The 243,793-nt window shown below is 37.0% G+C and overlaps 2 protein-coding genes and 1 non-coding gene across 10 annotated transcripts; 1 reads left to right on the top strand and 2 right to left on the bottom strand.

Moving 5' to 3' along the window:
• Positions 1-8,438: 8,438 nt before the first annotated feature.
• On the bottom strand, positions 8,439-233,933 carry Mp (collagen XV/XVIII-type protein multiplexin). Of its 8 annotated transcripts, none has more exons than XM_089731118.1 (30): positions 233,542-233,932; positions 97,154-97,251; positions 90,404-90,791; positions 89,868-90,027; positions 60,693-60,764; positions 60,156-60,206; positions 50,554-50,635; positions 50,288-50,334; positions 48,300-48,404; positions 42,654-42,668; positions 42,053-42,208; positions 41,024-41,221; positions 40,592-40,621; positions 38,815-38,982; positions 37,970-38,087; positions 37,266-37,346; positions 36,822-36,862; positions 35,950-36,159; positions 35,539-35,682; positions 31,708-31,806; positions 21,002-21,245; positions 20,011-20,088; positions 19,728-19,822; positions 17,644-17,736; positions 16,485-16,622; positions 15,413-15,543; positions 14,607-14,786; positions 13,944-14,087; positions 13,260-13,343; positions 8,439-11,883 (listed from the first exon to the last, which is right to left on the bottom strand). In XM_089731118.1, exons 1-30 carry the CDS (start codon positions 233,553-233,555, stop codon positions 11,781-11,783), a joined length of 3,567 nt encoding a protein of 1,188 aa, XP_089587244.1. In that variant the 5' UTR covers positions 233,556-233,932; the 3' UTR covers positions 8,439-11,780. The 8 variants fall into 8 exon arrangements, with proteins under 8 accessions (XP_089587244.1, XP_089587246.1, XP_089587249.1 ...); XM_089731120.1 differs by having other exon boundaries at positions 97,169-97,251; XM_089731123.1 differs by lacking the exon at positions 60,156-60,206 and having other exon boundaries at positions 233,542-233,933.
• On the top strand, positions 24,414-28,597 carry Cyp6ab5 (cytochrome P450). The gene is made up of 2 exons (XM_028174687.2): positions 24,414-26,254; positions 27,996-28,597. Exons 1-2 carry the CDS (start codon positions 24,892-24,894, stop codon positions 28,172-28,174), a joined length of 1,542 nt encoding a protein of 513 aa, XP_028030488.2. The 5' UTR covers positions 24,414-24,891; the 3' UTR covers positions 28,175-28,597.
• Positions 218,857-218,929, bottom strand: TRNAK-CUU (transfer RNA lysine (anticodon CUU)). Its single transcript has one exon. It is a non-coding gene; the product is annotated as a tRNA-Lys (tRNA).
• Positions 233,934-243,793: the final 9,860 nt, after the last annotated feature.

Here is a 243,793-nt window from a genome sequence, read left to right as displayed (position 1 = left end):
TGATGGTACAATAAACGAATCTTTTGGTTATATTAAAATTTTTCAGTATGTTAAAAATTTTAATTGGCGCGTAACCGCAACGATGCAACGCAATAACTGCAACACGGTCTTCTTTAAGCGTCCACTCCATATTTAAAAATGAGTAAAAATTCTAAAAGTATACATTTTTATTTTCATGAACAATTCGAAATTCGAATTCAATAAATTTTTTGTGGCCAGCATTCTAAAAGAAAAGTTTTTACTGTGTGACAATACTTATGACCTGACTAGTTATAATACTAGCTGGCCCGGCAAACATTGTTTTGCCATATATAAGATTTCTAGGGAATTTCTAGTGTAGAAAAAAAAACTAACTTATTGTAAGTGTGTAAGGATGTGGTAAATGAGTGAAAGAGGTATGTAGTGCTGTGAACGATGAGGGAATATATAATAAAAATAACAAAACCTCATTCAACCACATAATACCTCATTACAATAAAAAAAATATGTTAGGGGTGGACAACCCTAATCACTAAGGGGTATGAAAAATAGATAGTAGCCGATTCTCAGGCTTACTGAATATGCATAAAAAATTTCATGAGAATCGGTCAAGCGGTTTCGGAGGAGTATGGGAACGAACATTGTGACACGAGAATTTTATATATTAGATATACTTATAGAGTATTATACTAGTTACTACTAACAGCCTACTACGTAGTTAAGTCGGGCACCTCTGCTGACGCATGTCTGCAAAGGCAGATCTTCGGCGAACTCAACTGCTGAATTGTGGAATTCGCAGACGACGGCATCCGCTGGACCGGTGGTCCGATGCCCTTCCCGTTAGATTAAGATTAGTAATAAGTTAGTCTTAAGTCAGATTTGGTACGGAATAAACGTTCATAAAATATAATTTCTATTTTTTAAAACGTACTCCGCGTGGCCCGCAACTTGACTACGTTGTATGTGCTACTGACAACACGAAGGGCAACTGTATTGATAAACAAACGCGACTGAACTACTAATAAATCATTTTTTGGTAATGAGTCCTGTAAAGGTTCTTCGGTGTCAATGAATAGCAGAGCACAAAGAATGTGGTCGGCCATTTACGGAATTGGAGATTACTAATAATTGGTTATTTTACGTCTGACGAGCTTATAAATAATCAAAACAAAAAGTTTTATATCCACATGCATTTAGGGTTGAACACTGAGGAGAATTGACAAGAAACTCAGGACTTTACAAATGTATCTTAAGTTTGTATGTAAATGGCAAAAGAAAAGTTAAAAGACATGTTAAATCTGTAGGTTACGTAACGTAAGCATGATTATAACTAGAGGAAATATCATTTCTTCATTACTGAAAACTGATAATAATTTAAAAATAAAAAATAAAGTTTTCTACAATTTCTATGGTTGTTTGTTCAAAACGATTTCAATGTATTTATTTTTAGTCTCATTGTATCATATTTCTCGGTATTTCTTCCGTAGAGATCGTATTCCCATATCATTTTCTATTTTAACATTTTCAATAAAGCACAATACCGTGCTTATTTATAGTCTATCGTTGTAAGGAATACTTGTTATTGGGTAGGTGCGTAAACTATACCTAGTCAGGTCATAAGTATTGTCACACAGTAAAAACTTTTCTTTTAGAATGCTGGCCACAAAAAAGTTTATTGAATTCGAATTTCATATTGTTCATGAAAATAAAAAAGTATACTTTTAGAGTTTTACTCATTTTTAAATATGGAGTGGACGCTTAAAGAAGGCCGTGTTGCAGTTATTGCGTTGCATCGTTGCGGTTACGCGCCAATTCAAATTTTTAACATACTGAAAAATTTGAATATAACCAAAAGATTCGTTTATCGTACCATCAAACGATACAATGAAGACTCTAGTGTAGATGACAGGTCAAGAAGTGGTCGCCCTCGGTCTGTTAGGACTCCAGCAGTGATAAAAGCTGTGAAGGCGCGAATTCAAAGAAATCCCAAACGTAAGCAGAAACTGTTGGCCCTTCAGATGGGGTTAAGCAGAACCACGGTGAAAAGGGTGTTAAATGAAGACTAAGGGCTTCGGGCATATCGAAGAAAAACAGGACATCGTTTGAATGCTCGTCTAATGGACCTGAGACTAAAGAGATGCCGCGCTTTGTTGAAGCGGTACGCGGGAAAAAAATATCGGGAAATTCTTTTTTCGGATGAAAAAATTTTTACCTTAGAAGAGAGCTACAACAAACAAAATGATAAGGTGTACGCACACAGTAGTGAAGAAGCAAGCAACCGTATTCCGCGTGTCCAACGAGGTCATTTTCCATCCTCGCTCATGGTATGGTTGGGAGTTTCTTATTGGGGCTTAACAGAGGTACATTTTTGTGAGAAAGGTGTAAAAACGAATGCAGTTGTGTATCAAAATACAGTCCTGACGAACCTTGTGGAACCTGTTTCTCATACCATGTTCAATAACAGGCACTGGGTATTCCAACAAGATTCGGCGCCAGCTCATAGAGCGAAGAGCACACAAGACTGGCTGGCGGCGCGTGAAATCGACTTCATCCGGCACGAAGACTGGCCCTCCTCCAGTCCAGATTTGAATCCGTTAGATTACAAGATATGGCAACATTTGGAGGAAAAGGCGTGCTCAAAGCCTCATCCCAATTTGGAGTCACTCAAGACATCCTTGATTAAGGCAGCCGCCGATATTGTCATGGACCTCGTTCGTGCTGCGATAGACGACTGGCCGCGCAGATTGAAGGCCTGTATTCAAAATCACGGAGGTCATTTTGAATAAACTTTAGTGTCATAAGAAACTATGTTTTGTTAAGTTCATTTTGGTATATGAATGGTTACATAATGAATAAACTTGTTTCAATTATTTTACATTAAACATGTGACAGAATTTATGACCTGACTAGGTATAAGGCTTCTCTGAGATCTGAAGGCGTGGATTTTTACCGCCAAATATTGTGGCAGTTGGAACTCAAGGACGTCCCAATATCTGCCAGATTAGACTCCAAATGAATAAAGTGCAAGCAGGTTGTGAGGATATTTTTACCTAACGATCTGAAATTGTTAAAATGTTTATCTAAAGCCGACGTATAATCGACCAAGTTTTTCAAACACTTAAAGACGAAATCTAACTTAAAATGACCACGTTTCCGTTAAAAATATTCTTTCATTTTGCTTCGAAGTTTGTTTAAAATTAACTAGAGTCGAGATGTTAAATCAATACAGAACTAAATTCAATATTCGATTATCGTAACGAGCTATCGTTCGAAGATAAGATTTATTGGTTTTATGAAATGACAGCTCTTGCGCTTATTTTCAATCGCCTTAGTTAGTTTGTATAGATGTTAATTATAATGCACTTTTAATTTTAGGACAGTTTGACGTTCCAATTGAGCTTGCGCAAAAGCTATTTGGGGTTTGTGAAAGCTATTATATTAGAATTAAGGGATTACAAATATTTCTTGACTAAAGTTATGGGTTTTTTGTATGTCGCAACAGTATTGTTTGTGTGCTAGTTTTATCTCAATACTTCTTTCTGTGTATCGCTTAGACAGGTGAACGAGCTCTCACGAGCTCTGTTTTACCTGTGGTTACCGGAGCCCATAGATATCAAATCAAAACACCATCAATTGTCTCACCCTTTAAGCCAAAGCGCACTACTGCTTCACAGCAGAAAAAGGCAGGACGCGCACTGACAAGACGTCCTACCACTAGTAATTACGCAAATGATATTTTATGCGTGTTTTTATTTTTTATTTGTTGGTTAGTATTAATTATTATTATTACACCATGCTATTCCTTCATCATAGAACTTATTTGTGAATTTAAGTACATAATATGTATTTCTGGTTTCATTACAAAAATTGGCACCTGCCCGCGAGATTCGAACGTCAGCACAGTTGCATCGCTCGATAGAATTACACAGGACGTCTTATCTTTTCGGCCACATCGACTTCTCACAGCAGATTGGCAGACGACTTACCAATAATAGAATAGATAATAGACAAAGCTAATTCGCTATCAAACATCCGCTGCGTTCAATCGTACCGCATTTATAACCTGCCACGTGAAATTCCAGTAAAGGTCCTCGATAAGACGCCGAATATTTAGGTGAGATCGTCCATTAGATTGCGTATTCACGGAACAAAATTAATAGAATAATTTCGACCACCCAACGTGTTATTTCGCTGGAAAACCGGTAACACATCTGATGGCCCAAGAATGGGCGTTATAAATACACACACACCTATATATTATCTTAGCTTATTTTGATAGATCTTAAAGACGGAAGAATGCAGAAACCAGTTGATTTTCGGATATTTGTCATTTTCCATAGTAGGTTTAGATGAGCTCACACTCTACCTGGTGTTGTTCGTGTCTCAAAATAGACGTCAGAATTCACGCCATGATGACTGTGGGCTATAGCTGTTCATCTCAAGCAAAAATAAATACTTCAACTTATTATTGTTCGTTGCAACGGTAACTTTTTTCCCAGATTTTAATCTGTGGCACAGTTGCATCATTAAGGTACCACGTATTATTACCTCCTACAGATACAAAGGAACTTAAGGAGGAGCACAAGGCTGTGAGGTCATACGAGTTGACACCGCATTCTTTTTTATCGCAAAAGCCATTCCAACTTAAAGTCCTAGCCGTTGAGAATTGTTTTCAAACCTAGTTTTAAGAAGGAATCGTGAAAACGGTCATAAAATGGATGAAGGAATCTCATTTCAAAACTAGGTGATACGTGGCATAATATTAATAATAATCTATATATAAATAGTCAAAGATAGAATAGTTAAGTACAATTTTCTTCTAGGTTTGTTTCTTAGAAGCTGTATTGTGATATTTTTCTATAGATGGTCAGTTGTTATCTTCAAAATATCCCAAAATAAAACCATACGAGAAAACGCTGTATATATTATAAAATGAATAATAATCTTGCGATGTAAATTGATCCTGGCCGGATTTAGAGTCTTCATTGTATCGTTTGATGGTACGATAAACGAATCTTTTGGTTATATTAAACTTTTTCAGTAGGTTAAAAATTTGACTTGGCGCGTAACCGCAACGATGCAACTCAATAACTGCAACACGGTCTTCTTTAAGCGTCCACTCCATATTTAAAAATGAGTAAAATTCTAAAAGTATACCTTTTTATTTTCATGAACAATTCGAAATTCGAATTCAATAAACTTTTTTGTGGCCAGCATTCTAAAAGAAAAGTTTTTACTGTGTGACAATACTTATGACCTGACTAGTTATAAAAAAAAAATATTTCGTGTTTTAAGCGAGCACGGGTACCTACATGCTGCCTATTTTTGATACGATTTTTTTCGATCTTCGACGTCATATATTCAAATCGGTACGATGTTCCAGTTTTGATGTTAGTGACAGTAACCATTTGACATTAAGTATACGATGAGACAATTCTCTCATTTAAATATCTGAGCTTATTCATCCCGAATCAAGAGCCGGGAAGTGCTAACGCCGCGAGACTTAGCTTTGATTCTACATAAGGCGCCCGAAGTCGCGTTCAAGAACCACTAACATTACAAATTTAAAATTATTCATCCGTAAAAAGCATTCGTAGTAAAATGTATGGTACCTACCGTACGCGACAGAGTTGTAAAAGTCACACGCGAAATTCAAAACTCAACTCACCTTTGAGAACGAGAACGTTTTAACTGGAATTACTTTTACGGGAATTAAAAATAGGTTCGCCAGTCTACGGACGTTGCGATGCTAGAGAGATTGTATATCAGAGTACATCGAAGAATGGGTTACATTTCAGAGTATTAAATGTTGAATTCGGCACGAGGTTTTAGATAATTAAAATTGTTATCACTATTGACGATAACTGACAAGTCCCAAATTGGATCATCTCTCTGATTAATCGACTCGTTAAAGTAGCGTAAACTGCCTTTTCGGAAACTAAAGTATATTATGGTGGTAGGACCTTTTATGAGTCCGCACGTGTAGGTACCACCGCCCCGCTTATTTCTGCCGTGAAGCAGTAATGCGTTTCGGTTTGAAGGGTGGGGCAGCCGTTGTAACTATAATGAGACCTTAGAACTCATATCTCAAAGTGGCATTTACGTTGTAGAAATCTATGGGCTCCGGTAATCACTAAACACCATGAGATCGTTCTCACTTCTATGCAATAAAAAAATATAATCACGTTTACTTAATTGACTTTTGAGATTATTTTTCTTTGTTTTTATATAAATTGTTCTTGCACAGCTCATCACTATAATACGTTAGATCATTAATGGGTTCGGGGTTAGTTTGTAATTTTCCTTCGAAACTCATATTAGGTGATCGAATAATGATAGGCGTGAATTCACTATGATAAGGAAAGTTAAATTGACAAACTTAGTGAGTAGGTAGCAGGTTAACTTAGTCAAATTAGTTAGTTCCATCTCTCTGAGGTTAGGACAAGTTAAGAATGTATAATTCAAACGGGCGTCTTTTGAAACTTTTTGTGTGTTTAACGTTTGCAACATTGAATGGATTTTAAGAGAAGATAAGCCATCCTATCTACTAGTGTTAGGGTGTCTTGTGAGCCCACACGAGCAATTACCACAACCCTGCCTACTTCTGCCGCGAAGCTGCTGATTCCGGCTTGTAGGACATGACAACAGTTAATACATTAGTGATAACTACATCACTGCATTGTGGAACATTCCCAATATTGGCTACCTCACGTTGGTGGCTAATCATCAAACTTCTTGGGCTAAATAAAAACAATGACATCACACAGTGAGACAAGAAAAAGTTAATGATATTCATAAAGATATTTTGCATTCAATATTAAAAATAGATACAAGATATTTTACAAAGGTTTTTTACATGACAAAACATAAACAATGTACAAGGCATAGCCAAACAGTTTCCTGGTTATAGAATCTTAATTTCAATAAGTTAAAAGCTGTTTCGGCAAGAATCAAATAATCATTGTAATTAGTAGCATCGTGGTTTGATTATTAAGACTTGGCTCAGTGTGATTAGCAGACTAATTGTTTCCGAACTGGCAGCTATCTCTGAGTTTGAATATTGAAATCGATCACCGTTAATGAGATCCGCGTGCTCTCCACGGAGATCGGATCAGCTCGAGAATCGAATGTACCATATCAGTAGTGGTACTTAGTAAGAGTTTTATTTGTAAATTCGCAGATAAATAGATTAATAATAGAGGAAGAGGTCGACCTAAGAACAAATGGATGGAATCTATACTAATATTATAAAGAGGAAAGATTTGTTTATTTGTTTGTATTGAATAGACTCCGAAAGTACTGAACCGATTTGAAAAATTATTTTACTGTTTGGAAGTTACTCTATTCCCGAGTGACAAAGCTATAAACTTTCTTGAAAAAAAAAAAAAAAAAATTGGGATCCTTACTAAAACTCCAATAATGTAACCCAAGGTGTCAAAAATTACCTAAAATATTCTTTATATCGCGTACCCTGCGAAAACTAATGATGACAGTATAAAATAATGTTCTACGACTTTGTAGAACACATTATCATCTACAAAAAGTGTCGCGACAGGATATGTCTAACTGTTATAGTTATACCGCAATAAGTCTTATTTTATTTTTAAAAAATAAAACAACGTCAAATATCGTTGAAATTTTTGTTAAAGACCCGAGCGGAGCCGGAGCGGGCCGCTAGTGTGAAATAAAGGGAATTTCGAATGAGGATCGTTGATTGAAAACTTCCGTGAGCGGTGCTTGAGTAGAAACGATCCGGTTAATTTATTAGTACGAATTCGACTTGAACGAGAGGATACTGCAGTTTTAAAGTATTCAAATAGATGTTGAAATGTAGGTATAGTGTAACTATCGAAAGGACGTAAAATATTTATAATATTTCGAGTTCTATACATGTCGTCGTGGCCTAACGGATAAGACGTCCGGTGCATTCGTGTGGAGGGATGCACCGGTGTTCGAATCCCGCAGGCGGGTACCAATTTTTACAATGAAATACGTACTCAACAAATGTTCACGATTGATTTCCACGGTGAAGGAATAACATCGTGCAATAAAAATGAAACCCGCAAAATTATAATTTGCGTAATTACTGGTGGTAGGACCTCTTGTGAGTCCGCACGGGTAGGTACCACCATCCTGCCTATTTCTGCCGTGAAGCAGTAATGCGTTTCGGTTTGAAGGGCGGGGCAGCCGTTGTAACTATAATTGAGACCTTAGAACTTATATCTCAAGATGGGTGGCGCATTTACGTTGTAGATGTCTATGGGCTCCAGTAACCACTTAACACCAGGTGGGCTGTGAGCTCGTTCACTCATTTCAATAAAATAAAAAAGTCTTATTAAGGACGCTTGAAACTATTTTGGACGTTATGGATCGGACTAAATAGTGACGGAGAGCCGACATATAACTTACAAAATTGAGGGGAAGCGCGTCATCATTTAGGGAAATACAAAACAACCAAATACGCCGCTGTGAAAACTTTTATTTACTATTTGTATAAACACAGTCATTTTTACTATTCATCAGATTACATATTTTATTCGAAGTATTTATTATTAAAACTAAAGGTTCGAATAAACGCTTGTTCTTATGTAACATGACCGTTTCGCTATTCGCGATAATAAATTTGAGATTCATTTTAATTTAAATGTTAAGGTTCCTTCGTTAAGTTTTATTTTCGAATAGCAAAACGTCTAAGCTAGACTAGACTTAAGGTAATCGAAGTACAGGCGGTTTTAAAATTATAGTATCGTTTTAATAATTTTCTGTTCTACAAGTCACCGGGGGTTGCTGTGATTTGAAATGGACAATTACAGGTATAATCAATTATTGCTGGAATAAATGGTCATTAAGATCATAAAATTATTGTAATTTTTTTTTTTCATTTGTCATTTTCTATTAATCCGGTAAGTACTTAAAGAACATAATATCACTCAAGAAAAAAAATAAAAATATTTCCACTTTTTTTGTTAACAGTACTCAATCACAACTAGTGAACGGTATTGCATTTTCTATTTTCGAATGATTGTTGAGAAGCACTATAATTTTAAAACGGCCGGTTTGCAAAAATATTCTTAGTTACAAATCGTGATTAATACCGAAGGAATATTAAATAAAATCAGACTCATTGAATGAACATAACACATTTCGTGATGGCACTAATCATAAATTTAAATATGATCCGATAAAGGTACAGTCTTCAAAACATTTTGTTTAAATTAAATATTAATCGAGTATAAAAATTGCGATTGTTTTTATTATTATAATAATTATTTTACGTGCTAAATAGCTATAAAAATGATAGTCTACATTAAATTGTTATGATGATAAGTGTTCATAGCCGTAACAGTCATAATTATATAAACACATTCATTATTTAATTAACGAAGGTCTATACTTGTGTAACAAGAGCGTGAAAATCGTAAACCTATATTATTATAATAATATAATATATTTTTCGAACATTCTAGAATTAAATACTTTGAATACCTATATTTTGGATGGTTTATAAATTTATAAAATAAAATTTATTTAAACCTAATTACAGTGAAAGTACAAATTTATATATAAATTAGATTGTATTATTACATATTTACAGCTCCATAGATCGCTATAAAAGTTTATTAAAAACGGAATAAAATTAATGGATCACTGTGTTAAAGTGTTTGTACCTGACTTTTGAAAAAAAATACCTAAGTGATGTGAACAATTCAGTAGCATTTGTAGCACACAAAAAAAAACTCCACCATGTCACGTTTGAAATATTAGGAATTTTAAGTAATTGTAGAAAGCGCATTGATATTTTGTCCCTAAATATTCGAATTTTCTATTTCTCTATAATTTTATTTTTTATTGCTTAGATGGGTGGACGAGCTCACAGCCCATCTGGTGTTAAGTGGTTACTGGAGCCCATAGACATCTACAACGTAAATGCGCCACCCACCTTGAGATATAAGTTCTAAGGTCTCAAGTATAGTTACAACGGCTGCCCCACCCTTCAAACCGAAACGCATTACTGCCTCACGGTAAAAATAAGCAGGGCGGTGGTACCTACTCGCGCGGACTCACAAGAGGTCCTACCACCAGTAAGACATGTTATGACAATACGCTTAGGTACGTGATGTTATTACACTTCAAGCGAGTCCACAAGCAGCGAATAAAAAAAAAAGGAGAAAAAAACCGAATTTTTCGGCGGGCTCAATGTCATTGTTTTTTTTTTTTTTTTTTTCAATTTAAATAATGACATGTACATACAGAATGTTTCGTTAGTTAAATACATCGGTATAATATGTTCGTGTACGTAACCTTTAATATGACTAAAATTCAAATAATAAACGACTTAACATTACATTTATATAATACAAAAAACCTCTCACAATTCCTAATCGTATCGGAACAATTTTGACTATATTTAAATGGTTCCATTAAATACATTTATAATACGACCTGTTTGGATATAAGGTCTGATATTTACGATTGAATTAAATGGAACAGCAAACGTTGATATTAAGTTTATAAATGGCATTTTGGGATTGATTTTATTATGGCTGTAAGTTCAGTCTATTTAGCTGACATACTGTGTTTCTTTATGTATGATAAAACAAAAATTATTCCAAATTTAAATTTCACAATTTAACAGAGGGGAATGAAGGTTTGTTTATAAAAAATTTAACTAACACGCCATTTTTAGATAAACAATAAAGCGTGTTCGCTAGTTTTTGACGTCACAAGATAGTAAACTAACTTCAGATCGATTTGGGTCAGGTCTGGCCCAATATTTTTCTATACTCAAAATTTACATTACCTACATAAATGTACGTACGAAAAAATTCGACCGGTCTGCGACTTCCGTGAATGAATGAACATTTAAAAAAAATCTAATATTAAAAAAAAATGTTATATTAAAAAAAAAAGACATGCCCGCTGAGTTTCTTGCCAGTTCTTCTCAGGACGGAGGCTAGTTTTTGTGAATCGGCGGTAGTTCTTTTGACGTTCAACAAGTATGTATTTCATTTATGTTGAATATTTTTTTTATTTTTTTTTTATTTTTGATTTTGAAGAATTACGAAGGGATTTTTTTTTAGGTCCGCAAACAAAGCTTTTTTTGTTTCTGATTGTTATTTGTTTTTATTAATACCAATCCGTTTCGATGCATGCAACTGTCTGCATGAAATTCAGAGCGGCCAAGCTAGCGAGCACTGTATGTTTGTAATTGTAACTGTATGTATACCTATGTATAGTATTCATACTAAGTGACGTATATTTTGACCAGCTGTCCAATGTTCAACTATTCATATTGCAACGAAAAATTTCGATGTTCCATTTAATTCATAACAATAGAAACGTGCTAAGCTTATTTTAATAGGAATCTCATAAGCTTCACAATTCTATTAAAAAAAATCTCTTGGCATTTAAGCATCTAAATCAATTCCTTTAAGATGTATCATAGTATTTTGATATCACGTATTATATATAATTTACCGACTAGGGCTGAGTGTGATATCATCTGGTATTAGAAAGTAATTGCTAGTTAAATATCCTATTGATCGTCTCGAGTGAAACGTAAACTTGATTAATCGTTATCATTTTTAACAAAAATAAAAACTAACGATCATAGTCTAAATTTTAGATTTCAAAGTCTCGAATGAATCATTCGTTTAAGCATTACGTATATTTAATTTATAAATGCAATAATACGATGCAATATTTTATAGAGTACAAGCAGTTCAATCGATATTAAATGATTTTAATAGATTTTTTCGAATAATTTGATATTTAAAAAAAAACAGTTTGTTTCTGCCTAATTAATTGTATCTAAGCGGTTGAGCAATTATATCGTTGATCAGTTCTTCGTACTCGTCCGGCCTCATCTCGTAGTCTTCGTCTGAATCTTCTGTAGTATTAAATCTAGTGATGCCAAAAATACTTATTTTAAAATTGTGAGTTCATTACGTGTTTTGCGTGTTCGTGTGTTGGTACGTCGGATTCAGTATGCGATCGGATATGAAATGAATGTTTTTATGAAAATATTCATTATTAAAAAAAACTAGCAACTGTTAGAAACGAATGGTGATGCATAATCTATGCTATGTTGTAGTATAGTACAGCATTATCTGTGATTAGCTTGTCATGAATACCAAAATGGACTTTTTGGCGGGAACGCGAGGAGTGAAGTTGTGTGATTTGTTTTATTTTGTCTATTTAGTGTTTCTTCGGGTTTAAATGTGTAATAATGGTGGTTTATTAACTGTTTAATATCTGTGAAAGTGCACAAATGTGGGAAAATGAAACAAAGCCGCTGGACGTAACTTCTCGGGATCTTCCAAAAAGTCCACTGAAAAAAATCTTAGTAAATGACCACCATTTTGCTGAGATTAATTTCATCCCATTTCATTTCATCCCAGTTGATTAATGTTTCAAATTAATTATCTTCATTTCATTTCACTCCATAGTATCATTTTTAATAAAAATATAAATATAAATTAAATAAGACATGACATAAAGGTCTTAGTTACCAGGTCATAAAATCACTTAAAAAAAAGTGTCCAAATGACGTCACACCGGACGACCAATGTTCGCCCGAGTTTTGTAAAGTTTGCGCGGCAACATCGAAAACTTCGACAGAGCCGGCTCCCTATTATTATTAGAGTGTTTAACATTTTTAATGCGGTGACAGGTAAACGAAGATAGATTTGTAACTAGTATGTAGTAGCATTGGACATATATGTTTTGAGCCAGTCAAAATGAGTTTTTGCTCGTAATGAACGCTCTCATATATTCGGGTCGTTTGTTTGGGTACCACGTGACGTTGAGTGACTGAACTAATGACCGTGAAGTTATTTGTTTTCCCGGGCCCGCGAAATATCAATAAGGTTAAATCAATCCGCATTTATTTAATTTTGTAAAATAAAAAAATATTTTTTTTTGGAGTTTACTCCTTTAGAATCGATTTACATATATAGGCCCGGGGTATGAAAATTATGGGGACCAAAATCGTACTAGCATGTCACACGAAATGCGTTATGCGCATTTCGTGTGACATGCTAGTACATGCGCCGGCAGTCCGCCACAAAGCCTCGTACTGATCGCGCGTTTCTCTCATTATTGTATTTTCATATATTTGTTAGTCGTTTGTTTTGTGTCTCGTTAATTTGTTAATAATCTGTAGTGTATCGTGTTGTCGTAATATAGAACTATTTCTCGTATTGTTTCGTTTAATTTTTTATATCCAGTAAACTCCAGTCGTGCGTCGGAGCGGACACACACACTTTTTTTTGCCGTACCTATGGGTGTCTCTTTTTCTTCTTACGCTGACATTTGACGTTGCCTCTATGCACAGCACGGCGAAATGATTATTACACGAATATCTGTGAAAATTCATAATATTAGAGAATGATCTAGAAACTTTGTAATTTTGAATTTAGAATATTTAATTTAATATTAAATGTTAGATCAATGCGATGTTCTTTCTTATTGTAATTTACACATTCGACTTTGAGTTTTTTAATCAGCATATAAGAATGACATTTATATATGTAAATAAAAAATGGGGAATTTTTAATTGCCCCCTCTATTTAAAATTCAAGCAAACTAAATCTCCCGACGAAATCACTGCAAATGACGGCGTAACAAATTAACTACTTGATTACCTACCTAAACATATTTTTATTAAAACGCGTATAAAATTTATCAAAAACAGATGGCCTTTTTTGTCTAATTTACAACGAAAATCTAGCTGAACCCACAGTGAAACAGATTTTAAGACAAAATTACTCATCGTATAACAAAATACTGGTTTGTACACTAAATTAACCATCTTACAATGGAATTTCCAAAATCATTTTACAGTTGTAGGATTAAATACTACCCATCAAAAATTCTAATATCTTAGACATTTTTTTTAATTAAATACATTTTAAATAAATAATAATATGTATCAAAAATTTTATTTATATGAAAAGACTTGCCTCTCCTGTGATAATATTTTGTGCGAATATAGTGAAGCCGCCATTCCCTTGTTGGTCGGATCGTTACTCTGCCATTCCTCGCAGAAGGTATCCAAGGCTCTCTCCCCGCTGGCGTGAGATCCGTGCCATATCAATTTCTGAGGCCTGGTTGATAACCGTGATTGTAAAACTCAATATATTATTATGTAGAATAGAGATCGCAGCGCATAAAATAAAACTTTTTTATTACGTCTTGCTCATTTTTCAACCGTCCTCGCCATCTTCCAATTCTCTGTCATTCTGTCTGTCATTATCTTCTCTCTTTCTTTCCGTTTTCTCTCACTCACTTCTCAACGCGCCGTTCCACACACTTTTCATACGTTCCGCTCTTACCAATCCTACATATATATTATTATATATATATGTTGCTTAGTTGGGTGGACGAGCTCACAGCCTACCTGGTGTTAAGTGGTTACTGGAGCCCACAGACATCTATAACGTAAATACCGCCATCCACCTTGATATAAGAGTTCTAAGCTCTCAGTATAGTTACAACGGCTGCCCCGCCCTTCAAACCGAAACGCATTACTGCTTCACGACAGAAATAGGCAGGGCGGTGGTACCTACCCGTGCGGACTCACAAGAGGTCCTACCATCAAAATACGCTACCATATTATTACTCACCAATGCGAATCAGTGATGATGTTTTTTCCATTGAAACTGTAGATCCTTGGGGTCCCTGCCACGATCCCTCCGCTCCCGTCAAATATGTCCGAGAATGACTTGAAGAGCACGTCTCCTTGCGTATTCAGCACAGGGAGGTGGCGGTCCGCGTATCTCACTGTCGAATCTAAATTCTGAATTCTGAAACACAGGGCGCTTATAATGTATTTATAAAGAATTCGTTGTCATGTCCAAACTGGAAAGAGAATGCACAGGACAGAGACAATTGGGCATCTTTGGAGGAGGCCTTTATCCAATACGTGGTTTCTACATAAAACCACCAAAGTGTATTAAATTAGTTAAGTGATTATACTTGTTACTGACTGTTAAAATATTTAGTAGGAAATTAAAGGATTATTATCATTATTATTGTAGTTGTCATGTGGGTCATCACCATTAAAAGCTTCTCGAATGTTTGGGTCTACAGAAAATACTTTAGCTCTGTGTATTTTGACCGCCACACACCGTCGAAGTAGAATTTATGGATGATTTGAACTAGGAAGCCCAGTGAGTTTCTGGGTCCAGAATGGTTAGTGTAGGGGGTTCTGTATATATATATTTTATTGCTTAGACGGGTGGACGAGCTCACAGATGACCTGGTGTTAAGTGGTTACTGGAGCCCATAGACATCTACAACGACTACCCCAAACCGAAACGCATTACTGCTTCTCGGCAGAAATAGGCAGGGCGGTGTTACCTACCCGTACGGGCTCACAAGAGGTCCTACCACCAGTGAAACGTATTTGAGGTTTTTGGTATACACGTGCCTGCTGGTGAGGAAGGCTCGGAAGGTCCCCCGCAGCCCCGCGCGGCGCGCCTGTCTGTAGCACGCGTAGTCCGCGCGGCGCACGCCGTGCATATTGCCCGATAGCGGGTCGTTGAGCGCGGCCATGCGAAGCTGAACAGATGGAATCGCTATAACTTAGTATTACCGGTTTTTTAGGAAGGAGTCATTACTGATGGCCCGGAGGCCTTTCCAGTTTTCTTAGGACAGGTGGGCGAACTTGGGCTTAGTCAAGAGAGAAGGGTTAGTTTGTAGCACGCGTAGTCCGCGCGGCGTACGCCGTGCATAATGCCCGATAGCGGGTCGTTGAGCGCAGCCATGTGAAGATGGAACCGCTATCCCTTAGTATTGCCGGTTTTAGGAAGAATCGTTAGGAAGGAAGGAATCGACAGCCAGGAGGGGTGGGATTTGCTAACAGCTGCCCGATCGCCTCCAGAGGAAACCTAACAGCTCAAGGGTCGCTGCTTCAAAAATGCATCCATAGTATTACCGGTAGCGGAGCCATCATTCTATCGACACATCAGAACCACAGTACAACAAGTCTCAATTAAGTGACTTTGAGAATGTAAAGTTTTTTTTTTTACTAAAAAAAGATTTAACTAATTTTGGTCTTAAATCATTTGTGGAAGTCCAGAGAAGGTTTAAAAGGTAGATAGATATGAAAATGCTCGGAATTAAATAAAAATAACAATGTTGTTTTTCCTTTGATGTTTCCCCCGTCGGACGGATTCCTTTTGTTTGTTTTAAGTTTATTTTAAAAAAAAGTTTAGGTCTTTTATTTAACGATTGAGGCACTAGGAACTCTGCCGGGTCACCTAGTCTTTAATAAAGCAAGTTATTAAATTGATTTTGCTATTATCCTACATTGATAATTATAATCCAATTTTATTTTGTTGAAGTCCTTGTTGTCCTTGTTGAAGTCCTTGTGGATATTTCCGTACCTATTCGCTGGTAGTCTAGGGGCTATTCCAGCTTTTCTTGTTTGTCAAAGCATGGTCAAAACTTTGTGTTATTATATAATAAAAACAATCAGGGTGATTTACACTAGGACTTACACTAGGACCGATTGGTGTTGGTGAATTTTCGACTAGATTAGAGATAGGCGGTACATGAACTAGGCTCGCCGCTGGCATCGGTAGGGGGGCTGGCGCCGGCGTCGGCGGAGGCTTCGACTGAGTCACTAGAGAGCCAAGCTGTTTGGAACGAAAAATCGAGATAAATAACTTTCTTCTTCTTTTACTCCACCTTATCCCACTAGGTGGGGTCGGCACAGCTAATTTTAATACGCTTTTATTATCTTCAGACGTATGTACGTATGTAACGGAATCTTTGAACATGATTTTGACCCCCTTCAAAACGTCGAATTAACTCGAAATTTGGTATACTTATTATGGACCGACGACAATCCAAATTTAAAAAAAAATCGGTTGTCTGTAAAGTCGGTTTACTGACGATAGTTGAACGTGACAACGTCATAAGAAAATGCTGATGGATCTTCACTTCACTTCTTGGACTTCATACTTAACGAAAACATGTAAATGTATTATTGTATAGCAGCTGTCTACGCGGATGCATCGCTCACTCAAGTAGGAGAGAGACATATGTCGAACGCTGCCGAACGCGGAGGTCGATTGTGCCTCTTTGTCGCTCGTTGTGCGCTCTCACTTGCACTTCAAGCCTTAAATGGAACGCCTCAGAGCGAGGTAACGCCGCATGAGTCACGTTTTTGTGCACGCAGCCGGCTCCATCGAATTATAAGAGGTTGTCAAGTCAAAAAAAAAAAATTGAAAAAATTGAAATTCAACCAAAAAATTAAAAATAAATAATAGTTAAAAAAAATATTCTTTAAAATACGGTTTTATAGAAAATATTTGAACTACTTATACTATGCAGCCCACGCTTTTTTAAACTATTATTTATTCTCCACCTTATCCCACTAGGTGGGGTCGGCACAGCTAATTTTTCTCTTTATTCTCTTCTATCACTTCTATCAGCCGTCATCTCAGCACTCACTCCTCTCTCTCTCTCTCATATGGCCATTCACACACTCCATCTATATCTTCTTCAGTCGACCTCTTCCCCCTCTACCTTGCACTACCATTTCCATACATCTCCTAATGACATGCATCTTAAATGCATCATGCTTGAAATCTATAACTTAAGTTTTAAAAATCGAACGATTTTTTTTTAAACAAATTCAATTTATGAACTCACCAATACATATTGCCAGCCGGAATTAACTTTGACGAACAAAGCTTGTTCTTCTGCAACATACGCCAGCGCGCCCACCGGGCTGGACGAGGCGAGCTACGGAACAACAGACCGTCAGAGGTTGACTGACGTCCCGTTAATTGAATCTCCGGGAATATTCGAAACCGATTTTTAAAATTTAATCTCAGATCCAAAGAGTTATAAGTGACAAGCGTGTTTTAATGACGTGGATTACGAAGTTATGGGGTTATAGTTATTACTAGTAGTAGGTAGTCCCCCGGTAGTCGAAATTCGACTATAATTCATTGAAATTATAAGTTTGTACACTGTTATGATTTTATTGTAAAAGACTATTGTATGTACTTCTATAATCACAGATTTCGCCAAGACTTTACTTACACTTTAGGCAAATAATAATAAAGAAAAACCATAATTAATCTATTCCCAATTTGACGACAGACTATATAAGAAAAGAAATAGTATGCATGCGTATGTGTGTCAAATACATGGTAGTATGTGTGATTTTATTTTATTGATTTAATGTATTTTTTATGGATAATTAAAAAAATATTAACACTCTGCACTGCTTCTCTATATTCTCTATAAGTGTGGGAAATTTCATACTCCTCCGTCCGCGCAATTTTCGTGAAAAGGGGTACAAAGTATTTGCTTCACGTATTAATATATAGATTATATTTTGACTGATAGATAGTAGTAGGTGCGGTAATTAGCGGATCTGACTGATGTGCTTAGGGTCGCAGGTTCGATTCTCGCATCGGGCAAACGTTATGTAATGAACAGTTTTGTTTGCTCTGAGTCTCTGGGGCTCTGTCTGGGTGTTTATTATCTACACAATATGTATTGCTCGAAACATTGCAACCCTATATTGCTTTGCTTAGCGGGGAGGGGCGTGGACTTGCAAAATAAAACGGGGAGACGGATGTCAATCAAAACCCTCAGTACAAAGATCAGAGGCGCGAAATACTGCACCATCGACTCGGTCAATATCTCATGCGTATTTTAAATTTAATTGAGTTTCGGGGTTGTTATTATTTAAATCTTATCGAGTTTGTATTATGTACGTGCAGTCTTTTTTTAGGTAGTACGTTATCTTCAATGTAACTTCGGAAAATGGAATGCGTTTTGAATGTTTTATTTATTTATTAGCATCGTCAGGTTGGCTTTCTATTAAGAATGTTAGTGAATAGGTATGCATTAAATCTTGGCTTGATATTGAATGCCCTGCATTGTGTATAAATACAGGTGTTTATGGTTCGCTCTTCCATTTCCTCTCGGTGCCGTTGCAAGGTCTGCACGCTGTACTTTAAGTTTTTTTTTTTTTTTTATTGCTTAGCTGTGTGGACGAGCTCACAGCCCACCTGATGTTAAGTGGTTACTGGAGCCCATAGACATCCACAACGTAAATGCGCCACACACCTTGAGATATAGTTCTAAGGTCTCAGTATAGTCACAACGGCTGCCCCACCCTTCAAACCGAAACGCATTACTGCTTTACGGCAGAAATAGGCGGGCGGTGGTACCTACCCGTGCGGACTCACAAGAGGTCCTACCACCAGTAATTACGCAAATTATAATTTTGCGGGTTTCATTTTATTACACGATGTTATTCCTTCACTGTGGAAGTCAATCGTGAACATTTGTTGAGTACGTATTTCATTAGAAAAATTGGTACCCGCCTGCGGGATTCGAACACCGGTGCATCGCTTCAACACGAATGCACCGGACGTCTTATCCGTTAGGCCACGACGACCACAGAGTTCCTAAGTATAATATTATTGTACTGTCTGTCCGCTTGATTACCATCAATAAACTGCTGGATGTTTACTACTGGTTTGTTCTTGAACCCCACGCAAGTTCCACCTGCGCGACTGACACGAATCAGAGGCCCGCGTGTCATCGATATGCTCTAATATACTCGACCCGCAAGCGGCTACCAGAGTCTATAGACAGCACGATTTGAATGCAACGGCTAGTCTTATCACATAAGGTCTAAATTACAGTGTACACCAACAACTGAAAGAAATTTAAAGCCCGGATTAAAAGGAAACTTCGAGACCAATTAGTACCTTCATCATTTCTTCTGTTGTTTGGAACACGGCTGCACCTGGAACCGTCTTCTGCGCGCTGGATTCATCCGCCGGTTGACTCCGCGCGCTGAACCCTATAAAAAGTTAAGCTGCTTTCAGACTACGCTATACTATAGTGCCATTTAGAACAGCGCCCGTAACAGCAAACGTAGACAAACGTTCCAACTCCATACAAATTTGAGTTAACTTTTACGTTATCGAGAGCGTTAAAAAAACTCGAACTAAGGACATCGAGCGTGGTATCTAATGTTGAATTACTCACCTCCCCTATCACGTTCTTTATCTTTGAGATCTTTCAACTCTTTCAACGCTTTGAGTTCATCTAAAGGACTCTTGAGGACTAATCCGGGCGGCGTTAAAGAAAATTGAGAAATTAATTAATTTTTTTTTGCTACCTTCCTATCCTAGTTATCTCGAGGGGCTATACTAGGTCAATTTAACGTGTAGGGCTCAGCCAGGCGAATTTGTCAATACTTATAATAACTAATATAATAACTATACGTGAGACCTTAGAACTTATATTTCAAGGTGGGTGGCGCATTTACGTTGTGGATGTCTATGGGCTCCAGTAACCACTTAACACCAGGTGGGCTGTAAGCTCGTCCAACAATCTAAGCAATAAAAAAAAATTGCATTGTCAAGGGTAGGGGTTCGCTGAATGTACTACCGGATCGGAATCACGACCTGCTGAAAAGATTCGGCAGAAACTCAGTCAGTTTTAATTCATAGGCTTTAACATTCGAACCCGTGATTATAAGAGATTGTGATGCAGTATGTTTTTTTTATTACCTATGCTAATAGCCTTGAGAGGCTATTTCAGCTTCACCCTAACATGTAGGTGTGCTCACGGGGCTCAAACCGGAAGTGTTGCTAACACTGACCCTAGCAAGAGCAGTCCTTCGCAGGATCTACCACCGGAACGGAAACGCGACCCACTGAGAAGATCCGGTGAGAAACTCAGTGGGCTGTGTCGATGGGTTAATTTACTCGTCGAGCCCTTCGTCGTAAGCGACGGGTTCGACAAGATGACCGGTACTTAAGGTACATAAAAGCACCGTTAGTGGATCGGGAGGATCCGAAATGACGTGGTTAGTTATAGGTCGATTTTAATGCATTTTTGTAGTCCGCCGTACATAGAAATGATAAATGGAATAGACTATTTAACCAAATTTAAGAAACTTTCCTATTTATTAATTCAATCCAAGAACATTTACGAACATATATATATATATAATTGCTTTTAAAATCTTTACCTGGTCTCCCGTAGAATTTAGGACTGCCGTGGACAGGTCCCTCTTCGTAATAGCTGACCCCTGGTTCACCTTTAGGACCCACCACAGATACTCCAGGCGTACCGGGAGAACCCGGTGGTCCGGGCGGGCCAGGCGGCCCAGGAAGATACTGCACTGGTTCGGACGCTGGTTTTCCTGGAGGTCCGGGTGGACCTTGTACTCCTGGTACTCCGTCGAATCCCCGATCGCCTTTTTCACCTTTGAACTGTGAATTGAGAATGCTCGATCATGAAGCAAAACACGATTAATATTATAGAGGAAATGTAAAATATGTTATATATTTATTCTGTGCGTGCGTTTGTCACTGAATTCCCCCTAAACGGCTGAACCGATTTGAATGATTTTTTTTATATGCATTTGGGTGACGTCCTCGATGGCTTAGATTCACAAATAAGTCCGGCAGATGGCACTGCAGTCGGTATATAGGTTATTTATCTTTCTTAGAAATAACTTATAGGGCATAATAACGTTTGTCGGGTCAGCTAATAGTACTTAGTATAAAAATATATAGGACACCGAAGATCGTTAGTATATGTCCACTTACTTTCCGTCTTATTCTACCAGCGGCTCATATTGAGTACTGCAGTCCTATGCTTTTTAGCTAGGACAGTGAAGCAACCATGCCCTTCAATTGAAGAATTAGAAAAGCCGTTATTCTTGTAAAAAATTTACTTAGACTCAATGCTGAAACCCGTACAGAATACAGGTCGCAGGGTCGTTTCGACCCAGTGTGCTTAGTGCGAGTTTTTTAACGTTCTCGATAGCGTAAGAGTTAACTCAAATTTGTATGGAGTTGGAACGTTTGTCTACATTTGCCGCTAGGGGCGCTGTTCCAAGTGCATACAAATTTGAGTTAACTCTTACGCTATCAACAACGTTAAAAAACTCCCATTAAACACACAGATGTATGGCTCTATCTCGATACTGGATCGCCTAGGAGTAACAATTTTGTGCCAGTTAATGCCTACCATTAAGCGGCAATGGAAGGCAGCGGCTTAGCTCTGCCCCTGGCATTGCTGACGTCCATGAGCGACGGTGACCACTTACCATCAGGTGGGCCGTATGCTCGTCTGCCTACAAAGGAAATAATAATAAAAAAAAAATACATCGCGCTGACACTAGATGGCGCTGCTCAGTGTTCTTGTTATTTGTGTTTATATTATTATCTTAAATTAATGTGTTCAAAATTGATTTCCCTTATTCAATATATTAATATATCAAATCGAAGCTATATACTAAATATGTCGTCTAACTTAAGGTACTATCAACAATGTCTCAAGTTTATTTAGATAGCTGCTACTTTGACCTTGAAATAACATTAATCACCTGATAATTATTATCGTGAATTATTAATTAAGAGCTGTTTCTACGAGTAGCTTCTGTTTATAAATAATACGGATTAAACAATTTTTAGCCGACTTCAAATATTCTATTAGCTATGTCTAGTAATAGGTCGGTAAATTTGAGATATTGTTTGAAACAGTTCGAACGGACATATCAATATTATTTGATATTTGTAGTAATATATTTTTATTTATAATGTATTTATTCTAATGAAACATCCACATAACACGTCTTTATAATCGATAATGAAGAAGGAATTTATTTTTGTGTATTTCCCCTGTGACTATGGGAAGCTTGCGCGGATTTATGATAATTATCATCACTTCTTGCTTATTTTTGTCGGCAACCAGTCGTGTCTGAAGGTGGTTTTTTTTTTCTTTTTTGTATTGCTTAGATGGGTGGACGAGCTCACAGCCCACCTGGTGTTAAGTGGTTACTGGAGCCCATAGACATCTACAACGTAAATGCGCCACCCACCTTGAGATATAAGTTCTAAGATCTCAGTATAGTTACAACGGCTACCCCACCCTTCAAACCGAAACGCATTACTGCTTCACGGTAGAAATAGGCAGGGTGGTGGTACCTACCCGTGCCGACTCACAAGAGGTCCTACCACCAGTAAAAATATTGGTGCGTATTTTCCGTGATTCTTTTTATTTTACGAAAATAATAGACCAGCCAGCAGCAGCAGAATAATGCAGTTGTCATGAACGGCCTAAAGCCAAAAAAGGTATAGAAATTTTCAATGAAATTTCACAATTTCACGGGGAAGTTGTAAGACTTAATAAGTCTACGCTTTGGAGGCGTTAAGCCGGCATGTCAGAATAGAACCGATTGAAATCCCTTTTCGCTCAACGATCCGCGGACGAACCTTGGATGGGAGAGGACTGATCCGAGGCAGGTGTGAGCAAGGTGACACGATTCGCGAGAAGCGCATGTCCTCGCGCCATTTTGCTCCTATTGGACACCACTTGTCCAAGTCAGTAATCTTATTTCCAAGTTAAATAGCAATATAATAGGTTGGGGAAAAAGTTTCTTCGCATTTTTTAAGAAAATTCAAAACATTTTTTAATAAAGTTTATTTACATTTAACTAAAGTATGTAGGTACAATTTTGTTCGATAATTTTTTGCCATCTTGTAGGTAGGGACATGATCCCATTGCTATAGAAATTTTGGGGCTTCTGATCATAATACCGCGACAATTGGTTTTGGCAGTCCTCTCGTGATGTTAACCTGACATTGCCTAAATAATTCTGAAGAGACCGAAACAAGTGGAAATCTGAAGGTGCAAGGTCAGAACTATACGGCGGATGCATTAATACCTCCCAGCCAAGCTCTCTTAATTTTTACTGAGTGGCTAAAGGTTTGTGAGGTCTAGCGTTATCATGATGAAAAACGACACCGCTTCTGTTGATTAATTCCGGCCGCTTTCTCTCAACTTCTTGCTTTAATCTCATCAGTTGTTCGCAGTAGAGTTCAGAATCGATAGTCCTGCCTGGTAGTAACAGCTCATAATGAATAATGCCCTTCCAATCTCACCACACACACAGCATCACCTTGTTGCAAGTTAACCCGGGTTTCGCCACAGTCTGTGAAGCCTGACCGGCCTTTGACCACGACCTTTTTCGCACATTCTTGTCGTACGTGATCCGCTTTTCATCACCAGTTATCAGCTTCTTCAAAAATGGTTTGGTTTCATTACGTCGTAATAAAGAATCACAAATGAGTACACGGTTCATTAGGTTTCTTTCAGTGAGCTCGTGAGGTACCCAAATATCGAGCTTTTTTGTGTATCCTGTTTTTTTCAAATGCGCCAAAACTATTTTGTGATCAATTCCCAGTTCTTCAGCTACGTCGTAACTACTGATATGCCGATCCTGCTCCACTTTTTCAAAAATGGCATCCATTTTATCCGTAATAGGGCGACCAGAGCGACGTGCATCTTTGACATCAAAATTTCTGGATTGAAAACGCTTAAATCAAATTTGTGTGTTGTGTTTTTCAATGCTTGCGTTGCATTTTTAGCATTTTTGTAGTAAACTTTTAAAATGTATCGAATTTCTTCATTAGATTCACTCATCTTGACAGTACGAAAAATAAATAAAAATCACACATTTTCTAATTTGAATTTGGAATTATCTTCTTTAAAACTTAAACTTTTAATGATACCAAAACCAGCCAGATACAAATAGTATGTATAGCCAAAGAGATTTTATTACAAATTCATACATACTATAATGCGAAAAAACTGTTTCCTCAACCTATTAATTTACTTATAATAATATTACAAAATAACTTAAGAATTTTGCGTGGAATGCAGATAAAACATAAATTTGTTATAATCCTTTCGATTTTTAAATCGAAGCGCGATCGATTGATAAAATAATTATTTTGCTTCACAGCTCCGTGTGATTGCGTAATCTCAAAACATCAGTCACACGGTTCTAGCGCATTAGAGTGGTTATGTTTATTGGTGAATTAAATAAAAGAAGTGACATAGGATACAATGTTTTTTTATCTACTAATTGTGATTTTAATAACATTGTATTACTATGGGATTAGGACTTTTGATTACTGGAAGAAGAAAGGTGTCAATCATGATCCGCCGCTACCCTTCTTTGGAAATAATATAAGACAGTTCATGCAAAAAGCCAGTATGGCAATGATGGCCACGGAGATGTACAAGAAATATCCTGAGGAGAAAGTGGTGGGTTTCTATCGAGGTACTTCACCTGAACTCGTGGTACGGGACCCTGAACTCATCAAGAGAATCCTCGTCACAGATTTCAGCAGCTTCTACGCAAGAGGCTTTAATCCACACAAAAAGGTAATAGAACCGTTACTTAAGAATTTGTTTTTTGCCGACGGCGATCTTTGGCGGTTGATAAGACAGAGATTCACTCCGGCTTTCAGTACCGCTAAATTAAAGGCAATGTTTCACATAATAACCGAACGTGCAGAAAAATTACAAATTATTGCGGAAAACGAGGCCGATGGAAATTTTTGCGACGTCAGGGAACTGATGGCCAGGTACACGACCGATTTTATAGGCGCATGTGGCTTCGGCTTAAATATTGACTCTTTGAGTGATGAGAACTCCCAATTCCGAAAACTTGGTAAGAGGATATTCGAAAGAGATCTCAGCGATGCAGTGCGTGCTGCCCTTAAATTAATATTTCCGGAATTGTGTAAGCATTTAACGTTTCTGACGCCAGAGTTAGAAAAATCTATGACGTATTTAGTACAAAATGTGATACGCGAAAAGAATTACAAGCCCTCCGGAAGAAATGATTTCATAGATCTGATGCTTGAGCTCAAACAGAAGGGGAAATTACTCGGGGACTCAATAGAAGCCAAGAACGCAAACGGAACACCAAAACAAGTTGAACTAGAATTCGATGACTTGCTGATGACGGCACAGGTCTTCGTTTTCTTCGGAGCTGGTTTCGAGACATCCTCGACCGCCTCGAGCTACACATTGCATCAATTGGCCTTCAATCCAGAGTGCCAAGAGAAAACACAAAAGGAAATCGATGAAGTTTTGAGCAAACACAACAACAAGATTACTTATGATGCTATCAAAGAGATGACATATTTAGAAATGGCATTTAACGAGGCAATGAGACTGTATCCATCAGTTGGATATTTGGTGAGGATGTGCACGGTACCTGAATATACGTTTCCGGAAATCAATTTGACTATCAACGAAGACGTAAAATTAATGATTCCGATTCAAGCTATACACAAAGATGAAAAGTACTTCAAGGATCCTGAGAAGTTTCATCCTGAAAGGTTTAGCTCTGGCGCGAAAGCAAATTTGAAACCGTACACATTTTTGCCTTTTGGTGAGGGGCCACGGGCATGTGTTGGTAAGTAAGCGCTTAATTTTGATAATTGGTTTTGTAGTTAGTCCAAGCGTATATTAATTGGCAATCGGATTTTTTTTATAGCAGCCGTTAATAGACTGATGGCAATCCCTATCTTGTATTAAGTTGTTATAAGAACCGTTACAAAAATTCCTCTACTAACATTGACTTCTAATGTCAGTTTTCCACACAAACAACCCACTCAGTTTCTCACCGGATTTTCTCAGTGGGTCGCAATTCTGATCCGGTGGTAGATTCTGTAAAGCACTGCTCTTGCTAGGGCCAGTATTAGCAAATTCTCTCAGGTTGAGCCCGTGAGCTCGCCTAATCGTCCGCTCGTAGTTGGAATAGCTCTTTAGGCAAATAATATCAGATTCTGTTGTTCCACTGGATCTATTGAAATTCACATGTAAAAACAGTACACGTGTGGATTATTGAAAGGCACGCTGCTTAGAAAAGTTGTTGTTAAAGTACCTATTTAACAAATTGATTACGGTTTTCTTTTCAAAATAATATTCTCCAGTTCGATGTTCTTAAAGCCGAATTCGGACAATCAAATTATGTTATGTTAATCTTCGTATTTTTTTTTCACTGCACAAAATTATTTTTCAAATCAACTTTAAAAAAGGGGTTCTCAATTGGATCGCTTTTTAATACGCTTTTATTAGCTTCAGACGTTTGTAACGGAATCTTTGAACATAATTTTGACCCCCTTCAAAACGTCGGAATAACTCGAAAATTGGTATACTTATTAAGGACCGACAACAATCCAATAAAAAAAAAAAAAAAATTATTTCAACTAAAAAATGAAAACTAAATAATAGCTTAAAAAAACTAACAAAATACGCTTTTATAGAAAATCCAACTAAAAAATTGAAAATAAATTTTAATAAATTTGAATTAAAAATAGTGTAAGAAAGAATGATAATTTATTATCTGTGTTTTCTAGGTGAACCGAATTTGTTGATTCTTTATTTTTTTTAAAGCTGGTAGGTTCTCCTGTCGTCTCATTTAAATGTTATCAAGGTCAGGCTAGTGGCTTTTGAGCTATGCTTAATCTCCTCTTCCTCCAATCGATCACTCATTGCGTCGTAATGCGCCCGCTGAGATCTTTTCTTGTGATTTGTAGCCACTTATGTTGGTCATAATGAAGTGCTTAGTCTAGTTTCCAGTCCAGTCCAGTGAGCTAACCTTAATAATGCATATTAAATACACTTCGACTATATTGACGATATACTCATTTAATCCTTTTAAAGTCGGTTGTGTGTTTGTTATATTAATTTTTTGTATCGCATTATCCATTTATGTGTAATATAATTGGTATTAAATAAGATAGACAAAAATCATTTTTCTAGGTTGTAGAAAAACAAAGTTTGCTGAATTGGCTATTTTTATTTTTATATTTAATTGATCAATAGCGGAAAGATATTAAAATTAGTATTGCATGATAATTACAAGCGCTAAATAATGGAACACAAGACAACATGCATATTATGTTCATCTAATTAAACCAGTTTCTAAATATCAGACATAAATATTTTCGAAATCAGTCGCATAATAATACTTTCGAGTTTTACAGTAGAAAAAAAAGTAAGACTTTTTGTGAATGGTTACCGGATTCAATGTCACCTTGAAGGCGACCTTTAGTGCGTTTTACGACAACCACGGCAAGAGATAGGGCGATGCTATTGTTTTGGACACGACATAGTCGAACTTATTTAGTGAACACAATTTTTTTTTACAGGTGAAAGACTGGGTCAAATGCTGTCGATGGCGGGCTTAGTTGCTGTATTACACAAATATACGGTAGAGCCCGTTGGGATCAGTCTGCGAGACCCAATACCTGATCCCACTACAATCGTTTCTGAAGGCTTCGTTCATGGTCTACCCCTCAAGCTACGGAGAAGAGAACGCAGAATCTAGTCGAAGCTTCTCATTAGTCGTGCGTAAATTCACTTACTTTTATTAGAATCTGTTTCTTTGGGATAATTAAAACAAAGATTACGTTGATTCTGAATTGCTACAAACATCATTATTGACTATATTATGAACAATATTACCTAGCGGGTTCTTACCACTTTCAAATATGCTAGAGCAGCAAAGCATCAGACTTTTTTAAATAAAAAAATGGCGTAAGAACCTGTGTATTAAGACTGTCTTTAACGTAAACTCTGGTTTAAGTTCAGATGATCTTGTATATTATAATATTATTAGTATTTTTGTTTGAATTTTATACAATGGTTTTTTATACTTTTGTTATATTATAATATTTAGTAACGCGAACGGCCGAGTCTCAACCGGCAATGTAATGTAAAATTGTAAAACGACCTCTAAAAATAAAAAAAATAAGATTATGTTGTAATAATAACAAGAGTAATTAAAATCTTTATTCATCATACGCTTGTTTAATCATACATCGTTTTATCTTTAAAACGATGGATAGACTGACATGCTCACGGACCTGCTAGTATTGACCTGGTAATCGGAGTTGAGAGATCGTGAATGCCTCCACCCATGTTGAAACATAAATATAATGGCTATTGGCTCAAATGGAGTCACCCGTGCTAATTGCACAGGTGGTAGGGCACCACTAATTGAAGTTGTTTGTCAAGAATGTGTTTTAGATGTTGGTTTATTTGGAAACGTTGGTATTGGAACACGAAAGATGTTTCGTGAGAATTTGAATTACAGTACAGTGAATTCAATCTATATGAATTCACTGGGCGTCTTATCCGTAAGGTCAGGATATTAAAAATAAGCTATAAATAATTCTGACGTACTCAGTGTTACTGATAACTAAACACTACACGCGGTTTCATTCGTTTTAAATTTGCATTTCAGAAACACGTTGCATGTTATATTTTCAGGGGGTTAAAATATTGCTTGTGCCAAATAAACTGGATTTGAAGATCCAATAATATGACTGCCATATTTGTGGCGGGTAGCCATCATATTGACAACACAAGGTATTTGACTGATGTCTGAATCTCGCCTACGGCATTGTCAAGATAAGCTTAGGCAGCGGCTTGGCTCCGCCCCTGGCACTGCTGAAGTCCATGGGCGACGGTAACCACTCACCATCAGGTGGGCCGTATGCTCGTATGCCTACAAGAGCAATAAAAAAAAAGCTTCCATATAAACAAGTTCCGGACAACAACATTCGGAGCGTCGGTCTACCGAGCAATATCACCCGCTCGGTGGAAGATCTTCTCTTTGTCGTAAACGTCCTACATATTTACTATTACAGATATATAATTGCCGTTGCCCGGATCATGTATTAGTCTTGGTCATAAATTATCTTTGTTCGATCATTATTACAAGATTGAGTAAGTAATATCTAAACAAACAAAATTCCACATCACAATACATATTACTATATGAGCTACGATAAGTACACAAATACTATCTATATATTAACGTGTTCAAGCATTCTGATAACAAAATTACTTGGATATAATTTATTTTAATACAGTGATAGTGCCAATCCATTATCGATATAGGTTCACGAGTATTAATGCAAAAAAACGAAATCATTTCTCTGTTTTTGTGTTAGGTAGGGTGAGCTGTACTTTTTTTGCTAACCGTCCTTTATCGTAAAAAGCGTTCCGTTAATAACGACTTTTTTGTGTGTCTGAATCGATGTTACGACGCGAAAAGTGTACAGGCCATTTATTTATTTAATTTTATGCGGAAAGAGTACAGTGGCGACATTAATGCCAAAGATATTCTTCACCAGTCAACAAAGGGCTATGTAGAGAGCGCTATGGTATGAGCTTAGTTTAGAAAAATTAAATTATATAAATATAAAAAAGCATACATAACATGCCAAGCAATCTTATATATATATATATATTGTATCATAGAATTATGTGCAACTTACTTAATGTACCCGAATACAGGGTGTCTCATAAAGGGTATGTCAAACAGAAAACTGTAGATACTGTTTGTTTGGTTTCTATCTATAATATATTAATACGTGAAGCAGAAACTTTGTATCCCTTTTTACGAAAATTGCGCGGACAGAGGAGTATAAAATTTTCCACACTTATAGAGAATATAGACAAGAAGTGCACAATGCTAATATTTTTTTAAAATAATGCATGAAAGTTACATTAAATCAATAAGGAAAACATTACACACACTGCATACCATGTATTTGACGCACACACGCATGCATACTATTTATTGTCAAACTTTTGTTCTTGCCGTCTGTTGTCAAATTGAGAATAGATTAAATATTGTTTGTCTTTGTTAATGTTTTTTATAGTGTAGTCTTGGCGAAATTTTTGATTATAGAAGTATAAAATACAATCGTAATAGTGTACAAACCTACAATTCCAATTAATTAGGTATAGTCGAATTTCGACTACTGCGGGACCTCTAGTTTTATCAAATATTTAATATTGTACAAAAAATATATAATTTTACACCCAGCAAGGTCTTTATTCTTTATTAAATGGATAATAAAAGACAAGTTTTAGGTAACCCATTTTATCTCTCATAGAACAGTTGCAATGCAATTCAAAGTCAAGTGTAGTGTATGAAATTTCACAACGAAATCTAATAGGAATATATATCTAAGTGGAATTTTGAATAATTCCGTTGTAATTTAAAGAAAATCACGTTTTTCTAAACCTATACCGTAAAAAACGTTATCAGTGTAAAGTCCGCTCAGAGGATTTCGCAGTTATACATATTTTTATATACTAGAGGTCCCGCAGTAGTCGAAATTCGACTATAATTAATTGGAAGTGTAAGTTTGTACACTATTATGAATTGTATTTTATACTTCTATAATCACAAATTTCGTCAAGACTACGCTATAAAAAATATTAACAAAGACAAATCATATTCTATTCTCAATTTGACAACAGACGTCAACAACAGTTTGACAATAAATAGTATGCATGCGTGTGTGCGTCAAATACATGGTATGTAGTGTGTGTAATGTTTTCTTTATTGATTTAATGTATCTTTTATGCATTATTTAAAAAAATATTAGCATTGTGCACTTCTTTTCTATATTCTACTATAAGTGTGGAAAATTTCATACTCCTCCGTACGCGCAATTTTCGTAAAAAGGGATACAAAGTTTTTGCTTCACGTATTAATATATAGATGACAGTTGACATTCAATGAGGCGCGCGGGAGTAATGAAAGATATACAACTGGGGAGAGGTTAATCGACATGACGAAAAAAAGGTTCTCAAGTAAATAGTTTCAGGATAAAGAGTACTTGACCAAGGTGTTTCCGAGCGCTATGGGATGTCGTTTTCAATTGAGGTTTGCGGAGAGTAAGCGGGAGGCAGCGTCTTGGTTGGGCTTCTGGCATTGTTGATGTCCATGACCGACGGTAGCCACTGACTATCAGGTTGGATTGTACGGTGGGCGGTTTGCTAGTCTACCTACAAAGCGGAATAAAAAAGGCTTAAGTTGGTTTATTTGGCAAAGCTTACCATTGAGACGTCCAAAATGTTGACTCCCGGGTCGCCCTTTTCGCCTTTCGGTCCAACTGGTCCTGGTGCTCCTGGCGGGCCCAAGGTTCCCGGACGGCCCTGTCAAAATATTAACTATTGACTGATGGGCAAGCAATTTAATAATCACGACGATTTCTGTCATAGAGCATCCAGGAGGAACTTCCTTTAGTAATTATTGGTTCTGAAGAAATCTGCTGGTGTTAGGGCATGAGTCGGCACGTGTAGTTGTCACCGCCCTGCCTATTTCTGCCGTGAAGCAGTAATGCGTTTCGGTTTGAAAGGTGAAGCAACCGTTGTACTGTAAAACTAAGACTTAGGAACTCATGTCTCAAGTTAGGTGGCGGCATTTACCTTATTGACGTTTATGGGATCCAGTATCCACTTAACACCAGGCAGGCCGTGAGCTCATCCACCCATCCAATAAAAATATATTGCAACTTCGAGCTTATGTTTCGGCGATTGAAACATGAAATGTTGATGCTTTTGTTGGTATTTCGGGTAGCAGCTTTACATCAAGTAAACCGTAAGCTCTTCTGTCGCCACGGGTTACATTACACAGTATTAAACATACAACAGCTCTCCATATAAATAAAGTCGTATTGAAAATATCATAATTGACAGGACATCAAAATTCGTTGACATAATCGTGCGCTTAAACTTATATTTAGAAGCTTAATAAAAAAATTAACTTATAGAAGCTCAATAAGAAATTATGTACCTTGGAATTCTGATCAGTCAGCCGAAAGTAAAACAAATATCATATATTATTATCAATAAATTATTGTCAAGAAACATTTTTTTATAATATCAATATTATTGAAAACGTAATTATTCTATTAATTAGTATATTATTCATTTATCTTATTCATAATATTATAGTACAAATACTATAATGAAATTCTAATGTATTAGTGAAATGCGTTCACTATTCTGTGCGTTGCCATGCTTGAAAACTTATTGGACATAAATATTGACAGAGCTCGTAAAGACACATCACTCGGTGGAGGGTCAGTGGTGATAATTAAATGTATAACATTTTATATCGTATGTATCTTTGTTTGTCTAGCGGTCTTCGAGATCTAACACCTGTTTTTTTGTTATTGCTTAGATGGACGGACGAGCTCATAGTCCACCTGGTGTTAAGTGGTTAGTGGAGCCTAAAGACATCTACAACGTATATGCGCCACCCACTTTGAGATATAAGTTCTAAGGTCTCAGTATAGTCACAACGGCTGCCCTGCCCTTCAAGCCGAAACGCATTACTGCTTCACGGCAGAAATAGGCAGGGCGGTAGTACCTACCCGTGCGGACTTAAGAGGTCCTACCACCAGTAATTACGCAAATTATAATTTTGCGGGTTTGATTTTTATTACACGATGTTATTCCTTCACCGTGGAATTTAATCATGAACATTTCTTTAGTACGTATTTCATTAAAAAATTGCTACCCGCCTGCGGGATTCGAACACCGGTACAACGCTAGATACGAATGCACCGGACGTCTTATCTTTTAGGCCACGACGACTAAGTGATATATCGATTTTCTACTAATTTTAAACTATTCTACTAATTGCTGTTTTCAAAGGGAGAAGCGGTAGGTACGTCTGGACGAAGACTTGTGATCTACATAACACAGACTTGAGCTGGTGTGTAGTACTATTCTCAAACTCTAGCCCGATGCTCCTAAATGTTGTGACATCCCACAATAACCGTACAAAGATTGAATTCGGATGCCGTTACAGAAATACCAACAAATGAAACACATATTGCTTTTGTAGTATAGTAAGTATTGTTTATTTATCTATACAAGTGGTCCCCCGGTAGTCGAAAATCGACTATAATTAATTGAAATTATAAGCTTGTACACTGTTATGATTCTATTGTCAAAGATTACTTACGTAATCACAGATTTCGCCAAGACTACACTTTACACAAATATTAATATTGTCAACCAATATATAACCTTTTCTCAATTTGATCATAGATTATAAGCAATAAGAAATGTTTGACAATTAGCAAAATGGAATGCATGCGTCTGTATACACAAATATATGGTAGTGTGCGTAATATTTTCTTTATTGATTTAATGTATCTTTTATGCATTATTTTAAAAAAATATTGGCATTGTGCACTTCTTCTCTATACTCTCTATAAGTGTGGAAAATTTCATACTCCTCCGTTGCCGCAATTTTCGTAAAAAGGGATACAAAGTTTTTGCTTCACGTATTAATATATAGATATATTACGTTTTCTTTTTCAGATAATATAAATTTGTATCAGAATTTTTAATCGTCTTTTTGTAAATGCGAAATTATTATTAATCTTGAAGCCCGTAAATTAGCAGGTCATTGACATAGTTAGTGATATAATCTTCGGTGACCTTCATGAGTACTTGATATATTAAAAAGGAAATTCGTTTTAAAAGTTACACTTCGAAAAACTTCGGGGCGCTATCATTTTTATAATATTAATATTATTGACCTTTTCAGGTATTTTAATTAAAAAAACGTTTTTTTGCGAAACACGCAATGATATAATTTAGATAAATTTTGGTTAAATTTTAGCAACGTTCATTCAAAGGCTTTATTTGTTAGTATGGTATGTTATTTATTAGATTACAAGACACAGAGTGGGTGGGTTTCATTCATCATTTTGACTCATAAAATAAAAACATACTAACTAAAAACCTTATTAATTGAATAAGAAAATTGAATTGCTTTAACCTTTTTGTTTTTATTGGGTAGATGAGTGAACGAGCTCACGCCCCAACTGTTGTTAAGCGGTTACCCATAGTCACTAAAACGTGAATGCCGTCACCGGATCCTGAGACATGAGGTCTAAGCTTAAATTGTACATGAGTGCTTCGCGATACGAAAGGGCAAAACAATAGTATATATTCGGACTTACAATAAAACCCACCACTAGACAACTATCGATTTCAGTATGCTGGTATATAGAGAACAGCACTAACTGGATAGTATCTCCGGCAAATTCCTATAACATTTTCTACCGCACAGCCTAGATAATTACTAAACTGTTGTTGCATATATCGTTACCTACTTTAATTTACCGTAATGCGTTGAGTTGTCTGAGGTCTTAATTGTAATGCACTAAAAACATTTCATCATCATTCTCCTGTCCGTCTCCCAGTCACCCGGAGTCGGCGCAACGTGTTTTCTCCTTCCATGTTCCTCTATCATATACCATTTCTTCGCTCATACATATATCGTCTTTCACGCAATCCGTCCACTTCTTCTTAGGTCTACTTCTTCCTTTTCCTCCAAAAACATTTATTTATATAAAAAGGGTTACAATATGTCTAATGCTTTCCGTAACTGCACTAAAAATTATGAGTTTCATTTGAATTCAACATCAGCCATCTTCTATTTTTTGTTGTGATGTTACGTAACCATAACAAGACAATTGTCTATGACGGCGGGGAAATCAAAATGAAACGAAAGACCATGTAATTTAAGCTCATCACTACTGGTGGTAGGTCCTCTTGGGAGTCCGCACGGGTAGGTACCACCACCCCGCCTATTTCCGCTGTGAATCAGTAATGCGTTTCGGTTCGAAGGGTGGGGTAGCCGTTGTAACTATACTGAGACCTTCGAACTTATATCTCGAGGTGGGTGGCGCATTTACGTTGTAGATGTCTATGGGCTCCAGTAACCACTTAACACCAGGTGGGCTGTGAGCTCGTCCGTCCATCTAAGCAATAAAAAAAAGAAAAAAATCATTGGTTTTGTCCTAAATAGTATATTTATCTGCTATAAACAAAGCTAGTTTTTATAGTTTTAAAATCACTGACCATCCAGCCGGGTAGTCCAGTGTCCCCCTTGTCCCCGGGGCGGCCGGCGGGCCCGGGCGGTCCGGGGGCGCCCGTGGCCCCCCGCGCGCCCCCTGGCCCGCTGCGGCCCCTGCGCCCGCGGGCACCTGGTTCTCCTTTATCACCCTTCACGGAAACACAAAAAAGAAATGTAAAATCTAACTAAGAATAATTAGCAATTTTATTATTCACTAGCGGCCCGCTCCAGCTCCGCTCGGGTCTTTAACAAAAATTTCAACGATATTTGACGTTGTTATTGTTGATTGATCATGGACTTTTAACTTACGGTTGATGGTAGCTTTCATAGTGTAGTTTCTGAACTGCGTAGCTTTTAACAAAAATCCAGTAACTGTTTCAAACTTGGTGTATAACATATAAACAACAGTAAGGTACCTTAATAGTTATGATATCGGTCCCTGCTGAAGCAACACTGATAGGTCCTGGAGGGCCTCTTTCTCCTCGGTCTCCCTTAAAGCCCTGTGGTCCAGGGGATCCGGCCATGCCTGGTAGACCTGAAGGTCCAATGTCACCTCGTTCTCCTTGCTTCCCGTCCTTCCCTGGGAACCCTGGTGGGCCATCATTACCTCGAGTTCCTTTTTCACCCTAAAAATATTGATGGCAGCTAACGGTTCATTATGTTAATGGGTTCATGCACGCCTGATTCTTTCAAACGACAGCGCACAGGATAAGGCAAGTTCCACTCAATTAGGAAGAACGTCTGAAACTCAACTGAAAGTGTGTCATAGTATTTTGTTCGATTTCGTGAGACGTGGACATAAAATAATTAAAAATATTTTTTAGGCTTAATCCATCCGTGATCGTGAAAACTGTAAAGTGTTGGAAAGGTCGGAAACAATATGCCTACCGACACCTAAAAAATAAGCGGGATTAAGCCGCAAAAGTAGTTTAAATGGCCAAAGTATGTTCACGAGTGTTGTAATTGTGCTCAGTGGTAATCAAGATTAGCAGCCTGCTTTTAACATATTTATATAGTTAGTGGTCTGCGTAACAGTTACTTTTACTTATTCGTCCGGGTGTAATTAGCAGGTACCAGAAGATTTCAACACTTCAAGTTATTACTGCGCTGGGAGTTTGAAGAGTACGACAGTCACTAGTGCGTTACAAACGGGATTTTGACCAGTCTTAATATGGGAAACGACCTTTGTATCCTGGACTCTATGGGATCTGGAAGCTATTAAATAGCAGACGGCGTTACTGTGCATCCACCATCATACAAAATAATAAACTCGTATTTTGCTACTTACCTTTTCTCCCTTGTCACCCTTAGCACCTGTCACTTGCGACCCTATGAAGACAAATTAAAATATTTGCATAAACTGACCGTGTGGTTTTATCCTAAAATCTAGTTTTTTCGGTAGGTGTGGTCAAAGGGAATCTCATAAGAGGTTTCTAAACGATAGCACCGGAAAACAGCCAGCACAAACTGAAATTACCCAGTAGTGAGGCGTATTGTGAGCTAACTCGGGTCGGTACCACCTTCTTGCTTATTTCTGTCAAAAAGCAATCGCTAGTTCTGGTTTGTAGGGTAACATGACCGATGCGCAAGCTAATACTTCAACTGACCTTCGAATACACAACTGCTAAATGTATGACTTTCATACCCATAAAGCCAGAACACGTACGGGATTTTGATGTTCTCAACTTCTGTGAGGATAATGATGACAATATGTAAATCAACAACCACAAACCTGCAACCATAAATTCTGGATCTGCAGCATTAAAAACTCCAACTGGCGGTGACCCTGGAGGTCCTGGCTCCCCACGTTCACCTGTGAAACAGAAGGAGGCTTTTACGAATGTAAATGATGAGCTTCCAGACCCTTTGCTCTAAGCAAGCTCCTTATCCTATCTGAGATTTTAAAGGTTGAAGCTTTTGGTTTCAGTGCATGATTTCTTGTCGCTAGAAATGGCCAGAGTAAACGGAATACCAGTTCATAAATATGTCACGACGATGAAGGAACTAATGTTGATAGCACTAATTACGAAGCCCAGTATTACGTTCAATTTTAGCCAGTCATCTTTTATCAGAGATTGGTTGTTATGCTTACGAACCGTCTAATGTCAGCGATCATCAAATTCCATTAAGCGATACGACACGGCGAATGGCGATATGTCTTAATAAGAGCAGTCTCATTAGCATTAGAACAGAATTTCCCGCCCTACACACCGGGACGTGTGATAACTTGAGTAATATAAAAAGCTCTGTTTGTTCAGTGGTAAATTATTTAATTCTAAATAATAATAAATAATACCTAGGTTTACAATTACATATCTTTCTCAGAGTATTCACAAATAGGAAGCACTATTAAAACAGTTTTACTACTTTAATTTCCGGTTAACATTAATTTAAAAAATTAAATAATAAGGTTAAATATGTTCTTTTGACTAGTACCCTTTTCGCCTTTATCTGCTGGACGTCCGTTGGCACCAGGAATGCCTGGTCTTCCGTCGAATCCTGGGTTTCCACGATCACCTTTAACACCACGATCGCCTTGAGGTCCCGGATGACCCTAGTTTACGAATTTGAGGTAATGATGATATATTAAGAGTTGTTGAACAAAAAACCACAAATTTTGTTATAGTGTAGCAAAAGAATTTCTATTATTGAGGTGATTACAGAAATCGATAGACATGTGTGTATACCTATCTACCAATCCTCCTTAAGTCTAAGGTCAAAAACTTGTGACGATAATACAAAATACAAATACAATAATACAAAGTATAAGATAAAAGAAAAGTGACTAACAAAATAAAAATTAAATGAGAACATCATCAATAGGTATAGTCAAAGTCAATTAAATACTCATCACGGAAAAATCAAAAACTACTGAACAGATCTTGATAGAATTTAATTTGGCATATTCAAAAATGGCTTCACCCGATAAAAATTATAGGTAACACACAGATAAAAAAAAAACTACAGTCTAATGTCTTCGTTTGAATGTCTCCTACTTTTTTTGAGGTCTGTTCTAATCCTACCTTTCAGAGGGAAGCGCTATTCGTGCCGTGGCCGTAACCCAATTAACACAAATTTGGTTATAACGTGTCAAACATGATTTGACGCCTTAGTGGACATTTTAACTGACTTGAAAAGAAAATCTACCATATATGCTTATTGGACACTTTTTGGAGATATAAAAGCTGAGATCATAATTAGCTGTACTGTATTACGAAGCACAAAATGTTTACTTCGCTCTAAAACCTCTTACAAGTGATTGAAAAATAAAAAATTCTCACCCGATCCCCTTTGGCGCCTACCGCACCATTCTGTCCTCTCTCTCCCTTTTGTCCAGGGAATCCTCTTTCTCCCTGCGGTCCCATTGGGCCAGGTGGCCCCGAATCACCTTTTGGCCCAGGAGCACCAGGTCTACCGATAGCACTTCCATATGCTCCCATTAAAGATTCCTAGAGGAATCAATATTAAGTTGCATAGTAAACACGGTTTTTGTAAAAATATATATTGTGATAGTGTATTTGTGACAGTCTCTGTATTATAGCTCTATGGTAATACACTTAATTATTTTAATTCATTACATTTTACCTATTACGTTCCGCAAAAGACGAACCTGAGACTATGCTGAGATGGCTGTTAATTAGAATAAAAAAATGGCATTTCAAGGATGGGTGCCCTACATAGTGATGGCTGCCAACCATGAGACAAACATTCGATATCTCAATTGTATTATAAAGCGTTTATTATAACTTTTGAACTAGAAATCATAACTGCTTCACGACAGAATTGAATGCTCACAAATTTTTTTAGTTCAATACCTACAGCCACAAGCAGCTCTCACTACCACACGGTGATATAATCTGTGGTAGAAACAGAAAATACCGCCAAAAACGAAAATATGTAAAATTGTACTCCAAATATGTATTTCAATTGTTGTATTTTAATATTTTTAAATTCATTTCAAATACATCTTGCATAATAATTTCTTTGTTTGATTAAGAATCGACATGTACGACTTCCATCTACATTCAAACATTGAAACAATAGAATCGAAAAAGCTATTGATAAAGATTAAATCACTGTTACTTTTAAAGTATTTGTGAGAGAACGTGGTTATTTAACTCTCAACAAAGAAATGTCGTGAGAGAAACAATTCATATCGTGAATTATACAGATAACAAGCCCCAAACTTTTGTCGTCAACGTCTCAAGGCTTTCAAAATAATCTGTTTCATCTTGAGTTTCTCGTTGATATAAATCTTAAAGCGTAACCGTGATTCGATATGTATGCAAAGCTAGTGGGTGGATATTTTCGGCCTGAATGGGTAGTTACCACTAACATTACCATTACCATGTTTCTGTTGAGAGGCAGTCATGTGTTCCGGCTTGAAGATAGCCATCACACAATATAATTGAAATTTCGATCTCATGTTTGAAGGTGATGGCATTTACGTTGAGACGCCTATGCTCTTCACTAACCAATTAAAACAGGGTCATCCGAGACTCCGTCCTATCCATCCTCCATCTATCATCATCCATCTATCCTATCCAGTTGCAAAATTGATAAGTTTATTTTTATTTTATTGCAGAGTTATTGAACAAACTCAGCCTCACTGAATAGCGGTATTATTTACTTTATGGACTTACAAAGTGATTTATCAGTAAGAATGGCTTCTGTTGACTGCTGAGGAATATTTAAACTGCACATCATCAAAATAAGTATTTAATCGAAGCAATTCATGCCCATGATTAGAATGGCTAAATTAAACCAATCTTAAAAACCGTTACTAACGACAAATAAAGAACCAATCAAATTCAACTTCATCTCAAAGCTATATTAGCGGATCCAAACTGCCTTAAGACTTTTGGTCGAAATCTCAACTGAAATATAAAAAGCGGCTTCTGAATCAAGAAAACTGTATAGGTTGTACCTACCTGTGCTTACAATAGGTCCGAAAAGTCAATTATCTAACAATCGTTATTACTGACAAATTGCAAAAGCATGTAAGTGATGCATTGTGTTAGTAATTTTAAATGTTTGTGTAATTCTTCTTCTTCTTACCTTATATATTTGTCTAGGTTTCCAATTGGACTAAATGGCGATGGCATGAAAATGATAGATTCATTATCACATACAATCTACATTAATATGCGTAGCTAAATCATAGTATTCACATAAATTCGACTCGTCTAGTCTATGAAGATTGCTGCTGTATTATGAATCTTTGTAGCGAATTGATTCATTAGTGAATGCGTGGAATAAATATTGTTATGTAGTTTTAGATTTTTAGTTGTATTTCGTGATAAATAACAAACAGCACGCTTCATATCGGACAGTAAGCATAGTATATTAGACTTTGGCTAGAATAGTTACGCAGACATTTTTGCTTCTATATACCTTTTCTTGTCCCACAATAACTTATTGATTGTGGTAAATTTGCATTTTTAACTTATGTTTATATAAACAAAGCGTATAAACATAATGTGAGCTTACTTCGAAATTGTTGTAATCTGGTGTTCCTGGTGGTCCAGGAGGCCCCGGAGGGCCAGCAGTACCAGGTCGTCCGTCCACACCGGCTTCACCTTTAGGGCCGGGTTGTCCTTCGTGACCTCTTGTACCGGCGTCTCCACGATCGCCTTTATCACCGCGGGGTCCTACGGGCCCACGCTCACCAGGAGTACCAGGCTGACCCTGAATAGAAAAATAATCTGAATTATTAAAAAAAATCGGTTGACTGTAAAGTCGGTTTACTGACGATAGTTGAACGTGACAACGTCATAAGAAAATACTGATGGAATAGTTTCATATTTCAACTATCGTAATTATCGTTGCTATAAACAATTGACACCACATTCACTTTTCACTGAACTTCATACTTGATGAAAACATGTAAATGTATTATTGTATAGCAGCTGTCCACGCGGATGCATCGCTCACTCAAGTAGGAGAGAGACAGATGTCGAACGCTGCCGAACGCGGAGGCCGATTATGCCTCTTTGTCGTTCATTGCGCGCTCTCGCTTGCACTTCAAGCCTTAAACGGAACGCCTCAGAGCGAAATAACGCCACATGACGTGCAGCCGGCTCCATCGAATTATAAGACGTTGTCACGCCAAAAAATTGTCTCTTTATTTAAGGAGATTATTCACCTAGTGAATATGCCACTCCATTGTACAACGAAAGAGAGTAACAAAATAATTATATAAAAAATAAAGAAAACCGTTATCGTCTCTGAAGGCCCCCCAAAACTATTTTATAAAGTGACTCAGCCATTTCGGATTCCGTAAAAGCGTGATTTACAGCTCCAACTTGTCGAAAATCTGTATATTTTGCAAATAATTGTTGTCTCAAATCATCGTGCCGCGCACACTCCATCAATTATAAATAAAAATTCAACATGTAATCTCTTCTTCTTTTTGCCACAGTTTTTTCCGTTTCATTATTGTTTCTTGTCCAGAGGGAAACATTGTAAACCAGTGTATTATGGTGTAATGACAAAGACAGAAAAAAACAGGCAGCTTACCGGCATACCAGGAGGACCGGCCCTTCCATCTGCCCCGATCATGCCCGGGGGACCAGGTGGCCCCCTTAATTCAGGCGCAGTTTGTAGCAAAGACATGATAGTGCTAGCATTACAGCCGCATTGTCCAAGTGAAGCGTAGTTTTCCCCGAAAATTTGCTGTAAAACAAACATTAAATATTTAACCACAAAATAGCCTCACAATATTTTCATAATTGAATTACACAGGGTAAGGCGGCAGTTTCCGAAGTCAAAAGAAGAAGATGCTAAACATTAGTGAGAGTGGTATTAAATTTTTGAACTAAGCAAACTAACAAGCAAAAACACGTTCAAATCCAAATTTTGCTGGCCCGCGTTCTAATTCAAAGAAAACTGGCGGACGCAGGCTCGCGTCGAGCAAAACTCCACACAACAGACTTTTACTCATGTTCCATTGCGCAGTTCCACAATCGTTAGTAAAAGACATTGGTGATTTAAATGACATCATGTTAAGTTCGAATTTCATTCCTAAATTATTACACCCAGCGTAAAGAAAGTCATAACTACTACTATTTGTAATAAACAATAAAGCTTAATTTAAAAATGCTAACTTGAGATCACTGACCTTTACGGAGCTCCTCTGAAACGAGGCCGATGTAAATAAAAGAAAATATATCAATATAATGGAACAAGACTAATTTGAAATTCAAATGAGGACAAAATTTTATCAAGGCAATCTATTAGGGAACGAGAGAGTAAATAAAGGAATCGATCGTCTTGAAATTTAACATTTTATCTGCAGCTACACGATAATATAATTTAATTGCGTCCAGAAACTCACTTCAGTAAATATTAGAAAATGTAATTATGTAAGTCGCCCTAACTTCACCCGAAACATTGGAAAAAAGGCGTCAATAGTATGGTCTGTCAAATCGAATTACTTAATTCTGTTACGCCAGAATTCGATTCAAAAAGTATTTCGAGAGCTATTCGATTGAAACGATATCGAATATCGCGCCAAGTGTATAATAAACTTTGTTACGAGCAGACCATCCCAATTTGTTGGACTGACGTTTCTATTAACTGAAATTCCTTTGCTTTGGACGTGCGTTACTGACACACGTTTTGCGGTTCGAGTATTAATTTCGCCGACATAGCAGCCAAGGTATTTGGGTTTTAATTGCGTTTTTGTTTCATCTGATAGTTGATAATGAAAGCACAAGAATAGGCCGGAAAATCCTACAATTTTTGATTTTATGCGAACCGAATATTAAAAGCGCAGATTTTCCAGTTGCGACATAAGATCAAGTATTATAAAAAAGATGTCGTGAGACACCGGACAGGAACAAAGTTCCTTATTATAAAAATATTAATTTTAAGTTCTATTCGAAGTATAAAGAAAATAAAACTGGAGGTTTCGCAACAACCTACGGTCATATGTAATTTTTTGTACGTTATTACAAAGTTAAGTCGTACACTGTATGCATTACTAATAAAAATCTTACGTTACGGACGCTTTTCCCCGGCTAGGTACCCCTCCGCATCGTCCCATAAAGAACTTCTTTCCACAAAATAGAATTGTATGAATAAATTACTTTAAGTGAATCACGTTTTATATCAGTGGTCGGGTTTTATTGGATAATTAATAAATACATGAAGCTAAGTTTTTCTCAAATTTCTGGGTGATAACCGAGTATTCTTGGTATCATTAGGCATAACCCTAGAGGAAATAGTCATGCGTTTTATATTAGGGGCCGAGAAATATCTTTTAGAATGTAATTGAGATATTTCATATACTTTTCTAACTGGTGGTAGGACCTCTTGTGAGCCCACGCGGGTAGGTACTACCACCCTGCCTATTTCTGCCGTGAAGCAGTAATGCGTTTCGGTTTGAAGGGCAGGGCAGCCGTTGTAACTGTACTGAGTCCTTAGAACTTATATCTCAAGGTGGGTGGCGAATTTACGTTGTAGATGTCTATGGGCTCCAGTAACCACTTAACACCAGGTGGGCTGTGAGCTCGTTCACCCATAAAAGCAATAAAAAAAATTAAAAAATCGACCTCAAATTTCAAGTTGAGGCATTTATATCTCTGGACTCGAATAAAACTTAATACTGCGGCAACGAGATAGCAATTCTTTTTTGGCTAAATTCTTTAAGGGCCCATCGCAACCTAATTTTTTTTAGTTTCATGCTGCAAAATTATGTTGAAATATGATTCTAAATATTATTTCCGGCGTTTCGAATAGTTAACAGTTTTCTTGGTCACGGACGACTCGGGGACTTATCGACGACATTTCAATATTATGTCGACTCGCGAGAATTGTTGGAAATACAATTTATAAACGTAGATTATTGTAATAGTCCTTTTGCCTTGAGCTGTCCTGAGACAAAGTTTAGAGTTTCAATGTGGCATTCACGCTGTTGTTTCATACAACTGCGCTCATTGTGGCCAACGACGTGAATAGAGATAGCGCTATATGGAAATATCCAATGGCGTAAACAATAAGAGACTGCGTTTTCTTGTTATTTATATTTTAGTAAATTCGTGGCAAAACAAATTAAGCTCATACCCTAGCCAATCCTATCAGCATCACTAGCAGCGGAGGAATCAAATACTTCATTTCTCTGTAGTCATTAGGGGCAAAGAATGTTGAGATCTTAATTTTGTATTACAGAGAATACAGTTATGCCACTTCAATCATAAAATGGCATTACTTTTTATCAGAACCTTACCACTAATAGGTACCTGTTATTATTTACTAATCCAAGATGGATTTATTTAGGAAGGATAATACTATAAAAATGTTGATAGAATAAAATTTGACCATGGGTACGTGTTGTTGATCTCAGGCATTGATATGGAGTAAACAAAAAATAAACATAATTATATTTATGTATTAATGTAATATAAAAATATTGATCGACAGAATACAAATGCAAGTTCTTTACTTTATTTTAAAAGTAGTAGCAGATCAACTCAGGTCTTTGAGACGTATTCCGAAGAGATTCTGATTGGAACATGATCCATGGAAGATAGTTGACGAATATTTCTATTTATATATTAATACGTGAAGTAAAAACTTTGTACCCCTTTTTACGAAAATTGCGCGGATGGAGGAGTATGAAATTTCCCACACATATAGAGAATATAGAGGAAGTGTAGTTTTTTTAATTATGCATTAAAAATACATTAAATCAATAAAAAAAAATTACACACACTACCGTGTATTTGACACACACACGCATGCATAATATTTGTTTATTGTCAAACTTTTCTTATTGCTTATAGTCTGTGGTCTGAAATTAAGAATAGATTAAATATTGTTTGTCTTTATTAATAGTGATCTAAAGTGTAGTCATGGCGAAATCTATGATTATAGAAGTACAATAATAGTCTTTGCCAATAGAATAATAATAGTGTACAAACTTATAATTTCAATTAATTATAGTCGAATTTCGACTACCGGAGGACCACTAGTTTCTATAAAGTTGCAAATGGAAAACGACCTTTTTTAAATTGAATCAAAGAAAATTAGATGCATATTTCTTTTAAAGAAAATCGACTGCCAACCAATAAAGTGCGCGGGCTCAAGCTGGGTAATTGTGATTCCGTTCTCCTCTCATGTATTAAACCAAATATTGAAGCAGTTTCTCAAACTCCAAAATGATATAAATTCACAATGTTTACTGACAAAATACGTTATTTTACAATCAAAATGTTATGTTGAATAATAAAGCTTAAGCAAATAACACTAGATTTTCGTTTAGCTAAAATAACATACCGATGGAAAACAACATAGTATGAAATTGTTAGAGTATGTAAATGGAAATCTATTTATTTACAATAGAATATATTGACCTAGTTTAAGTAGTATAATATGCGAAGGCATATTGTCATGTACAGGCTTGGCTTTGCTGCTGTTCAGTCTATAAGGAAAGGAAGCTCGTCAGGACATGCTATGCGACTGCGCCTTAGACGCCAAAAAATATTTACATTTCAAAGAATACAATCTTTGTTTTGATGGAGTAAAGAATATCTGGGATATTAAACTAGTTTAAGTTAGATTTAGACTTGAACAAAGATATTTAAAACCCTGGGGTAGTATATCCAAATGGATTTGAGTTGAGTGGATGGTAGTGTTCTAGTCCCACCAACTATTGCTGGTAATAATAAAATACATAGTTTTAATTTCAATTTGGTATAACATTTTTATATTTAAAGTGAATTTATTGTACGAATATAGAAATTTAATAATTGAATAACAGCTTTTTCAAATAAAATTATTACCGTTGTGGCGGTGTGTGTGGGTGTGTGTTACTGTGTAACTATCATACAACCCAAGATATCTGACAGATGGCTGAATCTCACTTACGACATTTTGAAGATAAGCTTGCATGAACAAACACAGGGAAAACTTTAACAAAGAATGGTTTTCCAAAATTTTTTGGACTTAACCACTTCATGATGGTTTTTACGTAGTAAAACTATTCGTGACTACTTCTAGAACTTATTTAACATTTTTTAGAATTTATTTTTGAAGTTATAAGTACTTCTTTAAGCGCGTTATGAAAAATTGACGAGAGTGAAATTTTAGGATGCGCGCGCACCGTGACACAAAATTAACAGAAATAAAGTTGCCCACTAAATCGCTCATTACAATACGACCGACGTAACGGTCGTGGCGAGTCTGAATATAGCCGCAGGTGAACTTTCCGAACCGTACCGAGAATTGCCGAATTTATACGATGTCAAGAAAAAGGATGTCCAATATGCGTGTTTGAGGATGTTGATTATCAATTTTTTTTCAAATTGATTAAAATTTAAATTAAAAAAAAAAGAAATAAACTTAATAAAAATAAAGTATAACTTCTTACGCGCGTACATAAGTAGACGCACCCTTTTTTTATTCGGCTGAAACAGTTTAAGAAGCACTGGATGTTACCGTTTCGCTCAGGGAGGCAGGTGATACGACAGATAAACGAAGGACACGTCTAGACTTTACAGGGTAGTTCGTAAACATTGTTAGTGTTCGTCTATGTAAGCACTACACGAACTTAGTGTAAGGAATATTGTTGCGATATCTTTGGAAGGTATAAAATAATGAAGGGTATATTGAGAATGGTAAGATAAGCACAAATGCTTACCGAAATAAGATTTTTTTGTTATTTCACGAATCCGTACAGCAGATTTTTTAAATGTCTTTCATTGCATGCTGTCGTTACATTATTCATTATCTACACAGTACAGAGTATTCTCTAATATTTTTAAGAGCCAAAATAATATAAAAAAGAACTATACGGGGACGCAAACTAATTAGCCCAAAAGAGAGCGGAAGGAGATTTGAAAGAAAGGTAAAAAATACATAATAATATCTAATAAATAATTAAATAAAATTGATATGTTGATGTTAGATTTTTATTATATTAAGACCAAGGCAGTACTATTTTCGTCTTTAGAAACAATTTATTCATCCGATAAAATCTCAATTGTACTCAATTAAATAATTAACTAAATGTGTAAAATTAATTAAATTAACGTTATTAAATGGCGCGATAGCGAAACTAGAGTGGTGTTATTTGTGTAGCTATTCCACTTGGTACCCACATTACCCAAAGACACCGGTGCGATTTCCATCTACATATATATAATAATATATAAATAAGCGTTACTAACATAAAAAAATACACTGAACAAATTTTGGGACAAATATTAGCAATATTTTTTATAAATGTTTTTTTTTTAACAAGAGCGTTTTCTAATTGTTTTATAGCTTACATAAATGAATTGGCTCACTGTTGACCTGGTGTAAGCTGGTTACCGGAGCGCATATACATCATAACGTGAATTCTACCACCTCTTATACATGAAGTTGAAGTCTCAATAATATAAAATGGCTGCCCGTGCTTTTGAAGCCGAGGCGCATGAGTGCTTCATAGACGTAAGTAGGATAAAACTACCCACCTACCCATGTGATCTCACAGTTACTTCCACTAATATATATATATAAATTTTATTGCTTAGACTGGTGGACGAGCTCACAGCCCACCTGGTGTTAAGTAGTTACTGGAGTCCATAGACATCTACAACGTAAATGCGCCACCCACCTTAAGATATACGTTCTAAGATCTCAGTATAGTTACAACGGCTGCCCCACCTTTGAATTACTGCTTTACGGCAGAAATAGGCGGGGTGGTGGTACCTACCCGCGCGGACTCACAAGAGGTCCTACGACCAGTAAAAAACTCATACTCATTATATTGACTACTTACATCATCACCAGATCCAGAGCTCTCGGTAGCGATCCCTGGAGGACCGGGGGGGCCAGGCGGCCCGGGAGGACCTGGCGGACCCCTGATTGATTCCCCCGGGGGTCCCTATAATACGAAACAATTTATCATTCTGTAAATTATACACAAATCAATGTATCTAAAATAAAATATGTACACTTCTATTGCACAAGGACATAAAAATTGATAGAATATTAATTTTGAAGGAAAAGGTATTAAGTTTAGATCTATGTTTCCTAATTAATTATAGTTAAGTTATAGTACATCGATTACTAGTAGAATAATTATTTAGCGATATCCTTTAAAATAATAATGACTAGTTGGATTCCACAGTTGTGTTATATTGGTCATTTTTTTAAATTCAATAGTACACGTCCCATAATAATACAAGATTAATAAATAATAATAATATCGTAACACTGTTGTTAGTTTGAGAGAGGTATTTTTTTTGTTTGCAAACATGGCGTTCTCAGAATGTCCGAAAAAAACTGTCGATACCTGTGGGAAAGTCGGAGCGTAACGTCGAGTACTAAAGGTGATACCAAAAAATCATCCAGAAATAATGTAGATATATCTACATGCTCCTAACATTCTATTCACAGTGTTCAGTCGACCCGTAATCTTTTTTTTTCCTACTTATGCTGATAGCCTTGAGAGGCTATTTCAGCTTCACCATAACGTGTGTAGGTGAGCTCACAGGACTCAAGCCGGAGTGTTGCTAAGACTGACCCTAGCTAGAGCGGTGCTTTGCAGAATCTACCACCGGATCGGAAACGCGAAACACTGAGAAGATCCGGCGAGAAACTCAGTGGGCTGTGTCTATGGGCTAATTCGATCGTCGAGCCCTTCGTCGCAAGCGACGGGTTCGACGAGGGCGGTGACCGGTGCTTGTGGTGCCTAAAAGCACCGCTAATGGATCGGGAGGATCCGTAATGACGTACTTTGGGCGACGTCGACTGTTTACCATTCGGTCTACAGGATCGGGTATGTAGTGTCCAGCGGCCACGACAAGAGGGTTCTCATATCAACCATAATCATAGCGCTTGCAGCTACGCCGAAATAAAGGGAGTTCATTAAATGTGGAAATAGTGGTAAGTACCCGTTAATCGTGTATACAGTGTATTTAGCCGTGATTATTAATAATGTGGCTACACTATTAACGAGGTGCAGATCGGTAAATCTACTGAAGGTTTCACGTTATTCATGCAGCAAAGTTTGGAGTGCTCGCGTCGAGTCGAGTGCACGCAAGACTGATGAAAGAGCGTCGAGTATGTTGTTGAAGCGACAGGGATTTATGTTGGTACCGAAATATACTTTTTCACACATTATTGTCGCTGTAAAGAGCGGTTAAGAAGTTTCTGGAAGTGGACGGGAGTAGCAGCGCAGTTGTTTCCCTTGTAGCGATTTGTTCATTGATGGTCAAGTGGGGACAGCAATTAGGACGGCACGACCTAACGTATGTACTTATGTCATTTTACTTTAAGAGTTTAGAATTCGAGTTCAGCTTCTTATGTGTGTTTGGGGTTCGTTTTTTTTTTTTAAATGTATTAATTCTATACAGTAAGCTGTCGTAAGACGTTCAACCGTAGTTTTGAGAAAAACAATTTCTCAGGCGGTGTATGCACAATGTTCATTGACATGTCCATGTCAATTAATCTACATTAGATCTAGTAGATCTTGAGGCACTCTTCTTCTGAGTCTTCTTGTAGTTAGGGTTAGATTTTAATAGTACATTGTGTGCCTAGGGAGAAAAGTAGGACATTTCCTCCCGCGTGTAAAATTGCCACCCGAGCCGAAGGCGTAGTAGCGCCTTCTAATATAGTTTACATCTACGAAACTTAAAGTGAATAGGTGAAAAAATGCTAACACATTACAGATATCGTCATCTGTTTAGCTTTCATAAAATTACGAAAAACGAACTGTATATCTGTATGTATGTATTTGGAAAAAACATATATTAAAATTCTTGCCCTCGGTCCTCTTTCTCCTTTATCTCCACGAAGTCTGAGAGAGTAACCTGAAAAAAAGTAGTTAATATCATTTGAATTATTATTATCTTAAATCATCGAAAGGGCTATGTTAAGCATTTCTTTATGGGATAGGGTGCGGAATACCGAAACCCGCATAAATAAGGATATAGGGACAGAGAAAGCGACTTTGTTTTATACTATGTAGTGATAAATATGTATTATCAATTAGATGACTCATTTAGGTCATTAGAATGCATAGCCCTTACCATCTAAGCCCGGAGGTGGAGGCGGAAATGGCGGTATCGTTCCATATCTCCCTGAACCCTCGCTGTCTTCCTCCTGGTCCACCTGTGTATCATGTACAGATGTAGAAGGAATACTCTTACTTGAAGTTTGCATTGAGGAACAGTAGTCTTTAAAATTGTACGCAGAAGAACGAGATTACCTATTTGAGGTTCCAGATATAATGGTATAAAAGTAGGAAATAAAATACTAAGATATATCTGCAGTTGATGTTTCTTCGGAGGTCTTTTCAAAAGGCTTAAGTATTATAACTTTAAATTCAAATCGATAAAAATAATCATGAATTTTTTTTTTTGTTTTTTTGCTTAATAATAAATATATTAGAAAATAAAGACAAAGATTTATTGTTTCAGAGAAAATATTTGAATTCACTTTATAAATGTTTCGTCAATGCAAACTTCTAGCACTGTGATGCCGTGCAACATAAACCACATTGTGAATAGCCACACTTGTAAAGTCACACTTGCTCTAGATTCCGGCTTGTAATTTGATCCAACCTGCACTACAAATATATTTAATATTCGTCCTTGTACCTTGATCCTTGATGTTATATTATATGCATTATTAAACAAAATATATATATTGAAATCATCGAGGCCTAAAGGATATGGCGCCTGGTGTACTCGTAACCACCGATGCAACTTTTTTATTTATTAATCGCTTTGATGGGTGGACGAGCTCACAGCCTATCTGGCGTTAAGTGGTTACTGGAAGCCATAAACGTGTACAACGTAAATACACCACCCACCTTGAGATATAAGTTCTAAGGTCTCAAGTACAGTTACAACGGCTGCCCCACCCTTCAAACCGTAACGCATTACTGCTTCACGGCAGAAATAGGCAGGGTGGTGGTGGTACCTATCCGTGCTGACTCACAAGAGGTCCTACCACCAGTAACAAACTAGTACCTAGCACCAGTAACTAACTATATCGGTGTTCTAATCCCGCACACTGGTACTATGTTTTGTAATTGTAATCAAATACGTACTTAGCTCACATTCGCGAATAACTTCCACGTTGTATGAAAAACATCATATAATTGAAATCAAACCAGCATAAATTATAATTTACGTAAATACTGACTATACTCTGTTGTAACTATATATGTTGTAACTACATAAGTTGCAACTATACTGAGACCTTATAACTTATATCTCGAGGTGGGTGGCGCATTTACGTTGTAGATGTCTATGGGCCCCAGTCCCCACTGAACTCCAGGAGGGGCGTGGGTTCACGTTCGTTTGTAATATTTTTAATTAAATTAGTAAAAATATTTAGTCAAAAGAAAAGTTGTCGATTTTAATAAATATTGGTTACTGTTTGTAGAAATTTCCATTTCTGTAATTTTTTTTCATTGAACGATTACATTTAGATCAAATTATCAATTGAAATTTTAATAACTAATAAATAATAAAAATATTTTTTTTATTTATATATATATTAAAAACCTGTTTGTCAGCTGATATACACAGCTGATACCACAAAAATATTGCAGTCCTAGTCTTCAAACATGAGTTGGTAAGTATAAATATTTTTAAAGCTAACAATAGCAAACAGCTGTGGCCTGCATACATATAATCTAAGTAATAATATCACGACCGTCCTCGACCACAACGGTGATTATTGACGAGAGCATCCACCATGTTCTCGCTGACGATTGATATAGCTAATCTAGCCAGAAAATATGCAGCCATATTTACAGCAAGTTATCTCTCATAGCGTAATACTGGTCTTTAAAACAATGCATATATTAGTGCATAAGCTGCAGGATATCTCTGAATTACTTTTCGGAATCAAAAGCGTTTGATAAATAAATTGGCTTGTGCCGATTCGTGGTGTATGTTTAGTATGTTATTTACACAACGGTGTCGTGCATAAAAGCGTGTCACACACATTTTTTGTTAGTCTTTTTAGTTTTGTATATAATGCATAGTCATTTTTAAAGTCATGTTAATATAGTTAATAATTGAACAATCTGTATTTTTATTTAAAACTAGCTGACCCGGCAGACTTCGTAGTGCCTCAATCGATAAATAAAACTAAACTTTTGCATAAAATAAAATTAAGACAAAGAAAAGGAATCCGTCCGACGGGGGGGGGGGGGACACATGAAAGGAAAAACAAGGTTGTTATTTTTATTTAATTCCAAGCATTTTCACATTTATCTACCTTTTAAGCCTTCTCTAGAATTCCACAAATAATTCAAAACCAAAATTAGCCAAATCGGTCCAGCTGTTCTCGAGTTTTAGCAAGACTAACGAACAGCAATTCATTTTTATATATATAGATCGAATATACCTGTAGTAAATCGTACTTTATATAAGAATATAAGTAGACGCTTTATTTATTTTTTATTTATTGATTACATGGTTGACGAGCTCACAGCCCATCTGGTGCTAAGTGGTTACCAGAGCCCATAGATATCTAATGCCACCACCCACCTTGATACATGAGTTGTAAGGTCTCAGTATTAACAGTACAACGGCTGCCCCGCCCCTCAAAGCGAAACCCATAACGGCTTCACGGCAGGGTGGTGGTACCTATCCGTGCGGACGCACAAGACGTCTTACCATCAGTAATTACGGCAATTAATTGTGGGTTTGGTTTTTATTACACGATCTAATTCCTTCACCGTGGAAGTAAATTCTGAACATTTGTGAAATACGTATTTTATTGGAAAAATTGGTACCTGCCGGCGAGATTCGAACACCGATGCGTCGCTACATACGAACGCACCGGGCGTCTTATCCTTTAGGCCACGACGACTTCAAACCTTTTCTACATTCCTAAATGTAGCTAAATACATTAATTGTAACCAAAGAAACATCATTTACATTTAAAAGGCTATAAAAGCCAATGCGAAGACCCGCTTTAAAGCAGCAATGTAAGCCATAAACGGGTCTAAGTTAGCTAGTCTTGTAAGTGCAATCGCATTGAGTGCTTCAGTGGGCTAACTCCACTTAGACTCGGCAAGTTGAGGTTTGTGGTAACTGCACTTCTATTGACTTCCGAGGTGTTTGGAACTTTGTGACTATCTAACTGTATAACTCAGATAAATATTAAACGTTACTATGAATACGTAGACGCAATTTTAATACTTTTTAATGTAGTATTTTGTACCTTTACTTTATATTGTTTGGTTGTTTAGTTTTTATTAGTTGTACTGGTTGTAGGACCTCTTGAGAGTCCGCTCACAGCCCACCTGGTGTTAAGTGGTTACTGGAGCCCATAGACATCCACAACGTAAATGCGCCACCCACCTTGAGATACAAGTTCTAACGTCTCAAGTATACCTAGTCAGGTCATAAATTCTGTCACATGTTTAATGTAAAATAATTGAAACAAGTTTATTCATTATGTAACCATTCATATACCAAAATGAACTTAACAAAACATAGATTCTTATGACACTAAAGTTTATTCAAAATGACCTCCGTGATTTTGAATACAGGCCTTCAATCTGAGTCGTCTATCGCAGCACGAACGAGGTCCATGTCAATATCGGTGGCTGCCTTAATCAAGGATGTCTTGAGTGACTCCAAATTGGGATGAAGCCTTGAGCACGCCTTTTCCTCCAAGTGTTGCCATATCTTGTAATCTAACGGATTCAAATCTGGACTGGAGGAGGGCCAGTCTTCGTGCCGGATGAAGTCGATTTCACGCGCCGCCAGCCAGTCTTGTGTGCTCTTCGCTCTATGAGCTGGCGCCGAATCTTGTTGGAATACCCAGTGCCTGTTATTGAACATGGTATGAGAAACAGGTTCCACAAGGTTCGTCAGGACTGTATTTTGATACACAACTGCATTCGTTTTTACACCTTTCTCACAAAAATGTACCTCTGTTAAGCCCCAATAAGAAACTACCAACCATACCATGAGCGAGGATGGAAAATGACCTCGTTGGACACGCGGAATACGGTTGCTCGCTTCTTCACTACTGTGTGCGTACACCTTATCATTTTGTTTGTTGTAGCTCTCTTCTACGGTAAAAATTTTTTCATCCGAAAAAAGAATTTCCCGATATTTTTTTCCCGCGTACCGCTTCAACAAAGCGCGGCATCTCTTCAGTCTCAGGTACATTAGACGAGCATTCAAACGATGTCCTGTTTTTCTTCGATATGCCCGAAGCCCTAAGTCTTCATTTAACACCCTTTTCACCGTGGTTCTGCTTAACCCCATCTAAAGGGCCAACAGTTTCTGCTTACGTTTGGGATTTCTTTGAATTCGCGCCTTCACAGCTTTTATCCCTGCTGGAGTCCTAACAGACCGAGGGCGACCACTTCTTGACCTGTCATTTACACTAGAGTCTTCATTGTATCGTTTGATGGTACGATAAACGAATCTTTTGGTTATATTAAAATTTTTCAGTATGTTAAAAATTTGAATTGGCGTGTAACCGCAACGATGCAACGCAATAACTGCAACACGGTCTTCTTTAAGCGTCCACTCCATATTTAAAAATGAGTAAAATTCTAAAAGTATACATTTTTATTTTCATGAACAATCCGAAATTCGAATTCAATAAACTTTTTTGTGGCCAGCATTCTAAAAGAAAAGTTTTTACTGTGTGACAATACTTATGACCTGACTAGTTAGTTACAACGGCTGCCCCACCCTTCAAACCGAAACGCATTACTGCTTCACGGCAGAAATAGGCAGGGTGGTGGTACCCACCCGCGCGGTCTCACAAGAAGTCCTACCACCAGTAATTACGCAAATTATAATTTTGCGGGTTTCATTTTTATTACACGATGTTATTCCTTCACCGTGGAAGTCAATCGTGAACAATTGTTAAGTAAGTAATAAAGCGATTTTAAAGTTTTCAATGTTAGCGCACGATCGTAAAGTCGTGTATTACTTCGAATTTATTGAGGCTCTTGACGACGTTAAGTGCTCAACTTTGGACACTAGAAAAGTCATTGTTCAGTTCGAAGTTACTAGATTTTTATAAGTTAACTTTACCTCGTAATTTTTATTAATGTTATTCGAGAAATTTAAAAACAATGGTATTAGTTTCGATCCCGGATAATTTTATATGGGTAACTTGTGGAGCATGGCTGACGTGTTAAAATCAGTATTTTCATGTTTCCTGTTTAAATTATGTATTTTAAGCCCGTAGTGTATGTGTGACCATTATTATATCGATTTCTTCAACAAATCTCACACAAACATTTTTAATTAAAAGGTAAGACATCCTCTTTGCAACACAATCGAGAAATCGATTTAATGTCACTAAGTTCTTTAAGATCCTACCGGATTGACGGATGAGATTAGCCAGGTAGTTAGCTAAAAGCATAGAAAATCCTGCTGAGTTGCGCCTATCTATAGAATGCCGGACACGCCCAGCAAAAGGCGATTGTAAGCTGATAATAATAGGTCTACATAAGGGCTACATTGTGAGCATTCATATTTCTAATTAACCAATTGGTAGTTTGAAGACTCTAATTAAATAGACAAATGCTTACGTTGCTAACTCGAGAAAAAAATATTTTATAAATTTGATACTTTTGTAAATAATTATAACAACTGCTATTAGTGAAAGGTTGTATTATGTTTAAATTAAATACTAATCCAGCCCGACTGGTTTTGCTGACCGATCTTAGATTTGACTTCGATCGTTACTAAACTTCACAGCCAAATCCGTCGGGCCAATCTAAAGATCTCCTGAATATTTCATTGAAATTATCCAAGCCGCTTCGGAGTCTATGGGGAATATACAACATTTGAATATGTGAACACAGATATACATCGACTAGTTTGCACGGAAGACAAACACGTTGTACTTATGCTCTTGACAATACAGCATTAAAACCTAAAGGCTAAACCACTTAAGAACGCTGAAGCGATTACTGCGAATTTTGGGATCATTCAAGGAACGGGAATGTGTTTGGTCGTCGAAAAGTCTGTTTATAGGATTATAGAAAAATAAGGTATCCGGATGTTGGCTTCCCGTCATGGTGTTTTTTTTTTATTGCTTAGATGGGTGGACGAGCTCACAGCCCAAGTGGTGTTTAATGGTTACTGAAGCCCATATACATCTACAACGTAAATGCGCCACCCACCTTGAGACATAAGTTCTTAGGTCTCGATGTAGTTACAACGGCAGAAATAGGCAGGGCGGTAGTACCTACCCGTGCGGACTCACAAGAGGTCCTACCACCAGTAAATGTGTATGTTTAGTATTAGCAAGGAGCGTCTACATTTTTAATAGAATAAGATATTACGTTTTTCAGCCTTATGGATCTATTATTTTTATGCAGTAATTGGCGAATTGGCACCTATTAGTGCGGAAACACAATTAGCTCCACCAGCAGTAAAATCTAAAGTCATCCCGGTCATTATCCGCCTTCTCATTCATTAAACAGTGCCATCTCCGATCGGAGGTTGGCAGTGGTAACTGTTTCCGCTTGAGACACTGGATATGCGAGAAGCCAATTTCTGTTCTAGTTGTGATACTGGCTTAAAGTTTTAAATCATAATTAGCATGATCTCTCAATGCCGTTACTAAGAACACTGCCTATTTGTTAGCAATACCATGTGTCAGTGTTGTATGTTTGCATATCTATATCGACCGGTGAAAGGATATTTGGTTTATGCGACATTATTGCAACTTGACAGGAGAGCCATTTAAACAAGCTCTTTAATTTTATTTGTAATAATATCGATTATATTATGTTAAAAAATATTGACATTAACGTTTGAAAAAAAAAAATTAAACTAATCTTCGCTGTGATTCAAAATCTATACAAAAGCTAAGCAAAGAGCTATACAATATCCCATCCCAATGAGATGACGATCGGAAGACATACAAACTTTAATTTGTACACAGACTAGCTATTACTAGTGACTTCTCTTGCCTTAATTTAAAAAAAAAAACCTTGCAAACATTACTTTTTTCTAGATGAAGGTTACCCCTTTTTTTTCTAAGCCTTTGATAGCGTTTATGCAAAATTAAGGATCGGTTGAGTAGTTAGACATAAAAGCGTAACAAGCATAGAAACTCACTTTTTATATTATTAGTATAGATTTATAGAACAGTTTTCAACAACAACAACTTTTCAACAAAATCCCACTAAACGTTCAATTACTACCTGTTCATAGATTTAAGAAAACTGTCAAGGAACGTTTGTGCAACAAGGCATATTATAAAGTTAAAAATTATTTACTAGATGGCACTACGTGGGAATGAGGCGTTCGCTCCTGGCCTTTTCATTTTTCATTATGATTATATATTTTTTAATTGTATTTTTTGACTTGTTTTTTCCTTTATTGTAACTATTTTTATTTAAAAAAAAAAAAAAAAATTTGAGAAAAAACAAAACAAAAAAAAGCCCGCTGAGTTTGTTTCGCCGGTTCTTCTCAGGACTGTGGCTTTTTTTGGAACCGGTGGTAGAGTTAACATTGTTATTTATATTTTGACATTCAACAAGTGTGTCATACTGACATCTAAGTTGAAATAATTGATTTTGAATTTGAATTTGAATTTGAATTTGAGTGGAAAGGCTTTAGGAATACGAACGATTTAAATACCGCGATTTAACATTGCGATTTACAAAATTAATCTGTAAGTACTTATATGAGCGACATAACTGCTCTTAAAATCTGTTTATAATTTTGATAGTTCAATCCAAATGAAACCATCATTCTCAGCGAATTGAAACATAAATCGTTGAAGGTGACAGATATTGATTCGGGGGCAAGACATCAATTCAGATCCAATTCAAGATAAATTAACTCGTTGTCAATAAACAAAGAGCTCTTCTAAAACTTTAATTACAATATCCATACTAATCTATACTAATATTATAAAGAGGATCCTTACTAAAACTCCAATAATGTAACCCAAGGTGTAACAAAATTACCTAGAATATAATTTACATTGCGTGCCCTGCGAAAACTATTGATGATAGAATAAAATAATGTACTAGTTATGCCGCAATAAGTGTTCTTTTATTTAAAAAATAAAACAACGTCAAATATTGTTGAAATTTTTGTTAAAGACCCGAGCGGAGCCAGAGCGGGCCGCTTGTCTAAAATAACAAAAATGGATACTTTTAAGATGGTTTGAAATAGTATTTTTTTCGTTTAATTTTTTATTTCCTTTTGTACAATTCACTTGGTAGTGAGTGGCTACCTTCACTCGTGGTCATGCCAGAAACCCAGCCAAAGCCACTGCCTACCTTTGAGTACTCTTCCGAAGCCTCGTTTGAAGAAGGACATTTCAAAGCAATTACATACCATTCTCTCCAAGCCTCGTTTGAAGAAGGACATTTAATTTTCATAACGCTCAGAGTATGTCATTGTAAAATTAAGACATATTTTTAGAAAGACGCACTTCTGTTGACACTAATTAGCGAAATGCATAATGTGTTTACTGGTGGTTACTTGTGGTAGGATATCTTGTGAGTTCGTACGGGTAGGTATTTCCTGTTTATTCCTGCCATGATGAAGCATTGTGCTTGAACGGTGGGGCAGCCGCTATTAAGGCTTAGACTTTACGTTTTAAAGTGGGTGACGACACTCATGTCGATAGAGTCCAGTATCCACATAACACTAAGTGGGCCGTGAGCTCGCCCGCGTTCAAAAATGTGTTTGAAACAGGCAATGTACTTTTTAATTACTTAAATACAGCCTCGAAAACCGATTTCTTAGATATTTTCATCCGATTATGATGAACTTTAATGATTTCAACTCAACCTCTTCGTCCTCTTTTAAAATTAGTTCCAGCACCGGTTCCATTATTAAACTGCTGAATGCTATTAATACAAATTTAGTAAAACAAAGGCTTTACATTGTAACCAGGATTTAGACTATATAGGAATACAATCAGACTAGTAGTGTGTAAGTTAAACATCGATAAATTTAAAATTGAAGGTTAGGAATTTTCAAAATGGAAAAAGCTAGGCAGTTTTTTTTTAAATAAAGAAGTATTGACAGCTGTAGATAGGATACAACAAATACGTTGTTCGTTGTTTGGCCTTATCAAGTTCATTCGAAGATTTTGTGGACTGGCTTATCAGGATTAGGAATCTTAGGTCTTGATTAAATGAATTTAGATAAGATTTGATGGCAGTTTTAATATAGATAACAGGTTACTATACTGATATAAACGGACGATAAGGAAACAGAATAGGTAGTTTGAGGGTTGCTTGTTTGGAGAAGTTCAGCAGTTAATGGCGGCGCGTTGGATTAGTTTTTCACCAACACCGAACCTACTGGCCAAGCAACCCACTGCTCGTAAATGAGGGAGGCACCCGTTAGTTCTGTATGTACTTCCTCTGTTCCTAACGGTAAGAAGGACAGGGTTGCTGCCGCGGCAGTGTCGTGCCATCACGTTCAAGGCCATTTGAAAGCGTAGGCATAAGTCTGGCGATTTCTGATCGTGAAGAAGTCATACACTGCTTATATCTGAGCAAGGCTAACACACAAAGCCCAATATACATATAGTAAGAGTGATTTACATTGTGCTGCTATTTTGAACGATGTTAACATTCACCAGGTTGCTAGTAGAAGCGTATTTAAGTTGCGGTTAGTGTGTTATTTAAAAAAAAAATCTTTGTAATCACCAAGAAGTTGTCAATATCGATTTCGTCTCCTTCGCCGCTTTTATCTATTTCCTGTTGAATATTCGAAAAAAATATGCTTTATCTGTGGTTTAAGTTCATTGACTTGGTCCTTGAATTGGTTGTTTATTATTATATACTGAGTAGATAGGTGAGAATTATATTTGAAAACAAAAAAAAAAAATATTGAAAATCGATGAAAATTATATTAAATATAATTTAATTCGTTAATTTGGAATTGCACAAAATATTGTTTTAAATTTTAAACGTCTTATTCTGGATTACTTAGAGCATCTGCTCTAGATAGATGAATTTCCAATTTCAATTTTATTATGATCACATTTATGATTAGTCTCTACTTTAGCCTAATATTAAATGAAAAACAAACAAAAAATCGATTTGTTTGAATTTAATTTCACGTGTCGAGGAATTCTTAATAGCGATTAGAGGATTAAAAAAATAATCTTGGACGTTTTGTTCAATTCAATGCTTAAGTAAATTGTCGAGATAAATCTGTACAAATATTTAAATTTTACATACCTCGAAAGTGTTGACACATTGCACCTCGGCCTGTGACGGCGATCCGTATAGCTTCAGCTCTTGAAACGCGCCCTGCACCACAACGAAGATCAACAAACCACGGACGGACATGTTCATGCAAATCTCGCTCTTAACTCACATAGACATATAGGTGATTTTATTTTACATAAAGCGAAATTTCGACTGACGTTTTATGAAGGACACTTCGAACATTTGAAATTCGAACTTAATGTTCGACGAATAGAAAGGCAATGGTGATTCGATTATTCGAGTATTCGAATTATATCGATTGGTTTTGTAATCGACTCATGTAGCAGCTCTTTCAATTGGCGAATTCTGAACTAACATACATCACTGGAATAACATTTTTTATCAACAAAATTCCCGTCTTATTGTGATGCGGATATGATACGTTTTTATATGCACAATATAAATGGCAGATATAAGTTATTCTGCTATTATATAATAAAGTAAAATTCAAGTAAAAAAGTAAAGTGCGTTGCCCTTTTAAAAACCGGAATAAGGACGCATGCGTACGCGCTAACCGAACGGATCCGCACGTAGCACTAAATTTAAAACGAACATCTACTAAGGGAATCGATTAACAACCAACGAGTACAGGTCCTGATTTCTTTGCTTAAATCTATGCAACCAAGTTTCAATTTAACTGGTCGTATGCTTAATAACATCCAATATCCAGAAACCTACGTAAAGATTCATGTTATAAGTAGAGCCAGTTCATTGTAAAATGGACGGTGTCAAAGTCAGAAATTCTGTATAAGCTTGCTCAATTTTCTAGACAGATGGTTTTGACAAGTGACGTGAGTTCATATTATAGTGGTCATTAAATTATGGTAAAATAAGCCCAGTCAATTTCTCTTGACCCACGTCAGTTTAACATTGTCACATTTCTGTTGATAAATCTGTAGATAATTAATAAATAAAAAAGTATTATTGGGGTACTTTTAAATCAACCAAATAGCAGTCCAGTTGAGTTATCGATAACGTTTTGCGATTATTTTAGTATTTAAATGAATAGATGATCTCGGCTCGGATCTATTATTAATTGGTCACCGAAAGTGATTGTCTCCACGACGTCACAGCGGCAAATCTTGGGATTTATGTTTGAAGTTCCCATTGCATTATGCAACTGCTGATTTACTTGATTTACTTTATTGCTTAGATCGGTAGATGACTTCACTACCCATGCGGTGTTAAGTGGCTACTGGAGCTCATGGGCATCAACAACGTACATGCCGCAGATCCGTGAGACATGAGTTTAAATCTCATTTTTACAGTAAAATGCCTTATCCTTCAAACCAGCTTCACGGCAGAAATAGGCTGAGTGGTGGTGCATACCAGTGCAGGCTCAAAAGACTCCATACCACCAGTATTAAGCGTGTTGAAAAAGAGCAAGCACAGTTGATTAGAGCTTATAAGCGGAATTGGGGCAAGCCTTTGTACAAACGCAATTCGCGGGAACAAAATCTAATTACGTCTCTGTCACTCTCGAGACGAGTCTAGGAATGTAATTTAGTTCTCTGACGCCAACAAATGACTAGAATAAGGAAATTACGTCTTCGTGTCTTTACGAAATATGTTTTTTCCTATTCTAGTCTATTCTCAGATTGAGTCATGGAAACCGCCTTGAAACCGGCTTTATTGAATACCTCACGGCTGAAATAGGCCGAAATACGAAAGTGTATATGAAAGAGTTTATTAACCCGTTGCTAAGTTGGATATGAACTACGTGAATACTGCCACCCATAATTTTTTTGTTGTTTATATGGTTGGACGAGCTCACAGCCTACCTGGTGTTAAGTGGTTACTGGATCCCTAGACATCTACAACGTAAATGTGCCCCCCACCTTAAGATATAAGTTCTAAGATCTCAGTATAATTACGACTTCAAACCGAAACGCATTAATTCTTCACGGCAGAAACAGGCAGGGCGGTGGTACCCACCCGCGCGGACTCACAAGAGGTCCTACCACCAGTTAGCTCTAAGTATAGCTATAAGTAACAATTGGATACTTTTTTATTGCTATTGGAGCCGGATCGACAATAAGTAGTACCTTACGGATCCATCAGATCCAATAACCGCATTAGACGCCTTCCGATCTAACAGCAAGAGTAGAGACCCCAGTAACCGTACTCGTCGAATCCGGCAAAGAGTTCGACGTGCAACCTAACCTAAGCATCAGCCCGTTGAGTTTCCCACCGGATCTTCTTAGCGGGTCGCGATTTCGATCCGGTAGTACATTCATTCGCGAAGCAGCTACCTACTCTTGAGTTTTTAGGTCTCCCTTGTAGGCGCTCGGGTAGTTGTTAGCAAATCTCTTCTGGCTGAGCCTTTGCTCGCCCACCTGTCTCTGTGAAACTGGAAAGGCCTCTGGGCTACCAGTAAACCATCGATCATAAAAAAAGTAGTATTAGTTGAATTTGTTATTTAAAATTGTGGTACTATCGTTTCAGATAAATATTAAATTAATATTTTTTAATCAACATTTCTATAATATATATTCATCGTCACTGATAACTGTACAAAGATTCAATTCAATCAGACTTTATTTGCATTACACGTAATGTAACGTAGTAAAACAGCATCCGTAGTGTAGGAATTTCGCTTTTAAATACAAGTTGAAAATGCTCATTTTACATTGTGGTTTTACGAAATATACACTTTACTAAAATGTCAAAAGAGTTTATGTTTAACTTAGCAACCGAATTTAAATTGGTACCTACTAAAAGGTTCTTGTTCTTTCTTCTACAATCACTATCCCCTTACATTGATATAATCAAATGTTTCGTAATATTGATATATCGTTAACAAATGTTCACGATTGACTTCCACGGTGAAGGAATAACGTCGTATAATAAAAATCAAACCCGCAAAATTATAATTTGCGTAATTACTGGTGGTAGAATCCCTTGTGAGTCCGCACGGGTAGGTACCACCACCCTGCCTATTTCTACCGTGAAGCAGTAATGCATTTCGGTTTGAAGGGTGGGGCAGTCGTTGTAATACTGAGACCTCAGAACTTATATCTCAAGGTGGGAGGCGCATTTACGTTGTAGATGTCTATGGGCTCCAATAACCACTTAACACCAGGTGGGCTGTGAGCTCGTCCAACCACCAAAGCAATAAATAAATAAAAAATTAGGTATAAAAGTTTTGTTGCTATTCATTTGTGTACGTAACATAGCCCTAAAATATAACAAGTACTTAGTGTAGGTACATAATATAACCCATAACCCTATCCTTGTGTTAATTAACCTTACAGCGTCACGTTGACGTAGCCTTCACAAAGATCTACAGATATAAATGAAAATTAATGCAAATTTACCAAAGACCATGATTTATTTGAAGGCTAAATGGATTTTAGAGTCATCGGATACACCACATCACAAAGGCTAATGTGAAATACTGGTCAAATAAATCGTGACCCGAAATCCATTGCGCGTTTTAAAGTTCTATACTGAATTTTGTGAAATACGCGGAGAGCTTGCAACTGTGTTTTTGTATATAGATAATTTTAAAATTAATGTTATATTGCTATTCATTTTTATTAGCCTTAAAATATACGTAAAATTGCTGTTTTTCAATTCTGTCTACAGTAATAATCGACGATACTGATGTGGCATTAATTAGAAACTGTAAATTAGCTTTATGCAATAACTTTAGATTAGATTATAATGTATTCGTTATTACACGACTTTACTAGAACTTTCTTTGGGTGAATCTTATCACTCTCATGTAATAATCCTCATAAATTTTCAGTGTCATTGAATTCATTTAAAACTTATTAATATGCTTATTAGAATTAGGATCATTCGAATAACTTATCTATTTGTGTATTGTTTTTGTATTATTTTTATATTTATTATTTTAAATAACAATAACCGGCTCATGAAACTTAATTATTTTTTTGATTACATTTCATAATTTATTTTCTCAATTAAATTTTGTCTTTGAGCTAAATTAATTTTTTTGGAATTGCTTGTCATGGCAACGTATTACAGTGTATTAATTAATTACAATTAAATATAATTCAATTACGGTTCATATTTAGAAACGTAATGAGTAATACATTTTATTGGTATCTTCATTAAATGAATTAATTAATAAACAAAACATGTTAGCAGCTTTCGCCGATGCGTGTTCTTCGAAGCTTAGAAGTTTCAAGTTTCTTAAAGGAGTTTAATGATGGTGCCATAACAAAATTTCCCGGAAGCTTATTCCTGACGCGCACAACTTGAGAAGGTAATGCTTTCTTGGATATTTATACAAAACAGAATATAGCCTTTACATAAATGTTCAAGAAAATTTAAATAACTTATCAATAGACTTATACTGGTGAATCAAAACTCGACCTCACGGCGCGGACTAAACTTAATAGAGGCTACTTTTTATGATTAGTTTGGTAAGACCACGGCTAAGGAGACGTTTACAGGGTTTTAAAATTAGCTTAAATTGTTTATCGGATGCAAAACTACAGTGTGAATACAGTCGACTGCCTTAATACATTTAGTCGAAATCCGCTATGTTAGGATAAAGACTGTTCCATCCTTGTACAACGAATTTATTGTTTCACAGCAAAAAGGACCCTGGTTATTAGGAGATATTTATGTTTGCATTCGGAATTTTCCAACCACTAGTATAGTATTTATTGCGTTTTCTCAATTAGTAGATATAGTAATTATTATATAAAAACAGACGGTAGTTAGAAAAATCTTCAAATGTCGACGAACAACACCTTAGTCGTTCGTGACCACGAAAATTGTGAATTATTTGAAATGTTAGAAATAATATATGTCGGCGCAAATATGACTATTTACCTACTGATCATCAACTAATTACTCTGTGATAAGAAATTAATGTTAAACAGTTCCTTTTATTGTAATTTCAATACTTTAAAACATGTTTGAAAAACGTGTAAACCCGCTCACGTGTTTGAAAAACGTGTAAACACGCTCACGTGTTTAAAACGTGTCAACACGCTCACGGGTACGAAGCCCCATAAATACGGCCGTGCTGTCTAGCACCGATTGATTCATGTCCGAGCCGTTGTACTGTACGGATATCTCTGTAACGTTGTTATGCTTCTCATGCAATATACGAAGTTCTCGTGAAGTTCTCGTGAAGTTTTGTTTCGGAAACCTAAACATGAGTCATTCGTCAACAAATTAATGACCGTGACGTCGCAAGGCTGACGTTCACACTTTTTACAAACATTACGGACGTCCCTACTCCGTCATCAGAAGCGGGATCACACGCCGCCTCCGCTCAGCAACAACCTGGTGACCAGATAACCGTATCGGCGGATAATGACTACCCTCCAGCATCAGCCGATAAGCCTGTACCGTCTGCTTCACAAATCAGCATGGTCGAGCGACGGAATCACCAATCAACTGATCAATGAATACAAAAGATAAGTTTTTATTTTTGATTACTAAAATTTCACCATGAAATTCATCTGAAGACCATGATATCCTTACACAACGAACAACACCTTACACATTCTTATCCCACCTTCAATAAATCTACGAGAACCTCCGAGAAATCTACGAGAACCTCCGAGAAATCTACGAAAACCTCCGAGAACCCTACAATAAAATCGCATTAATAGTCTCAAACTTACATAGTTACAAGTAACGCAAGTATAACAGATGCGCTACTCAGAGAAACTTTTTATTCCTGCAGATCAATGGGAATCCAAGAAAACCTACGAGAATCAACGAGGCTAGTGCAGAGCGTGCACCGCCCAAGTGGGATCACATGCCGCCTCCGCTGAGCAACAACCTGGAGACGGAATCAACAATCAACTGATCAATGAATACAAAAGATAAGTTTTTATTTTTGATTACTAAAATTTCACCACAAAATTCATCTGAAGACCATGATATCCTTACACAACGAACAACACCTTACACATTCTTATCACACCTTCAATAAATCTACGAGAACCTCCGAGAAATCTACGAGAACCTCCGAGAAATCTACGAGAACCTCCGAGAAATCTACGAGAACCTCCGAGAAATCTACGAAAACCTCAGAGAACCCTACAATAAAATCGCATTAATAGTCTCAAACTTACATAGTTACAAGTAACGCAAGTATAACAGATGCGCTACTCAGAGAAACTTTTTATTCCTGCAGATCAATGGGAATCAAAGAACCTACGAGAATCAACGAGGCTAGTGCAGAGCGTGCACCGCCCAAGTGGGATCACATGCCGCCTCCGCTGAGCAACAACCTGGAGACCAGATAACCGTATCGGTGGAAGAAGACTACCCACCAGCATCAGCCGATGAACCTCTACCATCTACTTCACAAACCAGGATGGTCGAACAACAAAATCAACAATCTGCATAAGGATAAGTTTTTATTTTTGATTAATAAAATTACGCCACCACATGAGTACCACAGTGTACGCCACCACATGAGTACCACAGTGTACGCCACCACATGAGTACCACAGTGTACGCCACCACATGAGTACCACAGTGTACGCCACCACATGAGTACCACAGTGTACGCCCACTACATGAGTACCACAGTGTACGTCCACTACATAAGTACCACAGTGTACGTCCACTACATAAGTACCACAGTGTACGTCACAATATAAAACTACACAAAATAAGTTACTTTCAAAGTAACATAAAAAGGTACACAGATACCAATCTCAGAAACAGACATTCCATTTTTTCAGATGGACTCCAAGAACTCTCTGGTGATACACCATACATGGGCGGCTGGTGCAGAGCGCGCACCGCCTGTCAGTATGGCCGTGTCGGCGCAAATATGACTATTTACCTACTGATCATCAACTAATTACTCTGTGATAAGAAATTAATGTTAAACAGTTCCTTTTATTGTAATTTCAATACTTTAAAACATGTTTGAAAAACGTGTAAACCCGCTCACGTGTTTGAAAAACGTGTAAACACGCTCACGTGTTTAAAACGTGTCAACACGCTCACGGGTACGAAGCCCCATAAATACGGCCGTGCTGTCTAGCACCGATTGATTCATGTCCGAGCCGTTGTACTGTACGGATATCTCTGTAACGTTGTTATGCTTCTCATGCAATATACGAAGTTCTCGTGAAGTTCTCGTGAAGTTTTGTTTCGGAAACCTAAACATGAGTCATTCGTCAACAAATTAATGACCGTGACGTCGCAAGGCTGACGTTCACACTTTTTACAAACATTACGGACGTCCCTACTCCGTCATATAATATAAAAACGAAAAAGATTAAATCGAAAAATTAGTTTTTAACACTAGTATATGTATGTATGTATGTCGTATCACTCTTGTCAGAGCGGTCGTGGTCGTCATCCAGTATCATTGGTGTGGGCAGATGTTATAGTGTGTTAGTACCTACTTATAAAATAGAGAGTAATGGAAGCACTCACACACCCGTTCTGATTAATAAATATAATAAATATTGTAATCATATCACACAGATCTACTGGCAAAATATTATTTGAAAGTTATGTAGTAAATAAATAAAATCGTTCAGGTCGTTTCAAAGAAACAAGATAATGAGCCTCAAACTGCCAGGCTATTCCCCTAAGACCCCATTAAAGGCTCAAAGGACCGTTCGATTTTCTCAACGACCGGTAATTTTACTAACAGTTTTGTAGTTTTCTTCGCACTCACCCTTCGAAATTGGGTGCAAATTGTTACAGCTTGTATGATAAGGCGGTGTAACGATGTGTGATAACGGAGAACCCTCGGCATTTGTTCTTTTATGGGCTTAAGAAGGAGCTTTGGATTTCAAATTTACAACGTTTTGCTTCTCCAGGCTAGATTGTTTGCTAGGCAGGTATATAACAATGTTGAAGGAGTAGTCAGTTTTTAATTAGAACATAATTAGAAGAAATCAATTGTTTTTTTTTTATTGCTTGTAAGGGTGGACGAGCTCACATGCCACCTGGTGTTAAGTGGTTACTAGAGCCCATAGACATCTACAACGTAAATGCGCTACACACTTTGAGATATAAGTTCTAAGGTCTCAGTATAGTTACAACGGCCACCCCACCCTTCGAACCGAAACGCATTACTGCTTCACGGCAGAAATAGGCAGGGTGGTGCGGACTCACAAGAGATCCTACTACCAGTAAAAACCAGTAACGAGCTGGTTAAAACTGTCTGTAACTAGCTCCAAGTTAATTCCGAGTAATTGGAAGAGTGCTTTGAATTTTTTTTTCAGATGATCCTGTCATCTCGTTTTTAGCATCGCACCATCCTTTACCTGAGCACATTCCATCCAAACTATCTAAAACGACGTTTATTGTTAGTGTATTGCTCACCGGATCTTCTCAGTGGGTAGCGTTTCCGATCCGGCGCTAGATTCTGCGAAGCACTGCTCTTGCTAGAGCCAGTGTTAGCAACACCTCCGGTTTGAGCCCCGAGAGCTCATCTACACGCTAGGGTGCCGCTGATATAGCCTCTTAAGGCTATCAGAACAGGTAGGAAAAAAAACCGTAATCGATATTGTATGTATTAAAAATAACTCCTCTCCACTATCAAAGCTTGTTGTCGGGATGACTTAAATGAAAACCAGGATTTGCCAGCAGAGCTCATCTTGGTGATATATTTGGTATTCAAAATTTGGCTGTAATTGTTCTTATATTCTGCGTTTCCAGCTTCCGTTGCATGTGGAACTTATATAATTATAGAATTATAATATATTTCATAGACCCGCAGATAATAATAGTATTATCTCGGTTATATAAGTAACTGAGAAATCGATGGTAATACTATTATTATCTCGGTCATATAAGTAACTGAAAAATCGATGGTGCGGGCCTATGCCAAGTGATGGGAATGATCGTTTGAAAGATATGATGAGTTTTTTCCTACTTTTGCTGATAGCCTTGAGAAGCTATATCAGCTTCACCCTAACGTATATGTGAGTTCACGGCACTCAAACCAGAGTGTTGCTAACACTGGCCTAGCAAGAGCAGTATTTCGCAGAATGTACCACCGTATCGGAAACGCGACCCACTGAGAAGATCCGGCGAGAAACTCAGTGCGCTGTGTCTCTGGGTTAATTCGCTCAACGAGTCCTTCGTCGCAAGCGACGGGTTCGACGAGGACGGAGACCGGATATCATAAGTATTTGCCGGTCGTTATTTCCATTACTTGGAACGATGTTGTAGGACTCAGATTGTAAGTGGATTTTTTTATTGCTTATTTATTATAATTATTTCAGTCAATTCAGCATAAAACCTTATTAAGAAATTAAAGCAAAATCAGTTTTAATCCAATTTCGAGGACATGCGAATGCTATTAGTTTTATAGTTCGAAGATTCAGCAGTAACTCGGAAACAGGCTAGTATAAGCAGAGCTGTGTTTCTGCTTGCAACTCCAATACCATGAAGTTCAAGATAACCTGGGTCGAGCAGTGAAGTACTATTGAAAGAGTTATAACCCTCACATACAGAACTCGTTAGATTTAAGATGATCCAGTAATTTAATTTGTTATTTTATAGTTTCAATTTAATTTGTCTCCACTACTCAATAGTATACAGTATACAGGGTATGTTTTTTTGTTCAGTTACTGAAATCAAACATAAATATAGGGAGGATGCGATTCTTGGTATTGCGATAAAAAAAGTCGAGCATTTTTTCTAATATTTTTCGAATTGCACTATCAAAACCACATTTGGAAATTCGATTTTATGTTATTCAATATTTGTTTCTGAATAAAGGTTTATTATTATTGGTAACCGTATATAGCTTTCCCATAATTAAAACATCTAGTTTATTTCCGTTAAGCCACAGGGTACGGCCTCAAGAGCCCATATCCTTTCATATTTAATTCATTATGCAGCTGTTGGTGAATATCTTTGCCCACACCTTACTGTAATGCATTTTCAAATAATCTAATATTTTTTTTGGTGCAACATCCTGTTTAATCTCGAAAACGATGCACATTTATACTCCCACTGTATCAAGAAAGCAATGAGGGATTATGATAATTTTATTGATTAAAAACTCAGTACCTTTTCCTTCAACTCAAACATAATGAAAAATCATCATTACACAGGTTCTACTACAGAAAACGTATCAGATAGATCTACGAATTTTCTTGCTTCATTCACAATATCGAGGGGTGACAGGTTGTTTGGTTGCGACATTATGCAACATTACAGCTTTTAAAATTTGGAAAAAATATCATAACAAAAAAAAACTTCTCAGCTATTTGAATGGGATAAGCTTAATTGACGTTCAATTAAAAAAATAGAATTGTTGATGCTAATACCAAATAAAACGCACCTTTAATTACAGAGATAAATGTCGCGTAACAAGCGAAATGACGCTTAAACCAAATAGCCCCTCAACCTGCGATATCATATAAAGTTTTTATACGTAACGTAAACTAAATATCCAATTACTTGTGGTTAAGCGTAAATTATATTGTACAACTATTTTAAATGTGGACTTAAAAATATCGTCACACTTAGAACAAGCTTATTGTTGATAATGTCGCGTTTGACAATACTACGATACAATACCCAGTGATAAATAGTAGAAGTATTAATATCTAGATCTAGAGTCTAGCTTGGTAATGTTTTCTCTCTGAATAAGCTCACGACTTTAAATAGAATTATTAAAAATACGAAAAAGACGTGTCTATATTTAAATGACACATTAACATGAATTAATTACTACTCACTCCGTATACAACCTGCGTTCCTGTTTTCCACTGGTATTTCTCGGCTGTACCCGCTTGTGGTTCAATTTTGGTCTCGAAAAATCGCAAAGTCGACATCACGGCCAACGTAACACCGCACAGCACTAATAATAGCACCCCGAGCACACAGCACTTCGATTTCCTTGACACTACCATCGCCATTTTATCAAGTCACAGAACTCTTTTGAGAAATAAGTTTAAAAAAAAAACAATTTTTATACAGATCCACACAACTCACTCGCGTTTTTTTATTTAATTTTTATAGTTGAATTATTTTATATATTTCGTACGGTAATCCACCAACTTTGAAGAATCTTTAATAAATAGCCTATAAACCATTTCCAACTATGAAGCAATACTATTGAATCGATCAAAAAATAACTGTATTGAGTTCTACCTAAAGCTTCAATTTATTGTGTTAAAAAAATCAAATTTGTTTGTATTTAACGTTTGCCGAATATACATAAGTATAATAATATCTTTATTATAATGGGAAAAGCAATGGGTAAATTACGTAATCTTTATTAAGTGTTATTCTATGAAGACTGTCATATTAAGACGGGAGACAGAATTAAATCTAAGTATGTATATTAATCTAAATTGAATTTGGAATACGAAACGCCGCGCTGTAATGCCAGTAATGCCAGTGTAATGCCAAAGTTATTTTGTACCTGGAAAGGGAATACGGAATACGACGCCTCTTACAACGAGATTTACTATGAATCTCTGATCAGACTCTATTAGTCCGTATTTTACGAGAACGAGTTTTCAAATAGCTGAAAATCTCTAACTACTGAATTGAAAAAAAAAAGATATTTAATATGAATTAAAATGGTTTCGTCGGAAACCTCAAATAATTACAACTTTTTATTGTAATTTTTCCAGGTAAATTGTTTTTATTTGTCAATATTTGTATGATGGTGAGATGAATAAAAGAGATTTTAGTTGAAGCAACCTTCTAACTACGGGAGATGTAGATATAATAACATTGTCAACTGTGAAGTTGATTCATTATTTTTCGAAGCGCCTGTCAATATCTAATAGTGTTATTGATTGTTAGCTATAAACTATTAGATAAAGTTGAGGAGTTTGAATTTGACTTTTCGTTTTTCAGTATTCAAATTTAGCTGAAAGGTATTAAATTTTCATCAATTATGTATGTTTGTTATTTTTTATTCTTCATTTTAATATCGAATAAATAAATGTGCAAAATTTCGTGGTCTCGTAAGGACAATTTAGTTGTTAGGCTTTTTTATTTTACTGAATTAAACAACACTTATTTTAAAATAAATTATTATTAAATATCGAAACTGAATTCTATAATAAATTTCAATTTTTGAAATTATTTCTATACAAACAGTCGTGAGCATATTAATATGATAGTTACCTATCAACAAATGTCTCAAAATAATTATAAAAAAAATAATTAAAACGGTAAACGTGAATTTCAAACAATACTAAATACTATTGCTTAGTTAGAAATTACGAATCGATGTAGCGATGTCAAAAAAACACACACACAAACACAGACAAAATCCGTTAACTGATTTATGATCACTATTGCACACAAGTACAGCTACCGCGGAACACGAGTGGAATGCCTTCCACAAACCCCGACTTTCCTTTAACTGTGAAGCTGGGCCATCCTCTGTATCAAGTCGATATTGTTGGCGACGTCTAGTCTACGGGTTTGACCTCCAAGCCTACTTACCGACTGCTCGGATGTAGGAGATAGAGATATTTTTTATTCTTACTTACTTATCTACTTGTAGTATCGATTTTGTTACTGTGTATATATATATATATATAACTATATATTCTATAGTGTCACAATGTTAGTTACCATACTCCTCTGAAACGGTTTGACCGATTTTTATGAAATTTTATATTCAGGTCTGAGAATCGGGTACCATCTATTTTTCGTACCCCTGAGTGATAAGGGTTATACCACCCGTAACATGAAGTTTTTATTTTTTGGACTATTTTTTTTATTATAATGAAGGATTATGTGGTCGAATGAGGTTTTGTTATTTTTATATTCCCTCATCGTTCACAGCACTACATGCCTATTTCACTCATTTACCACAACCTTACACACTTACAATAAGTTAGTTTTTTTTTTCACAATAGAAATTCGACATGTTTTTCTTAAATTTCTACAGGTTACTTGAATAGCTAGAGCATTATTATCTTATATATAAATATTATATTATATATATGCTTTGGTTCGACTAGGTTTAAGACAGTCCCGAGATTCCAGTCTACGAAGAGCGACTTCGCTGAAGAATTAGTATCAACTGAAGACTGTTACACAGAGGTCAAGAGGCAAAATCAAAGCGGCTGAACTTAATAATTCAGGACGACAATTACATAAGCAATACAAAAAAAAACATACAGATTGTTGTCTATCACTCGATACTAATCACTAGATATACCGGATCTTGCCAGGGCCAGTGTTAGCAACACTCCCGGTTTGAGTCCCGTGAGCTCACTTACTCGCTCGGTTACGCTGACATAGTCCCTCAAAGTTATCATCAGCAAAGGTAGAAAAAAAAAACTAGATATACTAGCTTAGATTAAACTTAAGATAACCGGCTACTAAATCAGAGTCAGTTAAGTTAAAGTAGGGAAATCGTTTTGTACCATGGTGCTTAAAAATTCCATTCATTATTACTAAAGCTCGGTACGTAAAAATCCATTGCAATCGAAAACCAATCAGCTGTTTTGTTGACATGTCGCCATTTTTTTATGACGCTTTCAGAATTATCTATATATTAATACGTGAAGCAAAAACTTTGTATCCCTTTTTACGAAAATTGCGCGGACGGAGGAGTGTGAAATTTTCCACACTTATTGATAATATAGAGACTAGAGAGAGATAAGAGAGACACACTTATAAATATAGAGAAGAAGTGCACAATGCATATTTTTTTTTTAAATAATGCATAAAAGATACATTAAATCAATAAAGAAAACATTACACACACTACATACCATGTATTTGACGCACACACGCATGCATACTATTTATTGTCAAACTTTTGTTCTTGACGTCTGTGGTCAAATTGAGAATAGATTAAATATTGTTTGTCTATATTAATATTTTTTTATAGTGTAGTCTTGGCGAAATTTGTGATTATAGAAGTATAAAATACAATCATAATAGTGTACAAACTTACAATTCCGATTAATTATAGTTGAATTTCGACTACTGCGGGACCTTTAGTAATAATAAAAAAACTTATATACTAAGAGAACATACCGCGTATTAGTCAAATCGTTTTCCGTTCGATTCTCACCCCGTAACCGAAATGTAGACGTAACGTCTACGTACATAACTGTCTGGTCAATACTCCCGGCGTCTGTCTGTCTGAAGGAACTGATTATGTCACTGCGGAGAACGCGTGCCAGATTCGCCGGATTGTTCTGAGTAAGTACGTCTTTGAATTTAACTATGGAGTTGCGTTGAGAATTATCATTATGTTATTATAATATAGATTAATGATGAAATAATTAAAAATACTTAGGCTTAGGCTTAGACTTGCATTTTTATTGTCACTTCGTCGTTAGATGAAAACCCAAGTCAAACAAGCTCTCAGAGCTCGAGATAGGTGCTACTATTCGTTCTATGTTTACAGAGTAAAATCTGTACGGAATGCTAATGGCCAAATCTAATAGTCTTCTAAGACTATCGGTGGTTGTGGATTTATTGCGAACTGGAGATTGAAAACTTTAAATTTTTAGAACTCTTTTCAAAATCCCTAAAACCTTAGAAAAGTTATTTAGCCAAACGTCTAATAGATTAGGTACGTTAATATTAGATGCATTCGTTAGTATCCATTTACCAATTCGCTATTTCAGCTGATATCTTGAAAACTATCAATTATTTCACACTACATTCTGGATTCAACAAACACTGAAATTACAGTCTACGTGTGAAGATGTATTAGCCAGTAAAGTATCATTCGTTAGAACGTAAACAACATGTACCCGCAAATTACTTCAACGATTAAAGATCTTTGCACAGCTTTTTGTATTTTTTGTGGATGTATGAAATTATTACCAGCTAATAAGTGGGTAAATATTGAAGCTTGGTCCCGAAAAATTTCAATATCATATGGTATCTCGATCATAGGCTTTTTACGAAAATTGCGCGGACGGAGGAGTATGAAACTTCTCACACTTATAGATAGAGAAGGAGTGCAGAATGTTATTTTTTTTTATAAGTATGCTTAAAAAAAAATTACACACACTACCGTGTATTTAACATGACACACACATACATATACTCGTACGTATACTCTTTGTTTATTGTCAAAGTTTTGTTATTGTTTAAAATTTGTCAAGTCGCAAAAAGATTAATATTGATTCTCTTTAATAATATTTGTCTATAGTGTAGTCTTAGTCTTTGACAATACAACTACAATAATGTTCAAACTTATAATTTCAATTAATTATTGTCGAATTTCGGCTACTGGGGCACCATTCGTTAAGATAGATACATGACAATTAGAAATTTAGAATGATTCGTATTTCAAATATTATCCTTTCTTTATTCATCCATTGTTTGGCAAAAAATAAATACACAGACCGTTTATTTAAGGGGAATCATGATTGTTAGTTGTATGAAATTAACTACAGCAAAGATAAGACAAATATATTATCCTTTCATCAGGGTTCAATTTAAGAATACCCAACTTCAAGAAACTCGTAAAATTCCCTTCGTACCCAATTTAACAAGACCCAAGCTCGGTTCTCCTAGATTCTCGCTGCTCATGAATAAAAACCTTCAATGCCTTGTTCATTCGGCTCGACGTTAAGTAAGCGGGTCGTGTTGCAGGATAACGTAATATATTACGGACAGAAGGATACCTCGATCTAAATTCCGAGTATGTTCTATGTCCATTGATGTTTTTTTTTTCGTTTTTAATAAATTCACTTCCTATTATCGAGTGACTTTGGTGGTGCAGGAGATAGCGGCCCTGACTGTTGCACAGAGGGTCGTGGATTCGATTCCGACATTGTAGCATGAAGAACAGATTTGTTTTTTTAATGCCCTTAAACTGCCATTGTCTCAGACGAGCATACGGCCCCCCTTACCCCCTTATGGTGAGTGGTTACCGTTGCCGTAGACATCAGCAATTCCGGGGGCCATCTAAGCTAAGTACTCTCCAGAAGTCTGGTTTTAAAGACATGACATAGCGCTCGAGAAACAACGCGGAGTGGATCCCATTCCAAAGCCGAATGGTACGCGCCAAAAAAGATCTCTGGAAATGCATTTTTCCTGGGTGTTGATATATGTATAGATTTTAAGCATTTATAAGTATGTTTATCAATCTCTGGTACTCATTACACAGGGATCTTAAATTGGAATCGGATGACCGTACTTGGTTTGTTGCAACGTGTTGATACAACGGCTATAAATCAAATTAAATCATTGAAATAAATACTTAAAATCACTGTGGTTTAAATCTTGATAAGTCACATTATTATTACATTTAAAAATAGGTTTCTTTAAATTGAATCTAGTTTGATTGTAATATTTTTCCTTGGGTGTATTTTACACTCTTAACATGATGTACCTACAAAGGCAGTGCCCTTTGTATTTGCCAAGGAATATATTGGTACAAAAACAAAAAAAATCAAATCAAACAAAATATGTTACGAATGTTTTTCTATCCATGCTTAGGTGATTACTCTTTCGCCTTAACGAATGTTTCCACTATTTCTGTAAAATTTTTCATTGGCAACATTGTAGCATACAAGTTTAAAGACTTGCACTGAGATTTGGGATAACTGATTATAATTGTGTTTTTATAACTTAAACAGATTATTTAATGAAATGAACTGAAACTTCTAAAAGTATTAAGTATTTTTGGTGAATTTAAGTACAAGATTTAGTTTATTTATATGTTATGTTTATACGAGTAGGTATATATTTATTTTAAGGAAGTTCGGAGTACAAAAACCAAATACCAAATATAAATTAAAAAGTTAAAAGTAAATTTAAATTTCAAATTGGAATTGATCTGTAGCTGTCACATTTGATTTTCGAACGTTATGTATCACCGAATCAAGGGATTCATAGAGAAACGAACGCGAAACCAATCACTGTCACTCACTCACATTGTGTTTCACGTCACTATGAAATATCTGTCAAATTTGAATAAAGAAACTGCAATTCCAAAATGGCGCGGTGATCGTGAAACGGCGGGAATGCAATTCAATTTCAAAACTTAAGCTTCGATTAAATTACATAAGTACATATACTTATTGTTAATAAAATATTTACACTATAGGTAGAACGTGTGCACGGAACAACTGACCAACCTAGACTGTTCATTCTTCTAGCCAAAACATAGTGGAAGGATAAAAACACCATTGTATCACAAACAGGGGCGGATTAGATTAAGACGGAGTTACGACGAAAGATCGACGTTTTGAGGTAACTTTCCTTTTATGTTATTCTCGGACGAGTTCTTGAGGCCGTTCGTTAAGATAAGATTACTATCTTATTGTTAGGATTTTTTTTTTGACAATGAACTGACTCTAGTCGGCTTTCGCAGTTTTTCCGGAAATCCAAATGATTAGAAACAAATTCTTGGAATTACTTTCGTCAGTCTTCATAAAGATATATTACGTTTAGAATTCTCTGTAAGAGATCAAATCTCATATGCTTGTATGGTGCTTGTGTGTAAAAAGAAGGATCGTTATTGACGACACAGTCGAGTATTTGATAATGATAAAATAAATCTGTAATGTCATTGTCGTATATAATATTATAATTATTTCTAAACGTTAATCGCCTAATGAGTAAGACGCCCTATGTCGGGAACACATCCTGAGTCAATATGAAAAAATTACGACGAAGATAACATCACCTCAGAATAATTAAGTGGCAACTTTGAATTTTTAGAAGGAACAGGGCGTTTTGAAAGCCATTACAGGTTCACCAACTATTCATTCTATTTCTGTTGCAAAAGGAATCCGGCATTCCTATCTCGTGGTTTGACATTATACAAAATAGCAGCCTTCGAATATACGTCTCAAGTGACCTTGAACTCCGGTAGTCGACGCACAACTAGAGCAATCAACACAGCGGTATTTTGGTTTACGTTTCAAGAATATACTGGTGGTAGAACGTTTTGTGAGTCCGCATGGGTAGATATCACCACTGCTATACTTATTTGCTATGCTTATTTCTGCTGTGAAATGGTAATGGTTTCCTGTTTGAAGGGTGGGGCGGTCGTTGCACTGTAAAAATTGTGGGACCTTAGAAGTCATGTTTCAAGGTGGGTTGCTGCATTTAGGTTGTAGACGTTGTAGCCACTTAACATAAGGTGGGCCGTGAGCTCGTCCAACCATCGATAAAAAACAAAAAAAAACGTGTGGCACTCGGGAACTGCCGCGGTAAAGCTATTGCATAGCATTTTTTATCAACTTATGCAATTATAATTAGACAATGATAATTTAATATTAAAACAATAATAAAACCAGACCACGCTATATTAAACATTAATAAAAGCAAAACATTAACTATCCCCTTCACACTCATAAGCTAGACCGCGCGAGAGAGAGATGGGCAGACTTTTTATGATGCGCATGCAGTGTGACGTCACGCCACGCGCTTATTCACAAACACTACACAAGCGCAACGTGTGAATGTGTTGAACGCGAGCTACATCGTAGGCGTAGTGGGGGTGTCAGGTTATTTTGTTACGGAATTTCTTGATTCAGTCGCCACGCTCAAAGCCCGCGATAAAATCTATGCAATAACTTAATAATGAGCAAAAACATTGGAATTCTTAAATAATTTATTTTTCATTGACGTCATTTCGAGAATTTGTCTAGCAGTTGTCTTTGTTTTAAGGAACGACTTCCCGAGACCCTTTTTAACAAATCAAAGCACGAATACCTACAGGAATTATGAAAATTCACACCACAATCAGCACTCGGTTCAATATTGACTTTGTAAATTCGCAGGCCCTTTGTAAATCGAATTAAATTCGATGTCAAATCATAACGCATGCGCAAATTAACAAACGTCTCACTTATTTGTTTAAAGCATTAATTAAGTCAACAGTAATTCGTTTGGGCTTCCAAATTATTTTCTATTTAAAATTGATTTTAATTACGTTGTAACGCGTAATGTTGTTGTCGTCGTTCGATGAAGCCAAATGTTGTATTGCTTTAGATGAGTAAATGATTCACCTGGTGCCAAGTGCTCACTGAAATCCATCAATATCACCAAGTAAATAGTTTTGTAATAGTAATTTGTATTTTAGGTTGGATTTTATTTGAAGATAAGGAATATGAACAGGTATGTTATTTATTATTTGCCATCAGCTTTGGCCATATTTTTTATTATTTATTGCTTAGATTGGTGGACGAGCTCACGTCCTGCCTGGTGTTAAGTGGTTATCGGAACTCATAAACATCTATAGCGTAAATGCCGCCACCCACTTTGAGATATGAGTTCTAAGGACTCAGTTTGTACAGTACAACGGCTGCCCCACCCTTCAAACCGAAACGCATTACTGCTTCACGGCAGAAATAGGCAGGGTGGTGGTACCTACCCTGTGGACTCATAAGACGTCCTACCACCAGTAATTACGCAAATTATAAATTTGTGGGTTTGATTTTTATTACACGATGTTATTCCTTCACTGTGAACGTCAATTTTGAACATTTTTAAGTACGTATTTCATTAGAAAAATTTGTACCCGCCTACGGGATCCGAACCCCGGTGCATCGCTAGATACGAATGCACCGGATATGTTATCTTTTAGGCCACGACGACTTCAAATATCTGCTAGTAGCCTCAAGGGTCTATTCTGACTCACTTTGGTTGGCGTGGGCCAGCTCTTGGAGCTCGGTCTGAGAAAACAACTGCCTTCAACTGAACTATCAACGGTTTGAAATCACGACCCACTGTGAAGGTTCCATCATCGCTTTTCTTTATGTTTAAGGTTGTTGCTCAACCTTTTTATTCATCAGTATCGATAATTTATGGATAGATAGAAAATGTATAACACCCCTAAACACATTAAGTTCGTTTGCTATACAAACATATCTTCCGAACAATATCTCAGTATGAATCACAAAGTGAATTCAAATTTCCAGTAGAAGAAATATATCAATATTAGAGTGTGTACAAACAATGAGAGCGTCACCCTTTCAGACGCGCAGACGGCTTGAATAGGCCTCTTTGTCGCTTTAGCATGTATTTTCTCATAAGCATTCGTATCCGAACCTTAGTGCTTCGATTTAAGTAACTTTTTGTCGCAATCCAGTTTTGCGTTTATCATTTTAATATTGCGATGGAGAATCGGGGTAAAGAGATGGTGTATAATACTGTTTAAGATTATTTATTTAATTACTTAATTTAACCTAATGCAGGGCACGCTTTGAGAGGATTTAAAATAAAAATTAAAATATAAGTAAAGAAAGATTAAAGTTTTTTTTTAAATTTCGAATTTGGTAAACCTTACATTAAGTTAGGGAAATCCCGTGTTTTTGTGAAACTTTTCGTCCTAAACACGTCATTACGGATCCTCCCGATCCATTAACGATGCTTTTAGGTACCTCAAGCATCGGTCACCGTCTTCGCCGAACTCGCTCGGCGAGTAAATTAACTCATAGACACAGCCCACTGAGTTTCTCGCCGGATCTTCTCAGTGGATCGCGTTTCCAATCCGGTAGTAGATGCTGCGAAGCACTGCTCTTGCTAAGGCCAGTGTTAGCAACACTCTGGTTTGAGCCCCGTGAGCTCACCTACACATCAAGGAGAAGCTGAAATAGCCTCTCAAGGCTATCAGCATAGGTAGGAAAAAAAAGTGAAAAACCTATCCCCAATTGTCAGTAGTTTCCATTAAAAAATAGTTCCAATGCAACACATTCTATAATGATAATTTTTTATTTTTTGTAATACATCGTGTAAATATAATAAAATAAATAAGCGGCTACAAATCAAACAACAGTCTTCATTGTTACGATATTAAAACTCAAATTATTTTAAAGGACCACGAGCGATTTTACGTCTTTTCTTACTTCATAAACTCTCGAACCGCTGTCATAAAGCCCCATCCTTGTTGTTGGCACGAACCAAAACGATATAGGAAAGGTATATATGAAAGTATTCGATTGAGATTTTCGTGTCCCAAGTGCGGTATCCACTTTGCGGGGTGTGTTAAAAAGGTTTTTCTTTATCGCACCCGCCCTTTGGAGATACGCGATTTTTGCATGTGAAGTTGGTTTTAGGCTCTCTTATGCTTGAGTTCTTGAGTTGGCTTTGTCGTTTTTGGTACATATGCGATTTAGTTTATTGAGTATATTGATAAGTATGTTGAAATTGTTTTCGGCTTTGCCACCGCCCTTTCTTTTTCTGCCGTGAAGCAGTAAGGTGTTTCTGTTTGAAGGATGGGGCAGCCATTGTACTGTACAAACGGAGCCCTTAGACCTCATGTCTCAAGATGGTCGGCATTTACGTTGTTGATATCAGAATCTATGGGTACCAGTATTTTTTTAACTCCAGGTGGTTTGCAATATCGTTCCCCAACTAAGCAAGAAAAAGCCTACATAAGTAAGTGAAACCCACATTTACATATACACAATTCTAGAATTATAATTCCCCCTTAGGCTGCAGTATATTGGATAGATAATTAATTGTAACTATACTGAGACCTTAGAACTTATATCTCAAGGTGGGTGGCGCATTTACGTTTGTACATGTCTGTGGGCTCCAGTAACCACTTAACACCAGGTGGGCTGTGAGTTCGTCCATCATTCTAAGCAGTATAAAAAAAAAGATAAAGCCTATTATCTAAAATTCTCTGTTAGCATCCGTCTGTTTGCTAGAAGAGACTTTTTTCAAGTTACCGCGAATAGTAAAGTTACTTTGGCGGTATTCGGTCATTTCCCGCATACGCGCAGCACTTCCGGGCTTTTAGCAAACGTGCCGCGGCATATAAAGCCCTGCGGCTTTGTAAAATGTAGTCTGTTTGTTCGTATTGTATAATGGGAGATGGAGGATAGTGTATTTCAAATTGGCTTTTTCTCTGCGTTTGCAAAGAGGGCTTTTTTTGTAAGTCTAACTTATATATTTTTCTTAATTGTTTTGTTTGCGTATTGCGAGTGGGCGAGTTTACAGCCTCGCCTGGTGTTAAGGGGTGACTGGTGTAGGTGTTTCTACTATATTTATGTATATTACGAACCACCAAAACTGGAGCCTATAGGCACACAACGTGAATGTCGATGATCTGGTCTACGATATCTCAATTGCTCTGGTATCACGTTCTCTAAGTCGCAACGCAAGATTGCTTAGCGATAGAAATAGCCAGGGTGTCGGTATTTATCCGTGCGGGCCCACAATACGCCCCACTACCAATGAAATGACAGTACGAAAAATAATTACAAAATCACACGTTTACCAAATTTGAATTTTGAATTATCTTCTTTAAAATTTAAACTTTTAATTATACCGAAACCAGCCAAATACAAATAGTATAGCCAAAGAGATTTTATTACAAGTTCATACAAACTATAATGCGAAAAGACTTTTTCCCCATTATTATCAAAAAATTATAAGTAAAACTTCATCGGAAACCTAAACAACAAATAAGTTTGCAAATTTTGTAGCTTTCGAGAAACATTTCGTCTTGTTTATGTTTCAGTTCACATTCGCTTTCTGGGCCTCACTGCTTCGGGCTCCGAAACGGTCTCGACCCGAATTCTGTTCCTACATATTTGACTAAGTCCCAGTGCAGAAATATCGCAGATACTTCACTTTTATTTGAGCAACGTTCCGAAAACATTCCGTAACGTCATTCAGTGTCCCGTGCTATATTCATTGGGGCTTTTATCTTGGTATTTTATACGTCCATGGACATCGATCAAAATATGAACATTAGAATTTTATTGTAATATTGTAATGGCAACACCTAAGTCCTAGCTAAGTTGATAGTTTTAAAATTTGCTAATGGCAACCCTCTCTTCCGTCCCAGCTTTTTAGCCCCGCGCATGGCAAATTGTAGTTGAATCATAATAAAACGTCATAAACGCGAATGCTCATTTTACAAGCCTGTATTTTATTTACACAAACAGCGTCGAAGTTTCTGCAATAAGAGAAACGATTGCATTTAGGTAGCGATATGGCTCTGCCTCTGGCATTGCTGAAGTCCACGGGCGACGGTAACCACTCACCATCACGTGGGCCGCGTGCTCGTCTGCCTATACGGGAAATAAAAAAAATCTCTCTATTGTATTTACATACGCCTCTATTTTGATCTTCTCTCTCTCCAAGCGGGATTCGGTAGTCACGTTGTGATCTATGGTTCTATGATCTATGGTTGCTTTGGTAACCACGCAGCACTAAGAGTGACATCACTATCTATATCTTTGTACACAGAAAAAAAAAGTTAAACATCTGCTAGTTTTTTTAGCGTTAGATTAGCTCGAGATGTGTTCAGACGGTTTTCCTTTTTCACCGATGAATTGGACTGACTTTTCATTAAGACTTTTTGTTCCCTTTCAGAGAGTGAGTAGCTCTTACATACAAAGTTTTCTGAACATTCATCAAAGAAATTAGGTTGTAGTTGGTTGTATTTTACTGGTATTTGTTGGGGCTAAGATCGAATTTTTTTTTTAATTCCTTAGATGGGTGGACGAGCTCACAGCCCACCTGGTGTAAGTGGTTACTGGAGCCCATAGACATCTACAATGTAAATGCGCCACCCACCTTGAGATATAAGTTCTAAGGTCTCAAGTATAGTTACAACGGCAGCCCCACCCTTCAAACCGAACCGCATTACTGTCACGGCAGAAATAGGCAGGGTGGCGGTACCCCACCCGCGCGGACTCACAAGAGGTCCAGTACGCACGTACCACCAGTAATTACGCAAATTATAATTTTGCGGGTTTCATTTTTATTACACAATGTTATTCCTTCACCGTAAAAATCAATCGTGAACATTATGTTACAATTATCTTTGTAGACCTACATTTAAGAATGGATTCTATATTTTCATACCTATATATTGAAAAGGTGACTCAATAATCATTGAAATAATCATAGCATTTTGAAAGGAAGTTATGGACTCCGCTTAAAGTGGCTAAAAACTTGAACTGAATTGACGATTTTAACTACAAATCTGTGTAATTTTTTTTTTTTTTTTTTTTTTTTTTTTTTTTTTTTTTTTTTTTTTTTTTTTTTTTTTTTTTTATTGCCCTTGTAGGCAGACGAGCATACGGCCCACCTGATGGTGAGTGGTTACCGTCGCCCATGGACTTCAGCAATGCCAGGGGCAGAGCCAAGCCGCTGCCTACCGTTTAATACTCTCCACAAGCCTCGTTTGAAGAAGGACATGTCATAGCGCTCGGGAAACACCGTGGAGGGGAGCTCATTCCATAGCCGGATGGTACGTGGCAAAAAAGACCTCTGGAAACGCACTGTGGATGACCGCAGTGGCTCCAGGTAGTATGGATGAACTCTACTCCGGTGGCGGGCGGTGCGATGGTAAAAACGAGATGCCGGTATCATCTCGAACAATTCCTCAGAGCACTCCCCATGGAACATACGGTACAAAATACAGAGGGAACCGAAGTCCCTCCGCAGACCTAGAGGCTTTTTGTCATGAAGCAAGGATACTGCTATTGCGTTGGCTTGTCTGTTTATCATTTTCAGATTGACAACCCGTTCGGGCTATAACAAAACCTTATCCATTAATAAAAACTTACAAAGTCAATAACACATCCTCTTGAGTTTCATAATTAAATACGTAATTAGCAAATGTTCACGATTGACTTCCACTGTGTGAGATAATAACATCATGGAATAAAAATTAAGCCCGCAAAATTATGATTTGCGTAATAACTGTAACATGGATAGAAACAATATCAACATTGATTTATTTCTGTGGTAGCATGTCTTGTGAGTCTGCGCGGGTAGGTACCACGCTGCCTATTTCTGCCGTGAAGCAGTAATGCGTTTCTGTTTGAAGGATGAAGATGAGACAACCACAAAGCAATCGCCTTTATACTATACTATTAATGCAGGACTTAAAGTACAGTAAAATAAATTACTGGTAAGTGAGTATCGTTCAAAATTTATTGAAACCTTTAGACTACAATATGAGACAGTGATAAATTTTATCCATAACGATTTGTTTGGGACAATAAATAAATTAATTGTTTCGAACAAATAAACTTTGGCATAGCAATTCGAAGCAGAACTTTCATGTACATTATAGAAAAAAACGTTTTGATATATGAGATCGTTCATATCACGTACGCTTTTGTATTTATCGAATTTTTGTCCGATCTCTGAAAATAAGTGGATGTTACATGTCGACTACGAATTTTATACTTTAGCAAAACATGAATTAAATTTAGGAATTATTTGAGATGATCCCATCATGTCGTTTTTACTATCGCATCGCCCGGCACCGTAGTAGAGTTCATCCATACTACCTGGAGCCACTGCGGTCATCCACATTGCGTTTCCAGAGATCTTTTTTGCCACGTACCATCCGGCTTTGGAATGAGCTCCCCTCCACGGTGTTTCCCGAGCGCTATGACATGTCCTTCTTTAAACGAGGCTTGTGGAAAGTATTAAATTGTAGGTAGTGGCTTGGCTCTGCCCCTGGCATTGCTGATGTCCATGAGCGCTAACCACTCACCATCAGGGGGCCCGTATGCTCGTCTGCCTATAAAGGCCGTAAAAAAAATAATAATAATATGAATATCTGACTGTAATTTAAATTGCGTAATTCCTGGTCTCAATCACCACATATCTCAATCGGACCAATAAATATTTAGATTTCATATTAATTTACCTACTTCGTTTATCATCAACTATTGACTAATTTCAAACACTGATCAATATGTACATGTACAATGGTGGTAGGACTTCTTGTGGGTCCGCACGGGTAGGTACCACCACCACGCGTATTTCTGCCGTGAAGCAGTAATGCGTTTCGGTTTGAAGGGTAGGGTAGCCGTTGTAACTATAAGTATACTGAGACGTTGCAACTCATGTGTCGAAGTGGGTGGCGCATTTACGTTGTAGATGTGTATGGGCTCCAGCAACCACTTAACACCAGGTGGGCTGTGAGCTCGTCCACCCATCTAAGCAATAAAAAAAACAAAATGTGTGAAATTCACACGTGGTAGAAGTGAAACCTTCCAAAATTAAAATACAATTATCCTAAACGTCTTAAATATATGTAAAATTTTGTCATTAGTAAATAATTGTAAGGTAGCGCCCTCTGTGAATTGATATTTTAATTTCACGTATAATCCTAAATTAAAATTCACTACAAGAGCTTTCATACACACGTTAGTATTAAAAAGTCTCACAGATGGCGCTGTATTAAATAGTATGTATATTTCTGTCTCATTCTTTGCTGGCTTCATCCTACACATTTTTGTATTTGTGTCTCTTACCTGTCGTTTTTTCCGTTGCATCCGGTTTGAAATCACAACGATTCTAAAGAAGTTTTCACTTCAAAAAGTTCGAAACAGCTGAAGTGTACAACGATGTATCCTCCGCCGTAGAAGAGTTTATCTGCCACTTAAATTCAAGAAAAGAGGGCAAAGGAAAAACGTGATTATTCTCGACTAGGCTCAGTAAAAAAGTTTTCTATCCTGAACATTATATTAACTTTATACAAAAGAGTTTGTTGTGCTTTTTTTCCTTTGACAAAAGATTATCTCGGAAAATACTTTTAGATCTGAATTTATGTGGACGTAAGAAACGTTTTTTAGTTGACTGTAAATTCGAATTACATAAGAGAGAACAAATCGTTTTAATATGAATACAATTTTATTCGAACTAGTGGTCCCGCAGTAGTCGAAATTCGACTATAATTAATTGGAATTGTAAGTTTGTACACTATTATGATTGTATTTTATACTTCTATAATCACAACTTTCGCCAAAGCTACACTATAAAAAAATTAATAAAGACAAACAATATTTAATCTATTCTCAATTACACTCAATATGCATTATTTTAAAAAAATATTAGCATTGTGCACTTCTTTTCTATATTCTCTATAAGTGTGGAAAATTTCATACTCCTCCGTCCGCGCAATTTTCGTAAAAAGTAATACAAAGTTTTTGCTTCAGGTATTAATATTTAGATAATTCGAAAAGCGTCATAAAAAAAATGGCGACATGTCAACAAATTAGCTGATTGGTTTTCGATTGCAATGGATTTTTAAGTAACCAGCTTTATTTATAATGAAAGGAATTTTTAAGCACCATGGTACAAAACGATTTCCCTACTTTAACTTAACTGATTCTGAAATCTGACCGATGAAAACTAGGAAAACGTTAATATTCTGTAAGTCTACTACCTCTTATTATCTTCGGACCTAATTATCTACCTGGCGATGGAAAAACAACCGTAGCGGAATGAGGTAACATTTATCAAATCGTTTCCTAAATAAATACAAAACATTCGAAGAATCCATTAAGAGTAAGGGAATATGCAACAACATCCAGAATTTATACCAAATTAATGGACGTTCTTTTTTTTTTTTATTGCTTTGATAGGTTGACGAGCTCACAGCCCACCTGGTGTTAAGCGGTTACTGGAGCCCATAGACAACCACAACGTAAATGCGCCACCCACCCTGAGATATAAGTTCTAAGGTCTCAAGTATAGTTACAACGGCTGCCCCACCATTGCCCAAACTGAAACGCATTACTGCTTCGCGGCAGAAATAGACAGGGTGGTGGTACCCATCCGCGCGGACTCACAAGAGGTCTTACCACCAGTAAAAACGTGACTTGTCAGACGTGTCAGAGATTTACGATTTTGTGAAGCGAATATAAGATTTTTTTATATGTAATGCTCGGAGATTTTCCTTTGATACTTTGGCATTAAATATATTATGTATTATAATAAATCGAATGAGACCCGTAATGGAAATAATCGTGTCATAATAATATACCTATATTTCTCAGAATGTCTTATTATGAAGGTTTGTTTTTTTAAAAGATCCCTTTAATTAGTGCGAAAATATCACACTAATATTATTATATACAGAGACAATAATATCATTAGAATATTAGTGAATATTTAATGTTCTTAGAAAATCGTCGAATATTTAGTTTGGACGACAATTTAATATTTTGTTTTTAGCTCGTCGCTCGCTCTAGCCGTGTGTTATACCTTGATCGCCCGACTCTGGATTTCGCTTATCTGTTTCTGGTAGAAGCGGCTTTGTTTACAAATGGTCGAGATAAAACAGAATCAGAGGATGTCATTTGATAGTTTTTGTTGCGTGAATTCCGATAGTCTAGTCTGAATTATTTTACGTATACCTAGAGACCAGAGTACGGTTTTGTTTTGATGATACGGAAAGGACGGATGTTTGTCGAGGGTGTAGTTTTGGATCACACAATTGAAATCATCCGATATTCTAAAAGAAGATATGGAGAGGGGAGACTTAATAAAGTTACGCAATACATTACTACTATACATAGGCCTAGCGAATTCAAAAGCCTTGTAGATACAACGTAACTTTAGATACAAAAGCCATAAAATATAGAATTAAAATTACTTCTGCGGTATATCTTGTAGCATTGTTTTTGTCATTATATTATTTCGACGTTTCAAATACTTTCCTAATATAATGGCAATAAAACGCGAAATCAAACCGTAAGACTAGTCTCAGTTGAGTAATGAATAGCTTATAAGGTCGAGGACTAAGTGTGATTAAATAACTATTTTATAGTTTTGTTAAATAGCTCTCTTATTAAAATATTAAATAGAAGCTTAGATTGAGCGGACAAAGTAAATTACAATGCACAAACAAGCCCGTTACGGTGAATAGGATTATTTTATCCCAATCTTTATACTCATTACAAGGGTAATTGCATAAACAAGTTCGTTCAAGTTAGAAGATAGCCTCTAAGTTCGGGTAACTCCAACTTAATAGAAAAGTTTCCAGGGGATTACTACTCGGGGATTTTAATAGTAAGCTTTTGCTTTTGTTTGAGCTTTTTAAAGAATAGAACTAAAGTTTTCGAAACCGTGATGAGATTTTCATTAAGTTTTTAAAATTTTTCATACGTAAGGGACAATATTAAAAACGAATTTATCATCTCTTTTATGTAATCTTTATGTAAGAAAACAATTTTCAAGCCAATCCTAAATAAACTCTAACAGTTACAGTTATTAAGAATCAATTACAATTCAATATCTTAATCTATGAAGTTTATTTATTTATTTATTTAAATTACCTATGAAGTAACACGGTACTTAATACCATACAAACATCTGGACTCACCATTGCCTTCCATTTAATAATAATATTTATAAAGCTAATTCTTAAAATATTCTAAAATTTGCTAATAAAGCGTCCTTTATAAACCAATCGAGATTACACATCAATCTTAAATAAAATCATCGTAATTTTCGTGTTATATAAAATTTAAGATTGGAAAATGTACTCACGTGAAAAGCGCCCCTTATCAATGGCCCCGCCTGTCCTACGTAAAGAGTAGACGCTGAATCGAAGACCAGTTCCAGGGGGTTCCTTCTTACCACCACTGTGTCAAATTCGTGGCAGTTCAGGTAAAGTGTCACGTTTTCCAAGGACACTTTCAAAGCGAACCTGAACAAATAGTAGGGTTATATTTTTACATTTCTGTCTGCCACACAATTGAACCCAGAATCTACTTTGCCACTAACCGACGGAGAGACGGAAACTGTTATTGCCTAGCTTAAAATGACAAATACTAAACAACAGATAATTGAGGGTCCCCACCAAATGTAACTGGTGAGTGAAATTGATTTTTAAATAAATGGAAACTGATAACAGAGTATTAATGAGACCATGCCTCTAGGCACCGACGTTCTGCTTATGCCATGCTATCCAGTTTGAATTGAGGCTTTGAGGTTAAATTGAGTTTGTAGTGTATATAGGGTCTGGTTACCGATCGCCAGCAGCCAAACTGTGTGTTCGTCTGTGTTTATAGAAAAAGACTCACCTGCTCCATTTCTTAGCGAAAGTCGGTACTACAAATGAAGCAATTGTCTGCGAGAACGCATAAATGTTAGCATCAGTATACAGTAGGGATATGTTCATCAGTCCTGGTCCTGAAGGTATCAACTGAACTCCCAGCTGAACCACAGTCTCCAGAGGATTGACAACGGAGAACAAGAATCCGCCATCTTTATTAGCTGGTCGTACTGTTGCCGTTATCGAAAATTCGGAGTAAAGCTTCTCTGGCATGAAGAGTCGATATGGCGATTTTATATCTGATCCTGGCATTAGGCCATAGGCAGGAAACCCGTCTAGACCTTCGTCGAAATATTGGGTCTTTGGGTTGCTGAAGGGCACTCCGATTGCGTGTAGTAGATCGTATTCTGGTATATCTGTAAGAAGAAATAGATGGCTTAAACTTTAAACTAACCCATTTTTAATGCACTAGGTGTATAGACAATCAAGCCGCCCATCTGGTGCTAAGTGGTTGCTGGAGCCCATAGATACCATCAGGTAAATAACACGACCCGCCTTGGGACATGCCATACCAGATTTTAAACATTAAATTAATACCACATGAAATAAGTCATGAATTTTTACAGTTTCGATGGCTTCAATAATCACGATACACCAGTTAAGTCGAGAACTCGCTTGCCCATTTAAGCAGTACATAGATTCAGTGACCATTTCATTATTAAGATTACTAGGTATTAATTATTATTTTTTTTGCTTATGGTTGGATGCTGGGATGAGCTCACGCTCCACTCCACCCGGCGTTAAGTTTTTACTCTGGTTTGAAATGTATTAGACGAGTGACCGTATTCAAGTTGTCATGTTTGTTGTGTTGGGTTGGGTCGTGATCTAGTTCAGCAATCTTTTTTTTTTATTGTTTAGATGGATGGACGAGCTCACAGCCCACCTGGTGTTAAGTGGTTACTGGAGCCCATAGATATCTACAACGTAAATGCGCCACCCACCTCGAGATATAAGTTCTAAGGTCTCAGTATAGTTACAACGGCTACCCCACCCTTCGAACCGAAACGCATTACTGCTTCACGGCGGAAATAGGCGGGGTGGTGGTACTTACCCGTGCAGACTCCCAAAAGGTCCTACCACCAGTGATTACGCAAATTATAATTTTACGGGTTTGATTTTGATTACACGATGTTATTCCTTCACCGTGGAAGTCAATCGTGCACATTTGTTAAGTGCGTATTTCATTAGAAAAATTGGTACCCGCCTGCGGGATTCGAACACCGGTGCATCGCTACAAACGAATGCACCGGACGTCTTATTCTTTAGGCCACGACGAATTCAATATGATATTTAACAAAATAATATTACATATCAATTTGTTTCGAAATAAGCCAATTATGAATCATTGAGAGCTTATTAGTTTCCATAAAAATAACAAATTCACAATTTTGATACCTTAAAAATGAAGTATACATTTGTTAATGCGGACTGACATAATATCGCAATAATTTTCCATCTGAATGCTAGATTGTTGAATGTTGGTTTTTACCATTTTTTTTTTTTTTATTGCCTTTGTGGGCAGACCACTCACCATCAGGTGGGCCGCATACGGCCCACCTGATGGTGACCGTCGCCCATGGACTTCAGCAATGCCAGGGGTAGAGCCAAGCCGCTGCCTACCGCTTAATACTCTCCACAAGCCTCGTTTGAAGAAGGTTATGTTGAGCTCCGTCTTAAATTAATGTTGCCGTTAGACTGTCAGTTTTGAGTCTACTAGTGGTCCCACAGTAGTCGAAATTCGACTACAATTAATTGATATTATAAGCTTGAACATTATTATGGTTCTATTGTCAAAGATACTTTTATAATCACAGATTATGCCAAGACTATAGTATAGACAAATAATATTAAAGATAAACTATATTAACCAATTCTCAATTTCACCACAGACTTTAAGCAATAACAAAAGTTTAACAAAAAACAAAAGGGTAATACATAATATGTTTGTGTTTCAAATACATGGTAGGGTGTGTAATGTTTTCTTTATCGATTTAAAGTATTCTCAAAGCTTAATTAAAAAAAAAAATAGCATTTTGCGCTCCTTCTCTATATTCTCTTTATGTGTGGAAAATTTCATACTCCTCCGTCCGCGCAATTTTCGTAAAAATGGGTGCAAAGTTTTTGCTTCACGTATTAATATATAGATATGACTATAAAGAAAATCAATGGAACAAATAACTTTCCGTTGTTCACACAAAAAGTCTATTTAAATTATCGTTTTAGGCTCATTATTTTCACGTAAATAAAGCACCGTACATCTGGCCAATAAATAGCGGAAACTGTACCGGCAACTGAAACGCGCTTCGTACAAATTGTTTGCATCGCGAGACAATTAACGCCCGGCAATTTTCTCCTCTTTGTACAGTAAATGGGGCTGTTAAAGCGAATGCGGTTCTCGGAGTTGGGACGGGCGCTGCTAACGGACCTAAGGGCGCTTTCTGACGTGCCATTAATTATTTTGTTTCGTTCAATAATGCTGCAAAATATCCGACAATTTGGTTTACGTGCCATCTTCCTCACACACCTTCCAATATTGATCTTTTTTGGCACATACCATTTAGCTTTGGAACGAACTCCCCTCTACGGTAATTTCAGAGTGCTACGACATGTCCTTCTCCAAGCGAGGCTTGTAGAGAGTACTTAACAGTAAGCTGCGGCTTAGCATTGCCCCTAGCATTGCTGACGTCAATGGGTAACTACTCACTGTCAGGTGGGCCGTATGCTCATCTGCCTACAAGGGTAATAAAAAAAACCTGTTATAGCTTAGATATAGTTAGGACGAATTTTAAGCATGTATAGTTACTACCATTCTACCTGTTGAAGTTATACTTCTTTAGGCGCGTTATGAAAAATTGATGAGTGTGAAATTTTACGATGCGCGCGCACCGCGACACAAAATTAACAGAAATGAAGTTGCCCACTAAAGGAAAAATGCTACCAACAAAACAGAAATGGAACCTCTGTTGGTGGCGTATGTTGGCACGCACGCCGCCTCTGTTCACTGAGTATTTATATTTATAATATTTATCCACATCCTTTGAGTTTCTACATTTAAAACACATGTTTTCATTTTGTTTTCATTATACAAGTGCGAATTTTATATGTGCGTCTGAATTATAATCAAAAGTGATTTAAATTGAAAATTTTAAATCAATACTAATTAATATTAGAAAATATTTGTGAAAAAACTGTGCTCATCAACCTTCCTAAGTGCTCCAATACAATTGAGGTTAACTATCCGTTTGTATTATTTTGTAATATAAATGACAAAATTATTATTTAATATAATTCATACTAAATATTATTAAATTATTAACGTTAAATATCTATTATTTATTATTTAATATTTAAAAAAAAAAGAAATAAATTTAATAAAAATAAAGTATAACTTCTTACGCGCGTACATAAGTACACGCACCCTTTTTTTTCTATTGCATAGCAGTTTACATTCCGATTTGAAGGTCGGGACAGTTGCTACCCTATACATTTACGACCTTGACATCTTATCTTTCTGTGGGTGGTGGAGTTAACACTGCGAAGTCAATAGTTTTCGATAACCACTTAACACCAGGTGGCCCGCGAGCTCGTTTACCCATCTACGCTATCATTAAAGAAATAAATCAATCTCGTACAATATGAAAGAGCCTTAACAGGGTTTATGAACGATTTATTATTCGTCGGATATTTTAAGCTTGTGACAGTGTTCGAATGAAACAGTAATATGCTTTTCAATAGGAAAATACGTATATTGTCTATTTATAGTTAAAAAATGGCCAAGTAAATATCGAAGTTTTCGCAATTGACAGCCCTGTAGGCTATTTATTGTTAATGCTGTTGTTTTTGAGAATAAGAATTGTGTATTAACAAAAAACTTGATACCTTCTCTACATTTACTGAAAATCTGTCATTTGTTTTAAGTTGAAAGCTATGATACGCATATTTAAATACAGCTGATATTTTGATTACATCGAGCAGGCAGTTAGGTTTTGTTTTCTGATGTCTATCAACTTTTAAGCCCGGATTTTCCATGAGCTGGTCGTTAGGGCTTATGTAAGCAAAATGCGGGGACACTTTAGAATATTTATTTCATGCTGGACAGTAATTGGTGGGTCAAATAGCAAAGACGTTAGTATTAACATTATGTTTTTTTTATTGCTTTGATGTGTGGACGAACTCACAGCCAACCTGGTGTTAAGTGGTTACTGGAGCCCATAGACATCTACAACGTAAATTCGCCACTCACCTTGAGATATAAGTTCTGAGGTCTCAGTATAGTTACAATGGCTGCCTCACCCTTCAAACCGAAACGCATTACTACTACACGGCAGAAATAGGCAGGGTGGTGGTACCTACCCGTGCGGACTCACAAGAGGGCCTACCACCAGTAATTACGCAAATTATAATTTTGCGGGTTTGATTTTTCTTACACGATATTATTGATTCACCGTGGAAGTCGATCGTGAACATTTGTTAAGTACGTATTTCATTAGAAAAATTGATACCCGCCTGCGGGAATCGAACTCCGGTGCATCGCTCGATACGAATGCACCGGACGTCTTATCCTTTAGGCCACGGCGACTACAATTATATTATTTTTAATTTAAACAGCGGATCGGATGTCTGTGAGTATTGGTGATCATAACCCATGAGGCGGACCGGGTGTTTGCCGATAAACACAAAAAAGCGTGTGCTTATTTAATCGTTATCTCTCAATTATTCTACATAAGAAAATTCCAAAATAAACCATTAAATTGAACAATAAAATACGCATCATAACAATTAAATTTATCGTGCAGGTATTTTGTACCGCTAGGTGCATCGTAAAGTCGATACGCCTCAGCGGGGCATCCAGAATAATTAATTTAACGACTCTCGATTATCATCGAATAAAAGATTTAATTGAATTAAGTATTGTTTTCGAAGAACTTGTGTCTGAAGCTTGATAGTGGAATTGTCTTCAAAGGTTATCGTGCGGTTGATATCGGATCAGTTTGTAATCGCTTACGGATTCTCTTTAGGCCACGTTTTAAAAAAAACTTATCACAGCACTTAATAATCAGTAAAAAAGTTAAAAACAGTATTTAATTTCAAACGGAAATCAAAATTCTTAGACTCAGAGACTCCAGAGAGCTCCAAACGATCTGTAAAATCAGAATTATCGACATGATTATGTTGAGTAAAACGAGTATCTCTGACCAACCGTTTTTGGTGTTTTGTGCGTAAACTTGGCTTGTCTATATATCTATAGTCTGTCGGAAGACATCGTAAATAGCACCTTTAAATATATTTCAATAATATTAATACTTAGTTCAAGCTTATAGAGACGAGCTAACGATTTCGGAGTGTCGTGGCCTAACCTGCAAGATTCCCTATGTATTCATTCGAATCCACAGCAGATACGGTTCAGTTAAAAAAAATCGTCACAATCATTGATTTATGCAAATAAATAAATGGCATTGTGTATTCAAATCGAACACGGATATATGATTCTTTTGATCCGACACAGGCGGCCGATTTCACGAATCGCCTGGTGTTAAATGGGTACCTGAGCCCATAGGCGCTTTGACGTTATTAGGGTAGTCACATGTTCTAGGACATTTTGTGAGCCTTTTTTTGGGCGAGGGGCCGAACTTCCTGCGAGGTTCCCGCGCCTAAGGCGGCACGCGAGGTATGTGTATATCTCGATGACCGACAATAGTAGAGGCCCACCCAATAAACGTCTCCCCTGTAATCTCACCCGATGCCCGATCCCTGTCCGAGACAGTAGACAAAGCAGCTACCGCAGCAAACATTACTGCCAGATTCGCAGACTTTCTGAGTTTACACAGTCTATGTATGTAGCACGGATTTTATTTATTAATAATAATGTGGGTTGTGTGCCCGCACGTGAGGGTACCACTGTTTTGCCTATTTTCAGTCAGTGATTAGAAGTCAGTTCCGGCTTCAAGGGTGGAGCAGATGATTATATAAAATACAATTTGAGGTTTCAGCCTCTTATATCTCTAGGTTTTTAAATTGTTCAGATGAGTGATCGAGCTCACGGTCAACCTGGCGTTTAGGGACTATCGGAGCCCATAGACAGTAAATGTCCTTCTTCAAACGAGGCTTGTGGAGAGTATTAAGCGGTAGGCAGCGGCTTGGCTCTGCCCCTGGCATTGCTGAAGTCCATGGGCGATGGTAACCACTCACCATCAGGTGGGCCGTATGCTCGTCTGCCTACAAGGGCAATAAAAAAAAAACATAATAATATATCGTGTGTATCGTATCGTGACATATCTATGGTATGTATATATCGTGACATGAGTTTTAATTGTCATTTTTATAGTACAACTAGCGACCCGCCCTCGCTTCGCTTCGGAAACATTAAAACACACATGAAACAAAAAAAAAAAAATAGTAGCCTATGTTCATCAGGGACAATGTCGGCTTCTAATGGAAAAATAATTTTTCAAATCGGTCAAGTAGTTTCGGAGCCTATTCGAAACAAACAAACAAACAAATCTTTCCTCTTTATAATATTAGTATAGATGACTGTCTCACCCTACAAACTGAAATCCATTTATGTTTCACGGCAGCAATAGGCAGGGTGGTGGTACCTACCCGCGGGTGGTTCAAAAGATTTGATTGAGGCGACAGTCATGTAAGTACTAAACCTACTTCAGTAACCATTTTTGCTTATCAGAAGTAGCACAAAAACAAAAAGAAAAACAACATCTACCTATAAAAGGCTCACCATTTTGATACATCGATGAGCCAAAGAGTCCGTCGGTTGCGAGGCAAGCAGTTACAAGCAGCAGAAGAGGTAGACTTATGTATCTGTAACAAAAGAAGGAAAACGTGTTAGGAATTTTGCGTTTTATTTATTACCACATTATTATCACATAAATGATTTTCTTAGGGACGACATTGAAAATTAACGGATTTTTTAATTATTAGTTGAATTATGGATGAATTAATGGTAAAATATTATAATATCTTGCACGGCACTAAAATTCGCATGTCAAATTTAATAATGACAAAGCATACACGCTGTTTTTATTTATCTAATATCTCATGCTTAGCGAATAAATGATTTCTTTCTTTCTTTATTCTTTTCTTTCTTTCCACTCTAGATAAATAGATTACATGTCTAGAAGTGAGTGGTTATCGTCTTTCAAGATCGTCAGCAAATGCGAAAGTGCGGCGGCGTCCTTTTTATCTATGAAAATCTGTAATAGTATCTGCATCATAAATCCCGTCCGCGCGTAGCTGAAATAGCCCCTTAGGCTACCAACAAATAGTTAGGAAACAAAATAAACAAGAAAACACCTTCAAGCCACACCGAATACAGTGCGAAAGAGAGAAAAGCGAAGTGAAAATACTCATTTATAAAGTTGAAACTGTTCTTTTTGTTTAGCTTGCTTTCTTTTTGTTTTTCGAAATTCGAAACTATGTACTAGTTCATTTTCCGATTTAATTAAAAACATATAAGACAATACCGTAAAATTTGCTTTTAATATATGTATTTCTCTCATGGTTGTTTTTGTTACATATCTGAAAATCCCGTAAATATGGCCATCTGTAGTAATACTAGGAGCTTGGGTTAAATAAATCCCTTGACCGGTATGTAGGTCACCGGTGTCCTACGCGGCCCACTGATGTAAACAGGTTGATTTCTGTTCCTAAGGCGCTGAAATATCTATTAGACTCTGGGAAAGACAAATCAGAAGATACTGAGAATTAATCTATTTCTAAGAGACCAAAGAGTCTAAAACACACAATAACAAACAAAAGAAGGCAATCAAGGCACCTTAGTAACAGAAATGGTCACAATTACTTCAGTGCGCCGCGTAGGACACCGGTGACCTACACGGTAGTGAAAGGATTAGTATAAACATCAATTTATGAATTGAAAACAAAACAGAAACATATCAGCCGTAGGTAGATCCGGATCGCATAGTATAAAATGTTATCTAGTATCATTATCGAGGGAGGAAACAAAGGAATAAAGTAAAAAGGAAAGCAGTAAAAGGAAAAAAAATCCTGTATGAGCTAAATTTGAAGACGACCATCAAACAATGTCACTCATGCTTCTACCTCTTCCGACTGCTAGCATCGATGTTATTACTATAGGCTCATGTCACTACTTAATATCAAATGGGTAAGTCGATCATCTGTTGTTTTTTCCTACCTATGCTGATAGGCTTGAGAGGCTATTTTAGCTTCTCCTTGACGTGTAGGTGAGCTCACCGGGCTCAAGTCGGGAGTCTTGCTAATACTGGCCCCAACAAGAGCAGTGCTTCGCAGAATCTACCACTGGATCGGAAACGCGATCTACTGAGAAGATCTGACGAGAAACTCAGTGGGCTGTTTCTATGGGTTAATTTACTTGTCGAGTCCTTCGTCGCAAGCGACGGATTCGACGAGAGCGGTGACCGGTGCTTGAGGTACCTAAAGGCACCGTTAATGGATCGGAAGGATCCGTAATAACGTCTTTAGGGCGTCGACTGTTTACCATCCGGTCTACCGGATCGGGTATGGTATCATCTGTATAGCACGATTGGTCAATGCAAGAGAAATAGCGAGAAACCTTAAACTCATGATGGACCCACTTCAATATACATAAACATCATTTAGATTTATGTGCCTATAATCTATAAATACTGATTGCTTCGTTAATCAAAACAACAATCACGATGATATTTTCATTAAAGAAATCTATTAAATGCTTTCGGATACATTTAGAATCTACCTAGTCAGGTCATAAATTCTGTCACATGTTTAATGTAAAATAATTGAAACAAGTTTATTCATTAAGTAACCATTCATATACTAAAATGAACTTAACAAAACATAGATTCTTATGACTGATAAAGTTTATTCAAAATGACCTCCGTGATTTTGAATACAGGCCTTCAAATCTGCGCGGCCAGTCGTCTATCGCAGCACGAACGAGGTCCATGTCAATATCGGCGGCTGCCTTAATCAAGGATGTCTTGAGTGACTCCAAATTGGGATGAGGCTTTGAGCACGCTTTTTCCTCCAAGTGTTGCCATATCTTGTAATCTAACGGATTCAAATCTGGACTGGAGGAGGGCCAGTCTTCGTGCCGGATGAAGTGGATTTCACGCGCCGCCAGCCAGTCTTGTGTGCTCTTCGCTCTATGAACTGGCGCCGAATCTTGTTGGAATACCCAAGAAACTCCCAACCATACCATGAGCGAGGATGGAAAATGACCTCGTTGGACACGCGGAATACGGTTGCTCGCTTCTTCACTACTGTGTGCGTACACCTTATCATTTTGTTTGTTGTAGCTCTCTTCTACGGTAAAAATTTTTCATCCGAAAAAAGAATTTCCCGATATTTTTTCCCGCGTACCGCTTCAACAAAGCGCGGCATCTCTTCAGTCTCAAGTCCATTAGACGAGCATTCAAACGATGTCCTGTTTTTATTCGATATGCCCGAAGCCCTAAGTCTTCATTTAACACCCTTTTCACCGTGGTTCTGCTTAACCCCATCTGAAGGGCCAACAGTTTCTGCTTACGTTTGGGATTTCTTTGAATTCGCGCCTTCACAGCTTTTATCACTGCTGGAGTCCTAACAGACCGAGGGCGACCACTTCTTGACCTGTCATCTACACTAGAGTCTTCATTGTATCGTTTGATGGTACGATAAACGAATATTTTGGTTATATTCAAATTTTTCTGTATGTCAAAAATCTGAATTGGCGCGTAACCGCAACGATGCAACGCAATAACTGCAACACGGTCTTCTTTAAGCGTCCACTCCATATTTAAAAAATGAGTAAAATTCTAAAAGTATACATTTTTATTTTCATGAACAATTCGAAATTCGAATTCAATAAACTTTTTTGTGGCTAGCATTCTAAAAGAAAAGTTTTTACTGTGTGACAGTACTTATGACCTGACTAGTTATATATTAATACGTGAAGCAAAAACTTTGTATCAAAAGCAAAAATTTTTACGAAAATTGCGGGGACGGAGGACTATGAAATTTTCCACACTTATAGAGAATATAGAGAAGAAGTGCACAATGCTAATATTTTTTTAAAATAATGCAAAGAAGATACATTAAATCAATAAAGAAAACGTTACACACACTACATACCATGTATTTGACGCACACACGCATGCATATTATTTATTGTCAAACTTTTGTTCTTGAGGTCTGTAGTCAAATTGAGAGTAGATTAAATATTGTTTGTCTTTGTTAATATTTTTTTATAGTGTAGCCTTGGCGAAATTTGTGATTATAGAAGTATAAAATACAATCATAATAGTGTACAAACTTACAATTCCGATTAATTATAGTCGAATTTCGACTACTGCGGAACCTTTAGTAATGTATAAAATTAAATGTCATGAGCTATATACAATATTGATTGCCACTAATAAAACTCGACGACCCAATAATTATTTTCAAAGTAACATTCTACTATGTCAATCAGTCTATTCATTTACCTTTGATCAAGTTCGTAACGAAGTTTTTATACAGCTTGTATTTCACTCTTAGCTTTGTAATTACTAAACTCATTAGTGTATTGAAAATACTCGTAATATTTTTTCATATTTTTGTTCGTTTGGAGCTGCTATTTTGCCTTGTGTCCGAAGACGGTAATGATCGTGCTGTGATGTCAACGTGCTCCGATGACTGCTTACGAACAAGGGGGCCGTGAGTTCATCCACATATATCATCGAAAAAATAAATAGCACTAGTATTTACGCAAATAAATACATATTACGGATTCTTTTTTTAAGAAATACAGTAATAATGTCTTGAGAAGACGTTCATCAACACGCATTTCCTACGATTAATTAAATTAGAATACCTGAACAATCGTATGGTATGCATACATCTACTTAACCTAATGTCAAGGACACTCAATCAACCTAACACCGTGATATAAGCTACTTAATAAGCAGATTACGAGGTCACGCAAAACGATATTTCCGTCCTGCTCATTTCTGCTGTGAAACTGAGATAACAATAATTATACTCCAATAAAGGCTTCGGTTTCATTGTTTCAAGATGATATTCAAGGTGAGTAGCAGGACGATGACCTGGAGCTCGACCCCGTCAGTAAGTATCTACAGTCGGCATCGCTGCGACACTTTGAGAAGACGGCACGACATGAGAACCCTCTTGTCGTGGCCGCTGGAAACTACATACCCGATCCTGTAGACCGAATGGTAAGCCATCGATGTCGCCCAAAGCACGTCATTACTTTTTTTTTTTTTATTGCTTAGATGGGTGGACGAGCTCACAGCCCACCTGGTGTTAAGTGGTTACTGGAGCCCATAGACATCCACAACGTAAATGCGCCACCCACTTTGAGATACAAGTTCTAAAGTTTCCCGTATAGTTACAACGGCTGCCCCACCCTTCAAACCGAAACGCATTACTGCTTCACGGCAGAAATAGGCAGGGTGGTGGTACCCACCCGCGCGGACTCACAAGAGGTCCTACCACCAGTAATTACGCAAATTATAATTTTGCGGGTTTCATTTTTATTACACGATGTTATTCCTTCACCGTGGAAGTCAATCGTGAACATTTGTTGAGTACGTATTTCATTAGAACAATTACGGATCCTCCTGATCCATTAACGGTGTTTTTAGGCACTACAAGCACCGGTCACCATCCTCGTCGAACCCGTCGCTTGCGACGAAGGGCTCGACGAGCGAATTAACCCACAGACACAGCCCACTGGGTTTCTCGCCGGATCTTCTGAGTGGGTCGCGTTTCCGACCCGGTGGTAGATTCTGCGAAGCACTGCTCTTGCTAGGGTCAGTGTTAGCAACTCTCCGGTTTGAGCCCCGTGAGCTCACATACATACGCTAGGGTAAGCTGAAATAGCCTCTCAAGGCTATCAGCATAGGTAGGGGGAAAAAAAAGCAGGACTTATATGGACATGTAAGGACTTTAGTTTATTTTCGATTTTCTCGAGTGGTATACTGAATGTAGCGTTTTTTATTGTGATTATATTGTTTTCGAAATTTCGAATACATAATTATACAGTTTTTTACCTTGTAGAGGTTACACGAACAATCAAGGTGTTATTCGTTGACATTTGATACTGTTACGCCGGTAAGAGTAACGCCATCTCTCGCCGACTAGCCGAAACGAATATCCAAGGAACTCGTAACGTCGAGAAAGCTCTAGAAGTACAACGCTATTTATTGTCAGATAGGGGAAACACACATCTAGTTAAATCTAGGGATATCGACTAAAATCGTACCGTATCGACTATAAAAGCATTGCAGAGATGGCACGCAGTCAGTCAGTAATCGGAACTACTCGAAGCGAAACAGCGAACGGATCACCTGAAGCGAAGCGGAAGAAGTGAATTAAGAATTTTAAAGTGTTGATTCAGGGTTTTGAGCGCTTTAAGTGTGAATACAGTGTTAATTTATACTTCGGTAGAGTTTATTTACCCAAACCCCAGCGCGTAACAATACACTTAAATCGTAATCACTTAAGTTCTATGTATCATCAATCTATGGAAGTGCATCCAGTTGAATAAGTCTACCTTATGGGTAAAAGTAAAATGTTATAAACATTAAGTAGGTACATAGCATCGTTTTTATTTTAGAAACAAAGTCTTGCGTTGTTTTGTTTTCGAAGTTATAAAACATGATAATTAATACGCCGTATTACTTCTCACCTTATAAAGCACTTAAATGAGAATCACAAGGGCCATATGGCAGCAATAAAGTTCTTAATGAGCTTTTGAAGTAACTGAGTAAGTCTATAAAAGACAATTATAAGTCATATACATAATGACCATGACAAATCTAGACTTCATATCATTAGCTCACAAAAATATTTTACTAAATGCATTTATTATTTTACTAATTATATTTCTTGTCTTATATTATTTACTACTTAATTATCGATAATATTATACTTAGTACAAGGGGGAGGTAATATTTATTGATTAAATTAAGCTACTTCTCGCTTAAGTTAGCTGGTATCAGTTAGGGGCTATCTATCATTTTAGGCTAGTTAATAATGCGTCATGTTCGAAAAAAAAACAAAACTATCAAATTGCTCTTTTTTTCATATTTTTACGAATGCTGTAGGTCACGATGAAGTCATTGACCTTTACTTGTAAGAAAATGTGTTTTATTTTCAATTAGTAGTATTAAGCAATTTGTAATACCAATACTGTGATCCCCACGGTGCATAATGTGAAACCGCAGCAAAATCCAAATAGTTCTAACGCTGATAACCGTAAAAGCACAGTTTATCCAGCTTGTGGAAGAGCTTGACGTGATACACTGTCGAAAGCTTTTTTTTTTGTTGCTTTGATGGGTGGACGAGCTCACAGCCCACCTGGTGTTAAGTGTTTACTGGAGCCTATAGACATCTACAACGCAAATGCGCCACCCACCTTGAGATATCATTTCTAATGTCTCAGCATAACGGCTGCTCCGCCCTTCAAACTGAACCACATTATTGCTTCACGGCAGAAGTAGGCAGGGTGGTGGTACCTGCCCGAGCGGACTCACAAAAGGTCCTACCGCCAGTAGGCTTCGGCCTTTACAGTTCATCACTGAATCTTCTCACTGGCAAGCTTTCACCGGATTGCGATTCCGATTCCATGTTCATTAACTTTCGATTTAGCTGTAAGCAGGCGTTCGGATAGGTAGCAAAACCTTTACTACCTCCAAAGGCACGTACTAAGTCATTTTAAGGATTATCTTTAGGTAAAGGTGTGTTATAGTACTCTTTTATACAGAGTTAGCTTTGTATAAGTTACTTGATTATTTATTAATGATATTATGTTTATATGATATGATAATTTATTTATTAATACTTAATTTCTTATGTTGTTAACTGGTATTACGTTTTACGATTGATTTATTTAAAAGAACTTGTTGAGATAGATAGAATATCCATGTTAATCTGACACGATAACTAGAGGCAATTATATAACTTAAGCTTAACGTGAGAAACCGACATTATATTGCACTCATATTAGAATATTTCACAACATTTAGTGTAACTAATTAAGTGATATAAAATTAATTATACTACACGATGTCGGAGATACGATTTTCATTCTATGATTGAACGTAGGAAATATTACACTGTCAGTAGCCATTCTTTTTTTAAGACGTGACTAAAACATTTATTTTTATTTACATTATTATTTTTTATTGCTTAGATGGGTAGACGAGCTCACAGCCCACCCGGTGTTAAGTGGTTACTGGAGTCCATAGACATCTACGACGTAAACGAGCCACCCACCTTGATATATCAGTTCTAAGGTCTCAGTATAGTTACAACGGCTGCCCCACCCTTCAAACCGAAACGCATTACTGCTTCACGGCAGAAATAGGCAGGGTGGTGGTACCTACTCGCGCGGACTCACAAGAGGTCCTACCATCACTAATTACGCAAATTATAATTTTGCGGTTTTCATTTTTTTATTACACGATGTTATACCTTAACAACCCACCAGGTGGGCCGTGAGCCCGTCCACCCATCTAAGTAGGTAATAAAAAAACCGCACGCTATGCGTTACATCTCGCATAGTTAGGACCTTTCGAAGCTTATTCACACATTGTATGCAGTACGCATCTTTCGATGACAAGGCGTAGGTATTATAGTCAAAGAGTGGGCGGTTTCGCAACAACAACGCTAAATTAATAACCTTTAAGGGTTTCGTCATGTTTAGTACACCTTAAACCCACACACGCAACTATGATTCATCTTAGTTTAAGACGCAGTAAATTTTGCAGTATTAACAGTACGCCGCTTATGCGCTTTAGCATTTATTTCGCATAACAACCGGTACAGATTAAAAGTAAGTAGACGATACATTTGTCGAAATAAGGTTGGGGAAAAAGTTTTTTCGCATTTTTAAGAAAATTCACAACATTTTTTAATATTAATATAGTTTATTTACATTTAACTATGTAGGTACCATTTTGTTCGATAACTTTTTGCCATCTTGTAGGAAGGGACATGATCCCATTGCTATAGAAAGGAGATTGCCCATTTTTGGTTTCGTTTTGTGCTACGATCAAATATATAGGTATATTAAAAATTAAGTTTTTATTTTTAACAATTTCCTCAAAAATATTAAGTTATAACTTCGCCGGACATAGAAGATTAAAACAATTAGTAATTTAAAAACTTCTATCTAGTAGTAGTTCAATTTTCCCAATGGAAAGGCAAAGAAATTAATTCATACAGCCCAATCTTTTAAAAAAACGATAATATGGAGTGAAATGAAATGAAGTTGATTAATTTGAGACATTAATCAATTGGCATGAAACTAAATTAGTTAATTCAATTGGCAAAATATTTATACCTTTTATATGTTTTTATAAAAAAAAATTGTAAAAGATTGTGTGTGGTATGATACCTTTGCCTTTCCAGTTGGAAAAATACAACTACTACTGCTACTGATATTTGACAAGTACCTAACAATAATATTTTGATTTACTGACGCCGTTTTTCATGTTTCCGATTGAGTTATATCGTGTGTTTCGATCATATTTATTCGTTACCTATTTTGTTAGGCAGAAGTTCAGGCATATTGGGGGCAGAATTAATTTATTTATCATACGTACTTATTAATCAATCGTGATGAAAACGTTGCTAATACTATTAATGCACGGTTATTACTACAGCTATCTCGTTGGCAATCGAACTGTGGGTTGTTGTGTCTTTGTTAGGCTGGGCTGGGTTAGGTACAATGATACATCTGCACAATATGAGAAATAAATTATTTTATGTCCATTTTTGTTTTCTTTTGAATTTCCGCAATAGTTCCGCAACCTTTACTTCCCGAATGGATGTAGTGTCCCTAGCCACACAATACTATGCTAGCTAAATAAGTTTATACTATATACATTTAGGAATTCAGCATAATCAAAAAATATCCACTGCTGTCTTGTACAAAAAATAACCTAATTCTAAAAACTTCATTGGTCTTTTACTAGCAAATCCGGCGAACTAGAGATTTAATTTTTTTTATAATTGAATAAACATATTAAACCCTACAAAATGAGGTAAGTTACATGAGAGCACAAACTGAAACCAAATTCCATATTACAATGGGCATTCTCCTTTGGGGCTTCTGATCAAAATACCGCGACAATTGGTTTTGGCAGTCCTCTCGTGATGTTAACCTGAGCCAAAGAGATTTTCTTACAAGTTCATACATACTATAATGCGAAAAGACTTTTCCCAAACCTATTATAAATTCTAGTCGCTCTTATTTATCAGTATGCCAATCAAAATTTGGTTTAATTCATCGTCTCTTATACGCATCAACACGGCTTCAATCAAGATTCCCAAATCGAATCATTCAAAACTGGAATGCATATTCTAAACTAAAATCATAACGGGAATCGATCAAAGGTTGTGCCGTGAGATATTAATGAGTTACTTTACTCTGTTCTCACGAGCATCTGATAGCATTTTATGAGTTACTCAATTGCTCAATATAACGTGCTACTTTTTTCATAACATGTGCATGTGATTGTGAAACTTTTAATAATTAGCGGTTAATTAGCAGATGGTTAACGTAACGTTTTGTTATGACTTTATCCGGTGATTTGTTTATTTTGATCGTGAACGTGGTCCCTCGTTGGGTTACCATATGTTTATAAGTTATAGTGAAATTTGGGTAAAGATAAATTTGATCCGTATGTAAGATTTGATAGCACATTGTTTTTTCAAAATAAGCATTTGGCGGTATTTTGCTATCTATGGCTTCCATTGGATAGTTCTTTTGATAAAATCGATTGTAATCAATTAAATTACGGTCTTTGAATAAATAAATAAACCTAGAGATGAATCTATTGAATTGGGTACATTTGCAACTAAATCCAAACATATTATCTACCATTGAAACGGCACTCACCTATCTCTCAGTAATCTTTGATATAAGGCAATGAAAAGAACTTAGTCAAGAAAAAAAGCATTTAATAAGTTTTGTTTCCACTATTATATTGGATTACCCAGTTACTTTAAATTTACATCATTTTTTTCAAAATTATAAAAGACAAAAAAACCGATAAGATAAAAAAAATATATAGGATCCATTAAGGATTGATTGAAGGGCGAGTTTCCTTAACCCAATCGCGATAGTACCACTTCGACTATCGCATTATAATGTTGACGGGATTGTAAAAATATTTTGATTAAAATCGACTTTGACATCCCAAAAATATTCGCCAAAAATAAAACTTACAAGCTTCCTCCCTTAAAAAGGGACTTTTTCAGAGATACGGGGGGTTTCTTAGCTCGTGCGTGCAGAGCACTAAATTCTCCCGTGACCGTTCAAGAAACTGCTACCGTGTGAATGCAATACATCAAAGCATACAAACGTCAAGCAAGCCCCAATTCTCTTCTAATATATTAAGGGCCGCCGTACCCATTTCACAAAACAATGCCGGATACGAAGGCTCCCTATGTTTCGGACCCCGGAACAATTCCGTCTCATCTCGTTATCGCTATTGTTCGCATCTGAGATACGAGCCGTGTCCGTCACAGTGTCCCACATTTTAGCGAATAGAGGATATCCGAATTAATTAATGACCGCACAACCGAGACGCGTTCGTTCGACGATTTTCGTCGCTTCAACACGAGACACAATTAATAACGGTCATTGACATTTGAGTTATGATATGTTGCGGCTTTAGATTCACGTTTTCTTGCCTATAGATTGGTGGTAGTATTTTGAAAACGATATATTTCGGGTTAGGGCGTCGGTCAGTATTTTCTTCGGATTTTGCGATTCGTTGACACAATTCCAATTTCATTTACATTTTAATCTCGCGCTTATTATTGTCATTATATAATTTCAGAGGCTTCGAACACCTAAACTGCAAGAGAGAGAGAAAGAGAGAGAGAATACACTTTATTGCATGCCAAAACACAATTTACATTCAAAAACATTCAACAAGCTGGTACATTTGTACAATAGGTGGTCTTATCGCTAAAAGCGATCTCTTCTAAACAACCATTTAATTTACAGAAATACTGTAATAGATAAAGATATAGCAGGAATGTTGAGGTGTACTATTGGCATTATCTAATATATAAAATTCTCGTGTCACAATGTTCGTTCCCATACTCCTCCGAAACCGCTTGACCGATTCTCATGAAATTTTTTATGCATATTCAGTAAGCCTGAGAATCGGCTACTATCTATTTTTCATACCCCTAAGTGATTAGGGTTGTCCACCCCTAAAATATATATTTTTTTTTGACATTTTTTTTGTTATAATGAGGTATTTATGTGGTTGAATGAGGTTTTGTTATTTTATTATATATTCCCTCATCGTTCACAGCACTACATACCTCTTTCACTCATTTACCACACACATCCTTACACACTTACAATAAGTTAGTTTTTTTTTCTACACTAGAAATTCCCTAGAAATCTTATATATGGCAAAACAATGTTTGCCGGGTCAGCTAGTATTATTATAGAAACCTGCAAGACCTCAAGTTACTACGAGTATTCATTTTCCAGGCTTATAAAAAAAAAAGTATATGTGAAATAATTTAAATATTTATATGGTAGTTAGCAAAATACATAGATGTAGTAATGTCCATGTATTACTCTTTAGTCGTCCATGCCCACGAAAATTATGAAGTATTCGATAGATCTGAAATGACATAAATACAAATAAAAAAACCTGATATTAAACCGTGACATTAGTTTTAATTAATACAATCGAGGTACAGGTTTAACTGAAGCTTAAAAGTTTGTTAGTAACTTTTGCTTGGTGTCTAAAATTACAATATTTTGGGTCGTTGCAAGTTACCGACCGTTCACATCTCGGGCGCATCTAATTCATCAACCTCACATTTTAGATACGAGCCCGCCACATAAACATTCTAACATCCATTTCAAGGCACTCACGGTGCTATTCACGACGACTCGATTAACACCGTTTCATTAATTAATCACACTGTTATCAATCGAACGACCGAAAAAACATTATTTAACCGGTACGCCCAAATAAAAATCGCTTAAGCGTCATTTTAACGCATCTTCCAGAATAAGGACGCGCCGTATTCTGCGCTTCGTATAGATAGTAAGAGAATTAATTAATTTATTGACGTGTCGAGGTCTCGAGGTCGGTTGCTTGATACTTATGTGTGCTTTACAACTAACCAATTTTGTTGGATCCACATTTTATTAAAGTATTTAAAAGCCAGGGCTCTAATTGAAATGGTCTTAAAAATTCTAGGTTAATGAATAGAATTGTTCCATCAAAACGCACACAATTGATAAAATGTAAGTGGTTCGCATGATAGAATTGTTTTAGGTTAGAATGTACGTGTTAATTTTGCGTTTTGAATGTCGATAAAGTGAATTAGCAGCTTATATGGGGGTTTAATTTGAGTTCACTTAACTTGTTTGACGTGTTCCGAAGTAATTTGAACTTACTTATGTTGAACAATGCTTAAAGTGTTTTGGTAAAATTTATTTTAGTTCACTTGTACATAGTTAGAGCTTATAAGTGATTTTAAGTGATTTTCTTTATTTTACTTTAAGTAAGCTGACCAACTTACGATCCGTATCTAATATTAAATGATTGACTGCGAATAGCTCGAAGACATCACAAAAAAACGACACCGTTTGCCGTTTGTGGCAGACAGAGTTACTTACATATTTACACACGTGGATTCGCCTGCGTAATCCAAGAAAAGAGTCAACCAGTTTTTCTAAAGACAATACACCTGTTTACCGTCGGAATGAGATGTTTTTTCACGATGAAAAGTAGCCTATGTCGTCACTATTTTGATCTAAAACTATTACTTAAAAAACGGACGATAGTTTTAACTGATAACGTCAGTAGCAGAACTATTCGAACTACTAGCTCTGACGTCATGCGAGAAGAGATATAAATGTGTCACAGCCCAACGCTTGGGACGATCATGCCTTTCTATCGCTTGTTCCGCGCTCTCGCTTGCATAGTTAGGCGGAACGTGACACTTTTTCGTGCGTGCGGCCGGTGTTCATAGATTTATAAGACGTTATTACGTCAAAAAAACATATCAATCCATTCCTTCACTGTTACGTAAAAAAGGCACGCAAACAAATAAACAACTTTAACTCACTTTCATGTTTATAATGTCAGTATGGATATTTTAATAATTATGGTCCAGATGTGCTTGTACTTATCTCGAACCTGGGGTTCAGGCACACGGAACATAGGATGGAATAAGAGATTTTATGTTTACAAATATACAAAGTTGGCTATTCTTCCTTTCCTTGTCCTGTGCCAATCACTTCAGGATCCTCAAATGAAGGTACATCCATAGTAAGCCCGTCGTCCGCCATTAGGGCATACCTGCTGGCTGACTTCCAGCACGTAACGAACAAGTAATGGACTACGAATTGATTTACGCTTCTATAGTGTAATGTGTAACCTTGAAGACGATGAAACGTTGTTGAATGGACTTTTTGACGGGAACGCGAGGAGTGAAATTGTGGGATTTGTTTTATTTAAATGTTTAATAACGGTGGTTTATTAACTGTTTAGTATCTGTGAAAGTGCACGAATGTGGCGAAATAAAACAAAGCCGCTGAACGTAACTTCGCGGGATCCTCCAAAAAGTCCACTAAAAAGTCTCAGTAAATGACATCTATCTCAGTAAATGACATCAGTGAATGAATATCTATCTATCTATCTGCTCTGTACTAAACTATGAGTAATATGTTTGACATCGAACATATTTTAGTAGAACTTAAAACTTATATCTCAAGGTGGGTGGCGCATTTACGTTGTAGATGTCAATGGGCTCCAGTAACCACTTAACACCAGGTGGGCTATGAGCTCGTCTACACATCTAAGCAAAAATAAATAAAATCACAGGTAGTTTAATTTTTAAGACCACCAATAACTATTAATGTTTCGTTCTTGATTGTAATTTTAAATGAGATTGCAAAAGCCTTCCCGGAATCCACATTTGATGTATTATAATGTAGATAGGAGCCACATAATTGTATTATATTTCGCAGAACCGTTATCATGCCTGTGGTATTTCCAATAGTGATGGGCACTTATTCGATGTGGCTAGTCGATAAATCCTGATATATGTTTTTCTATATCTTACCAGCTTCGATGGTATTAGGCATTTATTAGAATTCTAATCTAGGCATACATTGGATATTTTCTGTAATACGCATTAGTTAAGGCTCTTCAAATATTTTTTGGATTTAGATAAAAATTATTACCTATATCATTTTAGCTACCGTTATGAATATCGATATACATAATTCTGAGGATTTTAAAACTTTCGTTTAAATAGTCACTAGTGCCTTGGAAGTTTATCTTTAGAAAAGTATTGTATATAGACGTAGCAGTTACGACGTTAGCACGAATATAATTCTATGATAAAAGTCAGATTTGAAATTCATTTTTTTCCCTTATCTATGCTGATAGCTTAGAGAGGCTATGTCAGCGTTACCCTAGCACGTAGGTGAGCTCTCGGTACCCAGACCAGAGGTGTTGCTAGCACTGGCCCTAGCAAGAGTCATGCTTCGCAGAATCTACCACTGGATCGGAAACGCGACCCACTAAGAAGATCCGGCGAGAAACTCAGTGGGCTATGCGTATGGAGTATCGATATGGGCCTATACATCACTAGCAAGTAAATACACAATCTTGCTACAAGTATACTAGCATATGTATTTGATTAATAATGTTATTGGATTTTAAACTGTAGTTATATAATAATGGTATTACTTAGGTATGATCGCGTTAGCTAATATGCAGTTTTAATAATCGCATTTGACTGATGGAAATGCTACACCCACCTACCACCTTGAGACATGATTTCAAAGCTTAAGTGTAATTATATAACGTCTGAAAGGTTACTACTTCGCGATAGGTATAGTTCAGGATGTTAGTAACAGATGCCGGTTTAAAATACACTCTACCAGCTGACGGTTATTTACATGAGTGTACGAAGCTCCCCAAAAACTGGAGGAAGTGACAATTCCATCCCTTTCACACCATCCTGCCTGACGATGTGACTCCAGTGCAAGCTGGGGCTGGCTGGGGCCGTTAAGGTCTTCACCCGTAACCCTGGGTAGGGGACCGCGATATACCCCGCAGTACTGGGTCCTCGATCCAAACTCGGCCACTCGTTCACCTCAGCCTACTGGAGTGAAGAGTGCCCACCCCCGCGGCAAGAACGCGCCGAACGAGAATTGCCCAAGTGGGAGATAGAGAAGGGGACTCTATATCCCCAAGGGCCGGGTTAACGGTCGTGTTTGGTACCACAACGGTTGTAATTTTTTCTTCTTTTGGCGGCAATTTGAATATTGTCACAGATTATACATAAGTGTTATGTAACGATTTCAATTAAGGCTTTATAGGTATGTAATCTCTTCGCAATATGTACATGTATAATATGTACATATATGCATTTATCTCTATATATGTAAGTACATATGTATTGTAACTGGAGTTTCGAAAATTATTCGTTTCAATGTACATAGTTTATTTATTGCACACATTCGCTAAGGTATTAAAATAAACTTATTTAAAAAGGAAAGATTATTTTTAAATCGTATGACAAGTAATAATCTAATATATAAAATTCTCGTGTCACAATGTTCGTTCCCATACTCCTCCGAAACCGCTTGACCGATTCTCATGAAATTTTTTATGCATATTCAGTAAACCTGAGAATCGGCTACTATCTAATGTTCATCCCCCTAAGTGATTAGGGTTGTCCACCCCTAAAATTATTTTTTATTTGGACTTTTTTTTTTGTTATAATGAGGTATTATGAGGTTGAATGAGGTTTTGTTATTTTTATTATATATTCGCTCATCGTTCACAGCACTACATACCTCTTTCACTCATTTACCACATACTTACACACTTACAATAAGTTAGTTTTTTTTCTACACTAGAAATTCCCTAGAAATCTTATATATGGCAAAACAATGTTTGCCGGGTCAGCTAGTAATTTATATTATAACAAATGGCGGCCTTAGGTTTGTTTTTATACAGTTTATTTTAGGTCAGATCTAAACAAGCATTGAGTCTAAAGGCTTCGAGACACCATTGTGTCTACAATACCGACAATTCGTTCATGTTATTGTGTTCAACATTACAATAATTTATTCATTGTAAATGCATTCACACACTTGTTACTGCAAGTTATCTCATTAAGCATTCAAATGTTGTATAAATAGATGAGTGTTTTCGTTCACTGAGCGGATCGGATCGGCCTTTGAGAGTAACATGACTGCGGCTTTGATTGTGGTTCGAACACATATTGTAACAACCTCTCTCTCTCTATCTCTCTCTAACAGAAGAGTAAGAACGGGATGAATTATCCGTTTTATCCGCTCCCAAAGATCACAGTAAATATGAAACATCGTATAAGCAATATTTAGGGTCATTCAAGTGGTAGGTAGTAGTTAAATTTTTCTAATTGAAAAGCGAAGGTATCACGCCGTACGGCCTAATCTTTTGTATATTCTATTCTCTTTCATGAAAAATTATATGCAGTGAAATGAAATGGAGTTGATTAATTTGAGAGATTAATGAAATGAAAAGAAATTAAATGAAACGAGATGAGAATTGGTGGTAGAACCTCTTGTGAGTCCGCCCGGGTGGGTACCACCGCCCTGTCTATTTCTGCCGTGAAGCAGTAATGCGTTTCGGTTTGAAGGGTGGGGCAGCCGTTGTAACTATACTGAGATCTTAGAACTTATATCTCAAGGTGGGTGGCGCATTTACGTTGTAGATGTCCATGGGCTCCAGTAACCACTTAACACCAGGTGGGCTGTGAGCTCGTCCACCCATCAAAGCAAAAAAACTTCAGAGGTGTCAAGGGACACCCGGATGGAACGAAGTTCCTTTCGATTAATTAGTGAAGGAATTGTAACTTTTTTTAAGTTATAATAATAAATTACGGCATTATGAAGAAGAAAAAAACAATACTATGAACTAAATTACTATTGTTGAAACGCTATCTCGAGAAACTGTACTCATTACGCGGACCAATCGGATACGAGCAATGTCACGCGATAAGCGCCTACACGTTGATTGGTCAGAATGACGGATCTAAAAAGTGTCGTGACAACTTTTCGTAAGAATTTTTTCCGTCTAGCCCCCTTTCACAACGAGCGATAAGGAACTTCGTTCCAAAAAAAAAAAAAGAATATGGTATAAATGGTATGGTATGGTATCAATAAGATGATGGTTAAATACTCAGACTTTTTTCGATGGCGATCCACTAATAAAATATAATGAGAAACTCAGTGCATACAATAAAGAATTAATGTTTTGACGCTATCACGATCGCCTATCATAATGAAGTCGCAGGATCGACACAGGCTTGGAGACATGGATAGTAGTTTAAATCCTCAACCACCTCATGTTTCATTGGTGGTAGTAGCTCATCAGTTTCTAACGTAGTAGCTATACGGTAATCCGAGTGACGGAATGTGTGCCATTCTATTCCAACTGAGATTTAGGACTAAACGTTTAACATTTTTATACCTCTTTTAAGTAGTTCTTGGCGAAACTATTAAAATCTTCTTTGATCTATATAATAATATATATAAATGAATTGCTGCTCGTTAGTCTCGCTAAAACTCGAGAACGGCTAGACCGATTTGGCTAATTTAGGTCTTGAATTATTTGTGGAAGTCCAGAGAAGGTTTAAAAGGTAGATAAAAATGAAAATGCTCGGAATTAAATAAAAATAACAATTTTGTTTTCCCTTTGATGTGTCCCCCGTCGGACGGATTCCTTTTGTTTGTTTTAAGTTTATGTTATACAATAGTTTAGGTCTTTTATTTATCGATTGAGGCACTACGAAGTCTGCCGGGTCAGCTAGTCTTCTTTAAAAATAATGTAGAAACATCTTTTAAATTTAATTTAAAAATATCTTTTAAAATTATCTATTAAAATCTCAACTATAAACTATAAGATTCATAATAGTGATATTAGTCGGTTACTGCGACCAAACGTCGTTTATTGACAATAAGCTTTAGTCGAAGAGGGGCTTAAAGGTGAAAGTTCATTTTTTCCATTCATAGCCATTGATTGCATAAGATTATTTATTATGATGGCTGTTATGTAGAATACGTACTTTTGTTCGTTAAAATTTAATAATCATTCGTATAGCTGAGCATGTATCATACATATATCTTCTACTGGCTTCATTCAGTACAAATAAAATTAAAACTCAAAATATCCCTTGTAACTTGTATGTTAATTATTAATACGTGATCTTTAGGCGTTCATACACTGCTTCTAATAAAATGAGATTGTGCCATAGTCCTATCAAAGTGCGAGAAGTGGCAGGGTTAGACTTAGACTAAGAGAATCTAGACTCTAGATGGATCGCAAATTGCAATCCTCTTGGTGTTAGTGGCATCAGAAGTCATAAAAGGCCAAATCAATGGTTATTTAGAGCGGTGCCTTAGAGAATAATAATTTCTTGAATATTTTTAAAGGAGAAACCCCATTCTGGGCCTAAGCGTTACACGAATGGGATATGTACCAAAAAATTCGTCTATTTTGCTTGATTAACCTATTGAAATCTCAGCTTCATTGACAATGGCCAAGTGTAGAAAATAATTTGAATTCAATTTTTGTTTTAAACAATCTTTGTAAACATCTGCACCACTTATTTCAATATACGTAACTAGCTCTACAAACGTGCGGATTAGAATTAGAGCATCCATAAAATAGGATCGATTTAGTGGAAATCGAGTGTAAAAAATAATTAATACTCTTTTGCTTTAGGATAAATGACTGTTTTTATAGGTATTTTAATCAATGTAAATAGAGTATGGTCATCGAATCGTGACACAACTACTTGCAATGGCGGCAATTCAAAATATCTACAACTGACAACATTAAATATAGCATGAAAGGGTAGTTTTGCATTTTTATATTAATGTGACTATGCCATAGAAAAACACAAATGTATCAAATCGTGTTATTGTTATCTTTAATGTTGCCAACTGAAGATATTTTGGATTGCCGCTATTTAGTTGTGCCATGATTCGCTGGCCAGACTATAAACTTAATCTCATTGAATAACGTAACGTAAAGCACCAAAATCTACTAACAAAAATCATTAAAAGAAATAAATAACTGTGCCATTTAGTTATGACACGAAATCATGTCGGCAACTGCGGCAATTCAAAATATTTTCAACTGGCAATCTTAAATATAACATGAAAAAGTCGATTTGGTACTTTGAGTTTTTCTATGGTGTAGTCACATTAATAATTTTACTGGTGGTAGGATCTCTTGTGAGTCCGCGCCTCCCGCCCGCCTATTTCTGCCGTAAAGCAGTAATGCGTTTCGGTTTGAAGGGCGGGGCAGCCGTTGTAACTATACTGAGACCTTAGAACTTATATCTCAATTTGGGTGGCGCATTTACGTCGTAGATATCTATGGGCTCCAGTAACCACTTAACATCAGGTGGGCTGTGAGCTCGTCCACCCATCTAAGCAATAAAAAATAAAAATAAAAAGGTATGAAATAAAATGAAATGAAATGTGATGAGATAATATGGGAGCATGTAATGATTTATATTTTATATAAAAAAGTTATCATATAAATATAAAAAAGTTTTCATTAAAATTAAAATAAGACTGACCTAAAGGTCTTAGTTACCAGGTCATAAAATCCCTTAAAAAATCATTTCGTGCGCAGCGCGTTTCGCATTACGTTGTTTTTAATTTTTGGCTTTCGTTCGTTTTCGTAAACAACCTAACGCACGGTTTCTCGTAACAGGTTCCATTTTTATTTTAAAGCAACCTGTTGCTGCAACAGGTTTCGTAAAAAATTACTCATCTTTAGTAGGAAACAGCCTCAAAAATATCGTTTTTTATTAAAATATCTCGAACAATAAACATAACCTAAAATGTTAACATTGTCTGATTATACCAATTTGGCCATTGCTGGGAGACCTGAAAATTGGGCTCATGAAACCTTCTTAGGTATTGTAACTTATGCCCAAATTCTAGCACTGTAACGCCAGGCCCAAGTTTGTATGGATTTCGGGTTTGTCCTTTCAATATTTTGTAATAGTATAGTGGTACTAAAATAGTTATGAACCGATTAATATGAATGCTCCCTTTGAGATTTGTGAGACCAAATTTGTTGGGTTTTTATGCACTGAGATTGACCGATAGAGATGTACCAACCTTTTTTTAGGAAGAAAGGATTTCTACTCTGCCGTGCTTACGATAAATACAGTAAGTCACATTTTTGTCGATATTGAGTTAAGTATATATTTGGAATGTAGAGATTGAGATCTACATTTCTGTATATTTAAAATTTTTAAATGTGGTATAGAAACTTAAATAAGCTTAAGCATAATTACAGTAAGAAACATTTTCCGCCAAAACATACTTATTATAATTGCAGTATGGGCACATACGGTTGATTTTTTCATAAAGTCTAAACCATTTCTTATGTATTGATACAGTAAGTAATTTTGCTGTTATTATTTTTAAGATATGAGTATTTTTCATCAAGTATCACTGAAACATATAAGCAGTAAGTACCACATACTATTATTATATTAATTGTTGAAAATAAAGCATTAGTTACTAAACCTTAACATATCTATAGTAAGTTGAACTTACTGTGTATATGATAAGTCAGCAAATTAAAATATTTATTTTTATGCATAGTCGTAACAACAGCAAGATTCACTACTGTAATTATATTAAGGAATACTTCATATTATGCGTAGACTTGCCTGGAACATGTTAGGTAAACACGTTACTTACTGCAAATATTATAAGGTGTTTAGTTAAAGTTGAGAGGGCTCATTATTACTAATGTATAAAACAGATCATAATGAGATGTTTCAATCATTGGTTTTTTTACAAGCTAAAATTGTGAAGACCCAAAAGTTTCCTGAGGTGAAGTCTAAAAATAGTCCCAGAGGAATCACTGCAGATCGTAAAGTAGATATTATACAGAAGCTTGTACCTCTGATGCCTGAGAATAGAAGAGATTTTTGGTTCAACATTTCGAATTCTGCAACAAATCTATTAACCGAAGAGTTTTGAGTTCAGATAATTTTTTTTAAATAACAGGGGTTATTTAAAATTGCCGTTTTATTGTAATAGGTACCTACTTCGAATTGACATAGAACCTTTATGGTTTGAGATTTTTTAGTGAACAGGTGTAACGTTCGATTATCGACTTTCAGTTTTTTTTTTTATTATTCAGCTTAGACAAGAAAGATGGATACTTCGAAAATTCGAGTGATTTTTTAATAAGAGTTCCGACGCGGAACTAACGCTGCAAAAGCAGCACGCAGCATCAATGTTGCGTTTGGAGAAGGGATTGCTAATGAACGCACCGTGCGATTTAGTGTAAGCGCTTTCGTGATGGAAATTTTGATTTGAAGAACGAACCACGTGGAAAAGACTGCCCACACAAGTGAATAACAATGAATTGAAAGGGATGGTGAGAGCTGATCCGAGCCAAACTACCCAGGAATTAGCGATATGGTTTAATCTTACCTTATCAACAATATTGACTCATATGCACCAAATCAATAAAATTTAAAAAAAGAGGGAGAAATGGGTGCATTATGATTTGACTGATCTGCAGAAAGAAACGCGTGTTGAACCTTGTGTTGCCTTGTTGAATCGATACAGAAATGAACTAATATTGGATCGAATTGTGACATGTGATGAAAAGCGATTCTTTACGATAACCGTAAGCGAAAAATGTAATGGCTGACCCCAGGTCAAACGCCGCAACAGTGTCCTGAAGCAAAGCTTACCAATATATGTATAGTAATGGTAACTGTTTGGGGATCTCAGCATGGTGTTATTCACTATAGGTTTCTCCGATATGGTCAAGAAATAACGGTAAATGTCTACTATGCCGTACTCCGAACAATGATAGTAAAACTTGTAGTGAAACAGCCCTGAATCCTGAATCGATCTTCACCATTATTGCTCTATGATGACGCCCGACCTCACACAGCACGAGAAACCGTTTTAACTCTACAGGAACTGCAATTAGAAACCATTGGTCACCCCCCGTATTTGCTAAGCCTTGCTCCAACGGAATACCATTTTTTTCGGATTTGGACAATTTTCTACGTGATAAAAACTTTTCTTCCCAGGAGGCAGTACAAAATGCTTTCACACAGTTTGTAGAATCTAGATCACCAGAGTTCTATCGCAAAGACATAAATGACCTTTCTATTAGATGGTAGCAATGCAGAGAAAATAACTGTAGATATTTTGATTAAATAAATATGTTAAATGAAAAAAAAAACGAATTTCTATTTTTCCGGTCAAATCGGCAATTTCATACTTTAACCCCTAATATGCCTATATTATGTAAGCCTACATATTACTAGTTAATTAAAGGACATTTACTATTTTACCATAAACTGTTACACAGGTGCTAATATTATTGATTTGTAAGATTGACTGATTTGATAATTTCTCGTATCGAGGTTTTCATAATCTACATAATAGTTTAGTAGTACATAATAACCGTCTTAAGAGGTTAAATGACTTATTAAAGATTTTAAAGTACCTTATTAGATCAGGGTTGTGCAGCTGCGTTCTGTCAATCTACATATTATTATTTTTATTATAAAGATTCCAAAGAGAACTGTATTCGTTTTTTTAGAAACAAAGTGTTTATTTTTGGTGATTTTTTTATTGTGTACAAAGAAGTACAAACACGAATTTAAAAAAAATAGGTACTGTAAAGGTGTTGTTTGTGTAGATACCTACAGAGCTTAGTTTATTTGGTTTATGATTATGTGATGTACGAAGGAGATTGTACAAATACGAATTGATTCTTTATAATTAGTTTATAATATGATTCTCAATGCATAAAAATTCAATAAATGGAACTGATTTTAAAATTTTATAGTATTAACAAAGTTGTGTAATTATTCTATTAAGCCAGTGGTTTCTTATGATCTCTTTTGTTTCTTTTATCTCCAAATAATATCGAGGAAGAGTAATTAATTCTGGTTTCAGTGCTTTATGGTAGATGCCATAAGTTCACATATTGCTCATAGCTATAATTACAGTAAGTGATTAAGTTTCATTAGGCAAATTGTGCAATTTTTGTTATTCTATTTAAACATTCACCTCATTCCGTAATCATAATTGCAGTATGTAGTTCAAACTAAAGATTGTTACAGTAAGTCACACACTTACTGTACCAATGCTAAAAAAATGTTTTTTTTTTAATTATTAATTCCTTAATATAAATAATTTTTGAAGCTTTATAATTTAAATATTATTTCTGAGTAAAAATAATAATAGGCAAATTGTTACAAAAGCCTATATTTATCTTAAAAAATTATAAAAACTTAGGTATGCTTTATACTTCGTGAGAAACGTCAAAAGTAAAATTGAAATCTTTAAACGCGTTTTTCTCAAAAGTGTCTCCAGGGCACTTACTGTATATATCACAAGCACGGCAGTACTGGCCCGACGGCCATTTCAGTTTCACTAGGATTGGTCAGGGAGCAGGGACTTGGTCAGGAGAGTAAAAATTGTTAACAGCTGCCCGAGCACCTCCGAAAGAAAGAATAAAGAGACAGAATAAATAAAAGAACAAGAGCAGCTGCTTCACGAATGCATGTAAGACTAGATTGGAATCGCGACCCAGTGAAAGGATCCGCTTAAAAACTCAGCGGGCTGATGTAATGGGTTAGGTTTCACATCGAACTCTTCGACGAGTTTGACGACTACTGTCACCAGGGTTCCTGCTCCCACTGTTAAAACTACAGGTGTACAATATATGTGTTAATGGATCGGGTCGACCTGTAAGGACGTCAGCTCTCAACTTCTTACTGGTGCTCATATTTCTAACGTGAACACTGCCACACACCGCAAGACATGGGATCGTCGTCTCAATTTTGCACATTACGTTCAACCCTTGATCCCTGAGCGCATGGTTGCTCAGTAGTTACCACTTCTGCTAAATATATACTACTGTAAGTAATATATCATTAGGTAGCTTCAAAACAAACAAAAAACGCGCTTAAATAGAAAACAGAATTAATAAGTAGTTTCATCTTTTTGATACCGTTGACACTGGTCAGGTTATAACGTAGTTATATATTGACTGTGGTCATCGATCCTTGATGTGAGCGAATTCTCAAGTTAATCGGACGTTTTGACTTCGACGAGTACAATGGTCAAAGACATGGTTCCATACAATCAATCATATAAAAACACGAAGCTAATAAAAGCGTAATTAACAAATAGCCCCTTTTTTGAAACGGATCAATGGAAACGAGATATTTTATTCAAACGATGTTTACAATCAAGCCTAATTACAAACGTTGTTGATAAATTGGTACCACCTGTTGTTTTATCGCAAAGTTTTTAACAACGCCAGTGATTTGTAAATATGATCCTAATGTTTTGACTGATTAACCACGTATATGTCGGCGTTAAGTCAGGATTTACACACATAAGTTCTTTTACAATGAAAATACAATACAATTCTATAAAACTTTAACATTACTTGTTTACAACAAAAAGCCACGCCTGAGTTATTCAGTGGTTCTTACACAATTAGCCATTTTGTGTTGGTTATAACAACTACAACTTCTTTTATACAAACAAATGTAATTACTGCGAAACAATTCACAAAACATAGCTTAATATTCAAAATACATATTTTAGTGATTTTACATGACTCACATTTAATTTAATTTACATGAATTACTTTTAAGTAATATTAACTAACATTGTTATTATCCAGCCTAATAATAGATGGCGCCAACAACATCATTGCATAACAATTACAATACTTAATTAAATTATTAGTACTGTTAATTATCATATAAATAATTATTAATATTTATGCTTTATTCATATTTAATCATTTATACAGTCATTTGTGTTTTTAAACAATAATATAAACATTAAACATATTCTGAACATTTTCACATCAAAACAGTGTCTGCTAATTATTAAATATGGTAGAATAACAGTTTTGTTGCTAATAATAAATAAATATTAACATATAATAAACTAAACTATATATTATTATGTTAATTATTGCCAACAGTGGCGTTTGCGCCCATACGGCCATACTGATTCCAGCGCGTCCCTTGCGCTGTTTTAGCATTTCACATAACAGTAAACAAGGCATATCCCCTACTGGGATCTACCCAACACACAAAGCACCATTCACCCTTACGAGATCTAGCTAACACACAAGAGGATTATCCAACGGGATTTACCAAACACACAAAGCATCACCCATACGGGTCTAGTTAACTCGCAAGCCATCACCCTTACAGGATCTAACCAACTTACCAGGCATCACCCTTACGGGATCTAGCCAACACACTCGGCATCACCCATTCGGGATCTAGCCAACTCACAAGGCATCACCCACTTGGGATCTAGCCAACCCACAAGGCATCACCCTCTCGGGATCTAGCCAACCCACAAGGTATCACCCATTCGGGATCTAGCCAACTCATAAGGCATCACCCATTCGGGATCTAGCCAACTCATAAGGCATCACCCATACGGGATCTAGCCAACTCATAAGGCATCACCCATACGGGATCTAGCCAACTCATAAGGCATCACCCATACGGGATCTAGCCAACAAGACCAGGTTTAAGGATTCGCATGGTGGCCCGCCAGCGTTTTAGGAAGGATAATTGGATAGGAAAATAAAAGTAGATACCATAACAAATTATAAATCATTTTACAGCAGAACAAATCTCTCTGCCCATACGGTCAATTTGTCAGTTATCAGAATCCTCTGACATTAAGGGGATAGATTTACCTATATCAAACCGTTACCATTACCAAACCTTTACCTTTACCAAAACACATTAGATGACAGAGACCGCTCGTCCATCCATTTTTTACCAGCTGATTCAACTTCCCCTAATTCATCATTCAGCGGACCATTTTCAATTTGCTTTATTTTAATGACTGGTAGGGAACATCATCCTTCTAATGCCTCTGCATTTTTGTTTTATTGTTGTGCTGCAGCTTTTAATCAACTAATTCTTAAAGCTGCCTGTCAGATCTTATTAATTAATATTACAAACATGTTACATTTATGACCCATCAATCGTTCAGCATGCCTGTTGGCCATACTCACTCTCTTTGGAAATAATGTAGTACTGAATTTCATACAGTTCACAAGTTTTTGAAACTCCTGAATTATCTTTTGTCTTGGTGAATTTTTAAAAGTGACAGGGTTCCAAAAATGTAACTAAGATTTTGAAAACAGAAATCAATACATAAATATCTGTGCAATCCTTTTTCTTGACTAATAATGAAGTGGCATCCCCACTAGAAACCTAGGGTGCAGAGAGTTAATCACTCATCCAAAAATAAATAATTATGAAAGGAAAAGTAATAATATGGAGCTGCTGAACAAGGATGAGCTGTCTCTTATTATGGCATTTTATTACAAGTTTATTTTTATTTTTATTGTAATATGCTTGAACTCCTCACAATAAACAGGAGACATACAGTATGTACAGCGTTATACTATCCTATCCAAATTAATTATTTCAAATCCAACTTTTATCTGCCTGATCACCATCTATGAGACATGATTTGCAAAAGTTACATGATGATTGAATAATTACTCCAAACTTGAGCATTCACTGGATAGAAACTTATAAAAATAGATAAGTTCTCTTCAAAGAGTGCAACACTGAGAACAGTTATTTTTAAAAGATTAAAACCTATTAGGATGTCAGCAAGACTGTCAGTATTACCATATGATTATGATTACCATATGAAATTCTATAATAGTTCTAATATTTCTCTCCATTAAAAGTCACAATGCTTTGTTTTGAAATCAGTTGACCCCTTATGCTCAAAAACTTTACATGAAGTTGTTTAGCTTACTAAACTAGATCTGCAATAATTTAAGTCTTATTTGTGGTGATAGGTTTGTCATCTTGACGGCGGTAACAAGTTTTCTCGAAATGACGCAAGTGACGCAGTAACCACATTTAAAACCTTAGTGTTACTAAAAGTGCCACGAAAACTGAGGGAATCATTATGTGATTGTGATAAAACTGAGTTATATTTAGATTATTAACATTATATTTACTGTCTATTTTCAATTTGACGCTTTCGGAACGTTTATAGAATCGATATTATTTAGGAAGCGAAATACATACCACCGCGTATTTCTCAATAACTTGGATCGAATAAATTTAAGTTAAATACCTGAAATCAGTATTTTTACCATCTCAGCGTCGGTAGCTTTTCTAAAACATCCACGGTCGAGAACTCATTTTAAACATCCAAATCCTTACTGAATGCATGGATCAGTTCGTCCCTCACTTGCTCCAATGTGGTCCAATACAAAGACCAGATATCGGCTTGTCTTGCTTGCTCTTTTGAACTCGATGTTCATGCGATGAAACAATTAGCATCATGATAGTTTCGTCCACATTTCCGCATCGGTCTTGATGTCACGCCCTCATCGGAACTGAACGGCGGCAAATAAAAGTTATAATGCCACCACAAGCCACAAGGGTACAGCATTTGCAGATAACATCACTTTTCGCCTTTTTAATACAGGTTGAGAGACCCATCACTTGTTCAACAGTGGGTTGCTTCATTCGGAGGCTTACGATTCATTTTGGGGCTGTGATCCCACTTCTGATGTCGGCGTTAAGTCAGGATTTACACACATAAGTTCTTTTACAATGAAAATACAATACAATTCTATAAAACTTTAACATTACTTGTTTACAACAAAAAGCCACGCCTGAGTTATTCAGTGGTTCTTACACAATTAGCCATTTTGTGTTGGTTATAACAACTACAACTTCTTTTATACAAACAAATGTAATTACTGCGAAACAATTCACAAAACATAGCTTAATATTCAAAATACATATTTTAGTGATTTTACATGACTCACATTTAATTTAATTTACATGAATTACTTTTAAGTAATATTAACTAACATTGTTATTATCCAGCCTAATAATAGATGGCGCCAACAACATCATTGCATAACAATTACAATACTTAATTAAATTATTAGTACTGTTAATTATCATATAAATAATTATTAATATTTATGCTTTATTCATATTTAATCATTTATACAGTCATTTGTGTTTTTAAACAATAATATAAACATTAAACATATTCTGAACATTTTCACATCAAAACAGTGTCTGCTAATTATTAAATATGGTAGAATAACAGTTTTGTTGCTAATAATAAATAAATATTAACATATAATAAACTAAACTATATATTATTATGTTAATTATTGCCAACAGTGGCGTTTGCGCCCATATATACAACGATATTTGTGTTGGCTACGATCATCACTGATGTTTTATATTACGTTTTCTGTTTTGTTTTGTTGTTGATAATGTTACGCGCTATAATTCGGGATAAATAGAAATTCTATAGAATTACAAGTTAACAATGTATTAGCACTTAGAAAACTTAAAACACTTCACACACACACTTTAAAATTCTCAACTCGCTTCTTCCGCTTCGCTTCAGATGTTTCGCTTCGAGTAGTTCCGATTACTGACTGACTACGTGCCATCTCTGCAACGCTTTTATAATCGAGACGAAATCCCTAGAATCGTTGAGAACATTCCTTACTATTGGAGTACTTTCGATGTGTGTTTCCGCTATCTGACAGTAGATGGCGTTGTACTCCTCGAGCGTTCTAGATTTTACTAGATCCTTCGGTATTTGTTCGGCTATTCGAGGATAGATGGCGTTACTCTCACCGGCATAACAATAATTTTAACAAAAGTAATGAAACAATTTAAAACTAAATATTTTTAATAAAACTATAACTACGTAAACAGAAAAAAAATTGGCTTACAAACGGGAGGAAATGATTCTTAAGTCTTTCGTCTTTACTTCTTTCCATAATTATTTCGTTACTGACCAAGACCAGACTTACTAGTGACAGTAAATAAAACGGTTCCCATAGAGGCCGGCAATTGTTTTTTCGTTGTATTAATGACTAAGTTTGGCAGACGCTAAGCGATCACTTGAGACAACGTTTACCTCCAGGATAGTGTAAAATACTTTCGATTATAGAGGAGACGCTTACTTACCCAATCAGAACTTTCAAGCAATATAGGTATCGATAAGCTTCTATTAAAAACACCGCCATCTATGAGAAATTTATAGATATCAGACAGACATCGTCCCTTTTTTCATGTATTAAACAAATAATGTATAATAAAAAAAATGCGAGTACAAATTGCGATGAAAAATATCTTGTCTCTCAATTTGGACTGAACTACATACAGTGTGTGAAATTTAATTGAAATTGGATCATTAGTATAGAAGTTCATCGCGGACAAAGAACTTGTCACGAAATTGTACATAACGTTTTTTTTTAAACCACAATAACAAAAATCGACACTGAAAATACGATTCAAGACGTAAAGTAAGAAGTAGAAAGCAATTAACAACAGAAACTCGTTTTAAACTTCGCTCGTACAAACTCGTGCGGAGTGTTACTAAACTTTTAAAACAATAATAAATACATTAAACCGACGGCCAATAGAAAATGTTTGTAGCAACGCTTCCAATAAATAAACTTGTGGAAAACAAAATGCTGCATGGGACTTGATTTTGTTAGGAGGTCATCTTATACTGGTTATTTAAGATGTAAATACTTTAAAAAAATAGTAAGTATTGAAAAAGAAAAGTTTAGGAGTGATATTATAATTCGATGCTTGAAAGGCAAACGTGACTAAGCGACAATGCGTGAACTTTACGGTAGACTAGTTTAAAGTTGAAATACCTGAAAAAAGTTCTATTTTAACGAATCTAGCTGTAGGATTGAAATGATTTTATTAGACCTAGAAATATATATTTTTTTGCGCATCGAATATGGTTATTGCCTGTCATTTATGTATAAAGCAGTTATTGTCGCTTAGTCACGTTTGCCTTTCAAGCGTCAATATGCTTACGAATAGTCTTTGACCTTAGTCAGAAGAAGGGTAGCAGGATTCAGGTGACGGTCTCTAGGGGTTCAAATTTCCAATGTACATCCAGAAGCGAAATCGTTCACGTCCCTGAGCAATAAAATATAAATAAAACTAATAGAACTTAATCCTCCTCTAGTCGTGCTCCTCATGTATGAGGCTCGTCATCACATCTCTCGCCGTGCCTTCATCGAAATCTTAGTGAAAAACGCCAATCGAAGCTCCATTGACCGCTTTGAACAAGCTTCCAAAGTTAATAGAAAAATCCTCTACTGCCCACGTCTGAAGTTTATCTTGACGCTATACCGTTGAATTAGTACAGACAGTAGTTAACTACATTATTATCTCACGGCTTGGGATATCAGCTAATATGTCCGCTCGGAAGTAAGAAATGAGTTCAATATTTACTTTACCGTTTGGTCGATCGCTGTTGATAGCTAATTGAATTTACGACCTGATATCTTCTCATTCGTCTATTAGCGTGTACTTTAGTAGTAGGTTGTAGTGCGTGTAGGTGTAGTCAAATCAGTAAAAGCTTGTAATAAAAGCGGTTTAATGAAAAAAAAAACAGCTGTTAGTGGGCTTCACTTGGCATAGACATTTCCGAAGATAATCTTTGACCAAATTTTGAACAACATTCAAAGTTTCGGTCTGCCTAACAAATATACAAGAGAAAGATCTTTCGTCCCTCATAAACTATAGCTACAAAAAAAAGTTACAGTTATAAGCAATGTTTTTTAATCGCATCTATATTTTCGGATGTATTTTGAACTTCAAACTAAAGTAAAACAATAATAGTGTACAGATTTTCGCGTCATCGATTTGGCGTTGTGATGAAACAATTCCCACAGGAATTCCGAAAGAGGTGGCGCTGACTTTTCTCAGCCACCTAAAGGGAGCGTCTTTAATAATTCATGAAGATTGTCGTTTGACGGTGGCGACGAAATGTGAATTGTCTCTTGGTCGGGGCATTGTTTGGTTGTTAGGTACACGAGTTTGGGCCGTCACATTGAAGCTATCTCTATTGTTATGTTAGGAGATATTTAAAATGTTTTACCTTTATTAGAAAATTTTGCGAGAACCCTATTGTTATCACATTTTTAGAAGATTTTTTTGGAGTCATTAAAGTCTTTGGAAATCTAATAAAAATCAACTCTTAATGGTGCCAGTATAGATATCCAGTATGCTCGTATCGAGTAATGCTACTGTGCCAGTGTTCAAATCCCACTGAAAAGTAGGGATTTTTTTATAGAAATACATATCTAAAACGTATTCACGAAAAACTACCATAAGACATTAGTAGACATAGTAACTATATATTATAATATCATAAATGTGAAAGTTTGCATTTTTGTTGGCGCAATTACGCAAAAATGGTTGAACGGCTTTAGATGAAATTTTTCATAAAGGCAGTATATAGCCCCGACCAATACATCTAATAATAGTCGCTGCTTTGTGATTTTACGTACGTACTAACAACAAAGCAATCACCTATCTGTCGACGGAAAATTTAATGTTTTATTCTCTTTGATTTTCTCGCGTTTTCTGCTGTCATTATAATATGATTTCCGATATTTCGAACATTTTACAGTTTCCGTCCAGAATAACAGTTTTAAGTAGGAACATGATAAAATGCTTCATTATTTTTTAATTACAAATTTAATGTGAAGGAAATCGCGTGATACATCTATCATTCTCCTGCCCTCCTCCCAGTCACCTGGGGTCGACGCAACATGTTTTCTCCTTCCATACCCCTCTATCATATACCATTTCTTCGCTCACTCCCCTCTAACACATATCGTCTTTCACGCAATCCATCCATTTCTTCTTAGGTCTACCTATATATCCTTTTTTATCCTTTCCTTTTATCCTTTATATCCTTTTTTTTTTTTTAACGCTGGGGAATCCATTTACGGATGCCCGATATATATTTATATCCTTCCACATTCATAGTTAATCTCATGATACGTCTAGTAGAACAAAAATCGCAAGTGCCGTCAGTCTCGTTTCTTTTTGTAGCAATAAGGTTTGAACAATGTGACAGCTACTGAAAAATAAAAGACTTTATATCATCACTAGATAGGAAACGGAATTCGTGTTGTGATATCTATGAGCCCCATCACAAAAATCATCTGAACTGTGAGCGCTCACTAATCTCTTTAATAAAAAATTATTATTTTTTATGAAAATTACTTATATTAAAAATAGTTTCAAGAAGGCTTAAGATATGTATAGCACCCGAAATATTATAAATATTTTAGTTAATTTCAATAGATACACTACATCTATATTCTAACATCTATTTAAATACTTTAAAACTGCAGTATCCTCTCGTTCAAGTCGAATTCGTACTAATAAATTAACCGGATCGTTTCTACTCAAGCACCGCTCACGGAAGTTTTCAATCAACGATCCTCATTCGAAATTCCCTTTATTTTACAGATTATAAAGGGGAATGAACGCGAAGAACGCAGTGGAATTCCGTGTCCCAGTTGATTTTTTCCGGGACTATTTTCTTTACGATCAATTTAGTACAAAAAGCCGAAACGTGTTTCGCTGTCAGTTTTCAGTGCAGATTTTCGCCTAAGGGGTTCTAGTCTTTTTAGCGTTTAGTTATTTTTACTTTCATCGATAATAGCTTACAGTTACATGGTCGCTCGGTAATGTCACGCTAAGCGCTCGCAGCCCCTATGTACTATTTTCATAACAGGTTTGAAGAAGAAAGCAATGTCACTGATTTAGGTGAATTTCAGAGAAAAATGCAAAAAAGTTTTTGGCGGCAATTTCAATATGGTCACAGATTATACATAAATGTTATGTAACGATTTCAAATAAGGATTTATATGTATGTAATCTTTTCGCAATATTGTACGTGTACATTTTTTTATTTATTGCTTAGATGGGTGGACGAGCTCACAGTCCCCCTGGTGTTAAGTGGTTGCTGGAGCCCACAGACATCTACGACGTAAATGCGCCACCCACCTTGAGATATAAGTCCTAACGTCTCAAGTATAATTACAGCGGCTGCCCCACCCTTCAAACCGAAACGCATAACTGCTTCACGGCAGAAATAGGCAGGGTGGTGGTACCTACCCGCGCGGACCCACAAGAGATCCTACCACCAGTAATTACGCAAATAAAATATGCATGAACTCTGATCTGAATGTCCGTAGGATGACTGTAGCAAGGCTATAAACAGAATCATTTCAAACAATCTCTTTCCTTTAAAATATTTTACATACTTGAAATCAAGATTATGTACTTAGTTGCAAGATAAGTGTGAATCTAAGTTAAATTTGGAATATATTACGCGGGTCGACACAAAAGTTCATCTTGTATTGGTTGAACTTTATTAGTATGGATATTCCACAAAACCTGGCTGTTGTATTGAAGCGAGATAAAACTTTATCTAATTTTAATTATGACATTAAAGTCACCATTCGCCATTTTAGAATTTACGAATAAATAAACACTACTACCGACTAGTATTAAAATACATTGAAAATATTGTTTAACACTGTTAGAATTAGGTAATACAATTTTTCCTTCAAAATTGCCGGTAGCAAAAACATCGATAGGCTTCAAGAAATAGTCGACGCTGGCAAACAAAATTCTGATAGACATTACTTTGCCACTTAGCGACATCATGTATTCGATGCTCTTCGCTTAATTTAAAGACATGTCATATTAAACATTAAGTACCATCCCTAAAGCGAAAACGATACTAAAATAGTTAATTATTAAACCAAAAAACTATTTTGATAACATGTTTTTATATATGTACTGTAGAACTCCACTTCCAACAGTCAGGAAATAATACACAGATTGTAGTAGTTTACTTCATTCTGTATTGCTTTATTTGTACTCCACTTTTACAATCTTTAGACATCTGCTCGCTACTGAATACACTGATTTCTGTCCCGTTTTTTCAGACTACCGCCTTTTTTATTATGTCACGTCCCCACTACTGTAATTACTCCCACCAACAGTGTTGCTATTTGGCAATGCGAAAATTGCCTTAACATTAACAAAATTAATTATTTTACAACAAACCTTACAGTACAATTATGTATAGTTCGTAAATCAATTATAAATTTATAAAGGAAATCAGTCACTTATCAGAGACTAACCAAATGTACTAAATAAATACGGTCAATGTATGTATAATCACTACATAGTATAAAACAAAGTCGCTTTCTCTGTCCCTATATTTGTCTGTCCCTATGTATGCTTAAATCTTTAAAACTACGCAACGGATTTTGATGCGGTTTTTTTTTATAGATAGTGATTGAAGAGGAAGGTTTATATGTATAATAACATCCATTAAATAGTGGAGAAATCAATAATAAATTACAGTTTCCGAAGCGAAGCGAGGGCGGGTCGCTAGTCTATATCTATACTAATATTAAGTATATTATATAGTATATTAAGTATATAAAGAGGAAAGATTTGTTTGTTTGTTTGTTTCAAATAGGCTCCGAAACTACTGGACCGATTTGAAAAATTATTTTTCCATTAGAAGCCGACATTGTCCCTGATGAAAATAGGCTACGTTTTAAAAAAAAAAAAATTTTATTTTTTTGGTTTCATGTGTGTTTTAATGTTTCCGAAGCGAAGCGAGGGCGGGTCGCTAGTTATACATAAAACGATCCTCTTTCATCAAAGCGAAATGTAAATAAAATGTCACCGTAGTTCGAAATTAACAGTATTAAATTCACGGAAATTGCGACATGACTGCCTCGTTCACTGATGAAGTTGATTGTTACGTATGTATTATCATGCGTTTGACGTCTGTACGTTGAAATTAGTTAGTATTATTCAAATACTAGCGACCCGCCCTCGCTTCGCTTCGGAAACTGTAATTTATTATTGATTTCTCCACTATTTAATGGATGTTATTATACATATAAACCTTCCTCTTCAATCACTCTATCTATTAAAAAACGCATCAAAATCCGTTGCGTAGTTTTAAAGATTTAAGCATACATAGGGACAGACAGATATAGGGACAGAGAAAGCGACTTTGTTTTATACTATGTAGTGATTAATAATGCTATGACCGTTATGTACCTTAAGAATAGCTTGTATTTATTCATATTAGGTTCAGTGATTTGAATCTATTTATTGAATTGAATCTATTTTTCAGTCAAATTCAGGAAGTGTTACTATGTTTTTTTTTTGGACAAACATTATTTTGTAGTCGCTCGGCCATACTTTTGCACATTAAAATATTTAGGATTGCAACTGCTTAAGTGTTATTGTGACTATGTGTAAGCGTTTTAATCTCATCCCACCTAATTCAAATGAATGAACAGTAATTTGTACTAGATGATGACCGAGCTTTACCCGTTTTTTTTTTTTTTTGGTAACGCCTTCTTGTTGTCTTTAAAGCGGTTAGTTGCCCTCAATTAAGAAACATTGTATTATTATTCGCCAATAGATGTCGGGAAGAGTTGATTATTTCAAAACACGAATAAAACAAAATTTTCTGGAAATAAATCGTAGCTAGATCGATTTATCGTCCCCGAAATCCCCTGTATACTAAATTTTATGAAAATCGTTGGAGCCGTTTCCGAGATTCAGATTATATAATATACAAGAATTGCTCGTTTAAAGGTATAAGATTACAATTTTAAATTATTTGAGACTCAACTACTCGTTTTTTTTTTTTTTTGCCTTTGTATGAAGACGAGCATACGGCCCACCTGATGGTGAGTGGTTACCGTCGCCAATGGACTTCAGCAATGCCAAGGGCAGAGCCAAGCCGCTGCCTACCGCAATCGTTTATCCACCGTTGACAGCAAGCACCCGAGCAACAAACGCGAAAAATTTGTTTACAAGCATTTTCAAGAAACTGTAATACATGTAACATCAGCTACGACAAATGTCCATGTAAAAGGTCTACGCAAATTAAAATCTAAAACTAGTGTTTTAGTACCAAATGTACTGATTTGCGATCCGTTAGCTGCATAAAGTTTATATACATATTCTGTGTACACACACATACACATACACAAACACACACATGCATTATTAATTTAATATTGTTAAATTTAAAATGGCATTTTTTCTAAAAACTAATTTCGTATTCATAGCGACGGGTTTACACTGGAATCGTTATGAAATATTGTCCTTTCTAAAATTGATATTACCGTTCTTGTGTGGTTTATTACGTTGTCACATTGTGCATTTCGAATTTATATTTGGAACTGGAAATCGGACGTGACAAACGTTTTCGTGCGTGGACCTGACGACACAAGTTCGATCTAGCCTTACCGCATTACACCACTCCCCTTATTCAGTGAGTTTCCAGGTTGTTTCTCTTACAAAACTCTTACTGGTGGTGGACCACTTGTGAGTCCGCGCGGATAGGTACCACCGCCCTGCCTATTTCTGCCGTGAAGCAGTAATGCGTTTCGGTTTGAAGGGTGGGGCAGCCGTTGTAACTATACTGAGACTTTGGAACTTGTATCTCAAGGTGGGTGGCGCGTCTACGTTGTAGATGTCTATGGGCTCCAGTAACCACTTAACACCAGGTGGTCTGTGAGCTCATCCACCCACCTACGCAATAAATAAATAAAACTTTAGAAACCTGAAGTGAGTACAAATCTGGACATTTTCTTGGATTAAGAGGAGATTGCCAACAGCCTATTCATTGGCGGGACTCGGGGCACATTGGAGTTAGCTGGTTCAAGCACTTGTTGTCAAAAGCTACTTCTAAGCCTTGGACGAGATAGTAAACGGAAAGGTGGGGATAAGGCTAGCAAGGTTATGCATGCATTCCACGTGGATTGCAAATGTCTCGTCCCCCCCTCCGGACACCCTAGTAGAATCTCCATAACCAATTAGCCTATCAATCGATCGGCTTTCCACCAGTTTAGTCGACTAATCATCAACTCGTCCCATGGGATACATGGGATACCCGAGCCTTTTGCAAGATTAAATTCTATTTAAAATTAATTTACTACTTAATGGGAATGGTGTAGTTGATTTGTTTCTGGCATCAACAGCTCCCACCATTATATGTTGTCTGAGCATATGGGATTTTATATTAAACAACTTAAATTGTCGATAATTTGATATTAAAATAGTAGCTTCGAAATCTATGAATCACATATATATTTATATAAATGATTTGCTGTTCGTTAATCTCGCTAAAACTCGAGAACGGCTGGACCGATTTGGCTAATTTTGGTCTTGAATTATTTCTGGAAGTCCAGAAAAGGTTTAAAAGGTAGATAAATATGAAAATGCTCGAAATTAAATAAAAATAACAATTTTGTTTTTCCTTTGATGTGTCCTCCGTCGGACGGATTCCTTTTGTTTGTTTTATGTTTATTTTATACAAAAGTTTAGGTCTTTTATTTATCGATTGAGGCACTACGAAGTCTGCCGGGTCAGCTAGTCTTAAATAAGTTTTTACAATGATCATCCAGTTCTTCGCTACAAACGCATCACTGTTTCGCGGCAGTTGGTTAAAATACTACCCGAGTTTTGGAATCTGAAGCTTTAGAAAGTAGTGACAGTAACAGTAGCTCAAGCACGCTAGGAAATGTTTCATAGTAATATATGGAAAGATTCCTGAATCAGATGCAACAAAATGTATTATGTGTTAATTTATGATTGGACTTTACGGTAACATTTCGTGGTTTCAAGGTCAAATGTCATAGGGCAGGTGATGATAGTCTGATTGGATATTAATAAGACGTTTAATCGGTTGACCCTGTCATTAGCCGGCATGTTCCTCATCCGCACATCTAGTATAATAAATTTCTAGTACAAAAAACCCAAAAGCAAAACTTATTTCTTTTGATTAATAGCCCAGCAGAATATTAAAGTTAAGCTCCATTGACCTAATTTGGCAACGGACACTCAAAAATTATGTCGAACTTTAAAAACGAGCCATACATTTACACACAATGGATTTTTTGCCTTATTATCATTAAAAACTTCTTCTAAAGAGATCTTATTACTGGTGGTAGGACCTCTTGTGAATTCCGCGCGGGTAGGTACCACCGTCCTGCCTATTTCTGCCGTGAAGCAGTAATGCGTTTCGGTTTGAAGGGTGGGGCAGCCGTTGTAACTATACTGAGATCTTTAGAACTTATATCTCAAGGTCGGTGGCGCATTTACGTTGTAGATGTCCATGGGCTCCAGTAACCACTTAACACCAGGTGAGCTGTGAGCTCGTCCACCCATCTAAGCAATAAAAAAAAAAGAATCTTGCCAAACATGAATACTCACGTCATCAGACGCTTGTGAGGCATTCCCCGGCCTTCAAATAAATAACAGTGATTCTAATGCAAACACTAACTGCATATAAAATCGCATGTATCAATTAATTCACTTGAGAACATGTTAAAAGTTTTACCATTATTTTAATACACAACAAAAGTGGCGGAAGAAAGGCGATTGCATGCAGCAGAGATGCGAATGTTGCGATGGATGTGTGGAGTAACGAGAATGGATAGAATACGGAATGAATATGTTAGAGGAAGTCTGAAAGTGGCACCTGTGACAGAGAAGCTGAGAAGTGCGCGCTTGCGATGGTATGGACATGTGATGAGACGAAATGAAAATGAGGTTGGTAAGAGAGTGTTAACTATGAATGTGGAAGGATATAGAGGAAGAGGTAGACCTAAGAAGGAATGGATGGATTAGGTGAAAGATGATATGGGTAAGAGGGGAGTGAGTGAAGAAATGGTATATGATAGAAGAGTATGGAAGGAGAAAATATGTTGCGTCGATCCCAGGTGACTGGGGGAAGGGCAGGATAATGATGATTATTTTAATACACTTTTTTTTTATTTAAGCCAAAATTTTATGAGAATTTGCCGATGGCAAATATTTAAACTCCACAATTTTCCTCGTCGAGGAATTCCTGCAGAGGCTACCAGACATCACAAAACATAAGCCTTTAAACGAACACTTGATACAAATGCAAACGACAGCTCCTGCATACAAAAAGTAAAAAGGGCCTGCATAGCCATTGTTCTAATACATCGATGTAATACTATCACCAAGGAATCGTGGCGTACACAAGAAATTTATTTTAATATAAAAAGTTACTGAACAAAATATCTTTTGTTTACGCTATTATCTATTTAAACATAAAAGAAAAAGGAATTTGTTAAAAAGCAGACTAATTTATTGGCAACACCAAGAATATGTATATATTTTTATTTAAAGGTTATGGGTTCCTATAAAAATGTAAATTTAATATGTGATACTATTGTGTTGTATAAATTAAAAAACAAACCATACTAAAATCAAATCGACGCAAAAGTCTATAATTTATTTTAAATTTTATACACTAAATTTTATATAAATTTTATAATTTTATACTAAATTTTATATACATTTTATAATTTTATTAACGTTGTCTATAATTTATTTTAAAGCCTAACTATTCTAAGCTTTTGAAAACCACGATTACGATTTATTGAATGATAATCCAAAATTAATTTTCTGAATTTTCTTTATTGTTTTTAGGATATTTGAACAAACAAAAAAAACTCTATGCAGTTATACAAAAAAAAATGTATTTAGTAACTAAAATATGTTCAAACACATTATTCATAGTTTAGTAGTCACGTAGTACAGATAGAAATATACGAGTATTACGTCATGCCTCGTAAAAATCTGAGAAAGAAGCAGAAGAAGATTATGAAACATATCGAAATGCTTTATGTTTATTATTGCATCGGAGGCAGACGATCATAAGGTCAATCTTATAGTGAAAGGTCACCACACTCGCTGATATTGTTAAAAGCTTCTTTTTCTGCTAACTCACTGTGTTTTATATAACGTCAATGTATTACGCCCACAGGATTCTTTGTATAGGCACCGTGACGGCTGTCGCGACTCTCACAATTAAAAAATCAAGACCATAAAATTGAACGTGCTTCTTTTCCAGACAACGATATCAAACCATAACAACTGAAACATAAGGTGTATTATAGCATACCGTTTAATCAGACATCCAACCTGCTATTTCTGTGTGCAATATATATGAAGTGCACTCTCGAAATAAATACTCTTGAATACAGATTGCTTTATTTTAATGAATAATTAGCAGTACTTGAAACGTTTATTTGCGAAATTGCATCTTTACGGAATGCATTAGTACGGAGTTGATTTTTTTTTATTGCTTCGTTGAGTGGACGAGCTCACAGCCCACCTGGTGCGAAGTGGTTACTGGAGTGCATAGACATCTACAATGTAAATGCGCCATCCACCTTGAGATGTAAGTTCTAAGCTCTCAAGTATAGTTAGTTACAACGGCTGCCCCACCCTTCAAACCGAAACGCATTACTGCTTATCGGCAGAAATATGCAGGGTTGTATTACCTATCCGTGCAAACTTACAAGACGTCCTACCACCAGTAATTATGCAAATTATAATTTTGCGGGTTTGATTTTTATTACACGATGTTATTCCTTCACCGTGGAAGTCAATCGTGAACATTTGTTAAGTACGTATTTCATTAGAAAAATTGGTACCCGCCTGCGGAATTTGAACACCGGTGCATCGCTAGATACGAATGCACCGGACGTCTTATCCTTTAGGCCACGATGACTTTATTTCATTCCGTCCACAAAAATGAATCAAAATTTCCTCCGAATACCTTGAACATCGAAATGTGGAATTCGGAATAGGACTGACTCGATAGGGAGGTGATTGTTCTCCAATAAAGGATCATAAGTGCTGATGCTATTCGGGAAAGGTGATGATGGAAGCAAAGCTAGGAACCAGAGGGTATCATAACAGTACGAAAACGCAATTCATCAAAATACCAATTTCTGAATTCGTAAAATAGGTTCGCAATCGAATATTTAATATTTTACGCATCACTGGAGAGGCTTAAATTACATTTTGGTCGAAAACCGCAAAAGTACATCGACCGCATTGCAGATTCCACTAGAAACCGATTCATTCAACAGTTTAATGGGTAATTAAAATTTAAACGAAAAACAGAACGTTAAAGGTTGGTTCTGCTAATTAACTATTTAGTAAGTGCTTGTCATAGTGAGATTTTCTACCGGTCACCGTCCTCGTTGAACCCGTCGCTTGCGACGAAGGGCTCGACGAGCGAATTAACCCACAGACATAGCGCACTGAGTTTCTCGCCGGATCTTCTCAGTGGGTCGCGTTTCCGATCCGGTGGTAGATTCTGCGAAGCACTGCTCGCAGTGCCTATTTGTGCCGTGAAGCAGTAATGCGTTTCGGTTTGAAGGATGGGACAGCCGTTGTAACCATATTGAGACATTAGAACTTATATCTCAAGGTGGGTGGCGCATTTATGTTGTAGATGTCTATAGGCTCCTGTAGCCATTTAACACCAGGTGGGCTGTGATCTCGTCCACCCATCTAAGCAAAAAAAGATGTGTGGTGTCGTGGGACACCGGATAGGAACGAAAAATATTAATTTTAAGTTCTATTCGAGGTATAAAGAAAATAAAACTGGAGGTTTCGCATCAACCCACGGTCCTTCGGTAACGTGCGAACTTATTGTGGTATTTTCATTCACGGTTGTTTGCATAAGAGTTGGCGTATTGCGCAAACGAATGCTCTGAGATCGTGGTCAATGAATGATTAAAAAATATGTTATTTTTTGTACGTTATTACAAAGTTAAGTCGTACACTGTGTGCATTACTAATAAAAATCTTACGTTACGGACGTTTTTTTCCGGTTAGGGCACCCCTCCGCTTCGTCCCATAAGGGACTTCGTTCCAAAAAAAGATTACTACATTCGACCAACAACTCATGTATATTTAGCACCTCCGACATTGTCCACGCTATCCTATTTTAAATAAAACAAATGAACAAACATTGTAGGAATGTCGGTAAAATGCGCCGTTACCCGCCGCACGAATGTCCCGAACGTGCCTCGGAGCTCATTCAAATTAATCATTAATGTTTCGACACTAAAACTACGCGAAGTGTGGTCAACCGAAACGTTACATTAACTCAGAATCGGTTTTTTGAATTATTTATTTATTTTTACACTTCATGTAAAATTTACAATGGCGGACTTAATGCCTAAGGCATGCTCTACCAGTCAACCAAAGGTAGTGCAGAGTGAATAGTGGTAGGTGCAATGAAATTTATATTAAGTTACAAATACACACACACACACACATACATACGTACATACATGCATATAATAGTTTATACAGTATTAAAAGGAATATATTAATAAATTTACTTAATAAATAACTTCATCTTAATAAGTTCATGACGATTCCGCTAACTTTTTCAACAACATTCGCCGAAGCCGTAACTTGAACGCGCAACGGTTATCGATTCTGACGACGTTTCGCAGGTTGACCCTACTCGTCTTTCTATGAAATTTTAATAATCTTATTTGTAAACGCTACGTGCTCTGTTAAAGAATGCTTTGACAATACATGCATAAGTTTTGGGGGCAAATTTGGACCCATATTCAGAGGTATGGTTGTGCGAGGATCCCCATCGAATAAAGCCTGACATGTTCCGTCTTTTGAGGGGACTCCAAGATCGGCGTTCATACCAATTTGCTATATATTTTCATGTCATTTGAATGACACCTATGAATCAGCTTCAGATAGCATTGAAAGAGATGAAATACGGTGCATTCTATGAAAGGTTAAAAAAGTTATTAAAGTTATTATAAATTAAAGTTATTAAAGTTTAATCTTTCTTTTGCTTTATACGCCATGTTTTTCAAATTTCGCGTGACCCTTAACTACAATACATATACAATAGATACAGTTTTGGCCCAGTATCTTTTTCGCAGACATTCTGAAGTCGGAATCTGCGTTTGCTTGTTTTTATGTTGTGGTTACCGGCAGTTAAAATACAAGAGAAAATAGCTAGTAGTGTTCGTATAATATACGACATTTATTCAATGAGCTGACGACCTAATCCTTTTTGAATCAAACTCCCAAATATTACTTCTATAACTGGTGATATGATGTATAACATCATCATGCCAATTTTCATACCGTAAAAGTCACGGGCTCGTTTTCAAGAAGCGGAAATTTATAAAAACCCTATTTTTACATCTCCATGGGAGGCTGGCAGCTTTAGGGCCCAACTAACCATATGTAATTACAGTTACTGCAACCTCATATGGGCAGCGGTATTGTGATGTGTAAGAGCCCCAAACTGGTCATCCAATTTTTCACTGTCTTTCAATTCTTTAACGGCAACAAGTAGATTGCTTCGTCTGAGAAACACATGAATGTTCTATTAGACGAGTAAAATAATTATTTTAACTGTATAATGGACCTCGCAATCTTCATCGAGATGTAATTACTCGTCAAAGTTTATGTTTATTGATGATATCCGTTCCTTCGAGTGTTTGTTCGGAGTAATTATTGTTTCGCTCCAAGCTGATAGCGAAACTTAATTTAATTGTTTTGTGTTTATAATGCGTGGGACTTGCAATAAATTTATAGGTTATAGCTACGTATAGTTGATTCAAAAAAGTTACCCTCTAATGTTGCCTCTCTGGTAAGCGTCGCTTAGTTGGTCAACCAGACCCGAATGGATTTTAGGTACCTATTGTAGCGCTCGTATCGGAGATAGATGGTTTGGAATTTTATACGGCCGTGGAGGAATTTGTAAATAAATACGAGAACATATTTCTGCAATAATTTTTATGCAGTGAGTCTTCTGGTAAATATAACTAATGCATTTGGTATCAGCATTCTGAGGGCCGTCAATGTTACTGATCTCACAGGTCTTCTGTCACTCTTAGATCTATCGAAGGGATATACTGTAGAGAGTTGTTTGTGATGATTCCTCGATCTTCTTTTTAGTTCTACACAATTCGCCTTCACTGCTTGTAAATAGTCCTTTTTGGTCAAACTGTTTCCATAGACACAGTCCACGGAATTTCTCGCTAGATCTTCTCAGTAGGTCGCGATTCCGATCCGGTGGTAGATTCTGTGAAGCACTGCTATTGCTAGAGCTAGTGTTAGCAAATTCTCTCAAGTTGAACCCGTGAGCTCACCTATTCGTCTGAGCGTACATGGAACAACCTCTTAAGGCTACTATCGGATAAGTAAAAAAAAGAAAAAGGACAAAGTGAACACAAAATCGTTTTAGCCTTCCGGCTCAGTAATAAATATATTTCACTACAAGGTATTTCCGGATCATGCAAAATATTCTTCTAATAAGATTTGAACACGGAACAGATTTATCTATTCCGTGGATTTGAAATGAGCTACGCAACATTACGTGAGCATGAGATGAGATTTATTGCATGCATTGTGTTGCTTAAAAATATGATTAAAAAAGAGCATCATCTTTGTTCCCAGAAAATCTTTTAAAGTTATTTTCCGCTAAATATAAGAGACAAAGTTGAACAATTAAGCATATGGCAGTGGTCTCCGTAAATACAGAAAAAGGCATTACCAAAGTTTTAATGTCGTTGTAAGCTAATTTTAGAGGTATGCCATTGTAAGGCAAGCCTTGTTCCAGCTCAGATTATTCCGTTCATTGAACCTACCATAGGATGCCAATCAGCGTCTATGAGTAATTTTGTTATTTTTAGCTTTGATTAGTTTTCGACTTTATGCCTTTACAAACTAGACGCCCTTTTTAATCCCAATAAGGCCTTATTAGTAAAATAACCATTGATAAAATTATTATTTTTGTCTCACACAGTATGTGAAGTTTCTTTAATATAATAGTTATTAATAACATAACATAATAGTTTCCATTTCTCTCATGGTTAAATTGCATGTTGCGTTTTTAGCCATGTTCATTTGGTTGTAACTACTAATCTCTAGTGCCGATATAGCCTGCTTGGGCCCCACGCATATATCTGTGATGACTTTTTCAAAGACGGAAGTCTTGTAATATTTGCTATGGTTTTTATTTTACAGCGAGGGGAGTGCTCTGAGGAATTGTTCGAGATGATACCGTCATCTCGTTTTTACCATCGCACCACCCACCAGCGGAATAGAGTTCATCCATACTACCTGGAGCCACTGCGGTCATCCACAGTGCATTTCCAGAGGTCTTTTTTGCCACGTACCATTCGGCTGTGCAATTTGCTCCCCTCCACGGTGTTTCCCGAGCGCTATGACAATATGTCCTTCTTCAAACGAGGCTTGTGGAGAGTATTAAACGGTAGGCAGCGACTTAGCTCAGCCCCTGAAATTGCTGCAGTCCATGGGCGACGGTAACCACTCACCATCAGGTGGGCCGTATGCTCGTCTGTCTACAAGGGTAATAAAAAACAAAAAAAAACATTTGATATACCTACCCTCAGCATAGGGTGGACACGTGTTGAAAAAGAGATATCTCAATCCCAAAGCCTCTGCTGTTTTAACTTTATGCTAATTTAAACCAACAACGTACTCATAAATTGATTTCACGTTGTCACCCTAGTCTCAAATGAGTAATCCACATGCACTAAGCCCTCATTGTGAGTAAAGTTCAAACAATTGACTCGCATAATCATACGTCTGTGCATACTATTAACTAAAGCTCTGTGGAGATTACAAATGTATGATACATTTTTAATTTTCGTTATTGAGTTCTCGATTGAATCAGATTTAATGCTTTCGACATTAAAACGTCTCAAATAGTTCAATAGACTTTAGTAAGACCATTTTTTTGTAGCTTTTGAGGATCTCATAATATCATAAAAAAAAAATTCGGTTGTCCGTAAAGTCGGATTACTGACGATAGTTGAACGTGACAATGTCATAAGAAAATACTGATGGAATGGTTTCATTTTTCAAAAGAAAATTTTTATTTTATTTGTTTGATAGATATTTTGTATGGATATAGAGAAGGAGGTAAATGAAAATCACTATTGAATTGATCAAGCTACATTTATTTGTACGCATAAATACAATTATGTATTTATTTATTTTTACAACGAAAATTTTAAATTTTAAATTGACGAAAACATGTAAATTTATTATTGTATAGCAGCTGTCCACGCGGATGCATCGCTCACTCAAGTAGGAGAGAGACAGATGTCGAACGCTGCCAAACGCGGAGGCCGATTGTGCCTCTTGTCGCTCGTTGCGCGCTCTCGCTTGCACTTCAAGTCTTAAATGGAACGCCTCAGAGCGAGGTAACGCCGCATGAGTCATGTTTTTTCGCGCGTGCAGCCGGCTCCATCGAATTATAAGACGTTGTCACGTCAAAGCCCTTATAGTCATACCGAGCAATTTCTGAACTCAAGGAAAACGTAACGCTTATACCGACCATTGTTTTATCGTCTATGTAGCGTAAATTTCTCATTTGTTTGTATGTTTGATCCTGTGGATATTACAACCTAAAGTGGGTTATCTTGAAATATAATTTCGAAGTCTCAATTATGTTGATGACGGTACCTTTTCTTGATGTTTATGTTAACAAAGCTGATGCTGAACAAAGAATTTAATGGTACAAGACGGTTTTTCTCCACTTCAATTGTGCAATAGTAATTGGCCATTAGAACATGAAAGTTGTATCTTGAATGTTGGCGGTTTTCAGTATGTATGATTATCTTTAGACATCTGAGAAAGCCGTTTGTTTGATATCTCAAAGGAATAACCAGTATAGCTTTTACTTAATTGGCATAAAATATCATATAAAAATTAGTTATATTAGATTAGAATTTTATAAAAATTGCATAGGCGTTTTTTGTAGAAACTTGTATCAAAAGAATCCTTTTTCTATTGCAAGTTCAATTATGTGATTTTATTAAAAATTAACCTTAAAAAATAAAACAGATAAACTTTAAACACTTGTGGCGTTTTGTAAGCTTAAATGGGTTACTATAATAATCCTGTTTCTTATAATCCTATTACCAGCGTGTTAGTCATGATATTAAAATGGGATTTTTTAGGTAGCATTCACATTATTTGGGTAACTTTAACCGGCATTTTGAACTATATTATTACGTTCAAATATCTGTCCATTTTGTATAAATATATTTTGTCTAGCTATGAATAAAAACCAAATTTAAATAACTAATAGCAACCCCAGTTTTACTTTCACAAAAATAGTTCTTAATTTTTTTTTATTGTTGCCGTATAGGCAGACGAGCATACGGCCCACCCGATGGTGAGTGGTTACCGTCGCTCATGGAAGTCCGCAATGCCAGGGGCAGAGCCAAGTCGCTGCCTACCATTTGTATATTATGCTATTAAGACTCTTTACATTTTTTTATTTTTTTATTGCTTAGGTGGGAACGAGCTTACAGCCCACCTGGTGTTAAGTGGTTACTGGAGCCCATAGACATCTACAACGTAAATGCGCCACCCACCTTGAGACATAAGTTCTAAGGTCTCAGTATAATTACAACGGCTGCCCCACCCTTCAACCCAAAACGCGTTACTGCTTCACGGCAGAAATAAGCAGGGTGGTGGTACCTACCCGCGCGGACTCTCAAGAGGTCCTACCACCAGTAAATGTTAAATGTTAAGCTTTACAGCTAGTCACTCTCAATTTTTATTTTATTTAAAAAATAGGCAGTGTCATAAAAAGTGCTACATAAACCATATTATCACCTCAACAAATAGCCTAACGTCCATTCGTCGTCGTCATGATGGATCATCATCTAATTTATTCTCGAATAAACTTAATCGAATCAGTGTGAAGCTGGTAAATGTTATCTACATCAAAACCAGATGCAAACAATAACAGACATTCACACTCGGAATGATCCGTTGAAAAATGTGTCTACCAAGAACAATCCAAGCTTGTTGATTAGCAAAACGAGCAAAGATGAACCAAGAAATGATCGCTAACTGAGAACTCTTGGGAATCATTCACAGTTGAGAATTGAAAACGTGGCTTTTATTAGTCATCTTGGATCCGCAGTAATTAAAAAAAAACCTGTATTGCTCACGTGCAATTTATTAATCGACACAGTAAATTATTATTAAATTTTACTATAATAAGATATCCCAGTAGACCCACGAGAGGAATTTCAGAATAGCAGTTATGTGATCATTTAAATTTATTACAGTGAGCAGATAAGTGATCATCTATAGGCGAAAATAATCATAATGAAACAAAATATAATTTAGCCACACACAGAATATTCTATTGTAGAACCAAATGCAAAACCGAAAGTCATTAATATGTTCACAACATAAGCCGAATCCGTCTCTCCGCTCCTTCTAATATGCACGAGACTTTATCAAACAGAGTGGCTGGATAAATTAAAAGCAGCTGCGAAGTGGCGCGTTGATTGGCGAGTGCGCATTTAGATTTATGATTAAACTGAAAGTGGCTATGAGAGGAACCTATTTAGATCATCTCCTTTATATTTTTGTTTTTGTTTTATTAGCGATATTTTGTTTGTAGGAAGTGGTTTTTTTTTACTTACTCTGTTAACTGTTGCATTGAATGTTGATTGAATTATGCGTGTTTATAGAATTCATGTTTCAGGTCTGATATAAAAATAATTCAAACATTTTACTGTGATGAAAAATCAGTTGGACATAGCGTCACAACTTCAAGAATTATTCGAGGAGCCCTTTGACAGTATTGAGATTCTTTTTAATACGCTTTTATTAGCTTCAGACGTATGTATGTTCGTAACGGAATCTTTGAACATGATTTTGACCCCCTTCAAAACGTCGGATTAACTCGAAATTTGGTATACTTATTAAGAACCGATGACAATTCTTAAATCATTTAGATAAATACACTTTTCTTACACTATTTTTAATTCAAATTTATTAAAATTTATTTTTTTTTTTTTTTTTTTTATTTTTTTTATTATTAATTTATTTTAGTTGGTTTTTCTATAAAAGCGTATTTTGTTAGGTTTTTTAAACTATTTCTTATCATTGATATTCTGAGCAGTGCTCAGACCCGGAGCCACTTGGAAGGTAAAGCCAAATTGGCTTCTGGATCGAACTCTCCTCCACGGTGATCTTCGAGTGCTATTAGAGATCCTTCAGCGGGAGACAGCGGCCGTGTTTCGGCTATTGTCAATGTCAATGATCAACGGTAACTGTTTACCATTAATTGAACCGTTAGCTCGTCTGCCTATATCAGCAATAATAATTTCTTGTTAAACACGTATTGATCGTAAAACCCTAAAGGTATTGACCGCATAAAATATGGGCTTTCAAGTCCTGGGAACGTGTGACTCAATTGTGTTTATAGGGTGATTTTTCAGTGTTGAAATGGACATACTAGATATCTGAATACTAGACTAGATGTTTTACAAATAATATATTATTTGAAAATACAAACGGGAATACGTCACGGAATAATATAAAATACTCATTATTATAATAAATTACATACAAGAGAAATAATTAAAATCCTCTTTAAGCATGAAAACCCTCAATTAAGCTTAATACTTGTATTATTTAGAGCAAAAAAAACGTTTTTAAACCAAACAAGAAAATAATTAAAAACCGGGTCACAAATGAAGGGATAAATCGGTGAATATTTATATAAAAAATACATACAGCCCAACGTAGATCGTTATTTGTTAAAGTTGGCTAAAAAAGCATTAATACATCACCAAAGACAAAACTATTAACACAAAACAATAACTATCAATCTATCAACATCAATATGTCTGTCATTAGAAAATCCTTTTCATATAAACTTAGTTTCATTATTTTTAATTCGACTGCCATTTACTAACAAACGTGACATATTCCAAGCATCCGAATTTCGTCACAAAGGAAAGTTTCCTAGAAAGTGCAGACGCGGCGTAAATCAAGGCCTTTGTACCGTCCTATGTCTTGCAATGTTTCAATCAGCGATGTGATTGCCTCTCGGCTCCGTGTATTGTTTACTTTAGTGCCTTCTGTTAAACGGCAAGCTTCGGGGAAATTTGCAGTCGTGTTTAGAATAATTATGTAATATGTTTATTTCTGCTTTTTTTTCCACCTATGCTGATAGTTTTGAGACGCTATATCAGCTTCGCCCTAGCGTGTAGGTGAGCTTACGGGGCTCAAACCGGAGTGTTGCTAACACTGGCCTCAGCAAGAGCAGTGCTTCGCAGAATCTACCACCGGATCGGAAATGCAACCCACTGAGAAGATCCGGGGAGAAACTAAATTTAAACTACTAAACTAAAACGTTTTCCGATCCAGTAGCTGATTCTGCGAAGCACTGAGTTTCTCGTCCGATCTTCTCAATGGGTCGCGTTTCCGATCCGTTGGTAGATTCTACGAAGCACGGCTCTTGCTAGGGTTCGTGTTAGCAACGTCGTCAGCTTTGAGCCCCGTGAGCTCACCTACTAGTTAAGGTTACGCTGAAATAGCCTCTCAAGACTATCAGCTTAGGTAGGAGAAAAAAAAACTGCTCTTGCGAGGGCTTGGTGTTTGCAAATTCGCTTAGGTTGAATCCTACCTACATGAGCGTACCTACCCGTTCGGACTAAACTGGAATAGCCCCTTAGGCTACCAGCGAATAGGTTAAAAAAAGACAATTATTACCAAATTATGAAAAGCGCTTAAGAATTTTAGTGCTCTAATAGGAAATTGCTGGATGCAAATTGAATGAACTTTGACTTCTGCATATGATAGTGTCATTTCCATGAATTCCGCGGATTTAAATTAATTTCTTTAATTTAACCCATATAGGCAGATGAGTATACGAGAAACTAAATGAGTCCACCATCGCTCACGGACAAAAGCAGCGTCAGCTACGTCGTCAGCAACGCCAGTCAGATAGCCTAGTGGCTGTCTACCGTTTACTATATCATTAAAAGTTAATACTTCTAAAATTGATAGTCATATTTTAAAGTCATTATAAAGGGCCAACCGTTTTCCTACAAAAAGGTTTTCTTCTTCCTGTTCGGTCTTAAGTTTGTGAAAAACTGCATAATTGAGTATGTATTACCATTTCAATAAACACATATTAAGTCATCAACAAAAAACAGAAATTTATAAATAAAATATTGAATTTAATATACATGACTATAAGTATTACCATTTCATTAATTACAAATTAAGCCATCACCAAAGAACAGAAATTTATAAATAAAATATTGAATTTAATATACATAACTAATTAAGTGCAACGTATTGACGAAAATTCTTTGATTGCTAAGTTAAACCGCAGCTTTTATCAAGTTACTTAATACGGGTTTTGGCTTGGAACAAGCGCATAAAAGCGAGAATTCGCAAGCTTGATTTCTTCGTAGGATTTTGTGCAGAAAAACTTGCAAGTAACTGTTACATTGCTGGTTTATTACGAACATTAAAATTTATACGATATGTCATTGCTATATAAGGTATCGTACTGCAAAAGCTGATGGAATTGTGAAAATATCATTAAATTTAAAATAAATTAATCTCAACGTATGTCAAGAAAATATTACGAAAATAATACGTATGGTATTATTTTTTTCCAAATGTACGCTTAAACTTTTCCAATTTCAGATATTAGTTCTTTTTCTAACGTTTAGTTCCAGGATCACATGAAGGTATGAACAGCTTTTAATTGTTCTCCACCACTTCAGTCTGCCATAAATGTCGAATAACTCAACTTAAATTACTGATTACGCCTTTTTTATTTTTTTATTGCCTAGACGAGCTCCCGGCTATCCTGGTGTTAAGCGGTTACCGGAGTCCATAGACATCTATAGCGTAAATGCGCCCGCCACCCACCTTGAGATATAAGTTCTAAGGTTTCAAGTATAGTTACAACGGCTGCCCTACTCATCAAACCGAAACGCATTACTGCTTCACGGCAGAAATAGGCAGGGTGGTGATACCTACCCGTGTGGACTCACAAGAGGTCCTACCACCAGTAATTACGCAAATTGTAATTTTGTGGGTTTGATTTTTTATTGCACGACGTTATTCCTTCACCGTGGAAGTCAATCGTGAACATTTATTAAGTATGTATTTCATTAGAAATAATTGGTAACCGCCTGTGTGATTCGAAAATCGTTGCATCGTTAGATACGAATGCACCGTATAACCCAAGGTCTAAAAAAAATACCTAAAATATGCTTTACATCTCGCGCCCTGCGAAAACTATTGATGATAGAATAAAATAATGTACTACGACTTTATAGAACACATTACTATTTACAAAAAGTTTCGCGACAGCATATATCTATCTGTTGTAGTTATGCTGCAATAAGTGTTCTTTTATTTAAAAAAACAAAACAACGTCGTTGAAGTTTTTGTTAAAGACCCAAGTGGAACCGGAGCGGGCCGCTAGTCGCTTATAAAGTTAATATGAGCACGATTATGTATCATTAAAACCTATCATCACTCGTGAGCTAGAACATAAAACAAAAATCTTGAATTACAAAAAAAAAAACCCAGCGACATTATTTTTTGTTGTGCTCCTCTAATAAACACGTCAGGAGCAAAGTATTCTATAAATTAATGAAAAAAAAAACCTGATAAACGATATCCCACCTCCTTTGTTCCACGTGATAGTCCCTCTAATGTTCTGTCACGGGCATGCCCTCTATTGTTTCAGATATAATGGCGACACATGAAATTACCTGTCGTTCATACCATCGCGCGTTATAAATCGTACGTAAGCAACGCGAGAGCGAATGTTATGGTTTAATTTCGTAGGTTAATTATAATTTTCAGTTGTCTCGTGTTTTAGACGTGATAGGTGGTAACAATGTAATTAAAAAATCAGTTGGCTATAAAGTCGGCTTACTGACAATAGTTCAACGTGACAACGTCAAATACTGATGGAATGATTTTGCAATTATCGCAATTATCGTTGCTATAAACAATTGACACCACATTCACTTTTCACTGAACTTCATACTTGACGAAAACATGTAAATGTATTATAGTATAGCAGCTGTCCACGCGGATGCATCGCTCACTCAAGTAGGAGAGAGACAGATGTCGAACGCTGCCAAACGCGGAGGCCGATTGTGCCTCTTGTCGCTCGTTGCGCGCTCTCGCTTGCACTTCAAGCCTTAAATGGAACGCCTCAGAGCGAGGTAACGCCGCACGAGTCATGTTTTTTCGTGCGTGCAGCCGGCTCCATCGAATTATAAGACGTTGTCACGTCAAAAACTAAATTTAGACGCAAACAAGACCTTTAAAAGTACAGATGGTTACGGTAGAAATAAGCAGAATGGTGATACCGACCCTGGCGGGACACAATACGCTGCCAGTATATCTTCAATGAAGTCCTATTACATTCAAACAAGCTATCTTAGTTTAAGATTATGTCTTATCATTAATTTATGCCAAAAAAATTATAAATAGCCGTAGTTTTTTTAATGTTTTTTTCGTGCTTTCAAGAGATACCTACTCTTCCATACAATATAAATCAAGCCATATCTAAATTCAAAGTTTTAGAAATAATGTCTGCATTTGTAAAGTTCAGACACAATGATTTGTAACGCGCCTTCGCAGCAATGTTACGAATCTAGTGAATGCTTGAAGATTATTTACGTTTGTTTTACAATGATTTAGGGTGCGTGCATACTAAGCTAGCGGTGCGATGGCGATGCAATGTGGTAAAGATGAAGTTTGTCATCTATATTTTAATACGTGAAGCAAAAACTTTGTATCCCTTTTTACGAAAATTGCGCGGACGGAGGAGTATGAAATTTTCCACACTTATAGAGAATATAGAGAAGAAGTGCACAATGCTAATATTTTCTTAAAATAATGCATAAAAGATACATTAAATCAATAAAGAAAACATTCCACACACTACGTACCATGTATTTGACGCACACACGCATGCATACTATTTATTGTCAAACTTTTGTTCTTGACGTCTGTTGTCAAATTGAGAATAGATTAAATATTGTTTGTCTTTGTTAATATTTTTTATAGTGTAGTCTTGGCGAAATTTGTGATTATAGAAGTATAAAATACAATCATAATAGTGTACAAACTTACAATTCCAATTAATTATAGTCTAATTTCGACTACTGCAGGACCTCTAGTTTTCATTACTAGACAACTTGTTATTTGTTAAAAATTATATTTTAATCAATATTCAATTACACAAAAATTTTAAAATACCACAATTCGAGCAAATTATTTTGAAAACAATGACACCAGTAATATCCACTTTTATCTCTTCTCTTATATTAGCTAACAGAAATATGTCATTATTTTATTGTACATACTAACAAAATGTATGTTCACACATTAATTTCTCAGTATTATACAAAATCAGATTTAATTAGAAAATAGTATAGTTATTCATCATCATCAGCCGATCATTGTCCACTGCTACTTATAAGCCACATAACCAGATTATTGATAACTTTCATTTACTTCAACAATGTCGACAAAATTCAGAGATATCCATCGCACACCTAATTGAGTGTGTAGCAGCTTTACGTCACATATGAATCATCTCGCTTAAGTTACACACGAGACAAATAAATCAAACACAATGAATAGCACGAAGAGGATAGCCCTCTTTTGCTGGTAGCTTCTCTTGTCTTAACTAATTTAATGAGTTACAAAAACGCGCATGAAGTATGCTGAGGCTTGTATACCATATTGGTAACGTGGATTTTAGTAAAAGCTGTTGACTGAATAAGTCGCAAGCTAATCTGTATTCGAAAACAAAAAAAATAATCATTATACTGTATTTTTATCAATAAGCATGTTCTACAATAGGTTCGGTTACACTGTAATTAAGTATTTAATGGTCAGCTTCAGATATTTTAAATCATGTCGAGTTTAATAGTGAAATAAAACAGAATTATTAATTTAAATAATATAAATTATTAAGCATTAAAAATTATTCAACCATCTGACACTAAAAGCTTTCGATCATGTTTCCATAAATCATCATACGGTAATTGGTGCAACTGTCTTGAGTATTACCGAGTATAAGTGCTCAGAAAAGCAAATCAAGAAGATATTGAGCCATAACTTATTTTATATAGACATACGTATTTCAAAAGACACGACTAATGAAGTCCGTGGACCGCAAATAGGATCTCGTTTCAGACGAAATTTGTACGTATTTTGCTTTATTTGTTCCCTTTCTTGTTTATTATGATAAATGCCGTGAGTAATAGCCCGCCCTTTGTTGTCTAGACTGAAAATGACAACTCTATTCGTCCCATTGTTTGAGGCTTCGACGCAATTCCGAGCTAGTTTGTGTACATTTGTTAAATTATTTGTTCTACCTTTCTTATTTCATTTATTGTGGTTTTAAAATGAGTTCAACGGCCTTTGGATATGGAATTGGTGACTGTACGTATTTTAACTTATGTTAAGACATGTCGTGTTATTATTATATTAGTAACATTTCGGTCTTCACTGGCTTTTTAAGGGATTTTATGACCCGGTAACTAAGACCTTTAGGTCATGTCTTATTTTAATTTATATTCTTATTTTTATGAAAAATGATAATATGGAGTGAAATGAAATGAAGATGATTAATTTGACACATTATACAACTGGGATGAAATTAAATGAAGTGGGATGAGATGATATGGGATGAAATATAATAAATCAGTAAAATTGTGGTCATTTACTGAGATTTTTTCAGTGGACTTTTTTGAGGATCCCGAGAAGTTACGTTCCAGGGGCTTTGTTTCATTTTCCCACATTTGCGCACTTTCACAGATATTAAACAGTTAATATACCACCGTTATTACACATTTAAACCTGAAGAAACACTAAATACACAAAATAAAACACATCCAACAACCACATAACTTCACTCTTCACGCTCCCGCCAAAAAAGTCGGTCTTCACTGTACTTATTATTCATACATAGATTACATATCTATTTCTTCGGTTCTTATTAGGTACAGATTAAAAAGTGGATAAAATGAAATATGTATAGAATAAAATGAATAGATAGTCCAGTTACGAGCAGTAAAGTATCGGGCATTTACAACGTTTCGGTGGGACTTCTTCTCTTTATCCTTTCGCTTAAACCAAATAACCATATCGACGCTTGAAAGGCAAACATGATTAAGCGACAATGCGTGAACTTTACAGTAGACTAATTTAAAGTTGAAATACCTGAAAACAAAATTTATTTTAACGAATCTAGCTGTAGTAGAATCTAGCTAGTAGCTGTAGGATTGAAATGATTTTAATAGACCTAGATATATATATTTTTTGCGCATCGAATATGGTTATTGCCTAACATTTATGTACAAAGCAGTTATTGTCGCTTAGTCATGTTTGCCTTTCAAGCGTCGATATGTAAATAAAGTACGTTGCGGGGAATATCTATATTCACCTAATCCCCAATTTTATACCAATTCTAAAACGTTCCCAACAAAAGTAAGCTTCAGCTACGACAATAATTTATTAGAATTTCACACGCCGTTTCGCGTCGCACTTAGGTATCAAAGTTCACGATTTTGCAATTTCCACACGACAGTTTGGAATCAGATAAATTCTGATTTAGAGCCTGTTTGACGTTTGGATTCGGTGGGAATACAGAAATAGTTGTGTTCGCAAATACGTTTCGCGCGATGTTTTCAACGGATTAGCTGGACGTGGTCGAGAGTTAATGCAAACTCTAGAGACTTCGGTTTGAAAAGTTTAAATCGATATACACCGTGATGGAAACAGTATTTCGAAAGGTCTGTAATGTATATTTTAGTGGAGGCAGTTAGTGGTACTGAGCTATTTGTTATTCAGGATACATGCCAATCTAACTTGTCACACAAAAGTTGAAGTTAAGTTGATGTACAAAATAATATGTGCGTATTGTGCTGCTATTGTTTTTTTGTAACTTAAATTTCTAAATTTCTCTCCTCTGTTCACTTTCTATTTATATGTGATTTTGATAGTGGAAACATATTTGGTTATTGTTTTTTTTATTTTTTAAAATATGATATGTTAATATTGTACTGTTTGTTTCCCAAACAAACGAAATAAAATAAATAAATAAAAGATGACGTTTTTTAACCAACTTCTTTTTCAATGTTTCAGATATGGTCTAAGTCAATGCGCGTCACTCTTGCCTAGTAACAGTGTCTACATCTACCCGTAAATCTGAACTTGCTGTCACCGTGCTATTTGCGAAACAATCCTGGGCTCTATCTGATGTTTGGGATGATTCTCAGTTTTTAATGACGGAAACATTCACGCTATGTCCACGGACTCTGGTAATTGCTTCTCCTATCTGATAGTGAGCACGTCTATCAAAACGGCATCTGAAATTCGTATTTGGCATGTAAATAAAGGTTTGGCTATGCCCCCGGTGACGGTGATATCTGTGAGTGATATTACATACGGTCAAGTGATCGGCAGGTTTCGTTTGTAATCACGACGGATTGTTATCGTACTTAGTAATAAACTGATTTCATAATTGCATTCAATTTATTTAGAATGCAAATCTAGTCTCCAATCTTAGAGCACGATCAAAGTTTTGAATGTAATGGCTGCCTTGATTGATTGTTCAAGTAGTTTGTGCATAAAATGAAAGGATAACATTTTGTCGTCCTTAAAAAAATCAACGAATATCGAAGATAAAATAAAAAAGAATTCTTTAAATATCATTGTATAAATCCATCAGATTGATGCAGATGGTGTTCGTTTTTTTTTCGCTCTTAGGGATGGTATCATTCAGGATGTGATGAGGACCACCGACATCAAGTGAACTTTGGCGCTTTACAGTGGCATAAAACGCATTAGACTCACTAGTCTTGGGCAGTAAAAGCTCACCTTACATATTAGTTACCTCACATGAAAACATTGATAAACCATGATCGCTGCGTCCAACAACAAAGACGAAATGTTCGGATCCGTTCTTTTTTATCAATTAAAAAGATATAAATCATTGGGCACGCGCAAGTACTCGCTTCTGTAGATTAAATCGGTTTAATGGTGCAGCCTAATTGCCGATGGTTGTAAAACTATTTTGAGAACGCATTTCATTGGAAACATCTTGTGCATCATGCACGTTGTTACATTCTGTTTTTTTATGACATGAATTATGCTGTCCCTATTGAAAAGATTATGTCGTTATGTAAGCTAGTTTTTAAAGGTTTTTCTTGGTAGCGATAAACAGTCCGTCGGGATTTGGACCCTTCATTGTCATACTTCGTTGTATGCAAGAACATCAACTTAATCCAACAAATAAGCTTTGTCTACGCAAAGTATAGACGCTCTTCTTAAAGGATAACATTATAGCGTTGTGTATTTAAAGGTAATTGTTTGATTTTTTTTATTGCTTAGATGGGTGGACGAGCTCATAGCCCACCTGGTGTTAAGTGGATACTAGAGCCCATATACACCTACAACGTAAATGCGCCACCCACCTTGAGATATAAGTTCTAAGATCTCAGTATAATTACAACGGCTGCCCTACCCTTCAGACCGAAACACTTTACTGCTTCACAGCAGAAATAGGTAAGGCGGTGGTACCTACCCGCGCGGACTCACAAGAGGCCCTACCACCAGTAATTGCGCAAATTATAATTTTGCGGGTTTGATTTGATAATAAGTAGGCACACTAAGTTTCGGGCGAATTTTACCAAGAAATGACAAACTTCAAATTTCTTCGCTCTTCGATTTCTCTTAAATGTTCTTTGAAGCTTTGCCTTTGTGGGCGAGCTTTAGCTACTTGAATACCGTCATGGTCATGTTTCAAGGTCGAAGCCCTAACTTTCCAATCAACAACAACAACCCAGTGTTATGACTGTGTGAATATTACGGTAGATTCACTGGCGAAGCAGCTGCCCTTGAGTTGTTAGGTCTCCTTTGAAGGCGCTCGAGCAGCTGTTAGCAAATGCCACACCTGAGCGGGTCCACGCTGAGCCCATGCTCACCGACTTGTCCTGGTTTTTTTTTATTGCTTAGATGTGTGGACGAGCTCACAGCTCACCTGGTGTTAAATGGTTACTGGAGCCCATATACATCCTCAACGTAAATGCGCCACCCACCTTGAGATATAAGTTCTAAGGTCTCAGTATAGTTACAACGGCTGCCCCACCCTTCAAACCGAAACGCATTACTGCTTCACGGCAGAAATAGGCAGGGCGGTGGTACCCACCCGCACGGACTCACAAGAGGTCCTACCACCAGTACATACGCAAATTATAATTTTGCGGGTTTTCATTATTTTATTACACGATGTTATTCCACCGTGGAACACTTGAACATTTGTTGAATACTGAGTACGTATTTCATTACAAAAATTGGCACCCGCCTGAGATTCTAACATCGGTGCATCGCTCAACACGAATGCACCGGACGTCTTATCCTTTAGGCCACGACGACGACAGTGAACGGGCAAGGCCTCCAGCCACCAGTAATCCTTCAATTCATAAAAAAAATGCTACGGATTGCTTATGGTGAGATAGTAAATAACAATAGCTAATCAGCTCATTTTCCTGAATAATCTTAGGTATGCCTCCTAATAACCGATATCAGGTAACGAAACAAGAACCTATTTTGTAATGTTTACATGGAAAATTATCATTTCCACACCTACCTTACTTCACTAATGACCAATTAAACAGGGTTAATAACAATTAGAACGATCGCTTTACAAGGATGCTGGGCACAATGGATCCTTTGTCTTCGAACGGGAGCTCATTACTTGCAACAAGTTTCGAACTCACTAGATAGAGTTGTCAGTAAATTTCGAAGCGAATAGACCTCGGCAGAGTTTTAAATCTACTGCTGTGGATAATAAGTTAATTTACGGTCCGCCTTAAGTGATTACCACTGAAACGTAAAACTTACCCTGTGGTGAGACAGATAATAAGAAAAAAGATGTGGTGTCGTGGGACACCAGGTAGGAACGAAGTTCCTTCGGCTAATGTAGAATCGCCAAAATTGGAAAAAAAAAAATCGTGCTCAATTTTATGTAGGTTTTCTTGATTTTTCTCTTAAATTTTTCCGATTAGTTTTTATTGAAGTACAGGAAAGTATTTAGGAAATTCAGTATTTTAGGAAATAATAAATTACGAAAACTAAAAAAAAATCGTAATTCAAATTATCAATTAAAATAACAAAATATGTCTCTTTATTTTTGTTTGACAACATAAAATTACATAGAAATAGAAATAATTACAAAATAGAGAGAGAAGGGATGAGAGAACGAAAAGAAAGAAGGAGAAAGAGAAAGGTATTATACACTACTCGCTCGTGTATACGACTGTCGCGCCTGCGCACGTCTCATTTAACGGTTTTATTCCACGGACTTTTTTTTACGGTTTTACTATCACATTTTTTTCAGTTCGGTCGCGCAGCAAAATCTCCTCCAAGCCTGCCGTAAGGAACTTCGTTCCAAAAGTTGTATGTATTATCTTTTTACTACCCTACTTACACAACCATACATCACAACGAAACAATGACGGCTTTATCACAAAAGTAAAGAGGATGATGTTACCTAACCGTACTAAATCCTGCATCACTGGTCAGATTGAATTTCTATTATTCCTTTATCGGTTGAAAGTAATTATTATTATTATTTAGATAATAAATCCGAATTATTTAAAGATACAAAATCATTGAATCAAAAAGCCAGAACCCAAAAAGCGTTTACTTTAATTAAAATGTTCAAAAAGTAATTTTGAACCAATAAATTAGAAGGCAGCACTTTCGATATTTATATAAGTCTGCACTATCTTAAATTATATCGGTACTCAGAATAATCTCCACTGAATTTAAATAAATGTTTTGTAATTTAGCTCTTAAACTTATTTAAGCTAGCGATCGGAGAATTTGTATTCAAAAGCACTTGATTAGTATTCAGACAAGCGAGATTGGAATTTTAATTATATTCGTGCTCAAGAAAATCAATTTTTGATAAGTAAATGAGATGAAGAGCATTACTGTTAAGTTAGTTGCCCATTGTAGCGGTAGCGGTCATAGAACAGAAGACATTTGACAGAAGCCTGAATCGCGCTAACAACATTTTCAAGATACCATTGTATATAGCTACTCACTTAATTCTTAGTTACAATCTGTCACCTTGTGCGTTCACGAAGCCCGCTATAGAAAGCAAAGTATTATATACACCTGACACTTGACATTGGCGAAATCTAAAAGGAAACGCCATAAACCCAAGAGATAGGTAGACCCTTGCATACATACAAGTTTCGAACGAGGACCACTTCCTCAATCCACACGGTCATACTACTCCTCGCCGCAAGTGGCTTGCCGGGAGTTTATCTCGGCGAACGTAGGGCTATAGCTGACTCACATCTGCACAATCTCCGTAGCGACTCACGGATTGCTTACCGATTACGAGGAAGTAAGCTTGAACGCGCCGCGCCTGAGGTAACCTCTTAAATACCGACGCCACTAACCCACATAGTGTTGTGATCCGTCTATAGTGGCAGAAGGCGTCAATACCAGGGAATTGCCTGAAATGTTACCCCGAAACTTCTATAAGACAGTCCGCGTGGAAGACCTGATAGCATTCGGACCCTCCCGCTGAGCACGTGGTCGCCAGCTTTTCCTAAGGAAACTGGAAAGGAGTCTGGAACACCAGTAATCCTTCCTTAAAAAAAAAAGAACTATTTTTGGTCTATCGAACACTATTACCTGCTCGGTGCAAATAGCACTCGGCAAGAAACACAGAAGCGGTCTAGAGTTACTGGATTTGATAAAGTTTAATCAATTTAAAGCAAATCTAGTGCAAAACCGGCACAACAAATTCACTCGGTAAGTTTTTTACAGAACAATGCAGTTCGGTAACGACTCCTTGATAGTGTTTTCATTGTTATACGAGATGTTAATTATGGCTTGTTTTAACGAAAATAAAGTGTTGTCGGTTCCGCATTTTGCGTTTCTTTCGATTTTATTGTAACTGTAATATTGAGAAAGTTTTCAAATCGAAACAAGACTCATATTTCATGAATCCGTAATCTAACAAAAAGCCAGCGGGCAAAATACGAGAGATCAAGATGTTTTTACGTCTTTTTAATTTAGTTACATTGGGTGAAACACAACAAAAAAAGAGATTAGATAAACATATATTTTTCATTACGATTTGTCTTTTGTCTTATTATGGATATAGGTTTGTTTGTATTTCGTTTCTGCTTAAAGTCTCGGTGTTCGGTGGTCGGGAGTCCTTGGGGTGAGCTGCGCGTCTGGTTGCAGTGTCGTCCGCGGTAACCTCCTTGCCCCGCCCGAGTCCTAACTTCGAGGGGGGATCGTACGCTTGTGCGAGATTGCAGGGGAGTCGCTTAGTGGATAGGACCCTAAATACCCTCCTTGGTTCTGCAGTCCGCTCCCAAAATCTGCAGACCGTCTAGTCCCACACACCCCGCTGGCCCCCTAAGCTCGGGAACCTCGTAGGAGGATCGACCACTGGTCCAGAAAAAAAGGGTTTTTGTATGTATCGGAATATTTGCATGGTATTTTCGTAGATGGAATAGCCCCTTAGGCTACCAGCGAATAGGTAGGGAAAGAAAAAAATGCCATAATTTTATAGCTTCACTGTGTTAAGGATGTGTGCGTTGTTAAAGGTTCACGACCTAAATAAGTCAGTTCTTTTTACCCATGCAGACAATGACGCATTACCTCTTACCGTCAATTAAATTAAAAATATCGTATAGCAAATGGAAACGGTCCCGAAGTAAGTTCACGGCGGCGAAGTTACGTTACTGAAGTTCGGAACTTCTTGTTACGGTCTCGTATTTAGTCCGAGCTGGGTGCAGCCGGTGCAGCTGCGATATTTAACCATTGTATTGCTCGGCAAGTTTAAAGCGAGATTTGTGGTGTTTTTTTGTAGGCCCTCAGAGAAAATTAGCCTTTAATCCTCTGTTTATTGTTACAGTTTCTCATGTTGTTTCGAATTAACTCTAGTAGATTTATGTTTTACTAGCTGCACCCGTCCGCTTCGTTGGGCATTTAAAATTAACATTATTATTTGTCAGCCCCAGAAAGATTCACATCATTAACGCCCCCGCAACTGGTGCAGGGAGTCCAACACTCATATAAATATTAACCTATCCATTAAGTACATGTATTTTCTATATGGATACCAAGTTTCAAGTCAATCGGATGGATGGTTCAGTAGTTATAACGGAACATCCGTAAAAACCACTGTAGATTTATAATTCTACTAGCGACCCGCCCTCGCTTCGCTTCGGAAACATTAAAACACACATGAAACCAAAAAATAAAAATAAAAATAAAAATAAAAAAGTAGCCTATCAGGGACAATGTCGGCATCTAATGGAAAAATAATTTTTCAAATCGGTCCAGTAGTTTCGGAGCCTATTCGAAACAAACAAACAAACAAATCTTTCCTCTTTAGAATATTAGTATAGATATAGATATAGATTAGTATAGACTAGTGGTCGCCCGGTAGTCGAAATTAGACTATATAATTATAATTAATTGAAATTATAAGTTTGTACACTAATATGGTTTTATTGTCAAATACTATTATAATTATTTAATCTCAAATTTCGCCAAAACTACACTTTAGACAAAAATATTAAAGACAAACAATATTTAATCTATTCTCAATTAGACAACAGACTTTAAGCAATAAGAAAAGTTTGATAATAAACAAATAGTATACATGCGTGTGTGTGTCAGATACATGGAAGTGTGTGTAATGTTTTTTTATTGATTTAATGTATTTTTTATGCATAATTTAAAAAAAATATTAATATTCTGCACTTCTCATACATTCATCATTATTTCCGCCTCCATATCTTTTATTTTTTGTGCAAGGAAGAGTTTGTTGTATCTTTTTTTTTATTGCAGTATAGGCAGACGAGCATGCAATCCACCTGACGGTGGGTGGTTACCGTCGCTCATGGACATCAGCAATGCCAGGGGCAGAGCCAAGCCGCTGCCTACCATTTAATACTCTCCACAAGCCTCGTTTAAAGAAGGACATGTCATAGCGCTCGGGAAACACCGTGGCGGGGAGCTCATTCCAAAGCCGGATGGTACGTGACAAAAAATATCTCTGGAAACGCACCTAATAGTAATAAAAGTTGGCGTATACTAAAAACAAGCGATAAAATGATCGGTGATTTACGTCTTTCTTTTTTTCTTGTTTTTCCGCGTAATTGAATACTTTCTAAAACGCCTACTAATGAGTACAAACACATGTTAACTGACGAACGTTTTATTTCGTCACCCGAGGCGTGGAAATTTCGCAATTTCCACGTAATGTGTTGCCAGAGACGCGATCGTAATGAAACTCATCTGGCCACAATTCCCTTTGAAGATGTTGTAACATTTAATTTATAATGTAAAGGGCATCCACCTTTTGTGATTTTTTTTATTCTTTCCGATTTTGCGAAACGATGAAATTTAAAAAAAGCTTCCATTTTCTTAGCTTTTATTGTTTTCGATTATATTTTTGTTAAGCAAACACTTTCGGGTGAGTAGTCTTAGTTTCTTATTGATAAGTATTGATGGTGTATTAATTAAATGAAACTCATCGGGCCACAATAACTTTTGAAGATGTTGTAATATTTTATTTGTAATGTAAAGGGCATCCACCTTTTGTTTTTTTTTTATTCTTACCCATTTTCGATTACTTATATATTTTTGAAGTGAAAAATTCTTTAGAATCGTTGTGATTTCAAACCGGATGCAACGGAAAAAACGACAGGTAAGAGACACAAATACAAAAATGTGTAGGATGAAGCCAGCAAAGAATGAGACAGAAATATACATACTATTAAATACAGCGCCATCTGTGAGATTTTTTAATACTAACGTGTGTATGAAAGCTCTTGTTAATTTAGGATTATACGTGAAATTAAAATATCAATTCACAGAGGGCGCTACCTTACAATTATTTACTAATGACAAAATTTTACATATACTTAAGACGTTTAGGATAATTGTATTTTAATTTTGGAAGGTTTCACTTCTACCACGTGTGAATTGCACACATTATGTTTTTTTTGTTAAGCAGTTTCGGGTGTGCCGTCTAGTTTCTTATTACGAAGTATTGAGGGTATATTAACAAGATTGTTGGATTATCATATTTTTTATAGCTTAGATGGGTGGGTGAGATCACAGCTCACCTGGTGTTAAGTGGTTTCCGAAGCCCATAGACATCTACTATATTACCGCTATCCATATTGAGACATGAGTTCTAAGGTCTCCGTTTTTACTTATTTTATATCTTATCTTATATTATCTTCAAATCAAAACGCTTTGCTGCTTCACGGCAGAAATAGACAGGGCGGTGGCCAACGGCAATTGGCATGTCTGTCTGTTGAGGCGAGGGTCGAGCCTTCGATTCCCACATCGTCGTGAAATATGACGAGACACATTCGTGTGACGAACAGATTTGTTCGTTGCTCTCTTTTCTTTACTCCTCTTGTAGGGAGACGAACACACGGCTAGCTTGATGATGAGTGGCTACCATCGCTCATATCCGTCAGCAATACCCGTGGCCAGCCAAGCCCCTGCCTACCGCTGAGTGTTTAAACTTTATATACGTATAAATTAACCACTTATTTAACTATGTCTATTAATCTCTGGTTCCCACAATAAACCGAATCCCAACTGAAGACAGAAGACCGAGTCTTATTCATTCTCAGATCATTTATGATTATTTAGGTCAATGGTAATATATTGGAATTTATTTAAAATACTAAACTGATTTTCCTTGATTCCATAGAAATGTTTAACCGTTGTGTAATAAGAAACTAGATCAGAAATTTTACGAGCGATATCCTTTGAATGATAGTCGGTGTCGCCTTTCATCTTATACCTTTAAACGAGCAATTCTTGTATATTAATATATATATAATCTGAATCTCGGAAACGGCTCCAACGATATTCATAAAATTTAGTATACAAGGGATTTCGGGGGCGATAAATCGATCTAGCTACGATTTATTTTCAAAAAATGTTGTTTTATTCGTGGTTTCAAAAATCAACTCTTCCCGACATCTATTGGCGAATAATAATACTATTTTTCTTAATTGAGGGCAACTAACCGATTTAAAGACACAACAAGATGGCGTTATCAAAAAAAAAAACCGGTCATCATCTAGTACGAATTAGAAGACACGTGCTTAACACAGTTTAATTCACAATACACCTTCAATGAATCACTCCGACTCGTAGAGAATCAATTCGAATGCGTGCGGCTGAAGTACAATTCGCGCTGTCGCCAAAAGATAAATTGCAGACAGCCGTTCTATAAAGTGACAACTTTGTCACGAACACGGCGAGTAACGATCGCAACTGTTCACGTTATGAATTCGAACCCATAAGCCGTTGTTAAACTTCTTTAGAGAATTTCGGCGCTCTATCATATTTTATTTGGGTTAATGCGACAATTACGACCACTAGTGTGAATTATTTTGCGTGGCGATTCGTTTTCTGAGAAGCTAAGTTTATTTTCGTGTCGGAATTAGTCCGGATGCAACGTTATATTGATTTGTCAAATGACGTCTGAATTATTTCAATAAAATATTTAATACGTTGTTTGTATGTATTGTTTTTTTCTTTTGATTTTCAGTAGTTATTGTGAAGCGTTCTCTTAATTTACCCGCGTATTTAGATAATAAAAAAGGTATTTAATAAAAAAAGTATTTGATTTTTTTTTATGAATACAAGTTACAAGAGAAAATTTATGACTAATGTTGGTAGTCAAATTATGTACATGAGATGTATTTCATTTAACTTATTTTAAGACCTGTATCCCCACTACTTCATACGTGTCTATCATACGACAGTTTGCCGACTCGATGCCAAGCATACACTAATGTATTTTAGATTACTGATAATCATGTATGTTTATCTAGAACAGCCTTACTAAAATTGGCATTCATATTTAGAATGTTAATTCCGATTCTAGTATCTCTATGAATTTTTAGGTTAGATTCGAATCAAGCAGTGACCGGTTCGTATGAGTCAACCTATATTGATGCCGGTAAGTGATGTATAGACTACAACTAGTACAGTTGATCTCACGGTTGTAATTGACACTGCGCCCGCAACTCATGTCGATCCCTAATGGACACTTTATCATCAATTACAACGTATTAAGATCATTATTTAACACTTAAGCGTGCGCTACTGGTTGGAGGGCGGATATTGAATGCGCGCCATTGTCATCACGCGTTCCGGTGTTAAGGGTGTCTCGAGGTGGGTTTTTTTTTTTTTTTTTTATTGCCCTTGTAGGCCGACGAGCATACGGCCCACCTGATGGTGAGTGGTTACCGTCACCCATGGACTTCAGCAATACCAGGGGCAGAGCCAAGCCGCTGCCTACCGCTTAATACTCTCCACAAGCCTCGTTTGAAGAAGGACATGTCATAGCGCAGGGTGGCGGCATTGTTGTTATGAGGCCTACGGGTTTCAGCAAGTAATCAAAATCGGTTAGGACATCAACGATGATAAAAAAAAAGTTTAAAAATAAATAAATAAATACGGTCTCATAGAAAATCCAACTTAAAAATAGAAAAGAAATTTTAATAAATTTGAATTAAAAATAGTGCTAGAAAAAATGATTTTTTTGTAAAAAAATAGTTGGTATGCATGGTATCAGTAGTTATAAATATTTAATGAACAGATATGAGCAGAAGTTTTGATAATATCCTGAAAAGCATCCCACGATTTTATTACAATAAAATCATTTTATCTTAAACTATTTTTAATTTTTAGTTCAATTTCAATTTTTTTTTAAATATTAAATTGCCATCGGTCCTTAATAAGTATGTCAAAATCATTTTCAAAGATTCCGTTACATACTAACATACATACGTTTGAAGCTAATAAAAGCGTATTAAAAAAACATGGTAATGAAAACCGTTGATCTGTTTTATGAGGATGAGGAGAGCTAAAGACCGGGCTTAGCGGTGTGGATGGGATTGGCCATTTCCAGCAGAGGACCACTGTGGGCTGATGATGATGAACATGATGATGATCTATTTTGACACATTCATCTATATTATGCCCGATTTTTGGTACCTTCATTAGATTGTATACCTTTAAGTTTGATAAAAAGTTACATTAGATTTAAAATAAAGTTTTAATAAAATTAATTATTGTCTAACAGAGCAGTTAGGTCGAGAATGTCGAGAAAGCTTCGAAATGACATCAGAAAATACACTGCTTGTTGTTATTGATAATCATTTTTAACCGCATCGATTAATTTTTAGACTTTTCTTTTTGTAGAAGCTGGACAAATGGTCTGACCGTCCATAGTGTTCATGTTTTTTTTTATTGCTTAGATGTGTGGACGAGCTCGCAGCCCCCTGGTGTTAAGCGGTTACCGGAGTCCATAGACATCTACAACGTAAATTCCGCCACTCACCTTGAGATATAAGTTCTAAGGTCAATGTATAGTTACAACGGCAACCCTTCAAACTGAAAAGCATTACTGTTTCACGGCTGAAATAAGCAGGACGGTGGTACCTACCCGTGCGGACTCACAAGAGGTCCTACTAACAGCAAATTATGTCATGGTCATCATGGTGTTTTGTAAACAGTTCACCAACACTATTTAAGTTATTGTTCAAGATAGAAGATACATCATTGACCAAACCGGTAAAAGTGGAATAGCTCAGGCTAATAGGTAACATAAAAAGCGGTTGAAATAAGCAGGCTGCAATCCGCGTCGGTTTTTAATCTTGGATTGCTTTTGAATGGACGATAGAGATGCACATTCTTCAGAGTTTTTGCGTGGCAAAAACTAAGCCGTTTTTACCGACAAAGTAAGTAAAATAACTTGCAATCAGCATATAATCTGAATAAATCGGCATTACCTGAAACAAAAATAATATATTTGTTATAATACATAATATACTGTTATCAATGATTTTTTATACAACAGATATGTTATCTTCATAGTAACTGACTATTCAAATCTGATCGCGCCTTAAAAATTTACATACCTACCGATATAGTGCACACACATGTTGACAAGTAGCATTAATGAAAAGTACAAAAGATGTGATAAGCGCGTGAGTAAAAAAGATAGCTATAATTGGAACGATTGCACTTGTTATATTATTATTGCATTTGTTTAGACGCGACTAAAGACGAAACGTCCCAATTGGCCTGTTTTCGAGTCTTCACTTGACGTGCGCTTGAAACATGTCTGCTTCTTTTTACATATAAAATATCATTGACTGCTATAAACAAATGGGCAGCATATATATACGCAACTGGTTTTGTCTAATTATTTCAATGATAAGATAATCTGCTTTGATGTAATTTTAGTATTGTGTTGTTTTTAATAGTCCAATAAAGGTTTTAGGGAAACGAAATTTTAAAAATCCAAATACGGTCGTAATGTATAATTTGGATGTGACAACGTCAATAAAGTCAGCCGCCATCTATTTAAGAGAGATTTGTTTTCTTAAATACCTAAATTTGAAAATCTTTCACTTAATATTACGAAGACTGTAAATTATATTGGCTAAGTTTCGAGAAAGATGTGTCGTAGTGCTCAGAAGACATATATTAGGTGAAGCTTATTATAAATACGGATGTTGGGTACGTGGAAAAACTTCTCTTTAGAAACGCTTCGGTAAACTTGAACAATATTTGGAATTCATGTAAATGTTGGTTTGTTTGATGTTCGATGTTTATCGAAAATGCAAATTGTAAAACGCGAATTTACGCAGAAATATGTAAATAGGCAGCACATACGATTAGAACAAAACAAAACAATAATAATAATAATAGGAGCAGATTGTAATAATAACTAGTGGTCACCCATTGGTCGAAATTCGATCATAATTAATTGTAATTATAAGTTTGAAAATTGTCAGCTTCTGTTTTACTTACTTCTGTAAACACAGGTTTTGTTAAGGCTAAACTTTAGACAAATAATAACAAGTAAGGGCAAACAATATCTATATCTAACATAATATTATTATATTTTCAATTTGACCACAGACTTGTGTGTATAATATTTTTTATTGATTTAATGTGTATTTTATGCATAACTTTAAAAAAATATTAGAATTCTGGACTCGTTCTCTATATAAACTATAAATTTGGGTAATTTATACTCCTCCGTCCGCGTAATTTTCATAAAAAGGGATACAAAGTTTTTGCTTCACGTATTATGATACATTTATAGATAATAAAAGCTTTATACGCTGACTTTTTTAACTCGTAAGTTGTTCTTATAAAATAGTAGTATTCTTAAATTGGAATAAATTTATTAGCAACCACTTGGTCAGGTTGTCCGTTGACATAGGCCTCCCCCAATTGTTTCCACGTCTCTCTATCCTTGACAGACCTTCTCCATCCTTTTGGTAAATTGTCTACCCATCTTTTAATTTGACCTCCTCGTTGTCGTTTCCACCAATACCACTCTATTACGTCCTTAGTCCATTTTGCTTTCCTAGTCCTCATTACTGGTATTGAGTATATTACCAGATTACCAGTAGGTATGAGTCGACTATTTTTTATTTATTTATTGCCTTTGTAGGCAGACGGGCATACGGCCCACCTGATGGTGAGTGGTTACCGTCGCCCATGGACTTCAGCAATGCCAGGGGCAGAGCCAAGCCGCTGCCTACCGCTTAATACTCTCCACAAGCCTCGTTTGAAGAAGGACAAATTAGAAATGATACTGCTTCAACACAGCGTTTTCTTCATTAATACATACCTATAAAGCTCACCCACAAGCTACAGGTCAAGTTTATAAAATATTTAGTGGCGATTAATATAATTTATGCTTTCATCGATCGTAACAACTCTTCAAAGGTTGGGCGCGGCCGTGGGCGTTGTGTGGGCTTTGCTTTATTGTTACTTAATAAGTTGTTGATTTATCAATTTATTCAAATCACCACATCATAGTTCCGAGTTGATTTCGGACACCGCACCCAATATTGCTGTTATGTTGGCTGACCTCCATAGGTACAATCCCCGATGGTACCCGTTCCCATCCCTTGTATGTTTCCAATACCCATTAATAAACCGAAAAAACCGTATTTGGAATTCGTTGAATGTGCAACAAATATTGCATGTCTGCGTACTCTAGTAAGTTAACGCGTCGAAGTCGACTTCGACTGGAAGTTAAGGCGTTAAGTAGAAGTAGAAGTTAATACGTCGTTCAAGATATTTGATTTCGGCATATAGCTGTAATTTTTTGCAGAGACAGAGAATATGATATATAAGAATATAAGCGGTAGGCAGCGGCTTGGCTCTGCCCCTGGCATTGCTGAAGTCCACGGGCGACGGTAACCACTCACCATCAGGTGGGCCGTATGCCCGTCTGCCTACAAAGGCAAAAAAAAAAAAAAAAAAATGTCGCAACAGGTTTATTAAAATTAGCGCCGCCTCTGGGTGCCCACCTCGTGATCGGAGGCGTCCGCGTCGGGGTCGGGGTGACCGGTCTTCGGTACCTCGGCCTCGAACTGGACGGTCGGTGGAACTTCCGCGCTCACTTTGAGAAGTTGGGCCCCCGACTGATGGCGACGGCCGGCTCTCTGAGCCGGCTGCTTCCAAACGTCGGGGGTCCCGATCAGGTGGCGCGCCGCCTCTACATGGGGGTGGTGCGGTCGATGGCACTGTACGGGGCTCCCGTATGGTGCCACGCCCTGACCCGCCAGAACGTCGCGGCGCTGCGACGTCCGCAGCGCGCGATCGCGGTCAGGGCGATCCGAGGATACCGCACCGTCTCCTTCGAGGCGGCGTGCTTGCTCGCCGGGGCGCCACCCTGGGACCTGGAGGCGGAGGCGCTCGCTGCCGATTACAGGTGGCGTAGCGACCTCCGCTCTAGGGGGGAAGGGCGCCCCGGCGAAGGAGTAGTTCGAGCGCGGAGGCTCCAATCTCGGCGGTCCGTGCTGGAGGCGTGGTCTCGCCGCTTGGCGGACCCGTCGGCCGGCCTCCGTACCGTCGAGGCGGTCCGCCCGGTTCTCGCGGACTGGGTGGGCCGCGACCGCGGATGCCTCACCTTCCGGCTGACGCAAATGTTGACCGGCCATGGTTGTTTTGGCCGGTACCTTTTCAAAATAGCCGGAAGGGAACCGACGGCGCAGTGCCACCACTGCGCGGACCGCGACGAGGAAGACACAGCGGAACACACGCTGGCGCGTTGCTCTGGATTCGACGAGCAACGCGCCGCCCTCGTCGCGGTCATTGGAGAGGACCTCTCGCTGCCGCGCGTCGTGGCTACGATGCTCGGCAGCGACGCGTCCTGGAAGGCGATGCTCGACTTCTGCGAGTCCACCATCTCGCAGAAGGAGGCGGCGGAGCGAGAGAGGGAGAGCTCTTCCCTTTCCGCACCGATCCGTCGCCGTCGAGCCGGGGGCCGGAGGCGGGAATACGCCCGTACGTCCCGGCCCCTGTAGGTGGCGGCCTCCCCCCGGTGAAGGTCAAGGGGCGACCTGAGGGGGTGAGGCCGCGCGGCGCGCTACCAGCACTCTAGCGCGCTGCCGTGGAGTGAATAGAGCGACCGGTCGACGGTGTATCGCGTCCCGACCCGGCAGGCTGGTTCTGGTCCAGCGGGGTATTCCGGGACACCAGCGGCACCGTCTGGGCGGCCCGACGGGCTGCTGTACCGAGACGGCCGACGTTTCAGAGCCTTCGATTCGCCTCGAAGGCTCCGTCGGCTGGGCGTCCTTGGGGTGAGCCGCGCCGTCTGGTTGTAGTGTTGACCGCGGTAGCCCCCCTACCTCATCCGGGTTCTGACCTCGGAGGGGATCGGACGTCGGGTGTAAGAGTGCAGAGGAGTCGTTTAGTGGGTGGGCTCTAAAATCCTTGGGCCCGCGGTCTGCTCACAACACCATGCAGATCGTTGAGTCTCACATACCCCGCGCGCCCCATTTGCGCGGGGACCTCGTAGGAGGTTCGGCCCTCTACCCGAAAAAAAAAAAAAAAAAAAAGGTTTATTAAAATTAAATCCAATATTCAGGGTAGATCTTCTTATAAATTCGTCTGGTTCGATATCGATGTTTTTCTATCATTATCCCCATAATGACGATCATTGTCTTACGTCAAAGTCCGTTACTCCGAAAAATTATCACTATATTACCTAATATAAGGGTATAATTTGGCATCAGGATTTTCTTGTGGCAATACAGGTAGATGCTGGTGTTAAGTGGTTACAATCCACCCGCCCACCTTGAGGTGTGAAATTATAGTTCCAATTATAACAACGTCACGTCACGTGTGTCTTCCACTCTTTAAGCCAAAACGGAAAACTGTTTCACAGCAGAAATAAGTAGGGTTGTGATACTTAGTAAAACTTTACAGTACATTTAGATTATATTCGAGGTTATTCCTTCATAATATAATTCTTTCGTTAGTGTTAGGGTTGTGCAGATTTACTACTATACTACTACTGTACTGGCGCTATGACCCCGAAGTGGGTCTTGGCCTCCGACAATAAACGTTGCCATTTATCCCGGCGCTGCGCAACACCTTGCCAGTCCGACACTTGGAGCTCTCATAAATTTACTTCCACAGCGTCAGACTAGAGGTACATGGACCTCCCTAAGGGGCGGCATACCGGATTGTGTAGATTTGAGCCCGTTTTATCCGTTAGGTCACGTGGACCTCAGTCTTTAACTATGTCAAAACTGCTTTCGGTCCGATCACCGAATGAGCAATTAGTAAGATGCGTCCATACGCGTTTGTGTTTACAAAATCGCGTGCAGATGTTCGTTCTCACATAAAGTTACATACTAAGTAATTCAATAACCGAAGTGTGTTCGAACGTGTCGCACGTTTCTACAATTTGACGCGCCATTACATCCGGCAACGTGCGTGAGCTTCTGTGTGTGGTGAGGCCTTAATCGTATCAGATTTATTACGATATTAACATACAACTGTTAGTTTTCAATGAACGCGTGCGGAATTTGGAACTAAAAAATTTTTTTTATACTTTATCTGCCACACTTAGCTGGGAGTGTAATTAGAGGGAATCGTTTTTAATGAAGATTCGGGCACCGATATTTTTTTTATTGCTTAGATTGTTGGACGAGCTCACAACCCACCTGGTGTTAAGTGGTTACTGGAGCCCATAGACATCTACAACGTAAATGCGCCACCCACCTTGAGACATAAGTTCTAAGGTCTCAGGTATAGTTACAGCGGCTGCCCCACCCTTTAAGCCGAAACGCATTGCAATAAGCAGGATGGTGGTACCTAACCACGCGGACTCTCAAGAGGTCCTACCACCAATAAAAATTGATAAATTTTCTAAATTGATTTTACTATGTAAGCTATTCGCAGAAACTAAAGAGTTTATAATGAAATATGGTACTGATTGATAGCAGTCGGAAGCATTGGACAATAAATGATTATCTTAATGAATATTCGATAATTATTTCAGTGTTATTCAGATTTGTCCAAAATCACAAACGAATATCTAATAGAATAAATTATATAAATAAAAGCAAACAATTATTGGGCGTGGGTATTAAGCGATATTTTATTCAAACGTAAAACGTTTACTAAAATCGATTCGAAAAAGAAAACTGCATATCGATTTTGTTAAACAGCATATAATTTAGAAATACTTTATGCGACCAATCTTTTGTCAAACGTTGATCAAGCTTTATGGCCAACGTAAAAGTAAACTTTTCTTTATTTACATTACAAATGTAAACGCCCACAGTTAAATTCTGTTCAGTGATTTTATCCGCTCTTTATTTATTTAGGGTCGCGGTCATTATCGATTCACGTCGAGTATCGATTACAAAATAAGTAACGATAAATCAAACAAAGAAGTTTCTATCTCGGATACGATCGGACTTCTTGTAACCAAGGGTAAAGTCGGATTAGAATTCCAAATGAGTACTAATGAAGACACTATTTTTAACGACTATACACGGCCGATTGATTTGTGACAAACATTGCGAATCTTCACCCTTTAGAACCATGTTGATGTTATAATTTGCCACACAATAATATAATACTCATTTGACAAACACATTTAAATGTGTTATATGTATAGATGATTCTAACAACCTACGTATATTCTGTTTGGATATCTCGGCCCACTCATCGTTGTGTAGGACCATGCGGTTGACAGAGCCTATAACATAGCCAACACTATTGTCACCGCCTACCTCTAAACCTGAGCTGGAAGAATCAATACGATTCGAACAAAAACTATCTTTATCTCAATATTCATTTAAAAAAGAAGGATTTTTTGGTTGAAAATATCCGATATCAGTAATTCGGTACGCATTTTAGATGAAATGTCATATAACACATGTGCCCGTGAACGCCAGACCTTCGTTATTTTATAAAAGCTGAAAGTTTGTCAACGCATGCTCCCAACACTAGTAAGAACGATAGACCATTATGAAGTTTGCGTTACCGTGGCTTTGGCAGGTAAACGGTACTAAAGGTGAATAAAATTCCGAAATATTATAAAAGACTAGCTAGCTGTACCCGTCCACTTCACTGGGCTATTAAAATTAACATTATTATTTCTCACCCCTACAAAGATTCTCATCATTAACGCCCCCGCAACTGGTGTAGGGAGTCCAACAATCATATAAATATTAGCCTATCCATTAAGTAAATGTATTTTCTACATGGATACCAAGTTTCAAGTCAATCGGATGCATGGTTCAGTAGTTATAACGGAACATCCGTAAAAACCACTGTAGATTTGTATATTAGTATAGACATATAATATAATAGTTGTGAACGGCTATGTTAGTTTATGAATTATTCCACTATTGATAACGTAAGTACAGTTTTGTAACGGCGTATTCATTTCTGTCGATGATAGAGAAACTGAATACATACCAACGTAAAATCTTATCGAATTGTTACTAGCCCGAATTGATTGAACCAAACAAAACAGCATAATAAACAAAACTGCACCATTCGTAACAAGTCAATCGTTGTAAGCGCTCTCGAATCAATTACACACGTCCGAGGACAGATCTAAATCAACGATTTTAACCTGTTTTTAAATTTGAAACATTCTTCGACTTTCATGAAAGGAATTCATTGGCTCCGTGAGATTTTACTAAAACTATGCATAATTTTAATTATGCTGAATCTTACTCAGGGACTTTTGGACGAGTGGCTTGAGAGCTATTGGTTTGGAAAACAATCAGTACCATTAGCAAATCAGTATCTCAATACGTCCCCTCTTAAATTCCTCGACCTTGACTCAATAAACACTATCTCAGGATTTGTTGCTCCCTCAACTTGACCGAGGAAGGATATCAAATATTACGTCTATGTCAATAAGTAAGAAAACGGAGACGCTTGAATTTGGTTATGTGGTGTCACTGAAGTTTCGAGGACATCTCTTAGAATACGTGCTTAGTGAAACGTAATGTATGAGCACTACAAGTGCCATATCATTACGCTTTCTCTATTTGGTCTTTGTGAAGACGACCATTGACGTTTGGACCCCCTGCAACTTAAATGTGATTCAACTGCCATGTTGCTATAAAGCGTCTCACTTTTATGAACCAAAATCCATTATAGAGAGGCTTAGAGATTTTATTACTCCTAAACTGGCAACTTAAAGTTCAGCTTAATTTTTTTTACACTTTTTTTGCATTTTCTGTCATATAATTCAACTAAACGGATGAGTATACTAAAACTATAAGTAACGAGAGCAAATAACCTAATGATCTAGGCGGAGGGTATATACAAAGTCATTCCGCCCATAATGAGGAACAGTTTCTAGACTCTACCTAACCTGTCTTGGTGAAACTGGAAAGACCTCCAGGACACCGGTAATCCTTCCTTCCCAAAAAAGGAGTCTATTCAATATTTTCAATCCTAGGCTAGCTGTTGGAGCAACATAGCTTGTGAGGAATGTGGCACTTAACGACAATCTTGACATAGTGAACTGCAAATAGTCTGCAAGAAATCAGCGTTGGAATACTATTACGGGATACATTACCATGCGTGATCGTCCCTAACTAGACTTTCTACTGCTACACCTCTTACGCAACGCCAGGCTACCGTTGATGCCCTTGATAAAACCCGATGGATCCATTTGATCCTGTTAGACGCTTCTGACTTTAATAATAATGGTAGTCAAAACCAGCCAAATTCACTCTTTTCGAATGAGCTCATGCTCTTCCATGTAGTTTGTTAAAGCTACAAATGTTGTCACAAGCAATCTCTCTGCGTTTCAAGAATGTAAAAGCTGCGTAAGCTTTTTTCATTTTTTTCATTTTATCAAGCAATGTAATATTTATTATTATATTATAATATATTATTAAGCATACTTACAGCTTCAATAATTATTCCTTTCTAGTGCAGGTTATTAGTATACTCGTAGTTAGATTGAAACATAGATCGTCGAAATTTGCTTAAAATCCAGAGCTTTATTAGTTTTGAGAATAAGCAACCCTAACTACCAATATCTGATATAAAATTGACTTTTAATATATTATTGACTTGCGGTTGAAATATAGTCTAGGACTTTTCTCTCGTGGATTTTCATACTAATACGATATTAGAAAACGTAATGTCACTAGATCGTACGATGTGTGGTTTAATTAACTTTCACGGTTTAGATGACATGTGATCATATTTTATGCTGTTTGTTTGTTTTATTGAGTAAACACTAACGTCTGGTACTGAGTGGTAATTGGGGCCTAAATGCAGCTCTGGACTTTACGTTGTAATCCCGATTAAAACATGAGGTTATTGTCGCGATTTTTATGTATATTATCTATTGTAGAAGGCACCCGGCGTATGATGAATTGGTCCACGACTACGAGACCGTGGGCCCAAGAATGTTTTCAGGTCCCTACCCACTAAACGACTCCCCTGCACTCTTCGCCCAAGCGTCCAATCCCGTCCGAGGTTAGAGCCCGGATGAGATAAGGGGGTTACCGCAGTCAACACCACAACCAGACGGCGCAGCTCACCCCAAGAACGCTCGGCCGAAACGTCGACCGTCTCGCTACGGCAGCCCGTCAGGCCGCCCAGACGGTGCCGCTGGTGTCCCGGAATACCCCGCTGGTGTATCTGCCTGTCCACTGTTTTTGAATGTAAATTGTGTTTTGGTGTGCATGCAATACAGTATATAATTTTTCTCTCTCTCTCTCTGTGTGTGTTGTATAACATAATTGATATTATTGATAATTGATGTCAAGATACTGTTTGATCTTAAAAATGAATCAAATCTAGTTTTTGTGGTATAGACCTTCGTGACGAGATCACATAATTAAGTGCAAACAATTCAGTAAGAAGTGAAGAAAAAATAAATCATTCTAATTTAAATAAAAATAAAAATTAAGTAGTTCAATAATGGCATTAAAGCACTCTAAAGTGTACTTTCGGTGACAATTGATTCAAGATTTGGTGACACCTTGAGACTTGAAGCTCTTAGTTTCGATTTTTTATTGAAAAATGCAAGTAACTTTTCGCATTAAAAGTCAACCGTCATACTGATCTATGATGATACGATGTTCCCCACATTCTTTGCATATCTCTCTTTCCATATTATTTGGGGTCAGTAAACTTTAGGCGTAACAATTTATTTTGTATTTTCATTATGTGTTGAAGTGTATGTACTGATGCTTACCAATGCCCTAAGTCATTACGCCCCTTATTGTGCGTCTTCGAAATTTTTGCACAAAATCTGGTGGTTATTTTTTTTATTGCTTAGATGGGAAGACGAGCTCACAGCCCACCTGGTGTTAAGTGGTTACTGGAGCTCATAGACATCTACAACGTAAATGCGCCACCCACCTTGAGATATAAGTTCTAAGGTCTCCGTATAGTTACAACGGCTGCCCCACCCTTCAAATCGAAACGGATTACTGCTTCACGGCAGAAATAGGCAGGGCGGTGGTACCCACCCGCGCGGACTCACAAGAGGGCCTACCACCAGTACAAAATTATTATTAATTAGTATATCTCGTCATTGCTCTCAGGGCATGTTTATTTCTATGACAGACCACCTTAAGTAATACGAGAACGTGCGGGCCTCTGGCGCTCGTGCTGTTTACAATTACGAGTAAGGCGAGACTTAAACGTTTTCTAATTATTTCAAACAACATTCTGAAAAGGAGATGATGAATTAGGTGAATGACTCTGTAAAAAGTTCTTATTCCGAAGTGTTCCTAGTGCTAATGATAGTAACCGGGCAGAAGGGTTTGAATTTCCGAAACACTTGAATTCCAAGGTAAATGTCTACTTCACGATGTTAGGAGTGAGTCAGAGTGTTAGCAAAAAGTTTGCTTTGCTATTTTCATTTTGTAATTTCCAAACTTTCGAATTTTTAAAAAAATTCGTGGTCACGGGCGACTCTTATATACGTAATAGTGGTTTTTGGTGTCCTTCTTTTTTAGTATAAGTAAGCAGAGTACTACTAGATGGACCGACGACCTAGTAAAAAGCGCTGGGTCTCGTTGGATGCAGGTGGCAATGGACCGGTCGCACTGGAAATCTATTGGAGAGGCTTATGTTCAGCAGTGGACGGCGATAGGCTGAAATGATGATGATGATGAAGCAGAGTACATGGTAAACAATATGAAAAACGACAGGGTATTTGTATAAAAAAATTTGTCAATAGAAAAAAAAAGGGTTGTTTTCCCACCTTACAAACGTATTCCGCTGTGTCCTATATAAGTAATGTCAACAGACCCAACATTTTGTACGATACGCTCTACTATTTTTTATCTACAATTTTTTTTCATCTGTCTTCAAAATCCCAATCAACGCAATTAATTCATAAACGAGTATTTATAACTACGTATTTGTTTATGAAAATACTATTGCAGTGGGTAGCCATCATAGAACAAACATACATTTTCAATATACATAATTATATAAACAAATTCCGAACAACAACAATAGCATCATTGATCTACCGAGCAATTAAATCTGCTCGGTGGAAGATCTTCCCTTTGTTGTTAATGTCCCAAGCTGCTGATGCTGTGACGGAGCAACAGCCGCCTTCAACTGAATCATCAGCGCGTCAAGAGCCTCTACTACCACAGCTCCCATACTCTGGCAGTTATAACCGAATCTTCATCTGTCATTTCACAAAGATCCAGTATCGCAGTCTCAAGAAGTACATCGCAGCCGAAATGAGCACTGAAAGTCGTTTACGGTATTTTAAATATATAATTTCAGTAACGCGACCCACTGAGAAGATCGGGCGAGAAACTCAGCGGGCTGATGCATGGGTATATAGGAATGTGCAAAGTTTTTCGACAGACTCAACACATCCAAAACATAATCTAAATAAAACTAGTCGTTGTAAGAACTATAGTAATGGTTACCACTTATCCCTATTTAATGTCTACTTAAAGCCATTACAGGCTTAAAGCGCCAACTCTAATTTCACGTTGGAATGCTCGTCCGCCACTGAACCGTTCAAACTAAATGATTTTAAACAAGTAAAACTCATAAAACCAGTTGTAAACTGGCGTGAGAACAATGACCGGCGCTCGCAAATAGCTCATTACGTTTCATTTTGAGGATCAATAATTTCACTTAACTCTGCAGGGACAGATGACAAAACTCATAGATCTTTGTAAGAATAATACATTTTGTTATGGTCTTGTAAATTATGTTGATGGCGATATTTGAATTAGGAATAACGACCAAGAAACAAACACATTAGAATCCGAATGTCTCAATTTAAAGAAAAGCATTTGAGACCCAAATAGATATTAAATATACGTAATGATATTTCCTTGAGTAGTAGTTACATACTTCAGAGCCACCGTTGTTAATCCAAAAGATTTTAAATAAAACGCATGTTAAAAAGAACGCCTTCATTAACCTTTTGGAGCTAATCCCTAACAACGGTTTTAGCGTAATGCGGATTAACTTCGGCGGAAAGAAAACATTTAAATTGAGAAGAAATGGCAAATTCCGAAAAAATATTGCTAAATACGAGTAGTTTTCTTTTTGAGTTGCATTTTATAAGTTCAAGATCATCAATAACAAAAATACACCAACAATCGTACAGTGTAGAAAGCCCAAACCACGGCTACTATTAATTGCAATAAAATAAAATATTTTAATGAAATTTTACACGTTTACGTGCATAAGAACATTAAATTTTATCGCTCAGTTTTATACCAAATTCTCTTCTTTTTCAATATCTGAAGTCGTCGTGGTCTAAAGGATAAGACGTCCGGTGTATTCGTATGAAGCGATGCACCGGTGTTCGAATCCCGCAGGCGGGTACCAATTTTTCTAATGAAATACGTACTCAACAAATGTTCACGATTGACTTTCACGGTGAAGGAATAACATCGTGTAATAAAAACCAAACCCGCAAAATTATAATTTGCGTAATCACTGGTGGTAGGACCTCTTATGAGTCCGCACGGGTAGGTACCACCACCCCGCCTATTTCCGCCGTGAAGCAGTAATGCGTTTCGGTTCGAAGGGTGGGGTAGCCGTTGTAACTATACTGAGACCTTATAACTTATATCTCGAGGTGGGTGGCGCATTTACGTTGTAGATGTCTATGGGCTCCAGTAACCACTTAACACCAGGTGGGCTGTGAGCTCGTCCATCCATCTAAGCAATAAAAAAAAAAAAAAAAAAACGTGAACTAGAGGTCCCGCAGTAGTCGAAATTCGACTATAATTAATTGAAATTGTAAGTTTGTACACTATTATGATTGTATTGTATACTTCTATAATCACAAATTTCGCCAAGACTTCACTATAAAAAATATGAACAAAGACAAACAATATTTAATTTTAATCTATTCTCAATTTGACCACAGACGTCAAGAACAAAAGTTTGACAATAAATAGTATGCGTGCGTGTGTGCGTCAAATACATGGTATGTAGTGTGTATAATGTTTTCTTTATTGATTTATTGTATCTTTTTAGCATTATTTAAAAAAAAATATTAGCATCGTGCACTTCTTCTCTATATTCTCTATAAGTGTGGAAAATTTCATAATCCTCCGTCCGCGCAATTTTCGTAAAAATGGATACAAAGTTTTTGCTTCACGTATCACCTTCATATATAGATTGACGTTTGCAAAACATATAGTTACAACATTTTCCAATCTTACGGTATCAGCGATACAGTTTAATCCACTGACAATTGTCACGTAAAATGTTTGTGATGTAAGGACAGACGAACAGGTTTAAATAATACGGATTACGTTTGATTGAAAAACCATAGAACAAATTTGTAAAGTAGCAGATCTCGATGCTTTTTTTATAGCCCTTATAGGCATATAGACGAGCATACGGCCCAACGTGAGTGGTTACCGTCGCCCATGGACTTCAGCAATGGCAGGGGCAGAGCCAAGCCGCTGCCCACCGCAAAATTCCTAAACGAATTACCAATACCGTCGCCCAAAAACGACATTAACTAATATGCTTCATAGATCATAATTCCGTCAACAAAACCATATCCATTTCTGTCACTAGCCTAAAGCTTCCAGTCCTGTGTCATCAACAAACACCTTATAAAAACAAAAGCCACACTCGAGTACCTACTTCCGAATGCGACCCTGAGCAAAACACCTACTTTCAGGCTCGCTTTGCAAACTTACATTTTCCGTGCGCCTACCCTAAAAACGTTTACCAATGTGCCGATATACAGATTTTACGAAGCGCAAATCTAAACTTGTGACACTCGAGACACAGAACAAATATTTGCTCCGTTTACCAACCGCTCGTTTGGAATACTCGAAGCGAAGCCGTACAAGCAATTTGCGATGGCTGTTTCGACCTTTACTTTCTCGTGTTATGATGTCAATTTTTTGGAATATTATCTAGCTATAGTGTTTTTGATAATCAAACTAACATAATACTAGCGACCCGCCCTCGCTTCGCTTCAGAAACATTAAAACACACAAGAAACAAAAAAAAAAAATAAAAAAAATAAAAAAAGTAGCCTATGTTCATCAGGGACAATGTCGGCTTCTAATGGAAAAAGAATTTTTCAAATCGGTCCAGTAGTTTCGGAGCCTATTCGAAACAAACAAACAAACAAATCTTTCCTCTTTATAATATTAAGTATAGAGTATAGTAATTGTAGTGCGTATTTTTTGTTTCGGTACTAATATCGAAGATAATATTTCAAACTATAATTATAGAAGATAATAAATTTTGGATGCTCAGATATTGCTCATTTGAAAAATAGGACAATCCAATACTAGATTCACGCGGTATTTCACTTCTAACAGAAATGTTCAGCAAAGAAATAGGTTGAATACCATACTAGTAACAAAAAAAATTGCTACTCAATGTGTCTAATATTTGACACTACAATCTCCAAAGCTTAAAATAAACAATAGCGTATCACAGCTTAGCAACAGCCTGATGATTTTCATAGGTAGCTTAAATTCTTTACACGTTGACAAATTATACATACTAATTCTTGTCGGAATTCGATTTAAACTTAAAGTTTGTAATGCTTACATAACAAATCCATCAAACACTAAATCATGTTTCCCAACAAGCATCTAAACACTATGTACCAAAACTTTAGCATCAAATGTGTGACGCTGATTACAAACAACTATAAATTAAATCCGGGTCTACAATATCTTACCCAAGTTATTCGGGTTATCTCCGAGAAATAGGCTGATGTGTGACAGGAGGATAAACGAGCCGTTGTATACTTACCTTTACGGAGACAGTGTACTTATCGGTATGTGTGCAACGTGAAATGAAATTGAAAGTTTTTCGTGTAATATAGTGAACAATTGTTTGAAATTGGAAGACTTTTAAAAATATATTTTAATAAAAAGAACTGAAATATATCTTTCGTTTTTCCTCGATGTTTTGTTGTGTGCGTAATTTTTTCCTAATTTAAATCACTCGTATCCTCATTCATAAGGTGCCCAGTGAATGAGTACATATGGTGGACATGCAATTTTGTCAAGATTTGATCTTCGGGCAGATCTATTTTAGTGCTTATATAGGTGAAGGAGCTACCGGCTCTCCTAGTTTTAAGTGATTACCAGAGCCTATAGACAATACAACGTCAATACTGCTATTGATCTTGGGAAATAAGTTCGAAGTAATTTAATTATACTACGTCACATGACCGCTTCGGGATAAAAATATTTAGGATAACGGTACAGAGTAAGGGCTTAGAATACATTATACCAGCAGTCATTGGTGAAGTAAAGTAAACACCAAAAGAAGAAACAAAAACAGTCTCACTCTGAGGCACGTTGCAATGGATGGAAATACATTTAACCAAAGGATGGTTAATGTCCGAGCTTTTACGTGTCGGAACCTATGTCGGATCTACTTGGTCGATCCGTTAACGGTGCTTTTAGGCACCACAAGCACCGGTCACCGTACTCATCGAACCCGTCGCTTGCGACGAAGGGCTCGACGAGCGAATTAACCCATAGACACAGCCCACTGAGTTTCGCGCCGGATCTTCTTAGTGGGTCGCGTTTCCGATCCGGTGGTAGGTTCTGCGAAGCCCTGGCTATTGCTAGGGTCAGTGTTGGCAACACTTTGAATTTGAGCCCCTTGAGCTCACCTACATGTTAAGTTAAGCTGAAATAGCCTCTCAAGGCTATCAGCATAGGTATGAAAAAGAAAAGTCTACTTGGATTTATTTGAGATGTAATGCAATCTTCAGCATTATTATTTAAATTGTGACGCCCAATAAGTACTCAATTACAAATGCAAGAATTATTACTTTGGGTTTGTATACAATACAAATCAAAAAGACAGAAAATCTGTATTAATATCTGATAAGATAAAACTCCTATAAAATAAGGCTCGGAGAGACACACAAGCGTTCGTCGGTACAATCGATGATCTCACAGATGACCCAACGGGATCCATTTACGAAGCATTAAACAGTTTCCGAGTAACGTCGACATTAAACCCAAAAAACTTCAGGCGCGTCTGTGACGCTTTAACCAAAGACATGTTTAATAATCGTTTTAAAAGCGCTTAAAGCTATTTAACGAGCACATAAAGAATTCACAATCGTATACTACTCCCCCCTGTTTACTGTCGACAGCGAGACTGAATAGCTTAATAGAGCAACCATTTCGTTTAGCTAAGAGATTAAAGCTCTTTTATTATTATTCTTGTCTATATTTCATTTTGCTGTCGAAGCTAAACATTCCCATTGCCCATCTTATTGTAGAGAAATAATAATATGGTACTCGGACTCATTGAAATTTATACCCTAACTTAAGTAGAGAAGACCGTCGGCGTTTCTCTAACAAATAGGATCTTTTTACCGTAAAGCTGAAGATCATAGTGAAATAAACTGTCATACCTCAAGTTACTGTCAGTTATTTCTGTATGTAAAGGATCGTAAGGAACAATATACATCGTCGTCGTCTTAGTGGTCCAAGATAACAAGATTAAAATACTCATATTTGAAAAGTCACAAAGAATTAAATAAAAGAATAACCGCCAGATTATGTTGTAAAAGTGGCTTTAACTATCTCATAGTGAAAGCGTGTAATAGCAGTCACACAGTAAGCCTTTAAGCATAACGACTCCTTAAAAACCAAGATTCAAAAAGGATGTCGTTTTTTTCCTACCAAAGCTGACGGCCTTGAGATGCAATTTCAGCGTAACCCTAACAAGCACTAACCAGTAATTACGCAAATTATAATTTTGAGGGCTTGATTTTTATTACACGGTATTATTCCTTCATCGCGGAAGTCAATCGTGAACATTTGTTAAGTAAAATTAGGAAAATTAGTATCCGCCTGCGGGATTCGAACACCGTTGCATCGTTAGATACGAATGCACCGGACGTCTTATCCTTTAGGCCACGACGACTTCAAATATCTCATTTCAAAGCTTAAGATAGCACTGAGATTGAAGATTGTGTTCAGCTCACTGTATATTTAATTTTATGAGTTCGATTTTTTGTATATCTGCTTATTATAATATCTATCTGCCATTAGTTTCTCATCATATGATAGAGATTTCTTAGTATTTCGTAGTGTTTTAAGAGATAAAAAAAACATTCGAGCTTAACAAGCAACCCGCGCTTATATGTATTAGAATAGTAGATTAAGTGACCGAAGTTGTAACACAAACCTTTGTTTTTATTCAGTCTTTTATCACTAAAGCTATCGATTTCAGACATAAATATATTAGTTAAATCGATGTTTAAGATCGTGATTTATGAGATGGTTGCTGTATCATACTCGTAAAATTTTATACAACAGTGTGTAAAGTTCATGCTTAATGGACTTTTGGGCGATTTTTCTATGTAATGACTTTATTATAATTAATACTAGCGACCCGCCCTCGCTTCGCTTCGGAAACTTGAATTTATTATTGATTTTTCCACTATTTAATGGATGTTATTATATATACTAGAGGTCCCGCAATAGTCGAAATTCGACTATAATGAATTGGAATTGTAAGTTTGTACACTATTATGATTGTATTTTATACTTCTATAATCACAAATTTCGTCAAGGCTACACTATAAAAAATATGAACAAAGACAAATAATGTTTAATCTATTCTCAATTTGACAACAGACGTCAAGAACAAAAGTTTGACAATAAATAGTATGCATGCGTGTGTGCGTCAAATACATGGTATGTAGTGTGTGTAATGTTTTCTTTATTGATTTAATGTATTTTTTATGCATTATTTAAAAAAAATATTAGCATTGTGCACTTCTTCTCTATATTCTCTATAAGTGTGGAAAATTTCATACTCCTCCGTCCGCGCAATTTTCGTAAAAAGGGATACACAGTTTTTGCTTTACGTATTAATATATAGATAAGCCTTTCTCTTCAATCATTCTATCTATTAAAAAAAACCGCATCAAAATCGGTTGCGTAGTTTTAAAGATTTAAGCATACATAGGGACAGACAGATATAGGGACAGAGAAAGCGACTTTGCTTTATACTATGTAGTGATGACAACTTTGTAGTAACAATTCAAATGAATTTATATTCAAAGTTACTTAGGCCACTGAGGCTTAGAATTTGAGGTCCAATACCGTGGTCCAGGCCCGGTAGCGCTAAGATCAACGGAGTCCTTAAAAAGGCCAGAAGGTTTTGCTGCCTAGTTGAAGGAATGAAAGTCGAGTTTTTTTTCGAAAATTTCTGTTTATTTTGTCTTCGATGTTTTTTTTTTATTGCTTAGATGGATGGACGAGCTCACAGCCTACCTGGTGTTAAGTGGTTACTGGAGCCCATAGACATCTACAACGTAAATGCGCCACCCACCTCGAGATATAAGTTCTAAGGTCTCAATATAGTTACAACGGCTACCCCACCCTTCGGACCGAAACGTATTACTGCTTCACGGCAGAAATAGCCGGGGTGGTGGTACCTACCCGTGCGGACTCCTAAAAGGTCCTACCACCAGTTACAGTCCTAACACCAGTCCGATGTCATCCGTCATCGGATTATAAATGGATAAATAAACCTTACCTTCCCAATATTGGATCGATGACATCACTCGATGCCAGCACTTAAAAGTCTTACCGTACGGGCTCGCATGGTCTCTACGCGGTAAATAATACATGGCGGGACTTTTCAGAGCTCGTAAAATTTATTACTGTCACACAATCGCTTGGAAACGGTGAATTGAAAAATTTTCGAAGATCTGAAAGATGCATTTATATCTGCCAACTAAAGGGATACGTTTTCTTTTTTATTTTCGTCTATCACATGACGACGTCTTTAGTAAGTATCAAGTATGTTAGGAAACATATAAATTTATTTTCTCCTTTTGATATCTGACTATCCGATATGGGATTCGTTTCTTGTTTATTTATTCGATTCGTTATACTAGACAGGTGAAAAGGAAGCTGAGATGAGAGAAAGGGAGATGAAAGCTTCTTATGTATTTTCAGTATCACGTCTCTATGAAGGTAATATATGATAATAGTAGTAAGGCTTATTATATGGAACTCACGTCTTAAGGTGGCATGCACGATAAAGCAGATTGTCGTATGCTATCTCTCAGATCTAAAACTAATCGATGGAGAGACACTGAATATGCCACCGGGCCATGAGTACAAGAAACGTACTCTTAAAAAAACAAATATAAACCCAGAATAAGAACTATGTTTAACAAAATCAAAAGTCTGCAGTCGAAGCAAGATCCCTGATGTAGAAGCTCACAGACCATTATACCAATGAGACGATGAGTATTATACACATTACGACTGTTACCTTTCAAACTCGAACAAGATTTAAAAAAAAAAAATTATTGCATTTGTAGGCAGACGATCATATTATGGCCCACCGGATGGTGAGTGGTTACCGTCGCCCATGAAATTCAGCAATGCCAGAAACAGAGCCAAGGTGCTGCCTACCGTTAAGTACTCTCCACAAGCCTCGTTTGAAGAAGGACATGTGAGAGCGCTCGGGAAACACCATGAGGTACCAATCAATTCCATCACTCGTTAATACCAGATGACGATCGCAGCACAACAGTAAAATACTCAGCGGATTCTACTGCACACTATCCAGCGAACCCCTTAGTCGTCTTTTATGACACCACAGGAAGAAATAGGGTGGTGCTACTTTATATCGACACCACACAGCGAAAGTCAGTCCTCAATTTCATTTTTCAACGTAATTCCGCGTTCTCTTCCACGGTGAATCGACACACATTAGTAGTAACGCCAACAAATATTTATGTCCGGGAAGAGCTCAATTATTATACTTTCTTTCTTAGCACACCTCCAACATTTCATACAGAGACGAACGACAATGAAAACTATTTGTTCGTTTGCCCTCATAACGTATATGGTGTGATAAAAATATTAAAAGGAATTCTATTGTGGAAGAGTAAAAAATGTCTGTAACCTATCGCCAGAATAGTTAAATATTTTCGTCTGTGACGTTGTGAGCAAAACAGTTAAAATTCAGTACAAACAGGCTCAGGCTTCTCGAGAAACAGCGAATAAAAGAAATTAATGTTTATTTAAATTCCCTTAATATGAATTGTAAAATAAGTCCCATGGGTGTTAGGAATGACCGGACCACATATGAGTAGTATCTGCAAGCCTTGTTTGAAGAAGGACATGTCATAGCGCATGACACACCGCGGAGGGAAGCTCTTTGCAAAACCGGATGATATGCGGCAAAAAAGCCACCAAACGATTCTAGCCAATAAGGAATCCGACCGGGAATCGAATCTGGGCTCCTTGGTGCCGTAAGTCGCTTACCACTAGGCCGAGGCCTTTGCATTATTACATTAAAGAGACCTCAATTTATGGTTTCGGTAGTTAGTTAACCATTTAGTTACCAAGAAGCCGCAGCATCAATAAGAAAAGCGTTAACGAGTTTTAACGGTGGTTTTGGCTCGACACCACAAAGTTTTGTGTTCGTAATGGACAGGTCCCGGGAGCGAACGAAAGTTGTTCAATTAACGAGCTTTAATCAAAAATGGATCAATTAATTAATCTTCGACTTTCGTCTGACGATACTGTTAGTTTAGGTTGGTTGCGTGATGTAATTTCGGATGATCACTGGCGGTAGGTATTGTGTAGCCGGTCGGGTAGGTTCTGCCATCTTGCGTATTATTTGCCACGAGCTACCTCTTGAAGTTTATCAGCCGATGTTTTCGTAAATGCACCATCCACCTTGAGATATAAGTTCTAAGGTCTCAGTATATAAGTAGTTACAACGGCTGCCCCACCCTTCAAACCAAAACGCATTACTGCTTTATAGCAGAAATAGGGCAGGGTGGTGGTACCTACTCGTGCGGACTCACAAGAGGCCCTACCACCAGTAATTACGCAAATTATAATTTTACGGGTTTGATTTTTATTACACAATGTTATTTCTACACCGTGGAAGTCAATCGTGAACATTTGTTAAATACATATTTCATTAGAAAAATTGGTACCCGCCTGCGGGATTCGAACTCCGGTGCATCGCTAGATACGATTGAACCGGACGTCTTATCCTTTAGGCCATGACGACTTCTTACGTTACAATACAATCAATGTCACTTCATCGGTACCTAGTTGATGCCATATACGTTCTCTGCATAGACTTGTGTCTTTTAATTAACGGTCTGCTCGACCTTACTACTTTGAGATTATTTAAATTATATTAAATTAGATACCGCTCCACAGAATCAGATTTGATTATTGGGAGCAAGCATAAGATTGTGTTTCAGTTGGCTTGAATCAAGAAAATAATGCTTAGGGGATTATGTAAATACCTTTTCGATAGGAACACACGAAATGTCCGAAGATTAAAGAAACCGATCAACGTTTATCAAACTTAAAATGTCTTTAAGTTAACAACTATCGATAGTGGGACAATGTAGTTGTAGCCGATTTAAAAAAGGAGGTTCTCAATTCGACTGTATATTTTTACGTATTTTACCATAGAGCTTTTGTCTGGGTGTGCCGTTGTGATGACTTTTTATTGATTTGAAAGCTAGAGCTTTTTGTAGTACTTTTTTAAATTTAATCAAGATTCGAGCAATAGTTTTTTGTGTTATTTCTTAATAATGCATAATTAATTGACTTCGACTACAATAATCGTATTATCATTTTAATTTGTTAAAGTCGGTTTTCTTTTTTGTTCATATTTTGTATTACGTAATTTTTGGCGAATAAGAAAATAAAAGGTGCTTATTTAAGAAGTCATGTCCGCTGAATTTATTTAGCCGGTTTTTCTCAGTACTGCGTACTGTGTACAGTACCCCGATCCATTAATGGTGCTTTTAGGTACCACAAGCATCGGTCACCGTCTTGCAACGAAGGGCTCGCCGAGGGAATTAACCCATAGACACAGTCCACTGAGTTTCTCGCCGGATCTTCTCAGTGGGTCGCGTTTCCGATCCGGTGGTAGATTATGTGAAGCACTGCTCTTGCCAGGGCCAGTGTTAGCAACACTCCGGTTTGAGCCCAGTAAGCTCACCTACATGTTAGGGTGAAGCTGAAATAGCCTCTCAAGGCTATCAACATAGGTAGGAAAAAAAATCCAAATTGAATATAAAAACATATTTGTGAATTAATTGTCTTGACAGTCACTTACAGTTTTGTTATAGTTTTATTCTTATCTATACTCTATACTAATATTATAAAGAGGAAAGATTTGTTTGTTTGTTTGTTTCGAATAGGCTCCGAAACTACTGGACCGATTTGAAAAATTCTTTTTGCATTAGAAGCCGACATTGTCCCTGATGAACATAGGCTACTTTTTTATTTTATTTTTTGGTTTCATGTGTGTTTTAATGTTTCCGAAGCGAAGCGAGGGCGGGTCGCTATTACTCGTATTTTTGTAAGCAGTTTAATTCCGTGTGCACTTTATAAAGCACTTGCTTAGTACACGGGGCTCTGGCTTTCTGGGTCTTTTTCTCAGGTTTTAGATTATTCCATTGACGAAATTTTACGTCAAAATCGATTCATTGTCTTGCAAAATACGTTACAATCAACTATTCTCAAATAGATACATAAACTTTCTATTTTCTATAATAATATATGGAGTCTTGAAAATAATCCGATGGAAAGCTATCTATAAAATAAATCACCTAAAAATAAGTCCAAATCGTAATTATTCCACACCGATAATTTATTGTAATAGTTAATAAGCTCGATATCTGGTTGTACTAAATGCTGACTTTAAAATAGTAAAATTAGACAGGGTCATTTTTCATTGTGAAGACATTTGTCGGAAGCAGCTATAAATTATTCTTCTGTCACAAATCATTAAAGTTGTATTCCTAATTGACTCGGGCACGTACGTATTTATAATTCAAGACAATAAATACGAGATGTTATCTTGGGCACGATTTGTTCGAGTCATTGTAGGGATTTTTTAATGAAAATTCATACTTTGAACGCTTTGCAATTGAATTTTAAGTTGATTAAATGAAAATAGGATTGTTTATATTAATATAAATAGCTTTAAAGAATTATTGAAGTTCACAGATTTTCCTATTACAGATTATCAAAAGATTCCTATTACGGTCCAATTCAGTCGGTATCGGTTCTATTATGGTCCAATTTAATTCCAGTCTCGCGATTTAGCCCCAGCCCACTTCGCCGATCCACCGCACATTTAGCACCAGACTTTTAGTTGTCTCTGACTACAGTTCAAGTGAAGTCACTAATAATATGGTAGGAGCTTGAGAATCAAATCTCGGTATAGCAGTAAGATCCGCATCGAGGTGATCAATGATGAATGATGCAGCTCGTAAAACCACAGTTCAAAAGGAATCACGAAGTCTCGTTGGCTAAGTGTTCCGGTTTTAAATAATATTTTCATAGCGTTTCCGTATTACATAGTTGAGTTTTATTTTGATTTATGAGCCGAGAGTTGCTTTTAGAATGAGATGTTGCTTCGCTGTGTGTCTTGACTTTTATTTGTGACAGGATTTGGTTAATGATGTTCCTTGAGCCTTATACTAGTATAGTACTATCGCCGACGTTAATTTACGGTTGGGGGGCGTTTTGTGAGGCCCCGTTGGCTATTTGAAGATCCAATTTGGAGAGTGGGACAATCGACAGTTAAATTGAAGCTGCGACTCCTTGTCTCAGTGTGGACAACAACATTCATGTAGTGATTGAGCCGTTTGGGCTAATTACTGGTGAGGATCGCAACCACATGTGAATTTCCTCCATAGGGCTCGGTCATGGGTCATTAAATAATAAAATTTGAATTTGAATTAAATTCTGTCTTTTGACTCTACTGAAGATCTTGTCAGTGACGGTGTTATTGCACGTAATAAAAGCATAATGAAAAGCAATGGAATGGTACAAATCGTATGAGTAAGCTTTCACTTTAACACATTAACGCTAATAGTAACATTAAACGTTCAAATCGAGTTTTCTTCGAACGCCAAGTACAAGTAATTACTTCATAGAAACGTAACAGTGACTATAAAATTAATTTATGGTCATCGAGATTAATATTGGAATAGATTGTTTAATTCTATCGATATTAATTGGTTCTAGAAAATGTGTGAGTGGAATTCGTAGTTATTTTCCTTTTCATGTTAGGTATTATAAGTTGTATACTTGATGATTCGAAATTGAAGGAAGAATATCTAATAGATTAAAAATAAGAGCATTGGTGTCGATCTGTCGATGATAATTTGCATATGTTTTCTAGTCCTTTACTGGTGGTAGGACCTTTTGTGAGTCCGCGCGGGTAGATTTTCTGCCGTGAAGCAGTAATGCGATGCGATTTGAAGGGTGGGGGAGCCACTGTAACTATACTTGAGACCTTATAACTTATATCTCAAGGTACGTAGCGCATTTACGTTGTAGATGTCTATGGGCTCCAGTAACCTCTTAAAACCAGGTGGGCTGTGATCTTGTCCAGCCATATAAGCAATACCAAAAAAAAAGTTCTTAATATTATGTTCATTCATAAAAGTTCAACGATCAGTAGCAGCAGCATATTACAAAATCTAACTCGCAGAATTTTGTAAATTGGCTTGATTATTGTTGGTAGTACTTAAACCCCTGCGTGTAGGCACCACCGCCCTGCCTATTTCGACCACGAAGTAATCATGCATTCTGGCTTAAAGGGCGGATACCAAAAAATGAGACTTTTTCTCATGACGTGTCAAGGTTTATAATGACATTTGCTTTGTAGTGTGCATCACCCTATTCCTTCGTACTAGAGTTATTTGAACAATGTGTCAAAAAGAGGGTCACTAGTTTGTGATGTCACAGCTAATGGTGACCGGCAAGGTAGATGGCAAACCTCCCAGAAGTCGTAGTCCCACGAGATGGTCGAACGAAATTCAATCTTCTCTGAACATTCCTCACAAAGTCACGAATCGGAGGGAAATCGCACGTGTACAAATGATGCAGAAAGGTAGTTAAGGCCCTCAGTAATGGGAAAAGCGACTACAGGAGGAGTATCACTAAAAACCAAACGGATTGAGAGCTAGAACAAAAAAGCTTGGAATATTAATGGAATATTTTGTACCAGTAGATATTAATAGAAATACATTCACCGTATCCAGGGGGAGGGAGTTGGAAGAATGAAATGAAAAATTATATTGAGTGAGTTGGAAGTGGAAATAGTTGACGGCAACTTAATTTAACTAAAATAAAGTAGTATTTAAGGGAGTGGCAAGAAATAAGTGGCCGACGAATTAAAATGATGAATGATAATCAGTGAGCAGGCATAAAACAATTGACGGCTACTATATTATTTCGCGGCCGACTGCCTATTTAATATATCACAAGTTTTAGAAATCCTATGTGACTATTTTTGTTTCAATATGTTTATTTGTCACACGTACATAACAATATTTTTTTCTCGTATATCTTCATTCGCGTGAACCATATTTAGTGTTACCTACTGTCGCACACCGATTTGTGTCATCATCATCTTAGCTTGACTTAAGATTCATTTTATATTCAGTCTCTATATTGTCCTTCGCAATGATATTATAGGTAGGTAGCTACAAAAACGTGTTATTAAAATTTGTAGCAATGTAATAAAAAAATGCACATTACTTACACTTAGTCATTAATAATAACAGAACTCATTACAGTTTGTCCAATATTTTTTTTACTGCTTAAACTGGTGAATAATCTGACGATCCCTTACTCGAATTTAGATGTATACCAGAAGCTAAAAGTCATCACAAATTGAATTCCACCACCCGCTTTGAAACATAACGCCGAAGTTATATCGAAAGTATATCGACGGTGTGAATGTTGCGATGATATGATCAAATAATATGATGCAAGATTTCATGACATTGTCGCTTTTTTTCCCCTACCTATTAGCTAATCTAAGGGGCTATTCCAGCTCCGCACAAACGACCCAACGGAAAAACAGATCTAATTCTCAACACGCCAATCAATGACCAACAATGTATTTGAAGACGACAAGCCAAATTAATTCCATTAAGTCGGATAACGTTGAGCCGTTCAAAAACTAGCGAGTCGCTTATCAAAGACTTCTAGTAACCGTTAATTGTAAATTTTGTATCTTAATTTATTCAGACCGGTCAATCGTCTTTCGAGATTGTGTAAGTAAACTCACTGCTTACATTTGTACTAATTTTCATTTACACAGATGGATGTATGGAAATGGTAGTGCAAGGGAGAGGGGGAAGAGGTCGACAGAAGAAGACATGGATGGAGTGTGTGAATGACGATATGAGAGAGAGAGGAGTGAGTGTTGAGATGACGGCTGATAGAAAAATGGAAGAGAAAAATTAGCTGTGCCGACCCTACCTAGTGAGATAAAGTGGAGCAAAAGAAGAAGAGACGACGTCTAAGTGTCTGATTGTAATTTTTTTTTTTATTGCTTAGGTGTGTGGACGAGCTCACAGCCCTGGTGTTAAGTGGTTACTGGAGCCCATAGACATCTACAACGCAAATGCCGCCGCCCACCTTGAGATATAAGTTCTAAGGCCTCAGTATAGTTACAACGGCCGCCCCAGCCTTCAAACCAAGACGCATTACAGCTTCACAGCAGAAATAGGCAGGGTGGTGGTACCTACCCATGCGGACTCACAAGAGGTCCTACGATCAGTTAATGTTATTAAATTCTCTTAGGGTGAGCACATGGACTCACCTACCCTCCTAGGTATAGTTGGATTCGTCCCTTAAGCTACTAGCGAACAGGTAAGGAAAAATATGTCACATTTCAATTTGCGCACTCACTGTGTTATCCAATCGATCGGTCACCTCGTCAATAGAGTCGTTAGAAGCCCATATTCCTTTTACTAGGAATTGCACGTTCGATATCTCGATTATTTTTGTGGGAGACATTCTGAATTCAATTCGAATGAATAGTTACGATGAAACTCTTAACAGAAGTTTAATGTTCATTTCCAAAAAATATAGCTTTGTTGTTACATCTTCCGTTAACATATATAGATCATCATATTCATATTTAACTTTTAATAAGAAATTTGAAAAAAAATAATTAGAAAATAATAAATAATGTTCTAATAATTCTGCATAACGAATCAAAAAAAAAATACAAAAAAACCTTACACAGAATCGTAATCAAGACTTAACCAACAGAAGCTTTTTCCAAATATCTTCAACGTAAACAGACTTCTATTCTAATTCTGTAAAGGCTATTTTATAAATTCTTAAATCAGCATACACAGTTTTCTTAATCACAAACGCAAGTAGTCATAAAATTTTCATCTAGACCGCATTACCATTATCCGAACCGTCTCAAAATAGCTGTTTGAATTCGAAGCTATCTAAATATATTCAGATCAGTGACAATCTGAGCTCGAATGTAAAGCTTTCAGTCCCTATTCTGAACGGTTTCCTGAATAAATAATTTTATTGTACCACCATCGACGTACCATCGGTTATCGACCCGCGGTTCGTATTGAATATTTTAAAATCTAACTGCTTTGTCTACATTTGTGTCTTGTACCCGTTAAATTGGCTTACAAATAAATGTACGCGGTCGGAATTTTGCAGTATTTCAAATGAATTTATTTTTCCAACATAGGAAACATTAACGAAGACTTTGTGATAGTTAAACGACGAAAGGAAGATCTTCCACCGAGCGGGTGATATTGCTCGGTAGACCGACGCCGCGACGGTCCGAATGTTGTTGTTCTGAACTTGTATATATGCAAGCTTATCTTGAAAATGTCGTAAGCGAGATTCAGGCATCTGTCAAATATCTTGCGTTTTATGATGGCTACCCGCCACAACTTGCAAAGGAAGTTAAAGGTGTTCGAATAAAAATAAAAAAAAATCAAATAACGACGGATAGGTCGCGAGACAAGAAGAGGAAAAATGTAGTCAAAATAATGACTAATGAGTGTGTGTAGTGTTCTTTTTATTGATTTAATTTATTTTTTATGCTTTTTTTATTGCTAAGATGGGTGGACGAGCTCACATCCCACCTGGTGTTAAGTGGTTACTGGAGCCCATGGACATCTACAACGTAAATGCGCCACCCACCTTGAGATATAAGTTCTAAGATCTCAGTATAGTTACAATAGCTGCCCCACCCTTAAAACCGAAACGCATTACTGCTTCACGGCAGAAATAGGCAGGGCGGTGGTACCTACCCGCGTGGACTCACAAGAGGTCCTACCACCAGTAAAATATTGCATAATTTAAAATAAAATTTAGCATTCTGCACTCCATTTCTATATTCTCTATAAGTGTGGGAAATTTCATACTCCTCGGTCCGCGCAATTTTCGTAAAAAGGCGTACAAAGTTTTTGCTTCACGTATTAATATATAGATGGTCAGTAAAGCTCTATCGTTACACGAAGCTTGTGATTTTAGCTGCGTTATTTCAATTTTACTTGTGTGGGTGTATACGTATACACTCAGACCGTCTAAACTTAATGGATAAGGCTCTTCAAAAATGGAAGGTGCCATTTGCCGGAGGACGATAAACTTACATTACTTTTAAGGATTACTCATCTTTTGTTAGACTCGTTTAAAGATAATAATTTAAAGAAATAGATACTTATTGTTGCCCGGAATCTGTAGTTTTAGAAGGGTTAAGGCATACGAACAATAATGTCTGCTCTAAATATCATGGACGGTTTTAGAAGTGTCATGGAATTTCTGTACTGGTTGTTTTTTAATTTTAAAATAGGAGTTACTCAGGAAATTTCAATTTAAAAATAAAGCACGTTCTATTTGCTAGCGGAGATGCACACACGGTAGACATCACCGATGAGTGGAATATAATATGAGAAGGAAATATAATTGTGACCTCAACTTTACATTTCAAGATGGGTGAAATTATTATTTGTGATATCTATGATGAATTTCGCTAACCATTTAACATCAGATGAACCGTGAGCTCGTCGTCTACATATCCAAAGAAATATCAAAAACAGCTATTACTTTAATCTAATATATTTATAATCTAATATCAATATAATCAGAGCATCAATGGAATTTTTGTAGAAAATTGAACAAATTCAACTCAAGTCGCATTAAAATGGGCGATAAATCAAACAAGTTACTGCGAAAGTCTGGTTAAAGACATATTGAAGGAGATATTGGTTTGCCTAACGCACCCGTATCATTCTAGATAGACAGACGTAAAAGGATACATAAGACCGATAAGGTTAACCCCGTCAACTCTCTGATGGATGGCCTGAGTTACTGTTGTGTCTCTAATGATTTGTATAAAAACAAAATTGTTGTATGATTTATTGTTTGTGGTTAATTTATTTAAAACTTTCTAATATGATTTAGATGTAGACTGATGTGTTTGTTCTATAGCGAACCAGCCGTGCATTTCGGTTTGTTTATCATTAATTTGTGCATGTTTTTCATCTTCATAGCTCTAGTTAGGTGATGGAGTTGACGCTATTATGTATATGGGCTATAGTAACTACTTAACGCCAATTGGACTGTAAGCTCATTCACCAATGAAGTCTAATCAGAATTTATTATAGCGTCGTCTTCGGTTTCAAAATTTTTTAGTATGAAATTAGTAGAAATGTTTAGTTTGCTTGTTTATTTATGTATGTGTGCTTTTTTTTGGTAATAATTTAAAAGCTGAAAGATAAAAGCAAGAAACAAATCATGATAATGATCAAATCTTCTAATAGAAGCTTTGAGCAGTTAAAACAGTAGTCAAATAATTTTATTTTATTCATTCTATTATTTTTTATTTCGACGTGTCGCATAGTGTTACCATCTCGAGGAACTTCCGTTCTTGAATATTGATAATTTCGAATTATTTCCTAAAAGTAAAAATATTTGAGTGTAGAGTTTTAAGATGCTATTCGTTGATGGTGGCTGGGTTAAGTTCTGGGTTATGGCTCACAAGAACAAAACAAATTACATTACAAAAGTAGTATAATTACAATTCTATACGATACGATTCGCATATTATTCTTCAATAATTTTATACCTTTAAACGAGCAATACTTGTATATATGTATATATAATCTGAATCTCGGAAACGGCTCCAACGATTTTCATAAAATTTAGTATACAGGGGATTTCGGGGCGATAAATCGATCTAGCTACGATTTATTTACAGAAAATGTTGTTTTATTCGTGTTTTCAATAATCAAATTTTCCCGACATCTATTGGCGAATAATAATACTATTTTTCTTAATTGAGGGCAACTAACCGCTTTAAAGACACAACAAGATGGCGTTATCAAAAAAAAAAAAAAAACGAGCAAAGCTCGGTCATTATCTAGTATATTTAATATGATTAACACAACAAATATCTTACTCAAGCTGTCGACTATAGTTTATTTCGATAAGCTTACTTAGTACTTATATTCACATACCTGGTACACATTTTAAAATTCTTGACAACAATGATATGTGTAAAAGGAATTTGGAAGAATGTTGCCACAAAAAAATCCTAAAAGGTCTCACCGAACTATCTGCCGCATTTACGATCGTGTGCCCTTAAAACGTACATATATGATTCTAGGAAGTCTGACTAACGCTGCAGCAGTGGAAAGGTTTAGTGTGTCACAGAGTTAACTCGAATAAATAAATCCGAGTCATTCGTGCGTCTAGCAACGTTCAGAGGGGAAACCTGTTGGCCGAATGCCAAGTTTTCGTTCAGAACTACTGCAATTGCTGGCAAAAGAATCTTCGTCGCTTCCCTTCTCAGTATTAATTGCTCGCGACATTATTATTGTTTTTGTGACTTTTGTGTCTGTTACGAGAATTTATGAACCCCTTTTAGTGATGACCATATTTTTACATATCTTGCAGAAAAGCATTTTGAAAAATATACCTCTTAAAAAACTTTAACTTAAAAAAAAAAAACTAACATCAAGACTAAATTCACAGCAAAATAATTTTATATAGTTATTTATAAATGTTATTAACAAATTAAAAACGTTATACGCGCGCGCGCTAAGCGTCGTCCGTATAAGTCGATCGATACCCAATACCTGATATTTTTAATCAAACTGCGCAAATAGTCTTCCAACGCTCCGCACTTTATACATATGAATAGAGTCGATCTATCGACGGTTCGCGCTCAAAGGGTTAAGTGCACGCTGTCTTTATTAAGCGACTAGCGACCCGCTCTCGCTTCGCTTCGGAAACATTAAAACACACATGAAACAAAAAAAAAAAAAATTAAAAAAAGTAGCCTATGTTCATCAGGGACAATGTCGGCTTCTAATGGAAAAAGAATTTTTCAAATCGGTCCAGTAGTTTCGGAGCCTATTCGAAACAAACAAACAAACAAATCTTTCCTCTTTATAATATTATATTAATATATAATATATTAGTATAGATTTTGTATGTTAATATTTGTCTCGAATGTAGAATATTATGTTTGTACTTCGCCCTGTGGTCTTACCCGAGCTAAATTTGGAACTCAATCCATCAATCAACATCAATGTAAAACTAAAACGCAATTTACGTAACCAAATTTCTAATTTTTGGATGCATTAGTATCATGTAAATATTTTGAAACTTGTTGATAAATCGCATCACTTAATTCAAAGTTTTTAAATTTAATAGGTAATTAATTAACACTAGATTTTACAAAATCCATTATACAATTTTCAATTATACTTGCTACGTTTTAAAGCATTTTAGGCATCTACAATTTAATGATTTACTAAATTGATATTATTATGCTAAGAAAACATCACAAAATGTAAAATAGATTCACACCGTAAAATGTTACTGAATTTAAGTCTTAGCTAAATTTCAACTTGATCTAAATATTGAGACATAAAATTTCTAAATGGCTTCTAAAGGGCTTCCCTAAAAATATTTTCAATAATCTTCGCGTAATATACACTGATCCAATGCAATCCGTTACCGACCAACGTTTGTCTATAAATAAGCCATCGCCTGCAAGGAAGTAATATAAATACACTCGTGAAATCCTGATGATATAAGAACGCCATAGAATAAATAAATACAGAAACTCATTTGATACACTAAACATATTCAGGAAATGCAAACAATGAAAGGGATCAATTTTTATTCTGAGTATCTAATTTTATTTAGTGTATAATCAAACCGAGCTACATATCATCGTTATCAATATATCATTGTAAAAATTGGGCATTGGGGCAGCTGATAAAAAGACTCAACTCCAACTGACTAATCACGAGCCCTCTACTCATCCTGATGAATCTAGAAAAGTTTCGAACCACCAGCACATCCTCCAGGGATTATGACAACTATTGGGCGAATACTAGTAGTGGGTCTTACTCTAGAACGTTTCTTGATAATTTGCACAGTCTTATTTATTTAATGCGCAGATGGGTAAATAAATTTACGGCTGGTAGCTATCATTATTGACAGTTTGGAGAGTCTTATTTGTTTAGTGCATAGATAGGTAAATAAATTTACGGCTGTATTATTATTACGGGGTCGTCGTACTCCCTTACGGGGGCACGGAGCGGGCCTCGGGGTAAACCCCACTACCCGGGCAGACGCTCCCTGCCACATAGGGCAGGGGTGAAATAGATGCAGGACTGGATTGGGGGGAGGGCTGTTCGCAGCGTGCTTCGGCACACTCACATCGACAAAAATACATACATATACATAATACGATGGGCAGTCTGGTGACGGCTCGATGCCCGCGGCGGTGACACCCCGGCGCCGGCTGCTGTCCTCTGCTTCCTTACAGCTATTTTTTTTTTTTTTTTTTTTTTTTTTTTTTTTTTTTTTTTTTTTTTTTTTTTTTTTTTTTTTTTTTTTTTTTTTTTCTTAAGATTTAACTACAACTAACTACAACTAAACTAAAGCTAACTAAACTACTATATACATACAGGGACAACAGTCAGCAACCTTGGGGCCCGCCACCGGCCCCATGCCGCGGCCCCACCTCTACAAACCAGAGGAGGAGCCGCGGCACTGGTTTGGCGCTCACCCGCTAGGGGCTCCCCAGAAGGGGAAGACCGTTGCGGGGAGGGACCGACTTAAGACACTCCCCAAAAGGGGGAGTGGTCCACCCTCGGGGGTGGAAAATGGGTCCCCATAGGGGGGCACCCCAACAATGTGGGGGGAAGTGACGAGTGTGGACAGCTCAGTCCCATGGGGGCACTCATTATGAGCACTCCCATATCACTCCGATTAAGCCGACTATCTTACCATAGCCGGGGGTTCCAGTAGCTCCCTCGGTAGCGCCCGACCATCAGGTGGTCTGGCGTGCAAGGGAGCTATATTGTGGAGGTGCTCGTGGGGTCCACCGTCAGCCCGCTCGTAAAGATTACGAGCTAGCCTCCGGATGAACTCCTCAAGCGACCCCACATCTAGATCCCGGGCGATTACGTCATTTCTGACGTAACGCCCTGCTCCGACTATCGTGCGAAGAGCCAGATTTTGCTGGACCTGTAACCTCGCCCGCATACCCTGCGGGATGAGGTGATACCAGGCCTCAGCTGCGTACGTGATACGGGAACGGACATACGTCTTATAAATGCCGAGCTTAGTCCTGACCGGCAACCTGGAGGCCAACACCGGCCGGAGGAGGAATCTCGCACAGCGAGCGGCCGCCAACGCCTTATTGGCGTGGGCGGTCATCCTCAAACTCCGGTCGATATCGACCCCCAAGTACCGGACGCTGGATCTAAACTCGACATTAGCGCCACGGAGACTGAGCTGTCCCGGGACGACTGTTGTGCGGACCGGACCGAAGAGGATAGCCGCAGTCTTCCCCACGTTGACCGCGACCCTCCATCGGTCCAGCCACTGGGGCAGTAGGTCCAAAAGCCTCTGCATCCTCAAAATGGCCGCAGAGGGGACGTTGGATGACGAGAAGTAGGCGCTGTCGTCGGCAAACAGCGCCAACTTCACGTCTACTTCCCACGCTTGGAGGTTACCCTCGAGCGTGGGAATGTCGTTTGTGTAGAGAGCGTAGAGGAGTGGAGCCAGGACGCTTCCCTGCGGAACTCCGGCCGTGACTGGGCGCACCGACGACTTGGCGCCCTCGACCGCGACAAAGAAGGATCTTCCCTCCAGGTACGACCCCAGCAGTCGCACGTAGGCGTGCTGGAGGTCCGTGTTCTGCACCAGCTTGTGGATCAGTCCCGCATGCCAGACACGGTCGAAGGCTTTCTCGATATCGAGAAAGACTGCGGCCGTGTACTGGCGCGCGTTGGACCGATCCGCCAAGTGATGCATGACGCGGACCAATTGCAGCGTTGTCGAGTGACCGCTGCGAAACCCGAACTGCTCGGGTCTGGGAAGGATGTGCGGCGACACCCTTCTCAGCAGCAGCCTCTCGAACAACTTGCCCACATGCGACAGCAAGGTGATCGGACGGTAACTGGAGGGATTTCTCCTATCCTTGCCGGGTTTGGGCAAGGCGATAACCTTGCCCAATTTCCAAATTCCCGGGAAGTGTCCTGTGGACAGAATGGAATTGAACAGCCGTGTCATGTATGACACGACCGTTTCAGGGAAGTGGAAGAATGCGAGGGAGGGAATACCGTCCTCACCCGGCGCCTTGCGCCTCTTCATCCGCTTGATGGAGAGGCGCAATTCACTGGGAGTGATGAAAACATCATCTCCCAACGGTGGCACCGGGGAGGAGAGTAGGCTTGCTACGCTCTCCTCCACCGATTGGTGGAATGCGGCCTCTGAGGGTGCAGAGTTATTTGGAACGAACTGCCGCTCCAGCATTGCGGCCAGGACATCGGCGCGGGCCTGAGCCGAGAAGCATCGGTTGCCCCTCTCGTCCACGAGTGGACAAGTCGGGGCAGGCCGATTTGAGAGCTGGCGGCAAAGTCGGTGGAGGGACACAGAAGAGGGGTCCTCACGGGCCTCCTCAATCCGTTCCTCCCACGTGTAGCCCCGGAAGGAGCTAATCTTCGCCGCCAACTCCGCTTCCAACTCATTAAGCTCGCGCTTGATCCTGGGACAACGAGTTGTCGCCCAGAGCCTCCTCAGGCCCCTCTTCCGGCGAATGATCGCCTTCAGATGGGCCGGGAGTCTACCTCTGGGCCCGCCGCTGGGCACAAGAGTCGTCGCCTGGTCAATCGCTCCCCTGATGGAGTCGACAAGGCGGACTGCCGCGTCGTCGACCCCCTCAGGGGTGTTGGGGTCCTGAATTACGGGAAGGTCGACTAGTCGTCTCTTAAAGAGCTCCCAGTCGACCTTCGGTCGTAGGGGCGAAGTCGCAACCCGGGTGAGCCCCATTCCCAGTGTCACCAGGACAGGGAGATGTGGGGTACCCAGGTCGTACAGTGCCTCGATCGTTACGGGGCACCGTAGCCCCTTATGAACACACACGTCCAGCACATCGGGCTGGTATCGCGCGGCGGTCGGGACGTGCGTGGGTTCATCAGGGCCGACCACAGAGTAGTCGCCCCTATCGGCATCTTCTAACAGCCGCCTGCCCACTGCTGTGTTAAGTCGGGAACCCCACGCGACGTGCTTCGCGTTGAGGTCCCCGACCAGCAGAGCTGGGCGGCTGTCGTAATTCAGGGCCCGTCTTATATCCTCAGGGTGGAATTCAGGCCCCGGGGGTCTATACGCGGCATAAATCCGCATATCTCCCCCCGAGGTGTGTACCCTCACACCGACTGACCTTGTCGATGAGAAGGACAGCAAATCCAACTGATCATGCACCACGTCCCGCCTGACAAGGGCCGCAGTGCCCCTGAACGGCCGCCCGGCAGGGGTAAGCTCGTCACGTCGGTACATGAAATAGTTGGGAATCCTGAACACATCCTGAGGTTTTACGGCTGTTTAGCTATCATTATTGACAGTTTGGAGAGTCTTATTTATTTAGTGCACAGATGGGTATATCAATTTACGGCTTCTCTAGCTACCGTGGCCTATAGGTATCAGAGCGTCAATGGCCATGCTTCCTTAGTGTCCCTGACTATTATTATTAGTGTTTGACCTAATGATCTAAATCCGGCCAAGATCAATTTACACCGCAAGATTATTATTCATTTTATAATATATACTGCGTTTTCTCGTGTGGTTTTATTTTGGGATATTTTTGAAGATAAAAAACTGACCATCTACAGAAAAGTATCACAATACAGTTGGACAATAGCTTCTAAGAAACAAACCTAGGAGAAAATTGTACTTAGCCGTTTGGTCTTTGATTATTTATATATAGATTATTATTAATATTATGCCACGTATCACCTAGTTTTGAAATGAGATTCCTTCATACATTTTATGACCGTTTTCACGATTCCTTCTTAAAACTAGGTTTGAAAACATTTCTCAGCGCCTAGAACTTTTAGTTGGAAATAATGACTTTTGCAATAAAATAGAATGCGATGTCAACTCGTATGACCTCACAGCCTTGTGCTCCTCCTTAAGTTCCTTTGTATCTGTAGGAGGTAATAATACGTGGTACCTTAATGATGCAACTGTGCCACAGATTAAAATCTGGGAAAAAAGTTACCGTTGCAACGAACAATAATAAGTTGAAGTATTTGTTATTGCTTGAGATGGACAGCCATAGACCACAGTCATCATGACGTGAATTCTGACGTCTATTTTGAGACACGAACAACACCAGGTAGTGTGAGCTCATCTAAACCTATTATGGAAAATGACAAATATCCGAAAATCAACTGGTTTCTGCATTCTTCCGTCTTTTTTTTTTTTTTTTATTGCCCTTGTAGGCAGACGAGCATACGGCCCACCTGATGGTGAGTGGTTACCGTCGCCCATGGACTTCAGCAATGCCAGGGGCAGAGCCAAGCCGCTGCCTACCGCTTAATACTCATACTTTAAGATCTATCAAAATAAGCTAAGATAATATATAGGTGTGTGTGTATTTATAACGCCCATTCTTGGGCCATCAGATGTGTTACCGGTTTTCCAGCGAAATAACACGTTGGGTGGTCGAAATTATTCTATTAATTTTGTTCCGTGAATACGCAATCTAATGGACGATCTCACCTAAATATTCGGCGTCTTATCGAGGATCTTTACTGGAATTTCACGTGGCAGGTTATAAATGCGGTACGATTGAACGCAGCGGATGCTTGATAGCGAATTAGCTTTGTATATTATCTATTTTATTATTGGTAAGTCGTCTGCCAATCTGCTGTGAGAAGTCGATGTGGCCTAAAAGATAAGACGTCCTGTGTAATTCTATCGAGCGGTGCAACTGTGCTGACGTTCGAATCTCGCGAGCAGGTACCAATTTTTGTAATGAAACCAGAAATACATATTATGTACTTAAATTCACAAATAAGTTCTATGATGAAGGAATAGCATGGTGTAATAATAATAATTAATACTAACCAACAAATAAAAAATAAAAACACGCATAAAATATCATTTGCGTAATTACTAGTGGTAGGACGTCTTGTCAGTTCGCGTCCTGCCTTTTTCTGCCGTGAAGCAGTAGTGCGCTTTGGCTTAAAGGGTGAGACAATTGATGGTGTTTTGATTTGATATCTATGGGCTCCGGTAACCACAGGTAAAACAGAGCTCGTGAGAGCTAGTTCACCTGTCTAAGCGATAGAAAGAAAAAAGTATTGAGACAAAACCAGCACACAAACAATATTGTTGCGACATACAAAAAATTTAGTCAAGAAATATCTGGAATCCCTTAATTCTAATATAATAGCTTTCACAAACCCCAAATAGCTTTTGCGCAAGCTCAATTGGAACGTCAAACTGTCCTAAATTTAAAAGTGCATTATAATTAACATCTATACAAACGAACTAAGGCGATTGAAAATAAACGCAAGAGCTGTCATTTCATAAAACCAATAAATCTTATCTTCGAACGATAGCTCGTTACGATAATCGAATATTGAATTTAGTTCTGTGTTGATTTAACATCTCGACTCTAGTTAATTTTAAACAAACTTCGAAGCAAAATGAAAGAATATTTTTAAAGGAAACGTGGTCATTTTAAGTTAGATTTCGTCTTTAAGTGTTTGAAAAACTTGGTCGATTATACGTCGGCTTTAGATAAACATTTTAACAATTTCAGATCGTTAGGTAAAAATATCCCCACAACCCGCTTGCACTTTCAAAATTCACGCCTTCAAATCTCAGAGAAGCCTTATATAGTTTACGCACCTACCCAATAACAAGTATTCCTCACAACGATAGACTATAAATAAATAAGCACAGTATTGTACTTTATTGAAAATGTTAAAATAGAAAATGATATGGGAATACGATCTCTACGGAAGAAATACCGAGAAATATGATACATTGAGACTAAAAATAAATACATTGAAACCGTTTTGAATGATACAAACAGCCATAGAAATTGTAGAAAACTTTATTTTTTATTTTTAAATTATTATCAGTGTTCAGTAATGAAGAAATGATATTTCCTCTAGTTATAATCATGCTTACGTTACGTAACCTTCAGATTTAACATGTCTTTTAACTTTTCTTTTGCCATTTACATACAAACTTAAGATACATTTGTAAAGCCCTGAGTTTCTTGTCAATTCTCCTCAGTGTTCAACCCAAAATGCATGTGGATAAAAAACTTTTTGTTTTGATTATTTATAAGCTCGTCAGACGTAAAATAACCAATTATTAGTAATCTCCAATTCCATAAATGGCCGACCACATTCTTTGTGCTCTGCTATTCATTGACACGGAAGAACCTTTACACGACTCATTACCAAAAAATGATTTATTAGTAGTTCAGTCGCGTTTGTTTATCAATACAGTTGCCCTTCGTGTTGTCAGTAGCACATACAACGTAGTAGGCTGTTAGTAGTAACTAGTAATCTATAAGTATATCTAATATATAAAATTCTCGTGTCACAATGTTCGTTCCCATACTCCTCCGAAACCGCTTGACCGATTCTCATGAAATTTTTTATGCATATTCAGTAAGCCTGAGAATCGGCCACTATCTATTTTTCATACCCCTAAGTGATTAGGGTTGTCCACCCCTAACATATTTTTTTTATTTGGACTTTTTTTTTTATTGTAATGAGGTATTATGTAGTTGAATGAGGTTTTGTTATTTTTATTATTATTCCCTCATCGTTCACAGCACTACATACCTCTTTCACTCATTTACCACATCCTTACACACTTACAATAAGTTTTTTTTTTTTCTACACTAGAAATTCCCTAGAAATCTTATATATGGCAAAACAATGTTTGCCGGGCCAGCTAGTATTATATATAAAAATGAATTGCTGTTCGTTAGTCTCGCTAAAACTCGAGAACGGCAGGACCGATTTGGCTAATTTTAGTCTTGAATTATTCGTCGAAGTCCAGAGAAGGTTTAAAAGGTAGATAAAATATATAAAAATGCTCGGAATGAAATAAAAATAACAATTTTGTTTTCCCTTTGATGTGTCCCCTGTCAGACGGATTCCTTTTGTTTTCTAAAGTTTATTTTATACAAAAGTTTAGGCATTTTATTTATCGATTGAGGCACTACGAAGTACGCCGGGTCAGCTAGTAATTTATATTTTTTGATTTTTGGTGCTTTTGAGACTATAATACAGAACTAAGGTTATCGAGAGTTTAAATGGTACGCAATTAATGTGACTGGCTTTTAATGTAAAATTGTTAATGGAGCCCATAGATGCCTGATAGTGCATGCTGTTACCTTAAAGCTTGAAATCAAAAGGGAATTTTGTAGCATCGGTTTCCTTTCCTCAAACTGGAATACATAACTACTTTACTGCAAAATGCGCCGGAAGTATTAAACATGAGACCATGGATGCTTCTTAAAAAAATAACTTAAACATTTTCAACGTTAAAACACTTGACTGTGCTTTTTAAAACTAAGCTCGCTTATTTATACGTTTCCTTTAGCATAAAATATTAATTCTCTAGCTGGACGGCGCGTGCTATGCAAAAAGCTCGAAAAGACCAAGCACGGACGCGCTTGTAGCCCTATTTACATAAAGTTGAATAATTAATTACAACTTTAAAGACAAAGCTTTTTTTGCTTGTTTTTGACAAAGTACGGAATGTTCTAGTAAATTGGCCTTTTAGCGGCTTACAAAAAGGTTGGTATTTGTTGGGTTTATTATTCTTGATAGTAACTTGCATGTCTTGAAACATAAAACCTGACGAGCTTAGTTATGCCTATATGAAATTAGATCATTTATTATTCGGGATTTTGGTAATTATTAGTAATTATCCTAGTTTCATGTGACTGTTTCATGTGTTTACTGGTGATAGTACCTCATGTGAGTCCGCATGGGTAGGTACCACCACCCCGCCTATTTCTGCCGTGAAGCAGTAATGCGTTTCAGCTTGAAAGGTGGGGCAGCCGTTGTAACTACTTATATACTGAGACCTTAAAACTTATGTCTCCAGGTGGGTGGCGCATTTACGTTGTAAATGTCTATGGGCTCCACCACTTAAAATCATGTGGGCTGTGAGCTCGTCCACAGATCTAAGCAATAAAAAAATAAAAAAAATAAAAAGGGCCAAAATCATAGCTTGGAGCATTTGGATGTGGATAAATAAAACTCATATAAGTGAACCTTTATAATATAAGTGATTAGTGATACTTCATGTTTTTTCGATTCATTTGGTAAAATTGAATAATAACTAGTTATTTTTATTATAATTATCACACACTAATGGTTTTCGCAACTAAGCTAATAATTAATATTTTTTGGAGGTTATTTTGATTAACCCTTCAGTAGTTGTTAGTGGTTCTCTATATTGTAGCCAGATAGTTTTATTTTCAAAGGATTGAAAACTTATAAATGCCTCTTTAACCAGAGCCGACTTTCTTTGTTGTAATTGATCAGCAAAGATCTTACGAATATTGAGCTGATATTCTAAAATTAATCATTCAGCACCACGAAATGAGCTTTGCACTAAAGCTGTTAGCGAAAACCATAAGCATTACTTCAGACTTAACTTCTTGAGTAATCACCGATAATTGACGAAGAAAGTGAATTAGATATTATTTTAAACATTATAGCGGTATTGACTATATCATAGAATAAATCCGGCAAAAACCTGAATCTTGCTAACGACAATTCCAAAAGAAACTTACGAACATACAGTGTAAGTTCCGAATAATTATCTCGAGCAACATATCAAGTCGATGAAAAATCTTCTCTTTGTCGAGAAAATATTTCAACTCGTTAACGTAAATATAAAAATGTAAGATATAGAGTATATTATAGATCAAACTAAATTTAATTAAATTCATTATCATCATCGGACTGAAATGAAGAGGCAAGGTGTGAACGATACAACTACTTATGGGTAAACAAAACGTGGCATTAGACAATAGAGAGATATAATTTAAACATTCAAAAGAAAACCACGATTACAATATCAAATTAAAAGTAGCAGCTCCAAGAGACTAAGGTCATGTACTTGTCAAATACTTAAAATAAATCGATGCGCTATAAACTGAGATAACCACTTTCTTTAAAAGCAAAACAGACAAATTAGTGCAGAAACAAATACTTAATCCCCGGTAAATACAAAAATATCTTTGAAGATAAACATTCTATAGTAATCGTGACACAAATTTGTTTAGGTAACTATCACTCAACGACCTGGCCCCTAGACTAATGATCCCAATGCCGTTAACAATTCATTAATACAAGACGTGGACGGCATTAAAACGGTTAGCGAAATTTCATTAAACATCAACGTGAAGGCAGACAGACGATTTGTCTTCTCATCCAAGCATTAAACGGCCAGAAACTAATTTGAATTTGTAATGAAACCACTTTGAGAATGTTATTTATATTATTTAACGATGGCGACACAACTCGAGTTTCGTTAACTGAAAAATAATGACATCACAAAAAGCTAGTCTTTGAAATTCAAATTCTATCGAGTTTCTCTCTCTCTCCTATCTGTCGTATTTTATCTTGCTTGTATTCTCATTATTATTTTGTCACTGTATTATTATTTATTAGGTTCGCTTTTTCATCCCATGTCCACCCAACGCTGAGTGTAGGTTCCTTCATATGCATTCCATTCTTTTTAGTCCCTTGCCTTTCGCATCCAGTCTCTACCAGATATTTTGACCAGGTCATGATTATGAAGCACAAATAATATTTGGCTGACTACAGATTTTTTTAGCCTGTGTCTATTTATTAAAATCTAAATAATATTATTATGTATATTTTAAACGTAGTATCTGGTTCGTATAGAATGCATTCCTAATTTGTAACCAGATGACCGTGTTTTATTTGTCTCCCGATTATGTATTTACATTTACCTTACTTGATAAATATTTGACCAACACTATTGTCTGGGTACTACTAATACAGTACAATCTTAGTTATACTGTACCGTTAATTTTATTTCCAAAAAAATTATTAAGCTATAAGAAGTAAGGAATTGCCTTAATTGAAGGAGTTTATGATCAGGCTTTAATGAAAGTCTAACATCCTGCCACATTTACGGGACCTATAGTCTGCTGCAGGATATAAGTACGAATTGGCGATAATGTGCATGCCGGTTAATAAGGACTTTTATTATTATATCGTTTATTTAGTAATTACAACAAGTAACGTTAATAATAATTTTGGATCTAGATTGCAATCAAACCGAATTCCTCGTATTTAACGTACGCGCTTATTATTGCTTATCTGAATGATTCATAAAAAATTACATAATATTCACCACACTCACACACAATCTATTGTAAATATATCGGTTAAAGCTACAACAGCAAAATAGACTCGTAAAGAAAATTTACAATTAAAACTGAGCATTCACTTCGGCACACAAACACCGAATGCCTTTGACGTCAGCTAATGCATTGCGCTTTGTTCTGTGTATGAAAATAAAGAGACAACCTAGTCGGAAGTGGTACATTTTATTTATGTGTTATACTCTGCTGCATCCGTTTAACATTTCAAACTGACTATCACCTATTATTTCAAAAAAGAATTAATAATAATCTACTAGACTTTGAAAACGTACATAATTATTATTATATTTCTAGAAAACCAAAATCCTAGTACTATAATATAGCTGTACAACAAAAAATTATTAAAAAAGAAGACAGACAAGTATGTATAACAATATACTATAGTCTTAAGTATATCCATGATAATGGTGTTTCCAACAGCGATGGCTAAAATTATGGTACTGTACTAGCCCGCACCGGTTCATGTTATGTATTCCCATAAGAATGTGAAAGGAAATGAAAGTGGACATTTTCAATATCCAAATGAGTTTGAAGAAGAACAATCATAGTTTGCAGAAATCATTCTAGAGCCATATAGTAAGTTGCTAATTGTTTCTGAATACACTTTTGTCTCTGCAAATGTCCAGATTCTAAAGATTAACGATTAGTTGCGGAAAAACTTGTTGCAACGATATAAAGGTGGCAGCGAGGTCATCTCAAACAATGCCCAAGAACCTACATACAACACATTGTTTCCAAAGTAATTTCCTAATTAACAAAAAGAATAAAATTCAAAGCCTGGTCATTAGAAACGAAAACAGTAATTTGACGCTGCTCAGTAGCACAGATTCATGAAACACAATCTCGCTTCGTGTACAATAATTAAGGACAGAATATTCAGGAATATTCGAGAAGTTCCAGTTAGCTCATTATGTGCACGCTGTTGCGGTTTTCTTAACACCCTCGCTTTTGTTACAGTTACCAAATGGTGTACTTTTCGAGCTTTATTTGCTTGAAATGAAAGCTGCTGTATGAAGTTTTAGGAAAATCGAAATGATCAACAAATTTCATTGTTAACAGGACTGTCTCAGATTGTTCGTACTAATGTATTCTTATAAAAAACGACTTATATTAGAACAAGTTATTGATATGATGAAATTAAATTTCGAAGTCTAGAAGACAGGTGGCGACAAGTGTGAAGCTAATTTACCCGTCTCGAGCAGTAAAACATGCGGAAAATTAAACCAACTTAAAAATACCCATTAGCCTCTAGGCATACTGTGATAAAGAAACAAACAGAATAAAAAACAAGATTGGATTATGAGCACACATCAGAAACATCTAATTATGATTCCAGATTCCTTGATTCTATACCTTATTCCGTTGCTAAATAATTGTGTGTAGTTACATATTTTTTACAATTATAACTAGTCAGGTCATAAGTATTGTCACACAGTAAAAACTTTTCTTTTAGAATGCTGGCCACAAAAAAGTTTATTGAATTCGAATTTCGAATAGTTCATGAAAATAAAAATGTATACTTTTAGAATTTTACTCATTTTTAAATATGGAGTGGACGCTTAAAGAAGACCGTGTTGCAGTTATTGCGTTGCATCGTTGCGGTTACGCGCCAATTCAAATTTTTAACATTCTGAAAAATTTGAATATAACCAAAAGATTCGTTTATCGTACCATCAAACGATACAATGAAGACTCTAGTGTAGATGACAGGTCAAGAAGTGGTCGCCCTCGGTCTGTTAGGACTCCAGCAGTGATAAAAGCTGTGAAGGCGCGAATTCAAAGAAATCCCAAACGTAAGCAGAAACTGTTGTCCCTTCAGATGGGGTTAAGCAGAACCACGGTGAAAAGGGTGTTAAATGAAGACTTAGGGCTTCGGGCATATCGAAGAAAAACAGGACATCGTTTGAATGCTCGTCTAATGGACCTGAGACTGAAGAGATGCCGCGCTTTGTTGAAGCGGTACGCGGGAAAAAAATATCGGGGAATTCTTTTTTCGGATGAAAAAGTTTTTACCGTAGAAGAGAGCTACAACAAACAAAATGATAAGGTATACGCACACAGTAGTGAAGAAGCGAGCAACCGTATTCCGCGTGTCCAACGAGGTCATTTTGCATCCTCGCTCATGGTATGGTTGGGAGTTTCTTATTGGGGCTTAACAGAGGTACATTTTTGTGAGAAAGGTGTAAAAACGAATGCAGTTGTGTATCAAAATACAGTCCTGACAAACCTTGTGGAACCTGTTTCTCATACCATGTTCAATAACAGGCACTGGGTATTCCAACAAGATTCGGCGCCAGCTCATAGAGCGAAGAGCACACAAGACTGGCTGGCGGCGCGTGAAATCGACTTCATCCGGCACGAAGACTGGCCCTCCTCCAGTCCAGATTTGAATCCGTTAGATTACAAGATATGGCAACACTTGGAGGAAAAGGCGTGCTCAAAGCCTCATCCCAATTTGGAGTCACTCAAGACATCCTTGATTAAGGCAGCCGCCGATATTGACATGGACCTCGTTCGTGCTGCGATAGACGACTGGCCGCGCAGATTGAAGGCCTGTATTCAAAATCACGGAGGTAATTTTGAATAAACTTTAGTGTCATAAGAATCTATGTTTTGTTAAGTTCATTTTGGTATATGAATGGTTACATAATGAATAAACTTGTTTCAATTATTTTACATTAAACATGTGACAGAATTTATGACCTGACTAGGTATATATAATGCTGAAACCGACAAGTCCGGAATCAGCAATTCCGGAATTCGTAGGTTATAACAATAAAATCCTCATTACCAGTGACAGCGCAGTTTTCAATTTTGTTTGGTTGTTAATTATAGATCGCGAGGTCTAATACTAGACTGAAATCGATAGGAATTGTAACATACCTTGTTTATTTGATTTTACCTTGTTAGATTTGATTTTGAGTATATATGATACTCACTACGCTTTGTGTGTGAAACATTAAACTATTTCATCATTTAGTTTTTTGCTTAGTGCGAGTTTTTAACGCTCTCGATAGCGTAAAAGTTAACTTAAATATGTATACAGTTGGAACAGCGCCCCAAGCGGCAAACAGGGGCGCAGAGGTTGCGAAAGTTATAAGTTAGCTTAACAAAGAACACAAAATAGGCAAAAAAAACTTGATAACTACATTCATCACTAAAAATTTCTTACTTATTTACTAGAGAGATTTCTATTGTGATATATTTAAAAACAGAGAAAATACTCTGAGGAATTGCTTAATTGGTGGTAGGACATCTTGTGAGTCCGCACGGGTAGGTACTACTGCCTTGCCTATTTCTGCCGTAAAGCAGATTCGTTTCGGTTTCAAGGGTGGGGCAGCCGTTGTAACTATACTGAGACTTTAGAACTTATATCTCAAGGTGGGTGGCGCATTTATGTTGTAGATGTCTGTGTGCTCCAGTAACCACTTAACACCAGGTGGGCTGTGAGCTCGTCCACTCATCTAACTAATAAAAAAAGCATCCTCTTTTGTTTCCCTACCTATTTGCTGGTAGTCTGGGGGCACATTACAGTTTCGCGCGGACGGGTAGGTGAGGTCCTTTAACCTGAGAGAATTTGCTGACACTGGCCCTAATAAGAGCAGTATTTCGCAGAATCTGCCAACGGATACGAATCGCGACCCACCGAGAAGATCCGGCGATAAACTCAGTGGGGATCTGCTTTTATTATCGCAACCTGAACAAAGCTCATTCTTAGTGCATTTCCACAGGCCACGTACTGCCGGAATAAGCTCATCTCGTTCCTTAGCGTTCTTATATTATTATGTCTTCTTTCCCCCTATCACATTGTGATAAACTTCGGTAACCACTTAAAACCGAATGGCCGTGAGCTCGTTCACCCATCGATACAATAAAATATCTGTAGTAAATCGTGATTAAAACATTAAGCTTCCAACCTTAGCCAACTTCGGGTCAAAAGCCTATTATATGTGTTAATATAAATTGTAGAAATCGCGCCTACGCTGCTGTCGGTGCTTCTTATTCAATAGAAAGCATTAATTCATTACCTTTGCAATCAATTTTGAGTTACGGTATAACGCGTGGGTTTTGATTTCCACCATATCTCACTTAATCATTCACAATCCATAAGGCTTGTTTGTGTAGCTTTGTGTTCGTTCTTAAAGAAATTTCTTTTGTATTATCCTAAAGAATTTGAGTAGAAAAATTGAATCCTAATTTCTGTGGCGACTTTTATCTTTTATTTATTTCTAATTCGTAATTAAATAGATTTTTTTTTATTGCTTAGATGGGTGAACGAGCTCGCAGCACACCTGGCGTTACATGGTTACTGGAGCCCATATAAATCTACAACGTAAACGCGCTACCCACCTTGAGATATAAATTCTAAGATCTCAGTATAGTTACAACGGCTACCCTACTCTTCAAACCGAAACGCATTACTGCTTCACGGCAGAAATAGGCAGGGCGTTGGTACTTACCCGCGCGGACTCACAAGAGGTCCTACCAGTTTCTTGGTGAATGGTTAATATTTTTCTGTTAAATTTATACCTACTAGTTAGCTTTCATCTAATGATCAACAAAGATCACAAGAATCATAAAAATAGATATTCTCGTATATAATTGATTGAATTTGAAATATCCATCACCAATAATCATGAAATAAAACTTCTTCAAGTCAAACAAGTATATAACTTGTAACAGATGTGAAATTAAAATAATATTATCGAATAATCCCTTGTAAATGACTGATCAAGGAAGAAAAAAATACCGAACTATCGACATTTTCACTATAAATAATCCATCCAGATGGCCGATAAAAATGCTTTTAAATCGCAAGGTCACTGACTCGACAGCGCTTATTTAAAAAATAACTTTCAACTTTCAACGTCAAGATTGTTTGTGGTACCTATTTTAATGGCCGACCGTAAAACTATTTCGCGTTGCTTTGTGTACACAAGGCAGATTTTCAACCGGAATAATAAATTGAGGACTAAAAGTCTGCAAACAAAACGGTACGGTAGACCGCGGAATTGGAATAAAAAAATCGGCAACTGTGAGCTGAAAATTGTGGTGAACAGAATATAGATCTATCGAGAAATTTGATACACCTGTTTTCAAATTAGGTATACAAAATATACAGTATCGGCTTCGTGAGATAATTGATCAAAAATATATGCACAAAGTCGAGACCTCAATAAAGGTAAAAGCAGACGAATCCATATCAAAGAGATTTACTTACCTATCTAAAAAGTAAACCCGACTAGGTTGCTTGAGATTAAAATTTTATTTACTTTTAGTCATGCGATCTCCCAAGACCGTAGACAAACAAATTAAATTTGAGCAAAACTAGCTGCGCCAGTTTCCTGATACGGCTCATGATAAATATATTATTTATTTTATTTTCATTCCAGACACATCTTTGATGTCTCTTTACGCACAAGTCGCGTATATCTGCTGAATTTCTCAGTTTAGCAACTGCGGTGATGGACGTTAAATCTGTTATACCACGGTTTTATGTTGAAATTAAATCTCGAATGTTGGCAATTATTCGATTTAATGGCTACCAACTGTTCGACATTTTCATGTTGACAGCGCATCGCACCGAGACCGGCGGGTTTTAAATCTTGTGTCAACCAGAAATAGTCATGTAATCGCTGTCGTATCTCATGGTATTTGTAAATTACACCGTTTTAATCTCAATTAAGGTATTGTCGTTTGCTTTGAACGGGAAGAGCAGAGATAAATATATCGAAGCTTCTAGATTAATAATAGATATAATAAAATTTAAAAAGGTTAAAAATCGCGTTTTCAAGAAATCCGTTTTCAAGAAAAACCGCTTCAGTATTGCAAATATGACACTTTTTAAGTGACGAAAAAATAAGATCGATCGATCTTTCCACGTCGACATATTGATTTATTTTTCGATAAAATAATAAATAGGTCAAATAATGACCACTTTAAATATGAATTAGCCACTTAAAGGATTATGTCAGAATTTCGTTCTTACATCCGTAACCCTGGTTCCAGCCACTGAGTTTCTTGCCGGATCTTCTTAGTGGGTCCCGATTTCGATCCGATAGTAGATTCAGCGAAGCACTGCCCTTGCTAGGACCAGTGTTAGCAATTTTCTCAGGTTGAGCCCGTTAGCTCACCTACCGGCCCGCGCGAAGTTGTAATAGCCCCTTAGGCCTGGTTCTTTTGTAGTATTCTTTCCCAAACAGCTTTTTGGAACGAAGTTCCTTATGGGACGATGCGGAGGGATACCCTAACCGGAAAAAAACGTCCGTAACGTAAGATTTTTATTAGTAATGCACCACTGAAGTAGGAAACCTATGGAAATGAAACGTCAACAAAAAATTCGTGCCACTGTGACGTCATCTGGCCACAAAACATGGCGGTTTTAGTGCTGCCCAAAAGATTTTAATGTTAGTAGGTTTTATCGATAAACGTTCTTGGCTCATTTTATTTTAAATATTGTGGAGTGAATGTATTTGTAGAATTTATACTATAATAGGAAGTAAGTATATTGTTATGTGCAAAGATGATGTGATTTAGATATTATGTGAAATCTAAGACGAGTTCGTGCTTCAAATTTGCTTAGTAAACGATATGACGATTTTTAAAATTTGCTACACTGATTTTATAAAGTTGTCGTTTGCCGCAAAACATAAAGATATGGCGTAGTACAGTGCCATCTGCCCATTTCTAGCATGCTGAATGTTATCGTATTTTGAGTACGTGTTTTTCTTAGACTATTACAATCTATTTTAATTGTTTTGCTGACTCCGTAACACACTAACCGCAGCGCACCTCAAGGAAGGTACGCCGCACCATTTGAATCACTCTCACTTGAGAGAGACTCAAATTTTAAACTTATCAAGGGACCGCCTGATAAAAAAAACACCTACAGAACATTTATTCGTTAATAAAATTACAAACGTCATTCCTTGTGACTTCCTGTCTAAAATCACTTAATTATTAAATATTTAACGAGTTGACAATAGTGTTTTACTCACTGCGGAATAAAAGTATTTTATTTAAATAGTTCCGAATAGATTTAGTCGGTAGCCTTTTTCCTGAAATATCTAAGCAGAATGTCTAAATATGTTTAGATGACATATTTTAAAGAGGTATTTATGATTAGTGTCATGATCAATAGATTCCGACCGAAAAATGGTGTCCGATTTTTCGGATGAGGGCTCCATAACGAATTTAAATATATATAGATAATAGTTTTGGGGCATCGACTTTCTTGAGATCCTATAAAATATGTTTTAATTATTATTTTTGTATGTTTTAAGCATGATAAAATAAGAAATTTTATATAAGCAATCATATTAAATCGATATCAAAGTCAATAAATAATGTACAACCCAAAACAGACGGCCGAACTGACGTGACAATGACATTTGGCGCGCTAAACATGGCGGATTTTCGGCCTCATTAGACGGAGACGGAGACATTTACGTATATTCATGTTTCATTTTATGTACGCACTGAAATACTGTTATATTGTTTTCCTGCGAGTTAAAGTGCTGAGTAAGAACGAGATAGATATATGTTTATGTATGTGCCTTCAAAATGGGTGCTATTTATATAAGCAATTGTACGTATAGAACAATATGTCGTGTCCCTACTATATAGGTCTATGGTAATGCACACAGTGTACGACTCAACTTTGTAATAACGTGCAAAAAATAACATATTTTTTTATTATATATTTTTTATAAATCATTGTGAATAAAATAAAATTGATAGCTTTTTAAAGTAGTTTTTTTTTTCAAAAAAAATCATATTAATAAATGTATACCGGAATAATTATTTTCTTTAGACCTCGAATATAACTTAAAATTAATATTTCTGTAATAAAGAACTTCGTTCCTATCCGGTGTTCCACGACACATCTTTTTATTTGCAAAATTTAGACATTTTCGTAGTTTTTTCCACCATCAGTATGTATCTCCGCACTGCTGGATGAAGGCATCTCCCATAGTCCGCGACTATGAACGCTCATAGTTTAATATTTATATATTTTAAAAGTACAGAAGCGACCTTTGCCCTCATCAGATCAATGAACATTGTTCAACGTTTTCCGACATTCAAATTTACATATACCTTACGCTCGATTGAAGGTGAGAAGGGCGCTCGGTCCTCAAAGGAGCTCTTATTACGTTCTGTCAACGATGACGCGACCCATTTCAAGAATCACATGAGCGAAGCTATTAGTTCGAAAACAGTCTATATCTTTAACTTTGCTTGTTATAAGTTCATACGGCTCTAGGGTGAATTTGAATTGACTAATGCATGCGGCATGAATAATAATACATAATATCGTCTTCTCGCATTAAAACTGTTTAATAATATGTAATCTCAAAACTTACTAATTTTACATGGGAGTGTTTTAAAGGTTTAACATGTGATATTTTTAATATCATCATAATCATCTTTGCTACATTTTTATTTTTATTTTTACCAGTTAGATTATCTGTCTTTTAAAGTAAGATAAAATTATGTATTAATTTTGTTAATAGTAGTCAAAATATAGGTACTCTAAAAAAAAAACTAAAACTAAACTATTGGAGCACTTAGGAAGGTTGATGAGCACAGTTTTTTCACAAATATTTCCTAATATTAATTAGTATTGATTTAAATATTCAATTTAAATCACTTCTGATTATAATTCAGACGCACATATAAAATTCGCACTTGTATAATGAAAACAATATGAAAACACGTGTTTTAAATGTAGAAACTCAAAACATGTGGATAAATATTATAAAAATAAATACACAGTGAACAGAGGCGGCGTGCGTGCCAACATGCGCCACTAACAGAGGTTCCAGGTTTAGTGCGCAACTTCATTCTGTTAATTTTGTATCACGGTGAGCGCGCATCGTAAAATTTCACTCTCATCAATTTTTCATAACGCGCCTAAAGAAATATAACTTCAAAAAATGGTATCATGACGTAAAGGAGACTGAAACGATTACATACATTTTTGGGCCCGAATGTAACGTGATGAAACTAATATGAATTAATAGAATGAGATTTATCAGTACCTTGCTGAAAATTATAAAAGTTTTCTCAATCTGAGAGCCGAGTTAATAAAGATTTAGTAAAAGTTAGGTTATGTTACAATCTCTTTAAAAGAGCTGAATAATAACTTATTTAAGCATAAGTAAATGTTTATTATATCCATTGGTTAATCTTTTAAATGTCATATTATGAATGAATATCAATGATATATATCAGGTATGGAATATGGAATTGCTATCCCACAATTCACACAGCGATCCATAATTTCAACAGTATCCAATGCAACAATTTCAAGTCAAACGTGTGAGCGATCGTCGGTGTCCAGTGTAGAAGCAATTGTCGTACAAGGCTGGCAGAGTTGGAATCCGTAATAATAAAGCAGTGATCGTTGAAAATATAAAAACAGCCCGATAGATACACACTCAAAATGCGTCGAAGATACAAAACGAGTAAAGCAGAAAAAACCAACAAGCGCCAAAAAATAATTGTATAATCTATGAACAAACGTCATGTCGGCTTACTGTCAAAGCTGTCATCAAAAATACAATCGATTTTAATCGATTTGAAATCGATAATCATATTACTTTGCTAAGTAATAATAGACTTTTTCTTCATTTATGTATATAATCGCAATTAAATCCGGCGCATACCGCACTTGTATACAAAAAGTATAAATCGCTCATTTAATTACTTTGCATTAATTACCTAGTGCAATGTTTTTCTTATTATAATCCTGTAATCGATTAATTAAATCGATCACACCGTTATACCGACAAAAACTAACTTTCTCATTTTTCTCCGGTCCCAGAAAGAGGATTGAGGTGATTTTTTATATTATTGTATAAAAAAATATGACAAATTTTTTAGACTACATTCCAAGTTATTACATTTTTGGCCCACGATTTTCCGTCTCCTTTGTTATCAACGCGGGCTAGGTCACTTCAGTATGCTGGTCCTTCGTCGTGGAGTCCGACTTGTAAAGCCCGTTCATTTCTTTGGTACCCGTTTGTGGGATTTTAATATCAGTACATTCCCGTCACTCGATGCGTATCGATACGTACTCGCTTACACTGAGCGTCCCATTAGGCCACGATTTGATCGTGCATTTTATTTTTATTGAATTTTGGATCACACCCAAATGTCGTAATTAGTTTAAGGAATTTGTTGGCGCAACGAATTCTTGATTAAAAAAAAATGTTGTTTTTATGCTCGTTTAGTAAAACGAACCGAAAATAAAAAGCGTGAAACGTAAATAAAACTTGGGTATTGTACAGATTAATGAAAAAGGTAGAACCATTTTTGGAATTAAAAAAAGTGCGCCCAACGTGGGGCTCGAACCCACGACCCTGAGATTAAGAGTCTCATGCTCTACCGACTGAGCTAGCCGGGCTACGCTGCTCAATATCGAAATTTTAAATAACAAACTAAATGGAAAATCAGTTTTAATAAACAATCTATTTTTAAATTTCTAATGTTGAACAATAATTAAAAACTAGTTCAAAGTTAAATTGGAATATGAAATCAAGTTACATAATTAAAATAAGTTACACAACATGATTTGGCGAAATTGCGTTTGTTTGTCCTTTTTATGTTTGTTTTTTTTTCTTCGTGAAGAGTCTCGTGAGAGTTTAGACTCTCCCCAGGAGGGGATCCGACAAGACATCGACTTTGCAACGGCGACTGCGTTGCCCCGTCGCCTGGATCGGATATGATTTCTTACGATAAATGACAAGATTTTTTTACAGGCTTATTTAACTCCCCGTGTTCTACTTACTATGTTTTTATGTATGCTCATAGATTTCTACGTCGTTTACCGACCGATTTGTAAAGTATGTATTTTTTGTTTGTGATAACTTTAATTAATATATGATAATTAATTATATATAAATCAAAACAAATAATAAACGATTAATAATTAAACAATGAAATGAAAAAACAACGAAACTAACAACCTGCAAACATTTAACCGATGCCACATCCATGCGAACTAGCTCCTTGGGGCGCCAATATCTACCCGCCACCGAGCGGCCGGCCGGCTGGTCGAGGCGATCTGCTGTGGTAATCTACCCTGTTTATACATTTTAAGAAAATAATAATCTTTATAGTTTTTGTTAAATGTATTGTTTATAGCATAGCATCGCATGTTGTTACTGTAAATTATTGTCATGTACTGCACGATCTGAATTAATTGTAACTATTTTAATGTTCTCATTTAAGTGAATTTATGTAATTCTTTTGAGAATAAAGAATATCTTTAACGCGAATTATATACTATTGAATTCAGTTTTTTATTAAAATATATTTTATTATATTTATATTGTGATTGTAGAATTGAACCTTGAGGAGATTAAAACCATAAGACACTTCTTTGATATAGTATTTTGATAATACAAATAAAAAGAAATGAACAAAAAAAAACTATAAGCTCAACAGAGAAAGATTGTAGTAGGCACATTGTGGTTCACGTATAAGTACCATCCCACCTATTTCTGACACAAAACAGTCATGCCTCGCCGTATCAAGAATTTTGTATACCCGATGTAAAATACATCGCGGATGTCTCCCTCATTTCTCAAAGGAAGTGGCGGCATTTGCACTGTGATGCCCATGGGCTCCGGACTAACACCAGATGAACCGCAATGCAATGACACATCGAATTGCGAATAAACAACACACATTACAAATATTTAAAATAAATTAATCTCTGAGTTTATCTCACCAAAAAAAAAAAAAAAAACATTTTATGGCATGCACTTCTTCAACTCGCTCAGCGCCGTATCTCGCTTGTTATCCACGAGATAAAAATCACAGTTGGCGCGTGCTTCGAAATTACTACTTGTTAAAATTTGAATTATGTCCTTTCTGTACAAAATTAATTGAAAGGTCAACAATCCGTGTAGACCTTGATTTTTATCTTTCAAATTCAAATTGTGGTTTAGCTGAATAAAGAGAATAGCCGTTTTACAATTTGTTTATATTTACAACGGCCGTCTGGTGTAGTGGTAAGTGACATGGTCACTACACAAGGGGGTCGCGGGTTCGAATCCCGCCAAGAGAAGATATTTGTATGATAAATATAAATGTCTTTTCCAGGGTTATGGATGTATATTAAATATATGTATGTGTGTAATAAAAATCTTACATTTATTGCCGTTATCTGGTACCTGTAACACAAGTTCTTTGCGAACTTATCACGGGACCAGCTAACGTGGCGTGATTGTTAGTAAATATTTATTTATTATTATTATTATATTGTATTGAATTATCGATTGTTGTATTTTATTATTTCGAAGAAAAGAGGCCTAAGATCCGTGTTTATTAAGTTAATTTTTCAATTAACAAAAATCGGTTCCATCTGTGTGTGTGTGGCATTGGTTTCCGTCGCTCGAGGACATCAGCAATCCACTGGGCACCGACCGAAATAAACGACAGATAGGGAAAGTGAAAAGTGAAATTTAAATAGGTTTAGATTGTAGATATGTTGTTCGCAGACACAAAAGAAGTATGTGTTATTATAATATATACTTTAAAACATAATAAATGCACAGTCCCAGGTCGTAGATGTATTTCCTGAGTATTGTAACATCTCATTAGTACTCTGTCGCTTGGCTGTAACGCTAACGATTCTGGAGTACATGAGCGACCGTTTGGCTGCGACGCAGTTCTGGAATAGTCTGATGCTCACTGATGCTCATGCGATCTAATGAACAGTTTCAGCAATGAATATTGAACCGAACATACACCACTGACCTGCCGAAGCTACTGTTCATAAGTGAACTCCATTAAAAAATTGGCACAAAAAAGTAATCACTAAAATTATTTTTTTAATTGAGGTTCAATAGTAGTTTCATCAATATCCCGTCGTCATGAAGCTCGGTCGCGCTCCCGATTCCGTTCCCGTCACGAGGACTGTGGTGGATTGGCACACGCTGGGCATCAGCCTGGCTGAATCTGATCCACCATCGCTCCCGTTTAACCCGGACTCTACCCCGTCTCCTCAGGATACCGCTGAAGCCATAGACATCTTAACATCACACATCACCTCGACATTAGATAGGTCATCGAAACAAGTTGTAGCGGAGGACTTCCTTCACCGCTTCAAATTGTCCGACGATATTAGGGAACTCCTTAGAGCTAAGAACGCCTCGATACGCGCCTACGACAGGTATCCTACCGCGGAAAATCGTATTCGAATGCGTGCCCTACAACGCGACGTAAAGTCTCGCATCGCCGAAGTCCGAGATGCCAGATGGTCTGATTTCTTAGAAGGACTCGCGCCCTCCCAAAGGTCTTACTACCGCTTAGCTCGTACTCTCAAATCGGATACGGTAGTAACTATGCCCCCCCTCGTAGGCCCCTCAGGCCGACTCGCGGCCTTTGATGATGACGAAAAAGCAGAGCTGCTGGCCGATACATTGCAAACCCAGTGCACGCCCAGCACTCAATCCGTGGACCCTGTTCATGTAGAATTAGTAGACAGTGAGGTAGAACGCAGAGCCTCCTTGCCACCCTCGGATGCGTTACCACCCGTCACCCCGATGGAAGTTAAAGACTTGATCAAAGACCTACGTCCTCGCAAGGCTCCCGGTTCCGACGGTATATCTAACCGCGTTATTAAACTTCTACCCGTCCAACTCATCGTGATGTTGGCATCTATTTTCAGTGCCGCTATGGCGAACTGTATCTTTCCCGCTGTGTGGAAAGAAGCGGACGTTATCGGCATACATAAACCCGGTAAACCAAAAAATCATCCGACGAGCTACCGCCCGATTAGCCTCCTCATGTCTCTAGGCAAGCTGTATCAGCGTCTGCTCTACAAGCGCCTCAGAGATTTCGTCTCATCCAAGGGCATTCTCATCGATGAACAATTCGGATTCCGTACAAATCACTCATGCGTTCAACAGGTGCACCGCCTCACGGAGCACATTCTTGTGGGGCTTAATCGACCAAAACCGTTATACACGGGAGCTCTCTTCTTCGACGTCGCAAAAGCGTTCGACAAAGTCTGGCACAATGGTTTGATTTTCAAACTATTCAACATGGGCGTGCCGGATAGTCTCGTGCTCATCATACGGGACTTCTTGTCGAACCGCTCATTTCGATATCGAGTCGAGGGAACCCGCTCCTCCCCACGACCTCTCACAGCTGGAGTCCCGCAAGGCTCTGTCCTCTCACCCCTCCTATTTAGCTTTATTCGCCGACGACACGACTGTTTACTATTCTAGTAGAAATAAGTCCCTAATCGCGAAGAAGCTTCAGAGCGCAGCCCTAGCCCTAGGACAGTGGTTCCGAAAATGGCACATAGACATCAACCCAGCGAAAAGTACTGCGGTGCTATTTCAGAGGGGAAGCTCCACACGGATTTCCTCCCGGATTAGGAGGAGGAATCTCACGCCCCCGATTACTCTCTTTAGACAACCCATACCCTGGGCCAGGAAGGTCAAGTACCTGGGCGTTACCCTGGATGCATCGATGACATTCCGCCCGCATATAAAATCAGTCCGTGACCGTGCCGCGTTTATTCTCGGTAGACTCTACCCCATGATCTGTAAGCGGAGTAAAATGTCCCTTCGGAACAAGGTGACACTTTACAAAACTTGCATAAGGCCCGTCATGACTTACGCGAGTGTGGTGTTCGCTCACGCGGCCCGCACACACATAGACACCCTCCAATCCCTACAATCCCGCTTTTGCAGGTTAGGTGTCGGCGCTCCGTGGTTCGTGAGGAACGTTGACCTACACGACGACCTGGGCCTCGAATCAATTCGGAAATACATGAAGTCAGCGTCGGAACGATACTTCGATAAGGCTATGCGTCATGATAATCGCCTTATCGTTGCCGCCGCTGACTACTCCCCGAATCCTGATCATGCAGGAGCCAGTCACCGTCGACGCCCTAGACACGTCCTTACGGATCCATCAGATCCAATAACCTTTGCATTAGATGCCTTCAGCTCTAATACTAGGGGCAGGCTTAGGGACCCCTAGGCTTAGGGCAACCTAACCCATGCATTAGCCCGCTGAGTTTCTCGCCGGATCTTTTCAGCGGGTCGCGATTCCGATCCGGTAGTAGATTCATTCGCGAAACAATTGCTCTTGAGTTGTTAGGTCTCCTTCGGAGGCGCTCGGGCAGTTGTTAGCAAATCCCACCCCTCTTGGCTGAGCCTTTGCTCGCCCACCTGTCCTGGTGAAACTGGAAAGGCCTTCGGGCCACCAGTAAACTTTCAATCATAAAAAAAAAAAAAAAAAAAGTTTCATCAACGTGATGTTTTCAAGTCGAATCCTAACTAAACAATGTCTTGGTCAACACCCCACCTTAGCGTCCGAACTCCATGCCGAAGCACCGAAACGACTGGATGGCTGACGCTAGGATTCCTTTGGCGAATAGCGTCTTGTAGCTGAGCATTCTTTCAAAAAAAAATACTACATACATATTCGTAACATCGTTATATCAATTTTATATCTGTCATTTAGTGTGAATTAACCAAAAAGTACCGATATCCCACTTGGACAACGCTAATACCAGCCCGAACGCAGCTATTGTTTTTTTTTATTGCTTAGATGGTTGGACGAGCTCACAGCCCACCTGGTGTTAAGTGGTTACTGGAGCCCATAGACATCCACAACGTAAATGCGCCACCCACCTTGAGATACAAGTTCTAAGGTCTCAAGTATAGTTACAACGGCTGCCCCATCCTTCAAACCGAAACACATTACTGCTTCACGGCAGAAATAGGCAGGGTGGTGGTACCCACCCGAGCGGACTCGCAAGAGGTCCTACCACCAGTAAAAAAGCTAGAACTAGCTCAAGTGAAATTTGAGTTTCAACATTCCAAACAGAACCAATTTAATTAATAAACACATATGATTTGAAAAGCTTTGATAAAATACTAACCATGCTAGATTTTCATATGACGAAAAATAGAATCTAATGTCTGTCATTCAAAGATTCCTTTTCTACGTTATCGAGTTTTGTTCTATTGAGAAAATTATTACGAAGAGTCGATTCTAACGAATAAGTGATCAATGTCATTAATTTATGAATGAAGATAATATTATTATCGCTTGCATGTCATTCGTGGTTTCCAGATGACTGATTGCTGTTTGTGACATGAATCAATTTAATTTAAAGTTATTCAATACTAGCTGACCCGGCAGACTTCGTAGTGCCTCAATCGATAAATAAAAGACCTAAACTTTTGTATAAAATAAACTTAAAACCAACAAAAAGAATCCGTCCGACGGGGGACACATCAAATGAAAAACAAAATTGTTATTTTTATTTAATTCCCAGCAATTTCATATTTATCTACCTTTTAAACCTTCTCTGGACATCCACAAATAATTCAAGACCAAAATTAGCCAAATCGGTCCAGCCGTTCTCGAGTTTTAGCGAGACTAACGAACATTCATAAATTCATTTTTATAGAAATAGATTGCAGAGTAGAAAAATGCATCATCCATGTATATTTACGGTCTAACATTTTCTACTTAAATACCTCTTTTCAACGTAAATCCTATTTCGATCACCAGTGGCTTACTTTTAACTTAGCGAGGTTGTTACAATTATAGTTTCTATTTATGACGTGAATAAATCATGGTTATGGTCTGAAGAGTATCTTCGTATACAACTCAAATGTCAAAAGCATGCCTATAAGCACTGATCTCGTCTGCTTCTTAAAAGTATAACGAAAATATCTCAAACATTTCCATAGTACTTTCAGTCTAAAAACACTCTGACTAATCCCTTCATTCATCAAAGTATATAAAAATGAAACAATTATGTATTACGGGTAAGAGCGTATACTCGTAAATGGTAAGCGTGTATAGCTTAAAAAATTGTTTTACTCGATTAGAATAAAGAATTAAGCCGACTCTAGTTGCGCTCATATTGATGTTCTTTTGTGTAAAATAGGGATGTCAGAAAATGAATTTAAATTACTAATAGATTTACTTATTTTAATTGTATTATCATCATTATCCTCACTCATAATATAATTACTAATGTATTTTTTTCCATCTATCTCGCTTCCCTGAATCCAATGTTAGATTGCTAATACAGAGCTTTTTATTGGTTTGTTTAAATTGTCACAAATACAGTTAATTTTTTTATTAACTTGACATATTTTTTTTCTAGTTTACCAATAATTGCATCAAAAACCCAAATCCAGTAACAAGAATAATTGTATTGAGGAAAATATCAATGCAAATATTCCTCTAACCATATCAGCGTACTATAAATGGAACAAGAACATACGAAAGGCTATAGCCTATATAAAGACAGCGTCGCCGGGAGCACGTACAAAATAAAAGTGAAACATACATGTAGGGTGTGTTATCTGCGTAATAGATAAGAGAACGTACGTGCCCTGAATAATTATTACTTGAACCAGCTCTGTAGCTTTTATAAAACAAAATGAAGCTTGTTCGAGTTTAAGTTGATTTTACCTTTGAGAATCAAGCTTGTTTCTCCAAGGTAAAAAGTCGCAAGGGTACGTTTTAAGAGCAGAAAAACATTATCGAAATTATAATTTGAGTTCATAGGTCTATACATAAATATAAATTAATAGAAGGAAATCTATTCTAATCTATAGAAAAAGGCTTTGTGATTTTAAACACAAAACTTTGCCCTGAAATAGGCAGTATGATGCTATCTACCCGTGTGAGTTCACAATGCCCTATCATCAACATATTAAACTAATTCCACATTATAATAAGATTACTGCAACCAAAGTACAATCTAAAGATCAAAGTCTCGACTAACTTCAAACGTTATTCAAAAACATTACCTATTGTGTGTCATTTAGGTACTAAATACAAGTCGTTGATCCTAATAATGTTTTTTTAAGAGCTAGACGAATACTCTCCTGACTCTTCGACCCTTGGATTTTGCATTAATATCGATAAAATACATATGTAATTCTGATGATAAAAAAATAGCACACAATAATTTCCAGAGACATGAAATATTATATTATAAATCATTAATCATATCGCTTGAGCGAGCTACTAGAAATACAATGCAATTAATATCAAAACAAAGCAATTTTGATAACTGAATTCCAACTTAAATTCAATTACCATAATGGTATTTATCATACACTACTGTTTATCAAACACGTCTGTGCAGACTTTTTTCCTTAAACTAAAATATTCAGGGACTTTTAACATCGGAATAAATATGCCTTATTTTATTAATAAAGTTGATTCAACCATCTGAATCAACACTATATCCCTTTAGTAATGTGTCAAATTTAGTATGTAAAATAAGTATTAAGCTAATAATCCTCCTTTTCAAATAAAGTCTTCGCTTCACATATTAAAGTTGTACAAATACCAAAGTATATACGGAAGGTAAACTCCACAGACGAAATTCACAAATATTTACATTTTATTTACACAAATGCGATAATTCCCACATACCAAACACACATTTGTTTTATGGCGCCAATGTTTGCGCTGGCCGTGTCGATCGAAAATTCTGTCGCTGCATTTTGTGTGTGCAGGCTATTATTGCTATCTAAGATTTTATTTATCGCAGAGTAAAATTCCAATGAATTTGTGTTTACTCTCGCCAAAGACACGATAGATCTAAAATATTTAAAACCGAAGAACGCACCTGCCAATTCGATTTTATGGATACAGTCGTTCTCCAACGTTTGATGAATTAAATAATCGCAACTTTGATTCGAATTCGACATTCAAATAGTTTACTGAATCCTAAAGTACCTCAAACATATCATCGGCTAACTGCCTCTGAATTACATCACGAAATTAATAACAATTATTATTACCTACAGCTGTGACCGATGATCCCGAGGCGTGCACCGTTATTAAAACATTGCATCAGTTTAAGGAAGTCACATTTCGTGATGCAACATTTAATTAGACCTACCCATAAATTTTAATAACAGGTGTGTGGGAAGACGTGTCCCTAATGATGTTTGTAAAATAATACAATGTAAAATTTCATAGTAGTTTTATTTAATAGATGAGAGCTTTATGAATAAACTTCCAAGTTTGTTCAACCGCACTTGTGAGAAGAGTGAAAAATTCGTTGTGAAGAATTCATTTTCATCAATAAAATTTGTGAATTGTTGCACGCTGTGATAAAATTTGTTAAAACAATTTTCTGTGGGAAGCAGTAAACAAAATTTTCGTTATTGCTTAGTTTATTGAAGATGAGATATTATTTTATGAACTTAAGTTATAATTGCGGTTTTAAACTGTTGATCATACTCGCCAATTGCATAGTTGCTCACGTTTGTTGAGTAAGATAATTCAAGGAATTCGTGCCCAAAACTTAAAGCTCCAGAAGACTTTTATGCTATATCCTAGTCTCTACTTATCATCTCAATAAAAGTGGTTCAATGAACTTGGTCCAAATCGAGCACCTAAACCCTTAATTCGTATCTTTGTTTTGCTGTTAACTTCAAACAAATGTAAAATGTAATAACTTTACATAGGTACTATTTCTCACATCTTTCATGCAGATACTGCAAGAGAGGTCATCAGGCAAATTAATTTTGTCAAAATTGTCTCCTGTACTAAATTGTTCTGCGATAACTCCAAACCGATGTCTCATTTGATGAATAAGTGTCTCCAATCCACTTGTGTAAAGCATATTGTAAAATGAAGTCAATAGTTTTGTATTTCAGAACAATAAAAATACAAAATGAAATGAAAAACCCATCAAAAATAGTTGCAAAATATATTTTGAAGTGCTCTGAACAAATTACGTTAATTATTAGATACAACCTCGTCTTGGACGTAATTACTCAATACCAACTCCTACAACAGCAATAGATTGTGGTGCATTGCGAATTATTTTATTGGTGTCACGAAATTATTAATTATAGTTAGCTTAGTTGATTTGGATACTTTCAAATTCCTGCTTTGATTTCGTTTTTTTTAATATAATAAAATACCAAAGAAGATACCTAAAACACTAGAAACTTAATAGAGAGCTGTTAGCTTTTTTGTTACAAATTAATTCTGTTTCCTAATGAAGTCAAATACATTGGAGTATAGTTTATCTGTTTTCGAGTGGTATTGATGACCGTTTTGTAGGACATATTTTACAGATAAAAACTATATTCGACAATACAATACTTTTGTTGTACCAAAGATACTAAATAATGTCACTAATATCGTACAAACCTGTCAGATTATTTTTCAAAATATGAAAACTGAGGATGCCATTTCATTGGATTCATTAGACGAGCTACATAATAAATAAAGGTCTATAAATATAAAGGTCTATTTTTCTCCTCCCTATGAAAAATCCCCACAGTGAGCAGAAATATGGACTGTAAAAAAAAGGGAATGTCTCTTATTTGAATAAAATGAATATTTGTGTGTTTGTACTCTAAGTTTGCACATCGTTCACACAATTGAGTTGAAACTTTGAACAGTTGTCGTTGGAGCTTCCGGGAAAGTTTCTAATGACAAATGAATTTCAAATATTTAAATAGTCCCACAGAAGCGTGTGATAATTCAAATTATTACAAATATGTAAATTTTTGTTGAAATTATAGAGAATCATAATGAAAACAGAAAATAATAGATAATAAGCCCAAACGGCTAATTATTTTTTTTGCATAGACCGTTAACGACTCCACGATCTATCTGGTGTTGAGTGGGCATCAACAACGTAAATGCCGCCATAGTACAACTCGCGGCAGAAATAGCCAAGCGGGATAAATATTACCAGCCTGTTTTTTCTCCAAAGCAATCATGGGCAAATAATAAGGATTAAGATCCCGACCTTATGTCTCAAGGTCTCGCGACATTCATATTATGATCTCTGGTTTCTAGTTTCCACTTAGATAGATACCTAGATCGGGCGTCGTGGTAATAAAAACATTAGTATTATCAACACTATAGCTTTGTAGGGTAGCTCACATTTCCTAATGTGGTACTTACTTATGAAACAAAATTACTGCTAAAAAAAAACAGAGCAAAGATTAGCAGTATTACAAACACGGAGCTCCCGTGAGAGTTCTAGTCAGTTCGGCACGGAATTTAATCATAAGTTTAATGGAAGCAGTTGGCTTCACTGTTTCTGAATATTTTAGTGTTTAATTACGTGTATTGCTTTCTCGAGATTACAAAGTTAAGATAATTGTGTTGTAATATTAAACTGTTATGTCAAAAGAATTTGCTTGTCGGCTTGGTTCGCTGAAAAAATATGTTTAGAAAGAATCTCCGTTCAGAAATGGGACTTCTTGAGGCACGATCCTACGATGGAGATAAATGTTTTCTTGTTATCTGTTGTGGAATTTTTAGTTTGTCCAATTGTACGTAGTATTGAAACATAGAGTTTCAACTTACAAGAACAATTTCCTACTGGCAAAGCATTTAGAACACTGATTTATTTGTTTAACTCAATGGTTTAGAAGCTGCCTCGGCTAAAGATGTCTGTTATGTGTATGTGGGTTCAACTTGAGAGAATTTGTTAACAGAAGCCCTAGCAGGAGCTATGCTTGGCAGCATCTACCACCGAATCGGAATCCCGATCCCCTGAGAAGATCCGGCGAGAAACTCAGTAGGCTGTGTCTATGGGCCAGTTCGTTCGTCCAAATCTTCACCGTAATCGACGAGTTCGACGAGGACGATGATCAGTGCTTTAGCGGCCTAAAAGTACCGTGAGTGGACCGGGGGATCCGACAAGACATTATATCGGGTGACAGCGGTTTTGCATTGCACGGTCGTTTGGGTCGAATAAATAATTAGGGGTGGCTGCTACGATAAGAGGGTTATCGTGTCGCGCCGCTTTGTCGAAGTAGCGTACTGACGCTACTTTAAGATACTTACGTATCGGTTCTAAATTTAGATCGTCGTGAAGGTCGACATTCCTCACGTACCCCTGTGCTTTGACGGCTATCTTGCAGAAACGGGATTGGATAATCTGAAGAGAGATTATGAGCATGCGGGTCGCGTGAGCGACTACTACACTGGCATAGGTCATAACGGAATGTATGCAAGTTTTGTTGAGTGTGAACGAAGGGACAATTTACTTACTTCTCTTGCAGATCTTGGGGTAGAATCGACCGAGTAGGAACGCGTCTCGTTTCCGTACTGACTTCCTGTAGAAACAGAATGTCATCTATCTGTCGAGGGTGACGTCTAAGCGCTTGGCCCTCGAAGCCCACGACATGAGTTTGTCAAAGATTTTGATGGTGCGAATAGAGCCGTAGATTGTCAGAAATATGAGAGCAAAAACCGTTTAACGTAACAAAAGGGGTGAATTATTTCCCGCTTTATTATCTTCGTATGTCCCACATAATGACAGAGGGATAAATTGCGGACGTGAGAACTACCGCAGGTGCTAGGATAGTTACCTTAAACGTTAAATTGTGCCTGGTTGATGTCGTTATGTACCTATATAAAAAAAAACATAAACATACTATATATGTATGGAATATATGTATGCAAAGATAAAGTAAGTTTAGTACCAATTACAGTTAATTATGGTTTTTTCATCTGTTTGTTTCACGATTTTTTATATTTCTATAATGTCTGAAAAACAACTACTTTAGAAGAAATTTAACTCTTAAATGAATCTATATCATGTGGTTTCAGTGATTTTGATCTAATTTCGATTATTGGGCACACTGGTGAACTCAAAAGGGCTGATGAACCCATCTTGGATATCAAGGGAATGTCGCAGCTGCATCAGCGCAATTGCTACTCTACTTTTAAAACAGAAACACGAACAGAAATTCGGCACGAGCTTTTTAGTTTCAGTCATGCACGAATTTCCAGACGTCAGTAGATCCGGGTAAGGTGTGATATTGAGATCGCATTAAACCGCCAGATAAGTAAGAAAAGAGCCCCACTTAGGAAAGAGAGGTATATAAATGCGAAAGTTTTCAAAAAAAAAAGCGACTTAAAGCCTCCTCGCTATTAATGAAACTTAATTACCAGACGCCCGAAGCGATCCTCAGTTGATGAATAGTTATGCTTAACGAATTAAGAGACCTATGTCATTTACTACCTTAACACGGCGAAGCTTAATATCTATTAATCTGTTTGGACCATAAACAGATGATTAATGACGTGTTTCGTGTAGATGCTGGTATGAGGTTCGAAGCTCGTTATATATTTCAAAAATCTATAAGCAAAAATGAAAGAGGTTTTATGGTAACTAAGGTTTGTAAGAGCTAACGCTGATCGTGTAATAAAAATTAAACCCGCAAAAATGATTATTTTTTGTAATTACTGGTGGTAGGACCTCTTGTGAGACCGCGCGGGTAGGTACCACCGCCCTGCCTATTTCTGCCGTGAAGCAATAATGCGTTTCGGTTTGAAGGGTGGGGCAGCCGTTGTAACTATACTGAGATCTTAGAACTTATATCTCAAGTCTCAAGGTGGGTGGCGCATTTACGTTGTAGATATTTATGGTCTCCAGTAACCACTTAACACCAGGTGGGCTGTGAGCTCGTCCAACCATCTAAGCAATAAATAAAAAAAGCTTCGAGAAAGGCTAAAAGTGTCGTCTGACATTGCCAGTGTTTGTCAATTGGATTGACAGTTTGACATCGACTAGGCTGCAAGCTGTTAAGCTTCGATATCTGTTCAGGGTTGACCTTGATAATATCGAAACACAAAAGAGTTATAATTTGCGTAATTCGTGGTGGTAGGAGGTCTTGCGAGTCCGCGCGGGTAGGTACCACCGCTCTGCCTATTTCTGCCCTAAAGCAGTAATGCGTTTGGGTTTGAACGGTGGGGCAGCCGTTGTACTTTACTGAGACCTTAGAACTCATATCTCGAGGCAGGTGGCGGCATTTACATTGTAGATGTCTGTGGGCTCCGGTAACCACTTAACACGAGGTGAGTCGTGAGCTCGTCCACCCATCTAAACAATAAAAAAAAGAGTCACTGCCTCTGCTGTAGTGTTTTCCAATAATTTTAATTGAAAAGTTCGGTGCGTGGTTGACCTGATGTTTAGTACTTACCGGAGTTCATAGGCATCAATCACTACGTGAATGACAAAAGGTCAAAGTCGCAATGATATCGTCCCCCCTTTCTCAAGTCAATCCCCTTTTAGCACAAAACCGTTTCGCGGCAGAAATAGGACGTTATTGATTACCCCTGCGGACAAACAGTGCGCCCCACCAGCAATAAAATATCTTTGGGAGCTTTACTACACATACATACTACACATACATACATGATACTGTAACTGATAATTCAAAAAACCATATCAGCGGTCAATAACGCCATAAAACTATGAACTCACCACTAAAAAACGTTAATCAAATATAAAGCTGCATGATAATTTTCAGAAGTCTATTACAATAGCGTGTCCAAACATTTTTTTTTTGGATTCCATTGAACTACGTGATTTATCACTATATAAACAATGTTGTTTTAACAAAGTTAACAACACTAACAATACATCAAAGGAACAAAAGGCCAGTCACCCAATATTTGGCATCCTCGCAAAATAGCATATTCATGTTAAATTTGTTCGTGATCTTGTAAATTTTTATGCTTCCTTTAAATGACTCAGTTCACTACGCATTATTCGACATACCTGTTACAGTAGATGATGAGCCTTCTACAGCCGTATATACTTTGTTGACATGGCAACGGACATGCGCACTCCAATCGATATCCGTAAACAATGAATTTGTCATGTCAGGACCAGTACAATGACTCGAAAAACAAAAGCAATCACCGGTACAAACCGAAATAGGCAAAGGAAAAGTATCCTTCACCACAATCGTATTATGTTACATTGCGATTAATTGTAATCCGAACCCTGTAACCGATATGGTTGAAAGGGTTGAAAAAGAAATAAACAAAAAAAAACCTTCGAACAAAAACTTTTAAACCATTCGTTAACCGGCAAAAACTCAATGCTATCGGAGCAAAACAAAACGTAAACATTATCGACGGAGGCCTTTTCTAGATAGAGGGACGTACAATAAATATTTACACGAGATAAACGTTAACAGATCAAATAAATAAACTCGCACTTAATCGAAAACTCACCGGAAACTCTCCATGGCCGGCGAAAATCTGGCCGAACTTATTTCGAATCCAGAAATTACAACATCCCAGCTGGATACCGTGGATTCATTCAGGTGGACTTATCGTAATAGAACACTTTCGCCTTCGCTTCAAGCCGGGCGCATCGCACCGCTGATAAATACGAGAAAAAAAACACACCGGCTCCTCGGGTCGACTGTCAAAATCACGTGGAGCGTCCATACACGCACGCGTCACTGTTTCCACTCAAGAAACGTTCCGATCATAGCGCATGACAGTGTAGCAACATGATATTCATGTAACGGACTAACCTCCCACACAGTTCGTGAAGAACTAAGCGCAAGTTGTGGAGGTGCACGTGGCTACGTAGCTTACGCGACGGCCGCCCTTCCTAAGCGATGCCCGTGTACTACGAATCCCGACTCTCACTCGACAGCCCCACGATCGACTTTCGTTCGAAAATGTTTCGTAATGCCGAGATGAGCTAGAATATGGGACGTTACACACAGAGTATTTCCGTACCGCGATCAGTGTGCGTATCGTGAGTTCAGACGCGGAAAAGTGTATCTTAATTTCTATTTTCATGATTCATTCTTTTCTGTATTGACAAAAAAAAAAACAAGCGTCCTGTTGGAAATCCGATACGGAATTTTTTAATTCGTCCGACGATACGGCTTCCATTGTTGTCGGCGATATTGAAAAACTTTCCTCTTGGTGCGAAGGTCTTTTTACCTCGTTTTTTTTTTCTTCTCTCGATTTTATATGAAACTTAGTGGGCAGTCCGGTTTAATCTTCAGTCTTTGTTCGGCCATGACTTGCTTATTCTTTTTCTTGTTAAAATTCTTTTCGCTTTCGCTCTTTTATGAACGAATGATAGATTGAAAGTTAAAGTCAATATTGTTGTATCGTGTCACATGAATTGAATGGGAGACATACATACGTTTGGTTGCGACCCGAAGGTTAGTAAGCCAGCCGAGTACTGATAGCACAGGGAACAAACGGGTCACATCGTAACAATCACATTTGGCAATTCGATTAAATAATACTGTTTGTTGATGCTTTCATTTTAGTCGTCATTTTTGGTGAATAAATCTGTGGTACCTATAAATTTATGCTATCTTTAAACTTACGGTACCCTTATACCTATGATACACAAAAACTTATGGTACTTATAATACCTACACTCATATGTACATACTTATGCTATCGTTAGTTCGAACCATTTTTTTTTATTGCTAGATGGGTGGACGAGCTCACAGCCCACCTGGTGTTAAGTAGTTACTGGAGCCCATAGACATCTAAGACGAAAATGCGCCACCCACCTTGACATATGAGTTCTAAGGTATCAAGTATAATTACAACGGCTGCCCCACCCTTCAAACCGAAACTGCTACTGCATTACTGCTACACGGCAGAAATAGGCAGGGCGGTGGTACCTACCCGCGCGGACTCACAAGAGGTCCTACCACCACTAATGACGCAAATTATAATTTTGCGGGTTTCATTTTTATTACACCATGTTATTCCTTCCCCGTGGAAGTCAATCGTGAGCATTTGTCCAGTACGTATTTCATTAGAAAAATTTGTACCCGCCTGCGGGATTCGAAGACCGTTGCATCACTAGATACGAATGCACCGGACGTCTTATCCTTTAGGCCACGACGACATCATACTATGACTGTCATAGCGCTCGGCAACCACCGTGAAGGGGAGTGCATTGCGATTATGGATGAGCTCTTCTACGTTGCGGAAGGGACGGGAGGTGTATTAGTAAAAAAACGGAGGAATCATTTCGAACAATTCCTCATCTCCAATCAATTCCCCCTGAAACATACGGTACAAAGACAGAGAACCGAAACCCCTTCTTAGAGTCCCCTTCTTAGAGGTGTAAATTATAGCTTAGCTGCAGCAAAATAAGGTGGATATTCGGACTTACTTTTGCGAGCTCATAGTACACTCTATACGCATTGAACATTAGAGCGGATAATAATCTACATAGATATCGCAATTTATATCAAATAAATACTTAATAGACGCTTAAAGAGAACCGTTGACTTTGAGATATTTCTAACATTTATTATCTGCACAGGACAAGAAAGTTAATTTCAGTACTTTCTCATAATAACACAGTAATAGACGAGGAAAAGCGAGAGGAATTTATTATTTTGTCCGTTGACACTAGAATTAATTAAAATCAGGTTACAAGCCAGTGTTTCTCAAAGTGTCCCTTATAGATATTATTAATCCAGTGTAGTACCGTGAAGGAATTCACGAGTTATTAACGTTTGGGAATCTGTTTTTAGTGTTAACGAATTGGCAGCTTTTATACTTATATATATTCAGATGAATGTTAATGTTTTAGAGCGGTAGGGCACCATCAGTTAGGCTTAAAGTGTGGTATACCCATCATAGGCACTTTTTTTTACCTACCTATTATAATAGTCTCGAGGGTTTATTCTAGATTCGCCGAAATTCACTGATAGGTAGCTGATGATATAAGGAGTAACTCAGGTTTTTTAGACTAGCTTTGCCCCACGGCGTCACCTTCGGTACGACAATAACCGCGGGTAACATTGTGGGACTCACCTAGTCTCATACAAAGTCACTTGTATCCTCGTGGCTGCAGCAATATTTGATAAACTATTCTAGTGAAATTTAAATGGAGCGGGGCGTTAAAGAGAAGTAAAGCAATGCGACATTGTTACACAAAGTAGGCTTCGAGCTAAGTGCTTATTTTTTAAATTCTCCGTCTGTTTAGTTAGTCTGTTCGGTGTTGTGTGCTCTGGGTTATTATAGGTACTAGTGGACCCGCAGTAGTCGAAATTCGACTATAATTAATTGAAATTATAAGTTTCAACATTATTATGGTCCTATTGTTACAGATTTCGCCAAGACTACACTATAGACAAATACTCGTAATATTAAAGATAAACAATACTAACCTATTCTCAATTTGACTACAGACTTTAAGCAATAATAAAAGTTTGACAATAAACAAAGAGTGGTAGTGTGTGTAATGTTTTCTTTATTAATTTAATGTATCTTTTATGCATTATTTAAAAAAAATATTGGCATTGTGCACTTCTTCTATATATTCTCTATAAGTGTGGAAAATTTCATACTCCTCCGTCCGCGCAATTTTCGTAAAAAGGGATACAAAGTTTTTGCTTCACGTATTAATATATAGATAATGAAACTCTGTTACTGAATAAGGTCTGGCCGTAACCACTTAAGATCTAGTAAAAAAAGTACGAATCTTGCTTAGATGTGTGGACGAGCTCACAGCCCACCTGGTGTTAAGTGGTTACTGGAGCCCATAGACATCTACAGCGTAAATGCGCCACACACCTTGAGATATAAGTTCTAAGGTCTCAGTATAGTTACAACGGATGCCTCACCCTTCAAACCGAAACGCATTACTGCTTCACGGCAGAAATAGGCGAGGCGGTGGTACCTACCCGTGCGGACTCACAAGAGGTCCTACCACCAGTAAGAAGAATCTTGAGAAGTTTGAAAATTCCATTCCAGTCCTGATCTTAATAGATTGGATTATGATTTACGGTGTTTTTTAAAAAGCCTATAAAGAAAAATACTTACTGGAGAATTTTCCCACGGAGAAAGTGTATGACTATTTCGATAGCTAGCCACGATGTTAATGTAAGTAAATTAAGGCCAATACAGATAACTGGTGGTAGGCCCTCTTGTGAGTCCGCACGGGTAGGTACCACCTCCCTGCCTATTTCTGCCGTGAAGCGGTAATGCGTTTCGGCTTGAAGGGCGGGCAGCCGTTGTAAGCTGAGACCTTAGAACTCATATCTCAAGGTGGGTGGCGGTTTTTACGTTGTAGATGTCTATGGGCTCCGCCAACCAGTTAACTTTTACCTTAACCAGGTGGGCCGTGAGCTCGTCCACCTATCGAGGCAATAAAAAAAAAAGATAATTTTCATTGAACTACATATTCTTTAAATTATATTTTACTATTACGTAAACTGACGCACACTACAGTAATAAATGTAACAATATTTATGGCAAGTCCAAGTATTTCCAACGCGATCCGACCCAGATATATTTAAGAAACGAGTAAAATTGATTTTCAATCGGTTTCATCGCCGCTACATGGCCGAGTTCAATGAACCGTTTTAATGAATCAATAAAGTTTAATTGTTATCTAAAAAAATAAACATAATATAATTTAATAACTTCCGCGTTTACCAGTATTATTTACTCGTTAAACATGGTACGTGTTGCAAAACTTTTTGATGGTACCATAAATTTATATTAGATGCCCATCGGTTGGTAATTACTGTAACAAAAGCGTGCCGTACGTAATATTTGTTACATTTTAATATAAAACCAGTCGTAAATACGGTAGGCGTGCTTATTTGATTTTCTCATCAAAGAAAATTTTAACTTCATTGAATGTAATATTATTAATTGTTTCTTTTTTAATGTTAATTAAATTAATTTCTTTAGGCTATGATTTTTCTTGTTTTATGGGTTAATTGAATACTGACTTCGATTGAACCGGGATACGCTGATACGGGATGGGCAAATTTCGATTATACGGCTCTCAATGATTTGGAATGCTTTAGTTCAAAATTTCGATTGTCCTCTGATTTGTAAACCAAGTCATGCAAATAAATAATTTAGACGCAATTGGAGTAATTTTTTTGGATATAAAGAATCCATTAGAATAATTAATATCAATTTTACCAGATATATTGTTTTATTTCTTTCTCCAAAAACGTTCATAATTATGATGAATATTCACTTGTGATTTCGCGACCGAAATTCATCCAGACGATGAACAAATTGTACAATAATTAGTTGTACCTGACATTACCATCTTGAAGTCGTCGTGGCCTAAAAGATAAGCCACAAAAACCCGCAAAATTATAATTTGCGTAATTACTGGTGGTAAACCTATAGTGAGACCGCACGGGTAGGTACGACCACCCTGCCTATTTCTGCCCTGAAGCAGTAATGCGTTTCGGTTTGATGGGTTAGCCACCTGGCATTGATGGGCACTCCACCGAGCTGTTAGTTAATTATTATTGTTATTATTAATCTATAATTCATTGTTAGTTGCGCCTACAATTTAAGCTAACCTATATTTATTAACCAATTTTTTTACAGATATTCCGAATTTTGTGTCTAAATTTAATTTTATAATTTATATTTCGAATATTTTTTTTTATTTTTTATTTTATAAAATAAACAAATATAATTTGTATTGTATTGGTATACCGCATATTTATTTATTTCCAATAAAAAAATTGTTAGAGATTTTTTGCATTAGAATATTCCGATTTGCCTGATAGTATAAAATTATGAGTTAGTCATCAAAAAATCTATTTAAAAATTGACTTATCCTGTTTAATAATTTCAAAAAGTTTGTATTATTTGCAACGCTTTAAACAGCTTCGCTCTCAAAACGTAAACAACGAAGACTTACGACTCATACGTATTCAAAGAAGTGAACATAAACCTGAAATTGAAATTCTAAAGACTCCGGAGCTGTGACTGCACCGCTTTTGGTCAATGGAATCCGACTCATACCATACATACTCAGTCCAGGATTCGCTTGGAATCCTGCACTGTTTTTGTCTTCATAAATACATTGAATTTCATTTACAATTAACAGTGGTTCTCTTTCTGTTTAAATTTTAATTTAGTTCTAGACAACTTTTTTTTTACTACCTTGAGAAGCTATGTCAGCGTAACCGGGCGAGTAAGTGAGCTCACGGGGCTCAAACTGGGAGTGTTGCTAAAACTGGTTCTAGCAAGAACAGTGCTTCGCAGAATCTACCACCGGATCGGAAACCCGACCCACTGAGAACATCTGGCGAGATACTCAGTGGGCTGTGTCTATAGTTTGGAGACCTTCGTCGCAAGCGACGGTTTCGGCGAGGACGGTAACCGAATAGTCCATGAAAAAGAAATCCCTGGATCCGCTATAGAAAACATATTTTCATTCAACACAATGTAAATAACAAGTATTATTATGCCTACGGCTGCTCTATACGATTTGTTTTTATAAATACTCGTACTAATTAAATTTTTTTAGACATTCCACAAACATATCATATGCGGTGTGCGATTATGACGTGATTCGGTACTTAAGCTGGATAAATTTAATATGTCCATTTTGGCTCTCAACGTCTGCAGGTTCTACTGTTCAGTCTATTCCTACCGCGATTAGGAGTAATACAATCTATTTTAATGAATGGGACAGTTTTACATAATGTTATTGCGATATCGACTTTATGTCTTCATCCCTCTCTCTCTGTGTGCTTAGTTTGAGTTTTTTAACGCTCTCGATAGCCTAAAAGTTAACTCAAATTTGTATGCAGCTGGACCAGCGCCCCTAGCTGCAAACGTTCGAACTCCCTTCAAACTTGAGTTAACTTTTACGCTATCGAGAACGTTAAAAAACTCGTACTACTCTGCTTATGACAATAATCATTTATTATAAAGATGAGAGGTATTATTAACAAGAAAAACACTTCTGTTTTAAACTGCGGATCACCTGTTTTAAAACAGTTACTTCTTATCAACACACTCTATGATAAGTTCAAACAAAAAGCTGCGAACACATGGCATCTACTGTTGCACTCAATACTGGTGTTTATTTACGCTATCAAGATACTTAGTGTAACGAACTAAGGAAATGCTTGTTTACATGTGTTCGATGGAACTTTGAGCTTTACAAGGTCTTTAACACGAGCTTTCTGGTCTTTGATTAAGTGGTAGGTGCTTGTGAGAATCTAAACAGTGAACGATTTAACTGGGAGCTTTGATTACTGTGATTTTTCGAGCTTTCGTGTCAGAGATTATTGCAATTATATTGAACTGCGATAGTACAAATACTTACAATTTAAAAGTGCGAATCCGCATCGCGTGCTGAATAAAGGTAGACTGGTTTTATTTTTAAATGTGACTACTGCTATCATTGTTTGCAAGAAATAAAAAAGGCTTTTTATTTTTATTTGTGTATTTTAAGTAATCCATTAACCATTTTCCTGCTGGTAGGACCTCTTGAGAGTCCGCATGGGTAGGTACCACCACCCCGCCTATTTCTGCCGTGAAGCAGTAATGCGTTTCGGCTTGAAGGGTGGGGCAGCCGTTGTAAGTATACTGAGACCTTAGCACTTACATCTCAAGGTGAGTGGCGCATTTACGTTGTAAATGTCTATGGGCTCCAGTAACCACTTAACACCAGGTGGGCTGCGAGCTAGTCCACACATCAAAGCAATAAAAAAACAATAAAGGCATATAAGTAAAGTTCTTTATATTGTTGTCTCGTTTCTAAATGTTTCGTGTATAATAAAACTTTAACAACAAACTGTAAGATTTGTTTTTGTGCCAACTAGAAGTTCTGTTTATTTTTAACAAGAGTCGGCAGGCCAATAATGAATAAGGTTTTAGAAAAATATGCTGTCCCGACACTTTTTGTAAGTAATAATGTGCTCTACAAAGTCGTAGTACATTATTTTATTCTACCATCAATAGTTTTCACAGGGCACGCGATGTAAAGAATATTTTAGGTAATTTTTTTACATTTTGGGTCACATTATTGGAGTTTTAGTAAGGATCTCTAATTGTTTTCAAAAAAGATTATAGCCTATGTCACTCGGGAATAGTGTAGCTTCCAAACAGTGAAAGATTTTTTCAAATCGGTTCGGTAGTTTCGGAGCCTACTCAATACAAACAAACAAACAAATCTTTCCTCTTTATAATATTAAAGTATAAATTAAATAAATATTAGTAAATGAACATTGCAACTTGAATGTTGTCACTTACTTTGATATTATATAGCGGCTGTTTCACTGCTCTGCTTCGCGGCAGAAATAGATAGAATGGAGGGCTACTAGTGCATCCTATCAGAGAGCTTAGCTTAGCATCGCTAACTGTGGAACGTCAAAAACACTTGTTGTATACCACCACCAGTTTCGAAGTCGTCGTGGCCTAAGGGATAAGACGTCGGGTGCATTCGTGTTGAGCGATGCACCGGTGTTCGAATCCCAGGCGGGTACCAATTTTTCTAATGAAATACGCACTCAACCAATGTTCACGATTGACTTCCACGGCGAAGGAATAACATCTATACTAATATTATAAAGAGGAAAGATTTGTTTGTTTGCTTGTTTCGAATAGGCTCCGAAACTACTGGACCGATTTGAAAAATTATTTTTCCATTAGAAGCCGACATTGTCCCTGATGAACATAGGCTACTTTTTTTTTTTTTTTGTTTCATGTGTGTTTTAATGTTTCCGAAGCGAAGCGAGGGCGGGTCGCTAGTCGTGTAATAAAAATCAAACCCGTAAAATTATAATTTGCGTAATTACTCTTGGTAGGACCTCCTGTGAGTCCACGCGAGTAGAAACTACCACCCTGCCTATTTCTGCCATGAAGCAGTAATGCATTTCGGCTTGAAGAGTGGGGCAGCCGTTGTAACTATACTTGAGACCTTAGAACTTATATCGTAAGTTGGGTGGCGCATTTACGTCGTAAATGTTTATGGGTTCCAGTAACCACTTAACACCAGGTGGGCTGTGAGCTCGTTCACCTAACTAAGCAATAAAAAAAATACGCGTCTACCTTTGTATACAAGAAAGAATTAACAAGTACCATTGTTCCTAGTGCATAAAAGATAGTCAACGAAAGAATTGCAGATACTAGAACCTATATTATTATTGTAATGGCCAATAAACAGGCATTTTTCTTTTATTTTCGTTCAAAGTATGAAACGATTTCGATAAAGGTGTAGTGAATATCCCAGTTTTCTTGTAGCTAGTTTTTATTACGAGGACACGTCAACAAAATGTCGAGACGCAATGGAAACAATATGCTGTGGTCTAAGTCATGAGACACTTATTCTGGTCCCTGAGGAGTTTTGTGATCAATTACTATGATGATCTTAATACCTAACTTGTGGCATAATTACGAACGCTGTTTTGGATATTAATAACAGATGTTGTATCATTTAAAGCGCCGGATCTCCTCAGTGGGTCGCGTTTCCGATCCGGTGGTAGATTCTGCGAAGCACTGCTATTGCTAGGGCCAGTGTTAGCAACACTCCGGTTTGAGCCCCGTGAGCTCACCTACATGTTAGGGCGAAGCCTAAAGAGCCCCTCAAGGCTATCAGCATAGGTAGGAAAAAAAAAAATTTAAATATGAACGAATGAATGTCCAGAAATGTATTGCTTCATCACAAATATACTCATAGGTAAGACGGTGGAAGGCACCAGCTAGTATGCCAAAACATTACCATAAAAATTTGCACTGACAAAATATTTACGAAATTATACATACGAACGTATTCAAGAGTTGCAACACACAAATACGAAACCTAAAACATCCCACCAGGTCTTAAGTCAACCGTTTAAAATTATGTTGATGTGTATAAGACCGTTTAATAATAGTGTTAGAAGGATCCTTAAGGGCATGTGTTTATTTAATTACCCAATTTAATATTCGAAGTCGTCATGGCCTAGAGAATAAGATGCTCAATATACTCGTATTGAGCGATCCAAATATGGCAGTTTTCGAACCTTTGTATGCAGGTAGTAGTAGCTTTTGAACCTTCCTTGGTAATTGCCAAATGTTTTTGAACCTTGAATGTCAGATGCATTTTCAAGTCTACCTTAAAGCAGAACAAGGGTTGATCACGAAGTAAGTATTTTTTTCGCTACATTAGTAAGAAGTTAGTTAAATTTAGTAAAAAAATCCTCGGCGTGCCACTTTCGAACCATTGTGTTCAATGCGAAACACAAAAATAGCATACTGAATTCCCAGAATGCCTGGTTTGTTTTCAATATTCAAAGTAACAGAGAGAGAGGGACAGAGATATTTCAAACCGTTGGATGTCATGATTCTGCTTTTAAATAACCTGCCTATTTTGCTCGCATTGCAGTATTCGATTACTAATAGACTAGTTAATTCTCAAAGCACATTGAACTCTGTTGCTATGTGATAATGATAACATAATTTTCAAAACAGATTTTTAACATTCATTATTATTTTTTTGCACTGCAAAAGGAGAACTCGATCGAGCAATACTGAGAATTGTTATTTAGATTAATGACACCATTTTTAATTTTTTTTATTGCTTAGATGGGTGGACTGGTGGTTACTAGAGCGCATAGACATCTACAACGTAAATTCGCCACCCACCTTGAGATATAAGTTCTAAGGTCTCAAGTATAGTTACAATGGCTGCCCCACCCTTCAAACCGAAACGCATTACTGCTTC

The sequence above is a fragment of the Bombyx mandarina genome, chromosome 11 (genome assembly GCF_030267445.1).
Source record: "Bombyx mandarina strain Sakado chromosome 11, ASM3026744v2".
Lineage (NCBI taxonomy): Eukaryota > Metazoa > Arthropoda > Insecta > Lepidoptera > Bombycidae > Bombyx > Bombyx mandarina.
The sequence above is the reverse complement of the archived record's forward strand: the minus strand, read 5'-3'. Positions and strand labels throughout refer to the sequence as shown.

Excerpts from the sequence above, each read along its gene's own strand:
- Cyp6ab5 (XM_028174687.2), top strand. The coding sequence starts at position 24,892 with ATGTTTTTTTATCTACTAATTGTGATTTTAATAACATTGTATTACTAT. Across the intron at positions 26,255-27,995 it reads GGGGCCACGGGCATGTGTTG|GTGAAAGACTGGGTCAAATG; the intron begins GTAAGTAAGCGC and ends TTTTTTTTACAG.
- Mp (XM_089731118.1), bottom strand. Across the intron at positions 35,683-35,949 it reads CCGATATCATAACTATTAAG|GGTGATAAAGGAGAACCAGG; the intron begins GTACCTTACTGT and ends GTTTCCGTGAAG. Across the intron at positions 20,089-21,001 it reads TAAATTCTACGGGAGACCAG|TCCTCAAGAGTCCTTTAGAT; the intron begins GTAAAGATTTTA and ends CGCCCGGATTAG.